Here is a 288,358-nt window from a genome sequence, read left to right as displayed (position 1 = left end):
ACCTGTTATTTGAGGTAAAGTATACATTTGCTCAGTAAGGTCTATTTTCCTACATCTGGGGTGGTAATGACTGTTGCTACTGAAGTATATGAGATAATTAAATGTTTTTCAATTAGTCAATACAAAAAACACATATTCACCCAAGCATCAACTTCAGAAACCATGCCTGGTCTTCAACATGATTACTTTTCCTGAGTGTTTTCACAAATGACAATGGTGTGCTAGAGATAATACATCATCTCTTACGATGGCAGTGCAATTAACTTGACTCCTGGCATGAGTAACTCTCTAGTTTTTCATTTTGGACTTTCCATAATAGTTGCAGTGAGGTTTATGTACTATTTTTAGGCCGAGCGTGAGCCAGCGCGCAAGCGCTGCTCTGCGAAGAGCTGTGGTAGTTCAGTACGGAGAGAAGCCACACCCACACCCCGCCCTAATTTTTTATTGGCTTGTGTGTTTTTCCTTTGTAAATGTTGTCTTCTGATTCATTATGAGGCTTGTTAGTCCCGCTTTAGTACCGCTATGTCGTCATTTGTAACCTCCCATGGCTACTGGCCACTTTTCTTCGGTTCTTACATGGTACTGTTATTTTTGGTGTTGTGAGTGCTATTTTCTTTATTGAGTTTGTCCTACTCCGGGCAAGACAACATGCTTTGTTTTTATTCAGCGCCCTGTGCGCGCTTTCACTTTCGAAGCTGGCGGTACAATCTCGACCGCCTGTTGTTTTTATTGCTTGTTTTACTTGGGTGCCACAAATTACAGCATGTGGTGTAATGTGATGGCATAAATGTGCCAGTGGGTCATAAATGCTCATCCAATCCTTGGCCTCTCTGCAGAGTGCGCAGATTGGTGGTCACTTGCTTGTTAATTGCAAGTGCTATTTTATGTGAAAGTGTGAAGTTGGTATGCACAGTTGTTGAAATGTTGGCAACATCAAAGGAAACAAAAATGCTGTGTTTACCAGAGAGAGTGCATGTGCGAGAGGGAGGGCATGATGATGGGGAGTGTACGTAAGTAAGCAGTCGAACTACAGTGATGGCTTGGAAGGAGATGATGTATGAGAGATGCACATAATAGATTTTAGAAAGATGTGTTGGGGAAAGGGTGCGTATGTATAAGAGAATGAGACATTGTAGAGAACAGTCTTGTAAAGGACAGCACCCGAATGGTTGTGTGATTCACATAAAACCCACCGAAGGTGGCACACCTTGTAAACAATAAAGCTCACAGAAGGCAGCACACTTTGTGAAGCACTGCATTTTAGTTCACATTTGAAGCCGCACCCCCACTCACAATAGAAGAATACGTGTACACAGGCCCTGCACTATACCGTGGTTAGAGCACGTCACTGGGGTATGGTGACCCTGGTAGGGCAGATTGAGGAGCTTCAGGCTGAAAACTGCCTGCAGGTCATGGTTCTCTACAAAAACACTGCAACAAGATTAAACATCCACTTTAACCAAGAAATTAATGCTTTTAGAGAGTAGCTGTTTTAATATGTCTTTGTAAACACTTTCGGGACGGCGCTCCAGTCACCCCTCAGGTTTCCCTCTGCGGTCTGTAGGAGGTGATGACCTCACCACTCCTGCCACAGGAGGCTTCAGAGCCTCTCAGATGCAGTCTAGATTTTAGAAGGGGATGCTGCCAAGCTGGCATGACCGTATCTTACTCTGAGCACTGAGTAGGATTACAGAAATAAAGTCTGAATGGTCTACACAACGTGACTTTCTTGGATTGAAAAAGAGTGATGCTGCAAGAATATTGATTGGAGAAGAGTGCGGATTGCACAAAGGATAAAAGTTACTACATGTGATGTGCGCTGGTGTTTAGGTAGATGAGCGTCAAACAACAACGTTGCACTCATTATTTGATGCTTTGAATTTAGTACTCAAAACATTTTACAATTAGGGGATGCTATTTGATGTGCAGGTCACTAATAGCAAATTCACCTTCCTTTGTATGTTGCATACATTGCAAATGGTTGTTTGTTTTCCATCGAAGCTGAGCTTTGTCTATGACTGTGATTAATGTACTATCATCTGCTAGTCTTTATTTTCACACATCCAAGGAATTAGCCCAGTTCCTGCTTCCACTACTTTCAGGTTTGCTACTTTGTTCTCATTGTCTGTTTCTGAACGTTTGTTGCTTGGGATAGTTGTGATAAGTAATCAGCCAGTTGATATCTTCAACATGGCAAATATTCTATCACATATTGATAATTTTGCATTCACGAAGGAGGTCATGCTACCCTGGGAGTTTCAAGATCTCCACAGTCTGGTTCTAAAACTTTGACCACTGGTTTATGGTTAGTCCGCATAGTAAATTGACATTGACACAAATATGTTCCAAAATAATTACCAGGTCATAGACATGCAAAAGTCTCTATTGTAATTAGTGTGCACCTTCTCCCAATTTCAGTTAGTGCCATTGATGCAAAGGCAAATATCTCTCCACCTTGTTCACCTTTTTGCACCAAAACAACATTAATTCTGTTAAACATGGGGGGATGTGGCCAACCGGGCAGCGAGATGGCCGCTCTGTGAGCGAGCTCCGCCGGCTGCACAACAATAATCCTATAAAATCCTGAATCGCGACCTCGAGGGGACCTGCTTTGCGGATGACTGGGCTGCGGACATCCTGGGGCACATTCGACCAAATCCTCGCACGACACGGACACCTGGGGAGCGAGATACAGCCTTCGACGTCTGGGCCGACCCAAACGCCAGCAGCCGCCCGTTGCTGTGGAGCCCGGAGCGGGGGCGGCCTCTCACCCGAGCCCGGGGATTGTCGGGCCTGAGCTGTCCAGGTGGAGTAGAGAGCGTCGAACTCCTCAACCCTCGTCGCGCACGGCTGCTGTGCTAAAAGCAGATGCAACACCGGCGAGGGAGTTTTGGCACCAACGGACGATGACAGAGTGAGTGGCGAGGCGCGGAGATAGCATATGTGGTGTTCGGAGACAGGCCCGGTGCGAGGCCGCCATTTTGTCTGGGCAGAGAGGTGCCGTGTGAGACGCTAGCCTTCCCGGGGCTCACTGCTGGGTTCTACTGCCGCATATTCGGCTCGACGGGTCCCTGTGCCTCAACAACCCCTTCGACACGAGCTACCTCCCGCCGCTGCCTCGAAAGCTGGAGAACTTAGACGATAAATTACGTGGGTAGCTGCAGTGGCGGGAGGCGTGGGTGGATGCCGCGAGCCAGTACGCCCTGCCACGAGCTGAGGGCAGGTCGTGTCCCCGGTATACCCCTACACTCGCCAAGGTCGGCCAGGACTGTTGTAATTGTTACGCCATGTTAAGTGGGTTTAACCAACACCTTGCTGCCATCTGACCCTCCTGATCATTTGGAACACGTGGCTACCTTGCGCCTGCCTGGTGTGCGAGGACTGCTCTATCGAGAAGTGCGGAGGGTGCCGCGACACGGCCCACAGTGCTGCGCTTCCCCACATCCACGATGGGGGGAAAGAATGATGCGAGGCAGCCCAGGCTAACCTTTGAGCAGAAACAGAAGACCAAGCAGACCACGCCTGATCTGGAGACCGAGGCGCCCCCTTCGCAGAGCCCTGCTGCAGACATTGATTTCGGGGCGTTGATCATGGAGGTCAGATCAAGCCTTAAAAGTATAGACTCTAAACTGGATGTCATGTCCTCGCAACTAGACGCTGTTAAGACCAAAGTGGATGCGCATGAAACAAGACTGGACTGCCTGGAGAATAGAAACTAAGCATGGGCGAATTTTGCGAATCTCGCGTTCGCGAATTTTGCGGATTTGCGAACTCGCAATCCGCAAAATCCGCGACTTCTCGCGAATTTGCGGATTTTTTTTTTTTTGGTGTTTGCCACTCTCTGTCACCACTGCCACTCTCTGACTACTCATGCCACCCTCTGGCCCACCCATGCCACCCTCTGTTTCATCACAGCACCCTCTGATTGTCCAGTCAGTGTACATTATTGTGGCAAAGCAAAGCACACCTTCCCTGCCTCAAGTGACCTGAATTAATTTGGGGCTGATTAATGTGTCACAGAATATTTTTTTAGCTGGCACCTGCTTCCTTAGTGCTTCCTGATTAGTGATCTTTTGCACTTGCTAAGTGCTTTCATTGTTGCAAAATTAGTTACAACACCTGCCGTGCCCCAACTGACAATAATGAATTAGGGGCTGATTAATGGATTTGAACTTCCAGCCTGGCTCCTGCTTGTCTCCCTTAGCTGTAATTCAGGACCTTTGTGGCATATGTGTAACTATTCTGAGGTTCAGAGCAGGGTCACATAATAGTTGCAACTGGCAACTGAACTCTGGAGGGGCCCCTCAGGAAGCACTACAGGAAATGGCTACTAATGATGAGCCTGAACTTTTGAACCTGGTAAGTAGTTTCAGTTTTGCTAAGATCGTATTTCTGCAATTTAGCGCTTATTCGCGGGGCGCGAAGTTGTACTGGGAAACCGCGAACTCACGCGAACAGTGCGAGCAAGCCATAAAATCCGCTGCTCGCGGATTTGCGGATTTTGCGGGAGATTCGCGAATCTCGCGGATTGCGAATTTACCGAAAATCCGCAAAATCCGCGAGCGAAACGGATTTTCCGCCCATGCTTAATAGAAACACGGAATGCTGCGAGTTCCAGCAACAAACCAAGCAGCATATTACTAACATTGAGCGGGAACTGGAATCTTTACGCCCAAGGCGGCGAATTGGAAGCACGTTCCCGGAGATCGAACATTCGGATTACAGGCATTCCGGAAACGGACAATACTGGGAAAATGGAGGTGTTTGTGACGGATCTCTTGCACGAGCTCTTTGACCCAGTACTTTCCCAAGTCTTCACGGTCGAACGGGCACACAGAGCGCTTGGTAAGAAACCACCACCGGGCGCTACTCCTCGCCCTATACTTGCCAAACTGCTGAATTTTCAGGATCGAGACCACATCCTACGACTTGCCCGGGAGAAGGGTAAGATCACCCATAAAGGCAATCACATTTCCTTCTACCCTGACTTTACTCCCCTTGTTCAAGCGGCCAGGAAGGAATTTATGCCGGCCAAGAAACTGCTGATGCAAGCCGGGGTCCAGTACTCCTTACTATATCCGGCAAAACTGAAAGTGCTGCATGAGCATACCGCACACATTTTCACGGATGCACAATCGGCTATGAAATTTGCCAAACACATCTGTGGCCCTGGAGCACGACGCAAGTCGCCGAGGCTGGAGAAAGACACTGGACAACTGAGTGACCATGATTGAGAGGCCTGTGACTGGCTGGGGCGTGCTTTCCCCTGGTCGAACCTGTTTCATTTGGTCTAAGCGGTCTACATCCGTTGTGTTTACAGGTGATCTGTTTATTATGACCTGAGCTACTTGAAAACATTTGGATGGGTACCCTATTGTGAGTTATACCCCGGGTTTGTGATATTCTTTCTATGTACTGGACTAAAGGTGGTTATCCCGTGGGGCGGGTCACCCTTCGGGCTGCACCACGCCCCCATGGGGTATCTCCGACTGTTACTGTTTCTAGTTAGCCTGAGCGCTACTCAGAGCTCTGGCGGGGATCTATCACAACCTGATTGGGGGGTTGGTGAGGGAGGGGGGTGGAGGGGGTTGTTGGGTGATCTGTTTATGGTTATGGAATGGTGCACTACAGGTTGTCACATGTCTTATCTACTACATAGGGTTTTGATGTGCGTACTTCGAGCGGGGCTGATGTGGACTGCGGGGGTGGGAACGGAGGGAGCCTTGATGTCTCAGCAAGATTTCCGACATGGGGAGGGGGGGGGCTAAACTATGGACCTGGAACATTAGGGGCCTCGGGGACTATAAAAAAGCTAGGTAATACATGGTATGCTTGCCAGACATAATGTAGACATATGCTTTTTGCAAGAGACACACATTAACACAACCCCCTCGCCCAGATTGAAACACTCTAGATGGTCATATATATACTCCGCCATTTATTCTAACTACGCCAGGGGTGTGGCTATACTTGTACGTAGAGGGTTGGATTGGCGGGAGCACACTTGTATGCTCGATAAGGAAGGGAGGTATGTTATAGTACACGGCTCGTTACAGGGGAGACCACTGATACTAGCTGCCATCTATGGCCCGAATGTGGATGATCCGGACTTCTTTCGGAGCGTCTGGGCGCAGATTATGCTGCTGGATTGCCCACAGGTTGTTCTGGGGGGGGGGACTTTAATGTGGTGCTGGACGAAGAACTAGACCGGAGGGGTGTAGGGAGGCCCACGCATGCTAAAGCGCGTCAAGCAATTCTGGATGAGATGGATGAGGGCTTGCTGTCTGATGTATGGAGAACTAGACATCCCGGAGAAAGAATAGGGACTTGTATTACATGCCATCATGCTGCTTGGTCCCGCCTGGACTTCTGGCTGGTGTCTCCTGTTGTAACAACTTGGGTAGGGGAGGTTGAGATTCAGGCTAGGTCACTCTCGGACCACGCCCCCTGCATGCTGGAACTGCGCATTCCCAACGCCACCACTAAGGTGTTTTCATGGCGCCTGCCCCCTCACGCCCTCACAGACTTAGTTTTTACTGAAGAAATCAGGGCAGATATTGTTAAATATTTTGAAGAGAACGAGGGATCAGCTTCATCGGTAGCTATTGTGTGGGACGCTTTTAAAGCGGTGATTCGGGGCCAATGTATAGCGAGACAGGCAGGGGTACTGCGAACCCTTCGTCAAACTCTAGCCCAGTTGGAGCGTGAACTGAAAGAACTGGACCTGGCCTTCTGTCGGAACCCAACTTTGGAACTTGCTGGTCAAATTAAGTCCAAACTGCTTATATTTAATGAGGAAGCGCAGAGGGAGGTGAAGTTCCTGGGAAAACAGGCCGAAGCCCGCAGATATGGGGAAGGGGACAGACCAAGTAGAACTCTGGCTCGATTGATAGCCCATCGTGCGCTAACACACTACATACATGCTATTCACAATAGTGAGGGATCCCTGGTTGTAGGCCAAGAAGCTGTGCTTGATGCATTCACCGAGTTTTACACATCCCTATACACAACTAGACAACCCACAACCCCAGCCTCCCTAGACAGCTTCCTGGACTCCATTGCCCTTGTCTGGTTCAACGACCTCCATCGCCAATACATGGATATCCCCGTGACCATTCAGGACATAACTCAGGTAATCAAAAGAATGCCCGCAAACAAAGCCCCCGGTCCTGACGGTCTTTTATAAGACGTATGCAGAGGAGTTGGCACCAAAACTACACTCTGTATTCACTGAGGCTCTGGAACTGAACTCCCTCCCAGATTCGATGCGTGAAGCCTTAATTATAACCCTGTTGAAGCCAGACATAGACTGCCAGTTTCTTGACTCATATTGCCCCCTTTCTCTCATTAATGTGGATGTCAAAATTTATGCTAAGATCATTGCAGACAAACTGCAACCTTTATTGCCAATTGTCGCACTCCCTGACCAATCAGGATTTATTCCTGGCTGAGCCACCTCACACAACCTCAGAACGATCTTTTGTATTCTGCATTATCTACATCCCTCCATTCAAGCCGCGGTGGTGTTCCTAGACGCCACTAAAGCATTCGATTCCTTGGAATGGCTGTACCTGTTCAGGATTCTAGGTAGGATGGGGTTTAGCCGCAACTTCATAACTCTCATTAGACTACTATACGATACACCCAGGCCTCGAGTGAGTATGAACGGGCTCATATCCAAACCCTTTGCCATCTCTAGGGGGACTAGACATGGCAGCCCATTGTCCCCTCTACTTTTTGCCATTGCTATGGAGCCTCTAGAGGCCAGGGTTCATCAGCACCACACGGCGAGGGGGATAGGGTTCAGTTCTCGTAGCCTGCTGATTTCCCTGTATGCAGATGACGTCACTCTGTACGTCATTAATCCTGCTGAAAACATGAACCCATTACTCCGCGAATTCGTACGTTTTGAGGGCTTGGCCGATGTGTCTATAAACTGGTCCAAATCTGTTGCGTTTCCCCTGACTGACGCCACCAACGAGTCACCTTCGAACTATCCACTGCGTTGGGAAACTGATGCTGTCAAATACCTGGGAATCTGGGTCAGTCGTGACATACAAGAGCTGTGGTCCCTAAATTTTGGCAGGGCGGTTGACTGGCTGGAGGGGAAGGTGGAAATCTGGAACAAGCTTCCTTTGTCCATGGTTGCAAGGATAGCGCTGGCAAAGATGATAGTTCTCCCCAAATTTTTATATTTATTTGTAAATGTTCCACTGCCCATGACAGCGCACTTTCACGCGTGTGTCAGGTCACTACTGCTGAATCTTGTGTGGCCTGGAGGCCAGGCGAGAACATCTTGGGCTCTGCTCACGCTCCCACTGCGACAAGGAGGCCTAGGAGCACCCGACCTGAAATTGTACTCGCGCGAACTGCGAAATAGAGCGAAGCTACCCCTGCTCTACGCGCCGGCAATCCCACTGAGAGGTAACCCAATGTTGCCCTGCTTGTGTGCTAGGGGCGAAATTCTCACAATCCGAGGGAAAAATATGACCACCTTTGCGGACTTGTATCCCAACGGGACCTTCAGAGATTTGGGTGCTTGCGCAGAAGGCCAATCTGAATCCTTTTCCGACTTGCTTCTGTATCACTCCCTCAGGGAATCTTGTAGGGCGCTCTGGCCCCAGTTCCCCGAGGAACCGCCACAACTCGCTGCCCTCCAGAACTTACTCTCGAGGCCCTCCCCCAAAAAACTGGTGTCTAGGTTATACAACTGCATGCAAGAGCAATCTCCGATAACTGTGCCCTCTGCTATGCAGGCTTGGAGTGCTGACCTGGAGACGCCCCTGACAGGTGACGTATGGGAATACTGCTGTAAACAACTCACACCGTTCTCACCAAATTACAGATTACGGTTGGTACATTTTAAGTTCTTGCACCGATACTACCGCACGCCGATATTGTTACACCGCATGGGCATCCGAGACGATGCCACGTGCTGGAAATGTAGTGGAGCTGATGCATCCTTCCTCCATGTGGCGTGGAGCTGCCCTAAACTAGAAGAGTATTGGTCAGACATTTTCACTGCCATTAACCAAATCCTGCACAGGACTGATGCACCATCCCCACTTCTGGGCCTATTGGGCTATGTTCAGGACACAGAACCCGGAGATAGGAAGCTACATGCACTGCTGCTCCTCTACGCCAAAAGACAAGTGGCGATACATTGGGGTCGCAAGGCCTTGTCTACATTCACCGCGTGGGTGAAAGATGTAACGTATGGTCATACACAACTTACACACTACTGGGAATCGATGCCCACCGCTTCCAGGCCTAAAGACATTTGGGAGCCATTTATGCAGTGGACAAGGGAGCGGGAGGATTCCACCGTTTCTGGGAACTCACCTGCTGTGAGAATTTCTGATGATATGGGGTAACATTTTTAGAAATTACACGGGGACCTCATGTCCGGGTGGTTCCTAACTGGGTTGGCGCTCCATAGATGTGGGGCGGGCCTACAAATGCCCTGCTCGAGAGTTTGTGTGACCGACCTCCTTCGCACTGCAACCCCCTCCCTGGCTGGGTGACCCACTGTGCTAGTCTACTCCCCCTCCCCCCCTCTCCTCCCGTGTAGTGATCGGCTGTCTTCCCGCCATAACCCCTGTTAACGCTGGACATAATTGCAATGATGCCTTGCCCGAGTGCGTACGACCCTGCATACAAATGACAATATGTGAGTTTGATACTTCCTCTTTGCACCTAAGTTAGTTGTTTTTTCTTTTTGAGGTTGTTGTTGGGAGGAGGGAGAAAATGGGGCCTGTAGACGTGTTTTATCCACACTGTTGTTTAATTGGACTACGAACTGTTACACGTATGCGGATGATGAATCAACACAGACCATTCGAGGATGCTTTACACGTCTACTGAGCCCTAAAAATGTGAGACCAATTACTTGACTATTGTTACACACATTTACTAAATGCCTCCCACTGTATTACATGCTAATCTTAAATGGCACATCAAATGGTGGGCCGAATGTTTCTCCCTGTTTTATTTTTCTCTTTATGGCATTTACCTATATATCGGCCTGCCTCCGGGTTGTTGGTGCGACGCTGTGTAACTTACATTCTATACAATAAACGTCTTACACCAAAAAAAAAAAAAAAAATTCTGTTAAACATGTAAGCATGTACATATGTGGCATTTCAATAAAACAAATGAAGCCAAAAGGCAGAGGAGTGCAGTACTGCATAAAAGACCAGCATAAAGTCAACAAGAGATAGGAGTGGATACTGGTTTATGGACTGTTGATGCATTGTGATATAGTATCCCTTAAAGAGGTGAATTTTGAATATTGTTTTTAATTGGAGCAGCTTTGGTGGGGCCCGACCTGAAATTGTACTCGCGCGAACTGCGAAATAGAGCGAAGCTACCCCTGCTCTACGCGCCGGCAATCCCACTGAGAGGTAACCCAATGTTGCCCTGCATGTGTGCTAGGGGCGAAATTCTCACAATCCGAGGGAAAAATATGACCACCTTTGCGGACTTGTATCCCAACGGGACCTTCAGAGATTTGGGTGCTTGCGCAGAAGGCCAATCTGAATCCTTTTCCGACTTGCTTCTGTATCACTCCCTCAGGGAATCTTGTAGGGCGCTCTGGCCCCAGTTCCCCGAGGAACCGCCACAACTCGCTGCCCTCCAGAACTTACTCTCGAGGCCCTCCCCCAAAAAACTGGTGTCTAGGTTATACAACTGCATGCAAGAGCAATCTCCGATAACTGTGCCCTCTGCTATGCAGGCTTGGAGTGCTGACCTGGAGACACCCCTGACAGGTGACGTATGGGAATACTGCTGTAAACAACTCACACCGTTCTCACCAAATTACAGATTACGGTTGGTACATTTTAAGTTCTTGCACCGATACTACCGCACGCCGATATTGTTACACCGCATGGGCATCCGAGACGATGCCACGTGCTGGAAATGTAGTGGAGCTGATGCATCCTTCCTCCATGTGGCGTGGAGCTGCCCTAAACTAGAAGAGTATTGGTCAGACATTTTCACTGCCATTAACCAAATCCTGCACAGGACTGATGCACCATCCCCACTTCTGGGCCTATTGGGCTATGTTCAGGACACAGAACCCGGAGATAGGAAGCTACATGCACTGCTGCTCCTCTACGCCAAAAGACAAGTGGCGATACATTGGGGTCGCAAGGCCTTGTCTACATTCACCGCGTGGGTGAAAGATGTAACGTATGGTCATACACAACTTACACACTACTGGGAATCGATGCCCACCGCTTCCAGGCCTAAAGACATTTGGGAGCCATTTATGCAGTGGACAAGGGAGCGGGAGGATTCCACCGTTTCTGGGAACTCACCTGCTGTGAGAATTTCTGATGATATGGGGTAACATTTTTAGAAATTACACGGGGACCTCATGTCCGGGTGGTTCCTAACTGGGTTGGCGCTCCATAGATGTGGGGCGGGCCTACAAATGCCCTGCTCGAGAGTTTGTGTGACCGACCTCCTTCGCACTGCAACCCCCTCCCTGGCTGGGTGACCCACTGTGCTAGTCTACTCCCCCTCCCCCCCTCTCCTCCCGTGTAGTGATCGGCTGTCTTCCCGCCATAACCCCTGTTAACGCTGGACATAATTGCAATGATGCCTTGCCCGAGTGCGTACGACCCTGCATACAAATGACAATATGTGAGTTTGATACTTCCTCTTTGCACCTAAGTTAGTTGTTTTTTCTTTTTGAGGTTGTTGTTGGGAGGAGGGAGAAAATGGGGCCTGTAGACGTGTTTTATCCACACTGTTGTTTAATTGGACTACGAACTGTTACACGTATGCGGATGATGAATCAACACAGACCATTCGAGGATGCTTTACACGTCTACTGAGCCCTAAAAATGTGAGACCAATTACTTGACTATTGTTACACACATTTACTAAATGCCTCCCACTGTATTACATGCTAATCTTAAATGGCACATCAAATGGTGAGCCGAATGTTTCTCCCTGTTTTATTTTTCTCTTTATGGCATTTACCTATATATCGTCCTGCCTCCGGGTTGTTGGTGCGACGCTGTGTAACTTACATTCTATACAATAAACGTCTTACACCAAAAAAAAAAAAAAAATTCTGTTAAACATGTAAGCATGTACATATGTGGCATTTCAATAAAACAAATGAAGCCAAAAGGCAGAGGAGTGCAGTACTGCATAAAAGACCAGCATAAAGTCAACAAGAGATAGGAGTGGAAACTGGTTTATGGACTGTTGATGCATTGTGATATAGTATCCCTTAAAGAGGTGAATTTTGAATATTGTTTTTAATTGGAGCAGCTTTGGTGGGGCCCTGATGGAAATGGGGATATTGTTCCAGATCCTGAGTAAATACATGGGAAAGCCTTGTTACTTTCTTTTTGTTAATTTACACTTCTTGGTCTGCAGTCTGATGGTGTCCTGGCTATTGGTGTTCTGAGAACCACTTATAGTGGTGAGCTTGTCTGCAAGATAAGGGGGGGTACTAGTTGTGATTACTTTGTATATGATACAGCTGGTTTGATGATGATGCGGGCCAGTGAGGGGAGCCAAAAGAGTTCCATCAGGATTGGGATGATGTGATAATATTTATGCAGGCCCATGAGGAGATGTTCTGTGGCATATAGGATGCCATCAAGAGATGCCAGTGTGGAGTCTGGAAGGCCACAGAGCGGGGTATTAGCACCATCCAGATAAGCGAGTATCAGGGATTGAGCTACAGTTGTAAAGTCACTGTCTGGAATTAACACTTTCAATTTCTTCAGAACACAGAGATGATGCCCAACTGTCTTTTTTCTTTTGGCAGTGTGTTCCTTTGAGGGTGTGCATGGTGAATCCAAGCGACTTGGCATTCAATGAAAGTTGAGGCTAGAAGCAGTTAAGGTTTGTATCATTAAGCCAGATTTGTGTGGTTTCTTGTTTGTTGATCTTGATTAATAACATGAATTCTGTCTTTGGTTACTTGAGCTTCAGGTAGGAGCTGGGCATCCATTTCTGGATAATATGTAGGAAGTGTTTGAGGCATTGGAGTTGTGTGTCATTGGTATATTGGTGAATCTTGGTACTGTTATTTATGAGCACCAAGTGGCTCTATGTAGAGGTTAAAGATGACACAGGATAATATGGTACTCTATGTCTCTCAGCTGGTGAAAGAAATCTTTAAGATGTGGAGGTGTTCATGTGAACAAAAAAGTGTTGGTTGGAAAGCTAAGAATAACATCAGTGAAGGACAATGCCAATTAATCTCATTAAAAAAATCAGAGTATCTATGCGGGTGAGATGGTTGATTGTGTCAAAGGTAGCTGACATGTCCAGTAATAACAGGAAATGGGGCATCTTGATCTGTGGTCAGTAGTGCATAATCTACAATGTGTGTGTTGCAAAGTCACCTTGTGCCCTGGGCACCCAGAAACTTTTTGCTGACTGGTACTGATGGTAACTGACTCTGATTGACACTGGGCTCTGCCTAACCAGAGCCAGGGCCAGTGCTATGGTGAAATACACTTAGATTACAATGAAAACACCTACATATACTAGGGTTTAGTATGGGTTGGGGTACCCCAGTGATAGGGATGACCTACCCCATTGGGTCCTAGTACATAATTGGTCAAGGGGATTGAAACTACCTCTCAGACCCTAGTATATAATAGGGCATGGTAGTTTAGATGCCAGCAGACCTTTTCTGCACGTGCATGTGCCCACTGCTGAAACTAAGGTAAGTTTAAAAGTAGCCCTGTGTTGCAGGACTGGTTTTAAAAAGTAAATTGTGCCCAAACTCAACTTTGGTGTTAGGGGCACTTAAAAATGGATAACCTAAAATGTTTGGGCATATTTGGAATCCCCAGGGTCTCCCCTAGGTGTCCATGGGGTGCGAGATCAGGTATTTCTAAGGAGGACTCTTATAAAATTTGTTTTATATGCCCTGGGTTAAATGAAATTGCACATTTCACTCCCCACATTGTGATAGAGTACTGCCCAAAATCGACTTTGGTACTATGAGCACTGTGGAGGGAGGATCTGCAATATTTCTGCATATTCAAGATCCTTAAAGTCTCCCCAGGGGTTGGGGTCCTATAGATATAGGTAGCATACTTATAAAATATGTTTTTTATAAGCCCTGGTTCCCATTGCAAATCCCCTGCCACATAGGTTAACATGGCAGACAGTTATTAATTAATAAGTCTTGATAGGAGAAGGCTAAAAGTACCATTCAAGGACTTCCCAGAATGGTATTAACAAATCCAACAATATCATATTTTTGAATTTCTCCTAAAAGGTACATACAAGTAGTTATAAAATGTTCTTGTTTGTAAGTCAAGATTCACCCTTCCTGTGGTCTGTCCTGATTGGTCAGAGCTAAATGGATTAGCCAGGCTTCTTTGAAGAGGTGATGAAGAGCCCCTGGGGTTGACCAGCTCAGCTGGGAGGGTAGTGTCCTGCTGCACAGGAATTCCAGAGCAGGGGGAGGAGTCATAAACAATGGACTTCAAGTGAAGGAGAGGGCCCAAGTGTCATTTACAACTTTACCCTTGTAAACTCCAGCAAGATGCTAGGATTAAGGAAGGAATGAACAGGTACAAGAGGGGAGGGGGGAGAATATGGAGATTAGCCATCCTAAGGGTGTGTTTAGCCAGCTCTTCTCTCCCTGCTGGAAAATCTGCCATTATGAATGTGGAAGAATTGGTGCACCCTGTGACAAAATAGTACCAAGCTCTGCAGGAAGTGGGCAGACCTTTGGGTGGTACCCTGCAGCCCATTGGACAGGAGTGACCTCCTGCTTGACCCAGAGAAGTTGGAATAAGTATCTGAGAAGGGCAGAGACCCCTCAGATCTGCTGCTTGAAACCTTATAAAGCAACACACGCCACGCTGAGAAGTTGGATGCACACTTCCTAAGGCCTGCACTCCGAAGATTGCATCTTCAGAGTGCCATCTGAAACTACAGCCTGTAGATTACCTTGCTGTAAAAGGACTAAAGAGTAGACTCCCTGCGAGCTCACCTGGAACATCACTACCAAGAATAATCCACCTGGAGCACGACCAATGGATTTGTAAGGGTTTTGTTCCAAGTAGATTGTGGGAACTGAAGTCCTCAAATTTCCAGAACCATCTTGGAGCTTTCAGACGCTTGGAGTGAGTGTAGGACACCTTGGGACCCTTTGGGGAACTTCAGGAAGAAATTCCAGGAGTTTGGAGAACTTTGGAGTAACTTTGGAAAAAAGCTCCATAAGGGGACCGACTCAACCTGGCCAGCAAAGCCGCCTACCTTCAACCGTGAGCCGGCCTGTCTTCCAGGTTTGTCTGGCTGAAAAGCTCAGTAGGTCCTACTTCCAGACTTTAACTGGGAGTAGGTGAAATCCGAGGCTGGTGAACACTCACCGAATCCGGCCTGGTTAAGAGCACCGAGGGACCCGGTGAGAAAAAGCTCTGAAGGTAAAAACGGTGTCCAAGATCTACCGCCAGTGGTAGCCGAGCAGGGCTCCATCGTGGTTGGCCTGAAACTTGGACTTTGACCCGCCTAGCATGACCAGATGTCCCCAGAAGGCGCTATGGGTTTCTATGTGCTAGAAATTGCTAAACCTTTCAAAATTCATATCTCTGGTTCCCTTTATTTGATTTTTATCATTTTGGTGTAATTTTAAAGATAAAAGTATTTCATATTTTTATAAATTGTGTAGGAAAATAGGGTCTGCTTCCTATGGTTACCCCCACTTTTTGCTGTGATTCTCTGGTTTTTCGAATTTAGTGTGGCTGTGGGCCTGCCAATCAGACCCACAGCCCAGCAGTTCTCTCTCTAAATTGATACCATGTACTTTAGGTACATACCACATCGGTTCCTGGGTCACCCTTGCTAGCCCCTGTATAGTGTACCATAGGTACCCAAGGTGGTGTAATCACTCCTTCCTTAGATATAGTATACCTATATCTATATATACATATAGACACAGAGGGCCCGATTCACAGAATGAACTTAAGACTCAATACTAAACTTACTACTATTTTGGTATTCACAGAATGCACTCACTACTTTTGGCATTCACCGAAGGAACGTACTACTTTTGGTATTCACAGAAGTTAGGATTTTGTCTTAAGTTTGTCTTAAGACCAACTTAAGAGAAACTTAAGACAGACTTAAGACAAAATCCTAACTTAAGTCTGTCTTAAGTCTGTCTTAAGTTTATCTTAGGAGAAACTTAAAACAAAATCCTAACTTCTGTGAATACCAAAAGTAGTAAGTGCATTCTGTGAATACCAAAACAGTAGGAAGTTTAGGATTGAGTCTTAAGTTTATTCTGTGAATCGGGCCCATATACACCTATAAAACACTCCTATGGCAGGCCTTAACAATCCTGGAGGCAAAGTGCTTGGTTTTATGTGAGAGGGTGCCCTAGCATGAGCTGAGCCCCTCTGCAGCTTTCGGAACCATCTCCTTATAGCTGTTCTATGCACTCTTAAGTGCATTATAATTAGGCTTTCCTGTTTTCAGTTTCTATTTTTGGTCAATTCTGGTGGGGATTTTTCAGTTTTTTCAATACATTAAAAAACAGTGATTATTAGTGGTTACACATTTTCGCGCCATTAAAAACAACAGAAACAGTGTTTTTCCGGTGTTTATGGAATTTGATTTAATTTTAATTATTGCTTGCTTTCTGCACTGATGAGGTATATGAGGTCCAAATACATTTTTACTGCACTGGAATAGACTACAAAGTCAATCTTCATTAACTCTGAAGATTGTAAAGATGCTTTCAGCATATCTTCTAGCAAGTGACAAGGATCTCTTACAGGGAAGCACTTCAGCTCAGGTATCGATTTTGACGGACCTTCAAACAAATTTTTCACATAAGTAGCTGATTTACTGCAAATACAAACAATATCACTCCAATCTTTATTGAGCTTGGTAGGAACTTTTTTCAGCTGCATTCCATTTTTACCAAACGTCTGGTGTCATTTTTTCACCACTATCTCAGATGCTTGGTGACAACATTATTTTCACATGTACCTGTCACTACATCTTGCATTGAATGTTTAAAGCTTGAGGTCTTCACTTGCAATCAACACTGACTCACTAGAAAAGGGTCCTGATGTATCAAAGGATTTCACCCATTCTCTGTCTGTGGGTTAATGCAACAGTACATATTAGGAAAGATTCTTATGAAACCTGCCATTTTACCTATCAGTGAAATCAAATATAGCCAAAATATCAAATATGATTTTGATGTTTACAGATTCTCTATAGTTTATAAAATAACTAAATATGACCTACACAATACTTTGAAACACTGCATCTTTGGACCACAGACCGCAAAACTGAAAAAAGCTGAAGGAAGAAGAAATAAGGTTTTAGTGACATCCTTAAACAACAATAACTCAAGCAGAATAATGTAAGCAGTCATTCCTGATGCTATCTTGTATAACAAAGTTACATTGTACTGGGCCCTTCAGGAAGAAATAAAAATGTCACTTTAACTCCTCTTTTCCTTTCTTTGAATGGCACTTAGTTTGTGGTTGCAAAGGTGTTTTTTCAGTGTTTATATGTTTACACCGGTGATGGCTATTTTCCTTTCGGTGGGGTTTTATCAGTTATTATAGGTTTAAACCTAAAACCAGATAGCCTAATTATAATCCTTGTGGTTAATGCTAACTTTGGTTTGGCTTTATCAAAACATGTTGTGTAAGGTGTCAAACACTTCGGAATACTACTCCCCCCCCGTCAGTCCTGGCGGCGGGGGGAGCATTTCACCCTTCTAGAGGGAGAAGACATGTAGTTACTGGTTTACCCGGTTAAAATTAAACAGAGCCTCAGCATCACAAAATGGATGCTGCTGCCACAGGCACGAGTCTGGCCGTCTGCTGCTGGACGAAACTCCGGCAGAGGAGGCCTGGACAGGCTTGTAGTGTATTGGGGCAGGGAGGGCTGCATTCAGTGAATGCTTTCCTGACACTGCCTGGGGCAAACAAGGTGCTCCATGCATATCCCGGTTCAAACCAGTTGCTGGGGCACTCAGCCCCAGCTCTGGCGTAAAACTGGACAAAGTGAAAAGGATGTACCCACCCCCTTCCCAGGTCCACACATAGGAGGGACCTAGCCAGGTAGTCCAGCCCACAACCGTAGTATACGTATAGGAGCTCTGTCTCTAGGACTTTAGATTACCCTGGACGAATCTTTGAAAGACATATCATGGACCTTCAATGTTCCATTCTGACGGGGAGATGGAAGATATCTCCCTTATGGTCAAGGAGTGACCACCCTGTTCAAACAGACACCAACACCAACTTTGCCAGTCTGCATTTTTGAGGCTCCTGCCGGATCCCAAAGAATCTGCGACACCGGACACAGACTTCCAGACATCTCTGACCCCAACCCACACCCACAACAAAGCTGAGACCTGTGGCGGACACGAGAGACGTTGGACTGGAACTCCTGGACATCCTGTATTTTGCAAGCTGCACTCCTTCAATGAGGTATCTCGAAGTTGTGCTTTGGGGTAATTGAAGCCCCAGCCCCAAGCACCATTTGCACCGAAACCCAGGCCCCCCCACCCCGTGAGTGTTCAGTGGACCCCGCCTTTGCATTTGAGCTTGATGCATCTTTCTGGTTCCTGTCCCATTGGCTAGTGAGCCCCCTGAAGACCTATCTTTGAACATAACTTGCTTTCCTAGTTGCTCTAGGCTTGCTCCAGCTTCCCTGCAAAGGAGAAGCACCACAGACCTTGCTGGTCTGCAACTGAGCCAATCTTGACATCCTGCTTGGGTTGCAGTTGCCAAGGCTTGTTGGGTCCAATCTGGATACTGACACTGCAGTCAACTAGATTCCTTGTGGGACAGCTCGAATCCAGCCTCCTGGATCTCGTGGCTGAAGAGACAAACTCAGCTTCTGCACCTGAAATCACCCAACATTGCCTGGTTCCTTCCTGGTCACTGGCTAGTGACCCAGACTCTGTCCCTTCTGCTTTCAGGTTCTTCAGATCTTCGATTCACCCTTGGTTCCACCCAGACACTTTTCCTCTGGTCGCCTGCAGCACTTCTTTGCAGATCTCCAAAGGAAAACGACAACGAAACCCGACACGAAAAGACACCTATGCACCCGGCTTTCCTGGGTGAGATAACATGAGTACTCCGGTGCTCCTGTGGGTCTTGACTCTCGAAGTGTCCTAGTTTAAAAGGGTTTCATCCTAGTCCATCCAGAAGTGTCCTTAAATGGTATATTTGTAACTTTTACGTTTCCTTTAGAAAGTCAATAGTAACCCGTGCCTGTGTTTAGACACTGCACGCATCTCCCGTGGGCCTCCTCCTTCCTAACCTTTGGTTGTGTAGAGTAGCCCCCGCGATTCCACAGGCCCCAGGCCCGCTTATTATTTCTCTCATGGTTCTGATACCACTATTTTAGTATATGGTTTGTGAGGCCCCAAGGGCATAACGTATACTGTGCAACTTATCGTATATTAATTGTGTGACTTGTATTGTATTTTTACTTCTGACCTCATAAAGAGTGCAAAGGGGTTGTGTTTAGATTAAATACATATATATTTGATATAGACCTTGTGTGGTGTCCTTTCATTTGGTATTCAAGGGATTATAATTGGAAAACAACTTGCTTAACTCGCCTACTGAAGTCTTAGCCTGATGACTGCTGGTTCATGCTACCACTAGGATAGCTTTCAATAAGGTTGACTTTACAACCACCATCAATAAGGGTCGATTAGACTGGTGCAAGGTGCCCACTAGAACTAGTGGACATCAAATGCCAGGCTAACTTCTCACAAATTGGTAACGGATCTTAATTGTGCATTGTGTCTTAATTATTTACTGAATTGTTATTTTTAAATGCTTTACATACCTATTTTCGAAGTTATGCCTGCATGCTTGCAGCCAAGCTACCAAGGGTTGAGCATAGGGGTAATTTTCTAAGACCTATTCTGAGCCCTATACTGTGTTAGTGGCCTTATTGACAGTGGCAGATATACATTTGCCCCTACTAATAATCAACTTTCCAACAGTGTGAGGTAGTGGTCTCCATGCTGCAGCATAATCTGAAGCCAGGCTAGTGGTCGTGGAAGAGATGATTAGCATTAATGTGGTCTTGGAGTTGAACATAGAGTGCTCTTTCAATAATGTTGCCAATGAATGATAGGTAAGTGATGTACTGGTAGTTGGGGTTGGTGTAGACTTCTTTAGCAGTGGAAGAATGTAGCATGTCTTGAGAGCTTCTGGGAAGATGCCTTGAGAGAGGGAGGCATTGACAATGTGGAGTAGGGAGAGAGCTTTAATGAAGAACAATGCTAGAACATCTTATTCATAAGAAGTGGCTTTGAGGGACTTTTCAAGTTCAGCAAGAGAGGTCTTTGAAGGATGACATTTTTTGGGATTCTATGTGTATTGTTCACTGATTAATAGGTTGATGGCTTTGCTTCTGTGGAGTACGGAGTAGGTACATCCAGGAGGGGATTGAGGTAGTGCTTAATTGTCTTGAAAAGCATTCTGCTTCTGTTTATGGCTTCATTGATGATGTTGATATATTACTTAGCTTTGCTGATATGATAGTCTGTTTGCATGTTCCTCGTAGACGTCTGTATCATGGCGTCATCAAGTGTTTTTTCCTCTTCCATTTTCTTTGTTATCTGCATATGGATTGTTTATAGTCTGCAATGTCTTTGGTGTATGAGGGTGATGAAGGCTTTGGCTGACGTGGATGTTTTAATTAGGGCATGGATGGTAACATAGTTTTCCAAAAAAGTATTGAAGTCTTTTTTGAAGGGTATTGACATTAGAAAAGGACATGGTATGGTGAGAGAGGAGTTCAAGCATTAGGTTGGCGGAGGACAAGTCTTTAATTGACCTGAAGGCCTACCTTGGGGTTTACCTTGGAGTGTTGGTAGGACATTGAGCAGGAAAATAGAGATTACAGAGTTGTCAATCCAGACCAAGAATATTAGAGATTTGCCTTGGATTACTGGTGATGCTGTGAAGACGAGGTTATGGATGTGGTCTTTGGTTGGTTGTGTGATCTGCTGCACCATGTTGTTGATGAGGTTGAGGAAGGGGACTTTTGTATGTTTTATTTTTTCAACTTCTGTAATCTGTGAGGTTAAAGTAACCCAATAGGGTGGTATGGGCATGCCTGATGGATGAAGAGTTGAAGAAATCTGAAAATTCCCCAAAAACGTACTTGCTCTGCCTTTGAGGCCTGTAGATGAGATTCAAGGTTGCAGTTCTGTGTTGCAGAGCATGGCAAATGGCTTGTCAGCAGCTCCTTGGAGTTGGGTGTTACTTGCTTACTCAGGGTTCAGGACTTGGTGTACCTATGGATGACAGAAAAGCCTCCTCAGTTTTAATACACACGGCACAAACTGCTATAAATCGTGGTAAGAATAATCTCTAAGAAGTACGAGGATGTCAGGTGAACCATGTTTCTGTCATGAAGGGAGTGCCAAACCTGTGATAGGAAATAAGTTCTGCAATGTTCTCAATGCAGACATTGCTTTAATGAGCATGAGTTTGAATCAGTGTAGTGTAGTTTGAGGGGGTGTGGTACTTAGTGGGATGTGTACATAGTTGGGTCTGTATGTTGGGCAAATGGTATTCCAGCGTTTGGGTTATCTAGGTCTCGGTGGGATTGTGGGGATTGGCAGTATGGGTAGCTGAGTGAGCCACATGATTATACCTTACCTCGTAGGCTTCAGTGGGACAGAGGTTCTGGACCAATGACCTTCCTGGCCTAAACAGGCCCAAACAGGATATGCCTTTGTCTGTGTCCGCTCTTTTCTGGGGATGCCTGGGTGGTGGGATGACCTGAAGAGTTGATTGAAGTGACGAAAACACAGGAAGTGATGTCACATTCGGTGCATAGGGATGATGGGGAATGCAGTGATGTTAATTCGTCTGGCAATGGATGCTGGGGAGTATAGTCCTATTGCCTACCATTTCTTTTTAAAGATGATTTTGGCAGAATACCGGTGATGCCACCTGTTTAGATGGATGGTGATCAAGGAAACATGATATGGATAATTTACTCAATACCTTCTCCAGTGCTCTGTTATGCTCTCTCGTTATTTGCACTAAATAAAAATGTCATCTTTTTTATATTTCTTTGTCCCGTAAGCATTTATAAATCTTTTAAAACATTGGATCCAGTTGTAAGTACAAAAGGAATCTCTTGGGTTGTAAAATACTTTTGGTAGTCACAGAACCAGTGACAGGTCTGATGTATGTTACAATCTTATCTGGTGGCCACGTTTGCTGAACATTTACAGGTCAACATATTTAATACATGTTTGGATGTGCATTCCAACTGTTTACATTTAGTTAACATAACGCAGGTCAACACAGAATTGAAATTTGCTTTCATGGCGCTCAGAGATTACACAGGAGATATCCATCCTTTCCATTTCTTGTATCATTTTCCACTTCTCAATCATTGCTGGTAGAGCCCTTACAGGATGCCTGATTAGTGTGACATCGGGTTTTATTTTAATTGTAGTCTCATATCCTCTGAGCTATCCTGCCTTGTTGCTGAATATAGTTTTGTGCATAAGCAAAATGCTTTTGTTTCTCCTGTTGATTGATACATTAGTGCTTTATCTGAATCATATTGCAGGCCTCTCTCTTTTTTTCCTGGATATTCTCTGCTCCACTGGCCAGTCCTCTACAATATCTCTGTTTTTTAACTGAGGCATGCATCCTGAAATCCTACAAGGTCTATCGTCCCTCTTTACCCATCTAGAATTAACTTGCATGTTTATAATGTCTGTTGTGACCACAATTCGTTAAAATTTTGGGTATAGGTTCACACAATCAACCTTAACCCATCTCTACTTCTACCCCATCAATATACATCACACATTTTGTTTTCTGGTTTTTGATTCCTGAACTGACTCCACTCATTATACAAAATCTTTAATACATCCACAGAAGCAAAATCATTTTCTTTGAATCGGTCTCAGAACATCTTTGCAAAATGTTCCCTGCATTTACATATTCTGATATTTGCTAATTTTGAGGTAGTATCAATAGCATAATTTCGAGCCATCTTTTACTTTGTAACACCTTCATATTCTTTGTAGTCAATCTCTGTTCTTGTTCTGACAATATTAACCTCATTGCACGAGCTTTCTTTCTAACATCTAATATATTTTATATATTGCGTAGACTCCTCTTGTAGTCGTGCAATTCTGAGTGCTTGTTGCAGTAATACATTTGTCCTAAAACAACCTCTCATGAACCGTCTTATCTGAACAGTGTCAAATTGGATGCCCCTGCATACGCTGTTCTGTCATTTATCCAAACTCACAAATGGAAGTGCGTGTTATTTTAATTAGGTATCAAATTGGTCAATACTTTTGTTCTTACTTTGCTTTCCTGTAGTCATTTGTTACTTTTCACGACCAGTCCCGCGTGAAACCCCTAATGCGCATACCATTTCTTTAACGTGGGTTCCGATAAAATAGCACGAACATTTATTTCACGTTACCTTTTTTACCCAAGTGGACCGTATGGATACATTTTGAGTGCAAAATGAATCTTCATAAAAACAATATATAATGAGGAAATGCAATTGATAGTGAGGCTTCTGTACAGACAGTGACAACTTCCTAATTATGCCCTAAAGGCTCCTCCCTGGGAATTGCTCAGCCCTTGGTCATTTTCGATTTGGATTTTGGATTGGAAACTTCACTTTTTGGGAAAACCAAGTACGTTTAGTGCAGTTCTTTGAAAAATTAAGTTTGGCTTTAGGTACATTTCTGGAAATGTAAACAGTTGTTGAGATAACTGGGGCCATTGCTATTCAAGGCATTGTATGTATGAGTTCTCGTTTGTGGATTTGGGAGTTAGTGGACCTCTTTGGCGTACGGGGTGGGAACTTCAGGTTGAGCTTGGCGAGTTTTGTTTGGTCTCTAGCCTTCTGAGAAGATGAGTATTGATTCCAGAATAAAGTGCATTGCTATAGTCCAGTTTATTCGTGATGAGGCTTAGGGTGGCCCTTCTGTGAGTGTTGGTGTGGAGCCATTTGAAGATCTTCTTGAGCAACTTGAGTGTGTGGAAGAAGAAGACGGCGACTGCGTTCACTTGGCCATTCAAGGTGAGTCAGTTGTCAATTACTATTTTGAGGTTCTTTGTGCAGATTGCCGAAAACGGGAGTGGGTCCGAGTTCAGCCGGCCAGCAGGTGGAGTCTTAAAGTGAAGTGTCTTTGTAGGAGATTACTACCTTTGTTTTGTCTGTGTTGAACTTAAGGCAGTTGGCTTTTATCTATCTGGTGACTTCGGTCATGTATGGGGAGAATTAAGATTTTTGGCATCTCGTCGGACAGGGAGAATATGAGCTGGGTGTCATAAGCATAGGATATTATGTTGACTCCATGGGCAAAGATGTTGCTGGTGAGTGGGGAAGAATGTGATAATATGGATGACAATCTAAGTGATTATATGGTGAAGCGAAGATGACAATCCAAATGTAAACACACGCTTACAAAATAATAATATCAATATACCTTAAAAACGACAAGGGAAAGCTGTCAAATAAAAAAATGAAGATCCTCTGTGTCAATGTTTGCTAGTCTAACTGGCTATCTTTTTGCTTGAGCTTTTTGTCTGTGCTGTGGGCGGTATTTGTCCATTATGGCAGCAGTTTGTTTAAATGCACCAATTTCACCCAAACTCTGCTACTTTCTGCAGACAGTTAGGGGAAAATATTGTACGGCCTGCCGTAAATATACTGTTGCACAATGTCCATGAGTTAGGTCATGTATTGCAGAAAACACAGCATGGAAACTCAGAGAAGCAACCACCACCCCATGTTTACTTTTTGTGGTGTCTATTGTGCATGTGTTAAATCATTGTAATAGTGGGATTCTGTGTGCATTGGAGACTGAAACAATTTTGTTACAGAAAGAATGTACCCACACCCCACATCACTGAGCACATGATGAGTCTCAGAGACTATATACAGAAAGATTGAACTGGTGTGGAAAAAAAAATTGCTGAGATAGATTTTCACAAAGTTCGCTGCTAGTGGGATACTGAAGGAAGTAAACAGTATTAACACTAAAGCTAAACATCTACCATAATCAAAAAAACCTTAAGGGCTACTCTCATCTAAATAGTAATATTTAAACAAGCATTGGCAAAGTCAATGCGTCTGGCTTTAGTTACCAGCTTTATGGGTTTATTACTGCTTGATTTATTATGTTTTTGCAAACTCTTTTTTTTTTGTCTGGTGGAGCTCCTTGGCCCTCACCAGAATAAAACAAGCTTTGGTAAAGATGAAGGTGGTGGTGGTGGGTGGTGTTGTACCATTGTACCACACTATTGCAGCAACCTTCACATATATTATGACAATGATATCAGCTCTAAAATATCATTACCACAGAGCTAATAAAAGTAGGCTTACTTTGCCAATACTTGGCAGTCAATGTTGAAGTTAGAATGTATGGGCAAGTCGATATTTCAAACGCAATTCTCTGACCTCTTGAGGGGGTTAAAACATTGTTTCATTGACTGTATGAGAAGGATCACTGCTTGGATGACTGCAAACTGTCTCCAATTGATCCATGACCAAATGGAGATACTGCTGTTTGCTAAAGCCTAGCAGCGCTAATCAGTTGATTGGTGGCTCATGGAACTCAGTGCAGCCCGTCTTCCAGGCAAACTGTGAAAAACCTGGGTATCAGGCTAGATCAAGCTCTATCTATGAAATACCACATCTCCTCAATCTGTGGTGCCTGTTTTGCCATCATGCTGGTTTTGAGGAAAGTGTTTCTTGGCTGCCATCCTCTGCTAGGAAAACTCTAGTTCAAGCCTTAGTCATAAGTCTGCTTGACTATGGTAATGCCCCGCTAGTGGCTGCCATGACACTCTGTTATCCAAACTTCAGGTGGTGCAGAATAGTGCTGCACGCCTGGTCTGTAACCTTCCAGATGCTCCCACAGCTAGAGCCTTACAGTAGCCACAGCCAGGAAGCGTAGGATTTTCAAACTCTACTGTCTCACTCACAAGTCTCTGATTTTGGTTAGGGGCCTCACTTACTTAAATAAGAAACTATGGGCCAGATGTAGGAGCCCTAATACCAGTCTCTTCAACAACATACTGAGGATTTATAAAATAGAAATAGACGGAATAACCTCCGTATTTATGGTTTGCAGGAATCTCTGGAAGGTGATGACCCTGTGACTTTCTTCGCATCTTTCCTGCCGAAGCTCTTGTACATGCCATCCACTACCTCTCTCAGTATCCAGAGAGCTCACAGGCTAGGTCTTCGCCCAACTGCCTCGATGAAACCTCGCGGAGTCATCACTCTCTTCTTAAAATTTACAGACCTGCTCTCGGTCCTATCCACAGCTAGATCCAAACGACAAGTCTCCTGGCTTGCTTAAAGAGTTTTTCTCTCTCAGGATGTCTCCAATGCCACCGCATCAAGAAGAAAATAATTTTTGTCTCTTCGCCCTTCTTTGCGTTCTCTTGGAGCTCGATATGGTTTGTGTCACCCCTGCATTTTCAAGGTCACACATCAAAATCGTACATGGACCTTTCAGGACACTGGAGAACTTAAAAACCTTTTTCATATTCAATCCAATGCTGGTATGGATTACTCCACTTCACCTAGTGGCTGGATGAGTTGTCATTAATATTTATTTGTCTTCTTGTTGTCTTTTTTCACAGCGTTCTTGTAGTTGTTGTTTTTGTATTTCACGTCCTCCATTATATTTTATAACGCATTGTTATATTTGTTCAGTTTTCTTATACTTTATAATGTATAATCTTTTAGTTGCTTCCCTTTTGTCACTCGTCCTTTCATTTCCTTACATAGCCTTGTGGCGTTTTGTTCCCTGCAACATGTGGCTCTATTCCTTGGTTTTTTTACGTCCTGGTGCGGTTGGATTCCTACTCTTCGAATGGTCCATCTTGTTGAGTGTCGCCACTTCCCCGTCTTCCTCTTGTATTTCCCCTTCAGGTATGTTGTTTGCAGTCATCCTTTGGATGTATACTGTCTCTTCTTCACTCTCCTATTCTGCAGTCATGCAGATTTCTTTCTATTCCCCTTCCTTCCCTCCTATTTTCTTTTTGAAGTTGTTATCTATTTTTCTCCTCTTTTCTTACTTTTCTCTTTTTTTGGCCTTATGATGTGTACTTACTTTTTTGCACCTTTTTGTTTTTACTAAATTTATCTCATCTCACTCTTAGAGTTGTTTCTTGGAATGTAAAAGGTTTTTTTACTTTACTTTAGAAATCTTTATTTCGACCGTTTGGTCATAAAAGATACATGTACAGTAAAATCACATAAATTCCGACACAGTCATATAAAACATCAATGCATGCAGTTAAAACCATAACCAGACAATGCAAGTGATTATTTAAAAAGTAAACAATTCTACAATCTACCCAGCAGTAAGCATGAGCGGATTTTGCGGATTGGCAATCCGCGAATTTTGCGGATTTGCGGATTCGCAATCCGCAAAATCCGCGAATTCCCGCGAATTTGCGGATTTTTTTTTTTTTTGTGTTCGCCCGTGTTTCTGCCAGTTCGCGAGGGTTTTTACAATTTCGCAATTTGCGAACTTACCTGTCGGGTCGCAAGTTTTGCAAACTTGTTGTTTCTACGTGTCCAGCCTGTTTGGGACACTCTTCTTCATCACTGCCACTCTCTGTCACCACTGCCACTCTCTGACTACTCATGCCACCCTCTGGCCCACCCATGCCACCCTCTGTTTCATCACTACACCCTCTGGTTGTCCAGTGTACATTATTTTCGGCAAAGCAAAGCACACCTTCCCTGCCTCAAGTGACCTGAATTAATTTGGGGCTGATTAATGTGTCACAGAATATTTTTTTAGCTGGCACCTGCTTCCTTAGTGCGCCCTGATTAGTGATCTTTTGCACTTGCTAAGTGCTTTCATTGTTGCAAAATTAGTTACAACACCTGCCCTGCCCCAACTGACAATAATGAATTAGGGGCTGATTAATGGATTTTAACTTCCAGCCTGGCTCCTGCTTGTCTCCCTTAGCTGTAATTCAGGACCTTTGTGGCATATGTGTAACTATTCTGAGGTTCAGAGCAGGGTCACATAATAGTTTCAACTGGCAACTGAACTCTGGAGGGGCCCCTCAGGAAGCACTACAGGAAATGGCTACTAATGATGTGCCTGAACTTTTGAACCTGGTAAGTAGTTACTTTCAGTTTTGCCAAGATCGTATTTCTGCAATTTTGCACTTATTCGCGGGGCGCGAACTCACGCGAACAGTGCGAGCAGTGCGAGCAAAATCCGCTGCTCGCGGATTTGCGGATTTTGCGGGAAATTCGCAAATCTCGCGGATTGCGGATTTCCCGAAAATCCGCAAAATCCGCGAGCGGAACGGATTTTCCGCCCACGCCTACCCAGCAGTTTTTAAAAGACGACTACGCGTATGCCAAACATTCATAAAGAATTTGGAAAGTGCAAAGACAATTGGGCCGGAAGCATCACTTTTCAAAATCCTGTACATCGGTCCATATTCCCTGCCACCCAAATTCTTAAACAAGGGCAGCAGCCAGTACTTTCTTGCTGCCTTGTATGCCGGGCAGAAAAAGATCACGTGCAAGTCGTTCTCCTCTTTGTCAGGACAAAGAGGACAGGACTTGGTAGAAGGGACTTTTGACCAGGTACTACAAAAGGACCGTAATGGGAGTGTGCTGTATCTCCACTGGAGGAATAGCTTTCTAGAGAGTATGGGGTAAACAGGGTCCAAAGCTTTCTCAAATGTATAGAGATCCTTGGTTTGCAGGAATATAGAGGAAAGGGACCCCTCCGTCTGGGTAGCTATAGCCCTCACCCTTTTGTGTTCGTGGTACAGCTTCGCCAATGCTCTCTTAGAGAGTCTTGGTGCTGTATCTGCTGGTTCAGTCCACAATTCAGGGAGCCCCATATCTGTGCAAACTGACTGGATATTTTGGACCCAGGGGATACTGAGCACCTTAGGATGTTTTAATAATTCGACCAGTTCCGCCCTATAATCGGCGAGATTGTCACTGCTCCAAAGCCTGCGCCAGAAGGCAATGGGTCTTAGGCTTATCTCGTCGGCAAGTGGCCGTAGCCCTAAATCAAGCCTCAGGGGGAGAAGGGGTGTGCTGGGGGGAAGTGCGGTAATTTGCCTTAAAAACCTGTTTTCTGTATGAGACAAATTCCGACATGGAATGTGCCCCCACAATTCAGCCCCATACAAAATAGCCCCCCTTGCCTGTGCCTTATATATCTGAATTAGGGCCCCCAATGGACGGTAGGTCGAACCGGTCATCATCCGGGAAATACCCCCGGTAGTTTGTACTAACTTAAGGTTAGCCCTAGTTTGATGGCTCTCCCAGGTCATGTTTTCATTGAGTGTCACGCCAAGATATTCGAACGTGGCTACTCTTTCCAGTCGCACTGCTCCCAGTAGGGGATTTGGACGCTGTTTAGTGTTTGGATTCAATACCATATATTTGGTTTTTGAGGCATTGATTTCCAACCCTCTATCCTGGCAGAAGGCCACAAAAGCATCAAGTATCTTTTGAATGCCCATGGATGTTTTGGATACCAACAGTGTGTCGTCCGCGAACATTATTGCGGGTACACTGTTGCCATTCAATTTGGGGGCATCTGTGTAGTCGGTAAAGGTTTTATTAACCCCATTAAAGGGCAGAGAGTACATTTAGCTTCCTATAATCCTGATATTGTCCTTCTACAAGAAACTCACCTTAATGAAACAGAATCCCTTAAATTGGAACGAAACTGGGTTGGTACAGTTTTATTCTCCCCCTCTAATAACAAACAGAATGGAGTTTCCATTTTGTGTCATAAAAAATTGAAGTGTAAAGTTTTTTGTGAAGAAAAAGATACGGATTGTAGATGGATTTTGACTGAATTGCTGATTAATTCAATATCTTTAACTGTTTTTAATGTTAATGGTCCTACCCAATCGGATTGTTCTTTTTGGCCCTTAATTACGAACAAATGTATTCAACATAAAGATGACCTGTTTCTTTTAGGTGGAGACTGTAATCAAATTGTAGATCTATTCCTTGATCTCGTAAATCCATTGTTCGATTTATTCCTCACAAACCTAATAAACAAGTTCAAGACACTATTTTGCAAGCACATCTGACTGATTCTTGGAGACTCTTACATCCAGACACCTGAGACTATTCCTTCTTCTTTCCTCCTCATTCATCTTTCTCTCGACTTTATATTTTTCTATCTCAATCTTTATCTCAAAACTATCCTCTTCTAACGAACCCATAGTTATTTCGGACCATGCCCCAATTGTAACGGACCTAGACTTATTTCCACCTCATCCCAAGTCCTCTTGTTGGCATTTTTAATTGTGCACTTCTCACTGATCCGGGCTTGATCCACTGGGCCAGGGACAGACTGTTTTGCATACAGCCAGGTTCTGAGCTGGGAGGGTGCAGTGAGATAAATAACGGTGATGGATCAAGCCCTGATCTTTGGACTGGGTAAGAGTGGTCTGCTTAATTCAGACACTCTGTTCATCACCACCCCCTTTTCTGAATCGTTTTTGGCCACTATAGGTGTGGCAGGGTATACTCAAACATGAGTCCCTTTCTCACTGCACCATCAGGATTCAAGCAAGCCGGGCCGAAGACGGCTGAAATGCCAGAAACCGGTCCCCGGTAGCTTGTCTCCTTTCTGGTGAAGAATTGGCTTGGTAGTTTAGTCTGCCCTGTTACCATGATGCACTGGGCCAGTGACAGACTGATTTGCATATAGCCAGGTTCTGAACTGGGATGGTGCAGTGAGATAAATAACGGTGATGGATCAAGCCCTGATCTTTGGACTGGGTAAGAGTGGTCTGCTTAATTCAGACACTCTGTTCATCACCACCCCCTTTTCTAAATTGTTTTTGGCCACTCGAGGTGTGGCAGGGTATACTCAGACATGAGTCCCTTTCTCACTGCACCATCAGGATTCAAGCAAGCCGGGCCGAAGACGGCTGAAATGCCAGAATCCGGTCCCCGGTAGCTTGTCTCCTTTCTGGTGAAGAATTGGCTTGGTAGTTTAGTCTGCCCTGTTCCCATGATGCACTGGGCCAGGGACAGACTGATTTGCATATAGCCAGGTTCTGAGCTGGGATGGTGCAGTGAGATAAATAACGATGATGGATCAAGCCCTGATCTTTGGACTAGGTAAGAGTGGTCTGCTTAATTCAGACACTCTGTTCATCACCACAACCTTTTCTGAATCGTTTTTGGCCACTGTAGGTGTGGCAGGGCATACTCAGACATGAGTCCCTTTCTCACTGCACCATCAGGATTCAAGCAAGCCGGGCCGAAGACGGCTGAAATGCCAGAAACCAGTCCCCGGTAGCTTGTCTCCTTTCTGGTGAAGAATTGGCTTCGTAGTTTAGTCTGCCCTGTTCCCATGATGCACTGGGCCAGGGACAGACTGATTTGCATATAGCCAGGTTCTGAGCTGGGATGGTGCAGTGAGATAAATAACGGTGATGGATCAAGCCCTGATCTTTGGACTGGGTAAGAGTGGTCTGCTTAATTCAGACATTCTGTTCATCACCACCCCCTTTTCTGAATCGTTTTTGGCCACTATGGGTGTGGCAGGGTATACTCAGACATGAGTCCCTTTCTCACTGCACCATCAGGATTCAAGCAAGCCGGGCCGAAGACGGCTGAAATGTCAGAAACCGGTCCCCGGTAGCTTGTCTCCTTTCTGGTGAAGAATTGGCTTGGTAGTTTAGTCTGCCCTGTTCCCATGATGCACTGGGCCAGGGACAGACTGATTTGCATATAGCCAGGTTCTGAGCTGGGATGGTGCAGTGAGATAAATAACGGTGATGGATCAAGCCCTGATCTTTGGACTGGGTAAGAGTGGTCTGCTTAATTCAGACACTCTGTTCATCCCCACCCGTTTTTCTGAATCGTTTCTGGCCACTATAGGTGTGGCAGGGTATACTCAGACATGAGTCCCTTTCTCACTGCACCATCAGGATTCAAGCAAGCCGGGCCGAAAAAGGCTGAAATGCCAGAAACCGGTCCCCGGTAGCTTGTCTCCTTTCTGGTGAAGAATTGGCTTGGTAGTTTAGTCTGCCCTGTTCCCATGATGCACTGGGCCAGGGACAGACTGATTTGCATATAGCCAGGTTCAGAGCTGGGATGGTGCAGTGAGATAAATAACGGTGATGGATCAAACCCTGATCTTTGGACTGGGTAAGAGTGGTCTGCTTAATTCAGACACTCTGTTCATCACCACCCCCTTTTCTGAATCGTTTTTGGCCACTATAGGTGTGGCAGGGTATACTCAGACATGAGTCCCTTTCTCACTGCACCATCAGGATTCAAGCAAGCCGGGCCGAAGATGGCTGAAATGCCAGAAACCAGTCCCCGGTAGCTTGTCTCCTTTCTGGTGAAGAATTGGCTTGGTAGTTTAGTCTGCCCTGTTCCCATGATGCACTGGGCCAGGGACAGACTGATTTGCATATAGCCAGGTTCTCAGCTGGGATGGTGCAGTGAGATAAATAACGGTGATGGATCAAGCCCTGATCTTTGGACTGGGTAAGAGTGGTCTGCTTAATTCAGACACTCTGTTCATCACCACCCCATTTTCTGAATCGTTTTTGGCCACTATAGGTGTGGCAGGGTACACTCAGGCATGAGTCCCTTTCTCACTGCACCATCAGGATTCAAGCAAGCCGGGCCGAAGATGGCTGAAATGCCAGAAACCGGTCCCCGGTAGCTTGTCTCCTTTCTGGTGAAGAATTGGCTTGGTAGTTTAGTCTGCCCTGTTCCCATGATGCACTGGGCCAAGGACAGACTGATTTGCATATAGCCAGGTTCTGAGCTGGGATGGTGCAGTGAGATAAATAACGGTGATGGATCAAGCCCTGATCCTTGGACTGGATAAGAGTGGTCTGCTTAATTCAGACACTCTGTTCATCACCACCCCCTTTTCTGAATCGTTTTTGGCCACTATAAGTGTGGCAGGGTACACTCAGGCATGAGTCCCTTTCTCACTGCACCATCAGGATTCAAGCAAGCCGGGCCGAAGATGGCTGAAATGCCAGAAACCGGTCCCCGGTAGCTTGTCTCCTTTCTGGTGAAGAATTGGCTTGGTAGTTTAGTCTGCCCTGTTCCCATGATGCACTGGGCCAAGGACAGACTGATTTTCATATAGCCAGGTTCTGAGCTGGGATGGTGCAGTGAGATAAATAACGGTGATGGATCAAGCCCTGATCTTTGGACTGGGTAAGAGTGGTCTGCTTAATTCAGACGCTCTGTTCATCACCACCCCCTTTTCAGAATCGTTTTTGGTCACTATAGGTGTGGCAGGGTATACTCAGACATGAGTCCCTTTCTCACTGCACCATCAGGATTCAAGCAAGCCGGGCCGAAGACGGCTGAAATGCCAGAAACCGGCTCCGGTAGCTTGTCTCCTTTCTGGTGAAGAATTGGCTTGGTAGTTTAGTCTGCCCTGTTCCCATGAAGCACTGGGCCAGGGACAGACTGATTTGCATATAGCCAGGTTCTGAGCTGGGATGGTGCAGTGAGATAAATAACGGTGATGGATCAAGCCCTGATCTTTGGACTGGGTAAGAGTGGTCTGCTTAATTCAGACACTCTGTTCATCACCACCCCCTTTTCTGAACTGTTAAAAATATGGATACCTCTCACGACCTGAAAAAAATGATGCACGTACCACAGTCACGAAAGGACATCCCAGTTTTCACTAGAATGGATAATACAAAATTGAATCTTTTTCAAATGTGCAAGATGTTGGAACAGCACACTCAGAACTGAGGATCAGAACCTTAATATGGAGCATGCTTCAATGCTTTCAGTAGATATAAATTACCTCATAAGCTTGTCTGGTAGTCAACCCGAGAGCGATAAATACACACTTCTGCATTTTAAAAATTTTGAGGGCAGTTTTGTAAAAATCGTGGCATTTTTACAAAACTGCAGATTTCGCAAAACAATTTTGGAAATCGCGAATCGCAAAATACTGGAGGGTTTGATTGGAAAATAGTGCCAGAAGAAACAACTAAAGAATCTTAAGGTGACGGAGGGTGAGGATATTAAGGTGTTTGTTATAACTCTTTTCAAGGCAGGAGGAATATGGGAGGATATGGAGGAAGATCTGTCTAAGGACATTCAGAGAGCTCACCAAGATACATTTAGAAAGAACGGTAGCTGAAACAAAGCTCGAAGAATCTTAGTGAATTTTCACACATAGTAGATTCACTTTTGTGATTAGTTCAGATGTTTTTCGAGCAGTGGGAGCTGAGGACACAAATAGAAGAGCTTAGGAAACTATTGGCCACTGCTCAGTTGAGATTCTCCGCCACTGTCAGTGTAATGTATAATAATAAAATGCATAATTTAAGAGGACCAGAAGGAGGCAGACAGCCTAATTGAGTATATAAAAAGGGCCATCAATCATCAGGGTAGGAGCACACACTTTTCTCACAAACACAGAAGGCTGGCAGAGAAGACTAAGAGTCTGTCTGGATTTGTTTGTTTTATCAATTTCCTTTGCCTTTGCAACCAAGTGATCACTTTAAGGGATATTACGGCTATGAGGTAGTTTAGGAAGGTTCTCCAGTGGTAGGAAAGTAGGGGGTCAAAGGGAAGGGATCACTGGGTGGGGATCATTAAGAGAATTTTTTTTAAGTCCTCAGGAGCCTCAGTCAGCACTAATAGTTTTTCAGAGCACCCCTCCATCTAACTGTGCTGAAAGTTATATATGGATCATACACCTAGGTATGATAAAAACAGTACAAATTCTCACCTGGAATGTAAATGGGCTCCACATAAGAAGGAGATGAGCAAACATAATATAGTACATAACGGGCTCAGCTTCCCATATCATAGTGCTACAGGAAACACATTTAACTAGGATAGAATGTTAGAAGTGGTTTAGTACACAGAGGTGGGTTCAGTAGTTGATGTGTATGGATCAAAGTTGCCATGCTAAAAGGGGTGGCTATTTTTATTAAAAAGCCGGTGCCGGCAACTACTATTCTGGATAGTTTTAGTGACTGTCTTTTTCTTACTCTTGAATGTACACCATCTCCCACCGTCTCCCAGAACGCTCTGCAGCATCAGATATGAACTTGGTACTGTAACCTCATGCGTCATCTCATCTTGAACAAAGAGACCTGTCCTTTGTGAACCTTACAACAGTTCCAGTTCCTGACGGCATACTTAGGGATACGGTTTTATATCATGTATTTGGTCCCATTGAACTTTTAAAAATACTACATGTATTCAAAATTTCTTTATCCTCACCTCTAGTGCATACTCTGACGATTGGGATTTTGAAACCGTTAATAATGTGTTGTCTGATTTAGAACTGTCTGCAGCATTTACGAAAAATGAAATGTTTAATGACTCATCTGATTTTGATACCATGTTTTGTTACCAATATTATGGTCATAACTTTCTGCAAGTGCTCCACATAATGTTTTCACATACCACCAAATGGGAACATTGCCCAACACCGCTGAAAGGTAGTTCAAACACGTTTGCACAAAAGTTTGCTTATTTTTCTTGGTTTAATACATCAGATCCGCACCCATATTATTATAAGCTTGTACCTACATCTGCAAAGAAAAGTATGCTGACTAACACGAAACAGACATACTCTGCATCCTTTATTGCCCAATGGTCTGAACAAGGTTTCGACTTATGGAAGAACACTATAGTCATGAAATCTTTGTGTGGTACTAAGGATTGGCAAGTTCAGGGAATGGAGGCACTATTTAGAGCATGCCTCATACCAAAACAAATCATCTTCCTGAAAAACACTGTGCAAAAGACTTCCTGGATTGGGTTAGCCAAGATTATGGATTTAAACACACCACGTATTCCCTCGCGTTCACACTTTGAAGGTTGGCAGAATTACACAGAAAGTGGTCAGAATACACTGCATGACATCATGCAGGGCATTTCATACAAATCAACAGACTCCAATTGTAAGGGATGGTTAGTTTGGCCTATAGACATCAGTAGGTGCCAGTCAAGATTCAGGAGTACCACCGAGGCGTTCAATATCCATAGGCCTGACTTATGCTATGTACAACGAGAACATCCTGGCGGTGGTGACATTACACAATGTTGGGAAGTTATGACTAGATTGGCTAAGAACCTCAACACTGTCATAATGGAAACAACACTTGTCCTTACTCTCAGATGAACATGGATCTTAGGGATTTTTTTATAAGCATGGGCGAATTTTGCGAATCTCGCGTTCGCGAATTTTGCGGATTTGCGAACTCGCAATCCGCAAAATCCGTGAATTCTCGCAAATTTGTGGATTTTTTTTTTTGTGTTTGCCACTCTCTGTCACCACTGCCACTCTCTGACTACTCATGCCACCCTCTGGCCCACCCTTGCCACCCTCTGTTTCATCACAGCACCCTCTGGTTGTCCAGTTTTACATTATTGTGGCAAAGCAAAGCACACATTCCCTGCCTCAAGTGACCTGAATTAATTTGGGGCTGATTAATGTGTCACAGAATATTTTTGTAGCTGGCACCTGCTTCCTTAGTGCTTCCTGATTAGTGATCTTTTGCACTTGCTAAGTGCTTTCATTGTTGCAAAATTAGTTACAACACCTGCCCTGCCCCAACTGACAATAATGAATTAGGGGCTGATTAATGGATTTGAACTTCCAGCCTGGCTCCTGCTTGTCTCCCTTAGCTGTAATTCAGGACCTTTGTGGCATATGTGTAACTATTCTGAGGTTCAGAGCAGGGTCACATAATAGTTGCAACTGGCAACTGAACTCTGGAGGGGCCCCTCGGGAAGCACTACAGGAAATGGCTACTAATGATGAGCCTGAACTTTTGAACCTGGTAAGTAGTTTCAGTTTTGCTAAGATCGTATTTCTGCAATTTAGCGCTTATTCGCGGGGCGCGAAGTTGTACTGGGAAGCCGCGAACTCACGCGAACAGTGCGAGCAAGCCATAAAATCCGCTGCTCGCGGATTTGCGGATTTTGCGGGAGATTCGCGAATCTCGCGGATTGCGAATTTACCGAAAATCCGCAAAATCCGCGAGCGAAACGGATTTTCCGCCCATGCTTATTTTTTTACTAGGTCCCCAGAAGCCACATCAGAAATGCTTCTTACACGCTTTTTATAATGAAATGTAGAAAACCTCTCAACAGGGCGTAGCGGAGAGATTGCATGAAATTGACAGAATTAACTTAGAAAAGGTTTTGGCTGTGGTTGACAATGGCATGACCACATTAACATCCAGGATTTATTCACTGGGCAGCATTGTCTCTTCTGCAATGGATATAATGGAACTATTGGCCCAGGTAACCCCATCTCCCGGGGCCTGGCCTCAACACTGGGGACTGCAGGGGATCCCCAAGGCTTTCTCGGTCCCAGTCGGGTCCCCGCCTCCTGTGGGAGCTGGCATTGCTTTTGGACAAGGGGAGCTGCTGACATGCATCTCCCCTTGTCCAAAAGCATTGCTGCTTTGCTTCATGTTTTCCTGCTCTCGCTTCCATGACGCAAAGCAGAGTTTGCAATGACAGGGTGGGACCGGTGCTCCCGCCCTGTCATGTCCTGGGAGTGGGCAACCTGGAACATTGCTGGAGCTTGTCCTGGGGGGGGGGTGGTCCCCAGGGCCATATAGGGCTCCACGATGGAGAGTTGTGGAGAAGTGTGGCTCAGGGTTTAGAGGCGGCAGACCCGGAAGCTGAGATCGGCCCTGGACCAGGGTTCAATTCCCCGCCTTGGCGGGTCTTGGGCTAAAAATTCCACAGACTCGATAATTCTCGCTCCGGTGCCTTCTCGACTCACAGGTTCACACTCTGCGACTCTGGGCAATAGCTTGCTTAATCTCCACAACGGCCCCTCGCGGCGGGATGCCTGGCTTTCACTTTGTGGATACCCTGCCGGGGTTATCTCACAGGGGAATACCAGGACGGGTTCCCTAAGCAAGCGCCGGGAAACCCACTGCGGGTAGCTGTGCGCTATATAAGCTCAATATACATACAATACATACATACATACACGAGGGGGGCCCAGGCCCCCCTCCAACAAGCTTAAGGCCCCGGAGAGGTGGTGGTCCCTTAGGCCCTGTACTTTGATAATTAATGCCCCAGAGAGGTGGTTGTCCGTGGGGCATTGTGGGGTACTTGATCCTTCCCACACATAGTTTTGTAAAATAGCACCAGGGATTTGGATACTCCCAGGGGTCTGGGGGGGCACGCGAGGCCCCCCACCCACCACCCATAAATAATAAAGCCCGGGGGAGATGGCTGTCCCTGAGACTGCAGGGGCCCACATGGCCCCTGTAGATATATGGCACATTGCCCCCGGAACTAGGCCTGGGCGAAGCACTACGCTACACTTGCGGAGTTTGCGAAGTTTGCGCAACTTTGCACTACGCGAGCTGCAAGTAGCACAGTGCGAACACGCGTAGCATAGCGTAGTGCAGCGGTCATTTTTTGCATGCGCGCGGTCCTCAACTTCAAGTTGGCGACCGCGAGCAAGCAAAATTACATCCTGGCGAGACTTTTTCCTCGTTCGCGATCAGCAACATCAAGTTGCCGATCACGAGCGTGGAAAAGAAACCTCCATGCGAGATTCTCAATGCGGGGAGGTCTGTTTTCTCATTAAAAGTGGTCGCGTATGATCGTGACCGCTCGCGATGAGAAACTACCAGTCCCTGTTGAGAAAGCTGCCGCTCCAGGAAAAATCTCCTCGAGCGGCAGAAAACTACAGCTCGCACTGTGCAAGATACCGTTTTCAATGATTGCACAGTGCCGGATGCTTGTCCGCTGTTATGAGCACCTAACACCTTCCACTAGCTTTTTCTATGACCAATACTTTGCAATGTCTTGATAATTATGTTTGCTGTATTTGGCATTTAAATTTAGCAGTGCTTGTTGGTACTTGAATTTAGCAATGCTTGTTGGAACTTTGGTTCACGAAGAAGAGGTTGGTAAATTACACATATTCATGAGTTGAGCCAGCACGTTGGACATGTGCGTTAACCGAGGCTCAACAACACGTGTTAACTGCCGGCTTGAGAGACTATAAAAGCCTCCTGAACGCTTCTGCAGCGGCGGCTTCAAGGGCTGCGGAGGTCCCGTAATTTCTCCATTCTTCGTCGTCCTTCACCGCCGGAGATCGGAACCGCCAGTCTTCAGCGTCGGAGCGCTTTCAACATCGGACTCGTCCTCCTGCCAAGGGGCTCCCTGCTATCCGGCTTCCGGAGCACCTAAACAGAAAGTAAGACCTAACTAGTTAACCAGCAACAAACCTAGGCAAAAGCAAAACCGGACTACTATTTTCAAGAACCTTTTTCGTTTTTTCTTCATTTTGAACTTATTTGAAAGACGATTTCCCTGCAGAGAAAAAGGTGTATATTTCCAGGACACTCTTGTTGTTGTTTAGAAAAGACAAACCTGCAATCTTGAATAATAAGTAACAGTGCCATTCAACTGTTGACTTGGAGTTTTGCATATTGCATATTGTAAAAGTCATTCTGAGAGTTCCCAGGTACATTAAGAGATTAGGTGAAAGCAGTAGATTGTGTTTTTTCTCGCTTTCCTTCTATTTTCAGAACCCCTGTTCAACGCAAGAACACATTTGTGCAAGGTAGGAAAGTACAGTTTTGCATGACTGTTTCACAAGTTATACTAACTCATTAATCTGTTCAATGTAGATTGCAGTGCAGTTTTTTATTTCCTGTACTCTAAAGCTTTATATCACTGTGTTTCTACTGTACGTGACACAATTATATAGGAAAACTCAAAATACCTTGCTACTACGAAGTATATGAATGTGCTTTTTCTTGTTTGGGTATGTGTTTAGATTAGGTTAAGAAAATACAGGTATAACTGGAAATGTTTAGAATAAGTTACTAATTTCATGTCATTTCTGTGTTGGTTTGTGTAATATAGCTACAGTACTCAGTCAAGCTACAGCTGTTGGAGAAAGCCCAGAATACTTCACAAGAAACAGCAACAGTAATCTCCAGAAGATATCCTGTGTTTGTTTGTTTCTCTATCCACTTCCCCTTCCCTTTAGGGACTAATTGGTTGTGCCAAGAGTTACATTCCTTGTCACGCTAGTTAGTTCTAGAAGGAATTGGGACTAGTCATCTTCAAGCCGGAACATCTGGAATCTTGTGGTTGCACGCTCAACAGAAAGCGAAGCCAACAATCCTATTTCCCTCTTGGAGCTGACTTTTTCCATGGATCTAGCAAACATGGATGTTACTCAGTTAGCCGAGATTGTGCGTAAAATGAATGATGAGGTACAGGAGCTACGTTCAGAAAATCAATCCCTTAGACAGGAACTAGATAGCACCAGAGAAGAGTTAGATAACACCAGAGATGGTTTTACATCTTGGAGAGAAAAAGGTGAAGTAAAACAAACAATCCTGACACCACCTAAATTCGGAGTCCCATTTCAGAATCAAACCCAGGGGACAAGTTTCGGTCAAAATCAGCCAGTTTAGTTTACATTGGTATCGCCACAGCCAGTTCCTTTAGCTAATCCAGAAAGGTTTTCTGGAGACAGTGCATATTTTCAGACTTTCATGAGTCAATGCCAGTTGCATTTTTTGTGCAAACCAAATATTTTCCCTACAGATACCACTAAGGTAGCCTTTATAATTTCTTATCTCGGAGGAGTGGCGGCTAATTGGGCCATGCCCTTAGTAGCTAAAAATGATCCATTACTGCATAATTTAACAAATTTTAAAGCCGCCATGTCTAGTCTGTTTGCAAAACATGTTTTCTGCAAGCTTCTGATAATGAGATGTTAAATTTGTGTCAAGGTTCTAAAGATCTAATTACATATGTGACTACTTTTAATTGGTTGCTTGCAGAAACTCAATGGCCTGAGGATAAGAGAGTATCCTTGTTTTATAGAGGGCTTCGAGAGGAACTAAAAGATTCTGTGCCACACATTGTAAACTTACCCGAGGATTTTACTGAGTTTCAAGACTTAGTGGTCAAGTTGGATCATAGGTTAGGCGAAAGAAAAAATGAACGACCAAGAAATGATTTTAGAGCTTTGCATTTTAAAACCGAAAAGAAAAGTACTGAGGATAAAAACTCCCAGATAGAACCTATGCAGATAGGAGGAATTAGGGGACCTTTATCTCAAGAGGAGAAGGACAGAAGAAGAAAGGCTAACCTATGTTTATATTTTGGAAAAGCTGGCCACTTTGCCAGAGACTGTTCCATTAAGCTAGTTAAAAAGAAAGCCTTTGCTGTGGTTCCAGATTCTTCACAGGAAACGGAAAACTGAGTTTCTCGAGGGAAGGAGAGGTCGATTCCTCGAGAAATAGTTATGTGAAGACCTCGCAGAAAGCAACAAGCATAATGAAACATATACCTCGACATTTCACAATTAGAGTGATTTTGATTTTAACTAATCAACAAAAGCACAGTATTCCTATACTAATAGACTCAGGTGCTACTGGTAATTTTTTTGATTTGGAATTTGCTAAGAAACTAAATTTAACTCAAATACCTAAAAAAGAACCAGAACCAGTGCGGGCTGTAGACGGTTCAGCACTTTCTTCTGGATTAATCAGATTTCATACTCCACCTTTGCTTCTGGTATCTGATAACGGACATACTGAATTGACCAGTTTTGATCTCATTGATACACCAGCTTTTGGTGTTATTTTGGGGATTCCGTGGTTAGAACTTCACAATCCAAAAATTGACTGGGTCAAGCACACTGTGACCTTAGACTCAGTATTTTGCAAAACTCATTGTTACCAAGAACATAGAGATCCAGCCTTTCCGCTTCTCTGTGCTAGTGTTCAGACTGAATCCCTAAAACTTCCATCTAAATATCAGGATTTTTCTGATGTTTTCGACCCTGTGAAGGCCACTAAATTGCCTCCTCATAGGGTTTACGACTGCAGAATTGATCTTGTTCCAGGAGCAGTTCTGCCGTGCTGTCACATATATGCCCTTACCGAACCTGAAAATCAGTATTTAAGATCATACTTAGACGAACTTTTGTAGATAGGCTTTATCCGTCATTCCACCTCGCCAGTCTCGTCTCCATTATTTTTTGTAGCCAAAAAGACTGGTAATTTGAGGGCCTGTATTGACTATTGTGCTGTCAATAAGGCTACAATTAAAAATCGATACCCCTTACAGTTGATCCCGGTACTTTTAAATCGAGTGAAAGGGTCAACATTCAACAATCTATACTAAATTGAATCTTTGCGGGGCATACCTCTTAATAGGTATCAAAGAAGGAGATGAGTGGAAAACTGCTTTCCGCACAAAATTTGGACTCTTCGAATATACAGTGATGCCCTTTGGTCTCTGTAATGCTCCAACAGCATTTCAATATTTCATTAATGAGGTATTGCATGATCTTTTGGACATCTGTGTCATTGTATATATCAACTAGCAACCCGTCCCGACGTTGTCCGGGTATGAATTGCTGCCGGCCAGTAGTATATTGTTTTGTAGGATTTCGTTTTGATAGCATTTCTTATCTGTGACAGGCCTGTGAAACGCTCCGATTCACAGTGCACTGCTGATGTACTTAAGTGCTCGTTCAGTAGTGTGTGAACTCCAGTTTCCCTACTTTATTTTTCCTTGCAATATTATATAGTGCGACCTCGACAACATGGCATGAGCACAATTTACATTACAGAAGAACACATTAATTTGTGGTAGGCACGGGGAGACAAAGCGATTTGCCTAGAATCACAGAATGTTGAGCTGATGCCGAGATTCGAACATAGCTCCCCAGCTCTAAAGTTCGCAATTCTAGAACTTGTGGCGGGAGATGTGTCTAAAAGTGTATGTCGGTGCTGGCCATCAATGAGAGAGACCTGTGCATTTTTCAAATCGGTGGTGAAAAAATATGAGTATATTGCTGGAGATGTGGGCCGCCGTGCCACCAATGTACATACCGGGGAGGGTAAACACCCATTATTCCGCAACTTTCTTTCCGCATACCATTACTCCGCGTACTTTCATTACGAAAGTACCATGACTCCGCAATGCCATTATAACGGATGGCATTACATTTTATATGCTTTTACCACGCATACATTTACAACGAAATTCGTTGTAAATGCATGAATGGTAAAAGCATGGTTTTTTTTAATGTTTGGATAAGGTAAGTATGGGTATAGGGGTATATGTTTTGAGGTACTGAGGTATATGTTTTGGGGTGTTTGGGTATTTTAAGGGTTCAGATAAAGTTTTGGGTTATGGAGTACAGGGGTAGTTTTAGGGTTTAGGGATAGGTTTGGGTTTTGGGGTACAGGGGTATTTTAGGGTTCAGGGGTAGGTTTGGGTTTTGGGGTACAGGGATATTTTTAGGGTTCAGGGCTAGGTTGGGGTATTGGGGTACAGGGGAATTTTTAGGGTTCAGGGGTAGGTTTGGGTTTTGAGGTACAGGGGTATTTATAGGGTTCAGGGCTAGGTTTGGGTTTTGGGGTACAGAGGTATTTTTAGGGTTTAGGGATAGGTTTTGGTTTTGGGGTACAGGTTATATTTATAGGGTTAAGATGGGTTAGTGTTTAAGGGTGTTGGGGTATTTTAAGGAGTACGGGTGGATTATGATTATGGGGTTCAGGGGTATTTAAAGGGAGCAGGGTGGACACCCGGAGCTGGAATGAACAGAACCTGGGAAGAAAAAACAATGAAATATTGGGCACAACGCTCGTTTTTTTTCCCGTTATCTCGCGCCCCGCACATGCCCACGCCCCCAGCACATGCCCACAGCACACGATATGAGACATGGCATGAAGAGCGGAATGTACCACACGCCCCCAGTGTTTGTCACGGCCCCAGCACACGCCCACAGCACAACGCAGACACGCCCACAAGGGACTACTTTGCTGGCACGGTTCTTTTACCTTTTAAATGTATATGGTGGCCGTCTGCATACCCTATGTCCTTCTGCTGTAACTGCCCTTTCCAACACTGTATTGGGTGTTGTGATTGGTGCTGAGATTCCTGAGATCACCCCCCCTCAAAGGTTTGGGCTCTCTCTTTATTATATAGTAGAGAAAAACAGCACGCCTTTGGTCAGCAGAGATTCGTGCCAATAAGAAATACTTTGTTTTAGTTAAGTGCATATGGCACCAGCCTGCCTTTTGAGAGTTCAATGCATTTTGATTGCTCCACTCCCAAAACAAAATAAATAACTCTTAGCACCCTATGTCACCCCTTTCCAGTGCTCTCAAAATCAGTGTATAAACACGCAGGCTGCACAAACGTCTAGGAATTGTTTAGAAACATTTTCAGTAAAAGCGACCGGACAGCTTTCTACTAGTTTTCAAAAAAGGTTACGAACTACTGGCATGAGACGAGGCTTTATAAATAACTACTGTACAATAAGCAAAAGTGCTACACGTAATCTGATTTATGGTAAGCATAAAGGACATATACAACAGCCTACTCAACTATTTAAATGCAGCATGCAGTGCACTTTTAATGCTGCTCACACTCTGACGCTCACCAACCCGAAAAAGGACACTTCTTCCACTGAATAGCACGGAGTGCTTGGAGCGCTCGTGAAGAGAATAAAAAGGCTACAGGTCAGTGTTTGCAGTGAGAGCCACTGAATGATGAATAGCGTCTCACCCGTCCTGAGCGCACCACTTCCGCTTCAGGGTCAAAGTGGCTTCTTTGTGCGTGTACGTATGTACGTGTGCCTCATGATAGGTCCGGAGGCCGGGACGTCCAAATTTAAATATTTTACGGACAAAGCAAGCTGGCAATAAATCGAGACAGGCATGGATTTTATTTACCGCGCCAAATTAGCTCTTCATTGGGGTGACAGGGGGAAGCTGCTTAGTGAATGGATATTGCCTGAAGACCCGGCCGTAGGAAAAAAGTGTTGGGCATGGATTTTATTTACCGCCCAACATCAGCGCTTCACAGGGGAGACAGAGGGAAGCTTAGTGAGTGGATATTGCCTGAAGACCCGGCCCTAGGAAATAAGTGCCGGTGCTAAGCACCGGAAAGCACCAACGTCGTCGCGTCGCGGTCATCACGCGCGTCACGGCCAGCGCTAGGTCCCGGCCGGCGCTACTTTCAGGGGACTACTTTTTTTACAAACGTAATTTTTTTAATTTACTTTTTTTTTTTAATTTATATAGCCTATGTACATCTACACACCCTGACATTTTCATAGATGTATCGGGTGTGTAGATTGGCGCTGTGGTTCCCGAGTTTACCTGGCCAAAAGGTGCAAGTTCTCTCTTTATAATAGTAGTATAGATGATATTTTAATATTCTCAAAAACTCCTGAGGAACATGTAGGATATGTAAAAGCAGTTCTACAAAAAATAAGAGACAATTCCTTCTTCGTCAAACTTGAAAAATGTGTCTTTAACTCTTCTAAGGTTGAATTTCATGGTTATTGGTTATCCCAAGAAGGCATAGTCATGGATCCAAAAAAAGTGCAAGCAATTTTAGATTGGCCTGCTCCAACTTCTGTCAAGGAAGTGCAGAGAATATTAGTGTAGGAAGGTGGATATCTGACTATGGTTACCCCCAAACTTTTTGCCTTGTGTTTAGCTGGTTTTTGACTTAGTTGGCCTGGGATCCTCCTATTCAGGGCCCTAGGCTGATTGCTCTCTCCTTAAAAATGGACTCCATGCACCTTAGGTGCATAACACAATTGGAACTGGTTCACCTTGTTGGCCCCTGTAACAGTGTACCCTAGGTACCCAGGGCATAGGTGCATCCAAGGCCTACCAGGGGCTGCAGCATGTATTGTGCCACCCCTGGCCTGGCCTCCATATTTGACACAACTGGCTGATCACTCAGCTGGGGTAAGTTGGTGTAATCACCTCTTGCTTAGATATAGTATCCCTATATCTAACTCTAAACTGGACACATATGTTCCTATCAGCCACTCCTATGGAAGGCCTCATCAATCCTGGAGGCAGAGTGCTTGGAAATATGTGAGATGGTGCTCTAGCATGAGCTGAGCCTGTCTGCAGCTGTCGGGAACCACTCCCTAAGCTGTTCCGGGATATTGCCATACCATATACTCTTAAGTGCATTATAATCCTCGCGGTTAAATGCTATCTTTGGTTTGGCTTTATCAAAACATGTCGAGTAAGGTGTCATACGAATTGGAATACTATCCCCTCGACAGTTCTGTCGACGGGGATAGCATTCCACCCTTCTAGAGGGACACGACATGTGTGTAGCCTTAACCCCGGTTAAAGTTAACCAGAGCCTCAGCATCATAAAATGGATGCTGCCACCACAGACACGAGTCTGGCCTCCTGCTGCTGACCAAAACTCGGCAAATGGTGGCCTGGACAAAGGGTTTCCTGCCTTGGGAGGTGCGAGCACCACCCCAGACAGGGTTTTGTGTATTGGGTAGGACAGGGCTGAATAGAATCAGACATGCCCGGGGGACACAAGGTGTCCCCGTGCATAAGCCAGTCCAAACCAGTCCTGGGACTTTCCAGACCCAGGCCTGGGGAGGAGCTGGACTAAGGAAAGGGGGTGTAACCGCCCCCCTTCCTGGTTCCTCCCAGAGGAGGGACCTAGTAGGTGATCCACCCCTCAGATTGGGAATAAGAGTGGGAGCAGTGCCATTGCACAGCAGATCATCCTGAAATCAACTTTAAACAAAGAAGAAGACTGGACTTCGACATTCTGCTGCTCAGAAGACTGAAGAGAATCTCCCTTGTGGCCTAGGAGTGGCCACCCTGTGAACACAGGCACCAACCAGCAACTCGACGTCTGCAAAGAAGGGACCCATGGAGGCACCGAGTGACGTGGGACCGGACCTCTTGAAAGACACTCGAAAAGCTGACTGCGCAGCAACCGAGGCATCCCCGACGTTGTGCTTTGGGGACTGCGAACCCCCACCACCGAGCAACCCTTGCACCGAAGATCAGCCCCCCAGCATCTCCACGATCTGCGTGGGGCCCTTTTGCATTGTGCCACTCAACGCGCCATCCCGGCCACTAGCCACGTGATCAGCGGCCATCTTGGCGAGGAAACCGACAAACTACACTCGGGTCTGGTTGCTCCAGACTTGCCCAAGCTCCTGTGAAAAGGAGCACTCGCTCTGACCTTGCTGGTCCGAGTGTTAAGCATTTTTCAATTACTGCGTGGCTTGCATTAGCCAAGGCCTGTTTGCTCCGATCAAGTTGCCGACACCGCCAACAGCGAGAAGCCTGCGTGGGACAGCTTGTGACCGACTCCTGGACGTTCTCTACCCCCGGTGTCCACGTGGCTGCAGAGAGAAGCTACACCTCAACGCCTGTTTGCACCCGACATCGCCTGGTTCCAATCTGATTCCACGGTAGTCACTGGCTAGTGACTTTGAACATTGTCCCCTCTGCTTTCAGGTCTTCACATCTTCAGATCCACCCTTGGATTCACCGGAACTCTTCACATCGAGCCGCCTGCAGCATCTTCAGCTCCAAGCACCATCGACCAGCGTGACGAAACCCGACACTACTTCGACCCTGTGCACCCGCTTCCTGTGGGTGAGGTAACTCAGCTCCGCCAGTGTTCCTACACTGGTACACATCTCAAGGGCTTGTGTCTTAAGTTTCAGCGTTCTAGGTCACTCGGAAGGTTCCGAACTAACTAACTTTGTACTTTTTACGCACCATAGACTTTACATTGAGAAGTGCGTGCACTTTAAACACTGCACCCGAGTCCCGCGGGCGTTTCCCGACTTAATCATTGATAGTCTCGAATAGCTCCAGCGATTCCCAAGGCCCTAGGCCTGTTTCCTTTCCAATTGGTATCTCTTATACCACTTTCTTAGTATATGGTTTAGGTGGCCCCTAGGGCTCATCCATATTGTGCAACTTTTGTGTATTTTAAACTGTCTTGTGATTTAACGCTTGTGCTTCTGTGCTCATAAAGAGTCCAGGGGATTTTATAGTTAATAAATCAATATATATTTTCAATATATATCTGTGTGGTGTCCTTTCATTTGGCATTCAAGGGGGTTGTGTATGGTAATACAGCTTGCTTCACATGCCTTTCAGAGTTTAGCCTAAGACTGCTTTGTCCACGTTACCACTAGGATAATTGGTCTACAAGGTTGAATTACAACCAATCATCATAAGGGTTGCTTGGCATGGTACAAAGTGATCACTAGAATTAGTGAGCATTATATACCAGGCCAACTTCTCACAATTAGGGTTTGCAAACTTTTACAGGAGATTCATCTCAAAATTCTCAGAAATCGTAGTTCCAATAACTAGTCTTTTACAGAAAGGAAAGACATTTCAGTGGAATGCAGAAGCGGAATCAGCTTTTAATGTTCTGAAAAAAGCATTTACATCCGCTCCTATTCTGAAACATCCAGACCCTGACAGACCATTCTATGTTTAAGCGGATGCTTCTCAAACAGCCATTGGTGGAGTCTTGTTACAAAAAGATGTGAGCTCAGGGCATTTCCATCCGATAGCTTTCAATTCAAGGAAATTATTATCAGGTGAACAGAACTATACTATTGCTGAGCATGAACTTTTAGCAATTAAGGCAGTCTTTCAGGAATGGAGACATCATCTCCTGGGAGCAAAGTATACCATAATCATTTTTTCTGACCATAAGAATTTACAATTCTACTCCACAGTCAAGGCTTTTACACCTCGACAGATGCGTTGGCTACACTTTTTTTGTGAGTTTGATTTTCTTATCACGTATAGACAAGGAGCCAAACAGTTGTTATCAGACACACTTTCATGTTTGGTTTGTGATAAAAACAAAGAGTCTAATAAGGATCTGCAAAGTATTATTCCAGTAGAAAAGATTTGTGCAGAAATTACACAAGTAGATTTCTTAACTATGCTCAGAAATCAAACTAAAGAATTAAATCACGAAGATTCCCTTTCACAAAAACAGACTACAATATCTGATGGTTTATTCTTTCATAAGAATAAATTATTCATTCCAAAAGAAAATTTGAGGGAACAAGTGATTAAATGGAATCATGATTTAGCTTTAGCTGCTCATCCTGGAGTAAATAAAACTCTAGAGTTATGTCAAAGAAATTTTTGGTGGAAGAATATGAGACTTGATATTCAGAAGTTCATTCAGACTTGTCCTGTATGTGCTCGACAAAAGTCATCTCATTTATCTCCCATGGGGTTATTACAACCAATTGAAATACCTCCAACACCTTGGCATACTATTAGTTTGGATTTTATCACAGACTTACCTAAATCATCTGGAATGACAACTATTTTAGTAGTTCTAGATATACTATCAAAAATGGGACATTTGATTCCTTTGCCAAAACTTCCATCGGCAGTAGAGTTCAGTGAAGTGTTTTTAGCTAATATAGTGAAATTACACGGTTTACCACAGAAAATAATTTCAGACAGGGCCCCCCCCCAATTCTTGTCAAAATTTTGGAAACAGTTGAGTAGTCAGTTGGGGATTGACTTAGCATTATCATCAGCCTTCCATCCTCAAACTGATGGTCAAACCGAAAGACTAAATCAATATTTAGAACAAAGTTTACGATGTTTGACCACTACGTTGTCTTCAAATTGGGTTGAGGCTCTACCTTTAGCAGAATTCACATATAATAACACTTTACATTCAGCTCTTGGCTGTTACCCATTTTATTTTCTCACTGGTCAACACCCTCGAACCTTACCTATTGTTTTTCCAGAGAAATCTATTGATATGCCAGCAGTCTCATAAAAAATAGCTTGCTTGCGAGATTTCCAGGAAAAAGTCAAACAAACTTTGACAAAACATAAACACAAAATGAAGGTTAATGCCGATCAACATAGAATTCCATCACCAGTTTATAAAGCTGGAGATCGAGTCTGGCTGTCAACCAAAAATATTCAAATCGAGGGACTTAGAAAGTTAAAACCTCGATTCATTGGCCCATTTACCATTGAGAAAATTCTAAATCCCATTTCAGTAAAATTGAATCTTCCCCAAGATTATAAAATCCATCCTGTATTCCATGTATCTTTGATCAAACCTGTAAATCCAAACACCCGTCTTGATGAACCACCCCCTCCAATTGTTGTGGGAGATCACGTAGAATATGAGGTCAAGAAAATCTTAGATTCAAAACGCATTAGAGGTCGTTTGTATTATTTGTCGACTGGAAGGGTTATGATGTTTCTGAAAGATCTTGGGAGCCAGAGAATCATGTACATGCTCCTCGCTTGGTTCATTCCTTTCATGCCTGTATCCTAACAAGCCGCGACCTGTGAGACGACCTTTGGGGGGGGAACTGTTATGAGCACCTAACACCTTCCACTAGCTCTTTCTATGACCAATACTTTGCAATGTCTTGATAATTATGTTTGCTGTATTTGGCATTTGAATTTAGCAGTGCTTGTTGGTACTTGAATTTAGCAATGCTTGTTGGAACTTTGGTTCACGAAGAAGAGATTGGTAAACTATACATATTCATGAGTTGAGCCAGCACGTTGGACATGTGCGTTAACCTAGGCTCAACAACACGTGTTAACTGCTGGCTTGAGAGACTATAAAAGCCTCGTCGGTACACAGAGAGACGCTTCGCTTCGAGGTTGCAGCGTCAGCGTCTCTGCAAGGTTCCAGGCATTCCAGTCTCCCGCTGCCTGTCTCCTGTTTCCCTTTTGCCTCCCTCTCCCTCTGCGACCGCTTACCTGAACACTTCTGCAGCAGCGGCTTCAAGGGCTGCGGAGGTCCCGTAATTTCTCCATTCTTCGTCGTCCTTCACCGCCGGAGATCGGAACTTCCGGTCTTCAGCGTCGGAGCGCTTTCAACGTCGGACTCGTTCTCCTGCCAAGGGGTTCCCCGCTATTCGGCTTCCGGAGCACCTAAACAGAAAGTAAGACTTAACTAGTTAACCAGCAACAAACCTAGGCAAAAGCAAAACCGGACTACTATTTTCAAGAACCTTTTTCGTTTTTTCTTCATTTTGAACTTATTTGAAAGACAATTTCCCTGCAGAGAAAAGGTGTATATTTCCAGGACACTCTTGTTGCTGTTTAGCAAAGACAAACCTGCAATCTTGAATAATAAGTAACAGTGCCATTCAACTGTTGACTTGGAGTTTTGCATATTGCATATTTAGAATATTTAGAATATTTATTACTTTATTTCGGCCAATTTGGCCATAAAAGTCACATACATACATAGAAAATCAAGCAGTAAGCATGGCAGCAATTTAAGAAAAATGGTACATGGAGAAAGAATAGCTTCTACAATTCATCATTTCAGTTTTAAAAATATATAAAAATATAAAAAATGTAAGAGTTATGTAATCATATACACCTTTCCAACTCAAAGTACCTGTCCTTGTTTCTTACGGGTTATGTAAGCAGAATATAGAAATTTACTTATGCTAAATACAATGTACTGGGTTGAATTACTTTTCATGATCCTAAAGGCTATTGAGCAAGACCTAGTTCCCAAGAGGTTACACATTGGTTTTAGCCATTTCTTTCTAGCATTCATATATGCGCTACAAACAAAAAACATGTGAGCCTCATTCTCAGAACAGACATTGGAATACATAGGGCAACACCCCGTTTTAACATTCGATTCTCCCAGTCTTTTTTGTGCCCATCTTTCAGTATTGTAATTCAGCATAAGTATCCCGTATCTGAACTTTAGGTAAAGGGTTTTTGCAATGGGTGGCTCTATCTCGTCCAGGAATGATTCAAAACGGAACTCATCCTTAAATGACAAAAAAACCTGGACTGCGGAACCAACACTACTTCCATCCACTAATTTTCCACTCATGTGGGTCCAAAAGGCTCGCTTAACTATTAGTTTGGAAGAGGTGGACATTTTGTCTGGAGTCTCCCACATTGAATATAATCCCAGGAGTGTAAACCATTTTTTAATATGCACTAGCCATTGGATGGAGTTAAAAGAATCAAGAATCATCAGTTCATGCAGACCATTTCTATATTCTATCAGCTCCGGGGTGGTCCAAAGCCTAACCCAGAATATTAATGGTCTTAGGATAGCTAGATGGTCTGTTCTCCTGAAGTTCAGGTCAAGTTGGAGAGGTAAAAGAGGTGTACTATTAGGAACCCTTACAGAAGCACGCATGAATTTATTGTCCAGAATTTGAAAACTATTCTTTGCCCATGGGCCCCATATCTCTGCTCCATATAGCACAGCAGATTGTATTTTAAATTTAAAAAGTTCTAAAACCGGGGTTACACTTTTGCTTGTGCTAGTATTCATTTTGCATAAAATTGGTTTGACATTTTGGGCATATGATATCTTACTTTTCTCGATTTGGGCTTTCCAACTTAGTTTGGAATCGAGTACAACACCCAAATAGGAAAAGTTTTCCACAGTGCCTAATTTTTGGCTATTCAAGGTCAGGAGCCCTCTATCTGGCATACTGGGATTTAATGACATGCATTTTGTTTTATCAGCATTAATTTCCAAGCCCTTTGTCTGGCAATAGCAGCTGAAGGAATTAAGGAGTGCCTGGAGGCCCTTTTTTGTTTGAGATATAAGTATTGTGTCATCTGCGAAGAGCAACGCAGGCACCCTTTCACCATTGAGCTGCGGCGAATCATTAACACAAGCATTCAAATATTCGGGGACATCATTAATAAACAGAGAGAACAAGGTAGGGGCCAGGACACATCCCTGGCGAACCCCGCGTTCAATAGGAATATTGCGTGTCAACTCGCCATTAGGGCCCCACCTGATGTTTGCAAAGTTGTCAGCATGCAGCTCGACTATTTGGGCTAGGAGGCATCCCGGTAGACCTGTTTCCCTTAAAGTTTTCCAAAGTCTACTGCGTGGGACAAGATCGAATGCAGCCCTCAGGTCAACGAAGGCTACATACAGGTGACCTTTTTTGAGTTGCATATACTTCCAAATCAAACAACAAAATCGAAAAATTTGGTCTATAGTGCTGGTTTTACTCCTAAAACCAGCTTGGAATTTGGAAATTATGTTCGAGTCTTCCAGCCAGTCGTTGATCCTGAATAGCAAGTGTTTAGCATATAATTTTTGGAGCGTGTCCATCAGACTAATAGGTCTGTAGTTAGAAGGTATCAGTCTATCCCCCTTTTTAAATATTAACACAACCTCCGCTGCACGCCAACTATCTGGAAAGTTGCAATTTGAGGATAAGACATTAAACAGGCGGTTCACATAAGGGGCCCAGACGTCAACTTCGTGCTTGTAAAGATCCCCCGGTATTTTATCCGGGCCAGGGGCTTTGGTGTTTTTAAGTTCGTTGATCGCCCTTACTGTCTCATCCAATGTAAAGTTGAGGGGTTCAATAGGGGGGGGGGACCATAAGCTCCCTTTACTGTCACCATCGTATTGTTTGTAGAGATTTGTAAAGTGAGTTACCCAGGTCATCTCATCCAGGAATACATCTTTCACAGCTCTCCCAGCATGCCCCCCATTAGCCACCAGCCTCCAGAAGCCAACGTTATCATTAATTTTTGAAGCAGCTAGCATTTCAGCCCAAATTGATTCCTCCCATAATTTTTGGGATGTTTTTAGTATACGTTTGTATTCCACCCTTGCAAGTTTAACTTCTTCTTTTGCCTTGTTTTTAATGGCAAGCAATAAGTTTCTTTTAGCAATCCTGCACGAGTGGTCATACCATAACTTTCCGTGATTGGACACTCTTATATTTTGTTGCTTCTTTCTCGGCATTTTTGATAGATACGTTTTTAGTTCTGAAAAGAAGACTTTGTGTAGATCAACGAAATGATCAAAGTGTTCAGGTAAGAAGGCATGATCAACTATATGTGCAAACGTTTGCTCAAAAAGAGAGTACACCAACGCTAAGGCCTTACCATCCGCCAAAACACGTGGCCATCTTACTGCACGTCTGTTGTTGTTTATGTGGACGTCCTCACACATGCTTACATGAGTATTCTCAGTTGATGTTGTGATGGTGTCACTAACCATATTCATGTTGATGTAAAGTTCCAAAGGATAGTGATCACTTTCCCCCCTACTTATTACTTTCAGATCAATCAAAAAGTGCCAGATGCTAAGAGAAACAAGTACAAAGTCTAGATTACTTTTAGCTTTAAAGAAGGTAGGTTGTTTTTGCAAGTCCGACGGGAGACGGCCATTGCCTGCTCTAAGGCCGTGATCTGCGGTGAGTCTTAATAGTTGGCTGGCCAATGTAGAGTATTTAACAGATTTTGTGGTTTCAAGCTGGGGAATGTTATACGCTTGGTCCTCATCTTCAAACACATCAGAGATGCCCGGGACAGGTTCGAAATTACAATTTAAGTCTCCTCCCAAGATAACCGGGGTATCTCCAACTACGTTTTTTAAGAGGATATCCAGGGCTTCAAGTGTTGGTGAAACCTTGGAGTGGCCGATCGGTCTGTTGTAAACATTGACGATGTAACATTCATTTCCACAAGGTGGAGTGACCCTTAGGGCCAGAATATCCGGAGAGCCTGTATCAACAAGTTCAACCTGCATGACCAAGGTGATTTTTAGCCAAATTATTAGGCCCCCTGATGGTCTTCCTCTGTCGGACTGGACTGCCTCGATACCGTAAGTTTTATATCCTACCCGGTGTGGAACTTCTGTAGCCCAGGTTTCTTGTAGCAGACAAATGTCACAGGTGTCAATATAGTCTGCCCAGTCAGGGTTTTTTAGGTTCTTGCAAACACCTGCGATGTTCCACGATAGAATAACTAAGCGAGGTGATAGGCTCTGAGTGACAGGGGAAGGATTGGCTACACACTGTTTAGATACGCTGCCTACCTGTAGGTTTGGCATATCTTTCTCTGCATCCCTGGCTTTTTCTCTAACTGCAGTATTAGATCCCCCATCCGGACCATCCTTAGCTATACTATAGCATACATTTCCAGCTTTATAAGATAATTCCATTTTCTGGGGATTTGAGATGGTCCTATGTAACCTATCCTTAGTGATCTGATCATCATCATGCAATTGTGGGACATTTTTAAGATTGGAATTACCTTTGTCCATGCTACAGAAGGTGTCATATAACTCAGAGATACAGTCAGGCATAGTACCAAGTCAATCAACAGCATCTAGGCAACTGAATCTATTGAAGGTAGGAATGCCAGACCACATATTATAATCACCATGTCTAGCCAAATTGGGAGCACTGCCATAATACTGGTTGACAGGGTTCCACTTGGGGCCATGATGAATGGGTCTAGGTGGAGGGTAAAAGAATGATAGGGGTCTAGCTTCAATGGGAGGATTCACACCGTACGATTTCCAATTGCAGATTTGTTCAGCACTTTGGGGTTCTTCAAAGGATATGACAATACAGTCACCCGTGGTTGATTTGGCCGTTGGCCCTACCCATGGTACCCTCCTAACCATAAGGATCTTACTTTTCATCTGGTTAGGAATGGGTTTATATTTGTTTAACCAAAAAATCACTTTGTTTTTTAAGGATTGGAAGTTTTCTTCATATTGACTATCCAATTCTGGCACCCCTGTGAGAACAGCTACAAATGGACTAGCGTCTGGTGGCAGATCTATATACCCTCCTCTAAAATTGCTATACGTGTGGCTAGACTGATGATTTGACTTATGGGTGGTATTTATAAAAGATTTATCAGGCAAGGATTGATTACTTGCAGGAGTAATATAAGGGTATGCAGGCGGATTGAGTTGGGGTTTATTTGGGACTAATACACTCTGGTTGGAGGAGTGGGTAGAGGGAGGAATTGGCAATTGTGAAGTGTTACTATGTACCTGATTTTTCTGTGAAGCTTTACTAGTAATATTTACAGCTGTAGAAGTTGAGGGAGTTGGATTCAGTTTTTCTTTAGTGCTAGTTGGTTGTTTAACATTTGTATTTCTTACTATCCCCTCCTTTTTTTGCTGCACATTTAATGGATTTGTATTTGTTGTTAAGACCGGGGCGGGGACTGGAGCTTGCTGAGTGACTCTAGGCACTTCAGTACAGTTAAGGCTTAAACTTGACAGAGTGATGACACTTTTCTCAACTTCGAGTAGCTGGTTCTCAATGCCAGTTAGCCTGATTTCTAGTGGTTTAAGTAGTCTCTTAAGCGTCTCCCACACTAATTTTAAAAATTCTTCCCTTCCACCATCTTGTTCTGCCATATCAGACGAGACTCTTTGCCCCTCACTGACTGAATGATCAGACATGGCGATAGAGATTTGTTCATCTATGTTGGCATTAGTATTTTCTACAGTTACTGGCGCTACATCGTATACAGTGTTATCAGTTGTTACAGTAGGCATACTTGGTGTTCCCCCCGTGATATTGTGGCTAATTGCTACTTTTGCTTTTTTCCTAGCGAGAGCGGTTAGATGTTTGCGCTTTCTTTTATGCTTTGATGGTGCCTTGGCGGGTGACTTGCTTTTGTTAGACTCTGTCTCAACTGGTAGCTGACAGGTAGGTGACTGGCTTTTGTTAGACTCTGTCTCAACTGGTAGCTGACAGGTAGGTGACTGGCTTTTGTTAGACTCTGTCTCAACTGGTAGCTGACAGGACGCCCCATTTGCAATATCCTCGGCACTCTCCTTTGAAAGATTCAGCGGTAATAGGCTATCGGATTCGGCTCTAACGGAAGGCCCAGGAGGTTCATGATTAATAGGAGGGGTTGTTTCCTCTACTGTTGAATAAACCTCGGCCAAGGTTATAATTGGTTGCATATTGTAAAAGTCATTCTGAGAGCTCCCAGGTACATTAAGAGATTAGGTGAAAGCAGTAGATTGTGTTTTTTCTCGCTTTCCTTCTATTTTCAGAACCCCTGTTCAACGCAAGAACACATTTGTGCAAGGTAGGAAAGTACAGTTTTGCATGACTGTTTCACAAGTTATACTAACTCATTAATCTGTTCAATGTAGATTGCAGTGCAGTGTTTTATTTCCTGTGCTCTAAAGCTTTATATCACTGTGTTTCTACTGTAGGTGACACAATTATATAGGAAAACTCAAAATACCTTGCTACTACGAAGTATATAAATGGGCTTTTTCTTGTTTGGGTATGTATTTAGATTAGGTTAAGAAAATACAGGTATAACTGGAAATGTTTAAAATAAGTTACTAATTTCATGTCATTTCTGTGTTGGTTTGTGTAATATAGCTACAGTACTCAGTCAAGCTACAGCTGTAGGAGAAAGCCCAGAATACTTGACAAGAAACAGCAACAGCAATCTCCAGAAGAGATCCTGTGTTTGTTTGTTTCTCTATCCACTTCCCCTTCTCTTTAGGGACTAATTGGTTGTGCCAGTTAAATTTCTTGTCACGCTAGTTAGTTCTAGAAGGAATTGGGACTAGTCATCTTCAAGACGGAACATCTGGAATCTTGTGGTTGCACACTTAACATCCGCACTGTGCAATCATTGAAAATGGCATCTTGCACAGTGCGAACATGCTACTATGCAGTTCGCGTAGTGCTACACGTAGCTCATGTAGTGCGAAGTGCACTTCGCATAGCTTCGCGAAGCGCTACTTCACAAACTAGGTCCAGCCCTACCCAGGACCTGTCCCACCGGGGGTTCAAAGAAATGAAGCGCGGGCTCCCATGCTTCGTTTTTTTATATCAAATAAATACATGCTTTTTTTGGCCCTGGGGGTCCTTGTGGGACCACCTGAGCAGGCCTAGGGGGTCAGGGTGTTTCTAGCCTGTCCCCTTTTCTTGTTTTTTAATCCTTTTTTTACCTTTTTTCTTCTGACTCTGAGTCACAAGATAGCTACCAACACTTCCTGGTTTGGAGTGTTGGCAGCCAATCAAAATTAAGCTTGTGATTGGGAGGGTTCGGGAATCCTCTTCGGTCAACATATATCAACATTTATTTATTTTTTATTTTGATGATGGTGAAGTCAGGTTTCTGCCACTTTCAATTGTTAAATAGTGTGGGGCAGATTTACAAGCCCCTTGTGACACTTTTGTGCCACCTTTACCCCACATTTGTTATTTAGCGGTGGTGTTAAAGATGCGGCTAATTTACAACGTGATGCATCTAGGAAGATGTGTCACATTATGCCTGCATCAGATATGATGTATGCAGGGTAGGCGTTCCCACGCAGGAAACCCTCTTAAAGGGACGCAGGATGCCACTGCATCAAAACCTTACACCTGCTTGAAGCATGCATGAGCAGTGATGTGTTGTAGTGGGACTAGGCCTCAAAATGCATTGCCGAAGTTGCTTCATGCTTGCGACACGACCCCAGCAATGCATGACATTTACCCCAACAGATGCATCAACATTTCTGATGCATCAGTCAATCTTTGCACCAAGGTGTGCTGTATTGTAAATGCGTCGCATCCATGTTGGCGCAAGGGTATTTCAGGGTGGCGCAGGAAAAGTGACGCATCTCTACAGATGGGTCGCTGTCTTGTAAATGTGCCCCTGTGTTGTGAATGTTAAGTGAGTCACTGTAGTGATGACCGATGTCTGCCTGCACACATTGCTATGTTAGCACAACCGCGTTCGTAGTTTAAACGCCATTTTCAACTTTGCCGCTTTTGCACACAACACTACAGGTATCTGTTGTTGTAAGTTAACTTGCTTAATTTATTTCACATGCAAATGGTCTGAGTTCCACATCCCTAGACTTACACGGCAGCCTTAGCCTGTCCAGCTTGTGCTCACAGCATCAAGGTCAAATAACAATGTATGCTGTTAATTTAGTGTGATCGGCCCACGCTCTAGACATAACATGCATCCAGCAGCAAGAAGATGAATTTTGAGTGCCTTTAATATTACACTGCAGCCATGTTTACTGGCACTTGAAGAAAAACCTTTCCTTCTAAAAGAGAGCTGGCTGATCCTTTGATGTGATTCACCTAAGCTGATCCTTGAGGTATGGGGTTACCCGTTGAAACCTAGAGACCTTCTATTACTATAAAAACTAGCTTTGAGCAAGGGGAGGGTTGTACACAAGTCGCTATATGACCTGTTTCCACTATCATTTTATTATGATTTCTCCCTTTGTGTTTTATGGAATTGTAACAATGAAGTGTGTTATTTCTAAACGTATGCCTGCTTATGATGCCAAAATACTGCATCTTAGAGCACTTAGTTAAAAATAAACATTTTAAACTTTACCATGTCTCTGATTACTCACATTGTGGACTTGTATGAGAATATAAACGAAAGAGTGTTCTTAATTTCCACTATTCCTGAGAGTATTCTAAGTTGCATGTTCTGGTTTGTCTAATCATTGGTAGCTTCGTGGTAGGACGGATAATGAATGAGACACTGAAGCTAGTCAGATAGAGGTTCTAGGTACTGAGGGGGGAACATCCTTTATGACGAGGATGTTACCCCGCACTACCATTACGACACGTCTCTTACAACGCAAGTCGTAACCACGACTTGCGCTGGAGGGCGCTCAAGGACAAGGAATAGTTAATTTACTATTCCAACACCTTCCCTACTATCCATGGGGACTGGTGTTGGAATAATAAATTAAACTATTCCTAAGTCCACACCCTACAGCGCAAGTTGTGGTAACGACTTGCATTGTAAAACACGCGTTGTAATGGTACGCGTGGTAATAGCCCGCGTCGTACCATCATACATCCACTGAGGGGAGTTTCTGGTACACCACAAGTCACTGAGGTCCTAGTTTCCTGTGCACAGTTCTGTGCCAACACAGAATCTCCGCAACATGACACACCTAACGTTTAGTTTTATATTCAAGACTCTTTAGTAGTTCGAGCTTCTCTTAGTCCACAACACCCTCACTTCTGTTTCCGGTAGACAGTTGTGACGGATTAAACTACCTATCCGGATAGAATATAGGTGTATATAAGCTTGAGATTTAAAAAGGTTCATATTTTTGAATTACTACCCTTTTTGTGCTACAAGTTATATAAATTGTTTTTCTTCTCTGTGTCTACACTCACGCCGCGTTACCAGTGTATTATGTTCCATGTATGACACTAGAGATTCCGATTTCTGCATGGCAGCATCATATTTGGCAACGGACACTTTTGTTACAGTAGAAACAGCTGACACTAGAGTGGCTCCCCCTGACCATCTATATGACATCGTTTTTTTAATTGAAGGTGACATACAACGTGTAATAAAAGGAATTTTTGGGGAAAATCTGACTACTACATATGACCTTTTGTTAGCAGAGGCACACTGGTCCCCGCCTTTTGTTTTGGCTGCTCCGACAGGGGAGGAGGTAAATCTTCCTAGTTTTGCACACGCTGTGCCCAAGGAGCAAGCACAGAACTTTGCAGAAGAGTGGGCTCAGGTGCTTGCACCGGCGTTGTACCATACTCAGGTGGGATGGGACAAACTTTCACCCAATCATGAGAGTCCATTGCAGTCTATGCCACAGCCACAACCCTAAAATCCCATGCTGCGGAAAGCAAAATCTCCTGTTGCCAGAAATCCTTGAACAATTGGAGTATCAAGGTGTAATTGAAACATGTGTGTCACCCCTGAATAATCCTCTTTTCACTGTGACCAAGCCTGATGGGTCGTACTGCCTTGTTTTGGATCATCAACATTTGAACTCTCATTGTCATACATGCTCAGTACAAAATACCCAGAGTTCTGCTCTGGTCAATAGTCTCGTGAGAACATGGTTTAAAACCACACTTGACATTTCCAATGGCTTTTTTAGTCATAACCTGTCCCATCTTAGTAGCCAATGGACAGCATTTACTTCTGGCGGTAAACAAAAACAGTTCAAAATATTGGCCATGGGCTACAAGAATAGCCCAGGCGTCTTTGCCGCACGTGTCATCTCATTGTTGGACAGCATAGACCCAGATGCATACTGATGTGTTGATGATATTTATCTCACAATTATGCTGCATCTGTGTCGCGGTGACTGCATCATTGTGATGTTTGCGGACATCGGTTACAAATTTAACTTTGCAAAATCTCATATTGCAGAATACACAGTTGTTTCTGGGCTACGAGCTCAACAACACAGGTTGAGGCTTCGCACTTCACTTCCTGGAGAAATGTGTATGCATACTGATGTGTTGATGATATTTATCTCACAATTATGCTGCATCTGTGTCGCGGTGACTGCATCATTGTGATGTTTGCGGACATCGGTTACAAATTTAACTTTGCAAAATCTCATATTGCAGAATACACAGTTGTTTCTGGGCTACGAGCTCAACAACACAGGTTGAGGCTTCGCACTTCACTTCCTGGAGAAATGTGTATGTTTACGCGCTCCTGCAAATCTGTAAAAATTGCAATTACTGTTTTTTTTAAATTTTGGGCGTACTTACATTCACTGGTTATGCCCAGCATATCAAACCACTATTTGCCTTGATGCAACCTACTTTTACCAAATCATGCTGGCTTCCTGAACATTCAGCTATACTGCAATCTTTGTAGTCTGATCTTCTTGAATCTAAATACTTACTGACACATGACAACCACACACACCTGGTAATAAGAACCGTGCCAGGCGCAGTGGGGTTCACATACTTGAAATTTAATGAAGGAGACAAAGTCCCAATTGCTTACAAGTCACACTTGTACACTTCGGCTGAAATGCGAAGTGCAGATGGCGATTCTAAAAGAAAGAACGCTGTCTCTGGAGAAACGCATGTTGGTTGCTACACCGCATCCTGCCCTTGAAGCAGTGACGAGAGCCAGTGTACCTAATTTAAAAGCTTTAAAATCGCGTTGGATACAATGGGCCATTTCACTGATTTCTACGGATGTCACGTTTATCTTTGACCTCTCATTGCAGACTCCTGAGTTCTTACAATATGAATTTGTTAATCCTACTCCTGTGTCTATGCGTCTGCTTGAGGATTACTATTGTATCATTTACACGAACAAATCGGCACAACTGGTGACGGTTTCTAAGCACGCTTATTCAGCAGCCTGCACAATTGTGGTGGGTACCATGGTGAATGGAGACTTCAAGTCCGATGTCACGCATATGCAGTCATTAGGGTACTGTACCGCCCAGCTGGCAGAGCTACGTGCAATGGTGCTTGCGCTAGAGTTTGCTGATCCTCGTGTGACTACTTTAATTGTAAGAGACTCTTACTACTGTGTTCAGTCTTTCAACAACAATTTATTCTTTTGGAGTCAAAATGTATATGGTGATTCCAAAGGTAGCACAATCAAACACAAAATGCTCTAGGTTTGAGTCGCCGAACTTAAAGAAGGCCTGCCATTTGTGAATGTCATTCATACACTTGGTCACCAGCGCATAGGTGTACACGCTGTTGGTAACAGTCTTGCTGATGAAGCAGCATTAGACAGCAGTAGCAACATACCTAGTAGCAGCAGTTACAAAATTCAAAAGTAAGATTGATGATGACATCTTGGCAGCTACTGCTGCTACAGAGAAGGGAGATAATTACCCTAGAGGTTTCCCTTCAAAGTACTCTTATCATTTAAGTCCTGATAAAGTTCCCTATGTGAGAATTAACGACGTTGGTGACAGATTGATTCCCAACGCGGACCGCAGACAAGCATTGATAACAGCCGCTCATGAGGGCATGGCTTTGGTGCATGTTGGCGTTTCGTCGACTGTCACTATCTTGCAGCAACATTACTGGTGGCATGGACTGTAGAAACAAATGTGTGATTATGTCCTTACTTGTGACATTTGCCAGCAGATTAAACGTTCCACTGCTGCGCGCCCACCACAAACAGAGTTGTACATATCTAATGAACCACTTGGGTGTGCTTATTTGGATCACTGTTGTCTTTTCTCTTCTGATAATGCATATAAGTTTATCTTAGTTTCAGTGGATTCGTGCACACGCTTTATTTGGGTCTGGCCACACTGTAGCGCTGATGCTCGAACTTTCATCAGGGATTTGCGTGTCTTTGTGGGAATTGTTTGGATGTGGTACCTTCCATTCTGACCAGGGTCCAGCGTTCGCCTCTAAGCTGGGATTCTGTAGATTGTAACTGTTTCCCAACGTGTAGTTTGCTGCAAAAATGTGCTTTTCACGCTCCTGCATGGAAGACTCGATGTTTCAATCGGGCCATCCATTCCAACCTTGAAAGCAGAGTTCAATAAGATGAGCAGAATAAGGGCTCTTTTGTCCCAGAAAGAAGTTCACCTTACTTCATCTCGTGAAACATTTGTCCTTCACGTGGCTAACACCAGAACAGAGGTGCATGCCCTTTTGAATACTGATCTCCCACTTCATTCCAGTGCTTTGATTCACACCATATTCAATGCTTCTTCAACAAGTGGCCTGGAGCACTTTTTTAAATGTGTGAGCTTTGGCCTTGTGACCTCCTTCCAAACTATGGGCTCGATAGGATTCACAGAATGAACTTACTACTTTTGGCATTCACAGAATGCACTTACTACTTTTGGTATTCACAGAATGAACTTACTCATTTCGGTATTCACAGAAGTTAGGACTACTAACTTTAGGACTCCTAAATGCCTTCTGTGAATACCGAAAGTCTTAAAAGTAGGATTTTTCTCAATTTAGTAGAAGTAAAGTTAGGACTCCTAACTTTAGGACGCCTAAATGCCTTCTGTGAATACCGAAAGTCTTAAAAGTAGGATTTTTCTCAATTTAGTAGAAGTAAAGTTAGGACTCCTAACTTTAGGACTCCTAAATGCCTTCTGTGAATACCGAAAGTCTTAAAATTAGGATTTTTCTCAATTTAGTAGTAGTAAAGTTAGGACTCCTAACTTTACTACTACTAAATTGAGAAAAATCATAATTTTAAGACTTTCAGTATTCACAGAAGGCATTTCGGCATCCTAAAGTTAGTAGTCCTAACTTTACTACTACTAAATTGAGAAAAATCCTAATTTTAAGACTTTCGGTATTCACAGAAGGCATTTAGGAGTCCTAAAGTTAGGAGTCCTAACTTTACTTCTACTAAATTGAGAAAAATCCTACTTTTAAGTCTTTCTGTATTCACAGAAGGCATTTAGGAGTCCTAAAGTTAGGAGTCCTAACTTTACTTCTACTAAATTGAGAAAAATCCTACTTTTAAGACTTTCGGTATTCACAGAAGGCATTTAGGAGTCCTAAAGTTAGTAGTCCTAACTTCTGTGAATACCAAAATGAGTAAGTTCATTCTGTGAATACCAAAAGTAGTAAGTGCATTCTGTGAATGCCAAAAGTAGTAAGTTCATTCTGTGAATCGGGCCCAAGATTTGGTGTGATACAAGCCTTTTTTCATTTTATTTTTTCCAGCATCTTCGGCGGGTTACCTTTACTTCTCGCCTTGGCTGCCGGTGTACTGCTGTTGCTTTGCTTACTCCGCAATGGCTGCACTGTCTATGTCGAGAGGCAGCCTGCCTCGGCTGCTTCACCTTCGCAACTGGGTGCTTGAATTTTGTGGTAACTGTTGCTGTGTCTTATCATTGAAGAAATACCTTCTTGTTGGACACCATTGAAAGGTGGTTGTGACATTCCACCAGATAATGCAACAGCATTTTGGAATGATCCTGTGGGCACAAAATAGTTTACTGACATTATTTTCACTATTGGTGTTATTGATGTGGGATTCTTATTGTGAGGCAGGAGATCTGGCTCTAGCTCTAGCTGATGAAATAAAGCAATTACACTTTGCCTAGTTAATCTGACATTTTGATCATATCCTGTTTTTCCACAGTGGCAAAGTCTGGAACTTTTACTGAAAATATATCATGAAGCATTTGGGTTATGCATGGGCTCTAATGCATTTGAAAAATATAAAAAAACAAGTCTTTATTTGAAATGAATAAATAATACTTTTTGATTTGTTGTTTTTGCTATATTTTAAAAATTGTGAATAGTATTACCTACATTTAAATTTTTATGAATAAACAATCTTTTTAATTTTAACTTTTTAAAATGTATGATAAAACAAAACTATTGAACACATTTAGAAAATAAATACAACACCAGTCTTTGAATGTTTATTTTTTTAATAAATTCAACACAATTAAAAAACATGGTGATAAAAATACAAACATAATAAAAGTCAATCCTGATGAATGAAACTACTATTAAACAGCAAAAAACATTTGAAATTCAATGTACAAAATACAACAAGCATAAAATAGGTAAATGTGTCTAGAAAATAGACCACAGAGTGAATGCTATTTACACACTGGCGGCAATTAGGAGCTGCGTCTCTTGCTGGTGGTGGTGGATGTCTTGCCTCTCCTGCTGGTCTGGTGCAGGCAAATGTAGTAGGCCAAGATTTTGTTGGACCACAGAAAGGAGGGGATGTTGCTGGAAAATCCCTGCACATATGGGTTAGATTTCTGCTGTGCCCCAATTGGAGAGCCCAAATTCATGTTGAGATTTTCCATCTGAACACTGCTCCCTCTGCAACTGCCTCATTTCCCCTAGCTCTGTAAGGACCTGGCCCATCATGTCTTGGGACTGATTAAGGGATCACAAAACTTGGTCATTGGTGACCTGCAGGACAATTAACCCAGTGGTCTCACTTTGCTGGCCCACAGATTCCCACAAACCCTACTCCCACTACCCTGCCTCCTTGACCCAGTGTGCTCCATTTCACTGGGTCCTGGCTGAACTGGAGTTTGGTGGTGGTGTTGGATGAACAGCAGCAGGACTGGGTGCACAAGATTGTTGAGATGTTCCTTTGGACACAGAAAGCAGAGGTATCCAGAGGCTGAGGTGTGGTAAATGCTGGGGTGGGAGGTAGACGTATGGGCTGATTATGACTCACTGGAGCTGTGTGCCAAGGCAGACCAGATTGAGCAGCTTTCTCCTCATTATTCTGTCTTGTAGGAGTGGATTCCTTACTGAAAGCTTGTTCTTGGTCTGCAGTGGAGATATCATCATTAGCAGTGGCAAATGGTTGTCCATGTACTCTGGGTGCTGGGCCTATAATAAAAAAATGAAAAGGCTGGATTATACATCAAATGAGTTTGAAGCAACACATGAAACAACCTGAAAGGAAAAAGAAAATTAATATAACTATTATACCTTTCAGTGGTACTATCAACACAAAAATATTTAAATTACACACAAAGATCCATCAAAAAAGCATGTGAAAGGATGTCCTGAATTTTTTTAAGTATTCATAAAATATACCAAACATTCAACACAACACAGTAGAGAGAAGAAATGTAAAAGAAACCATTCCAAAGCCTTGCAGTGTAAAATTATGAAAATTAAACAACGTGGAAGGACAAATACCATTAGTCATCATATAAACATTGCAAAGTAAAAGTATTCATAAAATATACCAAAGATTCAACACAACACAGTATAAAGAAGAAATGTAAAAGAAACCATTCAAAAGCCTAGCAGTGTAAAATTATGAAAATTAAACAACATAGAAGGACAAATACCATTAGTCATCATATAAACATTGCAAAGTAAATGTATTTAAAAATAACATACATTAAAATTTTAAGTCAACAGACTTTGATTTATGAAACAAATAAAATCAATTTAATGACAACATTCAATATCAAATAAAAACATTTCAAAACATAGCATAAAATAATGATTGATAACTGCATAACACTTTGACATGTGAAAAATATAAAAAGAAGAGCGAGAATGACCAGCATAGCATTTCAATATTATTTTAACAAAATCAAAAAGGGTATCACGGTAGTTGTAGTCATTTCAATTAAACATTAAAAGCACTTGCAAAATTGTAAGTTTAACATACCTAGTAACAAAATGCTGTAAAAATAAACATTCAATTACAATATAAAACACAAATATGAAATATGTTTTTAGGTTAAAAAAAAACTTACAAGCACCAAAACATCATGGGTAATTTATTGGAAATTGAAACCTGTAATCTAAAATACAGCAAAATACATTCAAATAAACAAACTAGGCAAAACAAAACATGAAGAAAAGCACACATGACAAAACATGTTAACAATTAGTAAAACGAGAGAAACAACAGTGATACAAATTTCCAAAGAAATACAAAAATAAATTATATGTAGGTTAGTATGTTATGAAAAGTTCAAAACACATTAGCAATGGCTTAACGCACCCCTCCCCCCACCCCCACAGGTCGTACCACCACTTCCTAATTTCCTCCTGTGTGCACAGCCTGCTTGTTACAGCATTCACTCTGTCAGCTATTCTGGACACAATTTACCTTTTCCAAGCTACAGTTGTATCTTGTACCTGGGCTCCAAGCAATTGTGGCTTTATGTCAATAATTTTATCCACCATGACTGACTATTCTCTCTCAGTACAGTAAAATTGGGATTTTTCCTCCCTGCCATTATCAAATAGAAAACTTAAATAAATGTAATAATCCACAAGAAAGTAAATTGAAAAATAAAAAATAAACACGAAACAGTGAAAGCAAAGAAAAACCTGACTGAACTGAAAAGGAAATCATGAACAATATTCTACTGCAGTAGAATGGCAAAGGATCATGGTTTGAAATTGTGTGTTTTTCATAATGTGATATGCAGTTGAAAACAATTAGCCAAAACACATCAGGTGTGTGATGCTAGCATTCATCCAAAAGCCACAGGAGTAGTACAATGTAGAACGCATCCCATGGCAGAATCCCAGAGTTAGAATCTGCCACTAGGACAACGCCAGCACAACTGAGAAATCTAAATGGACTTTGCACAATCCCACTATCCTGACAGCGACAGAGTAATGTTAGCCAGTATCAACAAAGGTGAGCTGCTTACCTGATGGAAAACAGTATATTAACATGGAGGGAGGATCAGCCAGCCCACATCTAAATAGGGCTCACGGGGATCTGTCTGCTTGATTGAGTACTTATAAACGGCACCACAAAAGGACAATAGGAGTCGTACCAAGATCTGGATCAGGCCCTGAGTAAGCATGGGCGGAAAATCCGTTCCGCTCGCGGATTTTGCGGATTTTCGGGAAATTCGCAATCCGCGAGATTCGCGAATCTCCCGCAAAATCCGCAAATCCGCGAGCAGCGGATTTTGCTCGCACTGTTCGCGTGAGTTCGCGTGAGTTCGCGCCCCGCGAATAAGTGCAAAATTGCAGAAATACGATTTTAGCAAAACTGAAAGTAACTACTTACCAGGTTCAAAAGTTCAGGCTCATCATTAGTAGCCATTTCCTGTAGTGCTTCCTGAGGGGCCCCTCCAGAGTTCAGTTGCCAGTTGAAACTATTATGTGACCCTGCTCTGAACCTCAGAATAGTTACACATATGCCACAAAGGTCCTGAATTACAGCTAAGGGAGACAAGCAGGAGCCAGGCTGGAAGTTAAAATCCATTAATCAGCCCCTAATTCATTATTGTCAGTTGGGGCAGGGCAGGTGTTGTAACTAATTTTGCAACAATGAAAGCACTTAGCAAGTGCAAAAGATCACTAATCAGGGCGCACTAAGGAAGCAGGTGCCAGCTAAAAAAATATTCTGTGACACATTAATCAGCCCCAAATTAATTCAGGTCACTTGAGGCAGGGAAGGTGTGCTTTGCTTTGCCGAAAATAATGTACACTGGACAACCAGAGGGTGTGGTGATGAAACAGAGGGTGGCATGGGTGGGCCAGAGGGTGGCATGAGTAGTCAGAGAGTGGCAGTGGTGACAGAGAGTGGCAGTGATGAAGAAGAGTGTCCCAAACAGGCTGGACACGTAGAAACAACAAGTTCGCAAAACTTGCGACCCGACAGGTAAGTTCGCAAATTGCGAAATTGTAAAAACCCTCGCGAACTGGCAGAAACACGGGCGAACCCAAAAAAAAAAAAAATCCGCAAATTCGCGGGAATTCGCGGATTTTGCGGATTGCGAATCCGCAAATCCGCAAAATTCGCGAACGCGAGATCCGCAAAATTCGCCCATGCTTAGCCCTGAGTCTCTTTTTTGGAAGTTAAACATCTCCAGGGTGGGCCTAAGCTGCAGGTTGTAGCTGACGAGGGCACCACTGACCCTTCTGGACAGGAGTCACTGGGCAGGATTTGCTGCAATAGAGAAGAATGTAGCAGGAACTGTGAAGTCAGGCAGACCAGCTTTTTGATGTTGGGACCCCCTTGTCAGACCTTTTAAGGCGTAATAACCCCTTCTGACAAAATGCTCTAGAAACTGGTTCTCCTCATCATCAACATCTATCGGTAACCATAAATGCCCCTGTTAGACCTAACATCTTTTGGCATGTTTTTTTTCCTTTCAGACCTCCTAGTTTTGACTCTGTTTTTGCTAGTTCAGAGGGTGTGAGGGCCTGTAAATCAAATGCTCCTGAAATACTGATTGTGCTACTTACCCATGCAGCCCTGAAAAGGGTTATCAGCCCAGTCACTGCAGTGTCTGCACGGTTTGTAACTGGCATGTTGACCTGGCAATTGCACCCACTTTCCAGGCCCTAATCTTCACTTTTCTTACATGTAAGTTACCCCTAAGGTAGGCCCTAGTTACCCCTGTGGGCAGGGTGCTGTGTTTATTAAAGGTAGGATATGTACTGGTGTGTGTGACATGTCCTGGTAGTGACTTACAGTGTATTTAATTTTTCACTATGGAAAGGCTATGTGTCCCATAGGATGGAATGGGAGTTTACTTAGAACATTTTATAAGCATATCTTCCCATTGGGACAAGATGGAGAAATGGGGTTTGGTATGCCTGAACTCAAAATGCATATTTTTGTAAAGATGATTTTTATGTTCTGTGTTTGAAAATACCACTTTTAGAAAGTAAGTATTTTGTTGCTCAGCCATCCAGTGTGCCTCTGCTGGGTTTGTGGATTGACTGTCTGGCTTTGGAGTGACAGGGGCTGGGGATGTGCATTCTCATCAGACAGCCAATGGGGGGTCAAGGTGTGTCCTGCCTTTCCTGGATGAGACAGGGCGGGGCTGAATAGACCTGGGCTATATTTATAGTAGTGGGAGGAGATTTACTTGCACCTGAATGGGCCTGGTCTGCCTTGGACAATGCTGTCTCTATCTCCTGCCAGGAAACTGGGCCAGAGAGGATGGAACTGGTTTGGGCTGGACACGGGCACTCCCTGCCCAAAAGCACAAAGATAAACTGAGTGTAAATATTGAGGTCCAGACCCCAGAACTTTAGAACTCACTGGAATCAAGGAACCTGCCAAGAAGAAGAGCTGCAAGAACTGCCAAGAGGAGTACTGCAACTTTGCTGTGTTGTTGCTTTGTTTGTTTGGCCTGCAGTTGCTTCTTCTGCCTTGGGCAGTGAAAGGACTGGACTCAACTTTCTTTACTTGTTGCTGAGTATCTCCAAGGGCTTGAAAGAGAGCTTGTCTCCTTTTCTGAAGTCTTATGGTCAGCAAAGACTTCACCGACCTCTGGGTACCGTCTCTGGAGCCGTAGTTTCAGTTGCCATACAGGGGAGAAAGCAACTAACCCTGTCACCGACTCAGTCGCTGGCTCCATGTCCTGAAGGCACTGCTGCATCTCGCAACGCAACCCAGGTCTCACTGACGACAGCCGCTGAGCTCCTGCTTGCACAGTGACATGTGGACACTGCACTCAACAGCGCCTCACTTTACTTCGCCGCCCTGGTGTCACTGTCGCCGTTGCTGACTTTAACAACCGTGACCACACTGTGGCATTGGTTGCACTGCTCTTAAATCTTGTGACACACTGACCCTTTCCCACACCGCAGTCCTAACCGTTAGATGCCTGCTCCCCACAAAGTGCAAATTTTTAACTACTGTATGGTGAGTTTTTAAGGTTTTTAACGTGCCCATGGAACACCTCCTTGATGCAGAGTAAGGCAACTCAGTGGCGGCGTCTTACTCCATATCTATGAGGCAATGCAAAGCCATGCAGGGTAACTTTGCACTGCCTCATACGTATGGTTGAGATGCTTGCGCCACCAGAGCCTCAAAAACAGTGATGCTCTAGAGAAGCAAGCCACTCATAAATAAGCCCAAAATATACTGTACACTTTACAGGTCTTTCACCTTCAAGTATCTACTTTTAAAATAATGGGCAGCGTAAATGAAAAATAAATAAATAAAGTTATTGCTCAGTTGGAAATGCACTGTGGTACATTATGAAACCTATATCAGTTAATGCACTTCAGAGGTCTGTGTGTAACCAGAGAACCTCAGAAGTAAATCTTGATTGGTGCCGTGGAGAATAGTGATGTGTATTTTTAGTGCTACGAAGTCACAGCCTGTGACGGAAAGCACTGTGAATATGTGAGTCAATTTTTTATACTTGCATTACACACAGGGTACAATAGAATGCTGCAAAACGTGTGAATAGTTTTACAATAAAATGGTGCTTCCAAAATGTAAATTTTAATAATACCAGAGCATATGTGATGCAGTTTTCTTTTTTTACATAACTGTCCCTTCAACACCTCTTTAGGGGCACTAAGGGCTGTGTATGCAGTTAAAATTAACCCCTTCGATGCATCGGGCGAGCGGGAGCCATCCGACGCATCAATGCTCATGTACGCCCGACGGCTCCCGTGCGTTTGACGCCATGACACTGGGAATCCCTCTGGTGCGGGCACCAGAGCGATTCCCTTTACCCCCCAAGAGCCTCTGGAGTTGGGCCAGAGCTTCCGTAGCACGTCGCGCTGACATCATTTCAGTGAAACTGAAACTGAAATGAGCGAAGAGGCTCATTTCAGTTTCCCTTTCTACGTGCTCAGGGGGCTATCTCAGCCCCCTGAGCACATAGAAAGATGGGAGAGGTATTGTTGGAAAGAGGAGAATCTCCCCTTTCCAATGGTATCCCTCCTATGCTCAGCTCGTCATAAGCACACGTCCAGTGTACTGGTCCAGTGTACTGCATGACGAGCTGAGCTCGTCATGAGCATCGAAGGGGTTAAAAATGTAGATCATCTACCCAAAAAGATGCGTTATGACTCTGAGTTCAGACAAACCAAACATCACGGTTCCATTTTCAATTCTTGGGAAACTAGGCTAACAATACTACACCCAGCCTCCCCCATTCTGTCCTATGGGCAGGATGGCCTTTCACCAGGGAAAATGAAATGGTGTATTTTCCACTGTCAGGGCCTAGCACCCTCACTGGCACAGGTCCTGCCTTTTACCTACAATGCACCCTGCCTAGGGGTTACCCAGGACGTCCTACAGGGGTGCCCCATGTGTATGCAAAAGGGAAAGTAAGGCCTGGCAAGTGGTGGCACTTGGCAGGACAGCATGCTAATGTAGCATAATGCGTGCAGGCCCTACACTGAAGACCTATGTTCCCTCTCTGCGTATTTCTTTAGTGCTAGCTCTGGCACACACAGTGCACATCACTGAGGGATCTTGCTAGTAAGGCAAACATACCAATCAGAGACAACCAATCACCACTACAATTTATACAGGATACATCTGTACTTGCACACTGATTAGCAGTGGCAAGTACCCACAGCATCTAACTTCACAGCTCTCCCTCAGGAAAATGGTCTAATGGAAAAGCTAAAAGTTTAAGTGAACTTTAGCCAACAAGGCCAAGTCCAACAGTGGGCATTGGTGTTCCAGATCTAATGGTCACTCCTGAGTGATATAGACTCTGTCCCCTCTGCTTGAAGGTACCGCTCAAATAGAATCCACCTTTCGATTCCAAAGGACACTTTTTCCTTTGTCAGCAGTGGCACTTTCCTGAAGTCCTCCATTGCTTTCGATGGCGGTTTCCAACTCCACTTCACACCTATGCACCCAGCTTCCCTGGTGTAGGTAACCCGGGTACTAGGGTATCTACCGGTGGGGTGGCTCTCCAACCTTGCCTTACACTGGGTTTCTCCAGGGTCCACTGGGAAGGGGCATTAATCCTTCAAATTCCAACCGCGACTTACACGTAGAGTTGTACGGAGCACGCGGTTGTGTTACCACACTGCACATGCTCTCCGTGGTGTTCCTAGTCACTCACCTTAGGAGGCTCCTTGGGTCCCCAGCACTGCTACGTCCTCTTGAAATTGTCTAGACCCAAGTTGTGGTTCTTATACCACTTTCTTAGTATATGGGTTTGGCCCCCCCCCGGGCCCTCTGTGTATTCTGTGCTATTTACTGTATTTCTATGCAAAGTATTGTGTGCATTGTGTTTATCTCCAGGTAGGAGCTATCTAAACGTGGTAGGGAGTATTATTATACAATAAATACATATTTTTATAAATACCTTGTGAGGCTCTTTTTCACTTAATCTATACTATAAAATTGCATTCTGGTAAAATAAGCTGCTTTACACTCCTTCTGGACTAAGCCAGAATGCTGCTCTCCATTGTTACCACTTAGAGAGCTTTCTAAGGTTCTCTAAGACCTCGTAAATCACCATAAGGGTTGTCTGGACTGGTGCAAGTTGCCCACTTACATGAGTGGACATCATAGACCAGGCCAGTTTCTCACGGCTTGGCCACAACAGGCCTTGGCAGGCATTCTGGGACTGCTGTTAGGGCTGGTACTCAATGAGACCTTTCCAGTATAAAGAAGAGAGACAGCTGTGTCGGGCTACCTCTGCTTTTGCCACCCTTCCAAGAGTTTACCATGTTTACAGTTTCCGTCCACTGTTCTGATATTTTTGCTCCTTCTGCATCCTTCAGCATCTTTGGCACTGTACTCACGCTCTATCCGGTACATCTACCACCAGTATTTTCAGCTTTGATGTTCAGGTTGCAGCTCGTCCAGCCTCCCTTCAGTGATCTTCAACTTATCAGTGAGTTTCTGGTGATCAGCATGCAAAAGCTCCACCCTAGCCGATGCACTGCCAATTTCACATTGAAAGGTGGCCTTGGTGTCTACTATGACCCCCAAAATTCGGTCTAGATGAGACTGCAGCAAGGACAATAACAGCTGCTGGGCCTCCTACGGTAACACCGGATCTTGTTTGGATTCCTTCTCAACCGGATGTTGGCTCTGGCCTTTGTTTTACCCATAGGTGGAGTGTCCCCAGTGATGGGCACAGAGAGTGCCATAAGGCCTTCTTTGTCTGCAGTTGCCACAAGCACAAGCGGGAAAAAGAAACACCCAGGGCAGAATGTGAAGAGTACTACACTGATGGCTGTGATTTGTGAGCTTCTAAGAATAGGCCGGCACCAGGGATCCCTCATTTCAAAATAGTCAATCACGTCCATCATAGGCCCATGGGCTAGTCTATAAGGGGGCTATGTTCACCGCAGTCAGCATCTGCTGCAAACAGGGTCTGTCTTTTGTCAGGGCCAGTGGGCTGCCTCAGTGCCTCGGCCCAGAACCTGTAGCTCTTTCTGTAGTTTCCACACCTCTTGACCATGTGGCTCTTCTTGGAGAGTGAGGGATCTATAGGTTTGGAACACCCTGGATTACTCTCCGCCAGGGTGCTGTCATCAGGTTAGGGCCCAGTGGCAAAAGTATACTGGTCTGACGTCAAGGCCATGCCAAGTCTGACTCCCACAGGGGCCCTGAGCCTCTCCCCTCCAGGCTGCCCCCTCACTCATGAAAACTTGCCGTTCCATTGATTGCTTTGCAAGGGATCCCACTACAAGTGGTGCTGGACGACGCGATCTTAAGTGCAGATGTGGGCCCCAGGGTTGGGTACTGCTTGCAGTCTAGTAGCTGAAGAAGGCCATGATGCCCACCAGTTGCTGTCACTTCAAGTGGGTTGAGGTGGGGAAAGTGGGGAGCATGCCCAGGCCAGCAGCGCCCTGGTGCCCTGATTGTGGCAGCTCCAAGTCAGCTAGTTTCCCTGGTCAGCCCTACCACTGCCTACCCCGTAGGCCACTATAGCTCCTACCAGTGTCTGCCGCGGCTTCAGGTTGCTCATCAGCATTTTCCTGCCCCACTCCCTTTCCGCGTATCAACGCCTGAGTCGGGGGCCTACAACGAGCATTGGATTACGGCCCGGGCCTCTCGTAGCTCAATGAGGCCCAGCTGCCATCAGCAGTTCTGGGTCCTCGGTGGTCGGCCTCAGTGAGGTCATGCTGGTGTGGTCCAGACTGCAGGACTACGGTAATGCACTCCTTGAGGTGCCTGCCGGCAGTTGCGGCTGAGGTCTTGAGATTCGTAAAGGATTAGCCTGGGCCGAATCAGCATACTCCATCATGGCAATTAGCCTACTCTTAGTAGCACATTTACACTCAGAAATGAGGGACAGACAAAATTAGTACATTTACTACAAAGTGTAAAGGTAAAAGTATAAATCTAGACTTACTCAGTTGCAAATGTACTTTTGTGAATAGGCCATTAAATTTCTATCAGACAGCAAATCCCCTGAATAAGTCTTGAACTGCTCTGTCTCACTACACCTAGGGGCAGATTTATCAAACTTTCATGCAGCACAACCCAATGCAGCACAGCAAGCCACCTTGCTTCACTGAGCGAAAGAGAAAAGGCAGGAATGCACTATATTAACATTTTACAGCGCATTCCTGTCCTTCCCTTGCATTGGCACCCTTTTGGCTCCTAGCGCAGCGCAGGCACCCTAGTGCCATGCTTCAAAGGTGCCTGCGTTGTAGGCAGGATTGGTTTTGTGTAGGAAAAGGCACCTTCCTGAACAAAAACAATACTCAACAACAATACAGAACGCAGCACACTTAGAAAGTGCCGAATGTGGTAATTCGTTGTGTTTTATGATCGGTTGCGAAAATGTTTGCTATGAAGTGGTGAGATGAGTTGAGCAGCAATGTTGGTGTTCTACTAAATGTGTGAGTTTGTTGGGTGTGGTCATATAGTAGGATGATTGTTTGGAGTTGGTTGGTGAGTAGAGGAGTGGGCCGGCATGGTGAGGTATAATATGCTGTGCTGTGGTGGTGTATGCTGTGCTAATGATATTGGTGAGGTGTTATGTTGTAGCAAGTGATGGATGCATATTATGTGGTGTTGCGTGGTCTGAATGGTAGTGCGTGGAGCAACATTATGGTTGGTGTGCTGCAATACATTCATGATATCAAGTATGATGTGGGGTGCTTTGTTGAGGGCGTGGTATGGTGTTTTGTAAATTAATGTGGAGATATGGGGGCATATTACCAAGCAATAGCGATAATTATCGCTATTGCTTGGTTAGAGACAAAAATTTACCGCTGATCTGCGGCGATTTTTACCGCAAATAAACCTTGGTATTACCAAGGTTTATCGCAACTGCGATAAAAATCGCCGCAATGCATGAATATCGCTGAAAAGTCAGCGATATTCATGCATTACCGAGCTAATGCTCTTAGCCATGTTATCCACCTCCCATTGGATAACATTTCTAAGAACTGCTCAGGGCAGGTGTTAGCTTTTGGAGATATTCGCGCTTAGCGCGAATATCTCCAAAAGTTGGTAATAGGAGATAGCGATGTTAGCGACTGTTTCCAGTCGCTAACATCTTGGCACGCCCACTTTGCATGTCATTAGTGATAAATTTCACTGACTTGCAAAGTGGGGCCCAAGATGGTTGCTATCTCCTACTAGCTGTCGCTAACTGGTGTTAGCGACAGCTAGGTAATAGGGGGATAATTTTATCTCCGCTTTCTTGGCTTTTAAAGCCAAAAAAGTGGAGATAAACCCCCTTGATAATATGCCCCTCGGTCTGCCGTGGTGTTGTGTCTTACAATGTAGCATGTTGCAGCGGTGGATGGTGTGCACTATAGTACATACTTCAAACCTCTGTTTTCTGCATACTTGTATTTTACAGAAACTTCTGTGTGCTGTCATTTTACATGGCACCATCAACTTAGTGTGCTTTCTTATTGCACATCACAGAGGCCTCAGAGAAACAAACTGTCCAAACCAGACAACAGTACTTTATTCGGCTCCGGGATATGCTGGTCGGGTTGTCTAAGAGACAGATCTCCTTGGAGATTTTAATGGCTTTTGCTGAGGTGAGAGGAAACAAAAATAGAATCTATCTTCTCTGCCAGGCATGATGTTAACTCAATGTAGTTCGGTCGGCCTTAGTCAAATAACACAATGTAATGTCCTCTTGATTCCAATTGTTAGACAAAAGAAAAGAAACGTGCACAATTTACACTGCTAACGCTGGTTAAATGACATAATTAAATATGAGTGGGGATATGACATTTCTTATGTATGAAACGTATTTTTATACTTATTTTCTGTAGCAGTAGAGCGAGCAATCGCAAATGAAAACAATTTGGAAATCTGCCGAGGAATTAACACACATTAAATAAATAATGCATTCGATCTTCTTCACATTTTTATGTAAAATGAAGTCCTGCGTGTAACATCCGATCCAATTGCTCAATGTGTGCATTCACTTATCAATGAAATTGTCTTCCATTAACTTGGAATCATAAGGTGCAGGCAGCAAGATCATGTTTCACGTTTTGCAATTTCTTTACATGACATTAAAAGTTAAAATAGCCGATGTTCTGTCTCCTATACCTAATGATTTGTTTCATTTTTTAAGGTTTAGTAGTCCTGTCAATGTCGTACGTAGTCATTCTCTCAGTAAGAGGCATTTAACACACTTAGACATGTTCATCCCGGACTAATGATATTTACCATTCTATAAGTAGCCACTTCCCCAGTCCCTTGAGTGTTTTAACAAATCACAATCAGGCTTGAAGTGCCAGAACAATGTGCTTCAACAAAAGTGCTTGCAGCAATGACTTCAGTCTACTGCATGGATAGAGCATGGAATGGAATCACAATGATGTGATCTCATTTGTTTCAGCATAGCAGCACTGCCCAAATGATGGCATCTGGATGCACTCCCACACTTAAGCACATTCATTTAATTGCATGAATTCTACAGGTTGCAATTCTATATGTAGGCAGGTCTATAGAATTGACAGATATAGGAATGATTAGAACGTGTAAATACTGCAGGGCCCGCAACTCCAGCACTGGCCAGGGCATCAACGCCAATACTGTGGTCATCACTTTCTTGCTGCATTTGGGCACGCCAACAGTAAAGATCAAGGGCAATTGGCTCCACAAGATGCTGCTTCTGCACTGACTGATATGGAGTCAGAAAGGTTTTCACAGATTGTTCCAACATTTCTTCCTCCAAAAATAAAAAAAATGTGCAAGATCTTCAAGTAAGGGTCAATAAAAGTGAGGAAAACTGAACAGCGAAATGGCAAAAATTGATGAATGGAATTATACCAAATTTGGCAGAAAGATGGATAGGGGTGGTCCTGAAAGCATGCATTTATGTGATTTGGTGTAAATCCGTTCAGTAGTGTTTGAAAACCTTAAGGTTAAAAACCTTTGTATATTTCATGGAACGGAGGATCCGTGGAGTCAGCAGATCTCAAGATAACATCTGATTGGCTGCAATCACATCAACAAAGATGTGGTGTCAGCCATCTTAGGGCTCAGGGACTCAGTCCCCTGGCGTAGGAAAAATTCTAAAAAAAAACATATAGGGGCCAGGGATAACCTGCCCACCAAGGCTTGGTGAGGAGGTCCTAGAGGGACTGCATGGGGCCAAAAATAGCAGATCAGTGGCTTCAATAAAATGAAATGGTGCTCTTCCAACTTTTAGTTAAAAAAGTACTGCTGTGGGGCAGGGCTCGGGAGGGAAGGCACACTTATATTTTGGGGGAAGGAGTGGAACTAGAATAAAGGGGCCAGGGGCTTTGGCTCCATCCCTGAGCCACCATAGGGCCCTGGGGACCCCATTTCTCAGGTCAGTTGATTTTGGGGGTTGGGGGCATCGGGACCCAGAGACCCTATGCCCCGGAGCCTAGTGAGGCAGTGTCCTGGGGACCCAAGTCACTGGGACATTGCAGTTACCTGGCTGAGAGAATGCACAACCTATGCACACTCTCCCAGGCATGAAACACAACTTTGATCCTGCCTGGTTGGGAGCAGATAAAACGTCTCTCTCACCCAGGTGGGAGTAAAGGTACGGAGCCAACTCCAGTAAGCACCAAGTATGGTGCTGGCTGGATAACCGGATGGGGTGCAGGGACTAGGGGCTCCCTCTGTGACCCGAGACTAGGGACATATTGTGGGTTACCCGGGTATACACCGAGGCACCCACTTAAAAAGAAAGGTGGCTGAGGAGCCGGCAGAGGCCATGAAGGGAGCTATTTTCAATGTGATGTGGGTGCCTCGGTGGGAAACAAGCTGCCCACTTAAAAGTGCAAAAATGTGTGGGTGTTGGTGAGGAGACGGTATTGTCCAGAGGGCTATAGAAAACCCCAACGATACCCAACTTAAAAAAAAAATGTGAGTCCCCCAATTGGGCACCCACAAAGAAAAATGTTAAAAAAGGAACAATAAATGAGCAGCAGGTGCTGTCTATTTAATATTCACAGCTCCAGAGAAGGAGTACTACAAAATGACCTCTGACAGCTACTTACTTTTATATTTTGGAGCGTGCTGGTGCTCCTAGAAGGGGCAGGAGCACCATAAACCATTTTTAATGTTGTGGGGGCTGCAGAGAGAGCATCAGCTCCGCAGCAACAATATTAGAAAAACAGTAAGTCTACTAGGTCATTCAATCCATGATCCTAGGACCGTTTACAATTTTTTTTAAAGCACTATGTTCTGAGGCTGTATGCTGTTAAGCTGGAGTGCAGGGACCCCTTGACGATGGTTCTATGGCTGCGCGTTGAGACCTGAAAAATATTATAAGAAAGACTCAGGGTCATGTTGATTTATTCTAATAAAGCTTATTTAAAAAAATTAAGACAGTTACAACTCAATGATGGAAATTATGAAATATACATTTAATTACAAGTATTGATGTCCATTTGACAAAAAATCCTTGATAAAACCAATAGGCCCACTTTGTAACTTTGTGGTGTTCTGAGCCTTTGACCCTTTGACAAAGTCAGTAGGTATGCCTTAATTAAATAAACAACTATATAATTAAATCACAGTGTACACTCCTGCGGGGGTTGAGTGAACACCATGCCCTGCGTGGGGAGGCATAGGGTGCTCGTGTGGGGTTGGGCACGGGGCCTAGCGGCAGTCCAGGTCCTGCTGGCACCCAACCCCACACCATGCTTGGCCAATATATGTATGGTAAAGCAAAACTATGTTTTATTTAATTACATGAAGCACCATTGGTAAATACAGATGCATTGATTTTTTACAAAGAAGAGGTTAAATAGTCCAGCTCTTCAATGTTTCAATTTCTTCTTTAGACATACAGCGAGGAGACACAATTTCTCATTTTAATAGTAAGCTTTGCATGAAGCTAAGTACATTTACTTTTGAAAGTTATCTTTAAAATACGGAATATTGCAATCATGTTTTGCATGCTAAAGCTCAGTCATATGTAGACATTAAAGTACAACTATTGTAAAGTGTAATGAATTCTATGTCAGGACCGGAGGCTTCGGGTTATGCCATTCTTTCATCGCTTTATTCTCTACAGCAGCAAGAAAAAAAATAACGCAAACTACTTTTCCCATGAACATTTGGGGAAAAAATAAAGTCAACACGAGTCCTATCGCAGTGTCCATGCACCGGTGACTCCCATCATGCTCCACTGTACTTGTCTCCTCCTCTTTCTTCGCTGCTCGCAGCAAGTTAAGTTGTTTTTTTCCTTCTCTCCTGGGTTTTTGGGTTTCTGTGTGTTGCCTTTGGCCTTTGGGCCGGGTGTCGGGTTTCTGTCCTTTCTCCACAGATTCCCTTGATTGGTCGCGGGACGCCTAGTGCGCTCCTTACGCGATCCTTGCCCAGTAGTGTGCGGTGTGGTGGCGCTACCACCAGGGGCCGGTGTCTCGTTTGCTGAAGGGCCGCTCCCAGAGTCTTCTAGAGTGTTCTGGCCCGCTCCTATCACCAGCGGACCCGTGCCTAGCCTCCCGGCTCTGACACCCTGCGGGGTCGTAATTAGGTTTTCCCCTTTTCTCTGGACGCCCTTTGGGTTGTATTATTTGACGAACACCCTTCGGGGTCGTAATTGTGCCGTGGGAACGCTTTGCCGGGAGGTGCCCCGAGACTCTGTGGGCTGCAGCGTTTCCAGGGCCTGGCCCGTTAATTGTGCGCCTTGGGCCACCGATATCACTGGGACTCCCCAGACTGTAGAGCGCCCTGAGAAGGGTCATTTGGTCTTGCTCTCCGTTCCCGCTGCTGGAGCCTAATTTACCTCGCTATGCAGGGGAACGCGGACCAGTATCCAGAGGAGGACCCTCTGAACTATGTCCCGTTGGACGATGACTTCTACCAGGCAGTCGACGATTCCATCTATCGTGCGGTGGACCAGGCCATGGTCCCCCTGGAGCAACGCCTTTCGGCGCACCTGGACGAGGCCTATGCCAAGTTTGCCGCCTTGCTTCCGGCGCCGGCTCCAGCCTCCGGAGCGGATTCGTCCCCTACCCCACCTCCTCCAAAGTAGCCTTGCACTGAGGGAGTTGATTCAGCGGCTTTCGCGAGGGTGAAGAGTGCCTTCAAAGCCCTGGAGGACGCGCAGCCACCTGCTCCTCTTCCTTCGGAGGTTCCTCCGCTTTCTCCACCGGCTATGTCTCCGGACCCGCAACGCGACGACGATGACTCTCCGGACTCGGAGGAGGAGGCCTGTTCTTCCCAGTCGTGGCTGCCTTCTCAGCCCTCATCCTCCGCAGGTCCGTCTGACATGCTGGACCCGGACAACATCGTCCACCCTCGTTCCTCGGAGTGGGTCCCGTGTGACAAGGTGGCCCAGTACGTTGCTAATAGGCTGAGGAAGCCGGTGGACAAGGATGCTAGGAGCCGCCTGCGTGCGGAGTGTCCCCGGCCCTCGTTGGAGGGCAAGGTGGCCATGACCCCGGACATCGATCCGAAAATGGCGACCTTTCTCCAGAAGTTCGTCAAGGACCTTCGGAAGGGAATCGACAGGTCCTGGCGCAGAACAAGCTTGCCAGGACAAGCTTTTGGATGCCGTCGGGCCCCTTACCAAGATCTTGGATATGGCGGAGGAGGCCAAGGTGTCGGGCGACGCGATCTCCCCGGAGGTTTTGTCCAACTGGGCCAAGAGGGCCGTCATTTTCCTTGGCAATGCCAACTGCGCCCTCTCTACGGAGCGGAGGCGTTCCCTACTTATTAAGGTGGACCCCAAGCTGGGTGATCTCGCCTCGTCGGAGGCAGGCGCAGTGGCCCAGGGGGGATTATTCGGTGACCCGTTCATCAAGGAACTAGGGAAATTTGTAGCCACCTTCACGTCCCTGGATCGTGCCCAATCCAATATTAAGAAGGTCTTCGCGCCTCGTGTTTTTGACAAGGCCGGACGAGGCAGGGGCCGCTCGTTCGGCCGGGGCGCCAGCTCGGATAGAGGTCAAGGCTCCGGACGTGGCCAGTATCAGGATAAGGCCAGGTTCAACAATTTCTACCCCACTAGAGGGCAGAAGTTCGGAGGACGTGGAGGTCAGCGTGGCCAACAGCAAGGCGGTGGTCGAGGTGAGTGTGCTGCCTTCCGTGAGCTTGAGAGTGGGGGGGCGAGTGGCGCCGTTTTTTCCTGCATGGGCCTCCCTTACCAGCGATGCTTGGGTGCTGCAGACGGTTCAGGGCTTCCAAATGGAGTTCCATGGCCGTCCTTGTCAGCTACAGCGTCCTCGCCCCATTACCTTTTCCCAGCGCGATGCGGCTTTGGTGAGCGAAGAGGTCGCGGCCCTCCTCCAAAAAGGGGCGATTTGTTGCGCTTGCGAGCACCCCTCAGGTTTCATAAGCAATCTCTTCTTGGTAGACAAGGTCGATGGGGGCAGTCGCCCCGTGATAAATTTGAAAGAGTTCAACGAGTGGTTGGTGTATCGGCATTTCAAAATGGAGGGGATACATCTCTTGCGCGATGTCTTACGCCCGTCCGATTGGATGGTCAGGCTGGACTTGAAAGACGCTTACTTGACAGTTCCAATCTTTCCCCCTCACCGGCGTTTCCTCCAGTTCAGGTGGGACGGTCAGGTTTACGAGTTCACCACTCTGCCTTTCGGGCTCTCCTCAGCGCCATGGTGCTTCACAAAAGTGTTGCGGCCGGTGGTGGAGGCCTTGAGGGCTCAAGGGGTCAGAATGATAGTGTACCTGGACGACATGCTGCTCATGGACCAGTGCCCCGAGAGGCTGCGGTCACAGTTGCAGTCTGCGGTCAACCTTTTACAAGGCCTAGGGTTCGTGATCAACGAGAAAAAGTCCCTTTTGGTTCCCACACAGTGCGCTACGTTTCTCGGCTTTACCATAGACTCGGTGGTGTCCACTTTGAGTCTGCCGGCCAGGAAGATGGCGAGGATCAGACACGAGTTGCGTCAAACTCTGGCCAAGCAGATGATTTCTTTGCGCCACCTGGCGAGGCTAGTGGGCCTGTTATCGTCTTCGATTCAGGCTATCTTCCCGGGACCCCTTCATTACCGCGCTATGCAGTGCTTGAAGGCATACCACCTCAGGAGGGGATTGATGTACTCTCAATTGATTCCCTTATCGGAAGACGTGAGGGGCGAAATGCAGTGGTGGCTCACGCACATGGAGGCCTGGAATGGCCGTGCGATTTTCGGTTCTGCCCCAGATGTCGTGATAGAATCGGACGCCAGCCATACCGGCTGGGGGGCCAGGTGCGGAGACTTCTCCACGGGCGGCGCCTGGTCTGCTCTCGAGCAGTCCTTGCATATCAACTGCTTGGAGTTGCTGGCAGGCTCCTTCGCAGTGCAATGTTGGACCAAGGGCAGGGTACAATCTTGCGTCCTTCTCAGGATGGACAACGTGTCGGCGGTCCATTACATCACCCACCTGGGTGGTACCAGGTCCAAAATGCTGGAGGACCTGGCCAGAGACTTCTGGCACTTTTGTCTGGACCACCAGGTTTCGGTTACGGCGGAATATTTGCCGGGTCGCCAGAACAAGGTGGCCGATTGGCACTCGAGGAATTTGTTGGACGCCAGCGTTTGGAAGCTGGGTCCGTTCTCGGTGGATCTCTTCACGTCCCGCCTGGACCACCAGCTCCCGCGGTACTTCAGCTGGCGCCCCGACCCTCTGGCGGAAGCGACAGATGCATTCCTCCAAGACTGGTCGGGGGTTCAGGGGTATGCGTTCCCGCCGTTCTCAATGATAACGCGCGTGTCAGCGTTGCTGCGCCGCCAATTGGCACAGGTAGTGATGATCACTCCATGGTGGAGGTCGCAAGTTTGGTTTCCGGTTCTTCTGGAACTTTCTTGGGATTCTCCGATCCTACTCCCCCAATCTCCCCACATTCTGCTGAATCCGGAGGGAGCTCCCCACAGGCTAGTCCTGGAAGGCTCATTGCGCCTGATGGCGTGGAGGCTCTCCGGCGACGCTGGACGTTGCCTGGCCTTTCGAGAACAGCAGAGAACTTGCTCTCCAAGGCCTGGGCCGACAGCACGACCAAACGCTACCGATCGGCTTGGCTCCGATGGAGCCGTTGGTGTGTGCGACGGGGTTTGGATCCCGTGGGGGCGCCTGTAGTGCGTGTCTTGAATTTCCTGGCGGAACTGTCGGATCAGGGTCTGGCCTATCGGTCGATCAATACTTTCCGGTCAGCGGTGTCGGCGGGGCACGACCTGGTTCAGGGGTCCCCGGTCGGCGAACACCCTTTGGTCTGTAGGCTCTTGAGAGGGATACGGCTTTCCTTACCGCCGGAGCCTCGGTATTCCGCCCTGTGGGATGTGAACAGGGTGCTGAATTTGTTCCTTTCCTGGCAGCCGAACAGGTTTCTATCTCGTAAGGAGTTGACGGCTAAGTTGGCCATGTTGTTGTGCCTGGTGTCCTGCAGGCGAGTCTTGGACGTGCGAGCGCTGGATATAACGGCCAGGGTTTTTTCTCCTGAGGGGGTTTCTTTTACCGTCAGCAGGCGGACCAAAACTCATACTAGGGTCATCTCGTACCCAGCTTTTCAGGACTCCCCTAAACTGTGCGTAGTACAGTGCCTCCGTGCTTATGAGGATATGACTGAGCATACTCGCCCTGCGGGTGAGCGGCAGCTGCTTATTGCCCTGCGTAAACCGTATAAGGCAGTTACTTCACCGACGATCGCCCGTTGGGTGCGTTGGATAATGCAGGAGGCGGGGATTGATACTAAGCAATTTGGGGCTCATTCTACGCGAGGAGCCATGGCGCCTAAAGCTTTTGCCCTTGGGGCTCGGTTGGAGGACTTGATGAGAGCGGCCGATTGGTCCTCGGATTCCACGTTTAAGAGGTTCTATTTCAAGCCAGTTATTGATGTGGCCAGATTGGTGGTCGATAAGCTTTGAACTGGCGTAATCCGAAGCCTCCAGTCCTGACATAAAATGCGAATTTGCCTGGCCTTGGTGCTGGTAAGTTCCAATTCTATTAAGGACTCGGAGGCGAGGATTATCCCTCCCAGTGATTTCATGGAAGTGGACCCTCCCCGTATGCAATGTAAGTAAAGCGTTTTTGTTCCTTTTGAAGGATGTGCGCTTGTGGCTCTGCGATGTAGTGCTCTTCCTGTTTCTTGCTGACGTTCTATTGGCATAGAATGGATCTGATGGTGTGTTCTTTTGCAGGGGCAGACATTTCAAAACAAGATGCGTGAGTGGACTGATGTTATGGCTTCGCGCGAAGAAAGAGGAGGAGACAAGTACAGTGGAGCATGATGGGAGTCACCGGTGCATGGACACTGCGATAGGACTCGTGTTGACTTTATTTTTTCCCCAAATGTTCATAGGAAAAGTAGTTTGTGTTATTTTTTTTCTTGCTGCTGTAGAGAATAAAGCGATGAAAGAATGGTATAATCCTCGCCTCCGAGTCCTTAATAGAATTGGAACTTACCAGCACCAAGGCTAGGCAAATTCGCATTCAGGAGCATTATTATATTTTAATTTTACACAAAAGTAAAGTGGTCCTTTTCCATGGGAACAGAATAAAGGTTTGCTCTATATTTCGTTGGATGCAGACTAACAGTTTGTAGGTGAGCAGTTTAAATGCTTGAGATGCTTTGTTTGCTTCTTATTGCATAATAGAGGCTTTAGGGAACACGCTTTCGGATTATTTAGGAATCTAGGGGCCCGATGTAGGTAAATCCCATTTACCGAATTTGAAATACCGAATTTTACCGATTCGGTATTTCAAAATCGGTAAATGGGATGTAGGTCCCAACATCTGGAATCGTTACCGATTCCTTACAAATTCGGTATTTACCGATTCGGTAAATACCGAATCGGTATTTGCTATTGAATCCTATGGGCCTTTGAAGACCATAGTATTAAAGTCAAATACCGAATCGGTATTTACCGAATCGGTAAATACCGAATTTGGCAAGGGTGCAGGGGGTGTCACTTTGACACCCTCTAGCACCCCCAAAACGGGCATGTGTGCAATGTGGCACACAGACATGCCCTAAGGGCATGTCTGTCTGTCATATGGCACATGTGTACATGTACAGATGTGCATGTACACAGGAATCGGTATTTTACCATGGATTTGTATTCCATGGTAAAATACCGATTCTGTAAGCCATGTGCTGATGGAACATTGGCTACCTACATTGCATTTTCGGTAATTTTACCGAATCGTTATCATTACCGAATCGGTAAATATTACCGATTCGGTAAATTTACCGATTCGGTAATGATAACGATTCGGTAAAATTACCGAAAATGTGCCCCTACATCTCGATAGCCCTTTACCGATCGGAAACGGCCGAAAATCGGTATTTTCGGCCGATTCCGATCGGTAAAGGGCTACCTACATCGGGCCCCTAGGCCCTGCTGTATTATTGCCCTTCACAATCTGGGATGTGAATGGGTGTGCTGCAGTATTAGAGTCATGCAAGGGATATCTACCTCTGCATATGCATTAGTTGAAAAGCAGCCCAAGGCCATTAAAGAGAGTAGCGCTGCTTTAAAAAAAAGTTTCCCATTTGGAAAGGCATCGGGACCAGCCCGCTCCCCCAAGATTATTGCCATGATTCCCCAAAGGCAAGATGTCTAACTGGGATAGCTTGCCCTTTGCGACTCAGACACTATCCTTTTGAGGTGTCAGTAACTGATAAATGGTTTGCAACTATTGCAAACGACTGACACATTCCCCTCCGAATTGCAAATAAGAGAAGGATGCTCTTTCCATGCCCCCTTCTGCCTGCAATTCGGACATGGTCTCTATTCATTTGAAATAATTCCCCAAATCATAACAAGGCGTTTGTGATTCGAAAAAGATATTTTGCTGTCACAAACCGTTTGTTTTTAGCCATTGCAGGCTTTGCACCCACAATATACATTTAAACATGAGGGCCCTAGACAGAAGTTTGGTTTTGTTTCCACGGCTAATGCATAGAAGAGTACCCATGAAATCCTTGAGGGAGAACAGGAGATAGGAGGAGGTGTATTACCATTGGCCTCAGATACACAGAGCCACCACCTAGCCTTCCACATTCAGTGACAAAGTGGGTCCACTGACACGTCTGTTGATTTTTTAAACCAGTACATACTGGGAGTGCATGAGGGCTTTATCTAATGAGACTGTTGATGATGTTCTAAATCCCGGCACACTCAGTAGACGGAACAACTGTGGGGTGACTCCAGTGATTAGCAGGGTCGTCTTAAGGATTTTACAGGGCTCTGGGCAATACATATTTAGTAATTTTACTGTCCCTTTTCTGCTAAGTAAAACTCCCATGATGCCAAAGATATTTACAGAAATGGGGTTCACACAAAAACAGTTCAAAGATGTATTTTTTGGGCCCCCAAAAATCCTTAAGATGCCACTGGGAAACACAAGATAGACTGGGAGGGAAAGGTTGGCATAGAAGAGAGGTTGAAATGTGGAAATAGACAAATAGACAGAGGTAAGTTAGATAAAGAGAAACTTTCCTTTCCTGGGGGAGCCCTCGAAAGGGGAAGGGGATGAACAATTTTCCACTTTACTCATGTCTTAAAATGTCTCTGACGATTAGATAGGTTAAAATATTCCATTTTGATAACATTTCTTTCTGTATCCGACTTAGGATATGCCATGGTTACAATGAATGCCAGCTGAGTCACCTCAACAGCAACATCACTAGAATGAGAGTACTGCACATTTGGACTATGGTGTATCTTCTTCTGATACTCCATCACTGACAGTCAACTCCCAGAAAGGTCTAACTGGTAAAAAGATGGCCACCCCCTTTTGTAAATCGACAAGGGTTCATGGCACAAGTTTCCGTTTGATGTTATTGCTGTGACAGGGATATCTGTTTCGGCAAGACAGAGTTGTTTTCAATGGCTGTACCTTTACAAAACATCTCTCTTTGTCAATAACAAGATAAACACTCGTACTACCTTCAACTTTTTTCTTGTTACCCTTCTGCTTATAAACTTTGCCACTTACATGTTTCCCCCCCATTTCAGACTCTAACTTGGCCCACATAATGGTTAAAAAAAGATGAGCAAAGGCAACAGGGCTTTAACATTTATAGTTTGTGCCAAAATATCATAGATATATATATATATTTTTTTTAAATCATGATGTTCACAAGCGTCAACAATTCCTAGACAGCTTATTTTTAAATAAGTAGCTTTTTTTACTCCTTGCTAAGTAGTTATACAGTCATTGGCTAACATTGAACATGTGACTACCTCACGTATCAAATTACAAAGTGACAGTTTATTTCAAGAAAAGCATTATTCTTCTCAGCATGGCTTCCGGAAGCCGCACAGTACGGAGTCAGCGCTCACAGTGGTGGTCAACAACATCCGCGCTAAGGTCGACAGTGGTCAGACTACCCTTCTGATCCTGCTCGACCTTACAGCTGCATTTGACACCCTGTCCCCCTCCATCCTGGTTACCCGTCTTAGTGAGATGGGAGTGGATGGGCCTGCCTTGAGCCTCTTGGCCTTGTTCCTTAACCAGCATATGCAGATGGTCAAACTGGGTGATTTCCTCTTCCCCGCTAAGCCTGTGCAGTGTAGGGTCCCTCAGATCTCATCTTTGAGCCCTACCCTTTTCAACATATATGTGGCCCCACTTGCCAGGCTAATAAGATCGTTCGGATTGGAAGTACTATTGTATGCCGACGACACCCAGATCATGGTCTCCCCCACTCAATCTGTGGAGACTGAGGCATCAAATTTTAGGAACTGTAAGGAATCTGTAGCAGGTTGGATGACAAAAAAATTCCTCAAATTAAATGGGGAAAAGACAGAGGTCCTTGTTTTCGGAGGCAAACATGAGATCTGGTCGGCCGACTGGTGTCCATCTGCCCTTGGAACCTGCCCTACACCCACTCTTGCAGCTCGTAATCTAGGTGTAATACTACATACTACACTCTCCCTTGACAAGCAAGTAAATAGAACTGTCTCCACCTGCTGCAGGGTCCTAAGGATTTTGCGAAAACTCTCTAACTACCTCTCCCTGGATTCACAAAAGCAACTTGCGGTTGCCCTTATTTCTTCACACCTAGATTACTGTAATGCCCTTTATCTAGGCATAAATAAGAGGCTGGTTCAATGTCTGCAAATTGTGCAGAACGCAGCAGCCAGTTTTGTTGTCAACGCCCCTAGACGATCCTCAGGCTCTGCTATTAGAAAACATCTCCACTGGCTGCCGATGCAGTCTAGGATAGACTTCAAGGTTCTTTGTCTTACCCACTGTGCCCTTCATGGGTCCGGTGCAGAAGACATTAGGTCTCTTGGGTCTTTCTATACCCCTGGCAGGGCCTTGCGCTCTGCCAACAAGAAACTTCTATCAGTTCCGTGGACGGTGAAGGCCAGATGGGGAGGGAGGGCCTTCTCTGCCCTTGCCCCGAAGCTCCGGAACCTACTGCCTAACAAAATCAAGGGTCTTGTGTCTCTTGCTCCTTTCCGCAAAGCCTTAAAGACCTGGCTCTACACAGAAGCCTACCTATAGACTTTCCCCCTGGTTTTTGCACTGTTTTCAGCTATTCAATCCTATGCGTCTTGATGCCTCTGGGCAAAGTTTGCGCAATAAAAATCTCACTTCATTCATTCAATATTATCGGGTTTTTTTAACACATGCAACGTAGGACTTAAAAATATTTGCAAACAGCAGCTGAAAAATGTAATAGAAATTCAAACAACACTTAGGGCCTGATTACGATGTTGGGCAGACTTATGTCCGCCTAGCCCAACACTATTGTGGTCTTGTGTCGACTGACCTCCAGTCGGTGGCCCCAACACTGCGATTACAATGTGACAGAACAAGGTGCCTGCCATACGATGCAGGGACTAACAGGGGGGCAGCACAGGTGCCCCCTCAGCCCCCAACCAGAGGCCACAGAATGAAGGAGGCCCTGATTGACCCCCCAAAGTCTGTCGGAAACCAACATTGTAATCCCTACGGCGGAAACGCCATCCATGGGGATTACGTACCAGTCTCCAAAATGATCGGCCAGTTTGAGTTTCGACCACCTGCATTGTTATGCAGCGGTCAAAACTGAAACAGCGATGAGGCTCGGAAAGGAATCCGCAGATCGTTTGTTTTCCGACCTCCATCGTAATGAGGGCTCTAGTGTGTCTTGAATCCTAGTTATGAAAGTGCTAGAAAATGTTACCACAATTCTGAAAAACAGATTTCATACACCTATGTTGCCTACATTTCTGCATGTTCAAATTCTTCATCTGCAAAACACATTGTAATATTCTACCAAGCAAAAATGTAGAGGTGCCCTTAAATGCTGCAGACCAAGCACGTCTCAGAAGACATTTTCCTCTGTCTCCATCAAAGATTGTAATAAACAGAGCACCCCAGCAAGCACAGGCAGGGCAACATAAGCAAAGCAAGGAATTAGCATGGATTAGACTTGGTTTGATAAATTAACACATTCCAGGAAGGTCCGTGCTGCTCTCCTGGAATGCGTGCTTTTATCAGACCACGACCAATCCGGACTCTCTGGGCACCAGGATATATTGTGCAAACATACCATTATGAAATGAATGCATGTGTTTCGTAGAGAAGAACAGATCAGATCACTGTTGGAAAATATATGTTACAAGATGCATGGGAAAAACAATAACGTTTTTTCTTTTTTTCTTGAACGCTTCGCTATGGATATGTGTTCTGAAGCAAGTTGATAGATATCAACAGTCTCGTTTGGTAACAGGAAATGCATGACCTATAGGTGTTTGAACTGCATGTTAACCCTCAAAGTTCTTGACTGCCTCCAAGTCTTAATCCTGGGAGTTCAGGCCCTAAACCGGAGCACTAGCCTCATAGTATGACTCTTCCATGGTAGAGATGAGGGTAGAAGAAGGATGCTAGAAGTTTGAGGAGATAGCCCCAACAGTGAGAGCACTATGCACATGGGAGGCCTTGGATATGTCCTTTAGCTGACAGTTTAGGGGCAGGAGAGTTTTCCGACGCTATGGGGTGTCAGGAGTTACCACCGTGGTCTTCAAGGAAGAATGCTGGGGACACCTGTGGACTATTTAGCTCAATGGGTCAGCACTAAACTCCAAGCTGTTAAAGGTGGAGGGAATAGTAACACAGATGTGCTGCCCTTAGCATTTGACCCCTTGTAGATTTAATTGACAGGAGCTGTTAATCCTGCTGTCACTACATATCATATTCTGGAGCGTAGCTTAAAGATTGGGTCAAGGGTCTTAGGGCACAGCAACTGGCTGTGACCATAGTGTACACTGTGCTCCTGAGCAAGGCAGAGAGAGTGTCTACCCTCGCCACTGAGGGTGACACCATCCTGGGTATCTCTTCCCATCTTTTTAGGGTTCGTACCAGGTAGATTTCCTTAACCCCAAGAATTGTGCACCTAGCCTGGACAGATCTTTCCCAACGCTCCTCGGTGCTAAACTGATAGAGTCCATCCCTAACTTGTAAAATAATGAGTGCTGGTGCCAAAGATCTGCTTAAAAGACTACAGCCTGTTCTATTAAATGCCAGAGGGCAAAAGCCAAGGTTGTGCGGTCTTTTGTCCACATCATGCCTGTTTAATTCACAACATACCACTCCCTGCCTTTTATTTCACTTTCACAGGTCCCTGCTTTCTCCTTTTGTTGTGGGTTTCCGACTTGCTCTACCTCCTTCTATTCCTTTTGTTTATTTTTCAGTGTTTTATGCTTCAGTTCACTCAGCACTGGTATCACACAGTTCATCATACAATGGTCCATTACATAAGAATCAGACAAAACCAACAAGACTCCTTCCCTGTCACATTTGGGCTCACCATGAACCGACAGGTCAACGCCATCTCCTCCTCCTGCTACAACACCCTCTGCATGCTCCGCAGGATCTACAAGTGGATCCTGACCGAAACAAGAAGAACAGTGACACAGGCCCTCGTCAGAAGCAGACTGGACTACTGCAAAGCACTCTACGCAGGAATCCCAGCCAAACACCTTTGACGACTACAACGCATCCAAAACGCTCCGCCCGACTGATTGTCAACGTCCCCCGCTGCAGGAACATCACCCCCCAACTGAGAGACCTATACTGGCTCCCTGTCGACAAGAGGATCACCTTTAAGCTCCTCACCCACACACACAAAGCACTCCACAATGCTGGACCAGCCTACCTGAACAGCAGACTCAGCTTCCACACCCCCACCAGCCTGGTCCACTCCGCCAGTCTCGCCGCGGTCCCCCGCATCCAATGAACGACCTACGGCCGCAGATCCTTCTCCTACCTTGCCGCCAAGACCTGGAACACCCTCCCCTGTAGTGTAGTTCCTATTTTCCCTATAGGCCCTGCGCATTGGAATAACATAAACAGCAGTGTAGACGTAGGACTGCGGTCTTCTAGGTCTCTACTGATTATGTTAGACTTAATTTAGGTTTGCGCCAGCTAGCTCAGAGGTCACTGGAAACTTTCTTGACTGAATAGGAAGTGATCAGCTTCCCTGGCTCACACAAGAAGGGATTCAGCTTCCGACAACCGCATAAACATGACAACTTTGCTCCTCAGAATAAGAGTCAATCTCTAGAGACGTGTGAAACAATAGACAGCTATTTCACTCAGTCAGTTGTGCGGATTTACTTTCACCAGAGTGCAGAGAATGGAGAGATGGGCGTTTTCAATAAAAGATATTATTTATTGAGTAGTCTTCCTTCTCATGCAAGAGAAAGGAATTGCCACAATTGCAAGACTTGTTATTATGAAAAGTGCGTAGAGTAAAAGGAGTATTACAAAATAATACTGTAAAAACATTGATATGATTTCTTAGCCATAAGATAGTTAAAATGAATAAAATATATACATTCATATATACATTGGCTAACAACCTCAACTGGTGCTTCTAACTACGCCTACCCCGGTGTACCTGACCTAAGCCTAATACATGGGAGGGAGTAAGTAAGTAGCAATTTAAGTTAAGTTGGTTTTGCCAAGAGTTTATTTCAAGAATTCTCTCTAAGGGTTTAGTCAGCACCGTACCTCTGGAATAGAATGTAGGAGATCTGGTATCTCCTTCTTAGGACCCGATATCCCAGTCACCCGCAAGGGTAGGCTGGAAACGCCAGAGCTGGATTTTCTCGGCAGGAGAAAAGACAGCGTCTTTCTCAGCGCGTCAAGGAGTAGGGGCAGCGTCCGTGGGCTTCTCCCATCTGCTGGGCTCTCTCAAGGGGACAGCTGTTCTGCTCCAGTATTCACCACCACCGTGTGCTTGCTTAAGGCAACGTTGGTATATTTATACCTGAAAGGTGCTGACTTTGACGTAAGTTTTTGGACATAAGACGTCAATAAAGATGTCACTAAGAACTGGTCGTTCTTACAGTGCTCGCAGGAGTTCTATTACTAATCAAAACAAAGCAAGCAGGGCTTTCCCAGTTTGCTGGGGGTTTGGTATGTCGAAAGAACTCGGTGTGCTGTCTAGAAATCTAAGGAAGTGGCTTCTGCTGTGTCATGGACTGTCATGGACTGCAGAGGCGAGTTACTGAAATATGGCTCTGATTGTTATGCCATTATAGGGATATGTATTGATTATAGCCGTATAGAGGCATGAGGTCACAATATTGATCGGGGTCCTAGATAAAACACATCACCCACTCCACGAATTTATGTCCATCAAATTACTAAAAACTAAAGCAATAAGAAGCACGTGTATTCCTACCCACCCCAAAATACATTTTGCATTTGAAATGGTGTACATGAAATACATGAAAATGAATAGGTACTGTACGTTATCAAGCATAGCAATCATTCAAAAAAAATATTGCATATGTATTCAGTTGAATGATTTTGCGAAGAATTACACATGAAATGTCTATAAATACAGAAAAGAAGGGCGAGACTAATTCATCACAAAGTAAATACTATTGCTGTAAAAATGTGCTAGAGGCTGAGGTTATATTTTGTCTCTAGATCTACTGAAAATAGAAGCTCTGTTCTTTATGAATAGTTCTACTTTATGCAAAGTACGTGTGCCAGAAAAAAGGTAAATATTTTGGAATTTTTGAAAAAATAATTTCATGATGAGCGGGGAAAAAAATAGTTCCAAACGCTTTTCAGTAGCTTTTGTTGATCAAAGCCGAAGGCCGAATTCAAAGTTCATGGGAACGCTGTGTGCCGGATTGTTTTCCAAAAGTTATTGTTTCTGTTCAGGGGAGAGCATCATTTCAGACAGGCTCGCGAAGAATTGGTCTACATATTCAGGTGACAGTTCGACCAAGTTCGATAATGCTGTAACTTGGCAGTTGTGAGAATGATTGCTATCATCGATTTCAGGATCAGAAATGCTCACAGAGGGTCGTACCTGGGTGATGTTGCTTTCATTTCTTGCTTCACTGCCAACACCTAGTCGTAGCGCAGGAGTCTCAATGAATGCCGTCATCAGGATTGGTAACCGCTGGGGACAACACGATGCGTGAGCCGTTACCGGACTTAGCAAAGTATCGATGTCCATTGGTATTGCTGATTGTAGTGCAAGACAGGTGTCTAACACGCATTCCTGTCTGCATAGCATACATCGAAGCACAGGTAAGATGCAGGTCTGCCATATAGGTCTAAATGAAAGAAACCAGGTCATATTCAGATCTCTTAGCGGGGCTATCCCAAGGACTTTAGTTATGCGGTCCCGGTAGCGTATTGCTAGGATTGTTTCTTCCATCCTTGCCGGAGTCATGTCTGAGTTTTGGTTTGCCATATCGGAGCAGGAGGGTCAAAAATAAAATACCTGCTACGAGTCCCAAAAGTAATGGTAGGCCGCCAAAGATCGAATGGACAAAATTGGGAAAGCTGCCCAGGACTGCTTCAAATGGTGTTAACAGTCCCAAAAAAATTGTCTTAAATACATTCGAGATACCACTGGCATTCGACATATTTAGGATTTCGCTGAGCATTTCTGTGAAATGCACCGGGCAATTTGTTGATAAAAGAGTATTTATCTCTGCAGTTGTCCTTGCAACTTGGAGATCATACGTCTCTTATGATGACGTGATGGGCACTGTTGTCTGCAAAAGCACAGACTTCATTCTGCTTAAAGTATCAATTTGTATAGAAGAGATATTTAAAGGAGGCCAAATCGGAGCCACTGAGTCTCCAGGGCCATTTGGATACAATGCTTGCATACAGCAAGTGACCATGGAACTCACGCTTAAGAGATATGCTTTCCCTGGCACCAAGCCACAACAGCTGTGATCCGTTATTAGAACCTAACTCCCGTTAGAAAGTTGCCTAAAGAATGGCTCTATTTGTGTTGCAGGTGTGCCGTGCTGGTGGCATGAAAGGTTATTTGAAGTACCCTCACAGGCCCCATGCAAGTTAATACCTTGGCACAAAAGTATACCGCTTAGTGAATTTTTACAGTCATTACCACTAAGAAATACATTTTTGTTGTTGTCACTATAACATGTATGTGTATAAGGTAATTTCCATGATGACTTAATGTATCCTTTACCCAACTTTTCATACTGGCCTGCCGGTATATACTCAAGGCAATTTTTAAACTGGAAAGTTGTTATCGGAATTGTGATAATCCTGTGTATTATCCATTCAATGACAGGTTTTTCTGACATCGTCAATGGTAATCTCTCAAGTTTTTCGATGCTCAGGATTGTATAATCTGCTCCTTTCTGTGCCAAACTGATTTGTTTATCAGTAAGGTTAAAGATAGAAAATAATGATGTTGTGTTGATTAAACGCCATGGCACATAGCCCGAACGGAGATTTTGCTGTACGATAGAACGTAATTGGGACTGGCCATGTTGTAACATTAGCAAGTCCTGGTCTATAACATAAATTGCAGATGATACAATACTGTCCAGTGAATATATTCTGGAGGACAGAGTCATTAACCCATTGTCCACAATAGAAAGTGATTTTTCCAAATTAATACGATCAATTTCTCGTATTTTCTCGGCTGTTTCAATTTGAGTTTCTTTCCATGCCTCGTTGTATGCAGCATATATGCTGGCCGCTATGAAACATTTTTGACGCTGTTTGCGTGGTCCCATTATGAAATCGCGCAAGTCAGCACCATCTTTAAGTAAAGACAAGTGTTGCTTAATTTGTGCCAGTTTGGATGTTTGTAGCCATTCAAGGCATAGTTTCCCTACACTGTATGTTGTTACTATCCCTGGATGTTGTCTCTGGGAGTATCTAGGGTCTGGTCTGGTCATTTTTAACCCCTGTAATTTGTTCAAGGATCTATCTTGACCGTTATTCGTGTCTGTAGGCCAGATTAACCACTTTTTCCAATCAGGATGTGTTCTGTTTTCATTTAAAATTTGGGATACGTCTACTTCAATATCTGTGGTTGCATTATCAGGTATTGGCTTTGGAATAGACGGTTTGTTAAGGTCTTTAATCTTGGCTAGGCCAAGACAGGTTGTTTGTTGAATTGTGTCATTCAAGAACATTATTTGTTCTGGGATCATGCAGTTTCGAAATAATGCTTCTAGGCCTTGTACCTGCCAATCTTTTGTACCCCAGATGGTTTTTGTTTCAATGTTATTTTTCCAGAAATCAAAACCAAATGTAATCATTTTTCATAAAATGCTTCTGAATATATCAATTTAGTATTTGTCAGCATGGTTTTTGTCCCTGTTTTATCCAACAGTTTATAATAAAATGTTTCTGCATTACTTGTGTTAAACCCTGAGAAGTATTGGAATTTCTCATAGAATGTTTTTGAACTGCTTTTAGGTGGAGTAGCACAATGTTCCCATTGGTTATATTTAAAAACATTTCTAGGTTGAGCAGATTTATGTAAATAGTGGTCTGCATAATGTGCAAAACAGTACATCTGTTCATAATTAGATGAACCTTGCAAATGATCATGTTCTGTAAATTTTGCTGATAAAACTAAATCCGACATCATATCATTTATACTTTTAAAGTCCCAATCATCAGAGAATGTACTTGGTCTTACAAAGTCACTTAATGAAACCTTAAATTGGTGAGGATATTTCAAGAGCTCGACCGGGCCATATATTTCATAGTCTCTCTTGTCCCAAACTACCCCGCCGGGTATGGGAATGGATAGTTCTCTTTTCTCGATGTGAGATGATTTGTGAGGCTTCAGAACTAAGTTGATGTTCTGACTTGCTGTGTCCATTGAACTGTAATACATTTTCCTAAAATTAAAACTAAAATTAGGCATAGTAGGAGTATAAGTACCCCTGATACAATCCAATGCTCAATCGATGGTGCATTTAGATATGCTTCTTTGACTTGATGAAAGAGTTCTGTTGCTTTTTCTTTAAAAGTATTTGTTTCTGGCGTCACTTCAGGGTCGATTTGATCTTCAGAAAAGTTATCGAAATTGATGAAGTAGCCAGATGCAGTTCTGTCGATTGTTGGAATTGTTTTCTCAATTTGCCTTTCATTAGCACATTCAGATGCCACATCATTGTAGACTGGTATTTCATGACAAACTGTTTCAATTTGTATTTCAAGAGGCACAAGTTCCATGGCATTTCTGCATAGTCCTTTTTTATTCACTGCAGGTTTATCAAATGTGATTAGTCTTTCACTTTGAACCTCTTGGATACTAGCAAATTTGGGTATTCTGTTACTTCTTGGGAGTCCACTGGGCCTGCTATTGATTATAGGCCATATGATTGTGGTTTTACCAGGTCGATTGATACAACTCTGTTCTCCTTTTTACCAGCAAGGGGCGGTAGTACTACTGATCTTGTTCCGTTGATTGCTAAGACAGGTACTGCTTTTCTGTAAGAAGGCCCAAATTCCTTCTTCACCGCTATTTTCTCTCTGACCAGATCCCCAATCTTTGGAATCCAGACATGTCTTGCTGGGACAGGTTGTGTGTCTTCAGTGGTGGTTGGCTGTTGTTTTAACTTTATGTTGCTCAGGGCTTTTCTTGTTTCATTTAAGTCTTGTAAAACAGCCAAACGATCTTTGATGTCAAAGTCTTTTTTCTTATCTTCTACCACTGAAGCAAGACTATCTAAGTCCTGAACATACATTCTAGTTCCGAACAATAGTTCGTATCGGCTGAAACCTTTTAGAGAATTTCTTGGCAAGTTGTTAAGACTACGTTGGACACTTGTTAAATGCTGGACCCTCCCATCGCCCGAACCTAATACCTTTGCCGTTATAGATTGCTTTATGTCTCGGTTTTTTCTTTCCACTACCCCATTTCCCTCAGGATGGAAGGGACAAGAGAATCGCAATCCAATGCCCATGCTGGTCATGGCCTCCTTATAAGCTCGAGAGCTAAAAGCAGGACCCTGGTCAGAATTAAGCATGGCAATTGCGTATGTGCCGATAAAGACTCGCAAATCTTTTATAACAGTTCTGGCATCAGCAGAGCGCTGGGGCCACATTTTTTAAGTGAGTGTAGTCTTAAACAATTAATAGGAAGCTGGATTGCATGTGTAGATAGCCCTATGCTACCTTCAGAAATGTCCATGGCATTACTCCGCTTGACTCGTTACTGCGGTCTCTGTCGCAGTCTGGACAGCTCTTTACAAATTTATAATGGTGCAGGTTCATCCCCGGCCAACAGTATTCTGATTGTAATTCAGTCAGAGATTCCTTCATCTGTTTGTGCCTTGGACCTTCGCCCATGTGTGCGTCTGCTATTAATAAGATTCTCCGATTCGTGTTTGGAATTACCCTATCCCCCACTCTAGGGATTCGAGCAAACGGAATGGAGTTTGCATCAATTACATATGTATAATTGAGTGGATAGTTCACAGGTAGTGCTGCACAGTTGCCTTTCGAAGACGTTTTTACCGCCAGCATGGTTTCCCCGTCTATGTATTTTTCGGAACGCTTTTTTGTGGCTACGGAAGCTGGTTTAGTTGCTTCCGCTGTGGCTGAATTAGCCAATGAATTCCCTGCAACGTGAACGCCATCATATGCTTGATTGTGGCACCTATGTTGTCTTTGTAATCATTTCAAACCCAGTTCTGCAAATCATTATTGTAAGAATTGACGCAAAAATGCAAATCGCACACGATTAGTGTCGGGAATTCACATTCGGCATTTTCAAGCGCCATCTTTAAAGATCTTATTTCAGCTCGCTGAGCCGAACATTTTCTCAGTGATTCAGTTTTTGTTATTTTCGGTCTGAATTTACAGCAGAGCCAGCGACCTTTAATAATCTTGCAGTCTGCATCGTAGGATTTGGCTTCTACATTGTAATGCTGTACAAATCTGTCTGTATAGATTATACAGGAGTACTGTTCTAGAGGGAGAATTTAGATTGGCAGAGGATATTCTTTTTCCTATTTTAAATCATTCAGTTTTTTCATGTGTGGGGCGAAATAGTATTTCACGTCTTCTGCAGCAAGAGAATTTTCCCACTGTATCCATTTCGGATCTAGTGGCACTGTTTTTAGATTTACTGGGCTGAATAGCGCCTCGAAGGCTGATTCTGCTGTGAGAACAGTTATTCTTTTGCCTTGGGCTAGGGCTCGTTCTCTTGCTACAGCAGTTTGAACTGCCTTTACAGTGTTTTCTGTCAGACTGAATGTTTTTTCTGCTTGTGTGTACAAATGTGATTTGTACGCTATTGGTACAGTTTCTCCCTCATTGGATGTCAGGTACGTGAATCCGCATCCTCTTGGGATGACCCGGATTACAAGGTTGCGAATATTGTCACTTGTTTCTAATTTTGTTTTAGCTAACATGTCTGTTTGCAGTGATCTCAAAATGTCTGTGTGTTTTTGAGTCCAGTTGATTGGTTTAAAATCAGGTTTTATTAATTCGTAGAGAGGTTTAATCCTCTCTGCGTAGTTTAGAATGTAAGTTCTTCAGAAATTCAGGAAGCCTAGAATCGATTGTAAGTTCTTCAGCGTTTTTACTGCTTGGAGTACAGCGCACTTCTCTTAGAAGTTGTCCGCTAGGCATTTTCCTTCACTTGATAATTCGTATCCTAAGAATAAGACTGTTAGATGGGCAATTCTTGACTTTTTAAAGTTGAATTTGTAACCCTCTGCTGCGAACCCAAGTATTATGGTTTTCACTCTTTTCAAGTGAGTATCCAAGTCGTCGTCTGTGAGATAGATGTCATCGACATAAGATAATGCCTCATCATCATACATTTGTAGTAACTCTGTTACTCTGGCTGAGAATAGTCCTGGGCTGTTCTTGAATCCCTGTGGGAGCCTACAGAAATTTTTTCTGTGACCCCATTATTGAGAAAGCGGTCAAGTACCTGCTTTCTGGTGCAATATTTTGACAAAAGAACCCATTAGATATGTCTAATGTTGTTTTGTATTTTTTGCGAACTATGTTATTCATTAGTGCAGCACTATGCAAATTTTGTACTGCAAATGTTTTGCAACATGAGTTAAGGTGTCTGTAGTCCAAGACTAGACGATACGATTCGTCCGGTTTGGAGACAGGAAACAAAGGATTGTTCATTTGAGAGGTACATGTTTCAATTACCCCTTGGTATTCAAGTTGATCTAAAATCTCCCTGACTTGTTTTTTTGCTTCTTGCTTAATTAGGTACTGCCTTTGTGCAGTTGGTTGACTTTTTAACTGGATTTTGTGAGGAGGAGAGTCCTCGTCCCATCCTACATGATTTTTATATAATGCTGATGCCTGGGCTACTGCCCATTTCCTTGCATATATATATTTAGTGTGAATTGGAATGTGATTTGAGAAGGCTGGCATAATCATTTCTTCGCCATGAGGGCACTCCCTGACAAACTCTGGGGGCCAATCTTTCTCGGTTAACAGGATGTCATAGCCTCTTGAGAGGTTATCCCAAAATAGACCCCTTATTTTTCTAGTCTTATCTCCCTCTATATGCAGTTATTTCGTATATCTTAAGAGGTTCGCTAACTCTGGTGTCTGCAGTTTCTACTTGAATGTATTCATTCGTGTCCACTGTCAGCTATGCTGATTTCTGCTGCACTGTCTAGCATTGTATGTGCCCACTCTCCATTTTTCAGCTGTGTCCTCAGTATTCTCGGCATGTTCGATTACTCGAATACTGGCTACCTTCTTTCTTGGAAATTGTAATTTTTTACTTTGAGCAGGTTCCTTGTCTTTGGACTTGGTGTGCTCTTCCCTTGGATCTGACCGTCCTCTTCTTTCCGATTTCTGCGAAAAAGATCGAGAGGGACGTGTATCAATACTTTGATATCTATCCGGCTTTTTCAAGTTATCCCTATTTCTAAGGTTATATCTTTTCTTAGAGTGTTCCCTTTGGGGAGACTGGTGTTCTCGAGTCGGAGTTCTTTCCCTCCACCGAGGAGACCTTCCTCTGGACTGGAAAACTTTTTCTTTGGGAGTGGATTGTTTATTTCCATCTCAGCTCTTTTTAGGAGTGTTTAGATTATTTTTAATACATAATTTTTCTGGATTTTCAAGTAGTTGGGGTTTTACTGGTTTCCCACCCAAACTATCTCTACCTAATTCTTCATAGCATTTTTCTATGATTCTGGCAAGCTCAATTGGTTGATCTGTTATATCTGTTTCTTTCAATTTCTGGCGCATCACCACAGATGCTGCTTCTCCTTTTATGTTGGCTAGTAATATAGCTGAGACCTGCTTGAAGTCTTTCAGTAATTTCATACCAAGAGTTAAAGCAGGTTCTGGACCGTATTCATTCTGAATTTGTTTTAGCACATCCGGTATTACCGCCATGGACGGAACACCATGTGTTTTTGTGTAAATCGAAGCAAAGACTGTACCCCAAGTGTCACAGTCCTCCACATGTGGTGCGACCCCCATTGGAAGGCAGATAGTCAGAATTCTGTGTTTTTCAATAGGGGTAGTATTCGGGAATACTGCCTCTATTTGAGTAATTTTCTGTGCTAACCAGAAAGGAATTTGTTCCCGTTTTGCAGGAGTTTTTCCAAGACATGATTGTATGTTCTGTGGTGTAATTGTATTTGTGTTCCCCTGATGAGGGGTCAGCTGTGGAATATTAACAGCTGTTTGGACTGTTGCAGTCCGCATTACATATTGGACTAACTGTCTGTGTATTTTAATTAGTAATTTTAGCTGTGCTAAAAGTTCTTCTTTTGACATTTTATCAATGTCTGGATGTGGTGTGTAGCGGGCTAGAACCGGCCACGTTGCTCCTGGTCTACCTAGTGGACCGAGCCTGGTGATGTGATCATTATGTTTTAGGGCGCCTTTAAACCAGAGCAGGTGCTCTTGGTATTTTAATGGGATTTCAATCTCCTCAAAAGGAGCATATTCATCCGGTGGTTCCTCTATTTTGTAATAGTGATTCTCCTGTGTTGTAGTGTTTGCCCCTGGAAAGTTTATCCATGAATAGAATACCTCTGTCGGCCGATATTCGTGTGCCTCTATCACGAAAATGACTGTACCACCTCGTGATGTCAGTCCGTTTTCTATAAGTTTTGAAGTTATAGATTTTCTTATGTTTGCCGGAATGATAATCGCACCCGGTTCATTAATCCCTGTAACATCGGGACCCTGTTAATTCGCGTCTACTGCGACTTCATTGGTTCCGTTGTTATTGCCATTTTCTGACATTGTATTAATTAAGGTTTGCAGAGCAGGTTTCCAAGGAAACAAAGATTAGGTGCACAATATTTTGGAACACTGTATCCTTCAACGTTGACTCAACCAGAGCTCTACATAGGAATCTCTTCCTACTAAGTTCCTGCGGATTTTAACCTTTCACCCACTCCAGACGTCTATTGGAGTATTTACGGGAAAAAGGGTCTGTGTGAAAAAGCACGACTGAGTTACTCTAACGTCTTGCGTTAGTTTTATCGCCTTACCAAACGTTGGGCGCCATGTAGTGTAGTTCCTATTTTCCCTATAGGCCCTGCGCATTGGAATAACATAAACAGCAGTGTAGATGTAGGACTGCGGTCTTCTAGGTCTTTACTGACTATGTTAGACTTAATTTAGGTTTGCGCCAGCTAGCTCAGAGGTCACTGGAAACTTTCTTGACTGAATAGAAATGATCAGCTACCCTGGCTCAGACAAGAAGGGATTCAGCTTCCGACAACCGCATAAACATGACAACTTTGCTCCTCAGAATAAGAGTCAATCTCTAGAGTCGTGTGAAACAATAGACAGCTATTTCACTCAGTCAGTTGTGCAGATTTACTTTCCCCAGAGTGCAGAGAATGGAGAGACGGGCGTTTTCAATAAAAGATATTATTTATTGAGCAGTCTTCCTTCTCATGCAAGAGAAATGAATTGCCACAATTGCAAGACTGGTTATTATGAAAAGTGCGTACAGTAAAAGGAGTATTACAAAATAATACTGTAAAAGCATTGATATGGTGTCTTAGCCATAAGATAGTTAAAATGAATAAAATATATACATTCATATATACATTGGCTAACGACCTCAACTGGTGCTTCTAACTACGCCTACCCCGGTGTACCTGACCTAAGCCTAATACATGGGAGGGAGTAAGTAAGTAGCAATTTAAGTTAAGTTGGTTTTGCCAAGAGTTTATTTCAAGAATTCTCTCTAAGGGTTTAGTCAGCACCGTACCTCTGGAATAGAATGTAGGAGGTCTGGTATCTCCTTCTTAGGACCTGATATCTCAGTCACCCGCAAGGGTAGGCTGGAAACGCCGGAGCTGGATTTTCTCGGCAGGAGAAAAGACAGCGTCTTTCTCAGCGCGTCAAGGAGGAGGGGCAGCGTCCGTGGGCTTCTCGCATCTGCTGGGCTCTCTGCAAGAGGACAGCTGTTCTGCTCCAGTATTCCCCACCACCGTGTGCTTGCTTAAGGCAACGTTGGTATATTTATACCTGAAAGGTGCCGAGTTTGACGTAAGTATTTGGACATAAGACGTCAATAAAGATGTCACTAAGAACTGGTCGTTCTTACAGTGCTCGCAGGAGTTCTATTACTAATCAAAACAAAGCAAGCGGGGCTTTCCCAGGTTGCTGGGGGTTTGGTATGTTGAAAGAACTCGGTGTGCTATCTAGGAATCTAAGGAAGTGGCTTCTGCTGTGTCAGGGACTGTCATGGACTGCAGAGGCGAGTTACTGAAATATGGCACTGATTGTTATGCCATTATAGGGATATGTATTGATTATAGCCGTATAGGGGCATGAGGTCACAATATTGATCGGGGTCCTAGATAAAACACATCACCCCATCCTCATACGGCAGACCCAGGACCTGCTCGCCTTCAGAAGACTCCTCAAGACCTGTCTCTTCGAGCAGTAGCAGCACCCCCTCCCGTCAGTGCCTTGGGACCCTCATGGGTAAATAGCGTGCTTTACAAGTACTCTGATTGATTGATTGATTAATTGATATTTTGGTCTAGGTTGTCCCTTTAACCGTATCCTCTTCGCTACCATGAATATCAATTGACTTCTTCCCACTGACAATCCTTGTTTTAATAATTGGCCTGTTGCAATCGCTGATCTATAACAACTTACTGTTCTATATTACAATCATTTCTTAAATAATTCTGCTAGGAAATTAGCCATTTCTAATTTGTCCACCTCCATTGGAGCCCAACCCCTCTCCATGCACCAACGTAACCATACTTGCATGCACTTTTATATCTTTTCCTTGTTCCTGGTGCCCATGACTCATTGAGTAAGTTTGCAGCTGTTCCCAAAAAGACCAGTGAATCAACCTGAACACTTGATATCCTCCATAACAGAAGGTTGAGTAAACCCAATTCCACTAAAGTATGTTCTTCCTTCGCTATTCCTTCTAAAAGACCCAAGAATTAACTTATCAAATATGGGATTTCTATGGCAATCTACATAATAGTTGGAAACCATGCCTGTGTTTTCCAAAAAGGTGAATCTTAGAGGACAGAAGAAATGCATACCCTTTCAACTTCCTCCAGTTCCTCAAAAATGCATCTACTGCTATTGCTTCCGGATCTGGTCTCCAGCTTGTCTAATGAGGCAAATGAAAAGTCAACCGGTTTTTAAAAAATAATCCTCCGTTAACTTCCAGTTGCTGTAATCCTTTAGATTTCTTGAATTCCAATCTGCTATCACAATGTGTATCCCTGGTAAATACTCAGCTTTCAATCCTATCCTCTGTTCTAAGCAAACGTCCCACATTTCTTTCACTAAATTTGATAATCTCCTTCATCTGCTTCCTTCCGATTTGTTCGTATTTGTCACTGCAATTATGTTTTCCATCTTTAATAAGAAAGAATTTCCCTTCAATTCTTTCTTGAAACTTTGTAGTGCAAACAAACCTGCTTTTAACTCCAAACTATTTATGTCTTTCTCCTTCTCCACCACATTCCAAATGCCACCTTACTCTTGCCATGAGCATATAGCTCTTCATCCAGAATTGCTTGCATCTTATTCTAGAACAAAATCTAGTTTTGTTCCAAACAATTGCCCATCTGTTCCAGGCTGCACATTTTCCTTCCACTATAATAACTCCTCTCTCACTTCTTGGCTCAGAGGTATCATGTCTCCATACCATAAACCTTTCATCATAACTAAAGGTTTTAAACGCAGAAAGGCTCTGTAATGCAGAGGTCCTGGAAATACAGCTTGTATCAATTAAGATAACAGACCATTTACTTGTGTCAACTCTCAGAACGTCACATTCTCCTTCATTGACAACAATCTCACCTACTAACTTATCTTTTGTACCTTCTGCTCTGGTAATTGTAACTGACTTGTACTGTGTCTACCACAAATCCTAGAAATTCCAATTGTTGTGTTGGAACTAATATTGATTTCTCAATTTTTATTATAAACCCCAATGTCTCTAACAAACTCATTACCAATATCAACTGGTCCTTCAATTCCTCCCCACTTTGATTCATTATCAAAATATCACTTAAAGAAATAAACATTCTTACTCCTCTTTCTCTCAGGAAACTAACTACTGATCGTAGATCTTTTGTGCTGGTGACAGCCAGAATGAGAGACTTTGGAATTGGTATAATTGTCTTTTCCATCTCAATTGCAAATAGCATTGACTCTCCTTTGCAGTTGAAATTGTGAAATAGGCATCTTCGTGATCCAATTTCACCATCCAGGCCAATTCCTGAAGCATGTCCCTCAATAAGTGTATCCCTTCCAGTTTGAGGTGACAATAGGTGACACACTGATTTAGATTTCTCAAATGTATCACAGTCCTCCAGTCTTTGTCTTTTTTCTCCACCAGAAAAACTTACAAACCATTTCTAAATTTCTCATACTTTTGTTACTACATCATTTTTAACATTTGCAAAATTTACTCTTGTACAATATTTTCATACTCTTTCTGGAACATCACTTCACTTGGCTCCTTCACATGGTGTGGATCTGAATTGACCTCTATTTGATAACCTTGTACTATATCCAATATCCACATATCCTTTACAAGCACCTTTGACGCTATTGACGGAACCGTTCCGTCACGCCCCTCGGGTGGGCTGTGCTCGTGACGGAACGGTGCCGTCACGGCACGCTCGCCGCGCCTGCGCGGCGCTGATTTCACGCCGGTGTGGCACGTTTCATTAAGCGGGCGGGGCCGTGACGGAACCGTTCCGTCATAAGCACAGCTCACCCACGAGCCGTGACGGAACGGTTCTGTCACCCGCTCAGGTGAGCCGCGCGCCCCCCCCGCGACCGTTAGCGCTGCGGCAGAATAGCAGCCGCAGCGAAGGTGTTAAATCCCCACAGTGTCCCATGAAAACCCTTAATCTTCCTCCCACCTTTTTAGGGATAGAACCAAAAACCGTCCTCATATTCACCTTGTCAATGAATTGTATTTTGTCCTCGTCCTCTACCAGACCAACCTCTACTTCCTCTTCTTCTCTGGGGATGAAAACTGGGGACCCCTTAGTTTCCCCTATGGCCTCCATAACTTCGGTATACTGAATTATTCTCATTCCTTAATCCTTGGGACTTATAGTTTGCTTGGCTGAAAGAGTACCCTCTCCTCCCAGCCTTCCCATAAAAATGGTTTACTCTGCGTATTGAAAAATGCACTTTGTCTAGACTTGAAAAAGTCTGAACATATTTACTAAGGGATTTTACCTTTCAGTGCTCTGATTATAAGGATATGCAAATTAAGTGTAATTATAATTGGTACTGACAGCTTACCTGTAATTCCCTAATATATAATAGGGCATGTAGATTTAGAAGACCATTGGGCTTAATGCACTTAAGTGTGCACTCCTGTGGTGCCTGCTGTCATTTTAAAGGAAAAAACCACAGTTGATGGACAGAATGCAGAACAATGTCATACATTCACCCCAGTACAGAGATCTGGGCCTAAATCCATCGTTTTTTTGCACTCCACACAACCCCAGTTCAGACATGGCCATATGCAAATCAGCCTTGACCCTGTGCCTCATGGCAGCAGTCCAGCCCGAACTGCCAAGCCATGTCTTTCCTGGACCGGAATCAAGCATCCTAGGACCGGTTTCTGGCTATCAGCCGTCTTCAACAGGATAGCTTGACTTCAGTGGTGTGGAGAGCATGGGACTCATGTCTGAGCATACCCATCCCACTCAGGGTGACAAATGCAAAAAACACAGTTGATGGACAGAATGCAGAACAATGGCATACATTCACCCCAGTACAGAGATCTGGGCCTAAATCCATTGTATGTTTGCACTCCACATTACCCCAGTTCAGACAAGGCCATATGCAAATCAGCATTTTGCGATGCAGGGCGCGCTACGAAATTTGTTTTATTAATTAAATTGTTTACTTACCTCCAATTATCCATATTCCGGTTATAGCACCCCCCACCCCGCCTTTCCGCCCTACTGCAACTCCCTACACGTGCTGTGGCTGTAAACGATATACTTGCCCTATATATAAATAAGAATACATATATTAATAATTTCAAAACTAATTTAAATCCACAGACAATGATATAATCAATTATACGTTTCTGTCTAGAAGCAGAAAAGAGGAATAATATGCAAGACAAGGAGTATGTACGGGACTGAGGGTTCTACGTTATATTGACATATCCTTTAAGTTCTGTTTTGGAAGCTTTAAAAGAGTTGCTGATCAGAAGGAGCGAATACAAGTTGAAGCATAATGCTAGCCTCCTGACTTGCCATTAAATATTGGTAAGGCCATGTTCCACATTGTGTCAATACATGGAATAAAGTCTGCTGGGATAGGTTTTATAGTATGCCAAAGATCCTGGGCCATACTGTTTAGAAAGATAAGAGCCTACTGTTTGGGAATTTTACTATGATTCATTTAGAGAATCCTGACATCACTAGTGCTTCATCCTTATCAAGATTTGCTCCAATCACTCATCCCTGAAAAATATAAAATGAATCGAAGAAAATATACATGCTGCAAGAATGTCCCTTCTTCCTAAAAGAGGATTGAGCAGAGTTGCCTCTGTTTTGACCAGAAATTGCTGAGACTAAAATTTGGATATGTTCATCACGGGAACAGGTCTCTATTTGACATCACCAGAGAAGGGAGGTCAAGGGTCAGACTAGGAGTGTTGCCTTTTACCACACATCTTTCTTGAGACTGGGAATATGAGAAAATTCAAATGACAGAGATAGCTTTGTTTGTCAGAAAGCACCAGTAAAACCAGTTGAGCAAGACACATGGCTGTGGTACTGGTTGGTAGTGGGGAAAAGCCTTTTGGAACTCGTGGCCTGGTGTTTAGAAAGCAGCACCTAAAACGTTAGAGATTTTTCAGGGAAGAAGATACATTCCTGTGTGTTTTAAATTTATTTTCAGCGGTTAATTCTCACAGACCAGACTCCTGCTTTTGCTTTTAGGCACTAAGGCCAGATGTACTAAGGTACATGTTTGTGTTTACCAGATAGAGATGTTTTGCAATTTTCTATTTGGTAATTGCAAATGGAAATTTGCAGATGTGTAGTTAACACATTTTGCAATTCCCAGTGTGTCACAAATAAATCCTACTTAATTAAAATTAATGGGTAGGTCTAATTTTGTGACTTATTCAGAATTGCAAAAATCACAGGATGGGGCATGCTGGGGTAAGTAGACCATCATGTCTGTGATTACTTTTCAATAAAGCAATTTCTCTTTAAATGCAGCTTGTTTTCCTTACAGGAAACAAGATGCGTTTTGAAAAGAAAAATGAAAAGTTTTCTTTACATTTTTTAAGAGTAGGCAGTGGTCCGTGGGACCACCGCCTGCTCTAAAAAAATGTGTTTCCAAACATTCACAAGGGGGAATAGACTCCCTTGGGGACTCCCTCCTATTTGTGAATGGGTGACCTCCTACTCGAAGTAGGTGGTAAAACGCAAATATTTTTCAACCGCATTCGGACACAAAACATTCCCACATATCATTGTGATTCTGTATTAGGAAGGGATGCCCTAAACATGCCTCTTGCTAATAAAGAATGGCAAACCCAATTTGATTTGGTAATATGTTACTGAATCACAAATTGGGCCTTTCTACATAAAAACATGTTTGCGACCTCAAAAAACTTTGTTCATCTGGCCCTAGTTTGTACAACTGTTTTGGAACTCCAACACAGCTCATATCAAAATGTAAGCCTTTCTCTCCCACTGTGTAATTTCCTACACCCTCCCACTACCTAATGGGCTTGAGTTCCTATTTCTGAAATGACTGTTAAGGTACTACAAAGGTATCTGGGAATTGTAGTTTTTCCAGTTCACCTGTTCCCTTGTTACAGGGGACAAATAACGTATTTTCTATCTAAATGTGTTTGATGGCCTATTCGGATAGGAACACTTTAACCAGCAAAGATAAATGTCTGTTTTGGACTTCTCTTTTCTGAATATAACTTCTTTCAGTTTTTGCTGTGGCGATGAATGTGTGCCCTTTTTTTAGTGAACTGACACTGCCTGCATCTCCTATCCTCTCCTGCATAAACCCCTGAAAGTACATGTAAAATGAGTTGAATGGATACATTTTTCAAGCAAACAGCCCTTTTGTGTTTGGTCAATGCAGTTATTCCACTCAGACTGTATGGTTAGATAAAGGTAATTTGTAGCCAGTATTTTTCCAGAGCATCAGTATTGTCTGTGAGATTTCTAAATGTTTATAACTTAACTAGTACTTCCTTTTGGTTACAGTAAAAAGATTGATGGGCATGTTTGTGCTGAAGAAACAGAGAGGATTTATCAGAAACTTGGATACCACTACACAGAGAATGTGATTGTTACTTCTGGATAGATCTCTTTTATTTGTGTCTCAGAATAATCTCCTTGTTCTACAACACTGACAAGTTTCAATTGGATACAAATTGCTTTTCGCCGCCCACACTGGCATGGAGCCTGAGTCCGCTTTCTTTATAATGCCAGTGCCTCGGTCTGCTGTAACATTAGAAATCTTTAGCTGGCAAACATCCACCTCGGAGCACCTGCCAATTAACATTGTTAGTCCCACCCTTTTCACATTCATTTTTCCTGCCCTCGGAGCTTTAGTGGCAATTAGCAGGAACCAAAAGAATTGTTCCAGACATTCAGGGAGAAATCTCCCTGCACATAAGGAAGTTTTCTCCCTGCGCTTAGAGGCATGACTTTTTTATGGTCTGGTTTGGGAGCTCAGCTGTCGCCAGACAATTATGTGAGAAACATCAGGAGAGAGGCATTGGCTCTACCTACATTTGAAAGCCAAGAGTATACATTTTGATAATGCAGAAGTTGAGTGGTACCTCTGCCTCCGCTCCACGCCCCTGTGATCATTTTATTTATGTATCCAGCTCCCTGAACTTGAACTTTCAGAGGCCCACACGTGGCATTGTAATGCACGTGACTAGGATAACTAGATAATTTAGGATGTTTTTCTCTAGCCGCAGCATAGATGGGAGGAGGGCAGTCATTACTCTACGTGGAATTTTAAGTCTGGTTTGACAGTGCAACTGTCACATGACCTTATGCAATCAACAAAAGAGAGAGGGACTTGGGTTCCACCCACATGCTGGTCCGGCCGAGTGAGGGGTTTAGGCTCCACCCACATGTTGGTCCCTCTGAGTACAGGGTTTAAGTTGATTGAAGTTTTGTGCTTCCATTAAAAAGACTGCATATGCTGCAATTTATGGTTTTTGGCAGAGTGTATACTCGATGTAGCAGGACTGAGTTGGTTATAGTGGCAAACCAATGATCAGGATATAGCCCTGATCTTTTTATTATGACATATTATAATGAATGTGCAAGACCTGATGTATTCATTGCGAAAAGCATGTGTTATGGTCAATAGGTATTTAGGTGTGGATTGTTATTACTCCATATCAAAAGCTTACTAATAGGTATGTAGTAGACAAGTGTTTTGAGATTGGCTGCCCACGCTAACAAACCCTGGGAGTCAAATTTCACTATGATAATTTTTATTTGGCCCTACTGAGAGGAACTGTATAATGTTTTGCCAACTATAATATTGTACATATTTGTAATGTTATGAATGTATGCTGGATGGTTGCCAGCTTCTGTGCACCTCTGTAAGGACTGAGTTGCATATAGTGCCTAGTCATTGGTAAAAGGTAGAGACCTTATACATTTCCTGAGAAACAAAATGTCAAATTCCTTAGTTTTGATCTGTTCAAAATGAAAAGCTATGACAAAGCAAGTAGTCCTTTCTTGCTAACTGTGAAAGGTATGTGTTTAAGGCAAACAGATGACCGAAGGCAGGCACTTTATTACATGGAATCTCACAGATTACTGCACTAGGTAAGGGTGCTGGTGGCTCACCTGAACAAACCATGGGGATAGAAGATTAGCACTGTGGTAATCCTTATTAGGCTCTATTAGTAGGGAATTTGGATTGCTTTGACAACAATAATTTGGACATATTGTATTTTTAGCGTGGCATACCTGATGGTTGCCTTATGGGTAGGCTAATGAGCCAACATAGTAGATCTGAGTTGCTTATGGCAATAAGTCAAAAATAAGGGTTATAGCCTTCTTTGTATTTAATTAAAAGTTATGGTAAAAAATGATTATGAAATTCATATGGTACAGTCAATATGCATTTATGGGTAGATTGTTATTTTTCTGTATTCAAGCCTACAGAAAGGTTTTTTGTTACATTTAAACTCACAGATCGCCATAGTAAGCAAGCATGTTGGTGCTGGTTACTCCCTCTGACAAACTCTGGGTAAAGAAGATTTGTACTGTAGGAGTAGTTGTAAGGCCCTCTTAGGCGAATTGTATTCTGTTTGCCATCTCTAATTTTGTATACAACATTATTTTCCTAATGCATTCCTGATGGTTGCTGTTATATCTGGGGGTCTCTAGTTGGCAATGGTTATCACCTTTGTCCAAATAGGGACCCTTACTTCCAAGTCAGGATAAGGGGATTACACTCCTTAATAACCCCTGTTCACCCCCTCGGTAGCTTGGCACGAGCAGACAGGCTTATCTCAGAGGCAGTGTGTTAAGCATTTATGAATATACACAGTAATACAGTGATAAAACTACAGATGGACACAACACAGGTTTTATAAAAATAAGTATTCTTTATATAGACTTAAACACAAGACCACAAACGACAAAAATCCACAATACCACACTTAAGATTACTTAAAAGATGAGTAAAGTCTCTTAATTCAAGTTGTTTGTAAATGCGACAAAGTTCTCAACAAAGTACTTGGATGCGCAACGCATAGTAAACAAAAGGCTCGCAAAAGGGGAGATGTGTCGGTTCAGTGATCCGGGGGGAAGGTTGCATCCTTCCTCAACGCTTGCGTAGAGTACGGGACTCGTCGTGAGCCTTACCAGAGCGAAGGTGATGCATAGATTCTCGCTTGCGGGCCTGTTGCGGTGCGTAAGATGGCGCCTTGAAGTGATGCGATGATCCAGTTGCGATGCGAGAAGATGGCCCCCTTGATGCGGCGATGTGATGATGATGCGATGATGCCCTGACAGCCTTGCAATAACTCTGTACTTTGGAGCCGCGACAGGCCCTGCGACGCGCTTCTCAGGTGATGCGATGGCGACTCTCTCAATGTTTTCACGCTTCTCCGGTGATGCGACAGCAGGCAGCTTCGATGAACACACGCTTCCAGGGAGATGCGGCGAAGGCTCGCTTCTCCGGCGTTGCGATAATTTCAACTGCGGAGGCGACATGCTTCTTCTCGGTGCGTCGCGCTTCTAGCTCCCAGCAGCACGCAAGTGACTGGAGTCAGAATTCCCACCAAGAAAATTCAGGAGGGAGCCGGAGCTGAAGTCTTTTGGCCCTGAGACTTCAGCAGGAGGCAAGCACAGTTCAAGCCCTAGGAGAATATACTGTAGATGAAAGTCCTTACAAAGTTCCTTCTCCTTTCCCTTGGCAATGAAGCAAACACTGCAGGCCAACCCAGCAAACAGCACACTGGCAGAGGGGCAGTCTAAACTCCTGCAGCTTCCTTGGTTCTTCTCCTTGGCAGAAAGGTTTCTTGTTCCAGAAGTGATCTAATTTCTTGGGATCAGGGTCCCAATATTTATACTCCAATATCCTTTGTTCTCTGAAGGCAGAGAGGACTTTGCCTAGTCCAAACCAGTTCCTGAGCACTTTGTTTACATGACTCTCTTCTTCCTTTCACTGTGCTTGGCAGAGACATCAGCCGCCCCACAGGAGGTGGAGCCAGCACAGGGGAGGGAAGATACAGCATTGGAGCACTCTGTTGACATGATTCCTCATCTCCTTTCACAGTGCAGGACAGAGACATCAGACAAGCCACAGGGGGTGGAGCCAGTATTGTAGAGGGAAGGCCCAGCCCTATCCCGGTCCCAGGTGTAACTCCTCTCTCCCATCTGGATGCAGATCTCTCTATTAACCACTGGGCTGCCCCAGCCTGTCTCCTGGAATTCCTCAGCCCTGCCACACACAAACCCAGACAAGGAATACACAACCCAGCAGAGGCAGGCTCAAATGGCTGGGAAAGCAAATACCTGCTTTCTAAAAGTGGTATTTGCAAACACAGAATATTAAAATAAACTGTACTAAAAGATGTATTTTATTATTCTGAGTTCAGGCATACTAAATTCAAATTTCTACCATGTTCCCTGAGTCAGTTAGGATTATAAGAATGTAATAATCTTAACTGCCCATCCTGGCCTATGAGAACAGGTAGCCTTCAATAGTGACAAACGAAAATGGCTGCAATTCACTATTAGAACACGCTACACACATCAGAGCATGTCCTACCTTATACTTACAATGCACCCTGCCCCTGGGGCCTACCATAGGGGTGTCTAATAGGAAGCAAAGGGAAGGTTTAGGGACTGGCAAGTGGGTGCACTTGGCCAAGTCGACATGGCAGTGCTAGACTGCACACAGGCCTTGCAATGGCAGGCCTGAGACACACTTTACAAGCTGCTTCTGTGGGTGGCACAACCAGTGCTGCAAGCCCACCAGTGAAAAACCACCACTGGGTTTGGGCTCCCAACAGCTCAGCTTAGCCATAAGCTACTAGTAAACGAAAAGAGGTGCCAATGCTGCTAATCAATTAGGCAAAATTATTTCTCAAAACATGTGAATTAAATAATATGCTTTGTACTCGTATCTGTTGTCAGTCATTTTTATTTGACTCAGTGCTTTTTTTGCTCTTGAGTTTAGTTTCTTTAGTTTATCAAATATTTCATTTTTTGAGACCTTATGTACACGACAAATACATTAGTTCAAACAACAATTCAGTAAGACATTATATACATTTCAAAAGAGATCATTCAAACATTCAGTCATACCCTTCTCATACAACCACAGACAACATAGATATATAAGTAAAAACAAAAAGCTGGAATTCTACTAATCACAGCAAAGCCATCAGTATTTTTTGCTTTCATCAGAACAGCCTATTATTTATCAGTTTTCTTTAACTTGTTCTATCCTTTCGGCTTTTAACAGTCTAAGCGTTTTGAACTTGCGTTGTTAGGGAGTTGTCATCAGGACCATAGTCTGTAATAAAGGAAAAAACCTTTCTTTAGGGATATGATTTCTATTTGCGCATGTAGTATAAATTTCCCCCGACGTACAATGTATTTATTTATTTATTTATTTAGGGAATTTGTAGAGCGCAGCTATCACCTTACAGGTATCCTGGCGCTTAGGCTTCACAAAGTGGCAGACAAGAATGTGGCAGGGGGAAGGGGTCCAGCAGGTTAAACCTTCGGAAACAGCCAGGTTTTGACACGTTTCCTAAAGAGAAGAAGTTCCTCGGTTTGACGGATCTCCAGGGGCAGACTGTTCCAGAGCTTAGCGGCAGCAACTCCGAAAGATCTGCCCCCCGCCCTGACCCTTTTAAACCTGGGTACTTTCACCAAACAGTCAGTTGCCGAGCGGAGTGCCCTGGTAGGAATATACCAGGCTAATTTGGCTTGCAGAGAGCTAGGCCCAAGTCCATGCAGGGCCTTAAAGACAAGGCAGAGGGATTTGAAGGATATTCTCTGCCTCAGCTGAAGCCAATGAAGCTCAGCCAACGCCGCCGGGGCAGAGGATCTTCTAGGCCAACCCAGAGCAAGCTTGGCGGCGGCAGACTGCAATCGTTGAAGTCTGTCTAGCAGCATACTCGGTGACTCAAGCAGGAGGGCATTGCAATAGTCGAGTCTGCTCGATACGGTGCACCTGACCACCAAAGCCCGGGCCTGTAAGGGAAGTAGAGGTAGGATCTTTCGAAGAGGCCTAAAGAGGGCAAACCAGGTGGACACCGTTTTCGCTACCTGAGCTTCCATGCTCAATTTGTTGTCCAACATGACGCCCAGGATGCAAACAGTGGTGAGCGGTTGAGTTTTTGTTACTGTTTCTGGAGGCCAGAAATTGTCCGGGAAAGGACGAGGAATCCGGCCTCCAGCACAGAACAGCACCTCAGTCTTGCTGGTGTTGAACTGCAGGGAGTTACTATGCAAACAATTCTGTTGTAGAAAAAAGGAGTGAATACAAAAAGTCATTCCCAACATCTATTCTTTCATATCCATACTCTGCTTTGCGGTTTTTAATTACACTTACTTTTTATGTGTTTTGGTTGTCCCACTTTTGAAAGGACTGCCTGGCTCTATAACAAAGGAAAAGGACGGTTTTGTAGGTTTGCTACTATTTAGCACTAGCGTGTGTGGTTCACTCGATTTTTCATTGCTGTTCTTACCTCTCTTGTCGGCTCAGGCTTCCGTGTACCAAAGTCAGATGCTCCCGCCTGAAATACATCAACAAGGAGCCTTTGTTACTCTCCCTTAGGTTCTGTTGCCGATTCTTACTGAAAAGTATGTCCAGCAAAACCGTAATTTATTACCTGCAAGGGTTGGGGCATGGAGCTCTAAGTGGTGGCCTTAGTTTTTTAGATACCGCGTCCACGTCGCTGAACGCGGGATTCCGGGTCCGCAAAGGATCAGGGGAGGTGTAGTTTGGGGCCAGCTATGTACGGTTTTATGCCATGGCGCTACCATGATTGTGGCTTGTCATTGTGGTCTCAATCTGACTGTGTTGTTGCAGTCCTTGTTGTCCTCGTTTTGGTTTATGATTAAAAGTTTGAAGTTGTTATGTCGATTTTTTGCGCTAGAAAAACTTTAGAAAAAAACAATTGTTTTCATTAACACCACTTCAATATTTAATGCGCACCTCGTGATTAATATTTAAACTGATGTTATCCTTATATCTGTGCCCCTTGGGTGCTGATACTTTGAATCGTATCTAGATCGACCAAGTGAGCGAAGGATCATGGGATATGTGGTTTAGTGTTCTGTTTGGGTGCAACTCCTCATGTGCCTCTTAGTGAAGTAATGTTTGTGACATATCTCTGGTGACATGTTCACTCAAATTAAGACACCCCTTGTCATGTTCTTTTGTCGCATTAATGATTACCCATCTGGTACTGTCTTCATGGTTGCAGATCTGGCTATTCAAGATTCTAGCTGCATCAAGTTCGATCGGGTGATTTATTTTTATTACGCATAATGCCCCAGTTGAGAGTGTTGTTAGGATGGCTTAACGAAACCCCTGGTGACTTCTTGTGACCTGGCACTGGCAAATCTGTAATTCATTAGTAATGCAGGGGATCGTAGGTCAATTTTCTCAGGTATGAGTCTCAACATAGTTTAAACATCTCTGTAAGCTCATTTAGACCTTGTATTGCAGAGTTGAATTTTACGATTAATATGGCTTCTCTCCTTGAGAGCTTGGCTTCCAGGTCTCCACCTCTTGCGTCCTTTTCAACTTTGGATATTACTGTCCAACTTAGGTCTGTCTCCTTGTGATTTTTTTCACCCCAATGGTTGACCAGGGGAGCTGTCACTACATTGTTCTAAATTCTGGATTTATGCTGTTGTATCCTCAATCGGACTTCTTGATTAGTTTTTCCGATGTACACTTGATTGCAGGGGCAAATGATTCCATATATCACGTACAGAGATTTGCAGTTCGTGAATGCCTCACGTGTTAAGATTATATTTTTATGTTCCAATATGGTTCCTTCTTTTGTAGTATCACAGCATGAGCAAGTCCCACATTTTCGGTGTCCTGTATGGGTGGTAGACCTAACATCGTCCGCAGGCTTGAATTTTTTTCTTTAGGAAGTGCTGCTCTTACTAATTGATTAGCAATGTTGTAGGTCTTTTTAAATGCAAATAATGGTTCTTCTTTAAAAGATTCATCCAAGTTTTTTAGCAGATGCCAGTTTTTTTTACCACCTTTTTTAATGTGTTTGAATCTGGGTAGAATGTTAAAACAAATTCCATTCTATCAGTTTCTTTTTTTTTTTTTTAAGTAGACTTTCACGTGGTTTCCACCACGCTCTCTTAAGGGATTTTTTCAGTAGTTTTTTGGGGTAGCCAAGTTGTAACAGATTAGTTGTCAATTTTACTGCGTGTCATCCTCATATTGGCAATTCCGTCGGATTCTTAGATATTGCCCATACGGGAGGTTATCTTTAAGGCTGCGGGGATGACTGCTTTTAAAATGGAGTGCCTTATTGAGGTCGGTTGGTTTTTTGTAGAGGGTTGTCACTAGGCCGCCTTCCGATGGGTAAACCTCTACATCGAGAAATGGCATTTTTTTCTTTGAGTAGTCCATACTGAATTTAATTGTTGGAGCTTTATTGTTAATCCATTCATAGAATCTCTTTAATCATCCTCTGTGTCGGTCCAGACAAAAAAGATATTGTCTATATATCAATACCAATTGTTTATCCATTGTGCATATGGATTGTTCTGATATATAAAAGTCTCCTCATATTTCGACATGAACAGGACTGCCAATTCTGGGGCAAAGGGACATCCCATGGCCAGCCCGCCTGTTTGGAAATTGAACTCTCCATTGAAGTTAAAGTAATTCTTTTTCAAGGCAAACTCTGCGAGTCTTAGGATAAAATCAGTTGGTATTTTGTGAGGTCTTTCCCTTTCTTCCAGAAATTCTTCTAACACATAGATACCCTCGTCTTGAGGGATTTGTGTATATAATGACGTAATGTCCATTGTCACCATCCAGTGATTGTCTTCATTGTATTCGATTGTCATCAGTTTGTTTATAAAATCTGTGGTATCTTGTATGAAGGATTTTACATGTAATAGAAAAGGTTTCAGAAAAAAATCCACAAACTTAGAGATGGGTTCTAATAGGGAATCACAACCAGAAACTATTGGTCGACCAGGGGGTGTTTTTTCATTTTTATGTATTTTTGGTAATACATAAAATAATGGAGTCCTTGGGTGTTTGATTTTGAGATATTCCATCTCCTTTTTTCCTAGGAATCCTTGTTCAAAACCTTCGTCAATAATTCTATGTAGTTCATTTTCAAGTCCGATGTTAGATCTTTATTTATCTTCCGATAAAAAGTAACATCGTCCAGTTGTCTTTTGACTTCCAGAATGTACAAGGTCTTATCCCAAACGATAATCGAGCCCCCTTTATCGGCCTGTTTTATAATGACCGAAGTGTCCCTTTTTAAGTTCATTAATGCTTGTGACTCCACTTTTGATAGATAGTGTTTGGTCCATTTTTTCTTTGTTTCAATTTCACTCACCGCAGATAAAATCGTTCTTTCAAACGTGATTACTTCTTTGGGCACTTTTTTGTTCGGGGGCAGAAAACAGATTTGTTCCTTAGTCCTGTAGTTTCTGTTGGTGATTAGTAGATATTCTCAATAAAAAAAGATTTTAATTTCAAATTTGTTTTATTGGTTTTAAGAGCGAAATTAGGCATTACAAAACAGCAGGTAAGCAGCAGGCATATATAGCGAGCGAGACAGACAGGCACGTCTTCTCTAAATGTCATCAAGTAAGCAAGAACAATATGCCAACACAGATATGCAGAGCTGATGCTGCGAGTAAGGTGCCATGCAAAAAGGTCAACTGACCAGAACAAGAAAAGGAACCAAACCCCCTCCCTCTTCCCAACATCTCCCCCTTCCCCCCACTCCGACCAGTATGCCGTCTACCTGGGACCTCTGTTATGACACGTTCAGAGCTGTATTCTGCAGGGTATTCAAACTTATGGGGGATCTTGTGGTGGTCCTGTAAGCCGTAGAATGCGAAGATATTTTGGGCATGTGATTTCGTGAAATTCTTTGGACAGGAGGGATAAAAGCGGCTGCCAAACTTTCTGAAATGAGTCTGCTGTGTGTGTAGGTGTGGCGTGAATACGTTCCATGCCCAGCGTGAACCATAGTTTATGCAGCCATCCAGTGTGAGTTGGTGTGGTGGTTGATCCCCAGAGTGATAGGATATGTTGTGACGCTGCTTGCATGGCAATGCCCATCTGTTTACCGCGTGGGGACCTCAGAGGAAATGTAAGCATGTTGGGTAGTCCTAAGATGGTTTATGCGGGGAAGCGTGGGATTTCAGTTTGAAAGGTGGAGACGATATCATCTAGAACCGCCTTCCAGTAATTCTGGATTGCGCGGCAGTCCCACAGGGGATGGGTCAAAGTGCCTTTTTCGCCGCAGCCCCTCCAGCACAACTCGCTTCGAAGTGGATTGCCTCGATTGAGTCTGGGTAAGGTGCCGGTATATGGCCAATTTCACCGCCGCTTCTCTGGCATTAGTATTACGAGTGGTGTGTGCAGCTCTGTAGTATACAAACCCCCATTCCTTGGGTGACAATGCCCTGCCGAGTTCCGATTCCCAGCGTTTCTGTCCCGCCGTCTTACCTGGGCCGGCCGCGGGTGATAGCATCTTGTAAAGGTCTGAGATGAGGTGCCAGTCCGAATCTTTCGTGATCAGCCACTTCTCGAATGGTGTCAGTTGCCAACTTACTAGGGGAGCGCATTCTGGACTCAAAAGCCAATGGCGGAGTTGGAAGTACTGGAACATGTGAGGTTTGGTCACTCCATAGTCCTGTACAATATCGATGAGGGGGAGAAAGCCCTCTAAATCAAAGAAATAGCCGGCAGAACGGCAGTCCGTTCCACACCATTGTGGAAAGGCACGAGGGTCATTGCCCGGTGGGAATTCCGGGTTATCTAGGATCAGAGTGAGTGGGGTGGGGAAGTTGTTAGGCCTCTCTTGACCGCCACCATGTCCCAAGTCTTCATAATGGTGCGCGTGATGAGGGACCGAAGAAGATATTGTGGTCTGTGTTGGCGAGCAAGGAATGGGATCTTCCATAGTGACGTTTGGGCCTCCGCTCTATCCTGAAACAGCCACCTCTTCTCGGATTCTGGCCTATACCATTCCACCAAGTAACGGAGTTGTGAGGCCTGAAAATATTGCAAGAGGTTGGGGATTCCGAGACCACCTTCGTCCACAGCTCTGTGCGCTATTTGTTTATGCAGGCGCGCGCGTTTCTTTTCCCAGATGAACTGGTGGAAGGCAGCTTGTAGGTCAGCAAGTGCACCAGGTGGTGGTAGGATCGGGAGAGTTTGGAAGACATACAAAATCTTAGGTAAGGCTGACATCTTCACTGCCGCTATGCGGCCCAATAAGGAAAGGGGTTGTTTCGACCAACGTGCAAGATCGGCTCGAATCTGGGAGGAGAGCGTTTTATAGTTAAGGGTCACTGTCGAGTCCGTGGAGGAGGTGAGAGTGATTCCCAAATATGAGAGCTGTGCGGATGTGTGCAAATCGCAGCCAAAGTCAGGTTCCGGAGTGCGAGGGTGGGCATTGCTACCCAGAGGCAGAATCAAGGACTTCCCCCGGTTGATTTTGAAGCCGGACACTGCTCCAAAGCTCTCCAGTTCCTCCAGGAAAGCAGGTATTGAGTGGGATGGTTTGTCAAGGGCAGCAATGATATCATCGGCATACAGCCCCACCACGTGAGGTTCATGGCCGAAGGTAATACCGCAGATGCGAGGATTGTTTCGGATTTTCTGTGCAAGTGGCTCCACGTAAAGGGTGAATAGGAGCGGCGAAAGAGGGCACCCCTGACGTGTGCCTCGCTGTATCTCAAAGGGGTCCGACTTAAGACCTCCTAAGCGAACCCGAGCCTGAGGGTGGTATTAGCAGCTCGCTATCCAGGCTTGAAAGCGATCGCCCAACTGGTATCGTTGTAGGACCTTCTGCAAGTAGGTCCAGTCGACTCGGTCAAACGCTTTCTCTGCGTCAATAGCTAACAGCACTGAGTCTGAGTTTTGGAAGTGAGTCTTATCCACAAGATGCAGTAGCCGTTTAGTATTATCGCTGCATTGGCGGTTCAGGACGAAGCCCGATTGATCTGGTTTAAGGATTCCCGGAAGGCAAGGGCCTAGACGGGCCGCTAGTACCCCTGTGAACAGTTTTAAATCTAGATTAAGTAACAAGATGGGGCGGAACGCCGAGCAATGTGTTGGGCTTTTGCCTTGTTTAGACAGCACCACTATCGCCGCCGCAAGCATATCCGGGGGTATAGAGCTCGGGCCTCCGAACGAGTTAAATAATCTCGTGAGTACCGGTGCCAATAGCTGGCCAAAGAGTTTATAAAAACCTGATGAAAAGCCGTCAGGACCTGGTGATTTAAGCGGGCGCAGGCGGGAAATAGCGGCTAGGACTTTGTCCAGGGGAATAGGAGCATCTACGGCCTCTGCGTTCGTTCGAGACAGCGGTGTGCTTTCCGCTGATTGCAAGTATGCATAGATGTCGGAGGGCAGTACTTTATCCTCGCTGTATAGGGAAGCATAAAACGAGCTAAAGGCATCCACAACCTGCGTCTCTTCGGTAAGGGCCTCCCCGGAATCGTCCAGGAGGGTGGTGATTTTAGAGCGCTGGGTCTTGGCTTTTAGGGCACTGGCTAGAAGGCGCCCAGTGCAGTTGCCTCCCACATAGTAGGAGTGGCAGAGTCGGAGAGCGGCGAATTCCGCTCTGTCAGTATCAAGGCTGGCCAGTTGGGCCCTAGCAGCCTTCAACTGCCACCAGATTCTCGGAGCGCCAGTGCGGCTATGAACCCTTTCCAACTTGGCTACTTGTGTTGTGAGGTCATCTCTTTTTTCTTTGCGGATTTTGCCGTCTGCAGCTGCTATTGCGTTCAGTTCCCCCCTGACTACAACTTTCAGGGCTCCCCAGAGGGCCGATATCGAAGTTGCGGAGTTATCATTAGTGGCGAGGTATTATGAAATGCATTTATGGATTTGTTTAGTAACGGCCAGTCTTTGCAAAAGGGTCTCATTAAGCTACCATGAACCCGGGGTGCGCTGAGTTTTGGGCATGGTAAGCGTCAGTTCTACCGCGTCGTAGTCAGAGAGGGCCGCCGGGACAATGGAGATATCAGTGATGTGGGTGGTTAATTCTGAGGAGCCTAGGAAGTGATCTAAACACGCGCATGTGCAGTGTACATGTGAGTAGAAGGTGAAGTGCACCGTGTTGGGGTGTATCACCCTCCAGAGGTCTAGCAGGCCCCTCTCCCGTAGCCACAACCCACCCGCTTCAGATAGTGCTCCCGCCTCCCCATACCGGTGTCCAGATCTATCTTTGTTCGTGTCCATAACTAAGTTGAGGTCCCCCCCAATGAGCAGTTGAGAGTTAGGGGGCTGTAGTGCTTCCGAAAGTGCGTTTTTTAGAAATGGTTCCTGGCCTGTGTTTGGAGCGTAAATGGAGCCGATTGTCATTGTTCTATTTCCTATGAGGAGGGTATAGGCTAGGAGGCGTCCTTCAATTTCTCCCACCTTAACCCCTACTCGGCCCCGGAAGCGTCGGGACACGAGCATGGCCACTCCTGCTTTCTTAGTTGGGAGTGAAGAAAAAAATTGTTGAGGGAAGGCCCTGGAGTGCATCCTGTGCCAGTCTTTAGGTAGGAGGTGAGTCTCCTGCAATAAGCAGATGTCTGCCCCTGAATGCTCCAGGTATGAAAAAACAGCTCTTCTTTTTATCTGATTGTTGAGGCCTTTTACATTGAGAGACAATACCTTAAGTGTATCAGTCATCTTAGAGTGGCACGGATTCGACAAAGCGTGGCATCACACCCATCATTGCGTGTAGTGAACAGTGGTCAGTGCATGAGATCTGTTGATGTCCCTTGGCATACTGGTCCCCTCCCTCATTCCCGCCCTTGTCCCCCCGCAATACTGCTCCCCACCCCGGTCCCTGACAACACCCCAGGCGATCCTCTGTCCTTCCTTCCGCCTGCCCAAAACAGTCCCTACCCCCCCCCCACCCAGCAACACCTTCCTCCCTCTCCCACCCTAACCCCAACTGGTAGCTCCCAAACAAAAGTCATAGTCCCAGGCCTATCCAGAGTCAATTCAGGCCTGCAGGTTAAAAAGGTAAAGGAGACCGTGGCAGTGGCGACCCATGTGGCCCCCGCCCCTCTCCCTCCCCCCCACTTAGAAAGAATGCTTCAAGTATGGCTCCCTGTCCGAAACAGGCTTAGGACTTAGTGGCAGTGTCTTTAACTACTACTTCGATGGCTGTGGCCCTGTCTTTGGCGATCGTCCCTGGATCCGGGCGGAGTTGAGTTTTAGGTGTGCGGCGTCTCCGTACTTGTTGCCAACTGTTTCCAGAGGCTTGTGTCCAATTAGCTTGGGAAGACCCTGGGGTGGAGTCCCCTTCTGATGTGTCATCTGGCAGGTCAAGGCCCAGTAGGGCACAGGTGTCCTGAAGCGAGCGGAGTTGATGTAGGGTACCTTCCCATTTAAAGATCAGGCGAAACGGGTGGCCCGAGGAGTAGGGCACCCCTTTTCCCTTTAGAAACATGGTGACTGCTTTAAAATCTTTGCGCTTTTGAAGCGTTATAGCTAAGAGATCCTGGAAGAGTTCAACAGGGCAGTCTCAGAAGCGGATGGGCTGTGCCTGACGTGCTTCTCTTAGTATCCTCTCTTTCAGAGGAAAGTCCGGGAGGAACGCTAAGATGTCCAGAGGGGGGTCGGGAGCTCGGCAGGGTAATCCCACTCGGTGCGCCCGGTCAATGCGGATGGAAAAGTCAGCAGGTTCGTTGAGGATCTCTCGGAATAGGTCTTGGAGATACACTGTGACGCTGTTCCCCTCTGCTTTCGATGGTACCCCTCTAACCCGTATGTTGTTCCACCGAGAGCGGTTTTCAAGGTCCTCTGTGTGAGCCTGGAGGTCCACCTGCTGCTCCCAAAGACGGAGGACTTCTTCCTGGAGGTGTACCAGATCTTCACAGCGTGCATGGTTAGACTCTTCCACCGCCACCACGCTTTCCCCCAGTCCATCTAGGTCCCGGCGCAGTTCCCTCTGCTCACTCACCAGTTCCTGTTTCAAAGTCTGGAAGTCTTCACGTAGCGTATTGAAGAGGATTTCCAGAAACGACTTCGTGATAGGGGCGTCCTCAGCGTCCTTGTTTGGAGTGGCCGCCGATGCCGATGGTGACGTGGGTGTTTGGGATTTCTCGCTTTTTGGGTATGTTTTCATGAGTAGTTCATTAATCGGTCGCCCCCCCCTGCGATTAGTGTTGGACATTGCGCAGTGATCGGTCTGTCCGTGTAGTGTGGGCTGACTTGCACCGCCGTTTACTGTCAGGAAGGCCGCCCCCTGGTCCCGTGGCCGCAAGTGGTCTTGATGATATCCTACTAGGGTACCAAGTTAGTGCAGTGGACGGGCGTAGTGTCCCCAGCTCTTGTCGAAGTAGTTGCGGGTTCGTATTCTGTGTTGTTGATAGGGCCTAAAGTGGTTGGTCAAGGTAGTATCGGGCCGCGCTCGTGGGTGTACTGCAGCTCGCCTTTGTTTTCAGCCGGTCAGGCGTATGACACTGGGTACTGGCCTCAAAGCTCAGACCAGACTGCCACAGCCCCCGGCCCGCCCCAACAAAGCGCCCCCAAGTCGGAGACGATTGTGTCAGAATACCCACCGGGGGCTCGATTTGTGCCCCCCGAGCTTCAGGTGTCAGTGGGGGCACCGCTGCTGGGGCCAACTACGGGACTCTGTAATGCGTCCTTTTGGCGCTCCGTGGGTTCGTTCGCCGTCCGCTCAGTCCCCTCAAGCAGTCCCCAGTGGGTGTGGAGGGGGGTTCAGTAATGAATAGGTGTCTGTACTCCTCCCGCTGGGGGCACGATCACCAGGCCCCCGAGCTCCCCCCACTCCTCACCTCTGGGTATGCGGCCGCTGCGCAGCCACCTGTTTGCGCTTTCCAGGCGTCCTCCAGGCCTCACATATTGGGCCTCGCTTGGCCGGGTCGGGGCTCTGGCTCCTCGGTCCGGGTCGGCACCCAGATGCCTCAGGTAGTGGTGCGAGGGCGGGTCCTCCTCCTACGGGCCCCCGGAGGTCGTTCCGCCTGCTGTTGCGCCTCGTAGGCCCAAGCCGAGGCCTCAAGTTGGCGCCCTAAGGCGGGGCGCCACGCAATGTCCAAAGACCTGGCAAGGTGAGGGCCAGCGCAGATTCAATTGCGCTCGATGTGCCCAAGCACCCACTTCTAGCGCCTGCTCACAAGTCTCTCTGTCTGGTAGGAGATGTTCACCGGCCGATCCTCGCCTCAGTGCAGGCCTAAGCCGGGGTCCGGAGTATCGCGCACCCGGGCCGCAGTCCACCTCGGGTGCAGTCACTGGTTTCTGCGGCCTCCCTCTGGTTCCGGGGACAGCGGCGGCCCTGCGCCGGTTGAGGTGCTTCAATGACCCGGCAGCGTGGGGCAACTTAGTCCGGGTCCGCCTCGGCTTTCTTCCGTCGGCTCTGCACTGGGTGTAGGCCCAGACCGGGGGCTGGATTTAAAATGCGCCCGGGCCACAGGTCACTCCAGCCGCGGGGTGAAGGCTCTCTCCCAAACGGCCCCCCAGTGTCTCGGGGGGCCCCAGATGCCGAGGGCTCGCCGCGGTCAGTAGCTGCTACTCCTGTAGGCGGGATGGTCGGCCTTGGGGTGGAAGCAGGCCCGACTCGTACCCGGCCCCTACCTCGGCCCGCTCCTGGTCCAGCCGGCGACGGCAGCGAGTAAGTGCTGTTTCGCCGCTTTCGATCCGCACTCCGGGCCGCGCAACTTCGAGCAGGATGTGAGAGGGGCCAAATTAGCTATGTCGGGTCTATTGTGGGGGGTTACAGGGGATTAGGGCGAGGAGCTCCGCAGTTAGACCTCCGTCCCGGTCGCCATCTTGGCCACGCCCCCTAAAAAAGATTTTAGTCTCAATTTTCGGCAGAATTCAATCACTTCTGTTTTTAGTTTGACAAAGTCTGTCCATCTAGTTGGGACAAATGTTAGTCCTTTTCCCAATACCTTCTCTTCATCTCTCGTTAGAATTTTATTTGATATATTAAATTTGGGTGACAGAATTAATTCTTGTAATGTTGTCGTCTTGTCGACATCTCCCATGGTTGTTGGTTGTATCTTGTTTTTCCGCAAGGTTTTGTTTGGCCCCTGGCTAAAAAAGATTCTTGATGTTGTTGTTGGAATCCTCCTCGTCTGTTATTATTTCTCCGGGGAGTTGAGATTTCTCCCTCACTACTACTTCCAGAAGAAGATGTATCCGAAAATGTGATAAAATTGTTTTGTGATCTCCCCTGATATTCCTGGAGATGTTTTCGAGCTTCTGGTCTGGAGTAAAAATCCGGCTGTAGAAAAGGGTAAACTTTCTCTAAACTGAAGATCTTTTTATCCTTTTCGAATTGGGCTGTTTTTTGGTTTATCGTGTAGTCTTTGAACTCTCCAATTTCCTTTTGGACTTTATCAAGTAGTGTTTTTGAGTCAGTTATTAATTGATTTGTCGAGATTGCGGTTTCTAGTGTTTCTATTTCTTCCAATTGTAGTTTGGACAGCCGTTGGACTGTTTCAACGGTAAGTACCATCAGATCTCGGCTACATTTTGTTTCTATGTAACTATATCCTTTGTTGTAAAGGGGGGGTCTTCCGTAAAAATTACAGGAACGTTTTTAATCTGTAGTCCACCTGGAATTGTTCCAGCTTTTAAATGTTGAAGCAAGAAGTTACCATGCAGGTCAGTGCGAATTTGATTTTTCTTTAGTCAAGTTAATTTATCAACTTCATTTTGATTTTGAGCCGAGGTGCTCAATGATGCAGAAGCGAATAATGGGGGCGCAGCTAGCATTTTTTTTATATGTTCTTCGCTATATATGCACATGTTTCACTTTCAGACATACTACCACAACCTTACACTCAAATCTTACACAAAGAAGGTCAACAACCACAAAAAAATGGAACACGGACGCAGGACCCCAATCTCTGCTTGAAAAATGTCAATGGACAACACAACATCCAACAAATCCTTACTCATCTATGTTTAGACTGGGACTAGGACCACACAGGACATCGCCTGCAAATACTACGAAAAACCACCACTTGGTCTGGGCTCCCAACAGCACAGCTTAGCCACAAGCTACTAGTAAACAAAAAGAGGTGCCAATGCTGCTAATCAATCAGGCAAAATTATTTATCAAAACATCTAAATTAAACAATATGCTTTGTACTCGTATCTGATTTCAGTCATTTCTATTTGACTCAGTGCTTTTTTTGCTCTTGAGTTTAGTTTCTTTAGTTTATCAAATTTTTCATTTTTTTAGACCTTATGTACATGACAAATACATTAGTTCAAACAACAATTCAGTAAGACATTATATACATTTCAAAAGAGATCATTCAAACATTCAGGCATACCCTTCTCATACAACCACAGACAACATAGATATATAAGTAAAAATAAAACGCTGGAATTCTACTAATCACAGCAAAGCCATTAGTATTTTTTGCTTTTATCAGAACAGCCTATTATTTATCAGTTTTCTTTAACTTGTTCTATCCTTTCGGCTTTTGACAGTCTACGTGTTTCGAACTTGCGTTGTTAGGTAGTTCTCATCAGGACCATAATCTGTAACACAGGAAAAAACCTTTCTTTAGGGATATGATTTCTATTTGCAGACTGCTACCTCCATTACTACTAGCCTCCTTATCTTACCTCTCTTTATTCAGAGCGCATGTAGTATAAATTTCTCCCGACGTACAAACAATTCTTTTGTAGAAAAAAGGAGTGAATACAAAAAAGAATTCCCAACATCTATTCTTTCATATCCATACTCTGCATTGCGGTTTTTAATTACACTTACTTTTTGTGTTTTGGTTGTCCCACTGTTGAAAGGACTGCCTGGCTCTATAACATAGGAAAAGGACGGTTTTGTAGGTTGCTACTTTTTAGCGCTAGCATGTGTGGCTCACTCAATTTTTCATTGCTGTTCTTACCTCTCTTGTCGGCTCAGGCTTCCGTGTACCGAAGTCAGATGCTTCCGCCTGAAATACATCAACAAGGAGCCATTGTTACTCTCCCTTAGGTTCTGTTGCCGATTCTTACTGAAAAGTATGTCCAGCAAAACCATAATTTATTACCTGCAAGGGTCGGGGCATGGCGCTCTAAGTGGTGGGCTTAGTTGTTTGGATACTGCGTCCACGTCGCCGAACGCGGGCTCCCGGGTCCGCAAAGAATCACGGGAGGTGTAGTTTGGGGCCAGCTATGTACGGTTTTATGCCATGGCGCTACCATGATTGTGGCTTGTCATTGTGGTCTCAAACTGACTGTGTTGTTGCAGTCCTTGTTGTCCTAGTTTTGGTTTATGATTAAAAGTTTGAAGTTGTTATGTCGATTTTTTGCGCTAGAAAAACTTTAGAAAAAAACAATTTTTTTCATTAACACCACTCAATATTTAATGCGCACCTTGTGATTAATATTTAAACTGATGTTATCCTTATATATGTGCCCCTTTGGTGCTGATACTTTGAATGGTATCTAGATCGACCAAGTGAGCGAAGGATCATGGGATATGTGGTTTAGTGTTTTATTTGGGTGCAACTCCTCATGTGCCTCTTAGTAAAGTAATGTTTGTGACACATCTCTGGTGACGTGTTCACTCAAATTAAGACACCCCCTGTCATGTTCTTTTGTCGCATTAATGACTACCCATCTGGTACTACCTTCATGGTTGCAGATCTGGCTATTCAAGATTCTAGATGTATCAAGTTCGATCGGGTGATTTATTTTATTATGCATAATGCCCCAGTTGAGAGTGTTGTTAGGATGGCTTAACGAAACCCCTGGTGACTTCATGTGACCTGGCACTGGCAAATCTGTAATTCATTAGTAATGCAGCGGATGGCAGGTCAATTTTCTCAGGTATGAGTCTCAACATAGTTTAAACATCTCTGTAAGCTCATTTAGACCTTGTATTGCAGAGTTGAATTTTACGATTAACATGGCTTCTCTCCTTGAGAGCTTGGCTTCTAGGTCTCCCCCTCTTGCGTCATTTTCAACTTTGGATATTACTGTCCAAATTAGGTCTGTCTCCTTGTGATTTTTTCCACGCCAATGGTTGACCAGGGGAGCTGTTACTACATTGTTCTAAATTCTGGATTTGTGCTGTTGTATCCTCAATCGGACTTCTTGATTAGTTTTTCCGATGTACACTTGATTGCAGGGGCAAGTTATTTTTATATATCACGTACCGAGATGTGCAGTTCGTGAATGCCTCATGTTTCCAGATTATATTTTTATGTTCGAATATGGTTCCTTCTTTTGTAGTATCACAGCATGAGCAAGTCCCACATTTTTGATGTCCCTGTATGGGTGGTAGACCTAACATCGTCCGCAGGCTTGGATTTTTTTCTTTAGGAAGTGCTGATCTTACTAAATGATTAGCAATGCTGCAGTTCTTTTTAAATGCAAATAATGGTTCTTCTTTAAAACATTCATCCAAGTTTTTTTGCAGATGCCAGTTTTTTTTGCCACCATTTTTCAATGTGTTTGAATCTGGCCAGAATGTTGAAACAAATACCATTCTATCAGTTTCTTTTTTTGTCTTTTTTCAAGTAGACTTTCACGTGGTGTCCACCACGCTCTCTTAAGGGATTTTTTCTGTAGTTTTTTGGGGTAGCCACGTTGTAAAAGGTAAGTTGTCAATTTTTCTGTGTGTCTTAAATACTCGTCGTTATATTGGCAATTCTGTTGGATTCTTAGATATTGCCCATACGGGAGGTTATCTTTAAAGCTGCGGGGATGAATGCTTTTAAAATGGAGTGCCTTATTGCGGTCGGTTGGTTTTTTGCAGAGGGTTGTCACTAGTCTGCCTTCCGATGGGTAAACCTCTACAACGAGAAATGGCATTTTTTTCTTTGAGTAGTCCATACTGAATTTAATTGTTGCAGCTTTATTGTTAATCCATTCATAGAATCTCTTTAAATCATCCTCTGTGCCGGTCCAGACAAAAAGACATTGTCTATATATCGATACCAATTGTTTATCCATTGTGCATATGGATTGTTCTGATATATAAAAGTCTCCTCATATTTCGACATGAACAGGACTGCCAATTCTGGGGCAAAGGGACATCCCATGGCCACCCCGCCTGTTTGTAAATAGAACTCTCCATTGAAGTTAAAGTCATTATTTTTCAAGGCAAACTCTGCGAGTCTCAAAATAAAATCTGTTGGTATTTTGTGAGGTCTTTCCCTTTCTTCCAGAAATTCTTCTAACACATAGGTACCCTCGTCTTGAGGGATTTGTTTATATAAGGATGTAATGTCCATTGTCACATTCCAGTGATTGTCTTCATTGTATTTGATTGTCATCAGTTTGTTTATAAAATCAGTGGTATCTTGTATGAAGGATTTTACATGTAATAGAAAAGGTTCCAGAAAAAAATCCACAAACTTAGAAATGGGTTCTAATAGGGAATCACAACCAGAAACTATTGGTCAACCAGGTGGTGTTTTTCTCATTTTTATGTATTTTTCTAATACATAAAATAATGTAGTCCTTGGGTGTTTGATTTTGAGATATTCCATCTCCTTTTTTCCTAGGAATCCTTGTTCAAAACCTTCGTCAATAATTCTATGTAGTTCATTTTTCAAGTCCGATTTGGAATCTTTATTTATCTTCCGATAACAAGTAACATTGTCCAGTTGTCTTTTGACTTCCAGAATGTACAAGGTCTTATCTCAAATGACAATCGAGCCCCCTTTATCGGCCTGTTGTATAATGACCGAGATGTCCCTTTTTAAGTTCATTAATGCTTGTGACTCCACTTTTGATAGATTGTGTTTGGTTAATTTTTTCTTTGTTTCCATTTCACTCACCGCAGATAAAATCGTTCTTTCAAACGTGATTACTTCTTTGGGCACTTTATTGTTAGGGGGGCAGAAAACAGATTTGTTCCTTAGTCCTCTAGTTTCTGTTGGTGATTGGTACATATTCTCAATAAAAAAAGATTTTAGTCTCACTTTTCCGCAGAATTCAATCACTTCTGTTTTTAGTTTGACAAAGTCCGTCCGTCTAGTTGTGACGAATGTTAGTCCTTTTCCCAATACCTTCTCTTCATCTTATTTTATATATTAAATATGGGTGACGGAATTAATTCTTGTAATGTTGTCGTCTTGTCGACATCTTCCATTGTTGTTGATTGCATCTTGTTTTTCCGCGAGGTTTTGTTTCGCCCCTGGCTAAAAAAGATCCTTGATGTTGTTGTTGGAATCCTCCTTGTCTGTTATTATTTCTCCGGGGAGTTGAGATTTCTCCCTCACTACTACTTCCAGTAGAAGATGTATCTGAAAATGTGATAAAATTGTTTTTTGATCTCCCCTGGTATTCCTGGAGATGTTTTCGAGCTTCTGGTCTGGAGTAAAAATCCAGCTGTAGAAAAGGGTACACTTTCTCTAAACTGAAGATCTTTTTATCCTTTTCGATTTGGGCTGTTTTTAGGTTTATCGTGTAGTCTTTGAACTCTCCAATTTCCTTTTGGACTTTATCAAGTAGTGTTTTTGAGTCAGTTATTATTTGATTTGTCGAGATTGCGGTTTCTAGTGTTTCTATTTCTTCCAATTGTAGTTTCGACAGTCGTTGGGCTGTTTCAGCGGTAAGTACCATCAGATCTCGGCTACATTTTGTTTCTATGTAGCTATATCCTTTTTTGTAAAGGGGGGTCTTCCGTAAAAATTACAGGAACGTTTTTAATCTGTAGTCATTTTGATTTTGAGCCGAGGTGCTCAATGATGCAGAAGCAAATAATGGGGGCGCAGCCAGCAATTTTTTTATATGTTCTTCGCTATATGCAAATGTTTCACTTTCAGACATACTACCACGACCTTACACTCAAATCTTACACAAAGAAGGTACACAACCACAAAAAATGAAACACGGACGTAGGACCCCAATCTCTGCTTGAAAAATGTCAATGGACAACACAACCTGTAAATTATGAAGCAGATTTCCATCCTATTGAAGTCTTGCTTTAGTAGGATAGCCTGAACACCGCAAGAACTTTTGGCATCCCTGGCTATATTGCCTAGTGCAAAACATGCACTGTTTTCTGGTTACCAGCTATCTGTTCCTTCAGTATGAATTATGGTGATGGCTATAAGGAAAGTTGCTTGTTTACGTTTGAAAATGTGTATGATGCACTTGCCTAACAATCTATATGTCTCATTACCTGCAGCCTTAATAACAAGATGAATACATGAGGTAAGGGCAGAGGAACTCTTAAACTCCTTGCTGTGAGAGAAATCTTGCAGAAGGCGCTATTTTGCTTTGGATTTAAGAACGTTGACAATATGGAAAGTGGAATCGCCTTAGGGGTGACTAATGTCTGACTCTTGCAGTTCCACCCACCGGTGTAACCTTTAGGGAAGAAAAAGTTAATAACTGTGGGCTACTTTGATTCAGGCACTAATTTTTTTCCACATCAAATAATTACCTAATTATGTTTCGTTAGCATGTGCTCTTCCAAGACATTGTTGCCATAAACATAATGCTTTATTAACAAAAAGCATTGTTATATGCTAATAGTAAAAAAGTTAAACTCCAGACTTGATGCATGACATTTGCAATTCTCTCCAAGCACCAACCATGAAGTCTACATTTACAAAAGCCAAGACAGACTCTCTCTTCCTTTTTTACACCTTCAAACATTTAGCACTGAATGGTGATAAAGCAGCATTGAAGACACACCAAAAACACACATATGTTCAATTTCCATGGTTTATTCTACGATAATAAACATTTGTCTTCACTACTACAGGGAGGTTATACCAAGCCCGCATCTTAAACCCTTCACTGGTAGACCTCCCTCGCCCCTAGCCACCCTTTGCGAATCCTTTCTTTGGTTATTTGGGGCAGTTCGAGTTTAGGCCCCTATAACGTTTGGTCCACATTAGGTATTCATGTCAAATTTGCATCCCTTTTCTTCCAGCATCCTGAGCATTCTAAAGGTGCTCAGGGTTTGCGGATTCCTTTGGAAGTGACCAAGAAATTAGCCAAAATACAGCAAAATCTTTTTTTTTAATGGGGAAAAAGTGCTGCAGAAGAAAGCGTCTGTTTTGTCCCTGCAAATGGTATCAGCAAAGTGTTAGCGGTGCTAAAATCACCATCTTCCCGGTTTTCAAGAACAGGCAGGCTTTTGTCATAAAATCTACATTTTGTACACAGTTTTGACATTTTACTGGGACAAAGCATATATATATTTTTTTGCTTTCATCCTCCTTCCAGTTAGTGGTAGAAATGGGTGTGAAAGAAATAATAGATCCCAGAAAGCTATACATTTCTGAAAAGTAGACAAAGTTCTAAATTCAGCAAGGGGTTACTTGTGTAGATACTTCAAGGTTTTTCCTAGGAAACTAACAGTTGAAATAAAGCATTTTGAAATCGAGTTGAAAAAAAACAGCCATTTGTGCAAACATTTTCACCTGTAACTTCTTCTAAGTGTGGCAGGTTTTCTAAAGCATTATAACGTAACATGAGCTGGATGTTTCTGGTTGTGGTGATATATAGGACTTGTTGGTATTCAAGAACCCAAGGTACCAGAGTCAATATCTGAGCTGCGCCTTGAAAAGGTTTTTCATTGTGTACCGGCTATATAGCAATTCATTTGGTAAATTATAAAGAGTGAAAAATAGGTATCAAGAACACCTATGAATGGGAACAAAATATAGAGTTTAGAATCAGTAGTTATTTGCACATCTCGAGAATTGTGGGTACCCATACTAGCATGTGAATTAGAGGACTTTTTCTAAATGACATATTTTTTACACATTGTCTTACATTTGGAAGGCAGAAATGTATAGAACGTCAATTGATAATAACATTTGTTCTACAATTCTGTGTTCTCCTAAGTCTTCCGATAAAAATGGTACCTCACTTGTGTGGACAGGTCTAGTGCCTACAATGGGAAATGGCCAAAACGCAATGTGGACACACCACATTTTTCCAGTGAAAACTGGCCCTTTTTTCACAATGGGCCTAGCTGTGGATTTTGGACCCTAGCTCAGCCGGAACCTAGGGAAATCTACTAAACCTGTACATTTTTTTAAACTAGACTCCTAGGGAAATCCAGGATAGGGTAACCTGTGTGGCTCACATCAGGTTTTGTTACACAGAAACCCTTGCAAACCTCAAACTTTGTAAAAATAAAACACATTGTCCTCAAATTTCTTTGATGTTAAGTTCTGGAATCTGCAGGAAGCCACAAACTTTCACTTACCCAGCATTTCCCCAAGTGTTTCAATAAAAATAGTACCTCATTTGTGTGGCTAGGCTCAGTGCCCGAGACAGGAAAGTAGACACATCACATTTTTCCAGTGAAAACTGACCCTGTTTTTTTGGCAATGTGCCTAGTTGTGGAATTTTTACCTTAGCTCTCCTAGAACCTGTGGAAACCTATCAAACCTGTACATTTCTGAAACCTAGACATCCAGGGGAATACAGGATAGGGTGACTTGTGTGCCTCTCACCAGGTTCTGTGACCTAAAATTCCTTGCAAAACTCAAACATTATCAAAAAAAAACAAATTTTCCTCATATTTCTGTGATGGAAAATTCTAAAATCTGTGTGGACCCACAAACTTCCACCTACCCAGCCTTCCCCAAAGTCTCCTGATAAAAATGGCACCTCACTTGTGTGGGAAGGCCTAGTGCCCGGGACAGGAAACAGCTCAAAACGCAACATGGACACCACTTTTTTCACAGAAAACTGACCTTTTGCAATGTGCCTAGCTGTGGACTTGGGACCCTAGCTCAGTCGGCACCTAAGGAAACTTAGCAAACCTGTGTATTTGCGAAAACTAGACACTAAGGCAAATCCATGATGGGGTAACTTGTGTGCCTCTCACTAGGTTCTGTTACCCAGAATCCATTGCAAATCTCAAACTTTGTCAAAAAACATATTTTCCTCATATGTCTGTGATGGAAGGTTCTGGAAACTGTGGGGTGCCACAAGCTTCCACCCACCCAGCATTCCTCCAAGTCTCCCAATAAAAATGGTACCTCACTTGTGTAGGTAGGCCTTGTGCCCGCAACAGGAAACCATTTTGTTGCCATGTGCCTAGCTGTTGATTTTGTACCTTAGCTCAGTCGCCACCTAGGGAAACTTAGCAAACCTGTACATTTTTTAAAACTAGACAACCAGGTGAACTCACGATGGGGTGACTTGTGTAGCTCCCAGCAGGTTTCATTACCCAGAATTCCTTTCAAACCTCAAACTTTGTGAAACAAATCACCAATTTTCGTCACATTTCTGTGATGAAAAGTTCTGGAATCTGTAGCGAGCCACAAACGTCCACCCAGCCAGCATTCCCCTCAAGTCTCCCGATAAAAATTGTACCTCACTTGTGTGGATAGGTCTAGTGCCTGCTACAGGAAACAGCCAAACCGCAACATTGATACATCACATTTTTCCAGTGAAAACTGATCCTTTTCTTGCATTGTGCTTAGCCGTTGATTTTGTACCTTACCGCCACCTAGGGAAACCTAGCAAACCTGTATGTTTCTGACAGTAGACACCCTGGGGAATCCAGGATGGGGTGACTTGTGTGGCTCTCACCACGTTCTGTTATCCAGAATCCCTTGCAAACCTCAAACGTTGTAAAGCAAAAACATATGTTCCTCACATTTCTGTGATGAAAAGTTCTGGAATCTGTGGGGAGCCACAAACTTCCACCCACCCAACATTCGCCCAAGTCTCCCAATAAAAAATATTACTTTACTTGTGTGGGTAGGCTTAGGGGCCTACGACAGGAAACTGGCCAAAACATACTATGGAGACCTCAAAATGATCTATTATAAAAAAGACCTTGTTTTGCGAGGGAGTCAGATGCGTTTTTGATCCCCGGCTCGGTGGCCATCTAGGGAAACTTACGAAACCCTGAAATTTCAGAAAGCTAGACACCTTGGAGAGAGCAAGGAAGTGTGACTTGTGTAAATCCCCCAAAGTTTCCCTACCCAGAACCCCCTCAAATCTCAAATTTAGCTGAAAAAAATAAAAACTTTCCCACATTTCAGGCAGTTCACAATTACACTCACAGTTGCTCCCAAAAACTCTTTTATGTGTGATACAATCTGAAACATGTGGGCACACACAGCCCACTATTAGAAGAGCAATCAGCGCAGTGCATATGACTCTCCTTCCATATGCCTCTTCGCAAACAGACTCTACATCTCTTAGAGGGATTGTTTTTCTTTGAGCGTGGGAAAAATAAAATTATAAAAGTGCTGATATTTCATTCTAGCCACATCCTCTACCACTCCAACTCTAGGAACACTTGCCTGTTCCACTACAAGAAGGCTACCTATCACAGACTCCTGCTACTGATCAAAAGTTATCATTGATGCTAGAGAACAGTCTTTGAACAAAACAAAAGTATTAAAAGCTGCTAAGTTGAAGAGGTGGATGTTCAACTTCTTATAAAAAATGTAAGCCTTATGAACATCCGTGTAAGTTTCCAACCTCTGATCTTCTCTATCTACAGTACCCATGTAGTCTACAATGCACACACGTTTGTGAACTTCAGCAACCTGACCCCAAGCAGTCACAGGTAAACTACTTTCATCATGGATAGTAGTCAGCATGTAGACATCCCTCCTGTCCACAAATTTCACAGCTAGCAGTTCATCACTTCGCAAGGCACTGCACTATCCTCTCTCATGCTTTTTGAAAACAAGCTCATTTGGGTAACCTTTACTGTTAGAGTGGATTGTGCCACAAGCAACAGTTTCCACTTTGAAGAATTTCTTAAACAATTGCACAGCAGTGTAGATGTTATCTAGATACACATGGTGACCTTTCTTAAAAAGTCCTCTACCAAGTTCCCAGACAATTTTCTCACTAACTACAAAAGAGGATCCGCAACCAGGGAGCTCAATAGTGGAATCCCTAACAGTGTATAGACTTATCCTGTCTTACTCTCAGACAACAAATATATCTAATTCCAAAACATGCCATCTTGCTAGGAATGTACTGCCTAAAACCCAAACAGCCCTTGAGCAGGACAAAAGACTCATCAACAGCTATTTCTTTCCCTGGAATTCCTCTGAAAATCGATCTACATAGTGATCAAGGACATGCCGAATCTTAAAAAGACGGTCACACTCAGGGTGATCTCGTGGTAACGCTGAAGCATTATCAACAATATGCAGCATCCAAAGCAAAAGTAAATACTGATCACAACTCATAATTGTGGGAATTATGGATTTTGCCATCAAGGGCCTTGAAGACCAATATGAAGCCAGGGATGGCTTCCTTAAGAAGCCCATCAAAAAATAATTTCAGACACAAAACATAAGCTAAATATGATGCTATTATGACACCACTTACAAAAAATGTATTCACACATGACAATACTGCTTATTTGGAGAAAACACAACAAAAAGGTTTTACTTACGAAACACATGCAACTACGCAAACTGCAGATCAACAACTGCTAAAACTGCAAACAGGAATCACATCAACAGAAACAAAAGATTTCCACTAGAGTAAAAAGGAGAAATTAAACACTACAGTCACATATGCAAACAATGCACCAGTCCACACACAATCCACCACCAAAGCTGGGGGCAGGAGGCAGATGGGCCTAAAAATATAGCCAAAACATTCACTCCCAAAAGGGGAGCAACCCTTGCCCAAGTGGCCTTTCCCCAACCGCAACTACATCTTCAAACTAACAATCCTGGTGTCTAGTGGCTCCTGCCCCCCTTGGGGGCAGGTGGGCCTAAAACCATAAGTCCAATTTGCCCCCATCATGGGCAGAAATGGTCAAAATAACCACCCCCTAAAAGGGGAGCAACCCTTGTTCAAGAGACTCATCATCATTAGATGACATGGAGGGGGCTGTGGCAGCGGAAGCACTTCTGCTGCCATCCCTGGTGGGAGCGACAGGAAAGGTTGCCCATGGATAGTGCCAGCGCTTCCCCAGTGGGTGGGTTCTAAGACGAGCAGGAGCCATCCGATGCACACACCCACTGTGGCGTCGGATGACTATCGGCCGTCCGATGCACACAATGGGTTAAGGAAACACAAAGACACAGTAAACAGGAATAAGTAGAAAGTGGGATCACGAGGACATGGATATGCCCAGAGCCCTAGGAAGGTTAGGCATGCCTTAACTTACCTGGACAATGCAACTAATCCCATAACTAGGGAAAAACAGTCACTCTACTAATATGTCAGGTCAGGGCTCGGCTATGTAACAACCATCAGCACAATCACCCACCAACCCATAGAAAAGGCAGTTACTGGATCTTGTGGCATGGGGTCTGGTGATATTCAAAGTAGTGGACTACGCTGCCATATCTCATCTAACTTGGGTTACTAAGAGGGTCAGAGGACTCACACAACCACTGTGATATACCCTGTCAAGGCAAATCACACGCATATGAACTCTACAAAGGATTGGACACCAGCTTGCAAAACACAGCCCCTCACCCTACCACCCTCCCCCCATTAACTATAGTCACAAAGAAAAAATCCTAAACCTATCACTTACCACAATTATTCATTGACCTATATCCTGCCCTCCATGGACAACCCTTACCGAGAACACCCTCCCACTAGTCAAGTCAAGTCAAGAACTGCAGGCCAACTCTATACTATAGATCTTTTATAGATTTCAGAGAAAATATGCTACCATGTATTATACCAATGTTTTACCCACATTAACACACTCCGGCCCACATTTACTAAACTTTCATGCAATTTAGCAAGTGAACTTGCTGTGCTGTTTTGCATGAAAGGGAGAGTGTAGAAATATACCATGTTTACTATGACTCTGCTCTCTCCTAGTTCCACCGCACTTGTAGAAGCCTAGAACCAATGCCCACTTCCTTGCACCATGACTCAAGAATGCCTGTGTTGTGGTCAGAATAATTTTTGTGTAGGAAGGCATTCCTCCCTGCACAAAAACCATTCTTACAGGCGTATTCCTCTTTGTATATGTGCCGCAGAAAGAAGCACACATGCAAAGAGGAAGTAACGTGGAGAAGTAAAGATATTTCTCCTCCTTACACCAGCCTCTGATAGGCGCATGATTCTAGTATGAATCCAGATTGATAGAATTTAGTATTGCAAGGGAACGCCCATGCTCCGCCCATGTAACGCCTCTCTGACGTAAAGTAACACATTTTGTGTTGTGATCGTGCCAAAATAGTGGCGCACTCATGATGCAAAATGCTAGTAAATCTGTGACTCTATGCATTTCTCTGTAATATGCTATCAAAATGTCACACCATTATAATAACATTTGGCTCCAAGCCACACAATAATACCCAACCAGAAAATTCAGATTAAGCGCATGAAATGGAACATATCAAAGGTTGCACTGCCCAACTGGCAGATGTGTGATTTCTTTTTGTGTTTCACATCTTCTACACAGCAATCAGATGAAATTATTAATCACACTTTTCCACTGAGTCATAATCCATAAACCGCAGAATGCCTTAACAGAATTATAATTACATACATCAGTTGCATACAGCTTTAAATGGAGCAAAGAACTTACTGTTAAGCGGGTTCGATTAAATGAACAATAAAAAGGTAATATACATATTTGATAAATGAGCCATTTAACCTGTATTAATTGCTTTTCTTTAGTCAAGCCACAGCAATCTATTTAAAGGACAAGGCAGATGTGTTACCAGGGAGATCAGGCTTTAATGACACTTTTATTTTATCTTGTGCCGCTATTCATTTTTTAAAACTTTTCTTTATAATTTTCACACTTCCAAAGGACTTCTAATATAGAGAACATAACAAGCTATAACTAAATAGTACACTTTTTAATGTAGCAGGAGTGGCCGTGCAGGTAAGAGAGGTGGGGTGGGGTGGGGATGGAGTCCACAGCCAATGAGGAGAGAAAATGTAATCGTTTCCCTCATCTGTGTCTTTAGACTCACCCCCCACCGCCCCCCCACCCTGCCTCACCGCTCTTACCTGCACAGGCCACTACTGTAATGTAGTATAAATCAATAATAACACTAACAGTGGGAACCTCAGTTCTAATTGCCATGTCACCCGATTCATGCAACCACCAACAGTCTTCAGTGTCTACAGCAAGGCCATACAGCAAATGTTTTTCATTTGTAAAGTTTCAGAGCTCCAGGTAACCCCAGATCATTATGTCACATTGCCCTGGCTACCTTCCCTCCTGCATCAAGGTTCCTCCTTCCCTCCTTCTGCTGGTATAGGTAGTAGCCCCAGACTTTCTCCCTATTCTGGGTCTACTACACATCACTGGAGATTCTAATCCTATAAATTACTTCTCACTTATGTAGTCTTTTTTCAATTGGTGGTAAAAAAGGACCAAATATCCATTGGTCTGGCCATGAGGTACATAATTTCTGCGTATGTTTTCATTAATTGATAGAATGTACCAAATAAGGAAAGTAGTCTTTTGATCTGAGAGAATGGCCCATTTATCAATGAATTGAAAATCTGGGCAAAAACTCTTAATCTATTTACTGCTACATTTGTCTAGGCAATAAAATTCACCGAACTTCCAAAACAGGGAGTGTAGCGTACTTTTGTTATATTGGAATTGATCGGGGTGGAGGTCGGCCCCTCACGCCTGCACCAGATGTGGAGCACATCATCTATTATAACCGCATTGTCAAGACATATGGCTGGCGGACGCCAGTAGGTAGTTATAGTTAGGACCTTGTTTCTATTCAAAAAGTGTTTTTTCTTTTGCCAATTTCTTTGGCGCCATTTGAGTAATCCTTGCAAAATGTTCACGTACGTAGGCCCCCTCCAGTCAGCTCCTATCTTGAAAGTTTCAGGGTGATTCGTCAAGTGGGGACCGAGACAAAAGTGCGGTCCCAAAACACGTTTTCCCCATGTTAATTTCCATAGGAAACTTTAGATAACAGCCAGAACTGCTGAACGGAATTACACCAAATGTAACAAAAAGGTAGGTCTTGGTCCAGAAAGAACCCTTTTTTTAAAATGGTGTAAATCCGTTCAGTAGTTCCTGAGTAATTAAAAAAAGAAAAATATTGATATCTGAGCACGAGGAAGAGTTATGACTCCTCCCGAGCACAAGCTTGCCTCTGATTGGCTGCAACACTCCAAACCAGGAAGTGTTGGCCGCCATCTTGTGACTCGGTAACCGAGTCACAAGAAAACAATGAAAACAACATAAAAAAAAGAAAAGGGGGCAGGGTAGAAACGCCCCGACCCCCTAGGCCTGCTGAGGGGGGCCCACAGGGCCCCCTAGGGCGCAAATCCTGGTGGTATATATATATTTTTTTTAAACTCCCAACCTGCCATAGCAAACTCTGTTGAAGCGGGAGCAGGGAAACCTGCTCTCACTTCAGTGAAGCAAAGCAGGATTGCTTTTCCACAAGGGGAGGTGCATGTCAGCAGCTCCCCTTGTGGAAAACTAATGTCGGCTCCCGCAGGAGGCGGGAAGCCGGAGGGACAGTGGGGGCATTGGAGCTCCCCCCACGGTCCCCAACGGAGCGGCCAGGCCCCGGGGGATGGAGTACCTGGGGCCAGAAGTGGCCCAGGAGTGGGGCCACGTGGCACCCCTCCCCGATTAAAAACAAATTGTAATAAAAAAAGGCAGGCCAGCCCCAGGGATGGGGTCCCCGGGGCCATAATTGGCCAGAGGTGGGGGCCACCCAGCCCCCTCTCAAAAATAAAAATAAAAAGGATGGCCGGCCCTGGGTGATGGGGTCCCCGGGGCCATATTTGACCTTTGGAGGGGGGGGCACGAGGTCCTCCTCCACATAATTTAAAAAACAAGGCTGCTAGGCCCTGGGGGATGGGGTCCTCATGGCCAAAAGAGACCAAGGTAATGGGGCTACGCAGCCCCTTTCCAATTATTATTTTTTTAAATGCAGAAAAAAGGAACTGGTAAATCACCGGAGGCCCTGCCCCCTCCCTGTACCACTGTGCAAAGTTCACCATGGTGCATTCTAAGGTGGATAATTAGTTCCCCTTGAATCCTGAGAGTCCCTGGGGGTTATCTAGCCCACCAGGTACCTCCAGTAAACGCCACAGGGGTGCGTTGCAGAGAGGTGGTCGGAGGCCACGCCCCTTTTTACACCTCTCTGCAACGCAGCACTGTGACACTTATTGGAGGTACCTGGTGGGCTAGTTGGACTCTAGGGACCCTCAAGATTCAAGGGGACTTAATCCCCCAACTTAAAGTGCGGCAACATTCTAAGAAAAAACTGGAAAATCTTAAAGCTTGATGGCACGATGGGAAAAATAAATGGAAATCACCGTACCATCACATATTGCAGAGCCAAAAATCTTAAGGAACAACTAGTGTATAGTCACCTGAAAGGAAAACACAAAAAGGAATCTTGGTTGAAAACAAAGGGCTTTGTAAAATTCCATTGTTGTAAAGTGTGTTGTAAAGTGTGTCAGATTGCAAAACCAATGACAGAGATCCAAATGGCAGATGGAAAAATTTAGAGGATTCGAGACCTCATAACCTGCAAAAGCCAATACGCAGTGTACATAATTGAGTGTTCTTGCAAATTAAATTTAAATATGTGGGCAGCACCATTCGTGAACTCAAAAAACGAGTGCTGGAACATGTACAAGCCACAGTAAACAAGTACAGGATCAATGCTGTGGCCAAACATATGGAGTCACACCACAATGGAGATTGGAAGACCGAGAAAGTTTGTGGTATTGAAAATGTTTCTATAAACGAGCGAGGAAGAACCAGAGAAAAACATAGCAGCAGAAAGAATCTTGTCACATTCTAAACTTCAGAAGTCTTTTCCATATGGTTTAAATCAATCAGAAGAGTTATATATACATCTTTAAAACTCCCGGAAATATTTGAGATTGTAAAATAAACTGTTCACTCTTGTAATAATACCAGACGAACCATGATGATAAACCTGAGCAGAAAGAATGTAAACTACTAATGGGGCCCAACGTGGCATGGATATTAACTACTCAACCTCTGGTGGAAAATTCCACTAGTTTACCAAGCGCACTCCTATATGATGAAGAGCCCTTATTTGCGTACACAAGGAGCAAGAATCTAAAAGAAATTTTGACCACCACAGTTTCTGCAGATCAACCATTATTTAACCGAATGCGAAAGTGTTACAATTGTGTTCATTGTAACAATGTCATAACAGGGAATGTCATTCACCACCCACAATCTGGGAAAAGCATTTCATTAAGATATAATGGAGACTGTAACAGTATGAACGTCATTTATACTATCAGATGCCCATGTGGTCTTCTTTATGTAGGCAAAACTTCAAGAAAAATCAAGGTACGCATTTCTGAGCACAAAAGCACATTCAGAACGAAATCTACTAAATCTTTCTTTGCCACACATTGGTTAGAACACCAACACACCAATGCACAGCTCAGGTTTACAATCTTGGAAATAGTCACAGTGAAACCAGACAAAAACCACCCAATACAATTAGCTCAAAGGGAAGCTTGGTGGACAAAACATTTACAGACCATGGTGCCGAGTGGTCTTAATGACAGGATTGAACTACAGTGTTTTTTATAACTGCAATATACTTGAATTGTGCCAATGACTGACATGATATTTGCAATGCCATTCGTTTTGTGTGTACAATACCTAGCATGTTGTTTACTTAGTTTTTTGTAACGGACTCTTACACAGGTCAAACAATAGTTACCAAGCTTTTCTTTGCAATTACAATTCTTGTAATTAGGGAATTTTCTCTCATTTTCTCCTTTTTTGTTCATTTCTCACCATAACTTTCTTGTTGGATCTTGCTTCTCAGCTTATGGAACTAACAAAAAACGATCTGAGCTGCAGTTTAGGGTTAACGTAATGAGATTTAAACGCTCACCACTTTGATATGAGAAATTTCTGTTCCTCATACTGTTTCCGCGAACCAACGTATCATAGCACATAGTTTAGTTGCAATGTATATTTAACCACTATGGGCACAAGTTAGCCGACGTTTTACCATTCCAAGATGGATGATGTTTTCCAGTCCTATTACTCTGTCTATGGCTCTTAGGTGGGATGGATGATGTTTTCTAGTCCTATTACTCTGTCCATGGCTCCAAGGTGGGAGGTCACAAGTATACAACTCTAGCAGTCCTGTTTCACTGTCGACCAAACAAATGTGGGTATATAACACCGCAACATGCTGTCAGAAGCTTAGTTCGTGGTAGAGTTTGGAAGCACAACGGCGTCATTTTGAACAGTTAGAGGTGAGTCTATGTCTGGTTGAGCTAGTATAGGCATAGAGCGCGTGTAATCTTAGAATTTTACTAGTAGACTTGCTTTCTTTGCAGATAGTAACTAAGAAGCCCAGATTCTTAATGGAGAGGATAACGCAACTTTGGTGAGCTTATATACATAAAGGGGGTTACAGCACTCGATACAGTGCCAGTGTTTAAGTTTGACAGATTTAGTGTGCAAAGAGGGAAGAGCAGTTCTATTGGTCACCGAGATATGTGGAGATCAGATTCTCTTAGTAGCATAAGAAGGTGGCTCAGTTTATTTTGGGCAGTGGCTAGTGTTAATGCATGCAATTAAGATGTGTCATTGTATTGGTTAAGTTCAAACAGTATTTAAGAACGCTGTTGTTGATACGTGTGGTGTAGTAATTTTCTAGTCCTTTACTGAGTCATGAATTTTTTGAGAATATCAATTTTGCTGGCAAGACAGGAATTTTCTAATATACCCTTGCTTTTTTGCATCTTAGATAGTGAAATATCAAGAAGCATTCCCCGCAGGTGCCGGTACGTGCTCGAGCACAGATGGCTTCGGTGCTCACGCACGAGTGATTATTGTCTTTCCACTTAGACTTATTTCTTTCAGTTACAGCTACTTAGTATCAAGTAAGTGAACACTTAGAGGAATAGATTCCCCATCAGGCTTCTGAACAAATTGATGTCTAGGTTGTGATACATATATATCTTGTCGTTTTCGTTCTCAGCTGAGAGATTGAGATTTATCAACTTTACATGTTGGAGCACTTGAATTCTGATAAATGACATTGAGGAGTTGAGATGTGAGTACCTTCGTTACTATTTTTGCCCCTACAACATACGCAGTATGGTGGCACACTTACCATCAATATCGAGTTTATCCCGTGTTGCGCCCTGAATTTTGTAAATTAACACTGCAACGCAAGACACATTGATAGCGGTATAGAAGTTTTCTCCAGTTTAGTTTTTACCTCTTTTCTCTTTCTATTTTTTGACCTGGATCAATTGTCCGATGTTTATATCACTCATGTAATCAACTGTTCAAATTAGATGCCAGAACACACATATCTAGTTTCAGTGTTTTTCATGAACTGCCTTCGCAAACTATTTAATGAGATGTTAGTTTAAGTTCTTTGTAAAACAAATGAAATGTTAACACGGATTATTGATACGTTGTCTCATTTTTACAGTGCCCCTGAAGAAGGGAACCCCCCGAAATGCATTGGGCCTATTTCTCAACTATGTCTTCACCTTCATCAAAAAGTTTTTCAACATTAGAGTTATTACAACAAATTTATAATGTGATGACATTTACTTGTTAATTTTCAGATTGTGTATTGATTTCAAAATGAATATGTTGAAATGAACAAGATTTACAAGCAAAAGATTATATAAAGCTACGTTTTGAAAAATAATTTCTTTCTTTGAATTTTCTCTTCAAGTGATAACATTGAAATATTATAGGTTATCAATTGTTCACATTGGTTATACTTTAAACATATAGGAGTGCGCTTGGTAAACTAGTGGAATTTTCCACCAGAGGTTGATTGTTACTTTGGGCTGGCTGCCTTACAACCAAGCAGCACACAAACAGTGTACAAATATTATATGAACAGTATATTAGTATTACATTAGGGAGTGCGCAGATAAGAAAAACATTTATTATGGATATGAACTACCCACTTGAGGGTACAAGAAATACAATATCAAATAATGGACAACCAAAACAAAAATACAATTATCTAACCCCACTGGAAGGTGTGAAAAGATACAATAACGTTTTTTTCAAAGTTTTTTTCTCCAGGCACGAACATTGAATAGAATAAAACATGAGGGTCCGTGTGTAAACTATCAAAACTAATTACACCAAAAGCTTTGGATATTTGTTTAAAAGGATATAGAATTGGTTCGGTTGCATATATTAATGGCATTTTTTCATCTAAGATTGTGATAATTAGGTGATACACTAGGTGGAACTACAGATCCTAGAAATCTATGTGTATGGGTGTTTAAACTGAACAGGAAATTGACTGAGAAATCTACTGAGAAATTGACCGTGATCAAGGTATAAGTTTATACCGAAATGTGTTGGTTAATCGCCTGTTCCCTATATCAAAAATGGATTTATGAATAAATTAATTGTGCTGAAGAACAAAACTGCAAGAGTGCGACCTCTTATGGGATCGAATTTGATTTATTTTTACTTTTTCTTTTTGTAAATAGCACGTTATTATGAACCATTCCTGCTCTAAAGTCACTATGAAATGGCCACTTGGCTACTACTGTGCACAATAAGATATGGGCATAATGTCTTACCCTACGGGACAATGTAATTAAATTGTCTAAAATAATTTAAAATACCTATGATATCATGTACTAAATGTATAAATTGAATGTATGTTTTAATTTAAATGTGTACATTAACAGCACCTCTTTACTCTGCTCATGCAAATAATGGCAGTGAGTCTGTTTTCTACAAATGAACAGTCATTTTTTCATGTTAATGACAAGGAATGGTCCTACCTTTATGTTTGTAAATACTTTGTTTATAATGGTGATCACTGGTGGTGAATCCTTGACTTGTGACAAAGAGCTTATGCTCAAAACGCGTCAGCCTTAATAAACAACCTTTAAATCTCAGTAGTGTGGAGTGCGAGTCTCGTCTTTCCTGTGAGTTAAGCTGAACGGGGAATCCTTCACTCATTTACAGACGGGCTCTGGCACCCGGAACTTGCACCGACCTCGAGTGGCAGGAGAGCCGTCTTTGCTGTCAGAACCTTTCCTTCTGCCAAACTTCCCTTTGACACTGTCTCCCGCCGCCGGACGCTATGGAAACCAAAAACAACTGAGGAGCCTGAACCTGCTTGATGCCTGCGGTGAGTACGCAAGAAATGTGCGTGTATTGGAGGATGCAAGTATGCCTTTCGTGACACCTTGTGGTGTTAGGTAGGTGTGTGGTAAAGAAGTGTGTCATTAACGTATCCTGGCAAAGGTTCCGCGCCCTCAAAACAAATAAAGCAGAGGGTAGCGGCGCACTGAAAGAACTGAGTAAAGCTATTTAAAAACCAAAAAATGAGTAAAGGAAAGCAGGCAAGTGCCGTGACAGCATCTACATCCGAAAATACTGAGAACAGGAACAGGAGGGCAGGAAGATCGAATAAAACGCGTTCCCTCTTCTGTGAGACAGAGGAAGAGGAGAGTGAAGTCAGGCTCAGTAAAAGCGGGCTGACTGAGGGAGGTAACAGAACTCTTAAACAAATGTTGTTCCAGTATGAGAAACTACAAAGGAGAGAAATTAATCCCTGGTGGGAAGTGTCCTCCCTCATCAATTACTTCGTGGTGGGGAGAGTCCCGAGAGGCCTAAGGATTTTAATAACCCCCATGTACCAAAACCTGCATCCTAAATTACTGGAGGACTGGTCAGACTTGATGGCAGGCACTTGTAAAAACATGTTGGGCCTCCTGTCAAAGTATGCGGCTATGGAACTTGAAGAAGTGATCAAAGATATTGACAAACTGAAGGAAGAACTGGATAAACGCCTGAGCAAGATGAGATCAGAACGGCCTTAGCACAGATGGAACTAAGGCTGGACAAATATGAAATAGAAATTAAACAAAAGAAGAAGAGCAAATTATTGTGGGACAAGCAAGATTATGCAAGTGGACGCATTCGCACCTTTGGAAGAAGATATGATGGGGCAATTAAACAGTTCAAGCAGATGGGCGCAATAAGGAATCGTGAGCCAACCACATCGGAATCCGGTTCTGAAATATATTCTGACCTTGAAGAAATAGCAAATGTTCAGGGAAGAGACCGCCTCACTTTCAAACCCCTTGAGGAGTATCATTTTTTACAAACAAATATGACACTAAGGGTAAGACCGCCAGACCGAGGGAGAGGAAGAGGAAGAGGCAGGAACGCAAGAGGAAACCAACAAGGAGAGGAGGAACAAAGCACAGAGACACAACGCCTTATGGGAGAACAACAAGGCAGACCAAACGGAGATGATGGGTGAGGAAAATCTAACTGTTGTAAACCTGTCCTCGCATGTGTTAACTGAGGCAGAAAAAACTTTACTCGAACTTGGTCTTACTTTCTGCCCTACAGCTAACTTTGATTACAGTAAAACGAAAATTGACATGTTTTTATATGTGCGTAAACTCAAACTAATGAAAATTTTTTTAAACAAAGAGAAACGATCATTAGACAGAATAGCGACAGGAGACAGTAGTGAGGAGACACTCTCTGAACACATTTGCCTGAGGGACGTTGAAGCACTAGCCTGTCTAGCAGAATTGGGAGGTGAGATGGATGAATGGGAAAATGAAAGGGACATCATAGAACAGATGAGCCTGGAAACCAGTGGAACAGTCCGTACCAAATTCAGACCTAGTTCCACCTTTAACCCCAATTTACCACATGACAACCTGGATACCTTTCATGAGTTAGTTACAAAAGAACTCATGAGGATCTGGAACCAAACCTCCAATAAACACGCACACAATCTCATGCCTGAGCAGAGAACAGCGCTAGGTACACTAAACAGCGACCCCAATATCATTATCAAGCCATCAGACAAAGGGGGGACTATAGTTCTGTGGGATGTCAAACTTTATAAACAGGAGGCAATGAAACAACTTTCCCTGTCAGGCAACTATGAGAGGTCCAGCAGAACTACATATGATGAAGCAGCCACTTACTTTCATAGTAAGATTGACCAGTGGAAAGCACAGAAGTTACTTAGCAATCAGGAATACAAATTCCTATATAAAAAACTTCCAACTGTAGCATGTTTTTACATGCTACCAAAAATCCACAAAGACAACATCAATCCCCCAGGGAGGCCTATTGTTTCGCTAATGGTAGTCTGCTAGAGAACACCTTTATATTCTTAGACTCATTTCTGTTTCCCTACGTGTTAAGCCTCCCATCATACTGCAGGGACAGCACAGATTTTATTAACAAAATTGAAGGTATCACCTGGCAGGAAGATTTTGTACTAGTGACCATTGATGTGGTGTCCCTCTACACGTGTATAAAACATGAGGATGATATTAATGCGTGCAAACACTTTCTCAGAGACAGGTCCGTCTTTGTCTATGAACAGACGAATATGCCAATTGAAATGTTGACCCTGTGCCTCAATAATAACTTTTTTTCTCTTTGATGACAAGTGGTACAAGCAGGTGGTTGGTACTGCCATGGGAAGTTGCTTTGCGCCGAGCTACGCATGCATGATGATGGGATGGTGGGAGGAACAGATTGTGTGGAGCTATGCAAATGAGTCCCTGACGCAACATGTGGTCTTCTGGACCCGCTATATAGATGATGTTTTTATTATCTGGGGGAGGGAGTGAATCTGAACTAGACCAGTTCCTCACAGGATTGAACTCCAGCAAAGTCAGCCTCCGCTTCACACATAAGATTGACAAAGGGGATATAGATTTCCTAGATGTACGTGTGAGGGTACACAGCGGGGAATAGCCTCCTCCATGCTAACAGCCATCACCCACCCAAACTTAAATGGAACATCCCATATGGGGAGCTGATAAGGGTTAAATGCAATTGCAACACTGAGACCAGTTATGAAAAGGAGAGCAAGATCATGACCCAGAGTTAAAGAAAGCGAGGCTATCCCGATAAATTCTTAAGTGCAGCGACCAAAAGAGCTGAATCCAGAGATAGGGCTTCCCCTCTAGTAAAAGGACCAGGACCCAAAGAAGGGTGGAATGAGATCCGCCTGATAACAGAGTACAACGTGGAATCAGACAGGGTCCGGGAAACTCTGAAGAAACATTGGCATATTGTCAAGAACGGCCCGGTGATAGGAACTACAGTGAGCAAAGTCACATTGGTGACCTACAGGAAATCTAGATCTCTGAAAGACATGTTAGTTAACAGCTACATGGGTGGGAGTAAACAACAGAGTTGGATACAACAACAGAAGTTTGTTTTTAAGTGCGGTAGATGCAAGGCCTGTAGCACAATTAAAAACAGGAGAACATATCCCTTACCTACTGGTAAAACAGGCGACATATCCAGATTTATAAACTGTATCTCTGACTACTGGGTGTATGCCATTGTCTGTCCTTGTGGTAAAATGTACGTGGGAAGCACAATTTTTCCTGTGAAGAAGAGAATCCTTGAACACATCAGGGCAATGGAAAATTGTGATCTGAGCTACTCCACTGCCAAACATTGGTTGAAACATCATGACAAAAATGCTAATAATCTATCTTTCTTTGGTGTTGACAGAGTGGCAGCAAGTCCCAGAGGGGGGAACCGGGAGAAACAACTGCGAGTGCTGGAGTCTAAGTACATCTTGCTCCTTGACACCAAGAACCCCTTCGGCCTTAATGAGGACGAGGAAGTCTCAGTCCACATTGGATGAGTACAACTTAGAATTTTGGACTATTTTTTGCCTTTTACAAGTGATACTTGATTTCTCTGTACATACTGTGTGGCAGGGAGGGCTCTCCACCGCAACACAGTGTCAGCAGGTTGGAAAACTTTCACGTAAGGCCCAGTACCTGCTAGTGTCACCTGACCTCTCAAATATGGGTAGATCCCCTTTGGGCCTTTCCTCCTTTAATCTCCCTCCAGGACTGCAGGTTGTTGTCTTCTCACATTCTGTATACATGATACGGCGCCTTTCTCAGTAACCAAACTTAGCCTGCATCTATTTGTAAATAAACGTCCTTTTTTATTCTTTTTTGTAAATAATCCCTTCACTTCCACCCACCGAACGTGACGGGCACTTGCCGTCATTCACCCTTCCGCCCCTCCCTCCCCAAGTATAAGCACTGTCTTGTTTCATTGGGTACCGAACACGTTGAGAACCTTTCCCTCCGTTCTGATTTGATTTATTTTTACTTTTACTTTTTGTAAATAGCACAGTATTATGAACCATTCCTGCTCTAAAGTCACTATGAAATGGCAACTTGGCCACTACTGTGCACAATAAGATATGGGCATAATGTCTTACCCTACGGGGCAATGTAATTAAATTGTCTAAAATACTTTAAAATACCCATGATATCATGTACTAAAGGTATAAATTGAATTTATGTTTTAATTTAAATGTGCCCAAAACAACATACAGTGTAATAAGGGTCGAGGGATATTTTAAGACCTGCCCGGGTTACAATCCCCTAATAACAATATTCCTGACAAAGAAACCCAGGGGTCTAAACCGGAGGATACCATGAAACCGCCAGAAAAAAGTCTAACGTGCCTACCTAGGTGCCCAGAAAGCCAAAGGACAAGATAGTTCAAATATCAGAGTAGAACAAATATCGCAGAACACAGGACCAACAGTGAAAGTGAGTGAAACTCAAAGGTGTCTCTTGGATTCCCATCAAACTCTTGCAATGATCAATTTTATCACTTGGTTATCCAAGAGGGAGGCTGTGTCTCTAGATCATTGAGACAAGATGCCCTTCCCATAGGCGGCATTGGGTTTTATTTATTTATTTATGTTATACACTTATAAGGCGCGCAGCTACCCAAAAAGGGGTTCCCGGCGCCGAGACACAGTACAAGATAGATTTAGAGAAATGGAGCAAGCAGAATTTATTTCTCAAACGACCAGGTCTTTGTGCTTCTCCTGAACATGCCGTAGTTCTCCTCCTTGCATATGTGGGGAGGGAGTGCATTCCAGAGGGTGCGTCTTAGGTGTGAAAAGGACCTCCCTCCCATTCTTGCTAACCTAAACCTAGTTACACAGAATTTAGCTGCTGTTTGTGAACGCAGGTTTCGTTCGGGAAGGTAAGGGGGGGCTAATGCTTGGAGATATTTAGGTGCCGTGCCTGCTTAAAACCTGAACAAGTAGCTCAGGGCTTTGAACCTAATCCAGTTCTCAACCCTGAGCCAATGCAGGTCCCTCAGATATTTTGATACACTGGTTGTTTTAGGGATTTTGCATAGTAGTCTGGCGGCTGAGTTTTGTACTAGTTGCAGGCGCCTAACCACGGCCTGATTCAAACCTGGTTCCGACCCTCAGTCACTCCTAGACCATGTGATCAAAATGGGGATGGGACTAAGTGCAGTGCAAAGAAATAATAAGTGGTGATTTAAAATAGGACACAGGGTCAAAAGAAAAGAGTTTTTTATGGGGCTTGCCCTTTTCCTAATTAAAAACAAGAACAGTTGCAAAAAACGCGGTTTGAAACAAATAACCGCTTATGGGCCAACATGTTTCAGCCTACAGGTATAGTGGTCCAAGGCTTTCTTCAGGGCCTCTGTTCTAAAAATTAATGCTACCGCAAATGCTATCTTAAGCAAAACTGTGACAAACTTAATATTTTAAAGATATATTTAACCGGAACTTGGTTCCTTTTCCTCCGTGTCAAATTGGTGTGTTATTTATCTGGAAAAATATAACAAACAACACATGTTGGACACCATATTCTGAACTGAGCGTCCTACTCTGAATGCATAAAGATTACAATCAACAAAAAGTCAAAAAAAGTTATTTTATTCACTCACCCAGATAGTCCGGGGACTGGACCTCACCTCTCCTGCACCGGCTCAGGGAAATATGAGGCCCCGCTCTGTGGAGGTAAGGAGACATGAGCCCGATATAAGCAGAAGGAGTCTATTCACTTCCTCTCTGTCTTATTATTTGCTGAGCCCACATATGTTTCCCCTACTTCCAAGTATACCCATTATCCTTGCTTACAACGCAAAAAAACGGCTCAACCCTCAATAGGGAAACCCAATGGTTACTGAGTCGAAAAAAGACTCAATTTCATGTATTTAGAAATCTTATTCAATGCGATAATAAGTATGAGGCTTTGTAATTATAAAAGAGAGTTTCAAAAACTTCAAAACCAAGGAAGCCCGTTACAACAAACAAACAGCACCCTTACCTGTCCTTCGTTGCCTCTGGCGGATCCTGAGTCAGGGGGAGGCAACGAACGGATCAGGGAGGGGTTATTTGTAATTACCTCGCCGATGTCTGTGGCCAATCGTAGGACTTGTCTGTTCATGGAGGGATGTTCAAACAATATTGTTTCCCTAGCGACAAAACAGTTTGGAAACTTCTTTTCGGCTACCAAATAGCTCCGTAGTGAAAATGGAGCGAGCTATATATATACCAGAACTCCTTCTTTCGAATGAGCAGAGAGCACGCAGGGGAATACTTTGGAAGCACACTTTATTCCTTTTGCGGCGAATGCATTTTGGCATTAGTATCAGCCTTCATCAGCGCCCAAGTGTCCAGGTAGCTTCCAACAACACAAACTGAAATCCTGCCACCCTCCTATTGGTTGAGGGCCTACTCTGCCTCCCTGTAGATATCTGCTCACCTGTTGTCAGTCCACATGGTGCCAGTGGACTGCAAAACCCAGGATGCCTCTTGATGTACCCAGGTGAGTGCTGCATGGGGGAATTTTCACACCAAATGGTCATGAGGAAATGGCACAGCAGTTTGTGTTTTTAAAATCAATTTCCTGGTTGTTACGGAAAGAAGAATGCCTCCTCGGGTACCAAAACTGCCTCAACCTTGAATATATATATATATTTATATATATATATTCCAAAAACTCTCCCCCACAGAGAAGAAATAGAGCCGCACAGAAACCGATATATATATATGTACACTCACTGAAAAAAACAAAGGTGAAGGAATTTACTCGTTTAGGGTCACCTGGGTCACTAATGACCACCTCTCAGCCTTCCGTACCAAATGAAGAGTCAGACAGTAGAGAATACAAATGAATAACTGTTTATTCATATACACTCAGAGCGGAGCCCCATCTGCCCAATCACTATGAGTGCTGCAGAGGGAACTGAAACCAACCAGCATACAGATACAATATGTATGTTTCATAACCGCGCGAATAAACACACACAGTGGAATTTTCCAAGCAAGTGCAACTAAACAGTGAAATACAAAAAAAATGGTTTCAGCGCTCATATCTTTACCAAAGTAACAGAGTCCAAGGTCGTTCCATCCGGAGCCCGCCACTAGACAAGGGGGAGAGGGACTCTATCTAGTGAGAAAGGTAGGCACTAATAAGAACACTGTATTCATTACTAAAACGAAACCCAAATGCAGAAACAAAATCAAGGGGGAGCATTTCTCGGAATTAAACTAAATCAGTTTTGAACGACCTAAAATGGCGCCCACATAGAAAATAATGCAGCGAATTCTAACTTACATAAAGCAGTGCATAAGCATAGACATTTTCATTCTAACTGACCTTCCTTCTAGCATGAGTTAAACATTTTCTAACAGCAATACGAAAAAAGGAAATTATAAACAGTAATAAGAAATCTTATTAATAAACTTGTTATGAACACTCCATATTCTCAACATCAGGAGGCGAAACAGTAAGGAGGGAGGAATTCTCAAAAATTCCTTCATTAATATTCATCAGATCCTCAATATCCTTTTGGATCATTATAGCGGCATTGGTATCAGGAATTGAGATCTTCTTTTTGGGTGTGAGAATTGTGGTATAATAAGAACAGCAAAAGGAAAGGCACTGAACAAGAACACAGCAAAACACCAATACCACAACAAGATTAATTACTTTTTCAAGAATCCAACCCCAACTGCCAAATAGAGACCAACTCCAATTCCCACTTGCCCTTCCTTTGACAAGTATATCTAGAATGTGTTTGGTAATATTTTTTTCTATATTCTTGATCCTGACTACACACTGTTCACCCACTACCGCACATACACCACCACCCCAAGCTAAAATAAAATCAACTGAATATCTGGTCTGTTCCAAATATATGCACATACTCTCCAATTGAGTTGTGATGTCTTGCAAAGCTGCTACTGTAGTATTAGAATAAATCTGCAGCTTACATCAAAAGTATTATTTAGCTTTCTCACCCCTGGCCATGGAAGTGTCACCCAACTTGAAAATGGAAGAAAGGATAGAACCAAAGGTGATCACATCACTATAATTACTGACCTCTGTATCAGTCACTCCCTCACGGATTTCTTTTGGCAGAGTCCTTTTAACCTATCTTAGGCTAGGCTTAGCGTATTTACAAGGTACACCCAAGGCCAACACCATTCCAAGAGCTACATAATCTGGACCAATGTGAACATTATATTACGTCCCATTAGACAAAAAGAAAACCCGGGGTGTGCGTAAATTGGCCCCTCATAATCCACTGCTGCATACCGGGAGTTAATTCTGAAAGTACTGGGGTCCTCAGCATTTACCAAAGGAATCACATTTTTGTATATCACTATTTCTGAAAAATTTATATACAACAAAGAGTCTGTACTATTCACAATGGGGCAACAGGCATGGTTATGTTATGGTATGTTATGTTATGTAATGTTACTGTATTTTTATATAGCGCAAATCATCACTGGTCTCTAAGCGCTTTTTTATGTATTAAATCTTTTATTGAGCATAGGCAAACAATATGCACCTCCGAGATATCTATAGGAGCCGTCACCACTCCGGGGAGGCCTAAGTCAGCGACCCCACTGACACCCATCACAAGGCCAGCGGGCACAATGTCTGTTAACACAGCAAGCCGCCTACAACCCAACTGGGCCGGCCGCGTCATAAGAGGTGCTACAGCGGTGCAAGCTATGCAGTACTAGTGCAACCTGAGAGAAACAAAGAACTGTAAACAACCCCCCTACCCTTCCCACCCCTACCCTCCCCTCTCCTTGTCCAATTCCAGGGATAATCAGTCGGTTGTTGTCTTCCATTAACGGTCAAGTGGTGCTGCGCGCGCTGGGCCTGTGCGCTTATGGGCGCGTGTCTTGGGTTCTGGGAGAGGTGTTTCCGCCAGGCGTAGCAGACGCAGGTAGCGTGGGCAGCTCACCTCACGGAATTCCCCGGTAAGTAGGGCGAGGAACGGTCGCCAGAGCTCCGCAAAGTCCGCTCCCCTCCCAGCCGCTGCCAGTGACAGTTTCTCCATTCCCAGGATCGCCCAGAGCCGGTGGAGCCACCCCAATTGCTGCGGAGCCTGAACTGCTCTCCAGTGGGCCACAATGTTTTGGACCGCTGCCCCTAGCGCAAGTGCGATCAGTCGTCCCCTCCAGGACTTCAGAGGATACATGAGGGCGTTCGGGAGGCCTAGAATAATGTATGCTGGGAAGCGCGGCAGTTGTGTATCTAGATGTGCGTCTATGAGGTCCAGGATAGGGTCCCAATAGGGGCGAAGTGCCTCACAGCTCCATAGCAAGTGTTCCAGCGTCCCTAGTTCCCCGCACCCCCTCCAGCATCTGTCGCTTACTCGGGCATCCCAGTGGTGCAATCTCTCAGGGGTGTGGTACCAGTATGTGGCTACTTTAGTTAGTGTCTCGGTGAGCCCGGTGTGGTGTGCCGAGCGTCTGGCCCTGTGGTACACCCCCTCCCATTCTTTCCTAGTAAGCTGCCGCCCTAGATCCCTTTCCCACCTGGCTTGACCCGCGTTGTACGTGTGTGCCTGAGTGAGAAGTAGCTGTTGATAAAGGTCCGAAATCAATTTCTTGTCCGAGGTGCGCGTCAGCAGCCACCTTTCGTAGGGCGTGAGGTGCCGTTGGGCCCCGGGCTGGATCGAGGGGTGGAGCACCCAATGCCGCACCTGCAGGTACTGTAGGCGTTCCGATTCGGCCACACCGTAGTCCGCCTTGACCTGCTGGAACGGGAGGACCCCCTTGAGGTCGAACATGTGTCCCGCCACTCTACAGGGCGTCGTCCGCCACGTCGTAAACGCTCCGACGTCATTCTCAAAAATGGGGGTCATAGGCGAGGGAAAGGTGGTCAGTCCCCTGGCCACGGCCACTCTATCCCACACTCTCAGGGCGGTGCTTGTGATTTCAGAGGCATACAGGTTAGGGGGCCGGTGTCAGCGTGGCAGGAAAGGCACGCCCTGAAGGGTACGGCCGGCCACCGCCTGGTCCTGGAAGAGCCAGTGCTTGCCGGACTCCAGTTGAAACCATTCCACGAAGGTGCGCAGCTGCGCCGCCTGGAAGTACAGGGTGAGGTCGGGCACACCGACCCCCCCGTTCGCTGGGGGCAGAGTGGCGAGAGTGTGCTTAAACCTTGGTCGCCGGCCGTTCCAAATGAATCGCGACAACTCCGATTGGGTTTGCTGAAGCCAACCCGTCGGGGGATTTAAGGGGAGCGTCTGGAACAGATACAAGATCTGCGGTAACAGTGTCATTTTGACTGCGGCAATTCTGCCTAGCCACGACAATGTAAGCGGCTTCCAACGCTGGAGCTGCTCCCGGAGTTTGATTGTGAGTGCCTCATAATTGACACGCGCAGTACCCCGGACAGTAGGAGCCAGGCGAACGCCCAGGTACGGGACGGCTGCATCTGACCATTGTATTTTGAATTCGGACTTAATCTCGGCCACCACGTCCGGGCTTAGGGAGATGTTCAGGGCTTCGGATTTCGCTTCATTGATTTTAAAACCCGAGGCCAGGGCAAAGGTGTGAAGCTCCACAAAGAGAGCACGCAGGGATTGCATCGGGTCAGTGAGGGACAGCAACACGTCGTCAGCGTATAGGCTGATCTTGTGCGTGTCGGCACCAAATTTGATACCAGATATGAGTGCAGGCTGCCGCACCCACTGAGCCATCGGTTCCATATACAGTGCGAATAGGAGCGGCGACAGAGGGCAGCCCTGGCGGGTGCCTCTGCCAATGTCGAATCTCGGGGAGGTATGACCGTTCACCCTTACCGCGGCGTTGGGCCGGCGGTAGCAGTTGAAGATGCGATGGCGGAGTTTCTCCCCAAATCCGAAGTGGTGGAGAACCTGGTCGAGGTAGGGCCAATGCACTCTATCGAATGCTTTCTCCGCATCGATGGTGAGGAGCATGCAGCCCGGCTTAGTGCGCGACCCGGCCTCAATGAGGTGCTGCACCCGCCTGGTGTTGTCGCTGGTCTGCCGTTGGGGGATAAAGCCCGCCTGGTCAGGGTCTATCAGCTGCTGCATGTATGGTGCGATGCGGCCCGCTAGTATGCCAGTGTAGAGCTTCAAGTCTACATTCAGCAGCGAGATGGGCCTGTATGAGCCGCATGCCGCCGGGTCACGGCCCGGTTTGGGAATTACAGAGATAGACGCCTCTAGCAGGTCCGGGTGGATGGCACCAGGCGTGTCAAAGGTGTTAAACAGGTCGCGCAAGAGGGGGGCAAGCTGCTGGCAAAAGGTCTTGTAGAATGCCGCAGTATAGCCGTCGGGTCCCGGGGATTTCCCCACTTTAATTAATTAAATTAATTGCAGGTTTATATAGCGCTAGGATCGACTCCCGGAGGAGTATCTCCGCGCTTCGACCGCTGCGAAACCCTTCCTGGCTTCCCTGAGAGATGGTCCCTTAGTGGGTATCTCCAGGGTGAGACCAGGCATCCCCGGCGGTCTGGTGGGGCCGTTAGTGAAGATGAGGCAAGCTAATGCCCAGAGTTGCCGAGTGTGATCGCTGATCAGAGTGGGCACCGAGGCGAGAGAATTATCGAGTCCGCTGACCCTGGTCCAGAAACCTGCCGCGTCGGGAATCAAACCCTGGTCCCGGGCCGTCCTCTGCTCTCGGGTCTGCCGCCTCTAACCAGTGAGCCACACTACTTCACTTTGAGGCGGGCAATAGCAGAGATGACCTCCTCCAGGCCTATGGGCCGCTCCAGAAAGTCCGCTTGGGCTTGGGTGAGGGTGGGGAGCTCCGCACCCTGCAAGTAGGTCGGGCCGGCAGTTGGGTCCAGGTGGTCCGCGTCGTATAGCGCCGCATAAAAGTTGCCGAAGGCTGCCGCTATCGCCGCATCCTCCATAATCTGGCCGCCATTAGCCGACAGGAGAGAGCGCACCTGTTGCCGTTGGGTTTGCGCCCGTAGTCTGCTCGCCAGAAGCTTCCCGCAGCGGTCGCCTCCGGTGTAATAGACGTGCTTGAGGCGCATAGCGGCGTATTCCGCCACGTCTTGATCCAAAGCTGCCAACATTTTCCGCTCGGCGCATAATTGGCGCCATGCCCTTGCCGCCCCTGTGCGTTGGTGCATCTGTTCCAGTTCCGCCACCCGTTGGGTAAGCTTGGCACGCTTTAGCGCCCTTTCTCTGTTGTTGGCGGTGGCTATGGAGATAAGTTCCCCGCGTAGGACCGCTTTGAGGGCTGCCCACTGAGTGGCCTTTGTGGTGTCATCATTGGCGTTGTGTTCCAAAAAGTGGTCAATCGCGGCTGTGAGTCGGGTTTGGGTGTCAGGCAGCTGCAAGAGGCCATCTCGCAGCCTCCAGTGTCGTTGTGGAGCCGGCATGGCTCCCACACGAAGTGTCGCTATCACTGGGGAGTGATCCGATAGCGCGGCTGGCAGTATCTCCACCTCTTCGACCTGTAGCGCCAGTTGAGAGGAGCCCAGAAAATAATCCAGCCTCGCATACGTCTTGTGCGCCGCCGAGTAATACGTGTAGGCTGTCGTCTGGGGGTGTGTGTGTCGCCATAAATCTATGAGGCCCAAGTCTGCTATGTGTGCGTGACCTGCCGCTGTGAGCGCCCCCACCTGCCCGGATCTCTGGCCTGAGCGGTCTGCCGTGTTATGAAATACAATGTTGAGGTCTCCACCCAGTAGTAAGTGAGTGTGTGTAGTGGACGTAGCGGTCTCTAGCGCCGTATGTAAGAATCTTTCCTGCCCCTCATTCGGGCCATAGACTGAACCCACCAGCAAGGTATGGCCTGCAACCTGGAAGCTATAAAGTAGAAGTCGCCCTTTAATTTCGGCTTCTTTCTGGAGGACCCTCCCCTCGAATGATTTAGCCACTAGGATCGCCACCCCGGCTGCTTTCTTCAGGGATGAGGAGAAGAACTGCCATGGAAAGGCGCACGATTTGAGTCTGTGCTGGTCGCTGCAAACAAGGTGTGTTTCCTGGAGTAGGCAGATATCCGCCTTGGAACGCTCGAGACAGGATAGTATCGCCTTGCGCTTGTTCGGACTGTTGAGACCCCGCACATTAAGCGTGAGCACTGTTAGGTGTCGTGTCATGTCTGGGGTAATAATAAAGATGCCAATCCCCACCCGGAGGCTGTGGCTGCGGGCCAACGGACCGTGGAAGACACTGCGCTGGGAGTCCTACCGGCTCCATCCGTGGTATCAGAACCCCCTGGACAAGGAGAGCCCCCCCCGCCCCTCCCCTCCATCCCCCAACTCCCCCCCATCCCCAACTGCCCCCCCCATCCCCAGCTCAACTGGAGCAACCCCCTCCTCCCGGATCCCCCTCTCCCTTGGTGCAACCCCTTCCCGCCCAATACCCCCTTCCTGCATCACCCCCCAACCCTCCTCCCCAACTGGTAAAGAAATTTGGTCCAACATTGTCCCAGGTCCAGGCACGAGGCCACTGGACCCGTGGTAAAGTAAGTCCGTAGAATGGGAGCAGTGGCGACATTGCGAGCAGGTCGGCCCACCCTTAGCACTCCGCCGCAGGCGAAGAGTCAGAGTCTCCATCAGGGAAGGCCAAAAAGCACTCTGCTCTCGCCCCCGCCGCCGGACTAGATTAGCCCGACCCAACCATGTCCTGTGGAACTAGTGTGTCGCTCTCCCAGCGGTCAGCCATTGTTCGCCTGCGCCAAACCCTGCGCCACGGTCTCCACCGCAGCCCTCTGTCCCTCCTCTATCTCAGTAGCTGCGGGGCGTCTCGGCTTGCGTCTGCGCCGTTGCTGTTGCCAGCGTCCTGGGGCAGCCTCATTGGAGGCCCTTTCTCCCGGTGATCCGTCGTCGACCACCGGCTCGTCTAGGCCCAGTACGCGGCAGGCGTCCCTGAGGGAACGCGGCTGATGAAGTACATTGCCAAGCCGAAACACCAGACGGAAGGGGTGCCCCCAGCTGTAGGAGATGTTGCGTTTTCTCAGTTCCGCTGTCACTGGCCGAAAGGTGCGCCGCTTCTCCAGGGTAAGCGCGGCTAGGTCCTGGTACAACATCGGGGAGTGGTCGCCAAAGGTGATCCTCTCCAATTGGCGCGCTTTGCTCAGGATCTCCTCTTTTGTCCTGAAGTCCTGCACACACACCAGGATGTCTGGTGGGTGAGCTGCGTCGGCCCTCGGCGGACCCGTCCGGTGGGCCCTGTCCAGTCGCAGGGGGGCGTCCGCCTGTCGGCCCAGAATGTGGTTGAAGAGACCCTGCGTAAACTGAAAGAGGTCTTCCGTGTCCGGGGACAGTTTCACTCCTCTGATCCTGATGTTATGCCGCCGGGAGCGGTTCTCCAGGTCCTCGGCGTGCGTCTGGAGATCCACCTGTTGGTCATGTATGCGGGCCAGTTCCTGCCGTAGGGCCTCTATTTCGGTGTCTCGTGCGTCGCTCTTCGTTTCCAGGTCTGCCACTCTCTCCCCTATGGCATCGGTGTCACGGCGGACCTCCTTGATCTCGTCCTGGAGCTCCTTCTTTAGGGCGTGGATGTCTTCCCTCAGACCGGTGAACAGGGACTCCAGAAAGGACCGTGTGACCGGGCCCTCAGGGTCCGATCCCCCGAGGGGCGACGTGGCCACCGTTTTCTTTTCTGTGTCTCCCCGGGGGCTGGACACCGCCCCATGGCGGTGGGGGTGAAAAGATCCTTTATGGTGCGGTCTTTCTTGGGTCTCCCGCCGGACATGCCCCCCCAGGGCCCCCAGCCGCGTCCGCCGACCTCCTCCTCTGCCAGCCGCGGGTTGGCCCCTAGGCCTCGTGGGCGCCTCTCCGGGCTCAAGACGACCAGTGCTTCTGAGTGACGCGTGGGCGCCGTGTTCTGGCGGGTGCCAGGCCCAGCGCGGAGGATCGCCCCTAGGGGGCCCAGGCGACCACCAGCGAGGCCGTCGGGGCGAGAGGACCCACAGGGCCCGGACCACGGGGCTGCGCCTCTTTATTTCTCCAAGCCTGCTGCCTCCCCGTTGAATGATGCGTTGTCACTGCCCCCCGAAGCCGCAGCAGCGCTCGGCGGGGGCCGCGTGATGGGAGCAGGGTCGCCGGGTCCAGCGGTGAGGGAGGGAGCGAGGACCAGGCAGGGCGGGCAGCCGCCCAAGATGGCGCCCGCGGCTCTCAGTGTTGCACTGCCCAGGGGGTGAGAGAGCGCGGCAGGTCTGCAGAGGCCACGTCCCGACAAGGGGCCTCGCCCACCTCAGTGCGGGCCGAGGTCGCTGGGTTAGTGGCTGTCGGCGTTGGTGGCCCCGGAGGCAGCGCCGCCGATGCGGACAGAGCAGAAGTCCCCTTAGGCTCACACCACGTGCGGGGGTCCCCGCGGATCTCCTCGTTGCCCCTCAGGCCGATAGGCCGCTACCTCCCTCGCCGGGCGTTCAAGCTCGCAGTCCCAGCAACGGATGGGGGCAGTGCTGCCAGCGGGGACCGGCGGCAGCGGGGGGCCACGCGGCCAGGCCCAGCGCAGGCAAGTTGCGGTCTCGGCCGCCTCTGTCGACTGCCTCGCCGCGCTGCCAGTGGTCCCGCTCGTGGGGGGTTCCGTCTGGATTCCTCTGCCCCCCGACGATCCCACGTCAAAGGGTATGTCCGCTGGGCCGGGGGGGGGGGCGCCCGTCTACCTCCGCTCCTCACCTCCTTCCTTCGGGCTCCTTCGCTCGTCCCCCAGGTCGGCTCCGCCGTTGTCTTCAGCCGTTAGGGCGCTCCGTCGGGCAGCAGGGTGGTGCAGCGAGCCCGCAGAAGCCCCCGACAAGGGACCACGGGGGCCTCGCGCTCAGCAGCGCGGGCCGGGCTTGCTGTCGCTGCAGCCGCCGAGCACAGGAGCACTCGAGTCGGCGTTCAGGCTCCGCCTCCTGCGGCCTCGATTCCCTGCACCGCTCCCCTCAGGCCGTCTGAGCCGCCAAGTCTCCGGGCCGGGTCAGCCGGGGCTCCACGCCGGGAACCGGCAGCGCTACCGTCCTGCACACCCCCACGGCAACGCCGGCCTCAGGCCCGCCAGGGAAGTGCCCGGGTCGGGGCAATCGCTGTGAAAATGCTGAAAATAGCGGCCGGCGGCGGGAGCTTTGACAGAGCACGTCTGCTCACTCCGCCATCTTGGCCACGCCCCCTAAGCGCTTTTTTAAAAAGAAAGGAACACAACACATAGCAATCGGTGGCATGCTCCCCACCCAGTTGGCAATTTAAGTTAGAGATGTCATCTTTTTAAACAGATGGGTAATGAACGCCTTTCTACAGGGTAGCAGCATTGGCTCCGCCTGCAAAGTTGCCGGAAGCTCGTTCCAGATTTGAGGGAGGAGGACCGACAGAGCTCTCCTGCCCTTAGATTTGAGGTTGAATCTCAAAGGGGTTAGTTTGCAGGCTTCAGAGGAGCGCAAGGTTCTGCCCGGAACATACTGACTCAGACGATCTTTGATATATTTGGTAGCCTCTCTATAGATAGCTTTATGGGCTATGCAGAGGCACTTGAATTGCACTCGGTGCTCAATGGGCAGCCAGTGCAACCTCTGAAGAAGGGCCGTTACTCGTGTGCTCCGTGGTAGTGAGAAAATCAGCCTGGACGCATCATTCTGGACCACCTGCAGTTTCCTAAGGAACTTTCGAGGGAGACCCAGATAAGAAGCGTTTCCATAGTCCAACCTCGAGATGATTGTGGCTGATACAATGGTTTGTAATGTTGAGGCAGAAAGAATGGGACCAAGTCTTCACAGCTGCCTTAATAGACCTACACAAGAGCCTACAACCGCGAGGACTTGGGGAGCCATTGATAGATCTGCGTCAATTTTTAAGCCTAAGCTTTTTACTGCTCTTCCTGGGATTGGTACCTCCCCAAGTTCGGGAGGCCAGAAAAGCTCACACCAGGGGCTTTCTTGATTTTATATAATAAGTACCTCAGTTTTGTCCGGGTTAACTTTCAGGAGATTGTTTGCCATCCAATTAACCGTAAACCTAAGAAGGTTTTTCACTGAGTCCTGTGCCTGACTGGTGTTGTCAAGTTTGACCAGCAGTTATGTGTCATCTGCATAGTTAAAAATTTGACAGTTTCTGTGCGTTAACTCCTCCACTAAAGGTTGTAAATAGATGTTGAATAAAAGTGGGGACAGTGCCGATCCCCGAGGAACGCCACAGGTCACACCAAAGCAGAGGATAGATTTTTTTTTTTTTTACTTTGTTTATTTTTTCCAAAATAAATACCAAAATAAAGGAAAGCATACATGTCTAGAATATACTGATGAGTCATAGGGTGTCACACTAGTCACATATACAGAATACAGAATATACCGAACATGCTCAAATGTCATTCTTGGGATAGAACAAAAGTACTCAGTGGGTCATCACATCAATTGCAACCCTCTAAGGCAGCATTGCCTCGCATTGATCCAAACAGGATCAGTACATCCCCAGACCCCCCGAGCAACCTGTAAACATCGATAAAAGAATCAGGGGAGTCGTACCATGAGTTATACAATCAATTGTTAAAGCCTGGGACTCCCCCCCATCCTTCACCCAACCCCCTCCGGAACCGCCTCTTGATTAGGGGTAGATTGACCTCCCTCAATGGCGTCAGTGATATATGAGCGGTACGGGCCCATAAATGTCGACGGGCCTGGATGTGGAGGGAACCATGGTGGAGTATTCCGCACTATTAGCATTGCAGTGCGCCATGCTCCGGAGCCAGGAACTGTGTAACGTGGGGCTTCGGTCACACCAACGTAGCGCCACCTCACACTTAGCCAACAAAAAGCTCAGAGCAGCAAGTCGGAAATTCGGCCACATATCCCAAAAGGGCAATCTCGGGGATGGGAACCAGATGTAGGTGTAACATGTCACTAATTTTAGTACGGAGACGGCACTCCTGGAGGTGTCAGAGGTTATTCGCGAGACACTGGACTCAGGAGGCAAGGCCATGCTTGTCATGCTAGATCTGTTGGCGGCTTTCGACACAGTTCCCCATGAGGCGCTTCTCGCCAGACTCTATGACATCGGTCTGAGGGGGACGGTGTTCAAATGGTTCACATCTTTCCTTGAGGGTCGCCGACAAACGGTCTGGGCCTCCCCGAGCTCCGCTGAGAATCCGCCTTTGGGAGTCGGAGTTCCGCAGGGCTCTGTGTTGAGCCCGACTCTTTTTAACATCTTTATGACCCCTCTGGCGGCACTGGTGGAGTCTTTTGGGGCCCAGATCGTGTCCTACGCAGATGACACTCAACTGCTCTTCACGTGCAGGAAAGATCAGGCCTTTGATGGAGAGAGCATCCGGGGGTGCCTAGGGATGGTTTTTAACTGGTTTCAGCGGAACAGCCTCAAAGCTAATTCCAACAAATCGGAGGTACTGTTCTTTGGCTGTGCCTCGGACCCTGAATGGCGGGAGTGGTGGGCAACGGATATGTGTCCCCCTGCTCAGTCATCTCCGGTGGCAAAAAATTTGGGAGTTAAGTTTGACAATAACCTTACGCTGAGATCACATATTCTCGGTTTGACGGGCACTTGCTTTGGCATTTTGAAGATGCTCCGGAAGTTCTTACCTCTGCTTACAGAAGAGCATAGAAAGATCACTGTGCAAGCCTTAATAGGCTCCAGACTGGACTATGCCAACGTCCTATATTTAGGGTTTCCAGACTATCTTGTTCAGCGGCTGCAGGTGGTGCAGAACTCTGCGGCTCGCGCCATCTTTGGCCTTCATAGGCGAGCTAGAGCGTCCGGGTTGGTGCAGTCGCTTCATTGGCTGCCCATCCGGAAGCGGATTATGTTTAAAGCTCTGACTCTGGCTCACAAAGCACTTTTTGGCTCGGGAGCAAGGTACCTGCAGCGAAGGCTCGCCTTTTATTGCCCGGTCCGATCACTTCGGTCGGAATCTCTGTTCATGGCCGTGGTCCCTCGAGTAAGGAAGGCCCGCACCGGGGGTCGCTCCTTTGGTCTTAGGGCCCCCCAGCTGTGGAACACCTTACCTCTGGCCTTGCGGAGTACTCCCAATCTGTTCCTGTTTAGGAAGAGCCTTAAGACCTGGCTTTTTAACCTTTAGGACGTTTTTCTTTTCCTTTTTTGTCTCTGTTCTATGCTGTTATGTTTTTTCACACTGAGCTGCCTCATAAAGCGCCGGGACACTCTCACTGAGTAGCCGTGCGCTATACAAATAAAAGTATAACAATAACATAACTAAGGGCCAGATGTAGGTAGCCCTTTACCGATCGGAATCGGCCGAAAATACCGATTTTCGGCCGTTTCCGAACGGTAAAGGGCTATGAAGATGTAGGGGCACATAATCGGGAATTTTACCGAATCGTTATTATTACCGAATCGGAAAATTTACCGATTTGGTAATATTTACTGATTCAGTAAAATTACAGAAAATGCAATGTGGGTAGCCAATTTTCCATTGGCACATGCCTTTCAGAATCGGTATTTTAGCATGGAATACAAATCCATGGTAAAATACCGATTCCTGTGTACATGTACATCTGTGCATGTACACATGTGCCATGTGACAGACAGACGTGCCCTTAGGGCATGTCTCTGTGCCACATTGCACACATGCCCGTTTTGGGGGTGCTAGAGGGTGTCAAAGTGACACCCCCTGCACCCTTGACAAATTCGGTATTTACCGATTCGGTAAATACCGAATCGGTATTTGAATTGAATCCTATGGGCTTCAAGGCCCATAGGATTCAATAGCAAATACCGATTCGGTATTTACCGAATCGGTAAATACCGAATATTAAGGTATCGGTAAAAAATCCAGATGTTGGGACCTACATCCCATTTACCGATTTTGAAATACCGAATCGGTAAAATTCGGTATTTCAAAATCGGTAAATGGGATTTACCTACATCTGGCCCTAAGTGTTTTGTGTACCCTGGACCAATAATCGTGTAGCTCAGGACAGGACCATGAAAGGTGGGCAAAGTCCGCTGATGGTCCACCGCACTTGGGGCAAGCGTGGGATCTTGATGGGTCTATTCTATGCAGTCGCGCCGGAGTGAAGTATAGTCTACGTAAGAATTTAAAATGCAGACGTTTATGTTTACTGTTGAGAGAGATGTCTTTTGTCGCTTTACAGCACCAATTCCACTGGTCAACTGAAATGATGTAGCCCAAATCCGTCTCACAAGCACCCCGCACAACTTGGTCTGGTGAAGGGAGAAGGTCACAGCACATATGATATAACTTAGATACTAAATGAATGCCTGATGGGTGTTGAACAAGAAAGGTGAGGGGAGTCATCTCCTCCGGAGGGAGGGGGAACGAGGAGAACGATGCTCGCAATAAAGAGCGTAATCTGGTCAGTACAAATGAGTCCATAAACGATCTCAAATCTCCAATGGTGGCAATTCGAAACTTGGTCAGTGTGTGCCGTACCACAGATTCCCCAGTAATAGGGAGCCAGGTGAGATTGGGCAACGGTAGGATCGGGGAGTATAGCTGTGGAAGGCCGATGAGACGGCCTAGCCTTCCCCATGCCCAGCAGGTCGATGAAACAGTTTGAATGTCTCGTGAGTCTCTAGAAAAGCCTGACGGTAGAGTGGTGGACTTCCGGTTTCAAATAAGGAATCCGGGCGTCAGGATGGAACCATGGGTGCGCATAGGAGCACTGTGCCACCAAGAAATTAAGGTAGAAATCAGGGACACCCAGTCCACCCCGCTCATACGGGAGCATCAACACTCGCCAAGACACATGTGGGGTTTTGTCACCCCACACCAGTCTCAACAATAGAGAGCGTAGCTGTGTGAAAAAAAAATTTGTGAGGGGTATCGGTATATTATTGAACAAGTATAGAAACCGCGGCAAAACAATCATTTTGATGATTGCGATGCGACCGGCCATGGATAATGGGAGTCGATTCCATCGTTCAATCTGTCCCTCTAGGGTAGTCAGTGCAGTGCCATAATTTAATCTAATGATGGATTCTGTTTCTAAATGTACATAGATGCCCAAATATTTCACCGATTCACGGTTCCACGCGAGGGGGAAATGGTTGAGCCATTCAACTGTGCTGGGCGTGAGTGGGAAGATAACAGACTTATGCCAGTTTATCCGGAGGCCAGAGAATTTACCAAATCGGGTTATTTCCAAGATCAAGGGTTCCAGGTTGATCTGGGGCTGCCGGACATAGAGGATGGTGTCATCCTCATAAAGTGAAATCAAGAGCGGGCCCGTACGGAACTGGAGGCCCCGGTGTAAATGCCTCTCCTGAAAGTGTCGGACAAATGGGTCCATCGCTAAAATATACAATAGCTGTGATAGGAGGCAACCCTGTTGCGTACCACGCGACAGGCAGAACTGGGCAGTGATCGTGCGATTCAGGCGCAGCCGGGCCACAGGGAGAGTATACAATAGCTCCACTGTATTCACTAAGCGTTCAGGTATTCCCATGCGGCGCATAACAGATAGGCATGGGCGGATTTTGCGGATTGGCAATCCACGAATTTGCGGATTTGCGAATTTGCGGATTGCGAAAATCCGCAAAATCCGCAAAATCCGCGAATCCTCGCAAATTGCAAAATTGTACAAAACGCTCGCGACCTTGCAGAAACCCGTGCGAACACAATGTGCCCAGTAGGGTATGTACCTCTTGTGTGTATAAAAGGTCAGAGAAAGATCAGTTCAGCAGATGAAGAGAAAGAAGCTCCTGGTCACAGGAACAGCACGGGTATTGCGCTCGTGAAAGTCAAGGATGCAAAGCCTGTCCAGCATCACAGCTGATTTTCCACGGTAGATTTGGGAAGAAGGCACACCTGTCCAGCCTCGACGATGCTCACGATTGTTTTTGGGCTAATGAATGAGTCACTGAATTTGAGCATCAACTAGTTCGAGCGACCATGTGTGTGTTACTATGCAATCGCCCGAAGGGCGCAGGGGTCCCTTGAGTGAGCTGTGAGCTGTAACTATTTTACAATGGCGCCAGCAAGCTGCCAGCGCCGTTGTAAAATAGTTAGAAAGTTAGCTTGCACAGGAAGCACTTAGATCAAATAAAGCAGCACCTGCTTCATTTTATCTAGTGGTTCCTGTGCAAGCTAACTTTTTAACTATTTTACAACGGTGCTGGCAGCTTGCTGGCGCCATTGTAAAATAGTTCCATGAGTGGGGGTTCAACTTTTGAACCCGTTACGTCCGTGGATTTTTTTTTGCGGATTTTGTGGGAAATCCGCAAAATTTGCGGATTGCGGATTTCCCAAAAATCCGCAAAATCCGCGGGCGTAACGGATTTCCCACTCACCCTTAATAACAGACATAAGGAAAGGCCACTCTAGGGAATCAAACGCCTTTTCGGCATCTAACATTCTCGCCACCGCCGGGGTGGCCGGGTCAACACGGTGCAGAATGGAGAAAAGGGTGCGAAGGTTTAGGGAGGTGGAGCGATGTGGGACAAAGCCAGATTGGGCGGGAGATATTATGGATTCCATTAGGTGCGAGAGGCGGATGGCAATGACTTTCGCTAGGATCTTGTAATCTAGGTTCAGTAAAGACAGAGGGCGATAAGATTCACATAGAGTATCATCTTTACCCGGCTTGGGCAAAAGCACAATGACTGCCTCTCTAAGAGTGGGAGGCAGACAACTCATTGCCAGGGCCTCGGCATACACTTCCACCAAGCGGGGAACCAACAGATGTTTATAGGCCTTGTAAAAATCGGCCGAAAATCCATCCAACCCAGGGGCCGAAGACCCCCTCATGGAGTCTATAGCCTCCATGATATTGTCTGGCGTGATAGGATCAGCCAAAAAGTCTATCATCCATTTGTCCAAGTACACCATTGCAATCTCATTTTGGTAATTCCTCCGGTCAGTGGCGTCGTCCGTTAACGTGGATGTATACAAAGAAGTGTAGTAAGACAAAAAGGTCTCACAGATCTCCGGCGTGGTGCGTAGCATGTCACCTGTTGGACCTCTGAGTTCTGTGATGTAGGAAGATTTGTGCGGGGGTGAAGTAAGAGTGCTAACAGCTTGCCTGGTCGATCGCCCTCTCCATGTTGCCTAGCAGTGTATGATCTAACCAGAAATCTAAGCTCCCTCTCAGCCTCTTCCCTAAACTTCACCAATAATTGTAAGCGCCTAAGTACCCTCTCCTCTGTATGTTGTCGAAGTTGCTCCTCATCTATTACTGCTATATCGCGCTCTATCTGGGATAGGGTCGCACGAACCTCACTCAGTACTCCAGTATGTTTTTAGCGATGCACGCTCCCCTGATGGTGGCCTTAAATCCCTCCCAGAGGACCGCCCAGGTGTCAACCGTACCAGTATTTAGCTCCAAGTATTCTTCACTGGCCCCACTAATTTCTTCCGTGAAAACTGGATCTGATAAAGCTTTACCAGGGAAGCGCCACCGCATTTCATACCCCCCCGGCCGGGGCACCTGCATCCTCAGTACTATAGGAGAGTGGTCCGACAGGGTACGTGGGAGCATAAGAAGGTCCTCTACCCACCCAACCACTTCCGGGGAAACCAGCCAATAGTCAAACTGGTCCATGTGTCATGAAACCCGTAGTAATGCGAATAGGCCGGTGTAGCGGTGTGCAAATGCGCCTCGATGTCTAAGAGGGAGAAATGTGAGCATATGTCACGCAAGACTGTACGCGAGTGGGGTTTAGTGTCTGAGGTAGTTGAGGTGCTGTCTCTGGACGGGTTAAGTAGTAGATTAAAATCACCACCAATCAGTAATAAACCGCTAGCAGAGGATAGTTGGTATTCCATTTGCACTCTCTGAGTCCAGCCTCTAAGGAAGGTTTTAAGCCATTTAAAAGCTTGCCCTGTTATTCCCAGTTTCGCTACACGGTTCAGCAGGATGACATGGCTGACCGTGTCAAAAGCCGCCAACAGATATGAGAGAATCAGGGCACATGGCTGTTTGTTGTCAGCCCTGATTCTCAGATCATCCACAACAGCAGCCATCACCAGCTCAGTGCTGTGTTGCGATCTAAAACCTGCCTGCCTGGGATAGAGAAGTCCGTGATCTTCCAAGTAGCTAGCCAGGGTGTTCAGAACTTGCTTTTCCAAGATCTTTGCCAGGAACGGAAGTTGGGAGATAGGACTATAATTTTTTAAGGCTTTTGTATCCGCCCCTGCTTTCTTCAGGAGGGGGGTAACCCTAGCTTCTTTCAGACTTACTGGCAAATAACCTGAGTTTAGTGACTCATTTAATAGAGCCCCCAGCTGTTTTTCCAGCCCCGGCAAAGCCATCTGGAATATCCTCGGTGGACAGGGTTCCATTCTGGAGCCTGATTTAATCTGGTGAGCTATTGCTGCTAGACTCACTTAGTCGAAACCGGGAAAACTATTCAGGTTTATGCTCAGATCTGGAGGCCTGGGGGGGTCTGGTATACTGAGATCAGTCGTGGTGATAGTAATGTCCGTGATTATATCCCGGACTTTCTGGAGAAAAAACTCCTGGAAAATATCGCAATCCGGGCGGTCATTTAATGAAGCTTTACGCTCTATCTGTGTGAGCTCCTTCAAAATTGAAAGAATCTCTTTTTGCTTATTACCCGCTTGGCCAATTGTGTCCTCATAAAAGGAAGCCTTCCTGGTAATAACCAGCCTCTCAGATAACTATCTATTCCTTGTAAAGCCAACCCACCAATGTGACATTCTGTTTTTCCATATAAAAGTATTGCAATTGGTATTGTTCTCACAAAATGGATAACCCATTCCCAGTGGCTTTCTGTGGTATAAACATGTGTGGTATCGGGTTCCCAGGGCCTACATGCTCCACGGAAATACCCACTTACACCAAAGAACTGTTGGCACGGAAACTGAAAAGTACAAAAGATAAGTTTATTAAGACCCCATGGGGTGGTGGTACATTCCTACAGCACCCTTCGGCAATGCAAGAAGTATCACACCGAACGTTGGTGTGATTCCGTCTTTTATACAATTTTACAGGTAATAAAAGGTAGGCGGTACAGGGTTACAGAGCTTTATGTACATATATGGTCATTTTTGGAGCACAGCCAACTCATGGGAGGGGTTACAACTCCACTGGTCAGTTTGGCGGAACATTCCTGAGGGGTGACTGGTCAGTTTGCACTGCGCATGTACAGGCTTGACCGTTACTAAAAATAGCCTGTTGCTGGGCAAACTCGGATGGTCAGTGGCACGGACAAAGGACTAAAGGGCATGCTGACCACGAGGCCGCTCATTCCCTAAAATGGCCGCCGTAACATACAAAATGGCGTTTTCCTAATATGGCCAAGTTAAGGGAAATAACGTGTAGCAAAGCTAAGCACTAACCCGGCCATTGTCAAATTACGACAGACGACCCTTTTAGCGTTTAGCTGAAGCTACCTCATAGTGGACATAATCTGGATACTCATCGTCAATATCAATTAACATTATTTGAGCAACTTCTTTATGAAGCATCATTTCATTTTGGGCAAGAGCTCGTCTGGATGGAATGCAAGCTGATAAACACACAGAACATAAGGTAGGGCCGCATTGTATACATAAACATACAAAAAACAGTATCCCAATAATGATGCATAAAATTGTCAACAGTTTCCAACCCCAAGTGGTAATCATCGACCAGAACCACCCCGAAAGGGTCCAAGTACCATTGTCCGGATGTATTTCAGCAGCTATTTTGTGGAGCTTTGATATGGCATCATAAACAGAAGGCGAATTATCAGGCACGTAAACACAACAGCTACTTCCGATGATTCTACATGCCCCCCCACGGTCAGCTAGAACCACATCTAGAACCATACGATTTTGGAGCGTAACAATTCTAGAAATCTGGAGTTCTTCCGTTATGTTCCCCAATGCGATAGCAGTGTCATTAGCTACAGCCTCGACAACACGAGTCAGTTGTCATATTTTCCGACTGTTCAAGGCAGCCCCCACAAAGGAAAACAGTCCCAAATTAAAGTCCACATATTGTTGTAAGGCAGTATCGGTCTGGTCTATGTCATCCAGAACCACAGTTCGTTTAACTCGATTTAACACAAAGTTGTGGTAGAGCACGTAGTCATTGTGATACATTGGTGGGGCAATGAATACAGGGGGCAATACAAAGGATACATAACATGTGCCTAACCATCCTAAAGGGAGCTGATGATAACCTTTAGTTCCGCAAATAAAATAGGTATTACGGGATGCCACAAACGAGATGCCATTCGGACTGTCAAATGTAAGTGTGGTGTTACATTCACTTTTCCCAACTGGGATTGTACCTTTATTACGTATGCACAAATCAGCCTTAGTGTTTATAACATTTATAACATGTGAGCTAGACACATTAATATTCCTTTGATTACTGTAGACACGGGGTGCAGACACATTATCGGGGCGGTACTCTTCCCATTCAAATCGAGTACCCTCAGCTCGTGGATATCCATCCCGATCATGATAGCAAATCTTGTTCAAACGGAAAAGCACCCCCCCTTTCGTTGGCCATCGTAAAGTGAATAGAAGGGTATACCAGGCATTGCAGGACCCGTTATGGGAAAACGGGAGTGGGATAAGCGGGGTGCCCCCTTTCTTCTGATGTCCAGGCAACATCCCACACACCCAACAATTAGAAGTGTTCGTCATGTTATGAGTATGATGCAAAATCTGAATGAAACTATTGTTCAGGTAAGTCTGTCGGTGCCGTTCTTCATGGTAGGGCAAGGTGAAGTGAAAATGTTCAGATGGAGCCGGGGTAGTCGGCAGCAAATGTTCTCGTACAGGCACCACAAGTTCTACTACCCAGGCTATTACTGCTATCACCACGATTGTCAGTACAAACAGAATGGCACCAAGAATTATTTTATCTCGTGATGCAGAAGACGCCATAGTTCAAGAGTTCACAATGTCTCAAATGTTCAACTACAAAAATTAAAAACAATGGTGCTGAGCTCCGAGGTAGCCGTTGTTTTCTTCTCCGGGGTCAAGACGGGTGTCGCTACTCTTGGCAGAACTGATCCCCCCCCCTTGAGATTCCCGGCTTCCGTTTCACAAACCCCAGGGCGGTAACCAACCAGTCTCGCACAAAAATCTTCTTCCTATCTTGGCCGCAGATCGTAGCGCTGTCGTCCAAAAACAGTGTGGTCCGGGAAGGCTCCCTCAGATTCGGCCGATGTCACAGCTGGGCTCTTTTCTTTATCCAAAATTTCTTTGTAGTCGGACAACACAGTAGGATTCACCAGATCCGGAGAGACACGGCGGCAGTGAGTTGAGTGCACCCACCGCTTTCTGTTGGTCACTCGCACAGCTGTTCGAGTTGCTAGGAGGACTTGCTCGGGGCCACGCCACCTCGGTTCCAAGCTATTCGCCCTCTTGAATGACTTCACCATCACAAAGTCGCCAGGACGAAGATTGTGAGTCTCTCCAGTAGAATTGTCAGGGAGCGCTTCTCGAACCTGTTGATGAATAGAAAGCAAATCATTTGTTAATCGTGCCAAATAATCGTTCATCATTATGCAAGGCACATCATGTATCAATCGCGGCTTAGGCACTCCCCATATGTTCATAGGCCTTCCAAACACCACTTCATATGGTGTGAGGCCTGTTCGAGAGTGGGGCACTGATCTAAGAGAGAGCAATGCTAGCGGCAAGGCATCCGGCCACTTCAATGACGTGGACGCCACAATCTTAGCCAGCTTCAACTTCAACGTGGCATTATACCGCTCGACAAGACCTGCTGACTGAGGGTGGAACACAGCATGAAACTTCTGCTGGATCCCCAACCCCTTCAGTACGTACTCCACAATTTTCCCAACGAAATGAGGCCCATTATCACTCCACAAAAATTTGCAAACTCCAAATCGAGGAAAGTACTCCTTGAGCAACACCTTAGCTGTTGTCAAAGCTGTATTGTCTTTCGTGGGAAAGGCCTCAACCCATTTGCTAAAAGCACACACCACCACTAAGACATACTTAAGGTTATTGCACCGCTCAAGCTGGATATAATCCATTTGAAGTACCTCGCATGGTGCAGAAGGTGGAACGAACCCTCCTTTCGGAGTATGGGTCCCTTTTGCAGGATTGTGCTGTAAACATATCAAGCAGGTCTGCACTACTCTCTTGGCAGTATTGGCAATCTCAGGATGCTCCCAAACTCGTGTTAACAATCGAGTAATTGCAAGAGCTCCTACATGCTCAAATCCATGTGTCATCTGGACCATCGCCTGCAAGTAAGCTGCAGGCAATTTCCATCTCTCCATGTCCTTGCTCCTCCAACAACCCTCATCATCTAGTACCCCCTCTGCTGCCCATGCCGCAAGTTCTGATTCAGTCGCTGATTTTTGGATATCTAGTATCTCTGCTCTAGCATCATACCATCGCTCAGCCTGTGATTTAGTGACATACATGGGGGAGTCAGTTCGGGACATAGCTGTTTGTCTTGCTATACTGTCTGCAAAGGCATTGCCTTGACCCACTTTATCAGTGATCTTTTTATGTGCACTGCATTTAATTATCGCTACTTTCTTTGGACAAAGCAACGCGTTTAGGAGATCACGCACCAGTTCTCCGTGCATAATGTGTACTCCATGAGAAGTCAAAAACCCACGTTCTCTCCAGAGTAGCCCGAAATCATGCGCTACTCCGAAGGCGTACCGGCTGTCTGTGTATATGTTCACACATAGGCCAGCACTCAGTTCGCAAGCTCTTGTCAAGGCTATCAGCTCTGCCGCTTGAGCCGATTTCTGTGGTATTCTCGCTGTTTCTACCACTGTCTTAAGTGTCGTGATCGCATATGCTGCGGAAGTCGTACCATCTGGCAACCTCAAACACGATCCATCAACCCACAGTTCCCCATCCACATCTGGAAGTGGCATATCCTGTAAGTCGACACGACCCTTTGTCTGTTCCTCGGTCAGGAAAACACAATCGTGATGTTTTTCTTCCCGTCCCTCCTCAACCGGATAGGGTAATAAAGTGGCAGGGTTCAGGGTAGCGCATCTTTTCAGTGTAATATGTGGCGCCAGGAGTGTGAGCTCATATCCTGTCAAACGTGCACTCGTGAGATACTGTGTTTTCGTTTGATTCAACAGGGCATCTACTGCGTGAGGAACTAACACCAACAATTTGTGCGATAGAACTATTCCCTCACTCTGTCGTATAGCTACCGCTGTTGCTGCAACTGCTCGGAAGCACCCAGGCAACCCTCGTGCTACAGGGTCAAGAACCGCCGAAAAGTATGCACATGGCCTCTGCTTGTCCCCGTGTGCCTGCACTAACACTGATAACGCACACCCATCTTTCTCGTGCACGTACAACGTGAAGATCTTTGTATAATCTGGTGTACCTAACACGGGTGCAGAGCAAAGGGCCTGTCTCAATTGATCAAAAGCGTTTTGACATTCATCTGTCCATTCGAGGGGCATTGGTGTAGTTTTAGACAGTAATGCTAACAACGGTTTTATAATATGCGAAAACCCCATGATCCACTGTCTACAAAAGGACGTTAATCCTATAAAGGCACGTACATCTCTCTGAGTGCGGGGGACTGGTGTGTCTAAAATCGCCTGAATTCGATCTGATGTTAATGCACGCCCCTCCTTAGACAAAAGATGACTGAGGTAGGTCACCTTGGGTCTACAGTATTGAAGCTTTTTCTTAGAAACTTTGTGGTTATTCTGAGCCAAGAAGGAAAGCAAGGCAAGCGTACTCTCCTCACATTGTACATGGGTGTCTGCAGCTAACAGGAGGTCATCAACATACTGTATAAGGGCTACTCCAGATTGCAATTCAAAAGAATCAAGTTGTCTTTTTAAAGCCTGACTATAGATGCTAGGACTCTCAGTGTAACCTTGAGGAACACGACAAAATCTATACGATTTATTATTTAACGTAAATTCAAATAAATATCTGCTATCAGGATGGATGGGGATAGAGAAGAACGCGTTTTTAAGATCAATGACACTAAATGTCGTCGCCGTTGGGGGAACCAATGTGAGCAATGTCGTGATGTCGGACACCACCGGATATTGGGGAATGACAATTTTGTTAATTTCTCTCAAATCAATAATAAATCGATAGACCTTGTCGTCAGTGTCTTTCTTAAGAATCGGAAGAATAGGGCTGTTGCAAACATTGTAAGGAACTTCCTCCACTACTCCTGCAATGATCAAATCCTGAACGATGTGCGTCAGGGCAATCTCACCTTCCCTGGAAATCTTATACTGTGGTACACGTGGCAAAAGTACTCCCTCCTTTACAGTTATTCGAATAGGTGGAATAAGCATCTGTCCCACATCCATATCTGAGGTCGCCCATAACGTGTGCGGGAGAGAGGCTAATGCTTCAATTTCTTGTATAGTGCAAAATCTATCTGAGTCTGGATAATTGTCGTTCAAAATAACTCGCACTCCCTCCGGAGCGCAACGTATCGTTGCTCGAAAATATTTGAGCAAATCGATGCCCAGGATGTTATCCGGGGTATGGGGTGACAACAAAAACTGACAAAACTGAAAAATGTATCAAGACAACGTGCAAGAGGTTTTGACAATGGGCTAGGAGAGGGTGTGCCATCAAACCCTATACATGTTATCGTTTCGCCAGACAGGGGAGCCCTCTGAACCAAATTTTTAGACAAAGCGCTACGAGTAGCTCCTGTGTCGACTAAAAACTGATCAGTAGAACCCAAAATGCCCGCTGATACATATGGACCTCTCTGATCTACTGGCACTTCAACTGATTCCGTACCCCATCCTACGCAGTCCTATGCATGCACATAATCCTGATGCTCCACATTCTCACCCTCCGATATCTGATATTGGTTCCGCCTATCAAAGGTATTACGTTCATCCCGGCCACGGCCCCTCTCTTCGACTCTACCACGATCACCTCCACCACCTCTCGCCCCCGAATAACTGTTCCTTGACCTTTCACCTCCTCGGCCACGCTGACTACGTTGCTCACGAAGTACCGGACAATCTTCAGCCCGATGCCCAAACTCCTTACAATAGGCACATTGGTCCTCCGCTATATCCGTACGCCCATACGACGCATTGTTCTCACCTCTTCTACCTCTATCATTCCCTCTAGATTGCGTTCCACGAACCTGTGCCAACATCACCTTTGTTTTCAATTCCTTCGCTTTCTTATCAACACTTTCTTTGGCCCCCAACTCCTGCCGCTCATAGTACTGAGCCATAGTTAACAAAGACGCAGGGGTCGCCGTGGCCCAGGAACTTTCACTCGTCTTTAATCGTTTTGCAATCTCCGGTAGGAGATTAGCCACATACTTCTCTACGAACAAATGCCTACCCGTATCATCGGTTAACGATTGACCACTGCAATCGTGAAACGCTTCTTCGAAGCGTGTAAAGAAATCTGATACCGTTTCATCTAACTTTTGTTTGCACGAAGCTAGCATAGTCCAATCAGTCTTTTTAGAAGGAACAAGCGTTTTTAGTTTAGTTAGGATAGCCGCTGGGAGGTCTAAAATCAAATCACATGGTTTACATGCAGGCTCCCTGTTCAAATCAGCCTGGTTTATTTCTTTCCACGTACCCCCAAGCACTGTTTCATCATTATTCTTACGAATCAATCTCCACATATCAGGCGGAAGGATTAACCCAAAAAAGAGATCTATATCAACAAGAGTCATAACACAGGAGGAGATCGCCCCCTCCACCCCTTCATAGAATGCGGCTGGATTTTTACGAAGATCGGGTAAGGAGTTTTTCAACGCCATAACATCTGCTCTATTCCAAGGCGTATACACCCAATTATATATAAAATACCCCTTCGCATCCTTCGATGTTTTATCCTCATCTGTACCTTCCCCTTTCGGTGGAACATACAAAGGTGCAGCTTCACGCATAGGCATAACATGCACTTTGGAATTCTTATCTGAACCCCGGAGAGAACACTGCTTGGACTGCTCCGTCGACCCCGGCACAGACTCCGTAGTTTTTTTCCCTTCTTCCCGCAATCTGGACGCCTCATCCCGTAGCTGGAGCAGTTGTTTGAAAAGGTCATCAACATCTGAAAGGACAAATAAACCTTTATCCAAATTCTCACAATAAACCAACACAGCTTTAGGCTCTAAAGTGTCTGAATATTTACGAAATCGAATAACAACTTCAGTAGCAAGAGTATTCATAAAACACAGCAATTCTCGGTCTGTCCATTTACCCCTTTCAGTTACAACTTCTGCCACAGTAACTTGATTCAAATTTAACTTCCTAGCAAGACTACGCAACTCCGCTCCTCTCTGAGCAGATAACCTGACACTCGACTTATCCGTTTTATCTTGGTCGTCATCGCCAGAATCTTCGGTCGGAGCCGTAGGAGGAACGTAAGGAGGCGGCGATCGATCTAACAACGAAAAATCATCAATTTCATTATTTAGGACAGGATAAAGTGGTCGTCGGATAGGAAATTGACCAGTTGATTGCAAATTACGTTCCCGTTCCTCCCTCTCTTTCTTTTCCTGTGCCTCCTTTTCCTCAAGCTGTAAAGCCTTATCTCGAGCAGCCTTACGCTGCTCTTTGTCCGCCAAGGCAACTTCACGCTTCATACGTTCACGCACCGCTTTCTCCCACATTCGCACACAATCAAACATATTCTGTCTAGACCTGCGCTGAAACAAACATTGCTCCACAAACTGAACCTTTCGTAAATCAAACGACCCATGTAGTGGCCATTGCAACTCGGGATCGGTTCTGGTGTATTTATGCCATAATTTACTATACAGTATAGGGGGAAGGCCGAATTTGACATACATCTCACGGTTTGGAGTTCCTTCTGGGGGAGCCGGCTGTGATTCCGCTAACCTAATTGTGGTACCATTTCCAAAACAGCACATCCCTCGGAGCGTGCTTAAAACAGGCATGTTCAAAGAGTATCACGAAAGCGTGATACTATACAAATAGCACTTACAGTACTTCACACAAATGTGCCGCTCAGAATACAAACGATATTAGAGAAATATCTCTACATGCCTGCCTATGTGAAGTGCACTACACATATAGATTTAAAGTTCACAAAGTCAAATAGTTAGCTAACTCAAATCATAGACACAATCATAGAACTTCAGTAAGCGTCCGTAGACTACCTTACCGCTCACAAATCTTACCCAAATCTCAAAAGTCCAGATTCCAACTGCCAAGGTCTTTAACCGAATCAGCCAAACGGCACTATCCAGCAACGCAGACGATCAAGAACTCAGTCGGAGACCGGCGCCACCTGGAAGGTCAGATCAGAAGGAAAGGAAGAAAACACCGTGGGTGCCAAGACTCGGGTCACTCGGTGGCAGCGTACGCGTCCATGGCGAGTTTCCAATCCTTCGTCACGACCTCTCCTTCGGGCATCCGAGTCGCCGATGAGTCCCTTCGTGGTCGCCAATTTGTGGTATCGGGTTCCCAAGGCCTACATGCTCCACGGAAATACCCACTTACACCAAAGAACTGTTGGCACGGAAACTGAAAAGTACAAAAGATAAGTTTATTAAGACCCCATGGGGTGGTGGTACATTTCTACAGCACCCTTCGGCAATGCAAGAAGTATCACACCGAACGTTGGTGTGATTCCGTCTTTTATACAATTTTACAGGTAATAAAAGGTAGGCGGTACAGGGTTACAGAGCTTTATGTACATATATGGTCATTTTTGGAGCACAGCCAACTCATAGGAGGGGTTACAACTCCACTGGTCAGTTTGGCGGAACATTCCTGAGGGGTGACAGGTCAGTTGGGACTGCGCATGTACAGGCTTGACCGTTACTAAAAATAGCCTGTTGCTGGGCAAACTCGGATGGGCAGTGGCATGGACAAAGGACTAAAGGGCATGCTGACCACGAGGCAGCTCAATGCCTAAAATGGCCGCCGTAACATACAAAATGGCGTTTTCCTAATATGGCCAAGTTAAGGGAAATAACGTGTAGCAAAGCTAAGCGCTAACCCGGCCATTGTCAAATTACGACACATGGCCTCGGATAACCAAAACAAAATACTCCTTTCACTTCTGTGAGCTGGGATGGCCGAGTGTAAGTATAGTTTACAAGTGACAATGGATATGCAGTCCACAAACTAGGGACAGATTCAGTTGGATAAGAACCAAAGAACCTCTTATGTGTCTCCAAAAAAAAAAATCTTAGGGCCGTTCTTTTGCTTCTTTTCAGGCAAGGAACCTTACCCTTGCTGTGAAAGGGTAAACTTTGATTATTTTACAAAACCCATGATACTCCACAAAATACTATTTTCAGCAAAACCAAAAGAACACAACACAGTATTTTGTTTTTTCATGACCACATCACATTATGCTGTGCAACAAGAAACATTGGCTGCTCTTAGTCAGCAACCTTTCTACCAAAGGATGCGTAATGAATTACAGGGGATAGGTGAAAATCCAAAGGAAAGATACAAGTTCCCAGTGTCCGTCAGAGCCTCACTGGTGCAGGCTCCTATTGTCCATCAATAAGTTGGTGCTCTGGAGCACCGGCACTGGAGCTCACTCAGTCCTAAGCTCTTTTAATGTATCCCACATCGATTCAGATAGTATACCTACAAGGTATACTTTTGTTCTCCCCAGCTAATTGTTCAACCCACAAAAAAAAGTAAGCACAAAATTCTTCACTAATTTCTGTTAATGTTGTTGGTACTGTAACTCAGTACTAGCTATCTTGCTCAGTCCATCTCTAATCTTTTTCTCCTTGGGTTCAGTATCCCTCAGCCAAGGAAGCAAATTGTACCTGGTAGACCCAGGCACTGTGTGATCAACAAACAGAGGCTCTTGGATAGCTCGTATTTCTGGGGGTACAGCCTCATTTAAAACATCCTCATTCTCTCTATCCATCTGCATCCAGGTCAACTGGGCATCGCTGAAGGGAACAAACCGGGGCACCTGTTCACACTCCATGTCACCCACGCCCTCCTTGGCCCATGGATGTATGGCAACAGCAAAGGAATCCTCCAACAGTGGGTAGCTGTACCCAGTTCTTTCAACCAGCAACCTTTACAGCTGTCCATGTCATCAACAGTACCTGCTCAGGACCCGTCCAGCACTGCTCCAAACTTTTCTTCCACTGGAAATTCCTGATGAGCACAAAGTCCCTGGGCTGAAAATAGCGGCAGGGTCCCTCTGGCGTAGAAGGTAGGGACTTGTGTACCTGTTGGTGAATAGAAAGTAAACTTTCTGTTAACTGGCCAAGGTTATCAAGCAACACAGGATATTCAATATCTGAATACCGAGGGGGAGGTGGGACGCCCCAGACATTCGACGGGCGTCCGAACGTGACCTCATAAAGTGACAATCCTGTCCTATAATTAGCTGTTGTTCTTGTTGAAAGAAGAGCTAATGGTAGAGCATCCGGCCATTTCAACCCTGTTGTTTCCTGAATTTTTGCCAATTTTAATTTGAGAGTACCATTGTACTTCTCAACCAAACCTGCTAACTGTGGATGACTGGCAGCACGCAATTTCTGCTTTACATGTAAACATTAAAAGGTCAGTTTAATCACTTTCCCATTAAAATTACTTCTGTTGTCACTCCAGATAACTCAGGTCAAGCTGCAACGAGGAAAGAACTCATTAAAGAGTACTTTCGCAGTCGTAATGGCAGTATTATCTTTAGTGGGGTAAGCCTCAACCCATTTATTGAATGCACATATAACCACCAAAACATAGTTAAGATTATTGCATCGCTCTAACTTAATTTAGTCCATTTGGAGAACTTCAAAAGGAAAAGTAGGTGGTGCTAAATTACCAGGTGGAGTAGGGGTACTCTTCCCTGGATTATGTATCATACAGACCATGCAATGTTTCACCAAATGTGCAGCTGTTTTAGAGATGTTATAATTATGCCATGCAGGGGCTAACAATTTACAAATACCTTTTGCACTAATATGAGCTGGACCATGTGCAATGGTAACCAGGGGCAGAACATATGCATCCGGCAACATCCATTTCTGTTGCCCCAATTTATCAATCCAACACCCCCCTCATTCAACTGTGCTGTACTCTCCTGCCATTTCACCAATTCCTCTACTGTGGCTTCACTTTGTATCTCTTTTACACTCCCGGGGGTATTTTCAAACATAGCAACCTCAGGAACCCACCTAGCTGGACCTGCTGGTATACAACCGTTACCACGCATCTTTTACCACGAAATACTGTTATAACGAAACTATTACAACGCAAGTGTATTTACAACGCATGTATTTACAACGCATTACACTACAACGCAGATACTATTACAACGCATACCATTACAACGTAAGTATAGGTAAGTTTATCTTTTTTTAAAACATTTATTAGGGGTATTGGGTTATGGGGTACAGGGGTATTTTAGGGTTCAGGGCTGGGTTTGGGTTATGGGGTACAGGGGTATTTTTATGATTCAGGGCTGGGTTTGGGTTATGGGGTACAGGGGTATTTTTAGGGTTCAGGGCTAGGTTTGGGTTATGGGGTACAGGGGTATTTTTAGGGTTCAGGGCTAGGTTTGGGTTATGGGGTACAGGGGTATTTTTAGGGTTCAGGGCTAGGTTTGGGTTATGGGGTACAGGGGTATTTTTAGGGTTCAGGGCTGGGTTTGGGTTATGGGGTACAGGGGTATTTTTAGGTTCAGGGCTGGGTTTGGGTTATAGGGTACAGGGTATTTTTAGTGTTCAGGGCTAGGTTTGGGTTTTGGGGTACAGGGGTATTTTTAGGGTTCAGGGCTGGGTTTGGGTTTTGGGGTACAGGGGTATTTTTAGGGTTCAGGGCTGGGTTTGGGTTTTGGGGTACAGGGGTATTTTTAGGGTTCAGGGCTGGGTTTGTGTTTTGAGGTACAGGGGTATTTTTAGGGTTCAGGGCTGGGTTTGGGTTTTGGGAGTACAGGAGTATTTTTAGGGTTCAGGGCTGGGTTTGTGTTTTGGGGTACAGGGGTATTTTTAGGGTTCAGGGCTGGGTTTGTGTTTTGGGGTACAGGGGTATTTTTAGGGTTCAGGTCTGGGTTTGGGTTTTGGGGTACAGGGGTATTTTTAGGGTTCAGGGCTGGGTTTGGGTTATGGGGTACAGGGGTATTTTTAGGGTTCAGGGCTAGGTTTGCGATTTGGGGTATAGGGGTATTTTTAACATATATATTTACAAATTCTTAAATAAAAATTAATATAATTAATTAAAATATTTAAATAAGTATTTGTTACATTATTTTAAAATATTATATACTTACCTATACTTACGTTGTAATGGTATGCGTTGTAATAGTATCTGCTTTGTAGTGTAATGCGTTGTAAAGGCATTCGTTGTAAAGGGTCCTGCGTTGTAAAAAATGTGTGGTAATGGTATGCGTGGTAAATGTATGCGTGCTAACGTCATACATCCGGACCTGCTACGAACATACATTTCATTTTTCTTAGAAATGTTTTTTTAGTTACCTGGTCTGCAATAACCCTTCTATGGGCACTGCACTTAATTATTGCCAATTTCTTGGGAAGCGTTAAGTCAGACAAAAGCCGCAATATAAGGTGCCCATGCTGAATCTTGGTACCATTGGAGGTAAGAAACCCTCCCTCTGCCCAAAATTATGCACAACCTTGAATGCGTACAGGCTGTCAGTATAGATATTGACATCCATCCCTTCACTCAATTTGCAAGCTCAAATAAGGACAGCAACCTCAGCAGCTTGAGTTGACTGATAAGGGACCCATGATGAAACAAGCGTCATAGATAACATATAGTTCTCCTTGAGGGTCAGATAAGGGAACATCAGTCAGTTGTACCCGTCCTTTCACCTCTTCTTCTGTCCGGAAGATACAATCAAGTTTATCAACTGCATCATTCTCAGAAGGCAGGGGCAGTGACCTGGCTGGATTCAGAGTGGCACATCTCTTCATCGTAATGTGTTTGGCAAACAATGTTAATTCATAGCCAGTAAGACGTGCACTGGTGAGGTGCTGTGTCTTTTTCTTATTCAACAAGTGTATCCACAACATGGGGTATCATAACTGTGAGGTCAGTAACAAGTACGTGTATGCCGACTGTCTTATCGAAGTGGCCCCAGCCGCAACTGCTCTCAGGCAGCTTGGGAGGACTCTTGCGACAGGGTCAGTAACAGCCGAAAGATAAGCCCAAGGCCTCTGTTTGTCCCCAAACTTTTGTGTTAAGACCAAAAGTGTTTAACCAGCCATTTCATGAACATAGAGCACAAACAATTTATTTTGATTGGGTGTGCCAAGCACCAGAGCCTCATAAAAACTGCTGACTTCCAAGGCAAAGGCTTTTGCACTGCTTCCTTTGTTAATTCAAGCAAAGGTTTGATTAGTAATGAGTAATTTGGGATCCACAGGTGATAGTAGGAAGTGATACCTATAAAGGCACGTACACCTTTCTGAGTTTGTGGAATCAGCATTTTAACAGTGGTAGTAATACGCTCAGGGGTCAGTCTCCTACCCTCCTTTCACAGTAGGTGTCTGCCGCAATGTGCCACCAGTGCCGTGCGCGCGTCCCCATTTCAAGTGCAACTAAGCACACGGTCGCAGAAAGCAGCGTGAGCCATCTTCCATGTCCCCAAAATCCGCCATCAACCATCCTCTTATTTTAGAAAGACGGCTTCTTATTCGGCTTTAACTGGCACTTAGTCTTTGCTCAAGGATGAGGAGGAACGTAAAAGGGGGAAATGATCCTTGACATGGCAACTACGTTGTGATGTATATTGTCAGATCACTGGGGGAGGGGCATAGGGTATGTATTCATCAAAAGTCACTACACAGGACAGAATTGTAACTTTCAGAATTTCTACCCTACAAATGTAGGAAACTATCAGCGTTTGCAAATGATGTTGATTAAAACGGGCTCATTTCTATTTCGAATAGGGTACAAAGTGTGTGTCCGAAAACAGCTGTCAGTATTCTAAACACTTTTCCAGATTCGTCCCACACGTTATGTGGAAATGTGTCAGCATCTGCATATTTTTTTCAGAGAGAAGTGTCTACATCGACCATTTTCTTTTAAAAGCGCATCTATTTGGTTTATTATCTTTAAACTAAATTAATATCTAGAGGCTTCCAGAGCCTGGATTTGTAACATTCTTGGTCAAATATACCATGTCAGCTAACATCACTTTCAAGCCATAAATGGAAAGCCCATGGGGCATATTATCGGTATACAACCGTTACAACGCAACTTTTACAACGACCTACCATTACAACGCAACTTTTACAACGCAAACTATTACACCGCATTGCGCAGGGGGGCGCTCTAGGATAGGGAATAGGTTAATTTACTATCCAATAACCTTCCCTACTATCCACGGGGACTGGAGTTGGAATAGTAAATTAAACTATTCACTATCCAGCGCCTAAAAGCATTATGCGTTGTAATGGTATGCGTTGTAAAAACCGCGTTGTAAAGGTAGGCGTTGTAAAAGTATGCGTTGTAACGTCATACATCCTTATCAAGAACAGCGATAAAATTATCGCTGCTTTAGCGGAAGGGAACTTCCTCTAAAGCGGCAATAATGGGCTTGATAATATGCCCTGGAGAATTACAATAGAAGCCCATGTTCACACCAGAGCATGGGCTTCTATGGGAATTCACAAGGGCGTATTATCAAACCCATTATCGCTCTTTAGCGTCAGGTCCCTGCCGCTAAAGAGGTGATAATTTTAACGCTGTTCTTGATAATATGCCCCTATGTCTCTAATGGGTAAAGCAAAACTAGATGTCCCAGAATGCACAGAGATGCTGGCAAAAAAAGTAAGAACTTTGTAGGCCGAGGTGGAGCTGTGCTTTGACATCAAGCCAAAGTCAATCGATTTTGCACTATACTTTGTACTGATCAAGCTGTTTTGCTTTTTCATGGAGAGCAATACAGTTATGTACTTACACCACATACTTATCACTCTGTTCAGTCCTTTATTCAATAATCGAGTGTCTTTCAAGGAGAGTGGTTGTAATTCTTATTACCTGAATGAAATTTGGTTTGATGGCATTTACTGTTATGATGTCGTTTTAGGGCCAGTTAGAGCGCATGGTTTACATCCACAGGGCCAAGAGCAGACAATTCTCAAAGGAACACGAGTTAAAATCCCAGCAGGGGCTACTCCTAATTTCATCCTTTTGAGTGGAGCAGAATCAGTTCTACTTATTATGAGTTCGCAGCTCATATCATTGTAAAATGCAAGACCCATTTTGTAGTAGTCATTGAAGACCACAGTGCATTCTGGGAATTTTAATTTTGGTACTCTTCCTTTGAGTTATTATCCTACTAGATTACGTTTTTTTCTGATACTAATTTATGTTTACACCCCGACGTTTTGCACGAATAAAAAAAAATCAATTAGTATTATTTGAAATTCTGTGTGTGGTTGTGTCTACGAGGAAATGAACATCCTGTGGGATGATGGAGAACTTTGGCCTGCCCTGTTTTTTTACCCAAGATGACTTTGCATTCTAGGACGTTTGAAGACCTCTTCTAATGATGTGTCACACATAAGCAGAAAAGCACACATAAAACATGGACACGTCACACTTCGGTAAAGTGAAAACTTGGCAACTGTGTTGGAGCTGGGAAAGCGCTGCTGGTTGCAGAACAGTTCAATTCCATTCGCTATTTCACTTCTCTCACACGCACATCTCCCGTGTCATGTATGTGCATGTAACTTGCATGATCGAGGTAACTATTAGCAGAGATACTTTGTGTCTCTCGGACCTCTTTCAAGTGCTCGGCGTCCATTTTCCCCAGCCAAGGGGCGGAAATCTGAGGGATAGCCCCAGGCACCACAAGCTGTAGCTACGCCTCTGCCAGCAGCCATGCAGGGTTGTTTCAGCTCTCTTCCAAGTTTTATACCTGTCTCCCTTGTTTTATTTCCCCCCTTCTCTTATCAAATGTACAATATGTCAGATAAACCTAAACCAAACTAGATTCAACGTGATACCCGCAATGTAACTAATCTGTAAAGGACCTATGATGTAATGGGCCGTATATGCTGTGGCCAGACAAATGTAAGATGCACGTTCTGACATATCATCATACCCGCTGAAGAAGAATATGAAAAGTACACTGTTAAGATTAAAACCGTTATAGAATGTGTTGTTACATTTTGTAGCAAAATGTCTCAACTATCGGAAATGGAAATGTGAAACTTAAAAACTCATTAAAAAAAAATATATATAATAGGGTCTATAGCTCAGACTTTCATCCTGATGATGTCCAGAAAGCAATGTGCCATAACTTCCGCCATTTGAAGGTTAGCAATGCAGAGCTAATGATTCTAGGTGTACTGAGAAAGATGGACGACATCCTCTGTCCTCCCAGTGTGGGTAACCCTCGAACATCAGCGCCTAAAGTCAAATCCATTAGGAGTTATCTTTGAATGCACAGTTTGATGTAGTGCTTAGGTTATGCTATCACGTGCTATAACTATTAAAAATGAGTCTGCGCTATATACCATGAAAGCAATATGTTAATGTAGTGTCTGCCTATAGGCTCCCAAGGTCATATGCATGCAACAGCTTGAACATTGGTTTCCAGACTTATGGTAGTCTAAACTTCAGCCAGACCAGAAACTTGCTTTGAGAGTCACTATACATCTGCATAAGTCTTGCCTTGCCTCTCGTGCATGCAGAGGCCTCCAGTTTTTGGCTATCTAGCAGCTTGTTCGGCTTAATTCTCTGCTCGCTTCATACTTCTTTTTACAGGACTGAACCTCCCAGTAAAATATAGTTGCTGTGTGACGCAACTCCCTCTACTGTTTGTTAGGTTTGTACACATCAGAGTACACCCATTAAGCTTTTTCACACTAAATATCTGAAACGAGCATCTTGCATTTCGTCGTGCTGCCGAAAACCATCTAAACTAAAGGAAGGCTTTAAACATCTTTGTATTTTTGTAGCCTCTTAGTTTTTTATCTTCTATCACATTATTCTCTTTCTACCTCTGCTTTTCTATAAGCCTACTGTTTCTTTAAGAGCCATGGAGTATTAGTGATGTAAGTGAGCTTAACAAATAAACACAGTTAGGCAATCAGCTTTTCTGCCACCCAACCAGTTTGAATGCTATAAAAGGGTGTCATACATCTTAATCTGGATGAGCAGATATCATCCTCCTACAGAACAAAATCCGTTTTTGCATATCATGACCTGTTGGGGGGTAAGAATTGGAAATGGCACTAGGAAGAGAAGATTAAGACGAATGTAGACTGCCAGTAAACAAAGTAAACATTGCCTCCACTTTTTCCTTCTAGGGCCCAGTCCTTAATAATGAAGTGTCAGAACAGACACTTAGTGGAGAAATAAAGTACAGCAGAGGCAGTCTAATGACACTGACATGAACAATGGCCTCCTTCTGCCTTTCAATTGACCTAGTAATAATGCACATGAGTGAATGCCCAAGGTGAAGCCTTACAAATCTGTCAGAAGGATGCCACTACCATCTGCTGAAGAGGCAGGAAGTCAAACCCCTGTTTATCTTGAATTTCAATATGTAAAAATCAATAATGGATAGACACTGCAGATTCAAGCCCTTGTTTGATGCCTCTAAGGCCACAAAAAAACCTACGCAATATGTAAATCAAAACAGCGCTACTAAGCAAGAACTAGTGTAGAGCCATTCCAATACTGAAACCGAAGAGGAAAAATACAGTTGTCAGAACTAGCTCAAAATACAGATGTTGTTTTATGTTTGAAGCAAGAACCTGAATGTAAAAGCAAAGCTTCTTGGAGGATCACCATGAATGATTTTCCAAATAGAAATGGCAATAATTCCACGTGTATCCTGGCTGAAGTAATGGTCGACAGAAATGCAACTTTCATTGTCAGGAATTTCAGATCATTAACTTTTGGTTGTCCAATGAGGTGTTTCTTACGGGAATTCACAACTAAAAGGATATCTTGCAGGAGTGCTAATGGTTTAACAGTTTAACTACCGCCCCATCTCGCTCCTTCCTTTCCCGGCCAAAGTCATCGAGAAAGCTGTCAACAACCAGCTTGCCGCCTTTCTCGAAAGCAACAAATCCCTCGACCCCTCACAGTCCGGATTCCGAGCCAAACACAGCACTGAGACCGCACTCATCGCAGCAACAGACGACATCCGAACCCTACTGGACAACGGAGAAACAGTCGCCCTCATCCTCCTTGACCTCTCCGCGGCATTCAACACAGTCTGCCATAGCACCCTATTACAGCGCCTCAGTAACATCGGAATCCAAGGAAAAGCACTGGATTGGATCACCTCCTTCCTCACCGGTAGAACTCAGAGAGTCAGACTCCCTCCTTTCAAATCAGAGCCCTCTGAAGTCGGATCACTGACAGAATATCGAAATCACAAATATCGACCTACAAGAATATCGAGTCAACAATATCGAAGGCAAAAATATCGACATCCTATCTACAACATGGTAAGTACAAAAATATCGAAAATTTAATATCGATGTAAAAAATATCGATGTTAAAAATATCGATATTTTTTTAAATATATATAAATGTAAAATTAAGTATATAACACTAATAAATAAATTATACATATTTAAAAGTATCTAAAAATGTTTAAAATTAAATAATTAATACATATATATTACTAATACATTAATTAAATATATACACTAAATATATAATATATAAATACAGAACAATAAGTATTAATAGTTATTTTACTAATTTATAAATTAATAAAATATATTCTAATTTACTAATTAACATTTACAAACATAAAACAATAACATAAATAAAATGTAAGTAATAAAAAATAAAAAAAAATTTTTTTACAATTAATTATATAAAACATTGGATAACATAAGGGTAAAAATTACTATTCCTACTCCAGAGAGTGCAACAGTAGTCAAAACTGACCCTGATCCCTAAAAATACCCCTTTACCCAAAAACTGAAAACTGACCCTGAAGCCTAAAAATACCTTTACCCAAAAACTGAAAACTGACCCTGAACCCTAAAAATACCCCTTTACCCAAAAACTGAAAACTGACCCTGAACCCTAAAAATACGCCTTTACCCAAAAACTGAAAACTGACCCTGAAACCTAAAAATACCCCTTTACCCAAAAACTGAAAACTGACCCTGAAGCCTAAAAATACCCCTTTACCCAAAAACTGAAAACTGACCCTGAACCCTAAAAATACCCCTTTATCCAAAAACTGAAAACTGACCCTGAAGCCTAAAAATACCCCTTTACCCAAAAACTGAAAACTGACCCTGAAGCCTAAAAATACCCCTTTACCCAAAAACTGAAAACTGACCCTGAACCCTAAAAATACCCCTTTACCCAAAAACTGAAAACTGACCCTGAACCCTAAAAATACCCCTTTACCCAAAAACTGAAAACTGACCCTGAACCCTAAAAATACCCCTTTACCCAAAAACTGAAAACTGACCCTGAAGCCTAAAAATACCCCTTTACCCAAAAACTGAAAACTGAAAACTGACCCTGAACCCTAAAAATACCCCTTTACCCAAAAACTGAAAACTGACTCTGAACCCTAAATATACCCCTTTACCCAAAAACTGAAAACTGACCCTAACACTAAAAGTACTCCTTTACCCAAAATTAATTAATATTACAATTATATTACTTCCCACCCTATTCCCCTATAAACCCACAACCCGCTCCAATAGTAAAACATATAATTTACTTAAAAATATACATAAATTATCAATTAATTAATCAATTAAAATAATTAATTGACAATTAATATTTAATTATAAAATAATTAATCTTTTAAAAATAATTATTTAATTAAAAATAAATTACTTCCCACCCTATTCCCCTATAAACCCACAACCCGCTCCAGTAGTAAAACATATAATTTACTTAAAAATATACATAAATTATCAATTAATTAATCAATTAATCAATTAAAATAAGTAATTGACAATTAATATTTAATTGTAAAATAATTAATCTTTTTAAAAAAATTATTTAATTAAAAATAAATTACTTCCCACCCTATTCCCCTATAAACCCACAACCCGCTCCAGTAGTAAAACATATAATTTACTTAAAAATATACATAAATTATCAATTAATTAATCAATTAATCAATTAAAATAATTCATTGGCAATTAATATTTAATTGAAAAATAAATTAATCATTAAAAAATAATTATTTAATTACAAATAAATTACTTCCCACCCTATTCCCCTAAAAACCCACAACCCGCTCTGGTAGTAAAACATATAATTTACTTTTATATTTCTTTAAGTTATAAAAACATATTAAACACATATTATAACAATTACTTTAAATACTTAACTAAAATTCCTAACACATATTAGTAAATCGAAATTACTTACATCGATATATATGCTATCGATATTAGTGATTTCGATATTACTTACATCGATATATATGCTATCGATATAATTAATTTCGATATTACTTACCTTAGGGTCGATATTCTGGCCATCGATATTCTGGCCATCGATATTCTGTCCTATCGATATTTGCAACTCGATATTAGTGTGGTCGAAATTACTGTAATCGATATTTTGACTGTTTACCTCTGAAGTCATCTGCGGCGTGCCGCAAGGATCATCACTCAGCCCCACCCTCTTCAACGTATACATGAGCCCCCTCGCAGCCATCATTCGCCAACACAATCTCAACATCATCTCCTACGCTGACGACACCCAACTGATCCTCTCACTTACCAAGAACCCCAACACCGCCAAAAACAACTTACACGAAGGAATGAAAGAAGTAGCCGAGTGGATGAAGCACAGCCATCTGAAACTGAACTCAGACAAAACAGAAGTCCTTATCTTAGGAACCTCCCCCTCCACCTGGGATGACTCTTGGTGGCCAGAGGCCCTTGGAAAAGCACCCATCCCGACGGACCACGCACGGAACTTGGGCGTCATCCTGGACTCCTCACTCTCAATGACCAGACAAGTGAACGCTGTCTCTTCTTCCTGCTTCAACATTCTTCGTATGCTTAAAAAAACTTTTCGCTGGATCCCTACTGAAACTAGAAAAACGGTCACTCACGCACTTGTTACGAGTCGCCTGGACTACGGAAACACCCTATACGCCGGTTCCACCGCAAAACTCCAGAAAAAACTCCAACGCATCCAGAACGCCTCAGCCAGGCTCATACTTGATATCCTGCGTAAAGAACACATCTCTGGTCACCTGAAAAATCTCCATTGGCTACCTGTGAATAAGAGAATTACCTTCCGCCTACTAACCCACGCACACAAAGCACTTTACGATCTCGGACCCGAATGCCTCAACACACGAATGTCTTTCTACACCCCCTCCCGTCAACTACGTTCCTCCAACCAAGCCCTGGCCACTGTTCCCCGCATCAACAAAACCACCATGGGAGGTAGATCCTTCGCCTACCTGGCAGCCAAAACCTGGAACTCTCTCCCCACTCACCTTCGGCTTACTCAGAACCACCTAGCATTCAGAAAGCAACTTAAAACTTGGATATTCGACAAGTAATTTTCCCCTTCCTCAAGCGCCTTGAGACCCTATGGGTATGTAGTGCGCTATATAAATTTTTTGACTTGACTTGACTTGACAGTGGGGCTTATCAGGAAAACATTGAGTGGTAGGTAACATTGAGAATAGATATCATCTGTTTCTACAGAACACTGTGGATCCTGAAAAGCATTGTACTGTATTGCAATGATTACAGATGCTATCATTGAATAGGAAATTATTTATTAAAAGTCATCCAGCGCTACTGTGGAAGCTCTCATGTTACACTTGTAAACCTTCTAGTGTAAAAATATACCCAAATTTACACTATATTAAGAAACGCCACATAAGGATTATTGGTAGTAAATACAGAACCAAATACGTTTCAAATTAGCTTATTTTTAGGATATATTCTTTTTAGGTTACTATCACTAAAGTAATGTTCCTAAGGCATGCATTCAATGTTGATGGCACATCAATTTTATACACCGTTCTGCAAATTACAAAAACATTCAACATGTTTTTTGCAGTACTGAAAAAAAACGTTTTCTCAAAGATATGCCCGAGAAGTACAGTTGCAATATTTATTTACAGTAAATCATTTTTAAAATATGATACATACCTTATATAAACTAGTGCTGGGCTTGGCCCTGTCAACAGGGTCACTTCTTTGTCTTCTACTGTATATTGTATTATATATTATTTTGTGGTTACACATTTATCTGGCGCTGTTGCGCGTGCATTGTAATTGTTTAATTTGAAAGTTCGGTTCTTCCAAACGTTTTTCCTTAGCAACGGTGATTACGGACATGACTTGCTGAGGAGAAGCGTTGGAGTCGCCAAGCTGCTTTGCGGTGTTTCAACTACCGGAATAAACTTGGATTTCATCAATTACTTTTTTGTGTCCAATACTCTACAATTTTGGCGACAAGTTGCTGTTGAAACACCATTGAAGACAGTTTTTTGTAATTACTAGTTATTTTTGGATTTGCCATGGAAGTTCATTTATTGGTACCGAATTATTCATCATCATGAAGGATCTCTAGTCAACTTGAGGATTGGTACTTTATTATGGAGAGTTTCACGTGGCATGGTATTTTGGAATTTCGTACTACTTATCCGACTCACCCGGCTGCGCTGTGGCTGTTGTTGGCATCTTTCAAACCACTGCCAAGAGAAGATCCTTTGCCCCCTGCATTTGAATCTTCTGCATGTTTATCAGTCCGTCCCAGGTAGGTTCCAGCCAATATCTGTTACCTGGACCTCCAAGACAGCAAGCGTACGTACCAGCGGTGACCTTCTGCACGTCGTTCCTGAAGGTCATGTTACCTGACCCCATCTTTATTTACTCTGCATCTTCACGTCTTGAGACACACTTCCAGGCACACAGAAGGGTGTGACCTCGGCATACAATATCACTGGATATGTCTACCCTGCCCACAGATTTCTGAATTACTGACAAATTGTGCCATCGTAACTGTTTTCCTATCTTTTTTCTTTTATCATTATTTTGTGAAAGGCATTAAAGGATCAGAGGGAACTAGTCCCTTTGGGTGAAGAAGGGACACTATATCCTCCTTATTCTTTTACATAACGGCTGCACAGAATTGTTCTTTACAGCCACCTCAGGTCTTTTTGCCTGTAGGGGGAAGTCCTTGCATGAAATGGACAGAATGGAAGGCATCTTTTTTTAACCACATCAATGCTATTGATGTAGAAAATAAGATGTTTCCAGAAAGAAAGAAAACTATTTTTTTACATTCTCGCGGGCCGGGAGGTTTGAAAGCATATGAGCAAATGACAAAAATGGTTGTGAGTGGTGATGTCAATGTCTTTCATGCTATTCTAAATGGTTTTGATAACCATTTTGCTCCCAAAGTTTGCACAGGTATTATTAGGTACAAGTTTTTTCATAGGAAACAATAAGTTAATGAATCCATAGATGAGTATGTTTCTGCCTTAAAAAGATTGTCAGATGATTGCAAGTTTGATCACTTGAAAGATCATTGGATTAGAGACCATTTTGTCATGCTTTCCAGAAATCCTGCTGTTCTAGAGAGATTATGGATTAAAGGGGATGCAGAATTGAAGAATATTTTGGCCATTGTGAGAAAGGCTGAATTATCTAGTTGCAGTGCAAAAGTCCTCAAGTCAAATAACAAACCTGAGTCAGAAGGTACTGTTAGCAAAATTAAGAGTAAGAGTGTTGATAAACCAAGGAAACTTAGTCCCAAAAGACAGGATTCTGCAACAAAAAGTAGCAACCTCAGATGTTATCGATGTGATAGCAATTCTCACTTAGCCTCCAGAAAATGTTGTCCCACTATAAAGCAAAGGTGTTCTAATTGTAATATTGTAGGTCATTTTGCCAAAGAATGTAAGAGAAGGAAGAATGTTAAAGTAAAGTGTGTGGACGGAGTTTTTTATAGTTCTAGTGATGACGAACAGTTAGTTAAAAAAATTGTCCTCACACAATCTATTGGAGCATGATAATTCAAAGAGTTGTGATTCTAAAGAATTATTCCTTCTCAACATTATTGATAAGAAAGTCGATAATAAGAAGAAACCTTTGTGTTCAATGTCTTTAGGTGGCATCACTGAACATATGTATGCAGACTCGGGGTCACCTTACACAATTGTTGATGAAGAGACGTGGAAGAACAAATTTGCCAATAAATTAGGGCAAGAATTACTTTCACCTGACATCCACCCTGAGGGGTTTTCAGGAGAAAAGATCGATATGGTTGGTTTTCGCACTTTGCTGTTCAAATTTAAAGGAAGAAACTCATACGGGAAACTTTTTCACAAAGTGAGGCATATTCCCATTCTGCTTAGGAAGGAGGTGGAACTGGAATTAGAGAAGCTAGCCAAAGCAGATATTATTGAACCTATTGAATCCTCACAATCAATTTCTCCAATTGTTGTCACCAGGCGCAGCAATGGTTAATTGAGACTATGAATCGATTTACGCCATTTAAACAATGATATAATTGTTGAGAGGTTTACTTTACCTAAAGTTTCTGAAATGTTGTCCCTCTTTAAAGCTGGAAATTGTTTTTCTGCCATTGATTTATCGGCCGTATTCCATCAGATACCTTTGAGTGAGGCCTAGCATCTGCCGCAGCCATTTTTCAAAGGCTAATGCATTAGCGTTTTGGTTAATATTATAAGGTGTATTGTTTCCAGGATGATATTTTAATCTTTGGCAAGGATAGAGAAGAACACAATAGTGTATTGATGGATGTTTTGAGTGGATTGTAACGAAAAGGCTTGACAGTTGAACATACCAAGTGCACATTTGCTGTGAAGGCCATTACGTACTTAGGACATGTTATCAGTGGTGCAGGGGTGTCTATTAAACCTGCGTTAGTAGATTCTATTGTTAATGCTCCTCATCCTAAGAACAAAGATGAGGTATGATCCTTTATCGGTTTAGTGGAGTTTTGCTCCAAATTCATACAACAATTTTCAAGCAGAATTTTTAGTATTAGACAATTGCTTAAGAATAGAAACAAATTTCTTTGGAGTGAGGAGTGTGACAAAGAATTTGAAGATATTAAGAAAGCTGTTGCCGATGCACCAGCTTTATGCAGTTTTGATTCTGATCTTGACAACTGCATTACTGTGGATGCTAGCAACAAGGGCTTAGGAGGTGTACTTTCGGAGGTACGTTGTTACAACGCATGCTTTTAGCACGCATGCTGTAACAACGCAAGTTTTAAAACGCAATCTATGACAATGCATTACACTAAGGGGTGTTGGATAGTGAATATTTTAATTTACTATTCCAACACCAGTCCCCGTGGACACTAGGGAAGGTGTTGGATAGTAAATTAAAACAATTCCCTATCCTAGAGCGCCCCCCAGTGTAATGCGTTGTATTGGAATGCGTTTTAAAGTCTGCATTGTAATAGCACTGCGTGCTAAAAGTTGTGTCGTAAACTACGTTTCCCGTACTTTCTCATATCATTTAAGAAGGTAAAGAATGTATTGTTGCTTATGTGTCACGGGCATTATCACCTACTGAAGAAAAGTTTTCAGTTATAGTAATGGAAACTCTAGCATGTATATGGGCATTAGAGCACTATAGAGCATTTCTATGGGGGAAACGTTGCACTGTACGAAGCGATCACAAACCATTGATAAGGTTACTAACTAAAGAAGGTTTATTTAATGCCTCTGCCAGGATTGCTAGAATATCATTAAGATTGCAAGATTAAATTTACAAAATTGTTTATGTTCCTAGCAAGAAAAATGTGGTTGCAGATCTCTTGTCACGCATGCCTACTGAACTACAAGATAGTCCTCATCATGAATACGAAAATGTTCAAGTTGCATTGGTTCATGACCAAGGCTTATCTATTGTTAGGAAAGATGAATGGTTGCAGTTGTATAATGCTGACAGTGACTTACATCAACTTATAGTATTTACGGGCGTGGGCCGAGCCAGCAACCAAGATGGCCGCCTGACTCTGAAAATCCAGAGACGTTGTGCGCGTCATCCCACCAGGTGCCCCCATAACCGGTGGCTGAGGAGCCTAATTGAGCAGAAATGGACGTCGTGAGTGAGTGGCTGTGAAATGCACTGCCTGCGGCCCCAATCGGTGCCCGCATTGACAAGATCTGACCAACGCGCTCCCTGGGCCTGAGGTGGCCTTCAGAGGCCCAGAGACAACAGGCGAGCCTGGGTAGCCTGGTTCCCGACCGCTGAGCGCTATCGGCCATATGAGAGGGCTCTGACCTCTGAAGTGACATCTGCTGCTGACATGGTGGGGCACTGCAAATAATTGGTACCTGCCAGAAAGAGACAGTACTGTAGAAGCTGATGCACAAACAGCCAAGGAAATGGAGGGGGCAAAATAGGAATTACGAGTGATCCCTGAATAAGTTACAAATCCAGCACATGAGGCAGACCACCAAGCACCCCCTCCCTTTCACATATCTGGTGCTTTGGTGGTGATTCTCTATTCATGATCGTGGAGTGGGCCCCTTCTCTGAATCCCTGAATTGCAGCAAAGGCCCAGTGAATGGTTGCCATAACTAAGCACCCTGAAACAGTTCTGGCATGACTTTCCATCTCAATGGCTCATTAATAATCCACATAATTACGATTTAACGCATCTACTAGAGTGCGGTCAGACACGATGGGACGCACAGACCCAAAGCTGTGCCAGCTGAATTTTTATGCTGGGAGGACCCCCAGACGTGAGGAGGTGGAAAATACCACTGAAAGGGAGCTGCAGCCACTAGAGGGCACTGCAGCAATAATGGCTGAATTGAAAGCCGGTTTCAAAGTCATTGACGCACGCTTGGATACCCTCATCACCCAACTAGATGACATCAATGGACGCTTGGAGACTCAAGACACCCGCATTGGTGAGATGCCGGGCAACAAATCTCCACCTTGGAGGACGCGCAACCCAGCGTTCGTAAGCAACTTGAAAGAACCAAAAATTAGCTTAAAACATTGGCAGCCAAGGCGGAAGACTTGTTTGTGCTGTAATAATATTCGTATAGCAGGTGTAGCAGAATCCGCAAATCCTGGGCCAATGGCTAAATTAGTTGAAACCGTTCTTGTGGATCTCTTCGACAGGGATGCCCTTTAAGGTACCTTTGCGGTGGAAAGGGCGCATCGAACAGTAGGGGCCCGACCGGCACTAGGTGCAAATCCAAGTTTAATAATTGCCAGAATCCTTAAGTACCAGGACCGTCATGCAGTGTTGAGACTTGCCTGGGAGCGTGGCTCGCTCACATATGAGAGATCAACCATGGCGATCTTTCCAGACTTTACACCGATGGTGCAGGAGGTGTGACGCAAATACACTGATATCAAGCTCACCCTGCAGAAGGCAAATATTAAGCATGCAATGTTGTACACCGCTCAATTCTGAGTCCAAATTGGCAGCAAAACTCACATTGTGATACCCCTGGCGATGCAACGAAATTCTGGAAGCAGCAACAAAGAGCAAACAGACTCCCTAAGCAAGGAGGGAGTAAGGACGTCGATGCCCAACAGATTGCATCTGGTTCATGACCTCTTTCTTTTGGTGTGCTATTAAATACATCTGGCTTGAGGGATTGTGGATACGGCCCAAGTGCAGCATCATTATACCGATGTACCACTGTCCACAATTTATGAACTTTGGGCACGCAGGGACTGCACACACTGGCTTGAACATTCTCAGTCATAAACTTGCTCTTTCATGATGTGAACTTGAATTCACCTATCTGATTTAAAATTGCATAGACGGCTCCTTTGGGGTGTTGCTTATCTCTCATAGGAAGTTTTCCCATCGTCTTCTCTTTCTTCCTACATCTTCCCTTCTCTTTTTCCTCCCTTCTTCTGGATTTTGAATGGGATTCATTGAGTGTTGTTTTGTATGTATCCGATGTGGGTGGTGGTTGTTGGGTAAAATGTTTTTAGATGTTAGTATTCTTGTTTGAGTTTGGTACAGAGTAATCTTTCTCTGTCTCAATGATTATGTGGAGTTTATGTGTTTGCGGTATATCATGCGTGGCAGTGCCCTGCATAAGTGACCTCTCCTGTTGCGCACAACACTGGTTTTCACTTTAAATGCATATCATGGAATGTGAGAGGGCTTTCAAATCCCAGGAAGGTGCGTCAGGTTTTAGCCTATTTGTCTAGAAACATGGTCCGGCTGCCTTTCCTCCAGGAAACACACTACGCACCAGCACCAGCCCAAGGATTTGCATCCTCATCGGGTAATCATCGCTTTTTTGCCAGTTACAGTCATATTCCCACCGAGTGTGCATTCTAATCCATCGCTCACTCCCTTACACAGTCTCGGAGGTGGTGGCAGATGAAGATGGCAGGTACGTTTTAGTGTCAGGGTACCTAGGGGGCGAACCGCTTCTTTTAATTAATATATACGCCCCAAACATAGACTCGACTGACTTCTTCCCCAAAATAGCTTTGCATATTGCATGACTTAATGTGGACAGCATAGTTATGGGGGAGACTTTAATCTTACTTTGGGCCCCACAACAGACACAACGGGACCAGGACACACCACGAAGCCACATGCAACAAAGGGCATCATGGTGCTATTAGACTTTGCACTGCTGATAGATCCCTGGCGCACACAGCACCCCACCGACCAGAACTACTCTTTCTATTCTGCCTGAATGGGTCCTGGTCATGGTGGAGTTCTCCCTGATACCACAGCCACATACCCTGTGGAGGTTCCTGGCCGAGGCCTTACTTGACTCGGCTTTCCATGCCAAGGTGGGAGTCGCCATAGACGAATACTTCCAATTAAATGAAGGGACGGTGGCTCTGCAGTCCACATTGTGGGACGCCATTAAAGCCTATACAATGGAGATGTGCATATCAAAATAAGATGGGGTGTTGCGATCTATACATAGGGACTTGGAAGTGGTGGAGGGGAAACTCAGAGATATAGACACTGCTGCACACACAACAGTCCCCACTCAAACACTACGTGACCGAGCGACACTGTTGACTGAATTCACTGACCTAGCGGCCTGTGAAGTTAAATACTTAGGAAAATAAGCAAGAGCCCAAACGTATGGCATGGGGGAAAGACCTGGCAGAACACTCACTAGAATGCTTCACCCTCAGTACCTTTCAGCATACATCACGCACCTAGACATGGAAAACGGCGACACGCTAACACAGGGGACCCATATTACTAATACTTTCCTAACCTACTATACCCGCCTATATACAACACGTGACCCCCGATGGGACACGTCCTCACGGAGCACTTGCAAGAAATAGCTATGGTCTGGTTGGAAGAGGGACAACGTGATTTTTTTGCTTCCCGGTTAGACGATGACGAAATAAAACAGGCAATAGGAGACCTGGCAAGCAATCAAGCCCTTGGCTCTGACGGCCTAACAGGAGAATTCTATAAGGCCTACCAGGACATACTGGCCCCACAGCTACTAGAGGTATATGACGAGGCCCTACAGAGAGGATCCCTCTTCCCCACTATGTGGGAGGCTATAATTACGCCCTTACTCACACCTGGCAAAACACCCCGGAGTTGCACATCCTATAGACCGTTGCCATTACTTAATCATGACTATAAAATATTGGTCAAGATCCTGTCCACCCCCTTGTCATTGTTAGTTAATATAATATTGTGCCCATTTCAGGCAGACTTTGTACCAGGCCGGTCTACTGCACGGAATCTGTGGGCTATTTTTGCAGTCATAAATCAATTTGAACAAACCCTACCATCTGCAGCAGTTCTGCTTGATGCTGAAAAAGAATTTGACTCTTTGGAATTGCTTTTTTTGTATGCAGTATTACAGAAGCTGGTAATCCTGATGGGGTTCATCAACCTAATCCGACTTTTATACACCACCCCTGTTGCCCGCTTGAAACTGAATGGAGTGATCAACTCTCAGTTCACGTTGATGCGAGGTACCAGGCAAGGGTGTCCCCTCTCACCCCTATTGTTCATTATCGCTATGGATCCATTGTTAAGACACATTCAGGAGAGACATCGCCTTCGCAGAATACAATTTCATACAGGCCCACTTGTGGCCTCGTTCTATGCCGACGGTGTGATGCTATTCGTGAGGAAATCAAATGTTAATTTGTCCCCCCTACTTCGTGAAGTGATCCGATTTGGAGTGTACTTGGGATTGGTTATTAATTGAGCCAAATCAGAGGTTTTCTCTCTGACCCCAGCCACCATTCAGGTGGACACTGGAATCCCACTTAAATGGTGCACAGAACTCCCGAAATACATTGGGTTTTTTACGGGCAGGAAATTGACCATCTAACAACACAGGTGGAACAATGGATCAAACTACCCCTTTCTGTGGCAGGCAGAATTGCCATAATAAAAATGGTCATTGTTATATTTGGGGGATTAGACTCCTAAAAAAACCCTGCTCACCCCCTTGGAAGCGTGGCATGAGCAGTCAACGCTTATTTCAGAGGCGTTGTAAGTTAAGCAGTTGTGACCACATACAGTAACCCAGTGACAACACTACAAATGGACACCACACAGGTTTTATATTAAAAAGAAGTAGACTTTATATAGAGTTACCACAAGACTATACGACAAAAATGCACACTATAATTACTTTAAGATGATAGGTTTAAGCTTAGTTCAGTTTAGTTCTTAGATGCAACACTCTGCGTCAATGTACCTTAAGTTGCGTTGCGCTTTCATGACAAGCATTGTCGCAGTGAAGGGAAATGCGGCAAAGTTCAGGTACAAAGAAATAAAGACGTGAAGATCTTCCAGATGCGGCACGCTTCTCGGGGATGCGAGAAATCCTCGGTTCGATGCGTGGGCTGCAGCAGCGACACCCTTACGATGCGACAACAACAGCTCCAGCGGCAACACTCTACTCCCACGATGCGTGAAACTTCTGCTCAATGCAACAACTACTTTTTACAAAAAACAGCGGACCCTAGTACTTGAGAGATCAGGGTAAGAATGGACATACACTAGATAGTTAGTATGTCCTTTGTAAAGCCAGACAGGAATTTATTTGTAAAATGCACACAATTAGAAATGAATCTTAGAGTAATGTCAAGAGGGCACGGCCCGTGACCCACAGTGAACAAGACAAAATATCCGAATTCTGTCAAGAGCGACCAAGGCGGTCTGTATACTTGTAATCAGTGAACATGCGTTTTAGGGTACCATTGTGCAGAGCATCTACTAACATTTTAGGTACATATGGCACTGATGTGTCGACGACGTTTCGATGCCGAAACCTTAGATACATGGCATCATCTTCAGGACAAGTATATAAATCATGTTTGTCTTGGAAATTATTAACAGTTGCCTTTCATACAAGGCTGGCTTCTGTCAAAGGACCGGTAATCCAGTCAGAAAGGACGATTTTTGGGCAGTGGGAAGCCCTTCAGTGGCGGGTCTGTGTAGGGAGAGATCCTGCGTTTCTCTACGAGGCTGTCTAAATTGCGGCTCGGGGTATGACGGTAGCAGAGTCGCGGTACGTGGTGGATCAGGCGGGGATCCCCGCCTGATACGACAGCGATCCCCGCCTGATACACCGTGACTCTGCTACCGGCATACCCCGAGCCACGATTTAGACGGCCTCATAGAGAAACGCGGGATCTCTCCCTACACAGACCCTCCACTGAAGGGCTTCCCACTGCCCAAAAATCGTCCCTTATGTTTTTACAAACACTAGAGGCACTGTTGGGCAAGAGAAGTTTGTGATTTCAGTGGCCCAAGCACAAGCTGATTTATGTGTACAGAGTGTAGGCCATATTCTTGAAGGTGTTAGTGATTGTATTGTTGTATTGAACATTGATGGCCTGAATAACAGTACTTTCCTTGCTTCACATAACACCTATTTTGTATGTGGGAATAAGGGCTATTATCAATTACCAGCCGGATGGTTTGGAGTATGTTATGTATCGTTTTTATTGCCCCCTGTATTTTTGGCACCTGCATCATATCATAAATACTTGAAATTGTTGAATAATGTAACTGTGGACAGATTCAAACGGACTTTATCTATAGACGATGTTGATCAGACGGACACTAGTCTGCAACAATATATAGATTTTATCTTAGGACTGTTTTTCTTTGTGGGAGCTGCTCTGAATAGCAGAAAGATACAACGATTAACAAGAGTAGTGGAAGCTGTCACCAATCAAACTGCTGCGGCTCTTGGAAACCTTACTGAAGAGCTACAAATTACTAGGATTGTTGCGTTGCAGAACCGGATGGTTCTCGACGTCATGCTAGCAGACAGAGGTGGAGCTTGTAGAATTATTGGGAGTAGCTGTTGTGTATTTCTCCCAGACCATACTCCTTCTGTGTATAAAGCCATTAACAAATTACACAAGATTGCAGCTGATATACATCAAGAAAATGGATCTTGGACTTTCTCTGGGTGGTTCTGGACCTTGATTTCTACATGGGGTTGGAAGGTCCTCACTGGAATATGTATAATTGTTGCTATATTATTCACCTGCTGTGTATGTGTTCAATGTAGCCCAATGATATGCTCGCTATGTGTCTCACTTTGTGTGCCTAATAAACAAGCTGTTTTGGATGCTGCCCATAAGAAAACTACAACTAGAGAGATAGCGGATATGATGAGCATCGTTATAAACGATGAGTATTTAGATTATCCGAGAAAACCGAATGTCTTCAGCAAATGCTGAAAGGGTCGTCTGTTGTAAATAAGACAGCGATAATGTTAAGCATTCGCTGAAGACGTCTCCTTGTACTTAAGATGCTTTCTCTCAATTCTAGACCTTATAACGTCCACAGGTATGCTAGGTCTGGAAGTATTAAACGACCATTCAAGATTGCACTTAGTTCTGACCATTCTCCCTCTCATTACTTCAAATAGTGATACCTCTAATGCATCGTGGGGTGTGGTTCTATACATCAATTACATTTTAAACACTTGCATTTCCCAGTCACTACCATTGGTGATAGCTGACTGAATAGTATTCTTAAGTACTCTATTAAAACGTCAATCATGTCATTTCTGCTTGGATTGTATAAGGAGGCAGTCTTATGTTTTATTCCAACTCTTGAATTGAAGTCCATTATCACTAATGAGTAGCACGGGCAAACCTTCACCAACAAAAACATTGTCTAAAAACCTTAAAGCTTCTTTAGAATTCAATCTATCTACAATTTTTAGTATTGGCCATCTTGAGAAAATATCTATAAGCGATGATATATTTATTCTGAGCACAATGGCAACAGTGTGCCGAGATTGTCTGGGAGTAATTGGTTCAGACATTTAAGGTTTCAAAGTGACAAGGGTCTTATCAGAACTGGCACACCATATACAATTCCTCATCACTCTCTCAATACACATGTCCATTCCTGGCCACCAATACCATCGCTTCACCCTTTGTTTTGTTTTGACAATACCGCTATGTCCTTCATGACACATCTTGATAATACACATTCTGTCTGATGAAGGGGGCACAATTTGCTCCCCTCTTAAGACATTACCATGGAGTACTGATAATTCATCGCAAATCTCCCAAAATGGCTTTAACCCTTTAGAAATTCTAGTTTTTGGATGCCACCCGTGAGTAGTAAATACTATGAGGTTCTTTTTTTGGTGAACATAAGGGGTCGATTCATTGTCCGGTCGATACTATAGTTCCATTGGCTTGTGGATAGCCGTCTTTATCTTGATGACATTCCTTGTTCAGTTTGAAAATCAGTTGTCCTACTGTAGGTTTTCTTGTGGCAAAAAGCAAAGTATACCATGCTCTACAAGAGCCATTGTGAGAAAAGGGAATGGTGTCCCCCCTTTCTTTTGATGCGCTGGCATCATCCCACATATCCAGCAATCTGTGGCGTTTGTAGCAACGTGGGTATGATGCAACATCTGAATAAAGGTATTATTCAAATATGACTGTCGATGTTTCAACTCTTGATATGGGAGTGTATAGAAAAAGTGCTCATCAGGGACTGGGGTAGAAACAACATATAGTTCACGGGCAGGAGCCTTCTCCTCAACAAACCACATGACTGTGGCAATGACTGCTATAACAAAAATGAACCCTACAGAACCAAAAATCTTTCTTTTATCCATCTCGAGCAAACGTACACAGTATCTTCCTGAAACTAAAGTGTTGTCAGAACTCTTACCCCATAGGTAGCCGTTGTTTTCTTCACCATCGGGCCAAGACGGGTGTCACTACTCTAATGCATGGCTGATCCCCCCCCTTGCCTCAATGGCTCTCCGTTTCACTAACCTAGGGACCGTTCTGACAACTTCTGACAACTTCTCATATAATTGCAGATTCTTTCCTTGGTCGTAGGTTATATCTTCTCGATGCAGGCATTGTCTGGTCCTCCTCAGAATCGTCAGGTAGCACAGCACGGCCTCTCTCCGCAGTCAATACAGCAGGTTCCACCAGATCAGGTTGCACCTTTCGGCAATGGATGGAATGAATCCAATTCCTGCGATTTGTTACTCGTACTCCTGTTCTTGTGGCTAGGAGGACTTGCTCAGGGCCACACCACCTCCGCTCTAGGCTACTCGACCTCTCAAAGGATTTCACGAGGACAAAGTCACCAGGCCGGAGATTGTGACCTTCTCCTGTGGACAGATCAGGGAGTGCTTCTCGAATCTGTTGATGAATGGAAACCAAGCTATCAGTTAATTGTGCCAAATAGTCATTCATTAAAACACAAGGTACATCATACACTGAACTTGGTTTGGGCACCCCCCATATATTCATGGGGTACCCAAAAACAATTTCGTAGGGCGTTAAATCCGTCCGAGAGTGTGGTATCGATCTGATAGACAACAATGCCAAGGGCAGAGCATCTGGCCCAGTCAGAGAAGTAGAAGCCTGTATTTTCGCAATTTTCAATTTAAGCGTGCCATTGTACTTTTCCACCAATCCTGCCGATTGCGGGTGGAATACTGCGTGGAACTTTTGCACGATGCCTAATCCCTTCAGGACATACTTAATAACGTCCACCACAAAATGGGGCCGTTATCACTCCACAACAATCTACAAACACCGAAATGAGGAAAAAATTCCTTCAAGAGCACCTTAGCAGTAGTCATTGCGGTATTGTCCTTAGTAGGGTATGCTTCAATCCATTTGCTGAATGCACAAACCACAATCAGGACATACTTCAGATTATTGCAGCGTTCCAGCTGAATATAATCCATTTGCAATACTTCAAAAGGTGCAGTGGGTGTTCCAAATCCTCCTGCTGGAGTTCGTGTCCCTTTTCCTGGATTATATTTAGGGCAAATCATGCAGGTCTGTACCACTCTCTTACGCCGTGCTAGCAATTTCTGGATGCTCCCAAACTTGTGTAAGCAATTTCACAGTTGCCGAAGCTCCAACATGTGCTAGCCCATGTTCCATCTGAACCATAGGTTGTACGAAGGCTGTAGGTAATTTCCACCTATCCAACTGCTTATTCCTCCAACAACCCTCATCGTCCAACTCTCCATCTTTGGACCATTGGTCTCGTTCTTTCTCAGTAGCAGTCTTTTGCATTTCTAGTAACTTTTCCCTTGCATCGTGCCACCGCTCAGCTTGTGACTTCACGACATACATAGAAGTGGAGCCAAGCTGCATCGCAGTTTCACGTGTCACTCGATCTACGAAAGCGTTTCCTTGTTCCACTTTGTCCGTCACTTTCTTGTGTGCACTACATTTCACTATAGCTATCCTTTTAGGGAGCGTCAGTGCAGTCAAGAGATTTTGTACTAATTCTCCATACATTATCTGGGTTACATGTGATGTCAAAAAGCCCCTTTCCTTCCAGAGCAGGCCAAAATCATGCGCTACTCCGAAAGCATAGCGGCTGTCTGTGTAGACATTCACACATAATCCTGCACTAAGCTCACACGCTCGTGTCAACGCTATCAGTTCTGCTGCCTCAGCTGATTTCTGTGGTATGCGTGCTGTCTCCACTATTGTGTGCAGTGTAGTGATTGCATATGCTGCAGAAGTGGTTCCGTCTGGTAACTTTAAACAGGACCCATCCACCCACAGCTCTCCATCCACATCTGTAAAGGGCGTATCCTGCAAATCAATACGACCCTTTGTCTGTTCCTCAGTCACAAAGACACAGTCATGTGTCTCTTGCGCCTCAGGCTGAGTTGCTGAGAAGGGCAGCAACGTAGCTGGATTCAACGTTGCACATCTCTTCAAAGTTATACGAGGAGCCAACAACGTCAGCTCGTATCCTGTCAGACGAGCACTGGTTAAATGCTGCGTCTTTGTCTGATTCAAAAGGGCATCAACAGCATGGGGGACCAACACCAACAGCTTATGAGATAAGACTATCCCTTCACTCTGATGTATTGACACAGCTGTCGCTGCAACTGAGCGAAAACACCCAGGTAACGCTCGAGCAACAGGGACAAGTACTGCCGAGAAGGGCGCTGCTTATCGCCGTGCATCTGCGCTAACACTGATAACGTGCATCCATCTCTCTCATGCACATATAATGTAAAGGGCTTCGTGTAATCAGGGGTGCCTAACACTGGTGCTGAACAAAGGGCCTGAGTAATTGTTGAAAAGCATTCTCACATTTATCTGTCCATGGAAGGAGAACTGGGGTATCCTTTGTCAAAAGAGCTAACAGTGGTTTAACTATGTATGAGAACCCTAATATCCACTGTCTACAAAAGGAGGTGAGACCCAGGAAAGCTCGAACTTCTTTCTGCGTGGAGGGTGCTGGTGTGTCTAAAATGGCTTGAATACGATCTGGTGTAAGTGCACGCCTCTCCTTAGACAAAAGGTGACCTAAGTAGGTTACCTTTGGTCTACAATATTGCAATTTCTTTTTCGATACTTTATCGTTGTGAGATGCCAAGAAGGTAAGTAAAGACAATGTGCACTCTTCACATTGTTCAGGGGTGTCAGCAGCTAACAAGATCTCATCAACATATTGTATAAGCGCCACACCTTCGGGTAAAACAAAAGAATCCAATTGTCGTTTCAATGCCTGACTGTAAATGCTGGGGCTCTCAGTATAGCCTTGAGGAACTCTACAAAATCTATACGATCTATTATTCAATGTGAAACCGAAAAGACATCGGCTGTCAGGATGAATAGGGATCGAAAAGAAAGCATTTTTCAAGTCTATAACAGAGAACGTTGTCGCAGTTGGCGGGACCAAACTAAGGAGTGTCGTAATATCAGAAACCACTGGGTATTGAGGTATCACTATCTTGTTAACCTCCCTCAAATCAATAATAAATCGATAAATCCTGGTGTCAGTGTCTTTCTTCAAAATCGGTAGTATAGGACTGTTGCACACATTGTATGGAACTTCTTCAACCACCCCTACTTTAATCAAGTCCTGCACTATCTGTATGAGCGCCTCCTCCCCCTCCTGTGATATCCGATACTGAGGCAAGCGTGGCAGCACAGCTCCCTCCTTTACACTGATGTGCACCGGAGGGATAATCATCTGTCCCACGTCGGTATCGGACGTGGCCCACAAAGATTCGGGCAAAGAGGCCAGTGCAGCCTCTACGGTAATCATGTACACCCTCGCCATAGTTGGATAATTATCATTCAGGATAACACGTACTCCCTCAGGAGAGCATCGTATCGTGGCCCGAAAATGTTTGAGCATATCTAGGCCCACAATATTATCAGGGGTTTTTGGGGAGAGTAGAAAAGGGCATGGTGCAGTAAACTGATCTACATAAAGTGCAGGAGGTTGTGACAGTGGACTAACAGATTTACAACAAGGGGTGGTGAGGGACAGAGTCTCTGAATTAAGCAGAAAGCTCTCACCCAGTCAAAAGATCAGGGCTAGATCCAACACCGTTTTTTAGCTCACTGCACCATCCCAGTTTTAGAACCTGGCTGTATGCAAATTAGTCTGTTCCTGTCCCAGTGCATGATGGGAACAGGGCAAACCAAACTACAAAAGCCAATTCTTACACTGGGAAGGAAACAAGCTCCCGGGGACCGGTTTCTGGCATTACAGCCGTCTTCGGCCCGGTTTGCTTGAATCCTGATGGTGCAATGAGCAAGGGTCTCACATCTGAGAATACCCTTCCACGCTTAGGGTGGACAAAAATATTTACAACAAGGGGTGGTGAGGGACAGAGTCTCTGAATTAAGCAGAAAGCTCTCACCCAGTCAAAAGATCAGGGCTAGATCCAACACCGTTTTTTAGCTCACTGCACCATCCCAGTTTCAGAACCTGGCTGTATGCAAATTAGTCTGTTCCTGTCCCAGTGCATGATGGGAACAGGGCAAACCAAACTACAAAAGCCAATTCTTACACTGGGAAGGAAACAAGCTCCCGGGGACCGGTTTTTGGCATTACAGCCGTCTTCGGCCCGGTTTGCTTGAATCCTGATGGTGCAATGAGCAAGGGTCTCACATCTGAGAATACCCTTCCACGCTTAGGGTGGACAAAAATATTTACAACAAGGGGTGGTGAGGGACAGAGTCTCTGAATTAAGCAGAAAGCTCTCACCCAGTCAAAAGATCAGGGCTAGATCCAACACCGTTTTTTAGCTCACTGCACCATCCCAGTTTCAGAACCTGGCTGTATGCAAATTAGTCTGTTCCTGTCCCAGTGCATGATGGGAACAGGGCAAACCAAACTACAAAAGCCAATTCTTACACTGGGAAGGAAACAAGCTCCCGGGGACCGGTATCTGGCATTACAGCCGTCTTCGGCCCGGTTTGCTTGAATCCTGATGGTGCAATGAGCAAGGGTCTCACATCTGAGAATACCCTTCCACGCTTAGGGTGGACAAAAATATTTACAACAAGGGGTGGTGAGGGACAGAGTCTCTGAATTAAGCAGAAAGCTCTCACCCAGTCAAAAGATCAGGGCTAGATCCAACACCGTTTTTTAGCTCACTGCACCATCCCAGTTTCAGAACCTGGCTGTATGCAAATTAGTCTGTTCCTGTCCCAGTGCATGATGGGAACAGGGCAAACCAAACTACAAAAGCCAATTCTTACACTGGGAAGGAAACAAGCTCCCGGGGACCGGTTTCTGGCATTACAGCCGTCTTCGGCCCGGTTTGCTTGAATCCTGATGGTGCAATGAGCAAGGGTCTCACATCTGAGAATACCCTTCCACGCTTAGGGTGGACACAAATATTTACAACAAGGGGTGGTGAGGGACAGAGTCTCTGAATTAAGCAGAAAGCTCTCACCCAGTCAAAAGATCAGGGCTAGATCCAACACCGTTTTTTAGCTCACTGCACCATCCCAGTTTCAGAACCTGGCTGTATGCAAATTAGTCTGTTCCTGTCCCAGTGCATGATGGGAACAGGGCAAACCAAACTACAAAAGCCAATTCTTACACTGGGAAGGAAACAAGCTCCCGGGGACCGGTTTCTGGCATTACAGCCGTCTTCGGCCCGGTTTGCTTGAATCCTGATGGTGCAATGAGCAAGGGTCTCACATCTGAGAATACCCTTCCACGCTTAGGGTGGACAAAAATATTTACAACAAGGGGTGGTGAGGGACAGAGTCTCTGAATTAAGCAGAAAGCTCTCACCCAGTCAAAAGATCAGGGCTAGATCCAACACCGTTTTTTAGCTCACTGCACCATCCCAGTTTCAGAACCTGGCTGTATGCAAATTAGTCTGTTCCTGTCCCAGTGCATGATGGGAACAGGGCAAACCAAACTACAAAAGCCAATTCTTACACTGGGAAGGAAACAAGCTCCCGGGGACCGGTTTCTGGCATTACAGCCGTCTTCGGCCCGGTTTGCTTGAATCCTGATGGTGCAATGAGCAAGGGTCTCACATCTGAGAATACCCTTCCACGCTTAGGGTGGACAAAAATATTTACAACAAGGGGTGGTGAGGGACAGAGTCTCTGAATTAAGCAGAAAGCTCTCACCCAGTCAAAAGATCAGGGCTAGATCCAACACCGTTTTTTAGCTCACTGCACCATCCCAGTTTCAGAACCTGGCTGTATGCAAATTAGTCTGTTCCTGTCCCAGTGCATGATGGGAACAGGGCAAACCAAACTACAAAAGCCAATTCTTACACTGGGAAGGAAACAAGCTCCCGGGGACCGGTTTCTGGCATTACAGCCGTCTTCGGCCCGGTTTGCTTGAATCCTGATGGTGCAATGAGCAAGGGTCTCACATCTGAGAATACCCTTCCACGTTTAGGGTGGACAAAAATATTTACAACAAGGGGTGGTGAGGGACAGAGTCTCTGAATTAAGCAGAAAGCTCTCACCCAGTCAAAAGATCAGGGCTAGATCCAACACCGTTTTTTAGCTCACTGCACCATCCCAGTTTCAGAACCTGGCTGTATGCAAATTAGTCTGTTCCTGTCCCAGTGCATGATGGGAACAGGGCAAACCAAACTACAAAAGCCAATTCTTACACTGGGAAGGAAACAAGCTCCCGGGGACCGGTTTCTGGCATTACAGCCGTCTTCGGCCCGGTTTGCTTGAATCCTGATGGTGCAATGAGCAAGGGTCTCACATCTGAGAATACCCTTCCACGCTTAGGGTGGACAAAAATATTTACAACAAGGGGTGGTGAGGGACAGAGTCTCTGAATTAAGCAGAAAGCTCTCACCCAGTCAAAAGATCAGGGCTAGATCCAACACCGTTTTTTAGCTCACTGCACCATCCCAGTTTCAGAACCTGGCTGTATGCAAATTAGTCTGTTCCTGTCCCAGTGCATGATGGGAACAGGGCAAACCAAACTACAAAAGCCAATTCTTACATTGGGAAGGAAACAAGCTCCCGGGGACCGGTTTCTGGCATTACAGCCGTCTTCGGCCCGGTTTGCTTGAATCCTGATGGTGCAATGAGCAAGGGTCTCACATCTGAGAATACCCTTCCACGCTTAGGGTGGACACAAATATTTACAACAAGGGGTGGTGAGGGACAGAGTCTCTGAATTAAGCAGAAAGCTCTCACCCAGTCAAAAGATCAGGGCTAGATCCAACACCGTTTTTTAGCTCACTGCACCATCCCAGTTTCAGAACCTGGCTGTATGCAAATTAGTCTGTTCCTGTCCCAGTGCATGATGGGAACAGGGCAAACCAAACTACAAAAGCCAACTCTTACACTGGGAAGGAAACAAGCTCCCGGGGACCGGTTTCTGGCATTACAGCCGTCTTCGGCCCGGTTTGCTTGAATCCTGATGGTGCAATGAGCAAGGGTCTCACATCTGAGAATACCCTTCCACGCTTAGGGTGGACAAAAATATTTACAACAAGGGGTGGTGAGGGACAGAGTCTCTGAATTAAGCAGAAAGCTCTCACCCAGTCAAAAGATCAGGGCTAGATCCAACACCGTTTTTTAGCTCACTGCACCATCCCAGTTTCAGAACCTGGCTGTATGCAAATTAGTCTGTTCCTGTCCCAGTGCATGATGGGAACAGGGCAAACCAAACTACAAAAGCCAATTCTTACACTGGGAAGGAAACAAGCTCCCGGGGACCGGTTTCTGGCATTACAGCCGTCTTCGGCCCGGTTTGCTTGAATCCTGATGGTGCAATGAGCAAGGGTCTCACATCTGAGAATACCCTTCCACGCTTAGGGTGGACAAAAATATTTACAACAAGGGGTGATGAGGGACAGAGTCTCTGAATTAAGCAGAAAGCTCTCACCCAGTCAAAAGATCAGGGCTAGATCCAACACCGTTTTTTAGCTCACTGCACCATCCCAGTTTCAGAACCTGGCTGTATGCAAATTAGTCTGTTCCTGTCCCAGTGCATGATGGGAACAGGGCAAACCAAACTACAAAAGCCAATTCTTACACTGGGAAGGAAACAAGCTCCCGGGGACCGGTTTCTGGCATTACAGCCGTCTTCGGCCCGGTTTGCTTGAATCCTGATGGTGCAATGAGCAAGGGTCTCACATCTGAGAATACCCTTCCACGCTTAGGGTGGACAAAAATATTTACAACAAGGGGTGGTGAGGGACAGAGTCTCTGAATTAAGCAGAAAGCTCTCACCCAGTCAAAAGATCAGGGCTAGATCCAACACCGTTTTTTAGCTCACTGCACCATCCCAGTTTCAGAACCTGGCTGTATGCAAATTAGTCTGTTCCTGTCCCAGTGCATGATGGGAACAGGGCAAACCAAACTACAAAAGCCAATTCTTACACTGGGAAGGAAACAAGCTCCCGGGGACCGGTTTCTGGCATTACAGCCGTCTTCGGCCCGGTTTGCTTGAATCCTGATGGTGCAATGAGCAAGGGTCTCACATCTGAGAATACCCTTCCACGCTTAGGGTGGACAAAAATATTTACAACAAGGGGTGGTGAGGGACAGAGTCTCTGAATTAAGCAGAAAGCTCTCACCCAGTCAAAAGATCAGGGCTAGATCCAACACCGTTTTTTAGCTCACTGCACCATCCCAGTTTCAGAACCTGGCTGTATGCAAATTAGTCTGTTCCTGTCCCAGTGCATGATGGGAACAGGGCAAACCAAACTACAAAAGCCAATTCTTACACTGGGAAGGAAACAAGCTCCCGGGGACCGGTATCTGGCATTACAGCCGTTCATCACCACCCCCTTTTCTGAATCGTTTTTGGCCACTATAGGTGTGGCACGGTATACTCAGACATGAGTCCCTTTCTCACTGCTCCATCAGGATTCAAGCAAGCCGGGCCGAAGACGGCTGAAATGCCAGAAACCGGTCCCCGGTAGCTTGTCTCCTTTCTGGTGAAGAATTGGCTTGGTAGTTTAGTCTGCCCTGTTCCCATGATGCACTGGGCCAGGGACAGACTGATTTGCATATAGCCAGGTTCTGAGCTGGGTTGGGGCAGTGAGATAAATAACGGTGATGGATCAAGCCCTGATCTTTGGACTGGGTAAGAGTGGTCTGCTCAATTCAGACACTCTGTTCATCACCACCCCCTTTTCTGAGTGGACTAACAGAGGCGTTCCATCGAACCCTATTGACCTAATTCTTGAGCCAGACAGGGGAGCCCTCGGAACCAATTTTTTGGACAAAGCGCTACGAGTAGCTCCTGTATCAACCAGGAACCAATCAGTAGAGCCCAAAACATGTGCTGTAACATCTGACCCCTCTGATCTACTGGCACTTCAACTGGTTCCTTACCCCATCCTACGCAATCCTATGCATACTGTGAATCATGCTGTTCGGGAGGTGCATAATCAGACATCTGGTATTGGTTTCGTCGATCAAAAACATTGGACCCATCTCGGGGTCGCATATTAGACTCAAACCTTGCTCGATCATTCGTGTTGCCTCTAGGGCCCGAAAAATGTCCTCTACCCCTCATAGACCCCTGGCCACGCTCCTGGCGCTGTGCATGCAACAACGGACACTCGCTCGCCCAATGGCCTCTCTGCCTACAATACACACATTGATCCCGGGCCAAATCAGTACAGCCTGAAGGAGAGCTAGAAAAATTTCTGCCGCCCCGATCATTACCTCTACGAGGCGGCCCACATACCTGCGCTAACATAACCTTCGTTTTCAGATCTTTAGATTTCTTTTCCTCACTACCCTTCGCTTCTAATTCCTGACGCTCGTAATACTGAGCCATCGTCAGGAGGGATGCTGGTGTCGAAGTCGTCCAAGAACTTTCACTCGCTTTTAATCGAGCTGCTATACTTGGTAATACATTTGAAACCTATTTATCAACAAAAAGGTGCCAGTCTGTGTCGTCCGTAAGCGACTGACCGCTAAAATCATGAAAAGTTTCCTCAAATCGTGTAAAGAAATCTGAAACCGATTTATCTACTTTCTGTTTACATGACGCTAACATAGTCCAATCAATCATTTTAGGGGGAATAAGCGTTTTTAATTTAGCTAAAATAGCAGCAGGAAGCTCTAAAATGGACTGGGACGGCTTCTGTGCTGGTTTCCTCTCCCTGTCCACATCCTCGAGATCCACCCATCGAACTTTACATGCCTGAAGATCATCTGTCTTTCGTAGTGATCTCCACATATGGAGAAGTGTGGCTCAATGCTTAGAGCGGCAGACCTTGATGCAGAACGCTGGCCAGGGACCAGGGTTCGATTCCCGCCTCGGCGGGATTCGAGCTTAAATTCCTCTGACCGGATATTCTCGCCTCAGTGCCGATTCTAAGCATGGGTCCCACGCTGCAACTCTGGGCAATAGCTTGCTTAGTCTCCACAAAGGCCCCCTGATACACAAGGGATGCCTGGTTTCACCATGGGATGCCCAGGAGTGGACACCCCACAAGGAAAAGCCAGGAGGGGTTCCCTTGTGGTAGGAGTACAAGCGCCGGGATGCCTCCGGGTCACTGTTCGCGCTATACAAATACGCCACATTTACATTTACATATCTGGGGGTAATATAAGCCCGAAGAATAAGTCAATATCGGCCAGATTCATAGTACAGGAATTCAAAGCCCCCTCAACTTCCTCATAAAAGGCTGCGGGATTCTTTCGTGGATCAGGTAATGCTGCCTTCAATGCCATAACGTCTGCCCTATTCCAAGGAGTATAAACCCAATTGTAGATAAAATACCCTTGAGCATTCGCTGACCCTCTATCTGAACTAGTACCCGCTCCTTTAGGGGGAACATACAAAGGCGCCGCCTCCCGCATCGGTTTAGCATGCACTGCATCAATCTTATCTGAATAAAAGATGGATGGCTGCTTCCCCCAGCCACTCGGATTCGATTTCTCCTCGTCAGCTTTCCTTTTCCGTACTTCGTCCCGTAGCCGAAACGTCTCATCCCGCAACGCAAATAGCCGTCGAATCGCAGCGGGCACCTGAGAAGGAGAAAAAAGACCTTTACGCAATTCTTTTGCATCAGCTATCACATCAGCTGGTTCAAGAACATCGGAATATTTTCGAAAAGCTGACACTACTTCATTGGAAACATAATCAGTAAAATATATTTTCTCCCTATCTTCCCATGACTCAATTGCTTCCAACAAGTCAGAAAGGGAAATAGAATCTTTGTTAACTCGATGAGCAATCTTACGAAGATCAGCCATACGCTCGGTCGATAACATAGACCGTGTATCCACTTTCTGTCCGGACGGTTTAGAATCTTGATCCCCTCCACTCGGGGCAGACGGACCAACGTATGGGGGCGGTGAGCGATCTAGTAACGAAAAATCATCATCCGATTTATTAAGGACCGGATAAAGAGGCTGTCGGACAGGATACTGGCCAGATATTTGCAACCAACGTTCTTTCTCCTGCTTCTCTTCTAATTCCTTCGCTTCACGTTTTTTCGCATCATGCGCCTTCTCGCAGGCACTCTTTCGCTGCTCTTTCTCAATCAGTGCTTGTTCACGCTTCTCACGCTCTCGCACCTCTTTCAGCCACATTCATATACATTCAAACATATCTTGTCTCACTCGCCGCTTACACATACACTGCTCCACATACTAAATTTTCTTTAAATCAAACGATCCATACATAGGCCATCGCAACTCAGGATCCTTCTTGGTATATTTCCTCCACAACGTGCTGTACAATATGGGGGAAAGACCAAATTTAACATACATATCCCTATTTGGCGTCCCTTCTGGGGGAGCGGGCTGTGATTCTTCAAGTACCAACCGGTCATTTCCAAAACAGCAGCACCACTTACGGAGTGCGCTAAAAACAGGCATGTCTGAAAATAATGCAAAATATGCAATATTATAATTAAATGGCACTTAAAACGCTGCGCCGCTCAAATTCACAGATCAGGAGAAATATCTCCACATTGCCCGCCTATATGGATTGCAACTCATATAAATTCACTAAACCTATAATATGACTAGTCACTCCAAACAAACAAACAATTCAGTCTGGGCAAGCGTATAAAACTGCCTTGCCAAACAAGACTATCAAAGGCTCGGAGCAAGTATCGTACAACGATTCTTACCAATCAAGAGTGTCCAGATTCCAACTGCCAAGTTCCGAATTCACCCAAACGGCCACTACGCGGCAAACCGAAAGAAGAGGTCTCAGTCGATGACCGGCGCCACCCAGATGGTCAGATCGGAAGGGAAGGAAGAATACCTCGGGATGCCAGGACTAAAAGGCGCCGCTGGCAGTGATCACGTCCCCGGCAAGGTTCCAATCCTTAGTCATGACCAGTCCTTCAAGCATCCGAGTCGTCGATGAGCCCCACGTGACGGGCGCCAATTGATGAATACAGGCCTCAGCAAGGCCTGCAAATGCGAAAGGGTTCGCCCTTCTGTACGTAAAGTCCTCAGACTACATAAGAAATTGGCATGGAAACTGAAAATACAAAGACATAGTTTATTAAACCTTTAAAGGTGGTACTACAGCCCACACAACACTCTACAGTATTGTACAAGGTAGCACAAAGAACTCGAACATGTGGTCCCCTTTTATACACAAAGAAGGGGCTCATAAGTGGGCGGTTACAGCTCAAAAGCATATATGGACATTTCTCAAACATGATCGATACATGGGTGGAGTTAACGGTTCATGAAGCCCACGGAATGCACATGCCAATCCCCTCTAAGCAGAAACAGATGATACACGTATTGAGCATGCGCTAGGCAAGCTGGAACTATTTATAGCCTTTTGCTGGGCAAACTCCAGGGGTGACAGTCAGTGAAGTAGGACTTGCCTCGTGGCGAGCACATGGCGAAGTGTAGCATAAAAGATGGACGACAGAAAACAAAATGGAGTCCGGCCGTATTTTCGAGTATGAGCGGGAAAACTAAAATGAAGACAGGATAGCTTGTCTTCAGCGAATGCTTAACATTATCGCTGTTTTTTTTTTTTTTTTTAAAACCTTTATTGCAACACTATGAAAGTACAAGTATGGGCCTACAACCGCAGGGGCCGGCCACTAGTCAGAAATGTAACCAAACATATCACGGTTCAACACAGCTCATCAGCCGACAGCGCTGAGGTCCGGCAGCGATTTAGGATAAAGTTTATCTTGGAGCGCATGAGTAGGGTACAGAATATAATAAAGGTTTCATTTTATATTATAGAAAAAGACGGATCAGGTGCCATACAATGAAGCTAAAGGAGACGGGGGACAGGCCAAGAAACATGATATACGTCGGAAACAACAATATGAGGAACCCTGGCGCCAATACCTATACAGCGAAGTGAACAACAATACAGCAGACAGTTTCATAAGCGCCGGTTCCCAGATCCTGCCCACCCGGACTTTCGATTAACCTAGAAAGCACTAAATTCCAGAACACAGTGTAATCAGAATAGGGAAGGGAGAAAAAGGCCATAGAAAATAAGAAAGGCAAAATAAAAATAAAAACCCGTCCAACCCCCCACCCTGCACGCCTGCCTATGGCTATAGCCTAACCCCACTAGCAGCGTGCCTGTCGCCCTAAAAACTAAAACCCCTAAAAGAAGGGAAAGAAAAAGAAAAAACGGAGGAGTGCCTAATAGTACCTGCCCCCAGCCCCTTACTCCCCCCGCCAGAAACAGGCACCCCCTATCGCAAAGAGACGGATGTGAAGCGAGCCTTATGAGAGTAAATATGGGGAACCATGACACACCGCCCAGCCTCTGAACTCAAATCATCATAAGTCGAACATTCACAATACCATTTCAATCCGCCCCGAGTTAAGTAATCTCAACCCTGACCCTTCCGGACCAGCACACAAGCCCTCCCCAACGAGACCCAATGGCATACAAGCAAGTCATAGAGGAGAGGGAAGTCACCGAAAGTCAATCCGTTACCGCTTGCAGCAAGTGAGTCCACGGGAGTTTCATGTACAGAAAGCCTCCCTCTCCCAACAAGACAGTCCCGATGTTTCCTGCCTCGGGGTCGCAACATTTCCAAAAAGGGGGGGAGACGATCACCAGATGGAAAAAGGTCTACAACACAAGTCTCCGGGGGTAGGAAGCCATTCAATACCTCGAGAGTCAATAACAGTGGAAGGTGCAGTGGCATTCTCACGACCTCCAGGACACCATCTTCCAGGCCTACGTCCGGTGATTCCAATACTCGCATCCCCATGGGGTCCTCGCAGTGAGGCAAAATGGCCACTGGTTGAATGGCTACAGATGGTAGTTCAAATAGTGGGGCAGGGTCCGGTACAATATGCAGAATCCCAGACAGGCTTGCATCCATTTTATTCATGGAGACAGTCATTTGTATTTGAAGCGCCCAGAGTTCCGCCAGTAATGGCCTCAGCGATGGCTCGGAAACAGTTCGATCCATGGTCTCACGCCCGAGACCGACCACAATCACCCACCGAGTGAATTAGTGTCGCCGGGGGGGACCGACAGGGATCACAAGAAAGCAAGCGTGGACGGCAGCCCGTCGTTCTCCACAGCCGCGATCATCCGGCTTAACGCCGCAGGCCGGGGCCCTGACCCGCCGAGCCCCGGAGGGAGCCGGCACCGGGTCCGCGGGACGGGAACCCCCGCCCGCCGTCAGTAGCAAGCAAGGTCACCTCTCCATCAGTGCCGAGCAAAGAGAACAGTCACTGCCAATTCCAGGTGCAAAAGAAGCCTCCACTACGATCGACCGGACCCTGCCTGGGTCTCTCAGCCGTTGTTGATGCACTACCACTCGGCCACGCAGATACTCGAGGCCCCGGCTTCACTGCTGGAGTAGGCCACAATCTTCAACATGGTGTAACTCCGTGAAACCAGCCAATAAAAATTCCCGGATTTCACCTTCGGAATAAGGAACTGTTCATGTGCGCTGGGGCTGGGCGTAAAATCTGGATATTATGCAGGATCTTGCGGCCGGATACGGAGGTCGGCGGAGCCGGGAGCCTAAGCAGCCATCTTGTTTGCCGTCGTAGCTCCTCCCTCCCATTATCGCTGTTTTATTTACAACAGGTAGGCCTATAGCAGTCATTGTGCCACCAATTGAAGTTCACCATGACACTTGGTCTTGCACGCTTGTTTTCTGTGAATATACACTCTGAAAAAAAAGAGTTTATTTACACTGGGAAGGCGAATGCAACTTAATTACAATAGCAGCAAGAGTGACCTTGATATAATGCATCACAAATGGTTTGGCAGCAAGATGCTACTCAAGTTGTTTTTAAAAAGACGGAACAGCTAATCCCGATTGCAAGCATTTTCCACAAGGCTTGTCGAGTGTTTATTGTCTTTTTGAAGAGCGCAGGCAATAGCAAAGACTGAAACAGGTCTGTTTCATTTTTGTACAGAAAGGAATCACACTGGACTCCAGAATCCACTTCTAAACAAATAAAAATTACAGAGACTCACAGGTAATAGAAGCTTTGTAAATTACCACGAACACTGCACTTCACTAGCAATTTTAAAAGACCTTATTTTTGAAGTTTATCCCTTCCTTTCAGAACAACATGAGCAATCCAGAAAAGCCTGTCCTGCTCCTTTGATTGGTGCACGAGTTCAAATCCCTAATAACCTCGACAACTGATAAGTCGGCATCAAAACCTTTTGTCATGCCACCTAAGGTAAATTCATAACCATTGCGACATGTGAAAGTATATTGGAGTTTGCTGATCACTCAACTCAAAAGTCTTTTTCCTTCACCCTTGCAGAATTCACCAATCCCTTGTCCTGAAAAGAACCACCAAAGAAAGTGTGGGTTCAAAACGCGTAGATCGCGATTAGTAGGGGAGCCTAGTTAAACCAGTATCAATATGGAAGTATAAATTCATTTGTCTAAAGAAACTATTGGAAGCCCATATCAGATACCTTTGGACCCTTTATACTTTCCAGTACTAACAGCACTTTCTGTGAATGTAATGCTCTGGTCTTGTAAAATCTTGGATTGGTGAAGATGTAATTTTAGCCTCGTTCATGTATACATTTTCTGTTATCACAATGTATATTTGATTTATCTTTCCATATTTCACACATTTTTCAAATATTTTTCACTGTATATCCATCGAGTTGAATGTGGATTGTCCTTTGTTTAATCACACCAAATATGAAAGTTTAAAAAATGTTTGTGTTCAATCATTACTAAAACAAATTTGAGGTCATGAATAGTGAGTAAAATGTACCTCATGCATGAGTAAAGATGTGTTTAAATCTCACAACCCCTGATGTTGTTTTGTGTATACAACTTTAAGAAAGTTGTCCTTTTCTTGCCCTAACCATTTGGTGCCTGCTGCCTGTGTCCTAGGTCACATGACTGTGAATAACTTGCCAGTTAGCCTTTGAGCATTCCTCTCAGACAATTAGACAAAGGGGAACTAGATGTTGGCAGGATGGGCAATCCTGCCAGGATGGTTGGGGTGAAGCTGTTCTCTGACACATTTACATTTCAAAGGACAGTCTCCAGCACACTCACAAAGGCACTTGACATCAGTCTTCTGTTACCCTAGACTACTTGGAGCCATGGCAGGGGAAGGAAGGATCTTTCCATTTCCAGATGTGGGGGTAGCCAGGATGTCGCCCCCACTTCAAAGGCTGAAGCCAGGAATAAATATTGGTCCACCTGGACTAACTCTTCAGTACACTCCTGGACATGCGGGCAACTCCAGATGGACTGACTCCCCCCGCCCCCCCCCAGAAGACTGGCTAGTGCTAGGGGCTGGACTCCCAGATGACTGTCCTTCTGCTACCAGAGGACTACCATGCAGCTTGAGTCCTGGTTGGATCTCCATAGAACTGCCCTGTTACTTGAGGTCTACCATGCTGAAGGAGAACAAGACCATCTCCTTGTCCCAAGTCTACCAGAATGACTTCAAGGGTCAGTTGACCGACCTCCTGTATTGAGCTAAAGAGACACAACAAGCTCCAAAAGAATCCCTGCAACTTCCCAGCTGAAGTGTGGCAACTGGATCTGACTGGACTGCAACTGGACCTGCCTGAGCCCTGCTGTTCTCTGCTAGAGTGAGCCCCTGATCCCCAAGAGATGCCTCCCCATATCCTGAAGCCGTGGCTGACTTCAAAGTGCACTCCTCTGTAAGAAAAGGAGAAAGCATGAAATGTTGGGCTCTTCGCAATAGAGATTGTTCCACAACAACAATCTGCAGTGCAAAGCTCCAGTGAACCTAACTCTTCATGCTACAGTGACTGTCAGTGCTCTTTGCACTAAAGCAATGACCATTTGCGATGCTCTCCCTGCTCCTCACCGTCTTCTCCACACACACTGGACCCTTCATGCTGGACTTCAAGAATGTAACTGTTTCAGCAGGACTAACCTAATCCCTGTATCCTACCTACTCTCTATTGCGGTAGGACTGCGCTTGTGACTTTACCCCAGTCTAGCACGACCAGATGACCGCAATTGGCAGTTTGTGATTTTAGGTGCTATAATTACCTAATTACTTTGAAATACATACCTCCAGTATTAATAATTGGATTTTTATCATCCTGGTATCCTTTTATTTATTACAATTTACTCTATTTTTCTAAATTGGTTTTGAGATATTTCTTGAGTTGTTTTTTAACTTTATTACTGTCTGTATGTCACTTAACTACTTCACACATTGCCTCCAAGTTATTCTTGACTGCGTTTGTGCCCAGCTACCGGAGGGTTAAGCACAGATTAATTTTGTGACTTTTGTGGTTCACCCTGACAAGGATTGTGGTGTTTGCTCTGGAAGGGTTTACACCACCCACAACCAATAACCCAATTTCTAACATTGTTGTTCAGTGGTGGGATCCAGTACTTGTATCTGTACACTGCCACCCAGAGATTTTTTTGTAACACTACAACCCCATAGAAATATTCTAACTTCAGACTTGACCTCTTTTTTTAATTCTCCTTGGTGAGCCTATTTAGCTTTTTCCAAAGTCATTTCTATTCCGCCTGACTTGGTGCCCCAGTGACTCTGCCTGCAAAAACAGAGTTTAAGCTCAAAAACCTGGATTGCTACACTGTGGCTAAGCTAAAGGCAATTTTCAGGTGGAAGGGGCTTCGAGCAAATAGGAGCTCCAAGAAGCAGGAGCTCCAGAAGACCATTAGGGCCCAGGAGGTGGCCCACCAGGTACAGTCTAAAACACAGGAGGAGAATGAGGAGGTGAACGTTGAAGAGGAGCAGGAGGCGATGATGGCAGGAGAGGATGCCAACCGCCTATAATGGCCCTAGAGGAGAGAAAGGGACACATGAGTGAAGGTCCCTGCAAGATCCAGAGCAGGTAGCAGAATTCCTTCCCGTAAACTGACCCTTGAGGAACTGGAGGACAGGGAGGCTGAAAGGGAGTTCAGGCTGAAGCTTGCCAATATGAAAATAGAAGCAGCCAAAGAAGAGGCTGCTTCAAATAGGGCCTTAGAGCAAAGGAAGGCTGAGCTAGAGATCGCCTTGGCAAGTGAGAAGATTGAGGCAAAGAGGGCCTTGGCAAAGGAGAAGGTTGAGGCAGAGAGACCCTTGGCAGAAAAGAAACTTTTATGGGCTCATGAAGTGAGTCTTCAAGACATGAATATTAAATCAAAACATGCCTTAGAGTCCAGCAGCAATGTTGGCAGCAATACAGTGTCTTTTGGAGAACCGAGGGTCCGTATTCACCTGGAGCTGGTGTCTAGCTATGTGGTGAAGGATGACATAGATAAATGGTTTTCAGCCACGAAGTAGCCTTGAATATGCACAGGTTTCCAGAGGAGGATTGGGGTTGAGTCTCTGGAGCTGCATTCGTGCAATGGGGAGGGATACTCTGCTAAACTAGAGGTGGGGACCCAGATGAGGTATGCACCAGTCTTCAGTGAATTTCCTTGATTTTTCTGGTAAGGCACTGGGTGAGGGGCAATGAGCAATTGCAATGGGCTGTATGATCTGAACTTGAAGGAGCACATGCTCAGTACTTGCTTTACTGAGTTGTGCCAACACCTAATTGACAGAAAGCTCACCTCACCTAGAGTGCTTGTCCAGGAGGTGTACTGCTTGCTCAGCACCTGGGTCCAAAAGTAGGCCAATGATGACACAGGCAGGTCCCAGAACCAGGTGGGAGAAAAAGGTTCCCAAGCCCCTTCTGGGAAACAGGGGGAAGGTTCTGATGGGTGGTGACCCCGGGCACCCCAATTCCAGCCCCAGTGCTTTGATTGTTCTGAGTTAGGGCACAAGCAGGGGGATTATGTCTTTCCTAACAAACCACCCTCTAGGACAGTGGTTCCCAAACTGTGCGCCGCGGCACCCCGGTGCGCCACCAAAACCAGCCAGGGGCGCCTCGGTCACATTTGCTGCAAAGAATTCATGAGGAATTCCGTCAGCTGCTGGTATGTAGGCCGGGTGCACTGCACCTGGCGCCCACTAGGTGGTGCACTTGCTCGTCTAATCCAGCTTGTTTCTTTTCATTTTGGAACACGTAGTCCTGAATTTATAGTCTCAAACAAAACTACAAGCACAATAATGCAAAGAAACGCCTGTGCTGGAAAAATGACATGTGCATAGTCTGTGAAACTCAAGAGCTCCTTTAGTGCTTAGATTCTTGGCAAATCACTTAATCTCCATGTGCCTACATAAACAAAAAATGTGTCTTTGGGCAATGTAACTGAAGCTCGTGTAAAGCGCTCCAATACCTTTGGGTCAATTTTGCGCTATATAAACCTGCCCAAAAAAAAGTTAAAGCCCATGCACGTTTTAATTTTGACTGCCATTCTAAGGTTGATTAAATTGGTTCCACTGTGTAGTAGTAAGTAAACCATTATTAATGAGTGCCAAAAATCAATGCTTTTAATAATTATGTGATAGATAAATGGTTGAGTGTAAATGTGTGTACATACATACACTGATGGCAAGCTGAGGCTGGGTTTAAATCCCCCCTTACTTCCTCCTACCCGCCAAAAAAAAGAAACATAAAGGGGAGCCGTAGCCAATGGCCAATAGGCCAAGGGAGCCGCGGGTCAGAAAAGTTTGGGAACCACTGCCCTAGTAGGAACTTTACAGGGATGTCCAATATGGCCTTAGGGTAAAAGGTTCCAAGGAGCAAAGGGTAGCTTATGCTCTGATCTCCCATAATTGGGAGATAGACTTGGAGGATAGGGTCATGGTCCCCGAGTGTGGGAGTCCTCACTTCCACCAGGTCACAGTAAATAGGATCCCTGTCACTGCTGTGGGGATACTGGTGCCAGCCATACCATAGTAGTGGAAAGGCTGGTTGCCACAGCACTGGACAGGTTTGTAGGGTGACTCAGGCCTAGGGGCAGGACTTCTTCTGCCCTATGCGTTTGGTGTTGCCAGAATAGGGAACTCCAAAGGCATGAGGAGGGTCACAGTCAGTCCCAAGATGCCCATTGGCAGCATCCGGGGAAATTAGTTGTCACTGGTGTTGAAAAAACTGGTAGAGGTGGCTGAACAGGGTGCCCTGAAAGTCAGGTTGCTAGGGATACCACTTCCAAATGGAGGGGACAATAGCTAAATCCCTTGGACTCTCTCCACAAAACATGCCACAATTGGCTTATACCTGATTGGCATTCTGGATTTATTTATAAATCCCTAGTAAAGTGGTACTGCATGTACACAGGGCCTGTAAATTAAATGCTACTAGTGGGCCTGCAGCACTCATGGTGTCACCCATTAAAGTAACACTTTTAAACATGCCCCTGGCGTGCCATTGCAGCTTTTAGTGCAGTTGTGAACTGCCATTTTGACCTGCACAATCAATCAATCAATCAATCAATCATTGCATTTCTAAAGCGCACTACATACCCGTGAGGGTCTCATGGCGCTGGGGGGGGATGAGGGGGTGCTACTGATCGAAGAGCCAGGTATTTCGGAGTCTTCTGAAGGCCAGCAGGTCCTGAGTCTGTCGTAGGCTGGTTGGGAGAGTGTTCCAGGTCTTGGCGGCGAGGTAGGAGAAGGATCTTCCCCCGGCTGTGGTTTTCCGGATACGAGGGACTTTGGCGAGGGTGAGGTTGACTGAGCGGAGGCTTCGGGAGGGGGTGTGGAAGCTGAGTCTGTGGTTAAGGTAAGTAGGTCCGGTGTTGTGTAGTGCTTTGTGTGCGTGGATGAGGAGTTTGAAGGTGATCCTCTTGTTGACGGGGAGCCAGTGCAGGCCTCTCAGGTGGGGTGTGATGTGGCTGCGGCGGGGGACGTCGAGAGTCAGTCGGGCCGAGGCGTTCTGGATTCATTGTAGTCGTCTCAGGAGCTTGTTTGTTGTTCCTGAGTAGAGGGCGTTCCCGTAGTCTAGTCTGCTGGTGATGAGGGCCTGGGTGACGGTTTTCCTAGTGTCGATAGACCTTTCCTGCGTAAAAGGAATGTAGCTCTGATGGTCTCCAACTTATTGTGGTGGAGGGTACAATTAATGGAGTATCCTCACCAATTCAGCTTTCAGAACCATAAATCAGAGCTAGACATATGCCCAGTGGCTAGGGGAAGTGCAAGCAATTGTCCAATGTAATCAAAAGAAGGAAAGTTCTGGACTTTGGAGTCATACATTTACTATACCCACTCCAACCTGAGCAAAAGAAGGAAACTGTTGGATTATGGAGAGGTTAGAATTACTATTAACACTCCAATGTAAGCAACAGTAGAGAAGTTGTTGAACTTTGGAGGGATTACACTTACTATTCCCATTACATCGTAAGCAAAAACAGGGAAGGTGTTGGACTATGAGAAGGTTAGATTACTATTCACACTCCAATCTGAGCAAACATAAGGTAAGGGTTATACTTAGACCTGAGCGGTGAACTCCGCTCCGTTTCCGGAGTTTGCAGAGTTTTATGCACATCATGCTCCGGAGAGCTTGCGGAGTGCAGAAAACTCTGCTTTGTGTAGTTCAGAGGAGTTTTTTCCCGTCTTGCGAGCTGCCGTTCGGGTAGAATTTCTACCCGAGCGGCAGGAAGACCAGCGCGAACAGCAGTTCGCACTGCGCTCCGCCACTTGCGTAACTTCACAGAGTTATTCTGTACCTTCGCAGACTTCCGCGTAGCAAACTCTGCAAACTATGCCCTGGCTTAGTTATACTATGGAGGAGTTAAGTTAACTATGTACACCCTAAGGTGAACAACAGTAGGGAAAACTTTGGACTTTGTAGGGGTAAGGTTTGTTATTCTTACTCCAGTGTGAGCAAATCAGGAAAGTGTTGGACTTTAGAGAGGTTGGATTTACTATAACTGCCATCTAAATAACAGAAGGGAAAGTATTGGACTTAGGAGGGGTCGGTTTTACTATTCATATTCCCAAGTAAGCAAAATCATAAAAAGTGTTACACTGTGGAGTAGTTACATTTACTATTCATACTCAAATATAAGCAACAGTAGGAAAAGTTGTGTTGTACTTTAGTATGGTTACATTTACTACTCCTGCTCTAACGTAAGCAACAGTGGGGAAAGTGTTTGGGTTTGGATGGCTTAGTGTTATTATTGCCACTCCAATATAAATAACAGTAGGGAAAGTGATGGACTTTGGAGGGGTTACCGTTACTATTCCTTCTCCAACATAAGCAACGTTGGTGAAAATATTGGACTGTGGAGGTGTGGTATTTACTGTTCCCACTCTGTTCTACTATAAGTATCCAGAAAGTGTTGGATGAATGTTTCAATTAATTTCAAACACTGGTAATTACTTGGGGACAGCATGTCAGTCCATCGTTATTCTGCACACCATGCCTGCTCAATTTGGACCTGGCTCTATACAAATCAGTCTTCACCCTGCTCCAATGAGAACAGTCCAGCCGGAACTGCCAGTCCAGGTCCTCCCTGAACTGGAAAACAAGCTACCCAGGTCCAGTTTCACCCTTATTATGGTCTCATCTTCTGAAGAATGGGATGGAATTAATCCTGAGTGAATGCCAGTGGCTGAGATTAATTTGAACATTCCATCCATCACTTTGATTTTGATGGCCACTCCAGTCTAAGGTCCCCATTATGATTACAGTGGTCCATAGGACTGTCATACTCGCGGTGGTGGTCTAACCACCACCACACTGCAGCATTGTGGGCCGCATAACAAATGTGGCGGTCAACCTGCCACTGAACCCCTGCAACCGCCGCAGATCAAGGATCCTGCAGATGTTTTGCTGGGTTCTGAGGCCAAATATACTGAGCATATTGTGAATTGCCTCACCGTCACCCTTTTCATGGTGGTGGGCCCCCTTGTGCCGTTGGGACTTGGGTTGCATGTAGAAGTGCACATGTTGACATGTAATTTTGCACCCCAGTTCATGCATGCCCTAGACAGGCACCACTGTGACACCGCTGCAGTACCACCTATCTGCTAAGGATTACTATCCTAATCTGGTGGGCGGTCTCACTCTTGGCTTGGTGGTCCTCTGGTGGAGTGCTGGTGTGGCAGCCCGCAGGTGGATTGCCAAACTCAGAATTAGGCCCTAAGCTACAGGAGGATAAGTGTTTACTATTCCCTCTCCATTGTAAGTGTAAACATAAAAAGTGTTGAAATATACAAGGGTTAAATACACCATACTCATTTTTTTATAATTTTTAAACAAATATTGAAATACCTAACAACATAAAATTATGAATGCATATTATGAATAAAAAGTATATAACATATAAATTCATAAAATTTATTGTAAACATTAATAATACAAAAATAGTGCAATAAATAAGAAGCAAAAACATTTGAAATAAATACACTTCCCTCTGTAATACTCAAACCAATCCACAACCCCAAAATAATTATGATAAATAAAACAATAATAGCATTTAATAGTGATTAAGTAGAACAAACAAAAAATAATACATTTACAATACATTTTTCAAATTGCTTTTTTAAATTTACTTATTAATGAAATGATTGATAAAATGCAACAAACAATTTACATGACAAATAATCAATTATAAATACATAATAAATTGGCAATTAAATACTTAATTAACATAAAAGGTGAACTGGTAGTAACAAATATAATTTAATTAAGTTCCCACCCTTTTCCACTACAAGCCCAACAACCCACAACTAAAATAAAATGTACAAATGTAACTATACAGTAAATACTTAAATATCTCAAACTATCCTCAAATAATTAAAATACCATTCAATGTACATATTTAACAAGTAAATATTTAAATGAAATACAAATTAATAGAAAGTATAAAACAATAGTTATAAAATATATACATTCCCAGTCTAGTAGCTTACAATTCCAACAAATAGTGGCTAAATTATAGATTACTAATTAACCAATTACATTAATAACATTTGCCACTAAAATAATATGACTAATATATATTTAACTAGCAGCCCGTCCCGACCTTGTCCGGGAGCAATCAGGCTTCCCCGATCCCCACCCGCCCCGACATTGTCCAGCAGCCCGGGCCCCCGCCGCGATCATTAGTGCCATTTGTTATTTGGGGCTCTTGGTATTGAGCACAGTGTACTTTTCTTTTGGAGCGATGTGACTTTGCTGCTGTTTGGCTCTATCCATGACGTGACCCCGGGCCCCCGCCCGCCCCAACTTCCGCCCGCTCCAACATTGACCAGCAGCCCGGGCCCCTGCCTGCCCCATCCCCTGCCTGCCCCGACCCCTGCCTGCCCCAACCCCCGCCTATAGTGGCCGGCTGCCAGTCGGTGTTGCAGCCGCTGGCAGAATATGTTGACCATTTTTTGAAACCTTTTGTCCCGAATACAAGATCATTCACTCAAGACAGTAGGGACGTGATTGTCAAACTCGAAGGTGTCCATTATAGCCCAGAATCTAACATCCTGGCTACAATGGACATCGAGAGTCTATACACCAATATACAACAGGCAGAGGCAGTAGAAATGATTCGTAACATCTTAGAGACTCGTACACGTCCCCACCAAGTACCTACCTGGTTCATTACCGAGTGTGCTAGGATTGCACTATACGAAAATTATTTTCTTTTTAATAATGATTTTTTTGTGCAACTGAAGGGCGTGGCCATGGGGGCGGTTTTTGCCCCCACAATAGCGAATTTGTTTGTTGCAAACTTTGAGGAGCGAGTGGTTTTTGAGAATAACCCTTTCCTAATACATCTGGCAAACTATTTAAGGTACATCGATGATGTCTGTATAGTTTGGGAAGGCACACAATCTGAATTAAAAGATTTTCATCGATGGCTGAATACAAAGGATACAAACTTACAGTTTACCTTAGAAAATGATGCTAACAGCATCAGTTTTCTTGATTTAAATATCATGCATGTGGATGGGACACTTGCCGTCAGCTTATACACCAAACCGACGGCCCGAAATACCCTCTTAAAATACAGCAGCCACCATCCCCGCAGTCTGCGAGATAACCTCCCTTTTGGCCAATTCCTCCGGATTCGGAGGAATTGTACCAGAAGGGAGGATTATTTCCGAGAGGCCAAAGTACTACAAGAAAAACTGGTGATGCGTGCATATCCCTATCGGCTGGTAAAACACGCAATGAAGCGTGCCTGGTTTTATGACCGACAGGCCCTACTGCAGAAAAAGCAGTCAAGAACTTCTGAACCCAACACTGAGCAGACTACATGTGTCCTGACTTTTGGTACAGAATCGACAGCAATAACCAAAATTATCAGAAGCAACTGGCATCTGATTAAAAAAGTTGAACCCCAATTGGCTATGCCAAGATTTGCGTTCAAAAGGGGAAGAAACCTAAGGGATCACCTGGTTAGAGCCTACACTGAGGCTAAACCAAATACCCTCCCAAACATTTGGGGATTGGCCCCCATTGTGGGACACTTCCCTTGTGGTAGCTGCACTGTTTGCGCCACCACCCAGGCTAAAAAAACTTGCTGTATTAACGAAAAAACATTTGTGTTTAAACATCACTCTAACTGTCTGACCAAAAATGTGGTCTACTGCATTCAATGCCCGTGTGACCTCTATTACATAGGTAAAACATCGCAGGAAATAAGAAAACGGATTACCCAACATCAATCTCGTATCAGATGTAAAGTTATGACAGCACCACTAGTTGAGCACTTTACCAAAATGTCTCATGCTCCTACTGATATGAAATGGTATGTAATAGAATGTGTAAGAGGCACAAGGAGAAGACCCAATGTCGAAAAACTACTGACACAAAGGGAAAACAAACTGATTTGGTTGTGTGACACAGTCGAAAATGGGCTAAATAGCTTTATCGAATGGCACAATTTGGCCACTCTTACTTGACTGCCTTTGCGCCTGTTGTACACGTATGTATACGCTATCTGAAGATTATTGATACCTTACTGCTTACTTTTGGATACCACTGCCCTCCTCTCTATCCAACTGTGTAGGAATTACTAGCCCTAGTTGGCTGATCTCTTTGAAATTTCCGATATGAACACGTTTTTATGTAATTTTTCATCGTAGTTGTATTTTTAAACACTGTGGTGGCTATATGCCGGGCGTTTTGCACTTTACTGATGGTTGTTGTTATGTGTTATTGTTATTTGGAACTACACTCTATCCCATGGCCTCTGACTAGGCTAAGATGGCCGCCGCTATAACGGGCCGCGTTGGCGTCACCATATTACTTAACCACGTGATGGTTTAGATGTCCTGGCGTCCCGAGTAGTTACCGGTGAACGAGCACGGACTTTGAAGAGCCGGCGCATAGCTGCTGTTTAAGTAAGTTTCACACGTCTGCTCCGTTTCTGGAGCCTGGTCCGTGTTTCGAATTATGATATGCCTGATTGTGCAGGCTTACACGCTAACGCTTCCCCGTGTCATTTGTTTATAGATTACGTGGCGACAATTTGACATGTGAGTTTACCTCTGTTACTTGGTGTACTGGTGCATGACTACATTGGCACATGATTACGCAGTTACAGGCATTATTCAGGAAAGTCCCACTGGGATTAATGCTTTATGTTATGTTTTGTTTTTAATTCACAAACAGAACGACCTGAGTGGCGTTTTATTCCTCGTGAGTATTGCTCAGACCTCGGGGTGCCGAGACTCTCGTGATTTAGTTTACAGTTATAGATACACCCCCATTCTTTCACCTGGTGTGTTTTCACTTGGGGTTACACGCATATGGCGAGATGTGGAGTACTAGTCACAGAGATACATCACCTCATGTAGTGTTGAACCCGCATGCTCACTGGTTGCATGGGTTGAATGTTTTATGTGGTGTGGTTTTTAGTATCTAACTCGCAATTTGGTTTCACTTTGTTGGTTTTTTGTGTTGGTTTTTTGTGCTGAGCTGGATATTGGTCTCCGTGTGCCTCAGGGTTTATTATTGTTATTGTTGTGTTTATACTAGACATTGCTGTGCAACGTCTTTGTCCTGAAGATGGTCCGACGGATCAACTTGACCAGCATGGACCGAAACGTCGACGCTTAACACCTGACATGCAATACACTGTATAATTCACTGTACAAACTGATTTGTGAATTTCTATGTGTAAATACTTACTTTGCTGTGGTTTATAGCACGTAGCCACATACTACGCTGTAGGTGTATGTAGACTATCATTCAGTTTACATGTTATGTTAGTCTGTCTGTTGCCAGTTTTGATACTTTTTCCGTGTATAGAAAAAACCAAAAATTTCAAATCAAAAATAAAGTGAATATATTTTTGATATAAGCCCTTTGGTCACTCTATTGATTTGTGTGATCACTCAGGTGACACTGATAAATATAAAGTGGTTGTTTTGAATGACTCCTACCTGGACATCTAGCTTATCTATCTGATATTACCCAGTCCCGGTGGGATTATTGGGTGGCTCTACTCTATATATAATTTGTTATTTGGGGCTCTTGGTATTGAGCACAGTGTACTTTTCTTTTGGAGCGATGTGACTTTGCTGCTGTTTGGCTCTATCCATGACGTGACCCCGGGCCCCCGCCCGCCCCAACTTCCGCCCGCTCCAACATTGACCAGCAGCCCGGGCCCCTGCCTGCCCCATCCCCTGCCTGCCCCGACCCCTGCCTGCCCCAACCCCCGCCTGCCCCGACATTGTCCGTGGGTCCCCCGGAGCCTTACCTCAGCCGCCGCTCCTCCCCTGCACTCCTCAGTTCACCGCTCCGCCGCTCATCGCCGCTCGTCACCGCTCCTCCTGCCTGTCCGCCGCTCCTCACCGCCTGTCCGCCGCTCCTCACCGCTCCTCCCCCGCGCCATGTCCAGCGCTCCTCCTCGCGCTCCTGGACGCCGCTCCTCCCGCGCTCCTGACGTCAGCATGCAGGTCGCGGCCGGCGCTACTTCGAAGGGACTACTTTTTTAATGTAAATTTTTTAAATAACGCATATTTGTATAGCTTATATAGCCTATGTCCATCTGCACACCCTGACAATTACAATGATGTATCGGGTGTGTGGATTGGTGCTGTGGTTCCCGAGTTTACCCGCCTCAAAGGTTCAAAGTTCTTACTTTATAATTGTAGTATACATTCATTCAACAAGAAATATTTAATACAACTGTATTAAGGGAAACAATATCCTTCAAGATATTTCTAAAAACAATATTTTATATATAAAAAAATATTTCCTTTTAAACTCTTTTCCTCAAAAATTTTTGACCTGGGATATTTTTGACACAATTTTTTATAAAATACTATTTTTGATTTGACATTTGTGTAATTTATTGAAATGTTAACAGCCATTCCATTTTTAAGTGAAAATAGGAAAAAACATTTATTAAAACAAAATTGAAGTGAATATATTAAGCATTGTGCATGTAATTTAAGAATATATGACATTCCAACGCAAACAATTCCTCCGCATGCTTTTACAATGCATGCCATTACAACACATTTTTTAAAACTACCATTACAATGCATTCCATTACAACACATACCAATACAATGTGTACCATTACAACGCATAATACTTTTAGGGCAACAGTAGGGTAAGTGTTGGATAGTGTAGGGGTGAAAATGACTACTCCCTCTCCAGTGAGTGCAACAGTAGGGTAATTGTTGGATAGTGTTGGGGTAAAAATTACTATTCCTATGTACCCCAAAACCCATACCCACCAAACTAAAAAATCTCCATTACTTACCTAATAATGCATTGTAATGTCATGCCTTGTAAAGGTATGCATTGTTATGGCATGTGTTGTAGGGACATGTGTTGTAATGGTATGCGATGTAAAGGCAGTTGTTTTGTAACAGTTGTGTTGCAAAGGAAGTGCATTGTAATGGCTGCATTGTAATGGGTGTTTCCCGTAGTTGAAAGGTGTTGATGGAAAAATCAAAAAATGTCCATAGAATACAACCAGGCAAACATTGTACAAAGCTACTAAATGGGCAAGGCAGAAAACATAACAAAATGGCAAAATACCTGGATGGAAGACTTTAACGGGTGAAGGCAATATTGACCTTTACAGTGAATGAATTCTCAGATCTAACCCAGTTTTACAAGGAGATGGCATCTACTAAGCTACCTTTGATCTCTGGAACCAGTATATTGGAGCTACAGTTTGATAAGGGTGACTTTCAAAGGTAAAATCTTTTTTTTATTTTTTTTTATTGAGCTTTGACAGGGCATTGACATTAATAAAATGCCATCCGTCCAAATAAATACTTGCATCATTACAAATTTCTGATTTTTAAAATCGTAGGGTAGCACCTTAGTATAAAGAACTATATGGAATGCCTGGATGTACGTTTCTAAACTAAGTACATAGAATATATATTATGATGTGCAGTACTTTCTTTGCCATATACATTCCAGACCATAAACATGCTACCCCCTCCTTAGAAAATCAGCCAAGAATCAGTTACCATAAAATGCGACATGCATAAATCCAACACCATGTTGAAAACACCACTTTGCAAACCCCAGCAACCAAATTTGATAAGCCCTTCAAAATTTAGATAGCAATAAACAAAAATGAGAAAATAAAATGCAAAAGACACAACGGAGAGAACCCTGTATAGACAAAATACCCCCACATTAGTTTTTTTTTTTTTTAAATCTTTTTATTGATTCTTCATCAACCAAACAAAGTATAACCATCAGTTAATGGGATACAACAAATGCCAGTACACTCCTGCATTCTTCATCCAGATGCGTTTGTTATATGTAAAGTAACAATATAAGCTATCGAGTCAATCAAATCAGATAGTAGCAAAGTATAGATACCCCCACATTAGTCTATACATTTAGTGCTTTATAGAAAAAGCTAATAATACAACATTATAAAACACTTAAGGCCCGATTACGTCTTTGGAGGTGCGGCACCTGGTCCGCACTGCTGCTGCACCATCAAAGCCGTGGTCAGGCCTCCCGCCAGATTAGGAATTCCCTCCTGTCTGTCAGGCTTTTTTTGGCGTTCTCACAGCAGTACCTCTAAAAATGGGACCGAAATGGGAACATCAAAAATAGTTCCTGTATGGCATAGACTATTAAGTCTATGCCATGCAGGAACTGGTGTGCATGCAGAGTGTGGGCACATGTTGTGCCCCCCTGTGTGCATCCACAGGGCACAGAAGAACCAGGGAGCCTCACAGGGTCCCTCATTTCCTTTTTGCCAGGGTTTTCATGGAGGAGGAACCAGCATGAAAGCCCTGGTGGAGAGGAAATTCCTAATATGCTTGGTGGGACCGACACAGCCAAGCATATTAATACCTCTACATCGCTGCAACAACGCCAGGGAATGGCGGTTCCCTGGTGGCTGCCATGGGGCTGTAGAGGTCCGACCGCTTCATTCCTAATAGAGTGGTTGGGAGACGACCACCACTGTGCCCCTATGAGTATCAGAATCAGGCCCAGAACAGTAATTCCTAATTGGACATGCCAGGCCCGGGATAGTTTTGAATGGTGCCAGATGACTGAGAACCTCTTGTGGCACTCGACACGTTATGTTATGTTATGTTATTGGTATTTATTTTGCGCACAGCTGCTCCAGCAAAGGAGCGTCCTGGCGCCTCAACAAGGTAGAACATAGCACAACTAGAGGCCCAAAACAGCATAGGACAGCTAAAAAGAATCTAAAACAAAAATGTTTTGATAGCTTTTCGGAAAAGCATAAGATCCTCCAGCAGACGAATTTCCACCGGGAGGGAGTGCAAAATAGTTGCAGCTTTGACACAGAAGGAGTGACCACCGGCACGACAGAGCCTGAAAGGCGGGACCACGGCGAGAGCCTGGCCCAAGGAACGCAGAGCGCGTGACGGAACATAAAAAGACAGAAGATTAGACAGAATCTGGGGACCTATGCCCTTCAGAATTTTAAAAGTCAGACAGAGGACCTTAAAATGGATTCTCTTCCTCACTGGAAGCCAATGTAAGGAGCGAAGGACGTTGGAAACAGGACAGGATCTAGGCAAGCCGACTATCGCTCTGGCTGCGGCATTCTGTACCCGTTGTAGGCGGGTAATTTCTGCCTGATTGGCCCCTACCAAGAGCGAGCTGGCGTAATCCAGGCGAGAAATGACTGAAGCCTGAATTACCGGCTGCCTAGTTGGGGCATCAAAAAACTTAAGCACAGGTCTTAGACCTCGAAGAACGCCAAAACAGCAAGCTGCTGTTTTCTTGGTATGGCCGACAAAGGTGAGGCCAGTGTCCAGCCAGACTCCCAGGTTTCTTACGTTGCGCATAAGCATCTTCTAATTTCTTCATCTTTACCATTTTACCCACCTACTCTGCAACGTAGGAACATAGTGTGTCCTCCAATTTTGCAGAATCAAAGTGTGAGCTACTATTAGTGCAAATGAGATTAAGAGCCTCATTGCAACTACGGTGGTCCACACTGCGACACCATGCACCACATTATGAGTGTGGTGCTTGGACCGCCACTGAACTGCTGTGACAGCCTTGGATCAAGGATCCCGCAGCAGTTTCACAGCGGTCTGAAGGCAAACATACTGGCGGTGCCACAGCAGCACCACCAAGCATATTTTGTGTTGCCTCACTGCTGCCCTTTTCACTGCGGCGAGACTGCCATGAAAAGGGTGGCAGTGATGCAACAAAGGGGGCCCTATTGTGCCTCTGTCTGGGCCAGGGTGTGTATGCAGGGGGCACATAAAGCTGCTCTCTTTGGTATAACACTATCCACAGGGAAAATGGCCATTGGACAGCGTCAGATGGTTTTCACTTCTACTTTAGGTGTGAGGTAATTGATTCTGACTAATTGGAATTCAAATAACATTCCAACACTTTTCCAATCGATTTTAAAGATGCAAAGACGTTTTGTATGCAAAAAGTGTGGGCTCTCTCAGTAAAGTAGCCAGGATATGGAAAAAATGGTAATCTAATTGCTATTGTCATCAAATTATAATTGGGCACAATCATGCAATAATTATGGATTTTCTCGTTTTGAATATGACATTGATGTATTGGAATTCATGTGAAATATAAGTTGTATGCTATCTGTGCTGTTCATGGGTGCAAAAATAAAAATTAAAAAAAACAACATTCTTTCAGTTAGAGCTATTTCTTTAGTTATACCCCCCACTGCATGTTCAGGATAGAGACAATAGTGGTCCTTTTATAGGTAGAAATGGAGTTACTCACAGCCTTTCTTTTGCCCATGTTAGGGATGTTTCGGCCACAAAGAGTGTCACCGGCAAAAGAGGGGAGGCCGAGCCCAACCTTATCTGGGCTCTGACCGGCACAGATGAACCGGCTCTTGACCTGCAGGCAGGCATGGAAAGCACCTTTAATACCCCACAATCACAAGGCCCTGCCTCCTCCTGGAGATGGAGAGTGAAGGGCAGTATGGGCCTTGTAGTCTACCCACCTCTCCAGCCACCAACGAAGTCCAAGCACGTCCTGAGCAGTGAGGGGTGTTTGGGGGGCAGCCGAACACAGTGAGGTCTGCCCCTCAGGCAGATTGGGAGGGGATGATGCAGGCTTAGTAGTGGCCATTTTGTGGGTTTTTGGGCTACATTGGGAATAGCCCAATTGTAGCCCAATTTTATTTATAGCCCAAGGGGTATAAGGGCCATTTTCGCGCTTTCCCAACCACCATTTTAGGTTTGGTGACCTGGTGGCTGGGAGCACTGTAGGATTTAGCATTTCCCTCCCTCCCACCTTCTTTTTCTGCGTTTGGGTGTTTTTCCTTTGGTTTAGGGTTTTTCTTATAGGCGCTTATTGGAACAGGTTCATATGGGTTTTGGCTAAGTTGTATATTTTGTGGCTTGGAACAGGTGCTGGTGGGGTTGTTGAAAGTTGGCCAAGATTGGCTGAAGTTTTTAGTTAAGTGTTGGTAGTTTGTGAACAGGGACAGGAAAAGGGTAACCAGGTAGGCTAAGTTTAGATTAGATGTTTGTTAGTTACAGTTGCACAAAGGCATGTAGGCATTTGGGTAATTGAAGGATAGGATTTGTAAATGCAATATTATGTAAGATTGTGTAATATGGCCGGGATGCCCGCCACCCCCTCCCAACACCAATCCCCAAGGATGGGAGAAGTCAGACACAGGTTTGAACTTTTGGAAAATTTAAAACATTAAATAAAAGTTTCATCATTATGTACAATTTTACATTTATTACATTTCGATGAAGACATGTTCTTTGGCTAACCTTAACAGATCTCTAATCTTACGTTCGGGGGGACCGAGTGGTCGCCCCTTTCCATAGAGAAGTCAGACACAGGTTTGAACTTTTGGAAAATTTAAAACATTAAATAAAAGTTTCATCATTATGTACAATTTTACATTTATTACATTTCGATGAAGTCATGTTCTTTGGCTAACCTTAACAGATCTCTAACCATACGTTCGGGGGGACCGAGTGGTCGCCCCTTTCCATATGGCCGGGATGCCCGCCACCCCCTCCCAACACCAATCCCCAAGGATGGGAGAAGTCGGACACAGGTTTGGACTTTTGGAAGGCGGGAGGGAGTCACCCTCCCGGCCGTATTTATTAAAATATGAAACAAAATTTTAAACATTAAATAAAAGTTTCATCATTATGTACAATTTTACATTTATTACATTTCGATGAAGACATGTTCTTTGGCTAACCTAAACAGATCTCTAATACAAAGGTTTCCTAGCCGAGTCTAACATCCTGAAAATGCATACATTCTAAATTAAAATTGTACATCCTAGCATTAAGGGCCAACGGCAAGGTCTTAACCGGTGTCAGATCCCTACTACCAAAATCTCGCCCTCACGGTGTGAGTGGCGCACGCGCAGAGGACTCTACCCTCATTGCCAACTGTAACTTCCCTTGTCGTGGTGGGGGCCCCCTTTCCACTCGACGCCATCTTAAAGGTCGTCCGAGTTCCCGTGTGAGGTATCTGTAGGAAGGACAGCGTGGACTCCCCCCCATCCCCACACTCTCTATCCGCCTTCGCGGATATCCGGCCCCCGGAAAATTAGTAGGAAGGGCATCTAGCGGCCTCCACCCTGGGAGGGGCCTATGGGCATCTCCCCCAAGGCGACCCATCCTTAGTGGGTGCCGCCTCCCCGTGGAAGGGGCCAATGGCCGCCTCCCCCGGGCGCTCCCATCCATTCTGGGTGGCGCCCCCCTCTAGGGACCTTGAAATTACTGCTCACCGATCATGACCTTACCGCCACAGGCCGGATAGTTGACCGACTATCCGGCCCCCCCTACTCCTCCTAAAGTTCATGCTTCCCCAAACCCCTTAGCCACGCTATGAAGTCTCCTATGAGTAAGTCATTCCCCTCCCGGGACAGATGAACCCCATCATTCAGATACATGTGATCACCCCGAATACACCCGTGAGGAATGCTATGCAACTGCGAAGAGCGGAACAATTTACCAATTTTATTGTTAACCCTTTTCACTGAATGGTTCAGTGCTGACACCGAAAGGCCCCCCCGCCATACCTTCCTTGGAATCATGTGGGGCCAGGCAATCGTGCACCCCGGGACTCTTTTAGCCAACCAGCTAACAGCCGACAAAATGTGTTCCAATAACACTCGTCTACCCAGTGTCACCAAGTCATTGCCCCCCAGGTGTACTATGACTACAGATGGCGGTGACCTTTGCCGCCCTAAGAGACCCTCAAAAAACGATTCGAATTGGTCAAAACAGAGCCCGCCCTTCCCATGGAAGGTCACTCTGTACCCGTATTCCCCTGCTGCGTGAGTCGCGTCACCTGCCTTGAATACGTCCCCGGCGTGCCTCACATATGAGTGGCCCATGACCCATACCACTCTCTCTCCAGTCGGTGATCCTTGACCGCTGGTCTCCTGGTGCTGGGTCGACTGCAAATTCCGCCCCGCGTGACAGGCTCGCGAAACTGTAATTCAAACAAAAGACAAGAAGCGTGAGTGCATGTCAATTGATCTTTACAACATGTGCAATCGCACATACCTTTTGAAGCAATTCGAGGACCAACGTCCCAGCTGCTTTACTTCCTCCGCACTCTGACCCCTGGCTGTAGCCTCAGTAGCAGCCCCTATCCTAAAGGAGTGGGTCCCAAAATTGCACGGGTCCATGCCCGCGGCAGCGATTGACAGTGCTAGCACCCTCTGAAACTGAAATCTCGTCAGTGGGGTGCCATCTTTGTGCCTAAGCAAACTCCCCCCCCATGTAGCCGTCCTTAGTGCCAAGTATTCCTCTATACACTTTATCGGGCACATGGGGGACCCTCGCGCGCGCTGCACGATAACACTATTTCCCATAGCTCCCTGGTCAGTTTTGGACCTGGCTATCGAGATCACCATTGAATCACCCCTAATTTGGACGTGATCCCTGCACAAGCCTCCCTCAACATCTTTCTTGTTCCTTGCGACAAGTTCGCTCACCCGCATAGCCCCATGGAATGCCAATGCAAAAGCTGCCCGGAACAGAACTGCTTCGAAATGGGAGGAGCACGTCTCGTCCAGTTTTGCTACGAGTAGAGACAACCTGTCTAAGCCAATCGGGTGCCTCACATCTTGCTTGCGACCCTCGAGGCGCTGCCAGCCGCGAAGGGCTTTCTTAACCAAAAAGGAACCCGTTGGGTCTTTTATGCCATGCACCTGCGCCATGAATGAAATGGCCGCCCTATGCCTACTGGCCGTTGCCGCTGATCGGCCTTCTCTGTGCAGCGCTACCAGGAACCCCAGGAAGGCTTCCTCCTGACCCCATCTCTGTCTCCCTGTTGGACCCAAAAATGTGCAGTAGGAACGAAACGCTCCTTCGTATGCCTTCCTTGTCCTGGGGGCTAAGCTTGCTGCCACGAGGTCTTGTAATCCGGGGCACCGATTAGCCATAGCGCTTCGGGGAACGGTGCTGCCACTAGGTCCGCTGTAGGTAGATAGCCCCTGAACGCCTGCATATGTGAACGAGAGAGTGCATCAGCTGCATGATTCAGTACGCCTGGCACATGTTTCGCCCTGAACTGTACATTCAATCTCATGCAAAGTAGTACAATATCTTTCAACAATCTCAAGATCCACTTGCAGCGGGCTGCCTGCTGGTTAATGCACTCGACCACAGTCATATTATCAGACCAAAACACCACTGAGCGGTCCCTGAAGTCGTCTGGCCATGCCATCAGAGCAACCCAAATGGGGAATAACTCCAAGAACCCAATGTTACCTGTCAGACTGCTGGAGTGCCACCACGTCGGCCATACTTGCGCCGACCATCGTTTACCAAAGATGGCGCCAAATCCCACGCTCCCAGCTGAGTCAGTCTACAGACCAAGTTCGTCTGAAGACGCTGGTGGTTTGTTCCACACAACTCGACCGTTGAAGTCTGCCAGAAATGCCAACCAAATGCGCATATCCTGGCAAACCTCTGCTGACAGTCTCGTACGGTGGTGTCCCTCCTTGAGACCCACCATAGCTTGTGCAATAGAGCGTGAGAAGGGGCGGGCCATTGGCATCACCCTCAAGGCAAAGTTAAGCTGACCCACTGTTTGCTGTAACTGGTGCAGGGTCACTTTCTCCTTGCCCAGGCATTGTATCAGGGAAGCCCTAAATTTGGCCGCCCTTCCATCGGTAAACGGAAACATCCTTCCACCGAATCGAGCTCAATTCCCAGAAACTCCAGTGAAGTAGATGGTCCGACCGTCTTACCTGGTGCCAGTGGGACTCCGAACTCCCGCATGAGGATGCAGAAGTCCCGTAGCGCCTGCGCACAACTCGTATCGCCGGCTGCACCCAAAAACAGGAAGTCATCTAAATAGTGCATCACATGCTTATGGCCCGTGGCCTCAGTGAATACCCACTGTAAACAAAAAACAGCTGAACATTTCAAAATAAGCACAAGAAATGGAGCAACCCATCGGCATGCATTTATCCATGTAATAACTCCCTTGAAATGCAAAACCTAGCAAGCGCTGATCCTGTGGGTGTACCGGGAGCAACCGGAACTCCGATTCGATATCTGATTTCGCTATCAGCGCCCCGGGGCCCAGGCGATTTAACATAGCCACGGCATCATCGAACGATGCATACCGCACTGAACAAACTTCCGGGTCAATGGCTTCGTTCACCGAAGAACCCCTTGGGGCGGACAAGTTATGAATAAGTCTAAACTCCCCAGGGTCTTTCTTCGGGACAACCCCTAACGGGGAACATACGAAATCCGCCACCGGTGGGTGATGAAAAGGCCCCGCCACCCGCCCCAAGCTGACTTCCTTTGCAATTTTCTTTGCTGCAACGCTTGGGTTGTGTTGGACAGATAACTGGTTTTTACAAAAGGAGTCCCCCGAAAATCCCCCGCCGGGATGTGGAAGCCATGTAAGAATCCCTTCCTCAACACCCCAGCGGATACATGATCAGGGTATTTGTTCAACCAAGGAGTCAGAGCCATGATATCAACAGGTGTAGGCAATCGGTTACAAAGTCTTACCTCACTCTTGCTTAGACCCCCCATTTCCTCCCGTCCCGCTGTTTTTAGATCTACAGCTACTCTCCGGGTGTGAGGAGTTCCCACAGCCCGCACACGCATTCCTGAACCTACATGTTCCCTGGGGTCTGTTACAGTTGCCTCTATTGAATCCCCAACAAACCCCACGCTTGCCGCCATTCCCGCCGGTCTTGGGCTGATAGTCCCCACCGGCGCCCGATCGAAAGGGCACCGCGGGCTTTTGGCGGACGAACCCCGACCCGCTCCCGCTCGGCGAGGACGTACCTGCCGCCCCTGGCAAGAGCTGCTTGTGCCATGACACCGAGTCAAGGCAATCCCAAGTCAAAGTAGCATCAAACTCTTTCGCTTTCCGGAATTTCATATCATAACCTTTCCATTCATCCCCCTCATACATGGAATAAAAATCCATAATCCTATTTTGATAGCAAGTCAACTCGGTCATCAGTTCAGGTTTTCGTTCCCCCATGACTGCAATGAATATGGAAAAGGCCTTAACCCAGTTCGTTACATCTCATCAACCCTGAATTCCGCCATCTTGGCGCGCCATACACTGGGATGCCATAAATCTTTCTGGGATTTTGCATATTCCATCTTGCGATGGTCAGTCAATAATGAAAACATGTTAACATACTTCTCCCCCCATATTAGTTCTTTTGTGGCCATAGGGATGCGCTGTGCCACCCTTTCCCGCCTCGAGGGTAATGAACCCTCCCCCGCCATTGGCAATGTGTGCTTACCAGGTTCGGCCGTTGTTTCTGCCGCCTTTTCCTGGCCAACCGCAGGTCCTCCTGGCGCCACCTGTGGGGGAACAAGAGGAACATTCGCCGTTGCGGCCACTCTCGACTGCCGCAATTGCTCCATTATTAGTCTGGCCTCCTCGGCCGGGTCCCCCGCGGCCACTGCCCCCCCTGCTTTCTTCTTGAGCCATGGCAACACCGCCGCTAACTGGATGGCCAATTCGGCAGGCATCTCCTCATCAGTAGCGGGAGTAATTACAACCGGGATCGGCAAACCTATATCTGGGTTTGGTACCGGGATGTCCGCCGGTGTGACGGGGGCGACTGGGTGAACCTCAGGAACCGGGGCCTCCCCAGAAACCGCCCTCCTCTTGACCCGCTTCCCCCTACCCTCGGGGACGACTCCCGGCAAGGCCGGGCCTATTACCTTCTTAGGACGACCTGAGTTGTTCAGGGCGGCCAACTGTTTCTTAACCTCAGCCAAACCTCGACCGATCAAATCAACTTTTCTGAGCTTTCGGGCCATGCCAGCCATTCGGTTCGACAACAGGCGCAATACCTTCTCCATCTCTGAGCCTTTTCCTGCTTTCTTGCCAGCCATGGTTTTGAGTATTCTGCTCTTAGTCGATCAACGAGGCCTGGATCCTTCGTACTCCAAATAACTGAAAGAGAAACAACAAGATTACAAGTTCTCAAAATTGCCGCTTGTTCCGTCGAGGGCTCACGAGCAACGAGTGGGTGCAGCCTTCAGAGCACAGGAACAAGAGGACGCTTCTTCGGATTCCCGCTCTATTTATTCTTCTGCGGGAGGGCGTGTACCCTCCTCCGGTACGCCTACTGGGCGTGGTCTTCCATGTAGGTGTCTAGGACAACCCCTCTTGGGCGGGAAAAGGCGCGCCCCGGCTACGCCACTTCGGGCATACCAGCCGAGCCACGCCCCCCGCCCAAAATGGTTTCCCGGGGGGATCAGGGCACCCAACCATACGTTCGGGGGGACCGAGTGGTCGCCCCTTTCCATATGGTTGTTATGTAATGTTATTTTGTATTCGGCAGGGTGGGGGATTTGATGTGGGGATCGTAGGGGTAAGGGGGGAACAAGGGGTCAGGTAATTTATGTATAGTGAGGTTTTAGTTTTGTAAGGCAGTTGCCAGTGTTAATAAATTGTGATATGCACCTGTTTCAATAAAGCGTCCGTTTGCACAAACAAAAATTGGTCTCAGTTTGGCTTGCCCCCCTCTCACCCAAAGGCGCCTTTAATGCGTAGAAGCACCAGGACCTGCCTCCTCCTGGAGATAGAGAGTGAAAAGCGAGCCTTGCGCTCGGTCCACCCCTTTAGCTACCAACAAAGTCCAAGCTCTGTGCTGTACTGGTGATGTTAACTTAACAATGGTAGGACAGCCACATAGAGACTGAGAAGTATATTCCCTAACATAGCTTGTCTGGAAATATATATGTTCTACAGTTCATTCACATTGTGGTTGTACTGAAGTGTAAAGCATAAATTGAATGGAATGGAATAGATTTTCATATAGCGCAAAACTGCCACCCTATAGGTATCCTGGCGCTTGGATCAGAGAAAAGACCCTAAAAAGCAGAATCAATTATCCATAAAGGAGGACTAAGGCGCATTCTTTATGAAGAGCCAAGTTTTCAGACTCTTTCTGAAGCTGATCAGCGAACTGGCCTGTCTTAAAGTCAGGGACAGTTCATTCCAGATGCGAGAGGCCATCACTCCAAAGGCTCTGCTCCCTTCCAGAATCTCTTAAATCTGGTGGTGGTAATCAGACTCGTATTTGAAGAGCGGAGCTGCCTGCATGGATTATACCACGTAAATGTTTCTTGTAGTGGAATTGGACCCTGGCCATGTACTGCCCTATATACAATGCAGAGAGATTTGAAACAAATTCTCTCCCCAATGGGCAGCCAATGAAGTGCTCTTAAAGCCTGTGTCGTAGAGGACCTGCATTGTCTGTTTAGCGCCAGCTTTGCGGCCATCGCTTGTACTCTCTGCAACCCCTGCACAATATATTGAGGTGCTCCCAGATAGAGGGAGTTGCAATAGTCTAGTCTACTCAATATTACATTCCTCACTACAAGAGGACGAGTGTCTTCAGGGAGTAGGGGAAGAATGTTCCGTAGTACTCGTAGCAAGGAGTGGCAGACACTGGCAGTTTTATTAACTTGCACGTCCATTTGAAGATTTTCATCTACCATAACTCCCAAATTGCGTACCACTTTGGCTGGAGCCAGAGAGTCACCATCAGGAGTGAGCTTGAACTCTATTGGCAGATGTCAAGACAATCTGGTGGCGGAGCAGTACACCATCTCCGTTTTTCCCTCATTAAACTGTAGGGCGTTTTTCCTAAGCCAGCCTGCAGTTTGACACGTGCACTCCTGGAAGGTATCCAGGAAGATTTTAAAAATGGCACACGCCTCGAAAACTAGGCATGAAATGCCATGAAGCAGGTCTTTGAGGAGTGCTATGATGCACAGGCCCGCCCAGGAAGGCATTGTCACTTGCAGGAATGGGCATGGGTGTGCACTAAGCAAAAGGTGCTGCCCAAAGGAGTCCTCCTCATTAGATGTAATGCAGGAGGCACTCAAAAGGTGGGACCCTCAACTACCCTCCACACTATCTAATGAAGCCTCTGGAAAAGAGCTCCAAAGGTGGGTGCACGCATTGACTCTTTCCCTTATAGATAGCAACACACCAACAGATTAGCCTCAGGAGCACAGTGGAGACAGCAGTCAATTCTGACTGAAATAACTTGAGATTCAACATTGATAGTATGATGTAATTAAGCACAACAAAGTCCTGCATAAACAAAACACATCTATCTCTTATGAGGCATAACAAAAATCTCTACCAAATTGTCATCTTCCAAATCTCCACTGCCAAAATTCCAGTGGGTGAAGTCAGTAGAGAGAAGAAGAAAAGTGAACAGGGGAAACAGGGATAATAATACCACTGCAAAAGCACACCCAATTCAAAACTAAAGTATATGTAACACTGGTGTTAACATATGGTTCTCTATATTAGAAATACCAAGAATCCAAAGAAAAATGTTCCACAGCGGATCAACCAGCAAGCACCTCAAATTTCCAAAGTCCCTTAGAGTATTAAGTATTGTTGTGCTATCAACCTCCAGGACCTGCTGCGGTTCGGTCCCAGTGGAATTCCAGACAGAAGATTTAAAGAAGAATGGAGGCAGCACCAAGTTCGAAGTAAATCAACAGGACCAAAGTTTTGTCAAAAAAAATATTTTTCTTTTTATTTTCGTATTTTCAAAGTGCACAAGACAGCCTGTCCTGTGCACTTTGAAAATACGAAAAGAAAAAGAAAAATATATTTTTTGACGAATCTTTGGTCCTGTTGATTCACTTCGAACTTGGGCTTGCCTCCATTCTTCTTTAAAAATACCAAGAATGTTTACTTTTCAGAATACTGCCCCCGGCACCTCCCCAGCCCTGTACGAATGCAAAACCCCTTGTCTTCTTTGCATGGTCTCCAATGGTAGCACCATTTCCTTTTGGTTTGTACGCCACAATGATTCCAAGGAAATCTCAGACTCCTCTGTGATGCGTCACAATGCCCCGTCACACTGGGGCCTCTGCAGGCCTATATCCAGGGGCACTGGACTTATGAGATTTTGCGGCTGTGTCAATTTTCTCATAATTGTAGATTTGTCAAATTTGCCACATAATCCATCATCGGCTGCATAATCAGCAGATTTTAACAAAAAAGTTTGTTACTAGCTCAAAGGGTTCAGTAGTTACTAAATACGAAGTGACACCTGTTGCCGCGCAGCGGAAGGTCCTTTGAAAAGGTTGACTGGTCACCTTTCTGTAGCATATTGCTATATTTAGGTGTTAAACTGGCACTAATGAGGTGAAACTAATGCCCAGACAGTGTTCAAATCTGGGTAAGTCTCAAGCCATCTCCCACCTGTTTATAATATACCCCAAAGCTGCGCCCGATCGTGGGGTTGTATGCTTGGTCATAGGATCAGGGTCAACGGAGTGGGCTTGGTGGCACACTATATACCCCTTAGTGTTAGTCCTCTTTCAGCACACTTAGGGATCTATTTGGGCGAGGCATATGAAGTTCTTGAGCCTCTGGCTGTGGTTCGGGACAGAGTTTGTACTTGTGGCTTTGGGCAGTTCTTAAGCCCTCTTTTAGTCTTGGGAGAATAGCCCAGTGGTGTGAGTTACATCTTGGGTGCTTTTCTGGGGTTCAGCACTGTTTGATGGTGTTGCAGGACTATGTGGGGTGGGTTTTATGCTTCATTTGGGGGAGGGGGGGTCCATGATTGCATCATGCTCTGCCAGCTGGGGTTCTCCTTTTGGCTGTGGCATGATCTTCTTTATCCAGGATGTAGCCTTACGGCTAGAGCGGTCAACGTAGAAGCTGGATAACTGGGTTTGAGTCTCAGCAACGACGCTCAACAACCTGTGATTCTGGCCAAATCACTTAATCTCCCTGTGCCTAACAAAAATTAATGTGTCCTCATGTAATGAAACTGGTGCTATGTAAGGCGCTCAGATACCCAATATCTTCGAGTTTAGTTTGCGGTATATAATGTGTACCTACCCTGTCATGTGTTGGTACTTTTCACCCCGGGAAGGTGGGAATTGTGACATATCTCTCATCTATTAACATCATGGCCCAAAGCCCAGGGAAGAGGTGTAGTGCATTGGCTAGAGCAGCTGACTTCGGAACCCGGGGGCTTACAGTTCGATCCCCGCCAGCGTAGAGCAGCCCAGCACCATATGACTCTGGGAAATAGCTCGCTTAATCTACCCGACGGCCCCCAGTGCCTTGACGCCCTCGGGTAATTGTCCACTCTTACAAATACTGGACATTTACATACACAGAGAGCATTGCATCATGCTCCGGTCCGCCTTAAGGAACAGATGCTTCATAAAACACTCAACGACCCCGTTGGCTTGGGGTCAGTGCAGAGTTACCATCCTTCATATTACTCCTAGGTGCCTCAAGAATTGTTCAAGATTGACTCCTTGAAAATGGGTCCCGTTGTCTGTTCTCATCTCTTCTGGGATACCGAACAGAGCAAAAACCGTCTCTATCAATGGGCCGAACCTTATCAACAGAAGGAGCCATAGAAGGGTGGCTTTTACAGCAGTCAACTCCCTTCATTTGGATGAATTCTGGGCTGCTTGTAAGGACCACCGTCCCTGAGCTTTGGCTTCCCCAAGAAATTAACCCCAACCCTTCTTGCTGACATCTGTTGTCACAACCAGAATGATTTGCAGCCTAAACTGGAACCCTGCCTGTTAGTTCTTCTGGAAATAACCACCATTGCAATTCTACCTCGATCTGAAGAGAGATTGCAACCCAGTATTACCACAAAAGTATGGCAGCTACAGGTAGAATACCCAATTGGTATTCCTGCCTAGAGACAAACAATCAAAAGGTCCCACTTGGACAGTCACTAAACCACTGTGTGATTGCTAGCTGTGTGATAGCCAGCTGAACTTTCATAAGTGCTTCAGCACTTGCGCACACATTTGCACTTCCTTGGTGTTACTTTGGCTGCTGACGATGCAGACTTTTTGACACAATAATTAAAGCCAGAGTCGGTCCATTTAATTGTAGCAATTAAAAGGGTGTTGCAACATGAGTGGATGGACATTGATGAGTCTTGTTTTCCGAGCTTTCTAAAAAGTATCCCATTGAGTTATTCCCTGAGGAACTTCCTGCTTTTGTTAAAGTAGCAAAACACACAAGATGATGGACGGAATGTTGCACAAGTAGATCCTCCTATGGCAGGATTGTCTACCCAGGGATATGATTTCCAAGGAATCCTCTTCACCAGACTCAGTGGATGAAAAAGTGGATATGGCAATCAACCAACCATATGCTGCTTCTAAATTTGCAGTGAGGACCAATGCATATTCAATTCACACTGTAAAGTCGCAGTTTAAAGATTTGCAATCTCTGACTGAACACATGGAGGAGGGTGTTGACTGCTCAGCCCTTCTGGTCCTGATGGAGCAGCAGGTGAGCTTCCTTTTGGATGTGTCTTTTGGCAACTTTTTTTCTTCAGTAGCAGCATCAGTGGCAGCAGTCTCGGCACGCCCTCATTTGTGGAACCGAGCATGCAGGGTGAATGCCTCTCAAAAGGCAGTATTGATGAGTCTTACCTTTGACTGCTTCAAGTTGTTTGGTCAACAATTGTAGGGCATAGTAAAGAAAACTGCAGAAAATAAAAAGTTGATTGCATTCCCTTACAATCATGTATGCAAGTTATCACTCCCTTTGCAGTTGAAGATTCAATAATAATGGGAACAATAATACTATTATAAGCACAAGCCCAGCGACCATTCCCATTTTTTTTTTTTTTTTTTTTTTTTTTGGTGTAAGACATTTATTTGTAACAAAGGCCATGAAGCTGTACACTGCGTCACGCCAACAACCCGGAGGCAGGCCGCTATCAGGAAGTTCATACAGAGATCACTGAGAGACAGACCGGAGTCTTTCACCCAGCCGGGTAAGACATACATATGAAAGCATGAGACACAACAGAATTTTGAGCATACGCAGTACAACTTCAGCAAGGAAACGGTCTTACTTTTCTCATAGTGCTGTCGACATTTGAAAGATATAGAAAACCAACGAGGTCGCCCCTGAGTAGGAAGTGGTTAATCCCCCGTCACAGCGGTACGGTAAAAGGATGCGTCCGTCAGCACCATTTTTCTCCCAACAACCCCCCCCAGCAAGTCAAACCAAACACTACAAACAGAGGTGCAAGTACATGGACAAACCATTCACACAACACGGCAGTCCACAACGAGGTCATATGGGCCAGCCTCAGGTCATGCAGGTAGTGGGCTAGCTACATACAGGGCGGGAATGTAAGGATATCTAGTCCGGTTATGCACAGTCTAGGGGAGCATGGGCGATGCGGGGGGGAGGGGGCCCGGGACAGAGGCTAGAACACAAGACTGCCAGTGGGGCGCAGGGCGGCCAGGGTCTCGATTCGGGTCAGCGTGTGCAGCAGTCTCCCAGCGTGCGTCCGGTCAGGGCCTGTCAGTGTAAACGCGGGACTGCGGGATCATCATAACTAACTTACGCATTGCGCACCTTCAGCCCATGTCGTCTGAAACACTCGTATCCCGGGAGGTATCTGGTGAGTCAGAGCCCTTGCGTGCTGTGGCCCACTGTATAAACGGGCCCCATATGTCAGTGGGTCTGGAAGCGGTGGGCATAGACTCCCAATAGTGCGTTAACTGCGTGTGGCCGTAAGTCACGTCCCTGATCCAGCTCTCAAGAGAGGGGGGGGCTGGTCTACCCCAGTGCAGTGCGATCTGTCGCTTGGCATATAAAAGGAGTAAGGCATGCAGTTTCCTGTCGCAGGGCTCAGTGTCCTTAACATACCCCAGCAGACCTAGCAGCGGGGAAGGTGAGTCCTCCCTTCGGGTGATTTGATTTATGGCCGTGAAGACCTCTGACCAGTATGTAGTCAGCTTGGGGCAGTTCCAGGCCATATGAAGAAAGGACGCTTCTTCACTTCCACATCTCCAGCAGTTGGCATCCTCACGGACGCCCATTCGGCGTAGTAGAGTCGGAGTGCGGTAGTATCTATGTAGGAATTTGAAGTGGATGAGCCTCAGACGATAGTTTGGGGACAGGGCTGTAAGTTGCGCACAGCAATACTCCCAGGCGTCGTCTGGTAGCTCGTCCCCCAGGTCCTCAGCCCAGCTGGTTTTGGCCGTGGCTACTGTCGCCGGGGCCTGTTCCTGCATGCAATTATATAACCTGGACACCAGCTTTTTGGGGGAAGGTCGTGAAAGCAAGTTTTGGAGGGCGGCAAGTGTGCGGGGTTCCTCCGGGAAGCACGGCCCCATCTTCTTGCAAGACTCCCTAAGGGAATGAAATAGCAATTTGTCATTAAATGTACAGAGCCGGTCGGCTCCCTCGGCAGACAGCTCGAAAAAGGTACCATCTGGATATAAGTCTGCAAAAGTGAGTAGCCTATTCCCAAGGATAGTGAGGACGTCGCCTCTGGCCGTCAGACACGGCAGCATCGGGTTGCCCCTCAGGGGGATAGCTGGTGCATAAAGCAGGGAGAGACCGGCTCTCTTTTGGAGTTCGCGCCATGTCCAGCGGACCATCTCTACTGTGTCTACCTCGCGTGACGGGCATGTAACCTTACCGTGCAGTGCGACTCGTAATGGCAAGGGGGCGACAACGGCTAATTCCACCGCCACATGTGGTTGGTAAGGTGTAGGGAATGCCCAGAAATGCAGGAACTGGGCTTGCGCACAGAGTGCGTAAAGTTTCAAATCTGGGGCACCTAGTCCCCCTTGTCGCAGCGGAAGCGTGAGCAGGTCCCAGGAGATTCTAGCCTGTCCTCCAGCCCACACCAGTTTAAGTAGCAGTGAGCGGACCCGGGCGTGGAAGCAAGCTGTCATAGGCAGTGGCACATTTACAAACAAATATAAGAATTTGGGGAGGACCACCATTTTAGCCAACGCAATTCTTGCTACCAGGGAAAGCGGTAGTTTATTCCAGATCTCAACCCTCCCCTCCAACCAATCCACCGCTCTACCGAAGTTCATCTGCCACAACTCCTGCACATCCCTGCTGATCCAGATGCCCAAATATTTGACAGTTTCAGTTTCCCATCTGAGGGGGTAGTCAGGAGCAGGGCGTTCAGTGCTCTCCGTCAGGGGGAAGGCCACTGACTTCGCCCAGTTAATGGATATCCCCGCTAATCCCTCAAATCGTACAAATTCCCGGAGTAGCGGGCTCAGGTTCTCTTTAGGATTCAGGACGTACAGGGTTACATCGTCCGCATATAGCGAGATTAGTAAGCTTCTAGCACTAAATCCGATGCCCCTGGCGGTATGGTGTTGTCTGACTCTGGCCGCCAGCGGCTCCATCGCAATCGCGAAAAGGAGCGGCGATAGGGGACAGCCTTGCCTAGTGCCTCGTGTAATACTGAATGGCTCGGAGACGAGACCATTGACGCACACCCGGGCCCTTGGTTCCTTATAAAGAAGCTTTATCAGGGTCATGAAGTTCTGACTGAAACCCATCCGCCTTAATACACTGAAGAGGTAGGGCCATTCTAATGAATCGAAGGCTTTGGTGGCGTCCAGAAACACCACTGCTGCCTGTACTGACGGGTGTAAATAGTGAAGGACCGAAAAGATCGTTCTGAGATTGTGTGACGTCGCGCGTCCAGGAATGAAGCCTGATTGATCTGGGAGCGCTATCATAGGCAACATCGGCTGTAACCTATCCGCGATGACCTTTGCGTATATTTTAGCATCAACGTTTATAAGGGACAGGGGCCTATAGGAGTCCAGCTGCTGTTCATCCTTATCCGGCTTGAGTAGTGTGATAATGAGAGCCTCTCGCATGGAGTCAGGGAGGGAATTCAATTCGAGAGCCTCGACAAATACAGAATGAAGTCTCGGCGCCAGTTCAGTAACATATGTTTTATAGAAGGAGGTGGTCAGGCCATCAGGGCCAGGCGCCTTATTGGCCGGCATACTCTTAATCACCTGGGCTATGTCTTGTACTGTGACAGTGAGGTCCATGTATTGCCTGTGGTTGTTGTTGAACCATACAAGTGCTATGGAGTCAAGAAAGTCTCGCAGCGATGCCGGCGGAGTGGGTTGTCGTGAGGTGTACAGGGTAGCATAGAAGTCTGCGAAGGCGTCTAACACTGCCTCCTGTCCCACCACAAGGCGTCCGGTGGCATCATGAATAGTGTGTATGAAATGTGATGATGTGCGGGGATTTATCAGTCTGGCAAGGGTCCTGCTTGGCCTATCACCCTCCCCATACCTGCGCGCTTCTGCCTGTTTCCCTAGAAACTTCACCTCCCGCTCCGCCTCCTCGTTAAAGGTCAGCAGTTTGGCCTTTAGAGCGCCTGCAGTCTCTAACGACGGGTTAGCACTAAACGCAACATCTAGGGCCTGCAGCTCCCTCTCAATTTTAGCCAGCTCATCCCTGATGGTACGCAGCACCCCTGCCTTGCGCGCTATACATTGACCTCTGATGACAGTCTTAAATGCATCCCACACAACGGCCTCAGATGTGGCAGATCCCGCATTCTCAGCAAAGTAATTGTTAATGTCTTCTCTTATCTCTTCTACGAACACAGGGTCTGTGAGCACGTGTGGAGGGAGGCGCCACTGGAATGCCCTATGTGGAGTTCCCGGGGGGTGTAGTTCCAACATGCATGGGGCATGGTCGGACAAAGATCTAGCCATGATATCAACCTTTGAAACCCATGTCGCGACTTCGGGAGACACCAACCAGAAGTCCAGCCGCGACCATGCAGCCTTATGGCAGGTGTAACAGGTTCCCACATTCGCTCCCGGGTGTCTAGCACGCCATACATCAGACAGCAGACCTTCATTCATGATATCAGATATCGCCTGGCGCGTTCTATTGTGTTGCGGCCTGCTTACGCCACTGCGATCCATGTCATCATTCAACACAGTATTAAAGTCCCCTCCCAACACTACCGACTGACAGTCCAGTAACACAATTTTCGCCCAAACATTTCTGAAAAAATCCGGATCGTCCACATTGGGGCCATAGATAGCAGCTAGGACAATCCGTCGCCCCTGTAATGACCCATGCAGCAGAACATACCTACCCTCCTCATCCCGCACCTGGGAGTACTCCCGCCAATCCAACCCCCTTCGAATGAGTATGGCGACACCCCTCGCATAATTCGAATAGATGGAAGAATAAACATGCGCCCATCTGGAATTTTTCAGTCGAGCTGAGGGGGCGACATTCAGATGAGTTTCTTGAAGGAAGCATACATCTACATTGTGCCTAGACAACATTCCATGCAGTAAGCGGGCTTTCTTGTAGTCCCCCAGGCCCCTAATGTTCCAAGTCCAGAGTTTGATACCTCCCATTAAAGTACACAACCGTAACCAGCCCCCACCCCACCTCCCCGCCCCATAAGGCCCCTCAGGCATCCAGACGCCATAATTGCAGACTTAGCACGCGAACACATAGACAATTGTAGTAGTACATTGCACCAAATACAAACAGGAACTCGCAACTCAGGAATAACTCCCATCAACCCCCCACCCTCAGCAACCCCCCAATTAGGTCGTGATATACCCCAAAAGTCCTCACGCAATGCGTGGAAGTACCCCAACATCAACAACAAAGGGAGGCACCCCATGAGGCGTGGTGCGCTCGGCCAACACCCCCGCATACACGGGGTGGCTACAGTCAAATTTCCGTGTCCCTGGGATCTGACAGCGACCCCCATCCAGTAATCCGCCAGTGACAAAGTCTACCAATGTCCCAGCAGAGGCACGGAGTTAGCAGCAAAAGGTAGTATAAAGGCGGCCCAGTGACTTACCCAAAAGGAGGCAGTCCAGCAGGAGCATACCTTTACGAAAGATTGTTCCAGGCCTCCCAGCCCCAGTGTAACAGGCAGTTCGGTTACCGTGCCGGATGAGCGTTGCACAGGTTTCAGTCATTGTCACTGAGTTGCTCCGAGGCGTCCTCCAGCCGTGGCGATTTTCTCCTGGCTCCAGCACATATGTGTTTGGCAAACTTGAGGGCTGATTTGGCGTCAGTGAAGAAGTGAGAGGTGTTTTCGTGTTGAACCTTCAATTTCGCCGGGTATAGGAGTGAGTAGGGCACTCCAGCTTGCAGTAGGATCTTCTTCGCCGGTAGGAATTCCTTTCGTGCCGCTTGCACCAGAGGGGTGAAATCCGGGTAAAAGGAAATGTGGTTTCCCTGATGCGTGATTGTACCTTTCTCTCTCGCCAGGCGTAGCACGACGTCTCTGTCCTGGTAGTTGAGTAGTTTAGCCAGGATTGGGCGCGGTGGGGCGCCCACTGGGGGCTTTTTTCCAAGGGATCTGTGCGCCCTCTCCACCGTGAAAACCGGGGACAGATCCGGATCGAACAGTTCATGGAGTAGGTCTGATACATACGATTCCATCTTCCCGGTGTTTGTGGTCTCTGGAATGCCTGTAATGCGAACGTTGGATCTCCTGGAACGTGCTTCCAAATCGTCCGACTTGGCGCGCAAGCTGTCAATTTCCCGCTCCAGCGTTGTGATGTGTTTCTTGGCCTGTTGTTGGAATTCACAACACTCAGTTTGTCTATTCTCGAGACAGTCCAGCCTTTTCTCGTGAGTGTCCACTTTCGTTTTCACGGTTTCGAGTTGCGCCGCCATATTATCAAGCTTGGCGTCTATGCTTTTCAAGCTGGTTCTCACTTCCATGATGAGGGCTCCAAAATCTATGTCCTGGGCACCTCCTTGCGATGACGTTGCGCCTCCATCCGACTCCACCGGCGTGGTCTTTGGCGTTTTTCTATTATCAAAGCTCAGCTTTGGTTGCTTGGCTTCATTTTTCCCCATCTTCGCGAACAGAGTAATTCACCGGTCCCACAGTGGGGCAGCACTCCACTGCGTCCCAGCGAGCAAGTGTCCTGTGTGAGCGCGGTCGCCCAGGTGGTGCCAGTGCACTCTAGACGTGCCTATGTAGACTCAGCAAGAAATGGAAACCGCTACAGGCTCTCATGCGCGTATTCAGGGCCTCCACGCGGTCCAAAATGGCGGGCGCTGGCAGCGTTCTCTAGGACCACCCAAACACCCGAGGAGGAGCAGCTCAGGAGTTCCAGGGGATCAGTGCGGCAAGTAGGCGCATCAAGCGTGCGGTGTTTAGTGCTGCCGTGTCTCAGAGCAGCGGGGGGGGGCCATGCGCAGCTATCCACCAGTACGTGTCACCATGTGAAACCCCCAGCTCCGCGGCAGCACCCGCTCACCTCCGCTCTCGCACTGCAATGATGAGGATGGTGCAGGCGCGGCCACTCTGTCCTCCACCGGGCGCCACTCGTGTCCGCGCCGTCTTCGGCGGCCGCAGGATCCCTGCCACTTCTGCGCAACTGCACCTGTACAGCCGCTCCGGTCTCCGCTATCTTCCCGCGGCCGCGCGCCAGATGGAGCTACCGTCAGCCTCAGCGGGAGAGCAGCGTCAATACTCCTCCGGCAGCGCCCCTGGCAGCGGCGCGGTATTTCTCCTCCCCAAAATGACCCCGATCTGCTGGGGCCTATGCAGCCTCGGCCCACCGTGTTCCGCGGCGCCCAGTAGCAGGCACTTCCGGTTGGGGACAGGAGCCGCTCGCCGGCCGGCGAGAACGGAGGATGGTCCCGTCTCCGAGGGCAGCCGCCCCCGCGTCCAAAACTCGGGCTGGAGGAACAACCGGGTCTCAGGAGCAGAACCCCGAAGGAATGGGGGACTGCAGTCACCAGGAACAGGATCAGGTAAGGATTAATAAAAGTAGCCGGCGGAGCTCACTCAGAGAGCGGCCATCTCGCTGCTCGGCTAGCCACGCCCCCAGCGACCATTCCCATTGACAGCGGGGAATCCCTGTTGCCCAGTGGGTTAAACTACGCATCTAATAAACAGCATCTACAATGGCATCGTATTCACTACAACTTCTAGCGATCTTAGAACACTTCGCATTTTAGAATGCCAATTGTATTCATTGTTTTATATGTTCCACGAAATTACCATATGTAAGGGTATTGTTATGGCTTTTATAAACTTACAACAATAAAGAAGGATTGATTGATTGATTGATTGCTCCAGTTAAGACATTTGCCAGGGGTAGAGACTCTGCATATAAAAGGGAATTCCCTCTTTCTTGAAACAAGGATGCTGCTCAGCCCTTTCGAGGTAGGGTTAGTGCCAAGGGAACCTCCTACTTCTGATAAATTTCAGTTCCATCTCCCAGTTTCCATTACCCCAGGGGCAATGCTATCAAAGGCATGACTATGGTCCAGATGTTCCAGTGGTGGGACGTTTGAAATTTTTCAAAACAACATGGGCTTCGACAGTCTCAGATGCATGGGGAATCAAGGTAGTCCCAGAAGGTTACCGGTTGGACTTCGTGAAGATTCCTTTGAATCTCTTCAAGGTGACCATGCTACCCAGAGACCCTGTGAGGAGGCAAGCACTACAGGACCGAGTTTAGAAGCTTCATCTCATAGAAGCAATTTTCCTGGTTCCTCCAGAGGAGCAGGGTCGGGCGTACTACTTGATTCTATTCCTGGTGCAGAAGCCCTCAGGAAACCTTCGTCCAGTTTTGGACTTGAAGGCCCTAAACAAGTTCTTGGTTCAGCAAATCTGCAAAATGACAGCATTGCAAAACATGTTCCCTTTACTGAGGCAAGAGATGTTTCTCTCGTCTCTGGATGCCTACCTATATGTGCCAATCTTACTCAAACACCAGAGGTTTCTACGCTTTGCAAATAGGGACCAGCATTATTAGTTTCAAGTCCTGCCTTTGGGGTTGACTTCCGTGGTAAGAGTTCTTTCAAAGCTTTTGACTCCTTTGATGGGTTTTCTGCATACTAATGATAAATGTTTATTCCCATTGCTGGATGATTTGCTAACTAGTTAGTTCCTCTTATCTTTCTACGGCAAGAGGCGATTTCATGGAATTATGTCACGTCCTGCTCCTGCTGAGTCATGGCATCCTGTTAACTCTGGCCAAGTCCAGTATCGAACCAGTGCAAAGACTTCATTTCACCTGGACTTTGTTTTGCAAGGACATGGGGGTTGTGTTTCTTTCGCCAGACAGGTCAACCAGACTGATGGAACATCTTTCAGATCTTCTACACAGGACTCAGGCATCAGCCCACCTGTGGAAGCGGAGTCAGGGGGAAACAGCATAGGCACAGGCTCCGGTGCCTTGGAGCCATGTACATCCCTTTGTCCACCTTTTATTGAGTCAATGGAATTCCCTCCACCAAGATTTTGGAGCCTTGGTTCCCATCTCTTGATAAACACACACGAGGGAGAAAAGAGGTAAGCCACCGTACACCCTCTTAAGAAGACAATAATATCACAAAGTAAGTGGTGTGAAGGGGGATGCATGTGTGTGTGCGTGTGTGCACGTCTGTGTGTGTGTGCTCCCAGCCTCTTCCCTGGTAAAATTACCGGCCGCCACTGTAGGTACTCGAATACATTGGATCGTATTGCTGATAAACATTTGGGGCCTTATTTATGAGGGACTTGCGCTGCCGGTGCGTCACTTTTTCCCATGTTAAAAGTGACGCACCGGCGGCGCAAGTCCTTCATAAATAAGGCCCTTGACTCGTAGCAAAGTTGTTTGTGTTTGCTAAACGTTGAACGAAGCAGGTAAATGTTTGGCCGTTTCGCGCAAACAAATGATGTGATTTATGAAGCATAATCTGGCTGCCCTTCGAAAAAAAATTCAGTAAGCAGTTGGACCTATTTGCCTCTTTTTTCTGCAAACTTATATTGAATATGCTCTCCTGATTACATGCACCTAATATGATTGCATAGGCTGTATATGTGCTACCGTACATTTAGTTCAGAATGCATTACGTATGAAACCTTATCCTGCATTTATCACCGATTGCTCTCTTTTCGCTGTATCTTTATCAGCTTTCTCCAGAACGTTTTCTCCCTAAGCCTCTCCTGTTCGTATTGCTCCCTCCTCTGCACGTCTGCGATTTTTTTTTCTTGCATGACTTCTCATTTTGCTTTTCGTTTTCCAGAGGATCCTCTCTCGTATCTCCGAGCTGAGAGTGACACTGGTGCCTGACACATTGAGAGCAGCGAACGGATGAGTCACCCACCGTGTTTGCATTTCTGTCCTCCGCGAGAAATGGAAAAGCGTCCCCCGGAGACGGAGGCTCGGTAACTACGGCTGCTCTTTTTTTTTTATTTTGTTGTTTTTTCCTCTGGTCTCGCCTGCTCGATCCCCCTCAGAAAAACGCCAGAGCTTTTGACTTTCTTTTACGTTGAAAATCCCGAGGTTACTGAATTGAAAGGCAATGCCGGATGAAGAGTACTTAAAATCCAGACACTATTCATCTGCAAAGATGTAGCCACGGAAAGGAATTCAATTACACGATCTCTGATTTCATTTATACATCCTGCAAAATTGCAAAACCGCCTTTTTCAGTTTAACTCAACAAAATGTGCCTCTTGACATCACAGATATCTTAATTTTATCTCATTCTCAGGACCATGTGCGTTACTGAATGACAAGAGCCTGCGTCATCATAGAGGTGAATTAGCGGAAGTGCGTCAATGGTGGCGGTGGGGGTAGGGGTCGTCTAAGGAGGGATTGAAAAAAATGTGCTGGAACAGGGGCGGCCTTAGGCATGTGCAAGCTGTGCACCTTGCACAGGGCCGCCAAACCCCAGGGGCCTCCACGCCACAATATATCCTTAATATAATAATCCTCTGAGGATGGATACATATTTGCCTGGCGGCCCCTGGCAGGGATTTGGCTGCCTCTGGCTCTGTTCCACTTCCAAATACCCTGACCCCCCCTCTTCATTGGCCTCCGCACTGCGTTCCTCCGGGGGCCCCCTACCTACGCCCCCTGCCCAGGGCCGCCATGAGCCTAGAGCCGCCCCTGGCTGGAAACCCTAACTTCTCGGCTGAATCAGGACGTGTTGCCCACCATACTACTGGCATCACCTCGGCAGGGCCAGTTTTAGTGAAAGGCGGCTGTCTAAAGTGCCACCTATGTACCTATTTAGCAACTGATTTGCACAATGTTTATGTTCGCCTTTGCCAGGCTTCAGCTTTATCTTGCACCTGGAATATAAATGGGCGGGGAGCTAAAATTAAAGAAGGGAAGTGATTCATATGCGCCTTCAGATATAACTCAACCATGATAGTGCTCTGTCTGAGATCTTTGATCATGTTATTAATATGGATTCCCAAATATCTGAAAGTCGTCAGAGCTGTTTTCAATGGGGATGTGTTGAACAATTTTCGTTCAGTTTGGCCCGAGTTATGTATATTATATTTCCCAATCCACTTTTAGTCCTGACGGCTCCCCACACCTTTTTCAGTTGTTCCTTTATGTCTGAAATCCGTATTTGGGGATTTTTAAGGCGTAATGGGATGTGATAACCAGCCCATATCCTTTGTGTCCACGGTCCTGTAACATTTAAAGTGTTCTGCCAGAGGTTCAACGGAAACAGGGTAGCCAACAATGGAGACTCCTGCCTATCCTTCTATTCCACTCCTGTGAGTATACCTGTCCCATTCATAGTCTGGCTACCTGATCAGGAAAAGTAACTTGATCCAGCTTAACAACATGGGACGGAATCCCCTGTTTTCTACAGCGCATAGATGGGGCAAACATAAGGATGTCAAAGGCCTTTTCTATATTGAGTGCTGGTGCCATTGAGTGCTATTTTAGGGCTTTTGTGCGAACGTGAAACAACCTTCTCTAATACGGAAAAGCCCTGCAATCTGGTATTAAAACATTCTGAACTTGCTGAGCTCGCTACATATTTTATTGATGTGCTTTTTAGCTGGACACAAGATAAATAAAGAACATTTTTCTACTTATTTCTTTTTGGACTTTCATTTTGGTGCGCCCCCATGAGCATCTAAAAAACTGTTCAACTGATCTGGAGAGCACAGCGACGCCAAACAGCAGCTGGTGTCGGGGTTGGCAGCACAATACCAAACCTACTTGATCATTGACTCATTGGCACTGGAGTTTAGGTGCGGCACCTTAAGGTCCGCTGCTGTCTTTTTGTATAAACATTCTGAATCCATGTATCAATGTTGGAAGTGCGGGAAAGATCCTTCCTTGTACCTATTATTTTACTCAAAATGAGCGACAGAGAGGTCACTCCTGGTGGGATCTAATTTCCATCTACCGGTCTTATTGTAATGAACTTAACCTGGAACTAAGCTCAAATCAATCTATCCTGTTTTGTATACCTGGTTCAAGGATCTTCTGTTTATAACAAAAACCATAGTTGATATTTAGCGGAAATAGTGGCCTACACAATGCTTTATCCAACTGGTCTTTGTCTTGTTTAGGGAGGACTATAAATACTGCCCCTGCATGTTTTTTTCTTACTTTTCTCTTTTGTCTACTGTTGTTGAACGTCCTCAACATTTTGTGAGGCTACCAAGAAATGCATATATCATAGAAGTCGATTGTCAATCTTTTCGAACTTGATGTTTTAATTTTACACATTGTACATATAGCTTCCAGAATTTCTCCCACTGTTATGGGTTTGTTAAGTGCCTCTCTCTAGTAACATTGGGTAGTACACGCAAGTTTGCTATATTCAGGTACTTTGATTTTTGTTTGTTTCTGAGGGTGGGATCTCAGAGTAGAATTGTAGATATTATGCCTCTAATATCCTCCAGTGCTTAATTTGAGTCAATGGTTGCCGGTGGGGTCCACTGGAACTCAATTTTCTGGACTGGCATTTGATTTCTTAATCAGATTTTGACGAGGCAAAAGCACATAAATGGGAATGAAGAAGGAAGAGAAAAGTTGAAAAACCATAATAAATGGAGAGTGCAGGGACCAGCAAGAGTGAGATTTAGGGGTGGTCCAGCCTGATAGTGGGTAGTGGGCAACTCCAGCAATGCATCAGTCCTTCCGCCTGCTTCAAGCAGGCGTAAGGCCATGACGCAGTGGCATCCTAAAAGTCACACAGTAAAATCTTGTACATTTCCCAGCCTCACCTTTATGAAGCCTTCGTGCGTGGGAACGCTTACCCTGCATACATTATGCCTGACACAGGTATAATGTTACGCAGGGTTTTACAATGTGACGCTTCTCCCTAGATGTGTCACTTTGTAAATGGGCCGCAAATTTTACGCCGCCGCTGCGTCACAAAAGTGACACAGCGATGGTGCAAAAGTGATGCAAGGGGCTTGTAAATCTGCCCCTAAGTGTTTAGCGTAAAACTTCACATTTGCACAAATATGGCTAGCAAAGAGGTCTGTACCTCTCAAAGTCTAAAGGGAAACTGTTCTGGCTCTAACCTCGAGAACATCGATTTCAAAGTAACAGGAGGTTTTGAAGCATCTTATCTCTTTTCACACCACCAAGAGCAAATCAAATGTTTTCTCGAGTGCATCTGCAACATGACTTTAGTTTCACATTGGATTGAACTGAGACTGTTTTTCAATCTTGAACATCACTCCATCCTGGTGCTTGATGAATTCTTCATGCTCACTGCCAAGTTTTTTCCCTCCAGGCCTCTCTATCAGCAGTCTAATACAAACAATGAGCCTTTCTCTAACTAACATGAATCTTGATTTTAGAAAGGATGGTCTCTAGTTGGCAGTGGTATGCACCCTGTCCAAGTTGGGACCCTTCCTTTTAGTCAGCGTAAGGAAGTTACAAGCCCGAGATAATTCCCCCTTGTAGCCCCCTTGAGTAGCTTGGCACAAGCAGTCAGGCTTATCTCAGAGGTGATGTGTAATGCATTTGTATATAATGTACACAGTAACCTAGTGAAAACACTACAAATGGACACCACACCATTTTAGAAAAATTATCAATCTTTATCTAAACCATACAAGACCAAAATGACAAAAATCTAACATATATAATCACATATATAATCTTTTTAAAGGTTTAAGCAAGTTTGTCCACAGAACTCCATGGAGGCGGTGACTTTAGCATAAAGTACCTTTAATGTGTCAAAATCCAAGACGAAAAACAGCCGCAAAGGAGGAATGAACCAGAAAACACAAGTGGTGTGTCGATTCTTTAGTCCCTGGGGAATTGGGGCGTTAGTTCTGCTGCATGCAGGAGAAGTGTTGCGTCGACTCCTTACTGCGAGGAGAACCAATGTGTCATATTCTGAAAGTTCCTCCTTACTGTGGGGCAATGCGCTGGAAACTTGGCGCCCACTTGCGATGCAAGGAAAATCTCAATGCACTGGGGTCGATGCGGCAGGGAGGTGAAACAGGCGCTGCATCGATCCTTCCTGCCACGAGCAGTTGATGCGTCAATTCTTTCAGCCACACAGCAGGGCCTGAAATGGATGGGTTTAGGCCCAGGTCTCTGTACTGGGGTGGATGTGTGAGATTCTGTCCATCAATTGTTCTTTTTAAAATGTCTAAAACGCTGTATTTTGAAAACACAATTTAAAAACCACCTGCACAGAAAGATATGTTTTTAGGTTCTCAGTTCAGAGAACCCAAACTACAAATCTCTATCTCTTCCCAATTGAAGTCCAGCATACAGTCAAGAATACAGGAGGTAACGGAAAAAAAGACAGGGGAACCACCCCAAGGATGCCAGGTCTAACATGTGATTACAAACCTGCAAAGAAAAATTTGCTGGTAAAGAAAAATGCATTAAAACTAAGGCCCATAGTTGGGCTAATTTAAATGAGCCTTTAATATGCACTTTGAATATATGGTTATATATTTACATATTTAACTTTCGGAACAAATACAAAGCATGAATAAAAGGAGTAAATGTTTACATATGCAAGTATAATTTTCAAATAAATGCAAATATCACTTGAAGTGTAAGTGTGAAATGTGAAAAAAGAGTACATGTATTCATGTTTAAACTGAACATTAGTCCACGCATATATACATTTCTAGTCTCTACAATGAATACATTTCAGTAATACGTTTAAATACTTCACACACGTTAATGAAGTTAAGGCACATAGTGAACATAACATCAAATCCGAGTATATTATTGCACGTCTGTGACATGTAAGGGTGGAGTCTAAATTGGGCTACTCCAGCCAGCGCCCTATGATGGTGAAGTTAGCCATCACAATCAACATATACATCTTATCAGATGAGAACAGATCAAAACTCATATGATTTCAACATTTTACGTTTACAGTTTTCCAAATGTTTCATCTCATAAAATCTACACTGACTCTCTTCTAATTCCATATCCCATCTCTTTCTTCATATTCCTTTCCTTTCCTGCACTTCTCTTTCATAAATGCACATCCCTTAAAGATTGCAAACACACAAATTGTACAATGGGCAACTATCAGAAGGGGTATTCATTGTCCAAGGTTTCCACACCACTTGCTTACTGCAACAAATCAATTTCCAATTGCTTCCCAAGCACCTGTAACTTCCAACTCCATTACATCCCTTTAAGTCTGTAATATTCGTAAGGGATTTCTTCACATTCTCACTTATCAGGAATGTATGTACAGATTGGCTGGACCTTTAACATCTTGCAGACTCTGCCCTCCATCATGAGAAGATGTCTAATTCAAGGCAGTTCTTCATTACCATCGACCTAATAGCTATCATTTTAGTGTCCACAGCTAATAATGAATTTCCAGTGCTAGTAGATAACTTATCAACTGTGGTGGACAACTTTCTAATTTTGAAATCATTCAAAACCACTCCTACAGAAGGAATCAAAGCCCCAAATATATCTTCAACTATTTCAGCACCCTGCTTCGTTTGGTTCTAACTGGTGAATTCCACTATGGATCATCCAAATGTTCTACATAATATATCTTACCAAGTAAATGTGCCAAACCATTCTCAGGGCAAGGTAAAATGTGTGTGATCCCTACATAGATAATAAACTCCAGGAATGACAGGATCCTGACCTCCCATAAATAATGGCCAGTTTCTCTCATATTCAAAAATGCAATCACAATCCTTCTTTCCCATAAATTTAGTGTGAACCACAGATTTACTTCTAAGCATGCATAATTTTCCCTTACCTTTCCAATCTAAAGTTAATGTAGGCAGAACTCCTGACTCTTGATGTTCCACTTCATCTTTAGCTCATTTATTTCAATACGTTTGATCCTTTTCCATTTTCAATTCAGCCTCTATTCGCCTTCTCCGGTCTGCTACAAAATCTAAAAAGTTCTTTTCAACATCAGTTAGGGAATAAGTCAAATTGTGTCTATGAGTATAAGCTGTATCTAATGTCATAATAGGTTTAAAGAAACAATCAGCTGCATCCATCTCTCCGGCATTAAGGTGACGATTCAGATGCTTAAACATAGGGTACTTCAGAAAGCACTAAATCCTAATCGACAAATAATACTGGAAATGGTCCTTTCCATATAAAAGGCTCATGACAAGACCACACGTAATACCATATGTATGGGGAACATGGTGATAGATGATTCCCTGTGCAGCTGACGAGGGTAACTGTGTACACATATAGCAGTCCTTAGTGTCCAAATTCTATAAATGTATTAATAAAGCAACATGAAATAAGCACTTGTGGAAAAATCTTCTCTAGGTGTATCTACATGTAAACACTTAAAATCAAATGTATGCAAATTATTGTCAGTAGGAATCGGGATTCTAGGGGGTAGTCTTAGATCTATGTTCAGCTGATTTGGAAAATGTAGGTGAATTAAATCCTAAAAGCAAAACAATTATCCCACAGTTACAACTATCAAGACTCCTGCTAATATAAGCCTATGCTGCCTGTAGAGTGCGCCAGAGAGCGAAATTGCCAGAATCTCCAGAACGCCACTTCGACCGGGCCGAGCAGATCGCAGCTGCAGAAGAACAGTCTGACCGGCCATCAGCTCACTCTTTGCCTTGGCTGTAGGGAGCCGTACCCGGGGGCCACTCGAAACCGCGTGAGGCCCTGTTGACCCCCCCGAAGCCCCGCTGAGCACTCTGCGGAGCAGTTCGGAGCTGCCCGAGAGCCGTGAAAGCCATGAGAGCCGCGTGAGGCGAAGAAGGATCAGCTCCGGCCCGGCTCTGGTGCTGGTAACTGTGGGGGGGCTCTTCAACTGGACTGAACTGCCAGTGTGACTTGGATCCCGCTTGGATCCCCTAGTCCCCCTGGTCCTGCCGGTCTGTTTGGAGCCACAGAGTAGCCGCAGCAGGTTCGATACCAGCGGTTGGAGGAGTGAGGAGTGTACTGTACTGCACGCAAAGGGCGGACTGCTCTTAGTGGAGGACCGCACCAGAACTAGTGGCGAGCCGTGTGGCGGCAGCGGTAGCCAGTGACCAGTAACCGCAACCGTGGTGTCGTGGTGCCGCCGAGGAATTGTGTGACCGGCCACGCAAAACTGAGGGATTTGAATCACTGCTCGCGGCCCACCATCCATCGGCCGTGACTGAGAACCGTGAGCTGCGACCTCGCTGTGAGCCCAGGAACCCAGGAGGACTGGCGTTGGCTGCAGGGTGCAGCAGGCGGCGTGTGAACAATACAATCACAGGAGGAAGTGCAGGAGGTAAAGGGAGTGGTTCAATAGGCGGCCTGGGAGGAGAGGGTGGAAGGAGAGGGTGCGAGCCCCCACCGCAAGCTGAAAACTGTAACAGTCCCCTCCCCCCCTTTAGCCCCTACAAGGTTCACTTTATCAGCAGCTGCAGGGAAGAGGGGAGAGGGGGGGCCCGCCACTAACCCCTCAGAGCAAAGCCCCAGGAACTTCACAAGCAGCCAACATCCAGTCAACATCTGCTCCGCGGGTGCATGGGCAATTATCCCTCCCATATCTTAACAAACCTGAAGACAAGGGCCTCTTTTGCCGTGTAGCTCACATTGCTTCTGGCTCTGACCAAGGAACAAAAGGAAGAGGGGAAAAACAAACATACGCAAACAGCCATAACCACATAACCACTACAAAATATAACAGAATGAGATTTGGAACAAAGCGGCAAACAGCTCTAAGCAAAAAGCAGAAAAAAACTAATTTAAAACCTGGGCGACCTCCTAAAGACACCTCTAACTCTTCAACAGATGGTGGTTCCATGGCACAGGGAGAAATGGAGGGGTCGGACACAGGAAGCTTGGTTCCACTAACCGAGAATCCCGGACCAGCGACAGGAAAACAACAGCAGCAAAAAATAAACAAATTCTTTTTCCTAAAAGACCCGGTCTCTGCGATTTTTGCACCGACAAAGGAGGTGCTATACCTCCCGAGTCCAATTCAGCTGGATAAGACCAAATCCTCACTTTCCCATTAGGGATACTATACAAAGTCAAAAAGCAAAAGGACTCCCCTTCCAACAGGAGTTCAACTAATCTGCCCGGCCTAAAGGGTCAGATAGAAAAAAAACTATACCTCGAAAAAACAAACGGAAATTGTGCAGGCCCAAGTTCATAAAACAACTGGACACCTCGAGAACACTGATCCCAAAACGGACACGGTTACTAAAACACCAAGCCCATCAAGCAGACAAGACATAAAGGGTATGCACACATTTGCATCACATTTTATGACATCACAGGGCCAGGAGTCGCTTGAAAATATCTTTGCTAACACAGGGTCCCAAAATAATAGCAACATTGACCACTCTAAGTTTAACAAAACAATCCAAGGGAAAGATATAGGTGGTATGCCAAACCACATACACGAACGGGAGGAAGAAAATGCAGAACCCCATTACCGTCAAAACAGACATCAAAAACTAACACAAAAACAAGGAGAGCACTACAACTTGGGAAACCTACAACGGAACAGTCCATTACAAAGGAGCACAGGCAAGAGAAACTTTATGTTCACTAAAGCAACATCCAGAAAAATTTAACCTCCGGAAAATAAAATGGAAGGGAGGAGAAACAAAGAAAATCATGATTACAGCTAGCAATTTTGTGGCAAAACTAGGGAGCCTCGAAAATGGAGATCCTGTAAATAACTGGGAAAACTTAACGGAGGAACTTAAAGATAAACACTCTATTCAGTCGAGGGTGTTCAGAGATGGAAAAGGAAAGCCAGCACCATGGTTCAATGCGGAACTAAAACTAGAAAAGAGAAAAATAGCCAGGGCACAAAGATCGGCCACCAAGGGACACATCTCAAATAACACAGATATCAGAACTATGAGAAAAAATATCGGAACAAACTATAGGCGGCGAAGGAACAATATAAAGTACGGACCTGGGAGAAATTATTGATCACAAGTAAAAAAGCATCCTCTAGATAGTTCTGGGCTTTCGTTAATGAATTAAACTCAGGAACAACACTACAACAGGACCCTGGGATCAGTGACGAGGCCTGGGGGAATCATGTGAAGAATCTCTACCTAAAAAAGGAAACACAAAAACAAAAATAAACAAGTTTCATCCAATAATATTGAAGATGACTGTTTTAAACGTACACACGTTATTTCACGGTTGCATGACAACGCAAACATAGTAATAAATAACACTTACCAAGACGTTTTGACCACCCGTGCCCAAATAAAAACGCTAATTCAAAAATTAAAGCCAGAGGGGGCACCAGGACCAAATGGTCTTCCAACAGCAGTCTACAAAACAAACAAAGACTTTTGAGCTGAACATTTAACAGTGCTATTTAACTAAATTTTCACAAAGGGAAACCTTCCGGCCACCTGGAAAGGGAATATTATCCATCCAATCCACAAGAAAGGAGATCGAAAAAATCCAGGGAATTATCGATTGATCTCCCTAATTGATGTCAAAGCCAAGCTATACGCTTCGTGCCTACTGGAAGAGCTGCAGGACTGGGAAAAATCAACCAATATAATCCCTAGGTTCCAAACCGGTTTCAGACCAGGGATGGGGACAACCACAAACCTGACCACCTTGGGCCTGCTAATGGAAAACGACAAAAAAAAGAATCAACAACTATATGGATGTTTCGTCGACACAAAATCAGCTTTCGACCACGTAAGCAGGTCAAGGCTCTGGAGCAAGTTAAGAAAGTGGGGGATGCCAGAAAATTGAATAAATGCAAAATCCAGCTTGCACAGTGAAACAAGGGCAAAGGTTAAACAAGGGAACGAGACCAGCCTTACAAAAAAAATTGAGACACAGTGGAGAACCGCAGCCTTAAGGCCCGGCGGCGCAGGGTACGCCTGAAATCCCCGGGATTCACCTGCCTTGTCAAAAACAGAGACACGGACTCTTCGTCTGGCATAGAAGATGGTATTTATTAGCTGCAGCTAGTACAGTGGTCTTAGAAGTCGTCGGTACAACGAGGTTGAAAAGAGACTGCCACTTAACTCCGTGGCGCACAGGTTTATATACGATACAATACAATGCAAAATACAATCACACAAGAGCATGAGCCATAAGCAAACGTTAAAGACAATGTTTTAAGACCAAAGCAACTCAAGTTCCCGGTTCTGTTTGTCATTTGACCCCTTAAGTAAATTACAAATGAATCCACACAGTTCGATTTACAAGTAGAGAAAACACAGCTGTGTGTTATAGAAGGACAGTCATGAAACAGGAGAATGCATGAGACATGTAGCGAAGGACAGCAGATAAGAATAACTTAAAAGAAACAATGGTGGGAACCAACATGTAGTCCGGACGGGGATTACTCAGCTTAGACAGGAATTACTGTACTCGGCCAAACCCTGACACTCGTTAGTAAACATAAGTAAAGAAGCCACCTGACACGCAAAGGCAAAAACGACAAAAACCTCGCGTTCGCCGAGTTGCTTGAGTGAGGGCAACATAAAATGGCGGCGATCACAAAATTCGTAATTTACAGAACCTCAACAGGACGGCTTAAAACAAGGCTGTGTCCTTGTCCCAAGCCTTTTTAACCTATATTTAGCACACATCGGACATAACTTAGACGGAACGGAGAGCCACGCCCCGAAACTCGGCAACACTATTGTTCCCATTATGCAGTACGCCGATGACATAGTACTACTAAGTAAAACCCCAATTGGTCTGCAACGCTTAGTAAACACGTTATCCTCCTACCTTGCACAAGAAAAATTGGAACTCAATAAAGAAAAAAAAAAAGTGCTCCGGCTTTTTGAGGGGAAGAAACTGAACTTCAGATGGTTAATTAACAACTCAGCCCTTGTAGAGCAGGTCTCATACAAATATCTGGGCATGACTGTTGAGCAGGGCAACACACAAAAAAGGCACATTCTGGTATTAACAGGGAAGGCGCAATCTCTAATTTGCGCATACAGGCAATTGCAAAAAACAGAGGGGCGACCCAAATTACACGCACTTACTTAAAGTAATGGCCGCACAAATAATACCTACTTTGTTATACGGGTTAACTGCTTGGCTAGGAGGGGAATCAACAATCTTAAACAAGTTACAAAATAAAATATATGAGGTAGTGTTTAATCTGCCACACTTTTTGGCTTGCAGAATCGAGAAATCCGGTCTATGTCTACGTTTGCAAAACTGTGCCACAAGCTCCGCTCTGCCCAAAGTGAGACAATGGACAACATCTGCTGGAAGGAAATAAACTATCAGGAAGTCCAGCCCAACACTACTCAATGGGGAAAATACCTTAGTGCGAGTTTGACCACACTGGCCCTACATGAAGTATGGAAAAAAAATATCGAGCATGCGCAATTTTGTAAAGTAGCAAACGGACTAGCAAAAAGGATTTCCTTGCGAAAAGACAAAACAACCTTAACCAAACGGCAACATGCATGGACAGTATTTAATTCATACACCAACCAAAAACTACAAGGATATCTAGCTTTGCATTATAGCCAACATCTAAAAAAAGCTTTCATAGCGTATCGAATGGGGATGCACCACTCAAAAGACCTAAGGGCTTCTTGGAAATCGCAAACCGAAAGTGCCAACTGTAGACTATGCGGACACCAAAAGGAAACACTGGTGCACTTGCTATGTGCATGTCCGGCATCTACGGGCGATCTTCATCACACTAAAGATTCCCACCTGCAGGCAAGCGGTGATAAGCTGGCTAGGAGGTGCCTCATCTATTCTGTCATGTCGGGGAGTTAAATTCATGGCCAAGGTAACAAAACTGATACAAGAAACTGAACAGACAAAGGCAGCTGCCATTAGCACACTTAGTGGTCAAGGGAAGGAAGAACGTGGTGGTAGACTTGATATTTAGTGAATACTCCACAATGGACATAAATATTGTGTTTTAATGAAAGAAATATGTCCAGAGAGGTCCTTTCCTGGGACAGAACTTCTAGACTCTTTCTTGTCCTGAATACAGGTCATTTTATTTTTACTGTCTTTTTCTTTTGCTTTTACCCTATTCGAATATTGTAAAGATTTTTATTAATCAAACAATAAAAAATAATGATAATGATAAATGAAAGCCTATGTCTACTATGGATATTGGTTTCCATGGCTTCTCTACAATCAGACTGTTAAATAGATTTTAGCAGCAAGAAGATTTCTTCATTGCGTTTCTACTGGTGCAAATGACAAAACAAAGTCCATAAATCGCATGATGAATTTATTTACAAAGTCTTTGTGAGTCTCCCCAACCCTATTCCGTCTTCTTCTAGAGTAACACCCTTACACTCCTTCTGCAGCCTTTGGCCTAGGAACTCTTCATAATTATTTTTAACAAAGTTCATTTAGTTGTCTCTAACGAAATCAAAGAACAGTTCAAAGATCATGCCAATGACAACTCAAGTCAGCCCATTCAATAGCAAAGCGATTTAAAACCACTGTTCAGCAATTAAAACAGATTCACTAAGGTTCAACTGGGATCGCACTGTTATCGTCCAAATCACAAGCTCCCCTGTATCTGTCATTTGCTGCCAAGTATGTTGATTCAGGGTATGGACACCTCCAACAAGGTATGCTAGCTCCCTTTAATCTCCTGAGTACAGATTGTTTGTCCTCACTGTCACTCAGGCCAGAATCATCAGTATCTTCTGCGATTGTCTGGGGCACACACTCTGCAGGCAGATGTTATCTCGCTCTCCTGCCTTCTTGGCCAACTGTCTCCTGCTACCAATTATATTTAACATCACTAGTCCCTTCGTCAAGGTCTAAATCTGGATCAGTCAGCGTCAGTTTCAGGTTCTTGCCAATTCTCTGTGACTTGCTTAACCTCCTCCCTCTGCCTTTCAGTTGCACTTGCACTGTCACATCATCAAGAGGACTCTCCCCTCTGAAAGTATGCGTGGCATGGATCCGATTGGGGAAACCTCCACACTTAACACAGGTATTCGTCACAAGAATGTCTTCATAAGGGCCTGTCCATCAAGGTTCCAGAAATGTTTTGCATATGTGTTTCTTCACCAGTCACCGGGACTGTGGTCATGGCATTGCTCCTGATGCAGTAGGGCAGTAGCAGCTCTGACCTGGTGAGACACAGAACGCACTACATTGCTAGTCTTTTGCAGTAGTCAAGAATCATGTCATCTGTAATGTTCACAAGTGCATTTAAAGGCACTGCTGGCAGTCTCATTTCTTTGTCCATGATGATTTCATGAGGGGTCACTCCTGTCCTTCTATCAGGAATGTTGCAAAGACTCATTAACACAAGGGGCAAAGCATCAGGCACTTCAGAGATGTTGATGCACACACCTTGGCTAACCTGGATTTCAACATTCCAGTCAATTGATTCACAATGACCGAAGCCTCAGGTCGATAACGGCAATGTAGTCTTTGCTCCACTTGTAATGCTGCACACAACATTTTCAAGACCACATTATTAAAATTAGTTCCTCTGTCTGACTCTACCAAATTCGGGATACCAAACCTGGGTATTAGTACACGCGACTACAACTGGTTTCACCACACATGAAACCAGACTTGCAGACCGGTGTGCTTTCGATTCACTCAATATAATCGACTTTGCTGCCTAGCTATTGTTGTGGGAGGAATCATGGCGTAAATCATTTTAGATGGACATTTGCTCCCTGTTTGAGGTTTCACGGTCAAGGACAATGCAGAACAGTGCCTAGAGGCAACTGTTTACCTCAGGTTGCCTGAGTTCAATTCTCCTGTTGAAGACACCTACCACGGAGATCTATTCACCTCACATCACGCGGCCCCAACCAGGAATCCCACTTAGTGGCATACATGCTTTCATTGAGTACCACACCACACAGATTGGGCTCCAATCCCAGCCACTCCCGAGCTGTCCCATCTCTCAGTTTTCCTCTGAAACATCCCATGCTTCAATAGCTCTCAGAAAATATCTCCACATCCATCCTACTCAATTGGGCAGATGCTTACCAAACCTATGCCCTGGTGATGACCTTATCCAAATTATATGCGATGGGTTGAAACGTTGACTTGACACAATAGTAGTGTACTGTTTTGATTTGATTCTGGAGGATTTCACTCTGTGTTAGAGTGCGTACAAGCCACTTATGCATCCTGGATCAGACACTATTGTATGTACATAGAATGTATAGTACCAAGCTTTTTACATTCACTAATTTTCACTTGCAATGCATTGCGCCATTTGGGATCACCTTCTTACTTATAAACTGATTTAAGTATAAACTTGCAATGCTTTTTTTCTATTTGTTAAGAAATTAAAATACAATGGACCAATTGAGAAATGGAACCAATCACTTGATGGTCTAAATTACTTGCTCCAAGGTTCCAAGGAAGTAGAGGCTCATACTTCCCCCTTTAGGTACAGCTGTTTTGCTTTATTACTTGATTATCCAGGTCTCAAGGTTACTGGGTTGCCCCTGTTCTTATACATACATATCTATAAAGGCTTGTCCACTAGGGAAAAGTTGGGTAAACACTGGCAACACTGGGCCACCATTCCCAAAAAAACATCCTGACTTAACACCATCGCTGCTGATGGTATTCCCCTCCTGTGCTGGTCCCGAGTTATTCCCATTGTTCATGGCGAGCTCAGCTTGTCATGAGTGTACGAGAGGTGTACCTCATGACGAGCTGAGCTCGTCATGAGCATCGAAGGGGTTAATGTGATGTCTGAGATACAGAACTTCTCTTTGGAAATACTGCAGATTTCCCAGGGACACGTTATGTACATTCTCAGCCAAGTGTTTCAGCAGTGTAATTGTCTCTTGTTTACAAGTATCCTGTGTATCTGTTGCTACCAGTATGTTGTCTATGTACTACACTAAGACAGAGTTACAAGGCATGACATGGGACTCAATGTTCTTTGTAAGGATCTGATTAAAGATCATGAGAGTCTCTGTATACCCTGGTGGGGCTCTGCACCATTCATAAACAGATTTCTAGACCTGGAAGGCAAAAAGGTATTGCCTGTCCCCATGCAAGGGTTTAGAGAAGAATGCCTTACACAGATCGATCAAAGTAAACCACTTAGCCTCACATGGAATCTGAAACAAAATCAGAGCTGGATTCAGAACCACATGACAACAGGGTTCCAATGATGATATTAATCTTCTCAGTACTGCACTATGCAGTACTTACCACTAGCTTCTCCAGGCCTGTGATGAGTGAGGTACATGGACTTCCAATTATCTCTTTCAAAATGACTTATTGTATCATTGAGTCGATCACTGGGGAAATCCCAGCAATTGTTTCAAGAGTCGAATTGTAATGAGGTGTTCTAGGGGGATGTATGACGTTACAACGCATACTTTTACCATGCATGCCTTTACAACGCGGTTTTTACATCGCATGCCTTTACAACGCATAGTGCTTTGGGGCGCTGGATAGTGAATAGTTCCAACTCCAGTCCCCGTGGATAGTAGGGAAGGTGTTGGATAGTAAATTAAACCTATTCCCTATCCTAGAGCGCCCCCCAGCGCAATGCGTTGTAATGGTTTGGGTTGTAAAAGTTGCGTCGTAAAGGCACTGCGTTGTAAAAGTTGCGTTGTAAAGGTTGTTTACCGTTCTAGGGGACCGATTCACAGTATTAACTTAAGACAAAATCATAAACCTACTACTTTTGGTATTCACAGAAGGCATTTAGTAGTAGTAACGTTAGGATTTTGTCTTAAGTTTGACATAAGACAAACTTAAGACAAACTTAGACAGACTTAAGACAAACTTAAGACAGACTTAAGACAGACTTAAGACCGACTTAAGACAAAATCCTAACTTAAGTCTGTCTTAAGTCTATCTTAAGTTTGTCTTAAGTCAAACTTAAGACAAAATCCTAACTTTACTACTACTAAATGCCTTCTGTTAATACCAAAAGTAGTAAGTTTAGGATTTTGTCTTAAGTTAGTTCTGTGAATCGGGCCCATTGATATTAAGTATTAGGTTTGGAATTTATATGGACAGGCCCAACTTCTTTTATGAGACTTATGTCCATTACTAAGACGTTCCAGACTTCTGGCTTCACAATATCTCTAAGATCCTGTAGCAAATCATCAGTTGTCATCAAAGGGTACAGTCCAATGCCTAGCCCTTGCCTTGACAATTTGAAATCAACATCTTCATCATGAGTCCAAAACTCCACATCTTTTGGCATACAATAAATGGTGCAATTTAACTTGCAAAGAAAAACATGTCTCAAAAGATTCACAGGATTAGAATCACATACCACAAACTGGTGGCATTCTCCAAAGGATCCTACTTTAACAGGCACTTTTCATGTTACCAGGTTTGTTGTGTGTTTGTTTGCAACTCCTACAACTTGGATTATTTTTATCGAGAGGGGTAGGTTTGGAATTTACTCTGTTCTAACAATGAAATGGGTGGCACCAGTTTTGATCCAAGACTATACTGGGTGGCCATTCACCTCACCTTCCACGAATGCACCACTCTAGTCTACTTCCAAGACTGCACCAAGGATGCAATCTCCCTCCCGCCTAAGGCACTGTCATTGTAACAAATTAGAGCCGTAGCTCTTGAGTGAATCAAACACAGGAACTTGCTGAAACAGAACTTGGTTCTGGAAGAAATTCTGATTACAATTCGGGACCTGATTAAATTTAAATCTGGAACAATTTGCATTCTGCCAAGGAATCGGAGGTTGAGGAACTTGCATCACTGCAAATTGTTGCATATTAGGACTATGCCTTCTTTGTCTCAGCTCAAGTTGTGACTGTACAGGGTTACTAGACTGTATCTGCACAAACCTGAATGTTGAACCTTATTCTCATTCATTACTCTGTAGGGATTAAGGCAATGTTCTCTCTTCCACTGCCCTAACTTAATACAATAAGGACATGGAGCGGAGGGGGAGCGACCCTTGCCCCCACCAGGTAGGTGGCTTCCCCTCCGCACAGCACCGCCCGTGTCTCCCTGCCCAAGCTGCCGCAGCTGAGGAAGTTCGAGGCCCTCCACCACCCGCAGGCTACCACCTGCGCATCATCCCTTGTGGCCAGTGGTAGGCCGTAGGTAGGTTTGTTCATCCTCCGCTTTATAGCTTTTATTGTATTGCCTGTATTTTCATTGTTGTGTCTGTGACTGCTGTTGTCTGTCTTCCCCCGCTGCCTGTATGTGGTCCGTGCACCTTTTTCTTCCCTTTGTTCCGCTCAATGTCCCCGTGCTCTCTCTGCCCGGTCTTTCCTTGTGTAGGCCTCGCTGCCCCGTGTCTTTGCCCGGGTTTTTCCTTCTGTTACCCTCGCTGCCCCATTTCTCTACCCGGTTTTCCCTTCTGTTCCCCTCGATGCCCCGTGCCTCTATGCTCATTCTGCCTTCTGCAGTATTAAAAAACAGTGGTCCAAAGACTGATAATTTATCAAGTTACAATTTTGACAACCGTTTCATAGTTTATAAAGTGACGAAATCTCACAACGCAACAGCTATCGAGCATTCAATAGTGGCGATTTATTCATTTACTACCACTATCATATGATATAAATCAACAATTACAGTACATATGGGTCGAAATGATTGCCCCCGAGGGAGCGTGCAAAATAGAAAGATAAAGTAGTGCTCAGTGATAAGAAGAAAATAGAATTATATAGCTTGTGACATAAAAGCAACACTTTTTTGTTTATACACTAGGGTTAATGAATACCCCTATATTCAAACCTGGCCATAAGACAATTCATACATAAGTTTGAGTCACTATATCGCCTATATATTTAGTCATTAGAATGCACAAGGGAACAAAAATATATAGGTCTAGGTAAGTTATCAGAAGAGCGTCGACGTTTCGACTCGACTTTTGGCCTTGCGGTAGGTTAAACCTGGGCCGTGCAAGTCTTCATCAGGACTAAGGGCGGGCAACCATATATCGTTTGATGACCCTATAAGACAAAAAATTATTCTAAGTGGGCTGTTGCAAATAAATTTCAAAGGAAGAGAGGAAAAAATCTGGGGGTAATAATTTACCCTGACGGTGCCAGAGATTCTATTCATGTAGTATTGAATTAATGTATGGTCCTCCTAGAAAACAATGTATTCCAATGAGGACCATGGGAATGAAAATTAAAAAAACAATTTGCAATATGAATGGAGGAGGATGGGGGTATTACCTTAATACTTGATTACCCTCAGGATAATTCACACTTGAAGTTTCCAATAATTATCAAAACCTATAAAGGAAGAGATATGTTGGAGTGACCGAGTTCAAGGATTACTCATTAAGATCATCAAGCTCCCAGGAGTGGAAAGCGATTATACCTGTATGATTGTACGCTGTGTAATAAATTCTCCATTCCAATAAATCGATCCTCCACAGTTTCCAAAGTTGATAGATTAAGACTGAAAGGAGGGAAGAAGGACATTGCTTTAACATTCATGGTGGCTAATTACCAAGAACTGTTCAGCGTAGAATCATACAGGTATAATCGCTTTCCACTCCTGGGAGCTTGATGATCTTAATGAGTAATCCTTGAACTCGGTCACTCCAACATATCTCTTCCTTTATAGGTTTTGATAATTATTGGAAACTTTAAGTGTGAATTATCCTGAGGGTAATCAAGTATTAAGGTAATACCCCCATCCTCCTCCATTCATATTGCGAATTGGTTTTTTTATTTTCATTCCCATGGTCCTCATTGGAATATATTGTTTTCTAGGAGGAACATACATTAGTTGAATACTACATGAATAGATTCTCTGGCACCGTTAGGGTAAGTTATTACCCCCTGATTTTTTCCTCTCTTCCTTTGAAATTTATTCTCAACAGCCCACTTAGAACAATTTTTGTCTTATAGGGTCATCAAACGATATATGGTTGTCTTAGTCCTGATGAAGACTCGCATGGCCCAGGTTTAACCTACTGCAAGGCAAAAAGTTGAGTCGAAACGTCGACGTTCTTCTGATAACTTACCTGGACCTATATATTTTCGTTCCTTTGTGCATTCTAATGACTAAACATATAGGCGATATAGTGACTCAAACTTATGTATGAATTGTCTTATGGCCAGGTTTGAATATAGGGGTATTCATTAACCCTAGTGTATAAACAAAAAAGTGTTGCTTTTATGTCACAATCTATATATTTCTATTCTCTTCTTATCACTGAGCACTACTTTATCTTTCTATTTTGCACGCTCCCTTGGGGGCAATCATTTCGACCCATATGTACTGTAATTGTTGATTTATATCATATGATAGTGGTAGTAAATGAATAAATCGCCACTGTTGAATGCTCAATAGCTGTTGCGTTGTGAGATTTCGTCACTTTATAAACTATGAAACGGTTGTCAAAATTGTAACTTGATAAATTAGCAGTCTTTGGACCACTGTTTTTCAATACTGCTAAATACCCAGGTCCTAGACTAGTTGGGCTACCCCATTTATAATAATGGTCACCTTTATGCAGTCCGTCTGCGAGGGTTTTTTCTGTATGTAATGTTAAATGTTTTGTTAATAATTTATGTTCTTTGTGTTATACCACTGAATGATGTTTGAAAAAGAAACTTTAACGTACACCGAAGATTACATAGACAAACTCATTCAAGAAGATGAAGGTGGTACTTTTTTGACTGACAAAACTACTAGTAGTGACTTGTCCTTGAACAGTAAAATTGTCAAATTGGAACGTCTAGAAAAAAAGTTAATACGCACACGCCTACACGGCCACACATTAGCGAATTATCTTAGGGCTAATGTCATTCCGACTGGCCTTCAAGTATGGAACGAGCCGGCTATTTTTCTAGAGAATCCAAAGTTCAAAGAAAACTTTAGTTTTGTGTCAAACACATGCTCAAGACACTGGATGGTCTTGGGCATCACAACAGCGGTAGAGGAGGTAGAACGCCTAAAGAGGGAAATAGCTGAACTGAGAAAAGAGATTACTGACGATAAAGCTTTGATAAATGCAAAAGAGGCCTTGGAGAGATTGGAAAAAACCATCCGAGAGTTTGACATCTATACCCAGGGCACCAAACTCAATAAGGTCACGAGGGACATTCAAACATTTGATAAAAAGAACACCTATCCATACCTCCAAGAGGGATACTATATCAGAAACCAAAGAGGTGGCCTTTCTAGTAGAGGCAGAGGGGGCTACAGGAAATACAATACTTTCTCGGGCTCATCTGGTGGTTCAGACAGTGACTCAGAAAGACCAAGTACCGGCACCAGTGGGCCTTCTAATAACTTTGCCCAAAACTATTCCGAACATCAACCTTTTTTAGGACAGGACCAATGGTGGAGTCCTCATGGAAGAGGTCGCCCCTGGGGCAGACCCAGGGGAGGACGTGGTGTTACTAGGAATCAGGGCACATTGAGAGGGAAGAGACAACCCCAGAACCAGCAAGAGTACCAAGGGGGCATTCGAACACGTCAGAAACATTACAGATGGTAGCCCACCCAAAAGATAACCCTGTCATTAATCTGTCTGCCCATGAACTTACCCCTTCAGAACAGGATGTTTTGTCAAAGGGCTTATCTTTCGTCCCTACATCGATGCCTAACAAATTCAATCTGAAGATTGAACTACACCAATTCTTCAGGAAGGTGCGATTAAAAAACTATTTTTTGAAAACTCCCTACAATCCGACTTTCTCTGGGAGTGGCTTAAGACCACCCTCCAGGTTCAATCCCCCTGTTAACCTTTTAGACCACAAACTACTTGCCTTTGAGCAAGTGGTCTTACGTGACATTGACAAGGCACTGGCTAGTCGTCAGTACGTTCCCTACAACATGAGCAAACTGGAAAAGGATTCTCTAATTGCCCTCAAGACCAATGGTAATATAGTTATAAAACCCGCAGACAAGGGGGGAGCAATAGTTGTCCAGAATATTGAGAAGTATAAAGACGAGATACTCTTCCAACTTTCAACAGACGGTAACTATATGTTACTAAAAAAAGATCCGGCAAAAGAAATCTGTACATTAATTAACACCATCACAAAAACAGCTCTGGATGATGGCTTAATAAATAAATTGGAATATGAGTTTCTAAACAATAAACATCCACGCATGCCGACCATATATACCCATCCAAAGGTACATAAGCGGATGACTGATCCACCTGGCCGCCCTATCATTTCGGGGTGTGGTTCTCTTCTAGAACCCCTGTGTAAATATATAGATGTCTTCCTAAGACCTATAGCTACAGCCATGTCTACCTATTTACGAGACACCACCCAAACCATCTAATTGGTGGATGGACGGATGTACAACCACACGACCGCCCTGTTGGTCACTATGAACATTATTGCCCTCTATACAAACATACCCCAACAGTCTGCCTTAACATGTATAGAGAGAATTTTGAATCAGAGACCAGCACCACATAGAGTCTCCACTGATTTTATTATCAAACTGCTCACTATAGCGATGACCCATAAATTTTTTGTATTTTAAAATAAATACTACATTCAGACCCGCGGTGTAGCCATGGGGGCCAGCTTTGCGCCAAATTTGGCGGTTATTTACATGAGTGAATTTGAATCTGAATTTGTCCTCAATGTAAATAACTCATATCGGAACCACATTTCTATGTGGGCCCGAAACATTGATGACGTCCTCCTGATTTGGGAAGGTAATAAGGAGTTGTTATCAATATTCCATGGTTGGCTTAACGATCGCTCAGCGGACGTCCAGTTCACAGTTGAATCGGACAATAAGTCCATAAACTTTCTAGACATTCAGATTAAGGCTGAGGCTGGGACTCTATATAACACTCTATACCGCAAGTCCAGTGAAAGGAATACCCTTCTCAGGTACACGAGCCATCATCCCCGCAACCTCAGAGACAATTTACCATTCAGCCAATTTCTGAGGTTGCGGCAGAATGGTACGAAAAAGGAAGACTATTTTGATGAATCCTCCCTGTTACTGGGCAGACTGATTGAACGTGGCTATCCGCCACGGCTTCTGAAAAAGGCACGTAAACGTGCTTGGCAAAATCATTGTGAACAACTACTAGACTCCCTACCTAAAGAAAAAAGTGTTGAACGCCTAGTGTGCGTGACAACATTTAACACCAAGAGCAGTGTAATTAAGAAGTTGATTAACCGCCATTGGCACTTGGTACAAGACCAATTGGGGGGGATGCCCCCTCCACTACATGCATTCAGGAAAGGCAAGAATATTAGAGACCATCTTGTAAAATCATTCTTACAGTCACCACAACAAGTTAGCCAAACAACACTGTGAGGACTTAACCCTATGCTGGGCCACACAAAATGTGGTGGATGTAAGGCCTGTCCACTCACTTTGGAATGCACAAGTTTTGTACATAATGATGTGACGTACAATCTAAAATCCCATAGTAACTGTAAAACCACGGGGGTAATTTATACTATTAAGTGCCGTTGTGTTTTTCTATACGTGGGCCAAACTATCCAAAAGATCAAATGCCATATCCTGCAACATACCAGCAGGATACGTTGCAAAACACAAGGTGCACCCTTGGTAGATCACTTCATTAGATTTGACCATGACCCTAACAGCTTCCAATGGTGGGTAATTGAAAAAGTACGAGCACACTCTAGGGGAGGTGATCTGGGTTCGATCCTAAACAAGAGAGAATGCATGTGGATACACCTCCTTAACACTGTGCAGTCTGGATTGAATGAAATGGAGGAAATTAATAGACAAGTGTATCTTCTGATTGTATAGCGAGACATGGTTAAATTGTTACATATGACTCATATTGCGACCAGTCCTTTGGACAATGTATTGTAAATATGTATGAGAAAAACAACGTGGCATGTTGTTTTGTTTGGTTTTGTTTTGTCTGTGTAATTCATTGTAACAAACTGATGTGATATCAACTAATTGCCATATGTTTATGATGGATTTTTATCAAGTCTAAACCCATTGCGTTTTATTAAGTTTAAACTCATTGATTTCCCAAGCATATATTCATTATGTGGACGTTAATTTTGTGTAATACACGCTCCCAATAACCTTATCCTGATCTTTCAATACAGTGGGAACAATGAAACCCTTCTTTCATGATGGTTACCCCTATTCCCATTTTCGAAATTCCATATATTTTAATTAAAATTCCGCACATTCTTCCTTAAAATATTACCGTATATAATCCCAACATTATCCCTTGTGAAAATTCCATATATTTTAATTAAATGCCCGCCCCATTCTTCCTTAAAATAATATCGTATATAATCCCAACATTATCCCTTGTGAAAATGACCTTCTCCAAGATGGCGGTACTTCAAACATAAATTACTAATGTTCTGACCAGTCCTTTATCTATGTTATTGCCAGTCCTCGTCCCGGTTAAAATACATCAACAAACCGGCTCGGGTTTGTAGACGCACTGCCAAGCAAAATGGACTAAGACGCTTAACAAATCGAGCGAGGTAAGCCCGTTTTTTGTCCCTTAGTGATACGGGCATCAATAGCTCGCTCTAGATTCGTTAACTTAGGCACGCTTTATAATTACAGTGTCCTAATGGTGGCCTCACTGAACACCTTAGAAACCATTATCGGCAACATAAGGAAATCATCTGGCAATCTGTTCACCACGTTTGAAAGAACGCACTAGGTAAGCGGTGCTTAATTAATCATCCTACTAGTTGAAATGGCAAGGCTTTAGGGTTCCCTAACTTATTGAATATTCACCCTGAATTTTACAGCACTCCAGGATTGAAACCACTGAGTAACCTCATGTAAATAATTATTGATATTCCGGACGTATATGGAACACATAAGTTAGGTGATTTTGTCCATTCATATAATATAATTGGGAATTCTGAATATAGAATCGCTTTTTGACAGGGGTACACTTTATGATTGCAGCGTTTCCAATACGGGAGAATCACGAAGTACTGATTGCCTCGACCTGCTCCTATCAAAAATAGGTAAGCCTATAGTTACTATGTGCAATGGCTGAACAGTTCTTCTTCCCTCCTTTCAGTCTAAATCTATCAACTTTGGAAACTGTGGAGGATCGATTTATTGGAATGGAGAATTTATTACACAGCGTAGAATCATACAGGTATAATCGCTTTCCACTCCTGGGAGCTTGATGATCTTATTGAGTAATCCTTGAACTCGGTCACTCCAACATATCTCTTCCTTTATAGGTTTTGATAATTATTGGAACCTTCAAGTGTGAATTATCCTGAGGGTAATAAAGTATTAAGGTAATACCCCCATCCTCCTCCATTCATATTGCGAATTGGTTTTTTAATTTTCATTCCCATGGTCCTCATTGGAATACATTGTTTTCTAGGAGGACCATACATTAATTGAATACTACCTGAATAGATTCTCTGGCACCGTCAGGGTAAGTTATTACCCCCTGATTTTTTCCTCTCTTCCTTTGAAATTTATTCGCAACAGCCCACTTAGAACAATTTTTTGTCTTATAGGGTCATCAAACGATATATGGTTGCCCGCCCTTAGTCATGATGAAGACTTGCACGGCCAAGGTGTAACCTACCGCAAGGCCAAAAGTCGAGTCGAAACGTCGACGCTCTTCTGATAACTTACCTGGACCTATATTTTATCGTTCCCTTGTGCATTCTAATGACTAAATATATAGGCGATATAGTGACTCAAACTTATGTATGAATTGTCTTATGGCCAGGTTTGAATATAGGGGTATTCATTAACCCTAGTGTATAAACAAAAACGTGTTGCTTTTATGTCACAATCTATATAATTCAAGTTTCTTCTTATCACTGAGCACTACTTTATCTTTCTATTTTGCACGCTCCCTTGGGGGCAATCATTTCGACCCATATGTACTGTAATTGTTGATTTATATCATATGATAGTGGTAGTAAATGAATAAATCGCCACTGTTGAATGCTTGATAGCTGTTGCGTTGTGAGATATCGTCACTTTATAAACTATGAAACGGTTGTCAAAATTGTAACTTGATAAATTATCAGTCTTTCGGACCACTGTTTTCCAATACTTCTAAATACCCAGGTCCTAGACTAGTTGGGCTACCCCATTAATATTAATGGTCACCTTTGTGCAGTCCGTCTGCAAGGGTTTTTTCTGTATGTAATGTTAAATGTTTTGTTAATAATTTATGTTCTTTGTGTTATACCACTGAATGATATCTGAAAAATAAACTTTACCAAAAACCAAGAGGGAGGTACCCTCTGAACCAATATGGGACAGGGTGAACAAGATTAAAGAAACAGAAGTCCCTGAGTTTAAGGATATCCCTTATGCCGTCATACAGCCAACCAAAAGCTATTATGGATGGCTGTACTCGATTTAAAGAATAACCATCTAGTCCAGTTAGAATTATGATTGCTCACTAAATAGTGATTAACGTCAGTTTAGGAACTCTGTGAAAACCATACAACAATTAAAAATCAACTACTATAAGAAAACAGTTAAAACCATCAATTTATTTCGTAAAAATTAATAACATTTCTGAAAATCACAGTACATGATTCAAAACATTTCATAATTACATAACAATAAAAAAAAGAGTTGACGCAGCGTTTCGGTGTCTTTTGTGGATAGGTACACCTTCTTCTGGACGGTTTTTTAAAAATCACTAAAAAGAAATATCACAATTACATTTTTTTACTTCTAACAGAGTCCTAAAGTATGCTGACGTTGAAAATTATATTTACTTTATCATAATGTGCTGTAAAATCACATGTTACAGTGCCTATAGCGTACACGCATTACCATTGAAAGTAAATCAGAAGTTATACATAGTAGTGATCACTATTTTTTAAGAAAGGCCCATTCATAGTTGATTATTCACCATTTTTTTATGCATTTATAACCATGGCCCCTACTGTTGATAATGCCTTACTGGTACATATTTTCTATATCACCTTCCAATATGTATCTCTTTTATTAAAAGAATTCAATCTCGCAACATACCTCGAAATTTGAGAGATTTTAGGTAATCGATTGCGCTTAGATGATAATGCATCTTATTCTTTAAATGAAGTATCTTGCAGTTTTGGGAGTGGATTTTGTTACATTTTCCACCTAAAGAGTAAGTTATATAAGATATTTGTTGTGCAAAGCTCTTATTTACACATATCTCATTAAGACATTTGGGCTTCTATATCAGGAGGTTCACTTAATATCAATAGGACTTCATACCTGAATCCAAGTATTGCACTAGCAGGATAGTTGCTGTACCAAGGGTGACCACCGTATGAGTTCAGACACAATTGTGCTAAAAATGAACAGAAATACCCGGTATTTTGTTTATCCTGATATATATTAATTTAATGAATAGGAGTCTTTTGTTAAAGTCAAAACATTGATACCTTTTTGTTAAATAATAAATTGGATGCAATCCCATCCCTGAGTCACTTTGTAAATGAAGTCTTGCGACTGTAGGATCGATAAAGTTAGGAAACGTCTTAATAATTGCTTCCTTCTGTCGTTTTGTTAATATCCATATCGTTACTTTTAATCTAAAAGGAAAAAAATGCCTCCCTGTTAGTATCTGTATCGACCGACCCTTATCTCAAGGTCTCAGATCGTCTTTATTGATACGACCCCATAAACGTTTTGCTAAATTCGGTTATGTCCCATTTTGCTAGTTAAATATAGCCAATTAGTGTTACTCACATATTTTGACTTTGATAGTGAGTCATCGTTCATTAAACAAAACAACCTCACTTCTTCTGTTTTATGATGTGACACCCTGATTAAACTGTCCCCTCTTGATTTAGGCGGAAGACAAATTAATAATAGTGGATTTCTTGTCTATTCCCATTTCTTTTGGCTCCTCGTATTGTAATGACGTGGTTGGTATTGTTTCTGCGGGATGTATCCACCCCTCCCTCTCCCTCTCCCCCTCGGGGGACCAAACGATTTCTGACGCTGTTCTAAAAAAGGGAGGCTCTCTCTTGTATTATTAGCAGCTGCTTCTTTCTCTTTATTATTAGGCTCTTGATGTGCTTCATTGTCTGAGTCTGAGCTATTATATGAAGTGTCAAAGAAACATACTTTTTTCCTTTGGAAATTACGACCAGGCTGTACCCATTGTTGCCTATTCTGGTATTCCTCCTGTGTCTTTTCATAGTAGTCGTTTTGTAGGTAAGGATAGACTTTTTCTGTGTCATATTGGGCCACATCTTTTCTGAATTTATTGGACTTTTTGTTAACCATATATTCTCGATATCCCAATATATCAGCCTGTATTTCTTCTAATTTCCGTTTTGCCTCATCTAGAGCGTCACAATCTCTCAATTTTGCTTCTGGTTCTTCTATCTCAGCTCTTTCTATGATTAACCCCTCTTGGGCTGTCTCTATTATAAGCAACATCCAGTCCCTGCTGCATCTGTTAGCTATTAGCGTCCAATTGTCTATGAATTTTTTGACTTTAACAAAGACTCCAGGTTCATTTGTTATCTGCAATCCCTTAGGGATAATACCTTTTTTGCAGTAGTCAATTAGGAAATCTGCATGCAGTTCGGTCCTTACAAGTTTCTTTTTGAGATTCCATAATTCTCTCCATTGTTCCTCTTTGCTTTTATCAGCAATGACAGCTGATGTATTCCTGGAGGAACCATTAATCAGTTTATTAAACTGGCCATCAGTGAAACCATAAGTCTTGATACCTTCCATAAGTAAACAATTACTCCCCAGCTAACAAGCTGTATTAATACCAAAAACCAAAAGGGAGGTACCCTCTGAACCAATATGGGACAGGGTGAACAAGATTAAAGGAAAAGAAGTCCCTGAGTTTAAGGATATCCCTTATGCCGTCATACAGCCAACCAAAAGCTATTATGGATGGCTGTACTCGACTCAAAGAATAACCATATAGTCCAGTTAGAACTATGATTGCTCACTAAATAGTGATTAACATCAGTTTAGGAACTCTGTGAAAACCATACAACAATTAAAAATCAACTACTATAAGAAAACAGTTAAAACCATCAATTTATTTCGTAAAAATTAATAACATTTCTGAAAATCACAGGACATGATTCAAAACATTTCATAATTACATAACAATAAAAAAACAAGAGTCGACGCCGCGTTTCGGTGTCTTTTGTGGATAGGTACACCTTCTTCAGGACGTATCACAATTAAAATGTTTTACTTCTAACAGAGTCCTAAAGTATGCTGACGTTGAAAATTATATTTACTTTATCATAATGTGCTGTAAATCACATGTTACAGTGCTTATAGCGTACACGCATTACCATTGAAAGTAAAACAGAAGTTATATATAGTAGTGATCATTATTTTTTAAGAAAGGCCCATTCATAGTTGATTATTCACCATTTTTTTATGCATATATAACCATGGCCCCTGCTGTTGATAATGCCTTACTGGTACATATTTTCCATATCACCTTCCAATATGTATCTCTTTCATTAAAAGAATTCAATCTCGCAACGTAACTCGAAATTTGAGAGATTTTAGGTAATCGATTGCGCTTAGATGATAATGCTTCTTATTCTTTAAATGAAGTATCTTGCAGTTTTGGTAGTGGATTTTGTTAAATTTTCCACCTAAAGAGTAAGTTAT

Source organism: Lissotriton vulgaris, chromosome 8 (assembly GCF_964263255.1).
Source record: "Lissotriton vulgaris chromosome 8, aLisVul1.2, whole genome shotgun sequence".
In the NCBI taxonomy this organism is placed as follows: domain Eukaryota; kingdom Metazoa; phylum Chordata; class Amphibia; order Caudata; family Salamandridae; genus Lissotriton; species Lissotriton vulgaris.
Note: the sequence above shows the minus strand (reverse complement) of the source record.